The 282,655-nt window shown below is 43.6% G+C and overlaps 6 protein-coding genes and 1 long non-coding RNA gene across 12 annotated transcripts; 3 read left to right on the forward strand and 4 right to left on the reverse strand.

The window, feature by feature from the left end:
* Nucleotides 1-3,197: 3,197 nt before the first annotated feature.
* CIAPIN1 (cytokine induced apoptosis inhibitor 1) lies at nt 3,198-22,518 on the reverse strand. Its single transcript, XM_056525332.1, has 9 exons — nt 22,377-22,518; nt 16,678-16,841; nt 16,441-16,593; nt 15,421-15,497; nt 12,333-12,492; nt 12,144-12,217; nt 9,278-9,399; nt 3,804-3,885; nt 3,198-3,375 (listed from the first exon to the last, which is right to left on the reverse strand). Exons 2-9 carry the CDS (start codon nt 16,838-16,840, stop codon nt 3,265-3,267), a joined length of 942 nt encoding a protein of 313 aa, XP_056381307.1. The 5' UTR covers nt 16,841; nt 22,377-22,518; the 3' UTR covers nt 3,198-3,264.
* COQ9 (coenzyme Q9) lies at nt 22,398-27,891 on the forward strand. Its single transcript, XM_056525333.1, has 9 exons — nt 22,398-22,610; nt 23,805-23,946; nt 24,023-24,158; nt 24,231-24,373; nt 24,491-24,575; nt 26,148-26,252; nt 26,426-26,581; nt 26,894-26,947; nt 27,141-27,891. Exons 1-9 carry the CDS (start codon nt 22,532-22,534, stop codon nt 27,174-27,176), a joined length of 936 nt encoding a protein of 311 aa, XP_056381308.1. The 5' UTR covers nt 22,398-22,531; the 3' UTR covers nt 27,177-27,891.
* A 9,601-nt stretch (nt 27,892-37,492) lies between these two features.
* UTP6 (UTP6 small subunit processome component) lies at nt 37,493-55,021 on the reverse strand. 2 transcript variants are annotated; one of them, XM_056525334.1, is made up of 19 exons: nt 54,889-55,021; nt 54,686-54,770; nt 46,853-46,894; nt 46,670-46,762; nt 46,543-46,590; nt 46,409-46,472; nt 46,208-46,326; nt 46,002-46,079; nt 45,762-45,843; nt 45,540-45,621; nt 42,987-43,168; nt 42,817-42,896; nt 41,180-41,257; nt 40,902-41,081; nt 40,696-40,776; nt 39,100-39,203; nt 38,933-38,999; nt 38,767-38,839; nt 37,493-38,202 (listed from the first exon to the last, which is right to left on the reverse strand). In XM_056525334.1, exons 1-19 carry the CDS (start codon nt 54,978-54,980, stop codon nt 38,045-38,047), a joined length of 1,788 nt encoding a protein of 595 aa, XP_056381309.1. In that variant the 5' UTR covers nt 54,981-55,021; the 3' UTR covers nt 37,493-38,044. The 2 variants fall into 2 exon arrangements, with proteins under 2 accessions (XP_056381309.1, XP_056381310.1); XM_056525335.1 differs by lacking the exon at nt 54,889-55,021 and adding an exon at nt 48,092-48,259 and having other exon boundaries at nt 54,686-54,756.
* An 8-nt stretch (nt 55,022-55,029) lies between these two features.
* On the forward strand, nt 55,030-62,502 carry POLR2C (RNA polymerase II subunit C). The gene is made up of 9 exons (XM_056525343.1): nt 55,030-55,183; nt 55,284-55,333; nt 55,673-55,741; nt 55,820-55,872; nt 55,970-56,098; nt 57,061-57,112; nt 59,069-59,237; nt 61,995-62,069; nt 62,312-62,502. Exons 1-9 carry the CDS (start codon nt 55,098-55,100, stop codon nt 62,454-62,456), a joined length of 828 nt encoding a protein of 275 aa, XP_056381318.1. The 5' UTR covers nt 55,030-55,097; the 3' UTR covers nt 62,457-62,502.
* A 55-nt stretch (nt 62,503-62,557) lies between these two features.
* DOK4 (docking protein 4) lies at nt 62,558-103,773 on the reverse strand. 5 transcript variants are annotated; one of them, XM_056525338.1, is made up of 8 exons: nt 103,562-103,773; nt 76,758-76,865; nt 69,613-69,727; nt 68,933-69,052; nt 67,590-67,779; nt 63,893-64,031; nt 63,664-63,784; nt 62,558-62,814 (listed from the first exon to the last, which is right to left on the reverse strand). In XM_056525338.1, exons 1-8 carry the CDS (start codon nt 103,625-103,627, stop codon nt 62,735-62,737), a joined length of 939 nt encoding a protein of 312 aa, XP_056381313.1. In that variant the 5' UTR covers nt 103,628-103,773; the 3' UTR covers nt 62,558-62,734. The 5 variants fall into 5 exon arrangements, with proteins under 5 accessions (XP_056381313.1, XP_056381317.1, XP_056381315.1 ...); XM_056525342.1 differs by having other exon boundaries at nt 76,786-76,865; nt 103,558-103,697; XM_056525340.1 differs by having other exon boundaries at nt 103,558-103,697.
* A 2-nt stretch (nt 103,774-103,775) lies between these two features.
* Nucleotides 103,776-140,356, forward strand: LOC130276250 (uncharacterized). Its single transcript, XR_008845060.1, has 3 exons — nt 103,776-103,897; nt 127,373-127,523; nt 140,242-140,356. It is a non-coding gene; the product is annotated as an uncharacterized LOC130276250 (long non-coding RNA).
* On the reverse strand, nt 133,708-241,385 carry CCDC102A (coiled-coil domain containing 102A). The gene is made up of 9 exons (XM_056525336.1): nt 241,340-241,385; nt 224,616-225,446; nt 223,982-224,163; nt 223,434-223,542; nt 206,834-206,950; nt 206,540-206,749; nt 205,246-205,416; nt 145,339-145,442; nt 133,708-134,670 (listed from the first exon to the last, which is right to left on the reverse strand). The coding sequence occupies exons 2-9, from the start codon at nt 225,165-225,167 to the stop codon at nt 134,547-134,549; spliced, it is 1,569 nt and encodes a 522-aa protein (XP_056381311.1). The 5' UTR covers nt 225,168-225,446; nt 241,340-241,385; the 3' UTR covers nt 133,708-134,546.
* Nucleotides 241,386-282,655: the final 41,270 nt, after the last annotated feature.

The following is a 282,655-nucleotide window of genomic DNA, read 5'->3' on the forward strand; positions in this document are numbered from 1 at the left end:
ATATATATATATATACATACACACACACATACATACACACACACATATGGAGATGATATATTATGTATAACACATCTGGACATGGTGCATTATCTGCTGTACATCTTTTTTCTTGGCAGATATTGAAATATTATTTATGTGTATGGTTATGACATACTACTGGGTATCTACTTGTCTAACAGTTGCTGTATTATTTTTGCATACATCCACTGAATAATATTTCTATTAGATTTAATACAAACATTTGAGGTTATCCATGTGCATGAATTTATTTATTCCACTCTGGTAAATCATGCCCTAGTGGGATAGCACTGTGGGACTCTGCATAGAGCTATCAGACTTTATGGAAACCTTTCTTAGCAATTATTCTATCTCAGCTTAACCAACAGAGCATTTCATTTAATGTTTGTACTGATCTCATAAGCCATACTGAATGCATAGAACCTAGACTCTTTAAGTGACCAATTATAGGATCACCTGGGAAAGCATTTTCTTTCTCCATGTGGGAGGGATTATCCCTACACTGGTTTATCTGTCCCACATTGGTTAATTTTGTGTATAGTTCAGGGTATCCTTTCCCTGTCAAAATAGCTATTTAGGGCACCCCAGTGAGATAGAGAATCACCTTCTCTAATTTTCCCTTATCACAGGGTATACAGGGTCAGAGAAGACTAGGTTCCGGGGGTATCAGGGCGTAAACTCCGCCTAGGATTAGGGGTAGAGAGAGGGTATAATAGGGAGACCATGAGGTAGTGGCCCTCTATGCCATCTAGGCCTACTGTACCCCTATATAGGTCCTCCCATACACCACCTTTAGAGAGGAAGTGAACTATCATTCACACCTTTATATCTACTATGACTGGCAGAGTTATGTGAGTGTTATATCGGTTTTTATCATACATTTTCTGCTCAATTATCAGGACCAGGATGGTTTTTGAGGACCCTATAGGTTTCCTCTTTTAAATGGCTCAATAAATAGTCTTAGCGTTTTTTCGATGATTTTCCTATGCCAATTAGCCAGACTGTCTGCATGTTTTTTTCATCCACCAGGTCACCTTCCCCATTCCTGCAGCTCCAGCGGCAGATTTGCGTTGACTCACTTTCAGTGTCAAGTTATGAAGAAGTGGCTCTGTGGATTCATTGGACCTTTCTACTGGTAAGACAGACTGTGTCTGCATTTTTCCTGCTCCTCATTCCTCCTTCATCTCTTTAGTCTGTGACTGCAGTTCTGGTGTGTAGCGCCATTAAGATATGGGGTGTGGGCATTTCCTGCAGGTTCTATGGACCTCGCAGCAGCACTCTCGGTTCCCCTTCTAACAGCGTAACATTAGTGTTCTCAAGGCATGGTTGTGGCACATCGTTGGGTGCTGAGACTAGTTTCCATGCTTCCGGACATTTGGATGTCTGTGGTTCCCTTCGTGGTGGCAGTCTTGGTAACCCTCTACTATCATGAGGTACCCATGTCTGTGTCCCTACATATGCTCTGGACACCCTGCTCATGTAGAGCCTTCCTCTCTCCTTTTCGGTGGGGTGTACCTCAGGCCTTCCTGTGTAATTGTTTCCACAGGTCTGCGGCGGTTGAGCACCTCTGTTCTGGCATGGGGCCTGCTGGGGCGATTGCCTGTTCTGCAGCCCCCCCCCCCCCATGTATCTTCCTGGGTTCCTGTATGGGGTGGACAGGATGGCTCCAGGGTCGCACCATCTGCCCCCCCCCCCCTTTTTTTCCCCACAGGGTCCAAGGTTTCGCCCCAATGGAGTGTTTCCTCCCAACGCTGTAGGTTGCTACATGTGCCTCTTACTTGCATTTGCACTTATGTCTTTGTATCTCCCAGCTCCAGTGTCCAGGATTCAAATCCCTCTGGGGACACAACATGGCTCCTTGGTGTGTTTTCGCAGGGTCCCTGGGGGCTACATCCACCCAGTGCTTTGATCCCTTACCGTAGGATGGCATTTCCTTGCTCCTACAGTACATGGTGTTCTTGGAAAATTCCATTCCACAGGCAGGGTCAGTGCCTGAGTTTCGTCTCCATCTCCCCTTGTTTTTCTCCTCCACTAGGGGGACTATTTCACTGAGCACTTTCTTCTGCCAAGATGGAGCCATCTTGCACTTCCCCCTACATGGTAGGCCAGTTTGCTGGGCCTTTGTTTTTTGCTGGGAGCGATCGGAAGTGCTTTTTTGTGCCTACAGCTTTTTGTTTTGGATCTTCTGCACCATGTCTATCCGGAGACTGTTCAGGTCTCTCTTTTTCAGAAGTTTCTGGTCTTCATCATGACTGACTCGCCTTCGGCTCTCCCTGGTGTTTTCTCGCCAGGTTCTCTGGTTTCGGTTGGCCCTCTGTATGGGGTTTCTCTTGTCGTTCCCTTTTTTGTTCCCAACCGGGCTCTCCCTCTGTCTGGTTCTGTGCTTCTTGGAATTGGTTTCCTACCTCCTTCCAGGTTGGTTCGGCCCATCGGGTCTCTGCATCGCCCCTTCTTGTCTCTCTCTCTGTGGCCTGTTGGTGAAGTCTCTTCTAAGTACGATTGCTTCCTTGGCATCCTAGTCCATCTCCATGGACAGTGGCAACTGCCAGACGCTCAGTTCCAGGCCTTGGTTGCCTTTTTAGCCCAGGGTCTCGTCCGTGTGTCTTACGGCTGGCTGGGGTTCAGTCTCCTGACTGACTCCCTTCCTCTTGTGGTGTTCTTCCCACCCTAGCGACTGCTTTGGAACGTCCCATAGTCTCTGTGTCCCCCAATGAAGAGCGACCGAGAAAAAGGAGATTTTTTTTGTACTCCCCGTAAAATCTCTTTCTTGTAGCCTTCATTGGGGGACACAGCACCCACCCATGTCTTCATTCTTGTACGGGTGAGTACTAAAAAAATCTCCCTTTTGAAACCTATAATTACGACTCACTGGATCCTATCTGGGTGGAAGCGCCGCTGCAGTGCCTTTTTTTCCTCCAATATTTTACCATGTGAACATGGCCTTAGTCTCAGGTTGTGAGGTGTTGGCAGAGAAAATGGAGCTGTAAACAATGATAATGTTAACTTACTGATAATACATCTAGTACTCCTGAGCAGGGAGCAGATCCTACTCCTGGCTGCAGCAGCTCCTTCCCTTCAGCTTTCATTGACAGTTGGCATTGAGACTTCCTACCATCTCTGAGCCCAGGGGCCATAGAAATGGTGTCATGGAATGGCCAGATACCAGACGAGTTAGATGTAGCAGCACATACATATTTTATTGTAAATACGATACACACAAAAGGGGGCCCCTTGGGGCCTTCACTAGGAGTCCTGAAGCTGGCCTGGAGTCAGCAGGACCTTCTCTCCTGGCTTAAATGCTGGCATTCCAAGATACGGACAGCTAGCACAGCGAAATGCATCTCCCAGGTAGCACTGAAAGGCAAAAGACACAGCATTGGTACCATGTTGCCAGTTTTAGCCTCCTTGGCAGAGGACCTTACCCGATCTCACCCTCTCTACTTCCCATTCCTCTGTTGCCCTTCTCCCTATTGCTGAATTTGGGCCCTTTGTAAGCACAAACACGGACAGGAAAGAATCCCTTCAAGAAAGGGAGCTCTTCCTCCTTTCATTTGCCATGAGATCATGAGGGAGATTTATCAAAACTTGTGCAGAGAAAAAGTGGAGCAGTTGCCTATAGCCACCAATGAGATCACTTCTTTCAGTTTTCAGAGGCCTTTTAAAAAATATAAAAAGCAATCTGGCTGGTTGCTATGGGCAACTGCTCCACTCTTCCTCTGCACATGTCCTTAAAGCCTGTATGATCCCCATTAAGTAAGACTCTACCAAAGCTCAGTACTCACATTACCACAGGCTGAATTGGCAGGTTTGGGTGCAGCGCCCTTGGTCTTTTCTTCCTCCAGTTCCTCCGCTAGTCCGCACGTGCTGAGGGAAATAACAGAATCCATGACTTCTAAGCTGAGGAGTGGCCAATGGAGGATCTAGAGTTCTCTATAGTTTTCTAAACAAAACTTTAATGCCCAGGGCGGGAAAAGGGGTTAAATAAACCAAGAAAAACCTCCAAACCCCAGTCACCAAAGTGACGGGGTAAAAACCCCTTATTGAAAATTCCCTCCCTAACTGTAAATATAAAACTTCACTTTTATTTCACTATTATTAAAAAAGTCCCCTGTAGTGAATAAAATTAGCAGGCTATTCCCTCAACTAGTGTAACTTCTATCTGGAGTTCACAGTAATATGTACTTGACAGTGGCTGCAGACCACTGTCGATTGGGGAAAGTGCTGCAAATAAAATGTAATCAATCTGTCTCCCCTACATGTTTCGTGGTATGACCCACGTCCTCAGGGGTTAAGAGACAAATGGCCACGTGTATATGCAAGTGCTTCCTTTTATAACGTCCTCTGCACACTCCCCATACCTTAGAGCCAATCATGATCACACATGAACTTACCTGTTCCTATGCCACCTATCACTTGACCGTTTATTGCAGGTAACTGGGGTTAAAGGATAACTTCCGGCGCTTGTTAATGACATACATGGGTCGCCGCACTTACCCGTATTTTCCTTTTGTTTACATGTTCCGTTACGTAGATTGCGCATGCGCCCTATCTCCGGGCTCACTGTTCAATGCGCGATCAGCGCTGTGAGGACTCGCGCATGCGCGCGGACTTAGACCCATGTCCGTAACTCAGAATGTCAATGCGCATCTGCACGGACTTAGAATCTGGCTGATAGAACGTTATCTACCCAGTAATGGTGACATATATAGATCACAAGGATCTCTTAATCTATATATTAGGATTAACCCCTTCCCGCAGAATGGCATATATAAACGCCGGGTTGTGCAGTGCGTTCGCGCATCCCGGCGTTTATATATGCCATTCAGTTAACCCGGCGATGCGCAGCATCGCACGGGTTAACTGGCAGAAGTCCCGCTGTTTCCAGCAGGGGACAACTTCTGCTTCACCCCCAGGACCATCCATTGATGGTCCTGGTCAGCGATCACTGTGATTGGTCCCTGTGGACCAATCACAGTGATCTGGGGTGAAAGTTCAGATCCCCGCACTGCCCTCCCCTGGAAGTCGGGCAGAACGGGGGACGATGGCTGCGGGGGACCTGCGGCATAGGAGGGGAACATCAGGGGACCGGCGGACTTACCTGGCGGGACCGAGGAGCAGCGCGGGACCGGCCACGTGGAGGAGCAGCGACGGGACCGGCAGGTAAGTACATGGTCCTCAGAAGCAGCAGTGAAGATATTCACTGCTGCTTCTAGGAGTCTGAAAACTACAACTCCCAGCATGCCTAGACAGCCTTTGGCTGTCTGGGCATGCTGGGAGTTGTAGTTTTGCAACATCTGGAGGGCCCCAGTTTGGAGACCATTGTATAATGGTCTCCAATCTGTGCTCTTCCAGCTGTTGCAAAACTACAACTCCCAGTATGCACTGACTGTCCAGGCATGCTGGGAGTTTTAGTTCAGCAACATCTGGCCCTTCAGATGTTGCCGAACTACAACTCCCAGCATGCCCTTCAGCTGTCTGGGCATGCTGGGAGTTGTAGTTTTGCAACAACTGGAGACACACTGGTTGGGAAACATTGTCTGTTTCTAACTCAGTGTTTCCTAACCTGTGTGCCTCCAGCTGTTGCAAAACTATAACTCCCAGCATGCACTAACAGACCATGCATGCTGGGAGTTGTGGTTTTGCAACAGCTGGTGCACCCCCCCCCCCCCCCCCCCCCGTGAATGTACAGGGTACATTCACATGGGCGAGGCTTTTACAGTGGGTTTCTCGCATCTTGAGATGCAGCAAATTTTGCGCTGGGAAACTCGCTGTAATCCCCCGCCCATGTGACTGTACCCTAAAAACACTACACTACACTAACACAAAATAAAATAAAAAGTTAAAAACACTACATATACACATACCCCTACACAGCCCCCCTCCCCCAATAAGAACGTCCGGTACGCCACTGTTTCCAAAGCAGAGCCTCCAGCTGTTGAAAAACAACAACTCCCAGTATTGCCGGACAGCCGTTGACTGTCCACGCATGCTGGGAGTTTTACAACAGCTGGAGGCATCCTGTTTGGGAATCACTGGCGTAGAATACCCCTATGTCCACCCCTATGCAAATCCCTAATTTAGGCCTCAAATGCACATGGCGCTCTCACTTTGGAGCCCTGTCGTATTTCAAGGCAACGGTTTAGGGCGACATATGGGGTATCGCCGTACTCGGGAGAAATTACGTTATAAGGTTTGGGGGGCTTTTTCTTCTTTAACCCTTCATGAAAAGGAAATGTTGGGGTCTACACCAGAATGTTAGGGTAAAATTTTTTTATTTTTTACACTAACATGCTGATGTTGCCCTATACTTTACATTTTCACAAGAGGTAAAAGGGAAAAAAGGCCCCCAAAATTTGTAACGCAATTTCTCCCGACTACAGAGATACCCCATATGTGAGCGCAAAGTGCTCTGGGGGCGCACAACAGGGCCCAGAAGGGAGAGCGCACCATGTACATTTGAGGTGATTTGCACAGGGGTGGCTGATTGTTACAGCGGTTTTGACAAACGCAAAAAAAAAAAAAACCCCACATGTGACCCCATTTCGGAAACTACACCCCTCACGGAATGTAATGAGGGGTGCAGTGAGAATTTACCCCCCACAGGTGTCTGACGGATCTTTGGAACAGTGGTCCGTGAAAATGAAAACTTGTACAGCCGACTGTTCCAAAGATCTATCAGACACCAGTGGGGGGCAAATGCTCACTGTACCCCTCAAGGGGTCTCGTTTCCAAAATGGTATGCCATGTGTTTTTTTTTGCTGTTCTGGCACCAGAGGGGCTTCCTAAATGCGATATGCCCCCCGAGCAAAATTTGCTCTCAAAAAGCCAAATATGACTCCTTCTCTTCTGAGCATTGTAGTTCGCCCATAGTGCACTTCAGGTCAACTTATGGGGTACCTCCATACTCAGAAGAGAAGGGGTTACAAATATTGGGGGGTATTTCCTGCTATTAACCCTTGGAAAAATTTGAAATTTCGGGGGAAACACACATTTTAGTGAAAAAAAATAATTTTTTTTTACATATGCAAAAGTCGTGAAACACCTGTGGGGTATTAAGGCTCACTTTATTCCTTGTTATGTTCCTCAAGGGGTCTAGTTTCCAAAATGGTATGCCATGTGAGGGTTTTTTGCTGTTCTGGCACCATAGGGGCTTCCTAAATGCAACATGCCCCCCAAAAACCATTTCAGAAAAACGTACTCTCCAAAATCCCCTTGTCGCTCTTTCCCTTCTGAGCCCTCTACTGCGCCCGCCGAACACTTTACATAGACATATGAGGTATGTGCTTACTCGAGAGAAATTGGGCTACAAATATAAGTATAAATTTCTCCTTTTACCCCTTGTAAAAATTCAAAAATTAGGTCTACAAGAACATGCGAGTGTAAAAAATGAAGATTGTGAATTTTCTCCTTCACTTTGCTTCTATTCCTGTGAAACACCTAAAGGGTTAAAATGATGACTGAATGTCATTTTGAATACTTTGGGGGGTGCAGTTTTTATAATGGGGTCTTTTGTGGGGTATTTCTAATATGAAGACCCTTCAAATCCACTTCAAACCTGAACTGGTCCCTGAAAAATAGTGAGTTTGAAAATTTTGTGAAAAATTGGAAAATTGCTGCTGAACTTTGAAGCCCTCTGGTGTCTTCCAAAAGTAAAAACTCGTCACTTTTATGATGCAGACATAAAGTGGACATATTGTATATGTGAATAAAATTTTTTTTTTATTTGTAATATCCATTTTCCTTACAAGCAGAGAGCTTCAAAGTTAGAAAAATGCAACATTTTCAAATTTTTCATCAAATTACCATAAAATTTTACCACCATGTTAAAGTAGAATATGTCACGAAAAAACAATCTCGGAATCAGAATGATAACTAAAAGCATTCCAGAGTTATTAATGTTTAAAGTGACAGTGGTCAGATGTGCAAAAAACGCTCTGGTCCTTAAGGCCAAAATGGGCTTGGTCCTGAAGGGGTTAAGGTATTAGATAAAGGAGACTTATAGGGATCTATAATAGACAACCCATATAATCATTTGGCTGTACACTCTAATCTCTATAGTTGTATATCTAACAAGTGTATTAACAATTAATTCCCACTATTGATGAAGTGGTGGTATAGTTTAACCCTAGATGGCTTATAATTAATTATTAATCTATACACTTGCACTAAAAACAATCTATTTAGTTGTCTTCTATCTTTTTATGGGTTAGTTATATGTCTATCCATATATACACGTTTTATGCCAAAACGTGTATATATGGATAGACATATAACTAACCCATAAAAAGATAGAAGACAACTAAATAGATTGTTTTTAGTGCAAGTGTATAGATTAATAAATAAATAAATAAATAATTAATTATAAGCCATCTAGGGTTAAACTATACCACCACTTCATCAATAGTGGGAATTAATTGTTAATACACTTGTTAGATATACAACTATAGAGATTAGAGTGTACAGCCAAATGATTATATGGGTTGTCTATTATAGAGCCCTATAAGTCTCCTTTATCTAATACCTTAATCCTAATATATAGATTAAGAGATCCTTGTGATCTATATATGTCACCATTACTGGGTAGATAACGTTCTATCAGCCAGATTCTAAGTCCGTGCAGATGCACATTGACATTCTGAGTTACGGACATGGGTCTAAGTCCGCGCGCATGCGCGAGTCCTCACAGCGCTGATCGCGCATTGAACAGTGAGCCCGGAGATAGGGCGCATGCGCGATCTACGTAACGGAACATGTAAACAAAAGGAAAATACGGGTAAGTGCGGCGACCCATGTATGTCATTAACAAGCGCCGGAAGTTATCCTTTAACCCCAGTTACCTGCAATAAACGGTCAAGTGATAGGTGGCATAGGAACAGGTAAGTTCATGTGTGATCATGATTGGCTCTAAGGTATGGGGAGTGTGCAGAGGACGTTATAAAAGGAAGCACTTGCATATACACGTGGCCATTTGTCTCTTAACCCCTGAGGACGTGGGTCATACCACGAAACATGTAGGGGAGACAGATTGATTACATTTTATTTGCAGCACTTTCCCCAATCGACAGTGGTCTGCAGCCACTGTCAAGTACATATTACTGTGAACTCCAGATAGGAGAAGTTACACTAGTTGAGGGAATAGCCTGCTAATTTTATTCACTACAGGGGACTTTTTTTAATAATAGTGAAATAAAAGTGAAGTTTTATATTTACAGTTAGGGAGGGAATTCTCTATAGTTTTCTAGCACACAGCTCTTACCAGTTCTTGCAGGCTTTGCGTTTCTTTTCACTTCCTTCCCCACAGCCACCCGCTCGTAATGAAGATGGAGGTGGTTTTTTTAGGTCCTCTTGATCGAGGAGTTCATCTGAGTCTAAGAGATCCTGACAAAGAAGAAACAGATTTTCGTAAGCTCAATGAATGAAGCACCTGGAAGCTTCAATTTTAATGGGGACAGTATAGGAGGAGCTCAGTCAAAGGTATGTCTAAAGTGTCTCTGGGGTGGATTGTCCCACAAGAAAATTGGCCTTGTCCTTAAAGGAAATCTGTCATCAGTTTTACCTGCACTAATTGTCAGTACAGACAGATGAGTGCAGGTGACAATGATACTTAACTTATCCCGTTCCGTGCTCCAGTACTCCTGCTATCTTCTTCGCTATCTTCCGCTCTTGGCTGACTTGGAGCATGGGTGGAGCAGGAGCTTTGTGCATCACAAAGCTCCGTCCATGCTCCAAGTCGGCCCCTGAAATGAAGATACCGAAGAATACAGCAGGAGAACTGGAACCCTGAAAGGGATCAGGTAAGTATCGTTGTCATCACTGTCACAGGTAAGTGCAGGTGAACATTCCCTTTAAGGGGTAAAAAACAAATGTGCACCATACAGTCATGGCCATAAATGTTGGCACCCCTGGAATTTTCGTTAGTTAACCAGTAGAGGGAGCCAGCATGAGAAAGTGGAAAAGGCATGCAACTTGGCTTGCTGCAAATTAGGCCTGGCCTCTCTCCCTACAGGTGACTTCACACCTCCTTTCCATTTGTGCCAGTCTGCAAAAAAACAAATCAATGTGCAGTGCCATTTTGTTGGCATCTAAACATTGGTAAAGTACAGTAATGTTTTTTTAAGCCCTTCCTCAAGCAAATGTTGATTTCTGGCTTCCTTTTTTGGCCTCCTCACCTTCTAATACAACCACCGAGTCAAACGAGGGGCTTATTTTTTGGATAACAAAAATTCAAATTGCAAAATTTTTGTAGGGCACAAAACGGACAATACCACATTTGCAGTATATTTTGTTTTACTAGCATAAAAAAAAAAAAAAAAAATTTTTTTATATATATATATATATTCATACATATGCATACAAAAAAGTGTGCCCTGTTCTAGTAATGGTGCTGCGTGAGGGAGCGGGCAGCCCTATCAAACCAAATCCTGGGTGCCAAACTCCAGACTCACAGCGCTGGCTCCCTGATATCACTGACCATGCACTGTTCGATGCTAGTGCGTCTCCAGCAAAGGGATGAGGTTGGGAGCAGTACCTTGTCTCCTATGCACTGTGTGTGTGTGTGTGTGTGTGTGTGCGCGCGCGCTTTATAGCCTCTGTAAAGTGCAGGGACACAGGACAAATATACTATGGCAGCCTCTTCCCCCTTGTGTAAATATTTATTAATAAAAATAAATAAAATCCACTGACCACTAAAATAGTATTTACACTCATACTAACATGTCATTACATAGATGAAAAACAAAATCATGACACATTTCCTTTAAAAAAGAGTAGCTCCCACCATCCTTTTTCTTTTTTTTTTCTGTCCCTGCATATTGCCCATCTATCCCTAACCCCTATCTTTTACTATCTTAGAAATGCTTTTTTGTCTACCTGGTAGTGTGCTTACTTACTAGGCAGACTTCCCCAGCAGGCGCGACATCACTGATGCCTGCAGGGGCCGACTTCCGCCCTTAGCTCATCTATACAGGGTGCCTACAGCTGTTTCACCACTACAACTCCCAGCTTGCCCTGACATCTATTGGCTGTCAGGGCATGCTAAGAGTTTTAGTGGTGAAACAACTGGAGGCACCCCGTGTTGAAAACAATACCTTTGTCACGGCCATGGTCGCCACGCAACCCGCTCCTCCCCCCAAACCCCGCAACCGGCTATTGCCCGGCCGGCATCGGTCCTAATTCGGTCGTGGCGTCATGGCAGGCTGCAGCCGGCCACTAGGAGGGAGACCCCTAGTGGCCGGTTTTCAAATATAAAATACAATATTTTAATAAAAAATTAAAGTATATTAGAGATATGTTGTAATACATAAGTACTACAACATATGGAAAAAAAAAGGTTGGTGACAGTGCCCATTTAGGAAAATCTAAAAAGAAAATATAAACTGTGCTATACCAATCTGCTATAATCTTTCAGTTCGGAAACCAGTCACTCTCTGTAATAGGACAAATGGTCATCCGAGCAAAAGCTTGTTCACCCTATTCCCCAGCCATGTCCACTTTCCAATAGTGAACCCTATGCGCTAACTCCTTATCCCATTGGTGCATTTTTGTGATTTACCCTTGAGGTTATTTGTTTTTCAAGAAAAAACAACAAATCCCCTTGTCTCTGTAAATTATGTCATTAGAAAGAGGCGAGATCAGCACTGCTAAGTCTGACTTAGGACTGTAACATGGTGGGATGCGTGGACTGCTGTATTGAACCTTGGTGGTGCTCTGACTTCGTACAGTAGTTAATGTATTGTAGAACAAGAAAGGTAAGAAATAGTTGGCCACTCACCGATGCTGGTTTGATTAGCCTTCTTTATTAAATATACTCACATACATGGGGAGAGAGACAACAAGCAGGGGAATGAGCTGACTGGCAACGGGACCGTTTCACATGGTATACATGCTTCTTCTGGCCAGAAGAAGCATGTATACCATGTGAAACGTTCCCGTTGCCAGTCAGCTCATTCCCCTGCTTGTTGTCTCTCTCCCCATGTATGCGAGTATATTTAATAAAGAAGACTAATCAAACTAGCATCGGTGAGTGGCCGACTATTTCTTACCTTTCTTGTTCTGTAAATTAGGACTCTCCTTCTGTGTCTCAAAATCTTTGAACAGTTCATAAGTAAGACCACACAACTTACCACACCCTCATCATTGATGTCGTTGGCCGACAGCGTCCACAACTTTACGGCAGCTGGATCTGCAGAGGGCTTTTCTGGAAGACAAATGAAACATTATTATGGCTGCTCCCCACTATAACCTCTCCTCTAAGTACAGACATCTCACATCCACACTCCAGCAGTCATCTCACAGCCCTCATGAATCAGTACCAGACACTGGTCGCCTGGAAAGTGACAGCTGCCTTAAAGACCCCACTTCATAGTTTGGTTTTTTAGCTGCTATTGTAACAGAGACCACGTCACTGCTGGAAGATCCCAAAGTCTTCATGATCCTGTTCATCTGCTCCGAGGCCACAGGTTCTTGAAGAATCTACAAAGGAAACAAGGAGAAGAGTTCAGAGAATAGGACTCAATGAAGGACACAAGTTAGACATCTAGTCATAGGGCAGTAATGGTACTAGGGCTGGGAGATTATGACCTACATCGAAATCATTAGGATTAAATGGGCGCTTTTGGATTAAATGGACTCCTCTGTGCTCTCTCCTGTCCTATCAAACGGGAGAGAGCACAGAGGAGTGCCATCAGACAGGAGAGAGCACAGAGAAGTGCCATCAGACAGGAGAGAGCACGGAGGAGTGCTATCAAACAGGAGAGAGCACAGAGGAGTGCTATCAGACAGGAGAGAGCACAGCGGAGTGCTATCAGACAGGAGAGAGCACAGAGGAGTGCTATCAGACCGGAGAGAGCACGGAGGAGTGCTATCAGACAGGAGAGAGCACGGAGGAGTGCTATCAGACAGGAGAGAGCACAGAGGAGTCCTATCAGACAGGAGAGAGCACAGAGGAGTCCTCTCAGACAGGAGAGAGCACAGAAGAGTGCCATCAGACAGGAGAGAGCACACAGAGGAGTCCTATCAGACAGGAGAGAGCACAGAGGAGTCCTATCAGACAGGAAAGAGCACAGAGGAGTGCTAGCAAACAGGAGAGAGCACAGAGGAGTCCTATCAGACAGGAGAGAGCACAGAGGAGTCCTATCAGACAGGAGAGAGCACAGAGGAGTGCTAGCAAACAGGAGAGAGCACAGAGGAGTCCTATCAGACAGGAGAGAGCACAGAGGAGTACTATCAGACCGGAGAGAGCACAGAGGAGTGCTAGCCCACCCTCACTTCAGCTTGGACAAAGCCATGATTTCTATAAATAGGAAATAAAATTTTCTTATGAAGTATATTAGAAAGGTTAATGTTTTCCCAAGATGTACAACACACAAGGTTTTTGAATCTGACAGTGTCCATTTAACATTTCGAATATACTTTATTTATAGAAATCATGGCCTATTAACCCCTTAAGGACTAGGCCAATTTTATTTTAGCGTTTTAGTTTTTCCTCCTCGCCTTCTAAAATCCATAACTCTTTTATATTTTAATCTACAGACCCATACAAGGGCTTGCTTTTTGCGTGACCAATTGTACTTTGTAATGAAACCTCTCATTTTACCATAAAATGTACGGCGAACCCAAAAAATAAAAAAAAATTAGGGAGGAAATTTAGATGAAAACCACAGTTTTGCACATTTTGTACAAGTTACGGTAGAAATGACACGTGTTCTTTATTCTGTGGGTCAATATGATTAAAATGATACCCATTGCTAGATACTTTTATATTTTTGTACCGCTTAAAAAAAAAAAAAATCTAAAACTTTTTGTACAAAATCAGTAATCTAAAATCGCCCTATTTTGACCACCTATAACTTTTTCATTTTCCGTATATAGGGTGGTATGAGGGCTCATTTTTTGCGCTGTCATCTGTACTTTTTATCGATACCACATTTGCACATATAAAACTTTTAGATAATTTTTTGGGGAATAAAATGTGACAAAAAGAAGCATTTTTGGACTTTAAAAAAAAATAAAAATAAAATAAGTTTAGGCCATTCACCGTACGGGATCATTAACATTATATTTTGATAGTTCAGACATTTACGCGATACCAAAGACGTTTATAAAAAAAAAGTTGCGCTTTTTGGGGGTAAAATAGGAAAACCTGACAATTTTCATTTTTATTGGGGGGAGGGGATTTTTCGCTTTTTTTCAAATTTTTTTAAATTTATTTTTTTTACATTTTTCAATTTATTTATTTATTTATTTTTACACTTTTTATGTCACCATAGGGGACCATCTATAGCAATCATTTGATTGCTAATACTGTTCAGTACTATGCATAGGACATAGCACTGATCAGTATTATCGGCTATCTTCTGCTCTGGTCTGGTCTGCTCGATCTCAGACCAGAGCAGGAGACGGACGGAGGCAGGTGAGGGGACCTCCGTCCGCCATTACAGATGATCGGATTGCCGTGGCAGCGCCGCGGGGGCGATCCATTCATCTATTTTAACGTGCGCATTGCAGCAGATGCTGTGATCTGTACTGATCACGGCATCTGAGGGGTTAATGGCGGACATCCACACCATCGCGGATGTCGGCCATTACAGACGGGTCCCCGTACTTTTAAGTCTGTGGTCGTTAAGGGGTTAAACACCATTAGGGGTCGCTGTACCATCCAGAACATAATCCTGTCCGACTGCAGCACCATCTTTGTCCAAGCTGAAGCACAGGCAGAGACAAATCCCACTAAGTAAGAGTTGGACTAGCACACCTTTGTGCTCACTCATATATTAGTATGGCTCCTTAATGCTCTTCACACAGTATAATGTCCCTATAGTGCCCCCCACACTCAGCAGAATGCTACCTTGTGAGCTCCACTCAGTATAATGACTGACCCCCTAAGTAGGTTTTTAACATTTTTTTTAAATTAGAAATAAAGATTTACTGACAGAGTCCTGTTCCCACAAAGCTTACACTAGCTCCCTTTAAACACATCACATGTGATGCGTTCATCATGCCAATGTTACTGCATCTTTCTGTACAGCCTGAATGGTGAGCACGGCGTTGATGGCACCATATTCACCATGCTGATAGCACTGAAAATGACATGTGACACCATTTAACGTGAACCATACAAGTTTACGACAGTTATTTTGGCTTATTTTTAGTTTTGATTTTATTCCATTTAATTGTGTGGCCCCCTAGCTGGTACCACATAAGGTCCCTACTCTGAAAAGTTGTCATTTCTCCAGACTGTTTACTTGCAATGTTCAAATATTTCTATACAATAAATGACCCCTAAATCAGAACCCCACAACCCAGGGGCCAATTACAGAAGAACAGAGGGCTCTCACCAAAGAGTGACATTCTGGAGCTACCATGATCTGTACTGGCTTTGTCTTCCAGTATTGGACTCACCTGTGTCACTTCTGTTAATCCAGACAATGTGAGAGTGGAGGAGAGCTGTGCCGAGGACCGCAACCCAGCTACACCAGCTGAAGGAGAAAAGCATGATAGTGTCACTAGCACTTAAAGAGTACCTGTCACCAAAGAAAACTTTTAATATAGTGTTCCTTGTGTAATTAGCAGACACTTTCCCATTCACTTGCTTTTAAAATTATCAACATAAATAGGTTTAAAATGTAATAGAAAAATTGGCCACTAGGTGGCACTGTTCTGGTCCCTGCTGCAAATGATAAAGTGAGTTTGGTCTCCTCCTGGCCTGGTAGAAGACCAAACTCAGTAAGTGCTTCTCTGCACTGAGCTTGATTGATAGCTGCACAGACTGAAAGCTGCACAGAGCCTCAATGAAAGCTGCACAGACTGAAAGCACGAGGTCTTCTATTCATCACAGCACTGCAATGATGTGAGGGTGGAAGTGGTCCCCTAGCAAGCTTCAGTGATTTCATGCCTGCTGGGAAACACCTACTCTTTCCTGCTTGGAGATTGCACTATGTGAGTAAGAATAAAGCTATGATACACAGCTTTTTAAAGCTCTGACATTTTTTTTAACAGCAGGAGGGGTGTTTGGAGTAGTTAGGGAACATAGCCTGAGTTAGTTTAGAAAAGTTTATTTGGTGACAGGTACTCTTTAAGGTATACAACATGGTCAGTGCGAGAGAGTCTGTGCAGGGGGGGGGGGGGGGGGTCGTATTTGGCTAGTTAGCAGCTGCCAAATACTTCCTCAATCTGATTGATTTCCCAAACCCCCTTAAAACTTGTACTAATGAATTGTCAGAGGAATGCATACAAATTATGTCTTTCACATGTAAAATATAACTTCCTGCAGCAGAAGAAGGGACTTTCATATGGATGAAGACTTTGGCCATCAAAGGGAATTCCTATAGATAACCCTGATAAATCTGCTGTGTCCTGGATATGACTGATGTCTTCTAGGTTACTTGAAGTGATCTCTCCCACACAGAACCTCATGCTTACCAGATTGAGGGTCCACTGGCTCCTGAAGCAATAGGCTTCCTCCAGGCTTTAGAATCCGGGCAACTTCTGCCAAAACATCCAAGCCATGAACAGTAATGCTTCCTGGGACCAGACCGAGAAGGACTGCATCAAAGCTGGAGTCAGCGTGAGCGGCTGGACAGGAAGAGAGTGTCAGGGAAGAAATAATGACAACCACATGACCCCCACCCCAAAAAGGCAGCTAGATGAACTACCTACACATCATCAAGCGCTCCACATTTTCCACATTGACCCTTCCCCCTGAAGCTACCGAAGCCTGCACCTGAGACACAAACTCCTGCAGAGCCTCCTGAGCACAGCCACCATCCCAGGTGACAAGCACGTGACGAAAGCACGACAGGCGGTCCTTCAGAGCAGCCATCCTGAAAGGAAAACCAGACATCAAGAGAGAAGCCAACAACCACCTAACAACACTACGGCCCTTCACATATCGCCATAAACTGCACTCCATTTCAATACTACATAGTGTAACCACATCATGTTACAATTGGAGATTTATAAATTTACCAAACAAATGGCCAAATCAATATCTCAGACAGTGGACGTCAATTAGTTTTTGTTTAGAAAAAGTAGTTTTGCTTTGCAAGTGCTTCAATTCCCTAATCTAGGATGACTTTTCCAGGAAAATGGAACTACTTTTACTAGACAAAACAAACTGATGGCCTCTGCTTGAGTTTCAATGATTTGTACTGAAAATTCACTCATCTCTACTTATAATATATTATATAATCACAATATCATGTGTTCCACTACATATGCACTGATCAGCTTTAACATCAAAGGGGTTTTCTGATCACTTTAAAGAAATTCCTACAGCTGGGGAAAAAAACTTTACTCACCTCTAAATTTGCAACCGCTCTAATGCTTCCCACTGGAAGTTCTGTGATCACATGACATTTATTGTTAATACAACACTGCAGCCAAAGTGGTCACATGCTGGAGAACAATAGAAGAAGAAAAAAGATCAAAGGATCCAGGCGCTGCTTCATCCAAATTAACCCCTTAAGGACGCAGGACGTAAATGTACGTCCTGGTGAGGTGGTACTTAACGCACCAGGACGTACATTTACGTCCTGTGCATAACCGCGGGCATCGGAGCGATGCTCGTGTCATGCGCGGCTGATCCCGGCTGCCGATCGCAGCCAGGGACCCGCCGGCAATGGCCGACGCCCGCGATCTCGGGGATCCGATCATTCATAACGCCGCACGGAGGTCCCCTCTCCTTCCTCCGTCCGGCTCCCGGCGTCTCCTGCTCTGGTCTGTGATCGAGCAGAAGATCACCGAAAACACTGATCTGTTCTATGTCCTATACATAGAACAGATCAGTATTAGCAATCATGGTATTGCTATGAATAGTCCCCTATAGGGACTATTCAAGTGTAAAAAAAAAATGTAAAAAAATGTTAAAGTAAAAGTTAAAAAAAAAGTGAAAAATCCCCTCCCCCAATAAAAAAGTAAAAACGTCCGTTTTTTCCTATTTTACCCCCAAAAAGCGTAAATTTTTTTTTTATAGACATATTTGGTATCGGCGCGTGCGTAAATGTCCGAACTATTAAAATAAAATGTTAATGATCCCGTACGGTGAACGGCGTGAACGAAAAAAAAAAAAAAAGTCCAAAATTCCTACTTTTTTAATACATTTTATTTAAAAAAAAAATTATAAAAAATGTATTCAAAGTTTTTTATATGCAAATGTGGTATCAAAAAAAAGTACAGATCATGGCGCAAAAAATGAGCCCCCATACCGCCGCTTATATGGAAAAATAAAAAAGTTAGAGGTCAAAATAAAGGGATTATAAACGTACTAATTTGGTTAAAAAGTTTGTGATTTTTTTAAGCGCAACAATAATATAAAAGTATATAATAATGGGTATCATTTTAATCGTATTGACCCTCAGAATAAAGAACACACATCATTTTTACCATAAATTGTACGGCGTGAAAACGAAACCTTCCAAAATTAGCAAAATTGCGTTTTTTGTTTTAATTTCCCCACAAAAATAGTGTTTTTTGGTTGCGCCATACATTTTATGATATAATGAGTGATGTCATTACAAAGGACAACTGGTCGCGCAAAAAACAAGCCCTCATACTAGTCTGTTGATGAAAATATAAAAGAGTTATGATTTTTATAAGGCGAGGAGGAAAAAACGTAAAAATTTAAGTCCTTAAGGCCAAAATGGGCTGAGTCCTTAAGGGGTTAATCCAGAAATGCTGAATGGTATAGTAGCCAAGGAACTTTATTTATATATCAAAGTACAGGATTATGACGCGTTTTGGGCTGGCTTTCCCCTTCATCAGATAATCTAAAACCTTTTAGATTGTCTAAGGAAGGGGCAAGCCAGCCCAGAAACGCGTCATAATCCTGTACTTTGATATATAAATAAAGTTCCTTGGTTACTATACCATTCGGCATTTCTGGATTAATTTGGATGAAGCAGCACCTAGATCCCTTGTTTTTTTTTTTTATTCTTCTATTGTTCAAGTTACCACAGGTCGGTTTGCCCCCCCACCCCCTGTGACCATCAGGCTGAGCAGCTCATTCCACCATCTAGTACCCCTTGAAAGGGGTGATATGCGCATTTTATCTGTCATAAGGTAAGCGGCCACCTAGACGGACTACTTGAGTGTTACATCCTCTGCACACCTTCCACACCTTCTGAGGGTAATACACGAGGCTCTGCCTCCCGGTTGTCTCTTTTTGTCTTTCTACTTCTATACATGCTGGAGACAATATACACTTGGCAGGAAACACCAACCTAATTTAGGGGCAGAGGTTTCTATAATTTTTTTTTTTTAACACAATGGGAAAGCCCCTTTAAAACCACTGATATATGACGCCAATGACACCAATAATCTCATGACAGCGGCACCTGCCAAAGGAAAACATGTCTGAGTGACTTTGGAAAGAGACAAATTGCGTAGGCTAGGCTACCTGATAGGACTCTGAAATGAAAGGTCTTGGGTGTTCCTGGTATGAAGTGGTCAGTACACACCAATAATGCTCCAAGGAAGAACAATTGGAATATGGAGAGATAAGCCCATGAGGGAAGGAAATCTGATAAATGGAGAAAATGACATTTTTCTGTAAGTTTCTTAGGCCCCTTCACATATGTCCGTCTTCTAGCAACGGTTCACTCTGGCGCTGTTAAACAAGCACTGGAGGGAAACTGTTTGTAGAACTGATCCCATTCATTTGAGTGGGACAATTCACATTCATCCAGTGTCTCAAATTGGATGTCGGATGGTAGAACACATCACATGGGCGCCAAACAACAGAACGCATTTTGCTGCATTTCCCTGTCCTGGATGCACATTTAATGCACTTTTGTCATCAGTTGTGGTGAGTTTTAGGCTGGGTTCCCTGAGCTGGACACCAGACATGTGTGAACCCAGCCTTATACTCTTATGTGAATGCAGCCTTATCTTCTATTAACCTATTGATTTATAGAAGGTTGTTAAAGGGGTACTCCGCCCCTAGACATCTTATCCCCTATCCAAAGAATAGGGGATAAGATGTCTGATGGCGGGGGTCACGCTACTGTTGACTGCCGGGAACTCGTCTGCGGCACCCCAGACATCCAGTGCACGGAGCAAACTTTGCTCTGTGCTGGATGACTGGCGATGCAGGCTTGTGATGTCACAGGCACTCCCTGCTTGTATGTCAAGGCCACGCCCCTCAATACAAGTCACGCCCCCTCCCATATACTTGCATTGAGGGTGTGTGGCCATGACATCACAAGCCTCCGTCGCTGCACCCGACGCTCTAAACGGACCCCCGCAATCAGACATCTTATCCACTTATCCTTTAGGGGATAAGATGTCTAGGGGAAGAGTACCCCTTTGATAATCGGGGCACTTAGGCCAGGTTCTTACAACAGAATCCCTGCCTGGAAATATTTCGGGGGGAGATTCTAAGGACATACATTGCTAACTGAATCAGTCAGCACTAGGATCACGCAGACATCATTGTTCCCCATAGATGGCAATGTATTCCGTGTGTATTCCACCAAAAGAATGAACAAGTTCATTCTTTTGGCAGATGAATTCCAGCAGCGGAAAGCTCAGTCGCTAAAATTCCATAGTTTGCACTGTGCAGTGGAATTGACTGCAATGGGACTCTGCTGTACCAACATTTCCTAGAGGAATTCTGCTTGTTTCGTTGTGTGGACCTGTTGCTGATGTCTTGGAGTCAGATACCATGAGAAACCTTCAGAGGAGTCCATGCCAGGACAGATGTGCCCTGAGCTGTTTTGGATTCTAATGTGATGGCTAATGGGTGTACATTACATTCACATACCTAAGTTTATTATATTATGCTAGGTATACTTTATATATTTGATTAAATTAAAAGCCATTATACATGATATTACAGTCACAGTTTATGAGCCTGCTTTCCAGTTAATGACATCACAGTATATTAAATTATGCTGAAATGGTTAAAAGCAATCTGTCATCAGTGTCACCAGCAATAACCTGCTGGTACAGGCTTGTAGTGCGGGTGATAATAATAATACTAATACTTACCTATGCCAATCTGTAGCCATGTTCGCCTGCTAATCTTATTTGGGCCGCAGGCCCTACACTCCATCATATGACATCACAGTCTATGACATGATTTCAGTCTATTACATATAAGTTCAGCATCTTATCTCACACTATGCTTTATTATGACAGCATCACAGTCTATGATATCACAAAGTGCTATAACAGTATAACAGTGCACACCCAAGGTATTTAACAATCAATACTCTTTATTGTACAAAAGGTTACATTTAATTACATCACACTCTAATGTAGACAAAGACATCTAAAAACATTTAAAAGACCCATAAGAGGGACCCACCCCTGAGGAAGTCACCTTGGTGTGACGGAACGCGTGGGGTCCGGTGGTCCTGTCCTGCACTTTTATACCTGGCTGCTCCTCTGTCTGCGGTTTGCTACCTCATCATCTATATTCATATGTATTCATATTTTGCACACTTACCTTGCATTCTTATATCTCTAGGCTAATTTATTATACCTTATTATGGTTTTGAATGTACCTTAAGTCATTTATGTTTACCGCATTGCACACTTGGTAGATGCAGTATTGTTGTTATCTTGACTATTCTTGCAGGACGGGACTTGGGGTGAGGGGGATCATGGCCCCTCCCCGTGTTGTACTGTGCTGTACCCTCTTATGGGTCTTTTAAATGTTTTTAGATGTCTTTGTCTACATTAGCGTGTGATGTAATTAAATGTAACCTTTTGTACAATAAAGAGTATTGATTGTTAAATACCTTGGGTGTGCACTGTTATACAGTGTTTCTTTCTCTTTTCTTGCTTTGTGATATGTTTGGTCACTGTAGGTAGCACCCCGGTTTATTTATTGTAATTTTGTACGGTTGAGGCCCCCCCCCCCTCTATTTTCTCGCTTTAGTCTATGATATCACACTATGCTGCATAATACATGATGCCATAGTCTATAATAGTGTTTCCCAACCAGGGTGCCTCCAGCTGTTGCAAAACTACAACTCCCAGCATGCCCGGACAGCCTTTGGCTGTCCGGGCATGCTGGGAGTTGTAGTTTTGCAACAGCTGGAGGCACCCTGGTTAGGAAAAACTGGTCTATAATATGATATATCGTGATAGACAGTCAGCAATGCTCCATGACCTTGCACCACTGTTCACTGTAACACTTTGTGTCATGGTCTACTCTATTACCTCACACTATACGAAGCTCCACGAGTCTATATCATAATTCATACTATGACGTTCTAGTCTATTATATAACAACATACTCCATTATGTGACATCACAGTCAGCTATATAACACCACATGTCCTTATGAGGTGACAGTCTATAATAACATACTATACTCCATGATATCACTGTACGTTAATGCTTCTCCTTACCCGCTTTCTCCTTCTTCAGCCGGTGGCGATGCTCCTGTTTACTTCTCACTTCCGCCCACAAGAGAAGTATCCCCGGGAGTGACGTCATCACATGGTGTGCACGCCCATTCACTGGCAGATGAGGCTCAGACAGTTCCCCGCTGCCAGCCGTTGAGATGGCGGCAGTCGCGGTGAGGTCGCTGGCTGCAGCGGGCGGGCGAAGGCTTTTCCTGCTGTGCGGGCGTCGGCAGGCGGGTGAGGAGTGGGGGTGGTGCGGGGAAGTGGTGGGGGAGAAAGCGGTGGCCAAGGTGAAATGAAGGACACGGGCCGGAAATAGCAGACACCTGATGACATTCTCCCAAATCAACAGAACATGCCCCCAAACTCTTCAGTTACCCCAAAACATGCCCTCAAGTCACCCTCAGAACATGCCCCGAGTTTTCAGACACCCCGGGCACATGCCCTCCCCCACCCCCAAACTTTCCATTTAACCCCGCCCTCCTGCACCCCAAAGCATGCTCCCAACATGGTCTGCAATAGGTCACCCCCAGACCGTACTTCACACGGGTGCCCCTAAATAAATCCATAAATTATCCAGATTAACCCCAAGCCCCCCTCCCCCCAGTCCAGGTATAATGTCTGTTACCCCACCCCCAAAGAATGTGTCCAGGTGTAACATCTGTCACCCCACAGAATGTGTTCAGCGTAATGTCTGTGATCTCCACCCAGACCATGTCCAGGTGTAATGTCGCCCCCCCCCATAATATGTCCAAGTGTAAGTCTGTCACCCCCACAGAACGTGTTCAGGTGTAACGCCTGTCACCTCCCCCCCCATAATATGTCCAGATGTAAGTATCACCCCCCCCCCCCGCCCATTAACGTGTCACCTCCACAGAACGTGTTAAGGTGTAATGTCTGTCACCAACCCCCCCCCCCCCCCCCCCAATAATGTCATCCCCACAGAACATGTTCAGGTGAAGACATCTCTATCCAGCCAGTCCCATGTTTATCAGCTATGACCTTAGGCCAGGGAACAGGGATAGAGATGAGCGAACTTACAGTAAATTCGATTCGTCACAAACTTCTCGGCTCGGCAGTTGATGACTTATCTGGCATAAATTAGTTCAGCCTTCAGGTGCTCCGGTGGGCTGGAAAAGGTGTATACATTCCTAGGAAAGAGTCTCCTAGGACTGTATCCACCTTTTCCAGCCCACCGGAGCACCTGAAAGCTGAACTCATTTATGCAGGAAAAGTCATCAACTGCCGAGCCGAGAAGTTCGTGACGAATTGAATTTACTGTAAGTTCACTCATCTCTAATCAGGGATGATGCACAGCGAGATGGTGCCCCTGAGGTCAGCAAGTTATGGCAGAGAGTGTCAGTAGGGCCTCAAAATTTTATCAAACCAACACTGATAAATTAAAACAATGGACCTCTGCTTATTTTCCAGCCCTGACACGGTCACCCTGGTGCTCTGCTCGAACCTTATCGGTTACCTCTGTTGTAAGATCAACAGACCAGAAGTTTCCCCCACCTTTTCCAGATGTCTCCCCGTCAGACGTGGCAGAGGAACAGAGTGCTTCACCTCCCAGGTAGGATGAGGTGCCTCACAGTCACCATATGTGGGGGACTCATGGGGTCCTGGTCTGATCACAGCTGTGGCTGCAGGTACACGGACCAGGGAGGAGAGGAATCGGAGGGTTACGAGAGCGAGGAACAGCTCCAGCAGCGCATCCTCTCCGCTGCCCTGCCCTTCGTGCCTGAGTATGGCTGGAGCTCAGAGGCTATTGCAGAGGGGGCAAAGGTAAGTCCTGGCTCAGTGAGGTTGGTCTCTAGGCGAGGGAAGGCATCGTTGACCTCTTTCTTCTGTTTACAGTCCCTGGATCTGTCTGCAGCTGCAGCAGGAATGTGTGAGAATGGTGGCAGTGAGCTCGTCCTGCACTTTGTTTCTCTGTGTAATAAAAACCTGACTGAACTACTGGAGCAAGAGCACAAACTGGTCCAGCTGGGCAGCGCTGAGTGAGTACGGGGGGCATGAAGCTCCCTATAACATATACGTCACATAATATTCAGGGCACAGGATATAGGATATGTCACATAATGATTAACACTCGTCTCTTATATATGATACTGCAGGAAGAAGCCAACAGCACAGTTTCTGAGAGATGCAGTGGAGTTTCGGCTGAAGATGCTCGTCCCGTACATTGGACGGTGGCCACAGGTAGCTCCATTATCATAATGACTATATTTTCCATATTCAGAAGCTATATCTGTAAAGTGGTGATGTGGCCTTTTGTATAATACTAGATTTTGCCTGCGGCTTCGCTTGCGTTAAATTTGGGGTAACATAGATCTACTTTTTACAATCCAATAGTAATGAGGCCGCTCTGGGTAAAGTATATGGGCATCCAAACAACCCCAATTCTTTCGACTTTGATCGCCGCATCTAAAGAGTAAATGCCGGACATCTGCCGAGACGGCGAGCTCAGCTCCTGAGTTCGCTTCATAACCCTCCCGTGCCACAGCGCTGGGTATACCCGGCCTTCTGCGGCAAGGGGTTAATTCATACAAACTTTAAACCCCCGTTTCACCCCTTCAGGGGTGGAATTTTAGAAAACGTTAAAACACATGTTTCTTTATCTCTTATTGTTAGCCTAAAAACAAAGTTTTATGCTTCTAGCTTCAAAAATGACAGACCTCCATACAAACTTTCAACCCCTATTTCACCCCCTTAAGGGTTGAATTTCGAAAAATCCTTTCTTATTCCTCGTCTGTCTTAAAAACAACACCTGTGAAAAAATTCAGCTTTCGAGGTCCAAGGGTTTAGGCTGGGCGTTGAGTCAGTCCTTCTCTTTTTTTTTTTTTTTATATATAGATAAAGTAAAGCCTGGAAGTGATGACCTCACTGCTGTATAATATCCACAGCTGTACAATATACATGGATTAGCCATAAGATCAAAACCACCTGCCTAATATTGTGTGCCGCCAAAATAGCTCTAGCCAGTTGAGGCCTGGGTTCCACTAGATCTGAGGGTGTTCTGTGGCGTTTGACACTAAGATAAAGCAGCAGAAGTCCTGTATGTTGTGAGGTCAGGCCTCCATGGATTGGTATTGTTTTCCAGTACAGATGCTCGATCATAGGTTTTGCAGCAGAACATTGCCTAGAGCAGTGTTTCCCAACCAGGGTGTCTTCAGCTGAGGCAAAACTACAACACCCAACATGCCCGGACAGCTGAAGGCTGGATCTCAGGCACTTAGCAGTCATTTGGCGATCGGACAGCGAGGAGGAAGGTAGGGGCTCTCTTTCTGTCCTGTAAGCTGTTCGGGATGCCGCGATTTCAACGCAGTGATCACGAACAGCTCCCTGAGCTAACCAGCAATGTCTTACTTTCACTTTAGACGCAGAGTTCAACTTTGAACTCCGCATCTAAAGGGTTAATTGCACACCGCAATCAGTGCCATGCGCTATTAGCCACGGGTCCCAGCCGTTGTTAGAGGCCGGGCCCGACCCGCCATGATGCGGGGCCACACCGTAGCCTTGCTTTATAGAAAGGGAGTGGGTGGAGGGCGTATAGGTACACCCTCCGTCCCCAACAGGTTAAGTGTAACTTTTATAACTGTCTGCTATGTGCGAAAAAACTGAAATAGTCAGCACTTCCATTTATATGATGTGCAGGTGCACACTGTCATGGCAGATAAAAACATACAAAAGAATAGCATCATGTACCTGAAATATGAGGTTACAGCCTGTCTGGTTTAATGGTTTTCAGTTGTAATTGCAACTCTTTTACAGGCAATGGGGATTCTTCTTTTGCCCCACAATATTCCCTCCAGCCTGAAGCTCCTTACAGACATGGTGGATGACATATGGCACTACGCCAGTGACCAGTCTACAGATGTGAGTTGTCAGAACCCCCTATGTCTGAGCTGACTATGTTGTATCTCTGGTGGTGACAGTGTTTGAACAGGTCCCCTCTTGTATACATAACCCTCTACCCCACCAGATAGGTTACTGTCCACAGGTCATTTTCCTCCAGTGCTGACTAGCTCCCACTGATGTCATGTTTGCAGGTCAGCTGGTACACACGCAGGGCGGTGCTGGCCGGAATCTATAACACCACCGAGCTTGTCATGATGCAGGACACCTCACCAGATTACGAGGACACATGGAACTTCCTGCACAATCGTGTCTCTGAGGCCATGACTATGGGAGAGTCTGTAAAACAGGTACACGCACGGCTGGAGTGGACACTGACCCATAGGGAATATTTCAATCTGCATTTTTCTCAACTGTGGCATAAATTGTGCAACCCTTTTGTGTGTCACTTTTTCATCTATAATACTTTTAATATGTTTTAGACACACTGCACCTCATTCAGCATGATTTGTAACAACTTCAAGATAGCATAAAAGTCTACACTAGAAATAAGACCGTCTAATGCTGTGCTAAATCTTTCAAACAGTCTGAGCTAATCCTAAAACTGTCCATTCACTTTGTGTTATCTCGCTGTTGCAGTGTCCATTGTCTCTTTACTGTAGGTGACTGCTACAGGAGAAGCTGTGATCCAGGGCTTGATGGGAGCTGCGGTTACTGTGAGTATCCAGGGGCAGGTCAGAAGGGTACTTGTAATGTTAGCAGGTTGTGGCTGAAGTGCAATTTCAGGAATGAGGTTAGTGTAGGACACTGAGTGGTCTGCATGTTCTGTCCAGCTGGGGGATGAGCAGACAGCACTGTACATCATATAGGGAACAGATCACTGAGTCACATTATTTTCCTCTTTTCCAGTTAAAGAATCTGACGGGACTGAACCAGCGTCGATGAAGCACTTACCCCTTCCCCTGTCATGTATTAAAAGTATGTACACGGCAGCGATGTCCTGTGTTTGTGCGGCAATTCCCTGCTCTCTACCAGCTTTAGAGGCAGGCAGTGACTTTAAAGGGGTTATCCAGGAAAAAATGTTTTTATATATATCTGGCTCCAGAAAGTTAAACAGATTTGTAAATTACTTTTTTTAAAAAAAATCTTAATCCTTTCAGTACTTATGAGCTGCTGAAGTTGAGTTGTTCTTTTCTAAGTGCTCTCTGATGACACCTGTCTTGGGAACTGTCCAGTTTAGAAGTAAATCCCCATAGCAAACCTCTTCTACTCTGTGCAGTTCCCGAGACAAGCAGAGATGTCAGCAGAGAGCACTGTTTCCAGACAGAAAACAACAACTCAACTTCAGCAGCTGATAATTATTGAAAGGATTAAGATTTTTTAATAGAAGTAATTTACAAATCTGTAACTTTCTGGAGCCAGTTGATAAGAAAAAGTTTTTTCCTGGATAACCCCTTTAATGTTCACTTCTCACTTCTATAAAACAAGAAGATCCTAATTGAGAGAAGAAATGAACTAAATCCTATCCCTACCACCACCCCAGCAAAAACTTCTTTCTTCCTTATGATATAAATAAATATAAATGTATGAAATGGGTCTCCTCAGGCGTGCCAGTCATTGTGGAGTATTAGGTCTTGGCTAAATTAAAAAAATAATTTTTTTTGTTTGTGTTATTGATTTAAATTGTTGAGAGCGAGTCCATACAGACTGCATACAACACAGTGTATTATACTGCATTGTAGCTCTATAGTTAAAATAAAAACCAATCAGTGGTCTGAGGAGCCTCAGTGTAGGCCAGGCATTAAAGGGTGGCCACCTCCCATAGACATGAAGGGAGCGTGTCATGATGGGGGATAAGATGTCTAAGGCTGGAATACCCCTTCAAAGTGGTTTCCACCATAAGGTGATTTTAGTATGTACCTGGCAGACAGTAATGGACATATCTGCACTTGTCTTGGGGCTAAATGGCTATGTTGTGAGATTACCATAACACTGTGGCTAGCTGTTTGTGAACTAGTATTTCCTGTTTGACTTTTCTTTTTTTTTACTACAAATCCCACAATTCCATCTTCCTCCCTCCCACACATCAGTCACCCCACCCATTGAAACATAAATGAGCTGCATCCATTCAAATCAGTGTGGTTTTCAATCAGGGTGCCTCCAGCTGTTGCATTAGTTGCAGATTGATCCCTCCACCCATTGAAGCAGACAGGCTCCCTGTCATCAGCTGACTAGTCAGTCAGGTCTCTACCGCATTGCAAGCTGGGAAAAATCTGAGACAACAGTCATTTTGTATGCTGGTAAAAATAAATATTAGGGTTAAAATCATAGAAGAACTGTGAGAAAACCATCACACGCAGACACTATATTATGAACTACACTAACTTTACAGCCCCTGTAGCATAGTCAAATAAAAAAAAAATCCTGGAATACCCCTTTAAGGGTAAGTTCATATGTGGCTAATTTCATGCAGGCATTCTAAACCCTAATACCGCAACAAATGGCAGTCTATGTGGATAGTGTTTTGAAACATGACCCATCTGTAGTAGAAATTTGTTCATCTGGGACTTTCAAATTGATGGTTTCCCCTTATGTCCTAACCTGCAGCACAAGTAGTGTTTCTCCCCTGTGGAGCGAGCAAGACAGGTGAAAAATTATTGAATTATAACACAAGTATAATCGACCCTCCTATAAGAATCATCTTCTACCAATACACGCCATGGAGGCTCAGCCTAGCCTACATATTCCCTCCAATTTCCATGATACCAAGGGTATTGGTGAAAATCAGGCAAGACCTGACCTCAGTGATCACCATTATTCAATTCTGGATGAAGAGGTTGTGGTTTACCCAGCTCATGCAGGTGAGTCGAGGGACATACTGGAAACTTCCCCTGATGCAGAACCTTGTGTATTAGGACAGGGGTTCCTGCCTAGATCTAATGAAACTCAATCTGACAGCCTGGAGATTGACAGGTCCCTAATAGAAGTTAGAGTGCTCTCAGCAGCAGTTTTGAGTACTATTGACCACTCAAGGGCAGAGTCAACCAAGGCCTATGCTAGAGTGACCCATATGGTGTACTGCGAAAGATGTAGTGGCCTCAGATCCTTCTCTTGCTGCAGTCTTACAGTTCCTTCATGATAGCACAGACCAGTGTTTCCCAACCAGGGTGCCTCCAGCTGTGGTAAAACTACAACTCCCAGCATGCCCGGACAGCCAAAGGCTGTCCGGGCATGCTGGGAGTTGTAGTTTTACCACAGCTGGAGGCACCCTGGTTGGGAAACACTGGCCTAGACAAATGCCTTAGCCCTGCTCCTCTAAAGGCTCAATACTGCTTTGGACAGGTCTCCCAAGACTCCCTAATCAGGAGGTTCCTTAAAGGGGTACTCCGCTGCCCTATGTTGGAAGCTCCGCTCCCCAGCGTCCGGAAGTTTATTGTTCCGAACACTGTGTCTGGGCTTCCGTGTTCAGGGCCGCCCCTCGTGACATCACGCCCGCCCCCTCAGCGAGTGTCTTTAGGAAGGGGGCGCGATGGCCCCCTTCCCATAGACTTTCGTTGAGGGGGCGGGCGTGATGTCACGAGGGGCGGCCCTGAACACGGAAGCCCAGACACAGTGTTCGGAACAAACTTCCTGGGGAAGCGGAGTACCCCTTTAAGGGTCTATTCAGATGTACAGTATCCTGCACAGGATTTGAAGCTGCGTTCAGACATTTAGTTTACGTTGAAATCTGCAACATAAAATCCTCTGCATCAAATATGCGCAGGATACTGTACATGTGAATAGACCCTAAAGGAGCCAAGAGACTCAAAACTAGTATCTGGAGGCCAATCCCGGAGTGAGACCAATATGTTGTTCTTAGGGTGTTATGAACCTTAGGGTATAAGAATCAAAGGCCCGACAAGGCCTATTTTTTTTTTTTAAATGTCAAGGCAGGGATTTGTTAAGATTTGGTCAAACCTTTAGGAATACAAAACCTATAGTATCTCTACCGGTGTTATACTTGCCTCCATCATGCGAAGAGGAAGCCTATGTAAGTTAAACATTTTAACAATTCTTTTACAATCTTATATTAGAAGATCTAACAGATTTAGACATTTCATTACATTCACGGGTAAAAACAAAGGTCCTAAGGGGGTACTCTGGTGGAAAACTTTTTTTCAGGTCAACTGGTGCCAGAAAGTTATACAGATTTGTAAATTACTTCTATTTAAAAAATCTTAATCCTTCCAGTACTTATCAGCTGCTGTATGTGCCACAGGAAGTTGTGAAGTTCTTTTCAGTCTGACCACAGTGCTCTCTGCTGACACCTCTGTCTGTGTCAGGAACTGTCCAAAGTAGGAACAAATCCCCATAGCAAACCTCTCCTGCTCTGGACAGTTCCAGTCACTCAGAGATGTGTGGTGTCAGCAGAGAGCACTGAGGTCAGACTGAAAAGAACTTCACAACTTCCTGTGGCACATACAGCAGCTGATAAATACTGGAAGGATTAAGATTTTGAATAGAAGTAATTTGCAGATCTGTTTTTCTGGTGCCAGTTGATTTTGAAAAAAAAAAAATATTTGTTTTCCACCGGAGTACCCCTTTAAGACCTGCAAGCAGATAAAGTAGTCAATCTGAGAAGCTTTTATAACTCAAGATTTGGCTCCTCCTTTCTTTGTAACAGAGCAGTCTACTTCTTATGCATAAGAAAAGACTTCCCTATCATCTGCTAGCAGCACAATGATGGGGGTAACACCGCCCCTGTGAGCTTGCAGGACCTTAGGATAATGTTAATAAAAACTAGACTAGAGCCCCTCCCCCACAAGAGGCTATAAGGCTCCCTGTAACCACTCCCCCAGAGTTCTTTTCTGTCCTGTGAGCAGGGCTACAGGACTTACACAGCTCTGTGTGTGTTTTTTGGCACGCTCCTTGCTGTTAAAGGGTAGCTCCCACCAACCCTCTTTTTTTTTTTTTTCTGCCCCTGCCTATTGCCCTTCTATCCCTAACCCCCTCCCTGCCTTTTTTTCATATTTATTGACTAATAATTGCCATTTTGTCTGCCTGGTAGTGTGCTCACTACCAGGCAGACTTCCCCAGCAGGCACCACGTCACTGATGCCTGCTGGGGGGGGACTTCCGCCCTTAGTTCTAACAGGGTGCCTCCAGCTGTTTCACAACTACAACTCCCAGCATGCCCTGACATCTACTGGCTTACAGGGCATGCTGGCAGTTGTAGTGGGGAAACAACTGAAGGCACCCATTTGTACCAACCTTCCGCCCCCACCCCCCTCCCCTCACCTCCGGTCGCTCAGATGGATAGAAGAAGCCGGGACCGCGAACTCTGCGCTGAGCGGCGAGCTGCGGAGAAACGGGGAATCCAGATGCAGGACGTGCCGGGGAATCCAATTCAGTTACCGGAGTCTGCAGAGAGAGTGCAGACTCCATCTGGGCTGAGGTACAGGCTGCGTGCATGGTGCGGCCAGGGCGGCTGCTCCTGGACTTTACTGCGCTGGCTTCCTGCCTGTTTGATTGACAGACAGGAAGCCAGCGCGCAGTGAATGAATTTCGACTCATTTGCCCGGCTGAAATGAGTCGAAATTCTGTAGTGACGTCACTGCAAAATGCATTCGGCCACTAGGAGGGCGACCCCTAGTGGCCGAATTTAAAAGTGATTTTAAACTGTTTTAAAATCACTTTTTTTTATTAAACTATATTAGAGATATGTTGTAGTACTTAAGTACTACAACATATCAATTTTTTGTTTTCATGACAGTGCCCATTTAAGAGTCGTGGGCAGCGTGGCTTAATATGGGGCTATGCTTGCTGCGCTTTGCCTGGTGTCTGACTCCGGCTCGGGTGCATCACTTCTCTACAGGGGATTCTCATGTATTACTGCTTGCTGTGGTCTTGATGCTTTTTTTTTTTTTTTTTTTTATCTGGGAGTGACTTCATTCGGAGGATCAGCTGACTGCTGGCTCTCTGCTGGATGAAGACCAGCTGTATTCTCTGCCTGAGGAGGTGGTCATGTTTAACATGTTAAAGGGGTACTCCGGCCCCAAGACATCTTATCCCCTGTACAAAGGATAGGGCATAAGATATCTGATCGCAGCCGTCACAGCCCCTCCCATAGACTTGCATTGTGGGGGCGGGGTGTGATTTCACACGGGGGCAGAGTCGTGATGTCACGATAATCCGTCCCCATGGTCAGGAGGCAAAAGACTGAGAACCTCCAGCGCTTCCGGCAGTACTTACAGGTGGGTGCTGCATGCTAAATTGCATGCAAAAAATTAACCCTCATACCGTCCTATACGCAAAAAAAAAAATTATGACAATTATAGACGGGCGAACTTAAAGTAAATTCGATTAGTCACTAACTTCTCGGCTCGGCAGTTGCTCACTTATCCTGCATAAATTAGTTCAGCTTTCAGGTGCTCCGGTGGGCTGGAAAAGGTGGATACAGTCCTAGGAAAGTCTCCTAGGACTGTATCCACCTTTTCCAGCCCACGGGAGCACCTGAAAGCTGAACTAATTTATGCAGGATAAGTGAGCAACTGCCGAGCCGAGAAGTTTGTGATGAATCGAATTTACTGTAAGTTCGCTCATCTCTAATGACAATTTTAAACTTAAATTTTCCTGCATGATAAGGTAATTTTTACTGAAAAATGTACTGTGTAGAAACTGAAGCCCCCCCCCAAATGTACAAAATGGAATTTTTTCTTCAATTTTGTCGCACATTGAAGATTTTTTTTTTCCGGTTTAGTCTTAGATTTATAGGTGCAAAATTGAAAGTTATGATTTTTTTTTTTAAAGGTAAGGAGAAAAAATTTAAGCAGAAAAACCCCTGGTCCTTAACCCCTACAGGACCCATGACGTACCGGTAGGTCATGAGTCCTCTAACGTTCTATAACGCGAGGCGGGCCCGGCCTCTAACAATGGCCGAGACCCGTGGCTAATAGCGTGCGGTACTGATCGCAATGCCGCGCGCTATTAACCCTTTAGACGTGGCATTCAGAGTTGAACGCCCCGTCTAAAATGAAAGTAGACCATTGCCGGTTAGCTCACGGAGCTGTTCGAAATCGCGGCATCCCAAACAGCTTACATGACAGCCGGAGGGCTCCCTACCTTCCTCCATGCTGTCCGATCGCCGAATGACTGCTCAGTGCCTGAGATCCAGGCATGGCCAGAATCATCGATCAATGGTTTCCTATGAGAAACCATTGATCAATGTAAAAGATCAGTGTGTGTAGTGTTATAGCCCCCTATGGGAGCTATAACATTGCCAAAAAAAAAAAGTGAATAATTTAACCCCTTCCCTAATAAGTTTGAAACAGCCCCCTTTTCCCATTTAAAAAAAAAATGTAAATAAAAACAAACATGTGGTATTACCGCATGCGGAAATGTCCGAATTATAAAAAATATATAGTTAATTAAACCACGCGGTCAATGGCGTACATGCAAAAAAATTCCAAGTATTTTTGGTCACTTTTTATATCGTGAAAAAATTAAATCAATAAGTCCAATCAATGCAAAAATGGTACCGCTAAAAACTTCAGATCATGACGCAAAAAATTAGCCCTCATATCGCCCCATACACGGAAGAATAAAAAGTTATAGGGGTCAGAAGATGACAATTTTAAACATATAAATTTTCCTGCATGTAGTTAATTTTTTCAGAAGTACAACAAAATCAAACCTATATAAGTAGGGGATCATTTTAATCGTATGGACCTACAGAATAAAGGTGGTGTAATTTTTACCGAAAAATTTACTACGTAGAAACGGAAGCCCCAAGTGTTACAAAATTGTGTTTTTTTTCTATTTTGTCTCACAATGATTTTTTTCCTTTTCGCCATAGATTTTTGGGTAAAATGACTAATGTCATTGCAAAGTAGAATTGGTGGTGCAAAAAATAAGCCATCATGGATTTTTAGGTGCAAAATTTAAAGGGTTATGATTTTTTTTTTTAAAGGTGAGGAGGAAAAAACGAAAATGCAAAAACGGAAAAACCCCGGGTCCTTAAGGGGTTAACTCAGTAAAATAATTTAAAAGGGGTCAGGATGCATTTTTGGAGAACAACATTACAGGTTATGGATTCTATATCTATAGGGACAGAAGGGATCCATATTTTGAGTCGGGAAGGAATTTTTACCTCTAGTATGAGGGTTTTTTGCCTTCCTCTGGATCAACTCAGTAGGGACTCATTAGGGTTATAGGTTGAACTTGATGGACTCTGGTCTTTTTTCCAACCTTATGAACTATGTAGCTCTGTGGTCATCGCTATATCATTTTTTAAATAGCTCCAAAAACAAGCCCTTATAAGGGTTTGTAAAAGGGCTATTAAAGTGCGAGGTGTAAACGAAAGGGCAACAACGAAAATTGGCCTGGTCCTTTAGGGGTTAAGGTGTGTTCAGGTTTTTAACCCCTTAAGAAGAAAGTCAATTTTGGCCATGAGAATCCGGGAAATTTTCATTTTTGCATTTTCGTATTTCCCCTGCAGACCCATATGAGGGCTTGTTTATTGGGAAACCAATTGTTGTGTATTGTATTTTATCAAAATCTACTGCACAACCAAAAAATTATTTTTGTGGCAAATTGATAAACCCGCAAATTTGTATTTTTTTTTTAACCCCTTAAGGACTGAGCCCTTATTCGCAATTCTGACCACCGTTGCTTTACGAATTAATAATGCGAAAACGCTTTTAGCGAATATTCTGATTCTGAGAGTTTTTTCGTGACATTCTACTTTATTTTGGTGGTAAATTTTCGTCGTTACTTGCATCCTTTTTTGGTGAAAAATCCCCAAATTTCATAAATTTAGAAAATGTAGCACTTTTCTAACTTTGAAGCTCTCTACTTGTAAGGAAAATTGATATTCCTAATAAATTTTATTTTTCTTCACAAATACAATATGTCTACTTTATGTTGGCATTAGAGATGAGCGAATTTACAGTAAATTCAAATCGTCACGCACTTCTCAGCTCGGCAGTTGATGACTTATTCTGCATAAATCAGTTCAGCCTTCAGGTGCTCCTGTGGGCTGGAAAAGGTGGATACAGTCCTAGGAAAGAGTCTCCTAGGACTGTGTCCACCTTTTCCAGCCCACGGGAGCACCTGAAAGCTGAACTAATTTATGCAGGATAAGTCATCAACTGCCGAGCCGAGAAGTTCGTGACGAATCGAATTTACTGTAAATTCGCTCATCTCTATTTGGCATCATAAAATGGACATTTTTGCTTTTAAAAAAAATTTAGAGGGCTTCAAAGTAGAGCAGCAATTTTCAAAAATTTCATGAAAATTGCTAAATCTGAAGGGACAGATGTTACAGAACTACAACTCCCAGCATGCCTGGGTAGTCCAGGCATGCTGAGAGTTGTAGTTTGGCAACATCTGGAGGGCTACTGTTTGGGCACCACTGTAACAGTGGTCTCCAAACTGTGACCCTCCAGATGTTGCAAAACTACAACTCCCAGCATGCCCAGAACAGCCTTTGGCTGTCTGGGCATGCTGGGAGTTGCTGTTTGGCCTTCCTAGTGGTTGCCACAGTAAAGATCACTTTACTTTCACTTTCAATTGAACAAAATTGAAGAAAAAAACTTCACATTTTGGGGGCTTCAGTTTCTACGTAGTACATTTTTCGGTAAAAATTACACTTTATTCTGTAGGTCCATACGATTAAAATGATATCCTACTTATATAGGTTTGATTTTGTCGCACTTCTGGAAAAAATCAACTACATGCACGAAAATTAATACATTTAAAATTGTCATCTTCTGACCCCTATAACTTATTTTTCTGCGTACAGGGCGGTATGAGGGCTCATTTTATGCACAGTGATCTGAAGTTTTAATCAGTACCATTTGTTATGATCAGACTTTTTGATCGCTTTTTATTCCTTTTTTTAATGGTATAAAAAGTGACCAAAAATACGCTATTTTGGACATTTGAATTTTTGTTGCCCGTACGCCATTGACCGTGCAATTTAATATACAATATATGTTTATAGTTCGGACATTTACGCATGCGGCAATACCACATTTTTTTATTATGTTTATATTTTTTTTTTTATATGGAATTTGGGAAAGGGGGGGTGATTTAAACTTTTAATAAGGGGGTAAATTTTTTTTTTTTTTTTTGCACTTTGTCCCCTTAGGGGACTAATAGGAGGAATCATTCGATTCGTCACAAACCTCGCGGCTCGGCAGTTGCCGACTTTAGCGTGCATAAATTAGTTCAGCTTTCAGGTGCTCCGGTGGGCTAGAGACTCTCTCCCAGCCCACCGAAGCACCTGAACTAATTTATTCAGGGTAAAGTCAGCAACTGCCGAGCCGAGAAGTTTGTGATGAATCGAATCACTGTAACTTCGCTCATCTCTAATCAGTGCTATGCATAGAACTGATTAGTGTTACCTCCGATCTACTTCTGAATCTCTGCATTGTCGCATCTGCCATGGTCAATATTGATCATGGAATCTGTGGGCTTAATGGTGGCCATCAGCGCGATTGCTGATGTCCTCCATTACTGACGGGCTCCTGGCTGCTTATGGCAACCAGGACCCGTGGTCTATGAGGAGCACCAAGGGCATACCTGTACACTCTGTACTCTTGGGGTTAAGTTACAATTCTTGAATATAAAAGCTAAGGGTGGGTTCACACCACGATTTTGCTATACGTTTTCGGCATATGGTTTCATAAAAAAAAAAAAAAAAGTATGCAACCGTACAGAATGCCGTGCCCATAGACTTCCCATTCATAACCGTATGCACCATATTATATACGGTTGTCTCCGTTTTTCAAACTACACGTTTTATCACTTTTTTCTGGACAGAAAACCGTGGCCTACCATGGTTTTTGGTCCGGATGAAAAACTGTATTCAACCATATAAGTTTTTTTTTAAAACATGGGAATCAATGGGAACTGTATGTGCGTACGGTTCCATCCAGTTTGCACCATACAGTTTGACTTTCCACATTTTTCTTTGAATTTCAATCAAACAAGTGAAACTTTATTCATAATGGAGTGAAAAGTTCAAAACGTATGTTTTTTTCTTAAACTGATGCAACCAGACAATTTTTCAAACCGTATACAAATAAATATGTACACACGTTTCGATAGTTTAGTCAGGTTTTCAGGAATCCGTTTTTTTTTTCAATCAGAAAACCTGATACAAAAAAACTGTATAGCAAAATCAAGGTGTGAACCCACCCTAAGACTGGATTTGGAAATAGAAGTCTGTTTTCTTCTTTACATGTCATCCAATAATAAACCTGAGCATATGAACACAAAGTAGGATAATATCGCTTCATTCACAGGTGTCTCCAATGTTTCTTTATGAAAAGTAGCAAAACAAACATGTAAACAAAGCAAAAAATAATGATATAACTGTCAGAAAGGACAGTATTGACTGTTCTGCCCATTTTTCACAAACATTTGTAAGGTTGTATTCTAAAGCATCTGCAAGACCGGGGGAAACTGTACTGTTGTGTTCCATCCACACACTATATGGAGCAGAAACTGCAGCCGATCTTCCAGCCTACATTGTGCTCATTCTGTTGCCTTTTACCCCTTACAATCCATTGTTCTATATTATAACAAACAGTTACCCTGCTGATCTCCATGTTTATTGGGAGGTGGCAGTCACCTGCCTTAAGTAAATCCACTTAAAAGCTATCTAATAACCAGTATGGCCACCAAAGTGACCCCAGTTCTATAGTCATAAGATTGTTCCAGATTTTTCTTTTTGGTGTTTATTGTATCCTTTAGTCCACAGCATCTTTTTTCTAATCCAGGTTACAAAAGGAAACCCTTCCAAGGGTCTTGAAGACATTCAGTATAGCATCATAAGTGTCCGCTCTGTATCAGTGTGTATTTAGTCACAAAATCCTCCACATCTGCTCCCTGCAGCATTTTCATGGCTCTCCAGTGAATGGCGCCACAATTCTCCGGTTTCCCCTCCACGTGGCTCAGCTCTTCTTTGATATAGGACAACCAGAGATCTGAAGATGAAAGGCAAACTCAGTTTTCACCTCTGTTAGTAGATTACCCAACTGGAATAGCCAAAACTGGATACAACACCCACCCTTCATTACAGCATATGACCTGCTGAGCTGTTGTAAGTACCTTACAACCTCAGGCCGTAAGTATTCACTACTATTATACTGCATTATAGCCAGGGAAAGCTGATGGTCCAGAACATCAGCTAGAGGAGTGTGGCCCACTGCACTTGACATTACAGATGGCACGAAACAGCTCTTCTGATATTTCCCTCCCCCACCATCATCTGTGCTTCTGTCATTGGGGAAAGGTGGGTTTAAAAGGATGCCACAGACTGAATGCTGTTGGCTGAGGGAGAGGGAAATGAATGCTACTACAACTACCACTGGGGAGAATGTAGCTTTTACGGGACGACGATGCTGCTGCTATGTGGTATCTGATTAAACCTTCTGGAGAGGTATGTCATGCTGCAAGGGGTAATACAATATGCTATATGTGGCAAGTCCCCCAGCATGACTATGAGTTCACTGGTGAAACGTGTGTACAAGAAGGCTGGTAACACTAACCTGGCTGCGTGGCTCCAAACTCCCGCAGCGCCCGCTCGTAGTACTCTCTTAAATTCACCATCTTGCTCATCTCCTGTCAGTAACAAGGAAATATAAACTCAGTGCTTCAGACTGGAAATCATTGATCTGCATCATCGTTGCTGGTGCCAGTCTTGTGTACACTCACCTGATCCTTCTCTATGTCAATCATCTTCTGAAAGAAGTCCTCAGAGAAAGGACGATTTTCTTTTAAACTAGAGGACAGGAACAGGGGGTCATCACACAAGACTGGATTAACCCAAAGAAGGTCATTACACAAGAGCTGAGGGGCTAGAGACCCAGCACACTACTCACCTCATGAACACCTTCCTTGCTCTTTTATAGCCATGTTTCCTATAGGACCAGTCCAGATACTTCACCTTCATGGTCCTGGTGGCAACTGGATTAAGGACGAGTTTCTGCAGAGGATCACAGATCATTAGTAGCTTTCTCTGGTAGGAAGTAGTTGTGCTGCTAGATTGGGGTGGGGGGGGGCACTCTTATCGGATCATTTTTTCCACATTTCATCAAACAAAGTTGAATCTTACAGGGGCAAGAATGAACATAAAAACCAACAAAAAGGTGCATGGCTGTGTGAGTTAGTTACCTTTAGGGATGTCCAGATACCATTATTTTTTATATTTTTTTTTTAAGACCGAGTACCGATACTTTCATTCTAGTACTCGCCGATACCAAGTACGAGTACTTCTATTTTAAAGGGAATCTGACACCAGGGTGACCCGGTTTCTGGCGCTGCTTACCGTGCTGATATGTGGGTCCTTGTTGTGTACAATGGAGACGGCTGCTGTAGTATGAGCCAAGATTTCTCTCTTCTCCATTGGACAGAACAGGGAATTTGCATTGGCGGTGAGAACGATGACCACATGGTGAGCAGCGGTAGAAACCGGGTCACCTGTACCTATAAATTCAAGTTAGTGCAGGTGACTCAGCTGTAAGATTGTCTTTAATAGTAGGTAGTATCCCCTTGCAGACATTAGCAACAGCCCCCCTGTAGACCACAGCCCCCATTTAAACAGCAGCAGGGGCCCCCCCTTTTGACATTAGTAGAAGCCCCCCTCCTTGCAGGCAGCTCACCTCCTCTGTTGGGTGCTGCCGCTGCACTGCCTTGTTCTCCCATCCGCATCATGTCGTCCTATGAAGGAGCATGTGACATATACGTCACTCTGCTTCCTCTGTAGAGTTACTCTGTAGAGTCTGTAGAGGGGAGGAGGCAGAGTGACGTGTGTGTCACATGCTCCTCCATAGGACGACATGATGCAGACCGGAGGACGGAAGAACGGGACAGTGGAGCGGTAGCAGGTATCGGGCATGGTATCGGGGACATTAAACGAGTCCCCAATACCATGCAAATAGCTAGTATCGGGACATCCCTAGTTACCTTAATTGTACCAGTGAGCATTTCAGAACTACACAAAACTGACATTGCACAGAGACCATGTGGGAGATTAATCCAAACCTGTGCAGAGGAAAAGTGGTGCAGTTGCTCATAGCAACCAATAAGATTGCTTCTTTTATTTTTAAGAGGCCTTTTTAAAGGCAATCTGGTTGCTATGGGCAACTTTTCCTTTACACTGGTTTTGATAAATCTCTCCTCCTATAGTACATATAGAGTGATGCAAAAGCAGAATACCCTAATTTAATCACAAAATAGTACTTAACATAAAAATGACCTGAAATAAGTCGTAGAGCATTAAAGATTGAAGAGAAACCATAAGGCAACAGTGGGACTTTATTTTTAATGCTTTTTCTTTAATACGTACACAAACCTCTGCAGAGTTTCTACAAAGTTGCAGGATAGTACAACATGGTCGGCCGAGTGTGTCTAACCAGCATCTCCACATAAAATACATTAATGACAATATTCATTCTACACAGATGGTGCTCACCTACCTGGTACAGTGAGTCTATAGCTTCCTCATTTCTCTCCTCCTCACTCCAGTCTACCATCAATATCCACAATGGCAAACTGTCCTGCAAGCAAGCAAAATCCATCAGCTGCCATAACAGCGAGACTCGCGCAGTGCGTAAGGAAGGTGCACACTCTTGGGAGTAGCAGACATCACTTCATTCACTATCATTCAGCCCAGATTGTTTACCTGCATCTTTACTAAGGTCATTGCCTTATCAAACACATTCTCCAAGTTCTCTGCCTTCAGACTCACGAGAGTCTCCAATCTCATTTTCCACATGTCCACAGACCCAGGGAACCTGTCTGTAGCTTTCACCAATACTTGTGATGCCACATCCCCCTGCCCCAGTTCCATGAGAAGAGAGATCTGGAAGGCCAAAAGATGTAACAATCAATCAATCTACAGGAATTACATCACCACCACTGAATTGGATTCTCCCCCATCTAAATAGACATTTATCTCACCCAGTCATGGTATCTTGCTTGCGGTAACAGGTCAGAGTCGTGAGCTTTCTGAAGTGCAGACAGCAGCCTGTCCTGCCTCTAAAAGACAAGACCGATATGAGACAACACCACAAAAATATACACAAAGATTCAATCCTCTATATCAGTGGTCTCCAACCTGCGGACCTCCAGATGTTGCAAAACTACAACTCCCAGCATGCCCGGACAGCCAACGGCAACATCTGGAGGTCCGCAGGTTGGAGACCACTGCTCTATACAGTGTTTTTATTTTATCCAATGTCCAGCAGACAATTACTGTCCATAGTCAGGGACTGTTATCTGTGGCAAGGCACCTGTGTGTACCCCTGAACTTATCCCTCAGCGGTGTGAAAATTCTGAAATGACAAATGATCTACCCCTTTCTGACAAGAGCCCTTCTAAGTCATGTACACCCAATTGTTAAAAAAAAAAAAAAAGATCCCTACAGATCATGGTTGCAGCAAGCCCACAATAATCCCTTTTGGGATGGAATATAATGCTAAAGACTGACACAAAGCCTGTTGGGATGTTTAGTTTCCTCATTGTTATAAGCTCAGGGTAAACAGTAGAGATGAGCGAACTTACAGTAAATTCGATTCATTACGAACGTCTCAGCTCGGCGGTTGCTGACTTTTCCTGCATAAATTAGTTCAGCTTTCCGGTGCTCCGGTGGGCTGGAAAAGGTGGATACAGTCCTAGGAAAGAGTTTCCGGAAAGCTGAACTAATTTATGCAGGAAAAGTCAGCAACTGCCGAGCCGAGAAGTTCGTGACGAATCGAATTTACTTTAAGTTCGCTCATCTCTAGTAAACAGGAGTAGTAACAGGCTTCCTTACAACTTAACTTTATTGTTATTAGTTAAAACACACCTAAGACATTGTTTTTAAGACCAGTATTGTGCATCCCCAGCGATATAGAAGCTTGATATTGGAAAAATATTGGTCTGTATTTTGAGAAAGCCTAACTATATAGGGGAACTGTAGAAAAGCTAATTGTTGGGCATCTGATACGTATCTAATTATATAAAATTCCCCTTCTTTAACTGAGGAAACCAATGCGATAATTGGTGGAAACACGTAGGGATGTTTTGGAGTTCTGGTAATACCACCTCAAGGTGGTCTCTATCTCCAATATCACTGGACTTACAAAGATCAACTTAGGCAATTTTGATAGTTCGGTTGGAACTTGTGGCTCTTGGATTTTATAAATGTTTTAATAGGTAACTGAGACAATTATAGATGTGTTTTAATTAGGGATCGGCCGATTATCGGTTTGGCCGATAATCGCGTTTTTGGACATTATCGGTAATTACCTTGCCGATAATGGCCCCCCCGGCCAGAGACTACCATCACCGCCGCTGCCCCAGGGTGAAATAGCCGATAACTTATACCGATATTCCGGTATAAGTTATCGGCTATCGGCCTGAAAGGTGACAGATTATCGGTATCTGCCCTAAAAAAAAAAAATCGATATCGGTCGATCCCTAGTTTTAATCAATAAAGATTGTGTTTTAGAGGGAAACTCATTACTTCTCTATATTACCCCCGAGTGGTTCTCTTAGTGTACAAATAGATATTGTACCACAACTGGATAAGCTCTCAGGACCAGACAGGAACTTACCTGCTGCTTTAGTTCTTTGCTGTTAGTTTGCCGTTTATATCTCTCTAGACAGAAGGCCACATATAACTCCCACATGGACTCTGGAACAATGAGAATATTGCAGGGTTAGCAGAAATGTATTACAATGGCATAGCTCCTGGTAAAACAAGTCATACAATGACAGTCATCACCTGTTTGCAGCGAGCCCAGCGCCTTCTCATACACAAGGCTGCATTGCTCCTCCTTTCGAGCCAAGTCTTGTGCCTTTGTCTGTTTGGACGTATACTCTGCTGATGGTAACACTTTTGCTGATAAAGCCTGACGAGCCAAAAAGTCCCAGGTGAGGGGGTCGTCTGCGTAGAGGGTCTGCAAGCTAAACCAAGCACATCATTAATACCTGCATCCCCATTCTAAAGAACATAAGCCCCCACACACAGCTACCAGTCCAGTTATTAATATTTCTTACATCTAAAATAGATATGCTGTTCACTTTACTAACAATACTTTATTTCCATGAATTATCAGAAAACTAACATTACTCTAGAAAGAACCTCTGGAGTTGTCTTCAAGGGGTATTCTACCCCAGTGTTTGGAACATTGTTTTGAACGCTGGCTTCGTAGGTCGTGATGTCACGGCCACCCCCCTTCAATGCAAGTCTATGGGAGGGGGTGTGGCAGCTGCCACTGCCCCTCCCATAGACTTACATTGAGAAGGCGTGGCTTGATGTCACAAGGGACATGGCCGTGACATCACGACCCCCAAAGCCAGCACTTCACTGCCCCAGCGTTCATTTTGTTCCGTACGCTGGGGCAGTGGAGTACCCCTTTAAGGAATGCCGATCCACCAGTTGCACAATGTTGGTAATACACAACAAATCCCTCTCCATTTCCTTTACTGTCTCTATATTCCTGCAGTACAGCCACATGTTGTTCAAGACTAGTAGAACAACTGACTGCTAGCTACTCCATTGTCTACTGCAGGGGACACTTAACCCCTTAAGGACCGGGTTTTTTTCCGTTTTTGCATTTTCGTTTTTTGCTCCTTGCCTTTAAAAAATCATAACTCTTTCAATTTTGCACCTAAAAATCCATATGATGGCTTATTTTTTGCGCCACCAATTCTACTTTGTAATGACGTCAGTTATTTTGCCCAAAAATCTACGGTGAAACGGAAAAAAATCATTGTGCGACAAAATTTTTAAAAAAACGCAGTTTTGTAACTTTTGGGGGCTTCCGTTTCTACGCAGTACATTTTTCGGTAAAAATGACCCCTTATCTTTATTCTGTAGGTCCATACGATTAAAATGATACCCTACTTATATAGGTTTGATTTTGTCGGACTTCTGGAAAAAATCATAACTACATGCAGGAAAATTAATACGTTTAAAATTGTCATCTTCTGACCCCTATAACTTTTTTATTTTTCCGTGTATGGGGCGGTATGAGGGCTAATTTTTTGCGCCGTGATCTGAAGTTTTTAACGGTACCATTTTTGCATTGATAGGACTTATTGATGATTATTAATGATATAAAAAGTGACCAAAAATGCTCTATTTTGGACTTTGGAATTTTTTTGCGCGCACGCCATTGACCGAGCGGATTAATGATATATTTTTATAATTCGGACATTTCCGCACGTGGTGATACCACATATGTTTATTTTTATTTACACTTTTTTTTTATTGGAAAAGGGGGGTGATTCAAACTTAATAGGGGAGGAGTTAAATGATCTTTATTCACTTTTTTTGCAGTGTTCTAGCTCCCATAGGGACCTATAACACTGCACACACTGATCATCATTGATCACTGGTTTCTCATAGGAAACCAGTGATCGACGATTCTGCCGCATGACTGCTCATGCCTGGATCTCAGGCACTGAGCATTCATTCGGCGATCGGACAGTGAGGAGGCAGGTAGGGGCCCTCCCGCTGTCCTGTCAGCTGTTCGGGATGCCGCGATTAGCCGCGGCTTTCCCAAACAGCCCACTGAGCTAGCCGGCAACTTTCACTTTCAGCCGCGCGGCTCAGCTCTGAGCGTGCCGCTAAAGGGTTAATAGCGCACGGCACTGCTCGCTATTAGAGGCGGGTCCCGGCTTCACTATGACGCCGGGCCCGCCGTGATATGATGTGGGGTTACTGTGTAACCCCGCGTTATATCAGGATAGCAGGACCAAGGACGTACCGGTACGTTCTTGGTCCTTAAGCGGTTAAAATAGTATTTTATGGGGAGAAAAAATTTCTTATCAAATGGCTCCAGAAAGTTAAACAGAATTGTAAATGACTTCTATTTAAAACATCTTAATCCTTCCAGTACTTATCAGCTGCTAAAGTTGAGTTGTTCTTTTCCGTCTGACCACAGGGCTCTCTGCTGACACCTGTCTGTCTCAGGAACTGTCCAGAGCAGGAGCAAATCCCCATAGCAAACCTCTCCTGCTCTGAACAGTCAGAGGTGTCAGCAGAGAGCACTGTGGTGAGACAGAAAAGAACAACTCAACTTCAGCAGCTGATAAGTACTATTTTTTAATAGAAGTAATTTACAAATCTGTTTAACTTTCTATGGCCAGTTGATATGGAATTTTTTTTTTCCCGTGGATAACCCCTTTAAAGCCACACACTGCCTAACAGGAGGAATGAATCCAAATTTCTACAATCCTGAAGCCACACAATCACCAGGGAAGAGCTTCTACCGATTTAGTCCTAGTGCCTATCGTGCCCTCCAAGTTTGGAGACAGAGCAGGTACTTACTCAGCCAAAATATCCTTTTGCAGATGTTTAGTGAAGTCAAACATCTCAGCGATAGAAAGAAGTGAGAGATGGAACTTGGCCCCTGCAATGAAAAGATGGATGAGGCTCACTTATCTTTAAATGTAAAAAAAAAAAAAAAAAAAAAAAAAACATTTTCACCAAATTAACAAAAACAGATCCATAATGTAACCAATACATGTCTAAATCCTTAAAGGGGCTCACCTTTAATCTTCTGCACGGCAGTTTTATAGACCACACGGACCAATTCTCCATTAAGAATCTCATCTGAGAATAAGTCTTTCTCCTGTGAAGAGAAACACATTCAGGTGTGGAATGAAGTCTGGGCTTTGGTTATTGTGTCATGTATCTGGTATCTACATGTGGCATTTTATGTGCTCCATTTGCTATTGTGTAGGTGACTTGATTCAACATCCAACTGTAAGAGGAAAATGTGAAACTCACAATGTCCATCTTTGCTTTATCTAAATCTTCTTTCTCTTTTCTTTGCTTCTCAACATTCATGAGCTCCATCCGGAAATACTGGGAAGAAAAGCAGCAGTCAGACCTTGTATGATATATTCTATAACAAGGACAGGAATCTACTATAATACTGTCCCATATGTACATGTATCTTGTAGGGACATCATAAGCCCCGGGCATAAACTCACTTCCTGATAGAGCTTGGCCGAGTCCGGGTGGAAGCGCAGGGCGCGCAGGAAGAGGTGTCTTGCACTTTCAGTTGACAGTTTATCTTCAAATTCCCACTTAGCTGCCATTATCCACAAGGCTGAAAATGAAGAAGAGTTTAGAGGCAGCAAAGGACACAGAGGCAGTGTCAGGCAGCAGGTAACAGGAGGCACATGTGGTACCTGGTTTATCCGGGTGTACAGCCAAGAGTGAGGAGAAGATGCGGCTGAGCTGCAACTTACAGTTCTGAAATGGAAACACATTACATTCAGTGACTACACCACAGCCGACCACTAACCAGAGGGGAGACACTCACCCACTTCTTACAGAAAGCCACTTGAGACATCCACAGCTGGAGATCCTCCTACAAGACAGAAGCCAGAGAATTAGGATCTCATCTACTGAGCTACAACTCCCAGCAAGCTCCACCTATCACCACTTACCTTCCATTTGTTGATGGCGCGACCGAAGAGTTCATTAATTCTATGTACAATGACAAATTCAATCTCCTCCTTCTTAAATGAGTATCCAATGCGCTGAGGATAAAACCAAGGACACGGTCAGCCCTGGAGTCACTATATGGCTGGCCCCACCCCACAAGAGTCACTGACTAAGTGATAACTTACCCGACGCCTCTTATTTAGCAGCTCCAGGAAGTTAATCTCGTACTGTAAGGCAGAAAATGCAGGTAAGTATGTTCACATCTCATTTGACACATTTTGTGGTCAAGCAGGAGGAGTGGTATGTGGACGTATACCACAGCCACACCAGATCAATTTCTTTCATTGGATTGAATGTAGCCTAAAAGTCACTATGTTTAGTTCATTTACAGCAATCTCTCAACTTACAATGGCCTCAGGTTACAGTGGTTGTTCCTTGACCATTGTATGTTGAAAATATTGTAAGTTGAAAAAATACTGAACATATAATATTACAGACAGTGTGGATCCGTGGCACGTTGTGAATGACTGGAAGATTTGGGGGATTTTATTGGAAAAACATCTGTTACTGAAGTTCCTGCACTTATTAGCTATCTATAGTGCAATACTACACTGCTCTTTACCTGTTGTAGGGTTTTATTTTTCTTGTACATTGTGTTATATGAAGGACTATGAAGAAGCGCCTGCCCTCTGTTTATTATCTAATGTACCTTCTAACTTTTATGTGTAAGCAACTGCTTTATCTGTATTAGTTATCTTCTTAGTTTTCTATAGAGTTTTGGTCTCCAGATACAGTATTTTTAACTTACAATGATCGTCCCAGAACCAATTCATTTGTACCTTGAGAGAACACTGTAAAAACATATAAGAAGGGAATCTCGTTCATTCATACCAAGTTGCTGGCACAAAAAAGGTGCAATTTTTTAAGCAATACTTAGTTGCAGGAAAATATGCAAATATTGGTGGGTTTACGCTATGCTCCCCACCTTAGAAAAAGTGGACAGTAAAAAGGGGATGGCCACAGAGGCCCATTAAATTTACTATTGTTTATACCAGTGAATTGGTGCAAATAAAGAGCTTAAAAATGGATTCTCATTTGTCTTTTCCCACTTAGAGCTGAGCGTCCTCTCTTCCTGCTTTTCATAGGGAGCTCAGATCACTTGCTCTGTGATTGACACATAAGACACACTGGTTGTGTGCAAGCTACTAGCATTTTGCATGACTGACATTACAGCCTGCACACAAGCAGAAAAGCCTGTGTGTCAGTGATAACATTTACATATAGAGCTGCAAATAATTAAAAAAAAATTTGATTAGTATGCCGATTTTAATCAATTCATTGGATAAAAAAAAAATAAACCAAAAAAAAAAAAACCCGCTGGATTAGGGTTAACGGGGGGGGGGGGGGGGGGGGGGGGGACACACCTTAGTGATGGCGTCCTCCTCCCTGCACCCGGAAGATATGTCACTGCAGGAAGGGTGGAGAACAGAGCTTCTGGCTGGACTGAGGGGGCTCCCCCGATGTCAGGACCGTACTTGCCGTGGACCAGGAGGCGGCGCCAGCTCTGGACTGCACTACAGGCCGTCTTCTTTCTGCTGGAGCCGGGCCAGCAGCATTTTCGGGAAGGCACCACAGAGAAAGGGGAGGCATCAGAGAGCAAGGGAGGGGAACATGTAGGGGCAGGGAAAGTAGTAACTATAAGTTCGCTCATTGTTTACTTTAGTCTGCATAAATTAGTTCAGCTTACCAAGTGCTCCGGCTGCCTGGAATAGTCTGTGATGACAGTCTTAGGTCTCCTTGGACTGTATCCACCTTTTCCAGGCAACTGGAGCCCTTGGTAAGCTGAACTAATATATGCAGACTAAAGTAATCAACAACCGAGATGCATGGTTTGTTACGAACCAATTTACTGTACGTTCGCTCAACTCTGCTACTAATTATTCGAAAATGGAAATAGTTATCGACAATTCCCTTCAATGATTTTTATTGATAAAGTCAATTAACCATTGCAGCCCTAGTCTATATAAGTTTCCAGCAGATAACATCCCTCTACCGCTCTGTGCAGAGAGTATGTGACTCTTACTGCTTCAGTAAGGAAAGTGAGTCTGTAGTCTTGACAACAAGAGGTAGAGGGAAGCAGTTGTAACATGAAAAGGAGTTTGATTATTTCTACAATATTGATCTAACATATAAAAACTTATGGAAATACCCCTTTACATATTTCAAAGGCCTCATATGCATTACAATAAACTTATTTAATTCTCCGTGTTCCTGCACTGATCCCAGTCATTGCCTCCGGTATTATTTCATCAGCAGAGGTCACATGATCACTGCAGCCAGTCAGTGGCCAAGAGATCATGCTTCCAACTTTTGGCATAAATGCTCAGCAAAATGTAAGAAATAGATCCGCTCACCGCTATCTGAGGTAGTGTCCAAGAAACGTGTGGAGTTAGATGGAAACACTGAGATAAAACATCCAGGAAGAGGAAAAGCAGAAGTCCTCCAGCTCCCAAATTAAACATCAAGGCTTTAATAATACAATTAAGAGGCAAAAACAAGGAACAAAGAAAAGTGCATTAAAAACGCAATTCTTATGCACTTTTCTTTGTTCCCCCCTATTTCTTGCTATTTTGAAAGGACTTTTAAAGTCTTGAAGTTTCCTTGGGAGCTGGAGGACTGCTGCTCTCTTACTGGACAGGGCCATGATGCCAGGAGTATGGAGCGTACCAAGGGAGATGACTGTCTGCTAAAATAACACAAGAGAACTGACCAGAGAATCAGCGTGGGAGCGGAGGGGGAGGTAAGAAACAGTGTTTTTTTTCATGTGTTTGAGGGCTTTGAAACTTTAATTTTTGGATACCCCCTTTAACCCCTTAAGGACTGAGCCCTTTTTCACCTTAAGGACTCGGCCATTTTTTGCAAATCTGACCACTGTCACTTTAAACATTAATAACTCTGGAATGCTTTTAGTTATCAATCTGATTCCGAGATAGTTTTTTCGTGACATATTCTACTTTAACGTAGTGGTAAAATTTTTTGGTAACTTGCATCCTTTCTTGGTGAAAAATCCCCAAATTTGATGAAAAATTTGAAGATTTTGCATTTTTCTAACTTTGAAGCTCTCTGCTTGTAAGGAAAATAGATATTCAAAATAATTTTTTTTTAATTCACATATACAATATGTCTACTTTATGTTTGCATCATAAAATTGATGAGTTTTTACTTTTGGAAGACACCAGAGGGCTTCAAAGTTCCGCAGCAATTTTCCAATTTTTCACAAAATTTTGAAACTCGCTTTTTTTCAGGGACCAGTTCAGGTTTGAAGTGGATTTGAAGGGTCTTCATATTAGAAATACCCCATAAATGACCCCATTATAAAAACTGCACCCCCGAAAGTATTCAAAATGACATTCAGTAAGCGTTTTAACCCTTTACGGGTTTCACAGGAATAGCAGCAAAGTGAAGGAGAAAATACACAATCTTCATTTTTTACACTCGCATGTTCTTGTAGACCCAATTTTTGAATTTTTGCAAGGGGTAAAAAGGAGAAAATTTTTACTTGTATTTGAAACCCAATTTCTCTAGAGTAAGCACATACCTCATATGTCTATGGTAATTGTTCAGTGGGCGCAGTAGAGGGCTCAGAAGGGAAGGAGCGTCAAATGGTTTTTGGGGGGCATGTCACCTTTAGGAAGCCCCTATGGTGCCAGAACTGCAAAAAACCCCACATGGCATACCATTTTGGAAACTAGACCCCCCGGGGAACGTAACAAGGGGTAAAGTGAACTTTAATACCCCACAGGTGATTCACGACTTTTGCATATGTAAAAAAAAAAAAAAAATTTTACCTAAAATGCTTGGTTTCCCTAAAGTTTTACATTTTTAAAAAGGGTAATAGCAGAAAATACCCCCCAAAATTTGAAGCCCAATTTCTCCCGATTCAGAAAAATGGGGGTGAAAAGTGCTCTGTTGGCGCACTACAGGTCTCAGAAGAGAAGGAGTCACATTTGGCTTTTTTGAAGGAAATTTTGCTCTGGGGGCATGCCGCATTTAGGAAGCCCCTATGGTGCCAGGACAGCAAAAAAAAAACACATGGCATACCATTTTGGAAACTAGAGCCCTCGGGGAATGTAACAAGGGGTTAAGTGAACCTTAATACCCCACAGGCGTTTCACGACTATTGCATATGTAAAAAAAATAAAAAAAATTTTTACCTAAAATGCTTCTTTTCCCAAAAACTTTACATTTTTAAAAAGGGTAAAAGCAGAAAATACCCCCAAAATTTGAAGCCCAATTTCTCCCGAGTACGGCGATACCCCATATGTGACCCTTAACTGTTGCCTTGAAATACGACAGGGCTCCAAAGTGAGAGCGCCATGCGCATTTGAGGCCTAAATTAGGGATCGCATAGGGGTGGACATAGGGGTATTCTACGCCAGTGATTCCCAAACAGGGTGCCTCCAGCTGTTGCAAAACTCCCAGCATGCCTGGACAGTCAACGGCTGTCCGACAATACTGGGAGTTGTTGTTTTGCAACAGCTGGAGGCTCCGTTTTGGAAACCGTGGCATACCAGACGTTTTTCATTTTTATTGGGGAGGGGAGGGGGGCTGTGTAGGGGTATGTGTATATGTAGTGTTTTTTACTTTTTATTTTTTTGTTAGCGTAGTGTAGTGTTTTTAGGGTACAGTCGCACGGGCGGGGGTTCACAGTAGTTTCTCGCTGGCAGTTTGAGCTGTTGCAGAAAATTTGCTGCAGCTCAAACTTGCAGCCCGATACTTACTGTAAGCCTCCGCCCATGTGAGTGTACCCTGTACGTTCACATTGGGGGGGACATCCAGCTGTTGCATAACTACAACTCCCAGCATGCACTGACAGACTGTACATGCTGAGAGTTTTAGTTTTGCAACAGCTGTAGGCACACTGGTTATGTATCACGGAGTTTGTGACCTTACTCAGTGTTTCAAAACCAGTGTGCCTCCAGCTGTTGCAAAACTACAACTCCCAGCATGTACGGTGCATGGTGTAAGGTGACTGCTGGGAGTTGTAGTTTGCAACAGCTGGAGGCACACCGGTCGTGAAACACTGAGTTAGGTAAAAAAAAAAAAAAACTCTAAGTTTCACAACCAGTGTGCCTTCAGCTGTTGCAAAACTACAACTCTCAGCAGTCACCGACAGCCAACGGGCATGCTGGGAGTTGTAGTTATGCAACCAGCAGATGCACCACTACAACTCCCAGCATGCACTTTCGCTGTTTGTGCAAGCTGGGAGTTGTAGTTATACAACAGCTGAAGGTACACTTTTCCATAGAAAAAATGTGCCTCCAGCTGTTGCAAAACCATAAGTCCCAGCATGCCCATAAGGGAATGCTGGGAGTTGTGGTGGTCTGCCTCCTGCTGTTGCATAACTACAGCTCCCAGCATGCCCTTTTTGCATGCTGGGAGCTGTTGCTAAGCAACAGCAGGAGGCTGTAACTCACCTCCTGCTGCTGCTCCATCACAGGACTGTCCCTCGCCGCCGCCGTCGCTCCTGGGGCCCCGATCCCAACATGGACGCCGGGGATCGGGGTCCCCAGCACCGGGGGTCGTCTTCCCGCACCCGCTCACGCCCTCCGGAAGAGGGGCGGAGCGGGTGCAGGAGTGACGCCCGCAGCAGGCGCCCTGATTGGTCGGCCGGTAATCCGGCCGACGAATCAGGGCGATCGTGAGGTGGCACCAGTGCCACCTCACCCCTGCAGGCTCTGGCTGTTCGGGGCCGTCAGAGACGGCCCCGAACAGCCAGTAATTCCGGGTCGCCGGGTCACTGGAGACCCGATTGACCCGGAATCGCCGCAGATCGCTGGACTGAATTGTCCAGCGATCTGCGGCGATCGCCGACATGGGGGGGCATAATGACCCCCCTGGGCGATATGCCGGGATGCCTGCTGAACGATTTCAGCAGGCATCCGGCTCCGGTCCCCAACCGGCTAGCGGTGGGGGCCGGAATTCCCACGGGCGTATGGATACGCCCTGCGTCCTTAAGAGGTTAAATGTACTCTAACTCAAAGCTGGAACAGACTTTACTGCACAAGACGTGGACAGATGCTACAGTGGACAATTTGTTAAGAAGCCAGCTCCTCTAAAAGGGGTCATCTAGGACTAGAAAAAATACATGGCTGCTTTCTTCCAAAAACAGCAACACAATTGCCCTCAGGTTGTATGCGGTATTACAACTCGGCTCCATTCACTTCAATGGGACAGAGCTGCAGTACCAGCCCCAAAAGGGTGACAGGAATGGTGCAGTTTCTTGAAGAAAGTAGCCATGTTTTTCTAGTCCTAAATAACACTTCAATAAACTTGATGCCAGTCTTCATAGATTCCTGTGGTGTTTTACAAGGGATTCAAACAGCCGTTTTGAAATGAGCAAAACATTCCCCTATTAGGCTGGGTTCACACCACGTTTTAGCAATACAGTTCCCGTATACATTTTCAATTTGAAAACCGTACGGAACTGTATTGAAAACCGTACGGAACCGTATTGAAAACCGTATGCCAAAAGATTCATCCGGTTGTGTCCGTTTTTTCCCCGTACCCTATCAAGGTTTTTGGTCCGGTTGAAAAACCGTATACATTTTTTTTATTTTAACATGAGAGTCAAAGGGAACCGTAGAGAACTGTATGTGCGTATGGTGCCATCCGGTTTGCACCAATACGGTTTTTGACTTTGCCAATTGCGCAGTGCACACACAAAAAAAATTCTTGGAATATCAAACAATTAAAACTTTATTCATAATGGAGTGAAAAGTTAAAAAGGTATACTTTTTTTCCCTTAAAAAAATGGATGCAACAGGACTTAATTTTTAAAACCGTACACAAGTTAAAGGGGTACTCCGGTGAAAACCTTTTTTCTTTTAAATCAACTGGTGTCAGAAAGTTAAACATATTTGTAAATTATTTCTATTAAAAATCTTAATCCTTCCAGTACTTATTAGCTGCTGAATACTGCAGAGGAAATTCCTTTTTTTTTGGAACACAGATGACTTAACGAGCACAGTGCTCTCTGCTGACATCTCTGTCCATTTTAGCAACCATGCATAGCAGATGTATGCTAAGGGCAGCATGGTGGCTTAGTGGTTCAAATCCCACTAAGGACAACAATAAATAAAGACTTATTATTATAATAACGTCAGCAAAGAGCACTGTGCTCGTGATGTCAGAGAGCATTCCAAAAAGAAAAACATTTCCTCTGTAGTATTCAGCAGCTAATAAGTGCAGGAAGGATTATGATTTTTTAATAGAAGCAATTTACAAATCTGTTTTACTTTTCGGGAGCCAGTTGATTTAAAAGAAAAAAAAGGTTTTCACCGGAGTACCCCTATTTGTACACACGTTTTGATACATCTTAGTACAGTTTTGAGGAATGTGTTTTTCATCAAAAACCTGATACAGGAACTGTATTGCAAAAACATGGTGTGAACCCAGCCTTTAATTCACCGAAATCAATGGACCCTGCGGGATACGTTGTGGTACACCTTGGCATACACCGGCTGTGGTACACCTTGGCATACACCGGCTGTGGTACACCTTGGCATACACCGGCTGTGGTACACCTTGGCATACACCGGCTGTGGTACACCTTGGCATACACCGGCTGTGGTACACCTTGGCATACACCGGCTGTGGTACACCTTGGCATACACCGGCTGTGGTACACCTTGGCATACACCGGCTGTGGTACACCTTGGCATACACCGGCTGTGGTATACATTGGCATACACCGGCTGTGGTATACATTGGCATACACCGGCTGTGGTACACCTTGGCATACACCGGCTGTGGTATACATTGGCATACACCGGCTGTGGTACACCTTGGCATACACCGGCTGTGGTACACCTTGGCATACACCGGCTGTGGTATACATTGGCATACATCGGCTGTGGTACACCTTGGCATACATCGGCTGTGGTACACCTTGGCATACACCGGCTGTGGTATATGTTGGCATGGGGCAGACTAGCTGTGACTCCCCGGGTGCTCACCTGGATATAGCTGATGTAGTCCTCCTTGTCCACCGTCCTCCTCTTCAGCTTATATTCCAGAGCTGTCACTTTCTTTATGACTGTCCTGTATAACAGTAAAGGGCAGACATGAGCTGTCACTGCACCCCCATAGTGGACTGGAGCCGGAGTGGCTACAGAGGGGATCCCACCGCCGGCTTACTCTCATGGCAGAGGCCTCTCACCTGGCTTCCTTCGCGGTCAGTAGACCGACTCTCTCCAGCTGTTGGAGCTCGGGAATGTGATCCTCCACCCGGCGCTGCACCAGTTCCGCCATGCTGCTTTGGAGTGCCGATCGTCACTTCCGCTCAGACCCACGTGCTTCCGGAGGCGCTCTGTTCTCCTCTCGTTCGTTCTCACTTCCAGTTCCGGTTCCTCAGCTGGTGGGAAGAAGATGCCGTACGCCAACCAGCCCACCGTCCGAATCACGGAGCTTACTGATGAAAACGTTAAATTCGTGGTGGAAAACACCGACCTGGCGTAAGTGATATGTTGGCCTGAAGTGATGACCTGGCTCGTGTTGTCTTTCTTTACCCCCGGATATCACAGTGATCTCATACTCTTCTTCTCTGACCTGCAGAATAGCCAACTCCATCCGACGTGTGTTTATAGCTGAGGTGCCCACCATTGGTGAGTCATGTGACCTGCTGGTGAGGGGGGCTGCAGTCTCTGCTGTGTGTGGCTGAGGTGTCTGGGTCATACCACCTTTATACTGAAGGGAGGGAGGGTGTCTATTGCTCTAAGTATTTTCAGTCATGTGATTGCTTCTCCCTTGCCAGGTGCATTGGAATATTAGAACAGTGGTCTCCAAACTGGACCTCTATTGGTTGCAAAACTACAACTCCCAGCATGCCCGGACAGCCAACGGCTGTCCGGGCTTGCTGGGGGTTGTAGTTTTGCAACAGCTGGAGCTCCACACTTTGGAGACCACTTGACTCTACAGGGAGATGACATTTTCTCTTCTTGCAGCTATTGACTGGGTGCAGATAGACGCCAACTCCTCCGTCCTCCATGATGAATTTATAGCACACAGAGTAGGTGAGTCAGAATGGGAGACCGGTGCACAGAGATCCTTGCCCCCGTGCCCCCTTTGACCCGTCTGATTCTCTTCCGCAGGGCTTGTTCCTCTGACCAGCGATGATATTGTGGACAAGCTGCAGTACTCCAGGGTAAGAGCTCTGGTGACCGCCCAGCCGACAGACCCATTTCTATTCTTTGTGTTGTATCTATGTGCCTTACACTAACCATCAACAATTCTCCCGACAGGACTGTACATGTGATGAATTCTGCGCTGAATGTTCGGTGGAGTTCACACTTGATGTTCGGTGCCAAGAAGATCAGACCCGTCATGTTACGTCTCGCGACCTCATCTCCAACAACCACAGAGTGATTCCAGTTAGTATGCCTGTCCTCTCACATACAGGATCACTGAACATCTGCTGGCATGAGTCCGAAATCTCAGACTGCAGCCAGGACACATGATGAGCACAGCGCAGTTCCCTGCCTGTCAATTAGACAGGCGGGAGCGAGCGCTGTGCCCGCAGCACAGCTCCTGACATGGCCGGGCAGGTTAGTTCTCTCTGTATGGCACGTACAGTGCTAAACAGAGAGGAGGAGACTCGGCAGCTGCCGGCCGTGCTGTGTGCAGAGCCTCTATGCGGCGCTCCCGAGAGGGATCGCAGCATAGAGGATGAAGGGCGGAAGTGAGCCCAGGCAGGCTTCAGATTACATCGTTCCTGCCGGGCCACACCCCCTTCCTCCCTCACACATGGCAGAAGCATAAGCTGCCATGATGAATAAAGGTATTTCTAAGCTGGTTTAAGAAAAAAAAAAGGCCGGGGATAGTGTCAGCAAGAGTCAGGGACAGATGGGGGGGGGGGGGGGGGGGGAATTGGGAACAGTTTAGTTGATGACAGGTACTCGTTAACCCCCCCCCTTGCCACGGCCCCTTATGTCCACTCTGTAAGGCCAAAAGACAGAAAAGGACCATGGTTGTGGTCTGTGTGGTGTTGCCTGTAGTAGCCATTTAGATTATAGATATTGTCCCCACAATCAGCAGGGTCTGAACCCCTCCACAGTAACCTTTGTATTTCTCACTGGATTTCCACTGCATTTTTCAATAGTTTACCGGAATTTAGAACTTAGCTATAACATACCTAAAACATGCAGCTGCCATATACAAAGTGACTTTGCTGTTCCGCACGCTTATACCTGGTCTATTTTGTACACTATATGACATCACTTTACCATTACATGAACACCTCCCCTACTGTCCATGTATCTTCTATTCCTGCTTCTTGAGCCATAAAAATTCTAATGTTTGGCATTTCATTCAACTTTTTTTTTTTTTTCTTAAGGTTACATCACGGAGCAGAGACAATGATCCCAATGATTATGTGGAGCAGGATGGTGAGTTACCTAGCATAAAACAATGCAATAGAAAACAAAATCAAGGGATCTGCTACATATCTGAACCTGTTGTGTTGAACAAGCATCAACTTACAGGACAATATAGTATTACTACAGCAAGTAGTGGACTCATTGGGTGGAATGATATAGCAGTCACTGCTCCCTGGAATGGGTTTATCTTGTGACCTGGTACTGGTGTTCCTGAACTTACAGTAAAGAACAGTATAGATAGAAACTTATTTTTGTGGAAAAAGATGCAGTAGGGAACTAGTAATTGTATGATCATTAACAGTGTAAATGTAAAAAAAAATCAAATGCCAATAAAAGCTAAGTTTTGGTCACATCATGGGGAAAAAAAAAGTCCAATCAAAACAAAAATGGTGCTGATAAAAAAAAAAGAGGGGTCTGCAAATAAAATTAAAAAAAATAAAATAAAAAAAAAAAAAGCTCCAAAGAGGAGAAAAAAAGGAAAACTGCAAACTAAAAATTGGTTGTGTCCTTAAGGGGTTAAAGAGACTGCCTACTGGATTTTCAAGCTCACAAGGAGTAGGGATTTCAGTCACAAAGTAACAAGTTATACTAAATTCTATTTCACAATGCTACATATATATATATCTCTACTCAGCTCCTTCTGCTTTGTAACTTTGGTGGCTTGGGGTACTCTGCCATTAGTCTTTTTGTTTATAAAAATAAATAAATACCCTGCCAAGGCTGATGATAGAGATGAGCGAAGTTACAGTAATTCGATTCGTCACAAACTTCTCGGCTCAGCAGTTGCTGACTTTAGCCTGCATAAATGAGTTCAGCTTTCAGGTGCTCCGGTGGGCTGGAAAAGGTGGGTACAGTCCTAGGAGAGAGGCTCCAGCCCACCGGAGCACCTGAAAGCTGAACTCATTTATGCAGGCTAAAGTCAGCAACTGCCGAGCCGAGAAGTGTGTGACAAATCGAATTACTGTAACTTCGCTCATCTCTAGCTGCTGACTTTAAAAAAAAAAGAAGAAAAAAACTGAACGTACCTCCTATCACCAATGATATCTCTGTCCCAACCTCCACTGCGATCCTCTTCCTGGTTCTCTGGCCCACCAGGGGTTGCCTCTTCAGGTGTCCCGCCTTGGTCAGCGATCGGTTGAGCGGCAGTTTGACATATTAGACTGCGATGCAGAAAGAAGACCTGGGCTCCTTACATCTCACTGCCGCTATGGCTGGCCGAGGTGACTAGGCAGTGACTGGGCAGAGACTAGCTGTGCTGCAATTGACGCATCAGCCCCCAGCAGCCAGGAAGAGGATTGCAGCGGAGGCCAGGACAGCAAACCTGGAGATAGCTGGGGAGTTGTGGGAGTTTTTTTTCTTTAACACTGGCAGCCTTTTTGAGACAAACTCTGCCAGAGTACCCCTTTAAGCCAGGATTGTGCTCAGGCTTACCATAAGAAAAGGTAATGGCAAGACTGCTACAATTCAAAGGGGTACTCCGGCCCGAAGACATCTTATCCCCTATCCAAAGGATAGAGGATAAGATGTCTGATCGCAGGACCCCCGCTATCTCGCATGCAGCACCCACCTCTGGGAGCTTCATGCAGCGCTGCAGCCTCGGAGTCTGCTACTATGGGGCCGGAGTATCGTGATGTCACACCCTGCTCCCACAATGCAAGTCTATGGGAGGGGGCGTGATGGGCGCATTGCGGGGTCATAGTTGTGACCCGGCAGACTCCAAGGCTGCAGCGCTGCATGCAGCTCCCAGAGGTGGGTGCTGCATGCGATATAGCGGGGGTCCCCCGCAGTGGGATCCCTGCGATCAAACATCTTATCCCCCTATCCTTTGTATAGGGGATAAGATGTCTAAGGGTCGGAGTATCCTTTTAAGAAGTTGATCAGAATGAAGGGTGTAGGGGACATGGCTACAGGCAGTTATGCAATGAGATGCTTTGACTTTAAGCAGTGTTAATTTTTTTCTCACAGATATTCTCCTGGTGAAACTACGCAAGGGGCAAGAGCTGCGGCTTAGAGCTTACGCCAAGAAAGGGTTTGGGAAAGAACATGCCAAGTGGAACCCCACTGCTGGAGTAGCATTTGAATATGACCCTGATAATGCCCTAAGACACACAGTCTACCCCAAACCTGAGGAATGGTATGGTTGGGTGGCAATCTTTTATGGGACATTTGCAGTATAGTATAGTATTGAGCTGCAGGCATATTGCTATGAGACTGTTTACATTACTAGACTATAGGGATGTAAGAAAAAATCGATTCTCGCGATAATCGCGATTTTTTCATTTGCCGATACAGAATCGATTCAAAATATTTTTGAATCGATTCTTTTAGGGATGTGGAATTTTTATCTGCGGACGCCCGGAACAGCATGTCATGTCCTGGGCATCAGGAGATAAAAGTTCCACATTTGTGGAGCCGGGCAGGCCGGATCTGACACGGCTATGGAGCGGGCTCCGACTCGTGCCCGCTCCGTACTATGCGACCCCCGGCTGATTTCAGTAGCCGGGGGCCGCCGCTAATAGCCAGCATGCGGCAATCGCCGCGGCTGGCTATTAAAGGAGTATCCGGTGCGCACTTTTCTCATTTTATCCTACCCAGGCTGCAAAATAAAACGCACTTTATCTTACCTGCCAACGAGCCCCCGGAGCTCCGGTACAGGTGTTCGGTCCCCGGGCTGTATTCTTCTTACTTCCTGTTAGTCCGGCACGTCACATGGAGCTTCAGCCTATCACCAGCCGCAGCGATGTCCCGCCTCTGCTGGTGATAGGCTGAAGCTCCATGTGACGTGCCGGACTAACAGGAAGTAAGAAGAATACAGCCCGGGGACCGAACACCTGTACCGGAGCTCCGGGGGCTCGTTGGCAGGTAAGATAAAGTGCGTTTTATTTTATTTTGCAGCCCGGACGGGATAACATGAGAAAAGTGAGCACCGGAGTACTAGATCGCCGCTGTCAAAGCTGACAGCGGCGTCTATTGGGATCTATGAATGCTCCCAGGTGGGCGATATATCGGGATATATCGCGATGTATCGTCACCTAGACGGTATCGCGATATATCGGGATATATCGAATCGCCACACTGGTATCGCGATTCGAATCGAATCGCCAAATTCTTGGCGATTCACACCCCTACTAGACTACCATATTTTCCGGTGTATAGGACAACTTTTTAACCCAGGAAAATCTCAAAAGCCTGGTGTTGTCTTATAGGGCAGGTGCTACAGTCTAATTTTTTAATGTATTCCGCTAATTCCTGGCTATATATAATATATATATACCTCCTGCAACGTTCCTTATACATATTTAAACCTGTTTGCATGCCCACCATCCGATCGGGCGATCCACTGCTGAGGTAGCCTGAGGACTTGCCTCTCCTTCCATGCTGGCTCCAGCGCTGAGAATAAAGCCTGGCTGGATCAGGCTTTATCAATCGAGTGCAGAGCACACAGATCAATGTGGATTTATGGAACCACATTGATCTGTTTGAGGAATCAAATGATTCCCCTAAGGGGACTAAGTGTGTTTAAAAAAAAAAAAAATTATAATAAATTAAACACACACATTAACCCCTTCCATATTAAAAGTTTAAGTCACCCCCCTTTTCCAAAATTCCATATAAAAAAAATATGTGGTATCGTAAATGTCCGAACTACAAAAATATATCATTAATTAAACCGCACGGTCAGTGGCGTACGCGCAAAAAAAATTCCAAAATAGCGTATTTTTGGTCACTTTTTATACCATAGAAAGCGATCAGAAAGTCCAATCAAAACAATAATGGTACCGATAAAGACTTCAGATCACGGCGCAAAATATGAGCCCTCGTACCGCTCTGTAAGCGAATAAATTAAGTTATAGGGGTCAGAAGATGACACTTTTAAATGTATTCATTTTCATGCATGTAGTTATGATTTTTTCCAGAAGTACGACAAAATCAAACATATATATATATATATATATATATATATATATATATATATATATATATATATATATATAGTATCATTTTAATTGTATGGACCTACAGAAGATCGTGTCATATAGTCTTATACGGCGAGTATATCCCAAACTCTGTATTTTAACTGTAAAAGTTGGGGGTAGTCTTATATGCCGGAAAATATGGTATATTAAGTATTATTCATGTCTCCAATGGGTTAACAATGGTTGTGTAGCAGCTGAATGTGCCTAGCAAGAGTCTTGCTGTCCTGCACTAGCCATACAGCTGAGTCTTTGGCAAGACATGAATCCAGTGTTGGGGGATTGTTCATATACACAAATACAAATGGGACAAAAACATGCCAGACTAACTGGCAGATCACTGTGGTTTTAGTTTATTAAGAAAAATCCACAGTAAGCATGTGCGCACGTATGATTGGCCGTATGCGGCCAATTATGTAAAACACTGTTTTTCAGCTGAGGTTGACCGAAAAAATTCAGCATGATGGATCCAAAGTCTGCCATCAGTCGTTACATATAGAGATGAGCGAATTTACAGTAAATTCGATTTGTCACAAACTTCTCGGCTCGGCAGTTGATGACTTATCCTGCATAAATTAGTTCAGATTTCAGGTGCTCTCGTGGGCTGGAAAAGGTGGATACAGTCCTAGGAGACTCTTTCCTAGAAATGTATCCACCTTTTCCAGCCCACCGGAGCACCTGAAAGCTGAACTCATTTATGCAGGAAAAGTCATCAACTGCCGAGCCGAGAAGTTCGTGATAAATCGAATTTACTGTAAATTCGCTCATCTCTAGTCACATACAATGATCTGCTGATATGGCCACAATCAGCCAAATATTATGTTAGGTGTACAGCCAGCCATGTTTACACCTCCTGGATTATTTCTTCACCTCACCATATATTGCATGTATTAGAATTGCCTTCTTTTTGCTTTCAGGCCAAAAAGTGAATATTCAGAAATTGATGAAGAGGAGGCACAAGCTCCATATGATCCAAATGGAAAGCCTGAGAGGTAAATATTATTTATTTATTGTTCTTCTGTGTATGTATGTTATGTACACTGACCCCCTACATCAGTGGTCTTCAAACTGTGGCCCTCCAGATGTTGCAAAACTACAATTCCCAGCATGCCCGGACAGCCGCTGCCCTACACCTACTTATCCCCCCAGTTGTGTTTTGCAGTGTGCATGGTTCCTAAACATGTTATTGATAAGTGCCCAGGATGATTATGTATTCTTTGCTCCTTTCTCCCAGGTTCTTTTATAATGTGGAGTCGTGTGGATCTCTCCGGCCAGAGACCATTGTCCTGTCTGCTCTGTCTGGGTTAAAAAGGAAGCTCAGTGATCTACAGACACAGCTAAGCCATGAGATTCAGAATGATGTCCTCACTATTAACTGACCCTCCCCCCCCCTCTCCTTTATTTTGTAATAAACTTTCTCTTGAACTTCCCGTGTCTTTGTGGAACATTTGCCGTAGATAAATATAACAGTACAACAACACTTGGTTCTTTTTCTTTTATAGTGCAAAATGTTTTTGTTTTTTCCAGAACCCTCCCCTCCCCTTTAAGTGGCTGCACTCTCCTCGCATGAGTATGGCACTTTAGGGGCAGTTCCTGGATGGGGTGCTATCCACTGTGTCCATGGTCCTCGAATCTGGCCAGAAGGAGGCAGATTTGATCACTGTGAAGCTGATGTGGGCAGTTTTTGAGAAAATGTCCTCCTTGTAATTGGATCTGAATCTCTTCCACTGTGAGGTCCTGGAAAAAACCAAAAAATCATCATCAGAAAGGGATCCTATTTCTCCCAAAGCATGGATTAAACTTAAAGGGGTTCTCCAGTGCTTACACATCTTATCTTCTATCCAAAGGATATCTATCACGCCCCCTCCCGTAGGCTTGCATTGAGGGGCGGAGCGTGACGTCACACGCCGCCGGCCTTGTAGTCGCCCGTAATCAGACCCGGAGCGAACACGCTCCGGGGACTGATTACAAACGGGGTGCCGTGTGCATGATCACGGGGGTCCCCAGCTGCGGGACTCCCGCGATCAGGCATCTTATCCCCTATCCTTTGGATAGGGGATAAGATGTATAAGCATCGGAGAACCCCTTTAAAGGGGTACTCCGCCCCTTGACATCTTATCCCCTATCCTTTGGATAAGATGTCAGATTACGAGGGGGGGTTCCACTGCTGCGGCATCCCAGACATCTGGTGCATGGAGAAAACTTCGCTCCGTGTCGGATAACCGGCGATGCAGGGAAGAGGCTCGTGATGTCAAGGCTACACCCCCTCAATGCAAGTCTATGGGAGGGGATGTGGCCATGATGTCACGAGCCTCTGATGCTCTAAACAAAAGCTGGGTGCAGCAAGGAGATCGTGGGGGGTCCCCAGCTGCGGGACCGCCGCGATCAGACATCTTATGCCGTATCCAAAGGATAGGGGATAAGATGTCTAGGGGCGGAGTACCCCTTTAAATGACTGTAGAAGGCTTTAGGTTTAGTGCAGATAATGGAACTGAAGAAACAAATGTGGACTATAAACTCCCCCTAGGACATGTGCATGGACCCTACTCTGAATATAGGCAACACCTGACCCTACTGATCACTCACTACTGCTGGAAGACTCTGTGCTGCTTTGACCGCTAGTGATATGATGCCAGTATGCACTGCGGGGCAGCATGGAGGTGCTGGGACCAGAATGAGGTACATTTTCCACTTCTTTGTTCAGTAACTGGAAAAAATAAAAACACAAACCAATAAGGTTCTGCAGAAACAAGTATGAGACGAAGACCAGTGCCTGCATCACATTTCTACGACTGAGAAAAATTCTGATTCTTACCCGGGAACTTTTTTCCATCTCAAGAAGGAGGCTTTTGTGCTGTTCAGCCAGCGTCAGGACGGCAGTATGCACTCGCTCATAAATTTGCTGTCCTTGTAGGGTCTGGAAGGTGTAGAGTCCCTCACTGATTCCACACACCCTAAAATGCAGCACAGATTTTCAGGTGAGACACAAGCAGGGACTATTGCATCAACAAGACAGGGCAGGCTCTTCTGTTCTACTCCCATTTGAACTTTTATGAGAAAAATTTAGACTACTGCTGGCCTGTCAAAAATAGAATTCTAGCTATTGCCTGCAGAAGTCCAGACCTAAGTGCCTTGTACTGAAGGCCGCTAAAGGGGAAAGTCTCAGACAAACAACTCTGTATGTACATCTATAAAAGTATTAGCCCTACATCTCCTTATTTTTACAAAAAACATGGAAAGGCTGTCAAGGGTTGGTCAGATGTAGCCGAAATGCTGCAGATTTTCCACACTGAGTTTCCATGAGGGAAATCTGGAGGGCTGTGTTAGTAGAGAAGTAGATGCGGTAAAAAAAAAAAAAAAAAAATTTTTTTAAGACATAGACCTGTGAGGCAAATTTTACAGTATGTCAATTTTAATGCTAGATGATGTTGAGGTTTTGGATGTGAATTACCCCTTAAGGACCAGGCCAATTTTATTTTTGCGTTTGCCATATAAGGGCTTGTTTTTTGCGTGACCAATTGTACTTTGTAATTAAACCTCGTTTTACCATAAAATGTACGGCGAACCCAAAAATATTTTTAGGGAGGAAATTTAAAATCCACAATTTTGCACATTTTGGAGGGTTTCATTTTCACACTGTACACTTTACAGTAAAAATGACATAGGTTCTTTATTCTGTGGGTCAATACGATTAAAATGATACCCATGGCTAGATACTTTGATATTTTTGTACTGCTTAAAAAAAAAATCAAGCTTTTTGTACAAGATCAGAAATCTAAAATCGCCCTATTTTGACCACCTATAACTTTTTCATTTTTCCGTATATAGGGCAGTATGAGGGCTAATTTTTTTTTGCGCCGTAATCTGTACTTTTTATCGATACCACATTTGCATATATAAAACTTTCCGATCATTTATTAAATTTTTTGGGGAATAAAATGTGACTAAAAAGCAGCATTTATATTTTTTACGTTTACGCCGTTCACCGTACGGGATCATTAACATATTTTGATCGGACATTTACGCATGCGGCAATACCAAATATGTTTATATAAAAAAATGTTACGCTTTTTGGGGGTAAATTGGAAAAACTGACAATTTTTATTGGGGATGGGGATTTTTTACTTTTCAAATTTTTTATTTTTTACACTTTTTATGTCCCCATAGGGGACTATCTACAGCAATTATTTGATTGCTAATACTATTCAGTGCTATGTATAGGACATAGCACTGATCAGTGTTATCGGTGATCTTCTGCTCTGGTCTACTCAATCTCAGATGCCGGGAGACGGACGGAGGCAGGTGAGGGGACCTCCGTCCGCCATTACAGATGATCGGATCCCAGTGGCAGCGCTGCGGGCGATCCGATCATCTATTTTAACATGCGCACTGCCGCAGATGCCGTGATCTGTATTGATCATGGTATCTGAGGGGTTAATGGCAGACATCCGCGTGATCGCGGATGTTGGCCATTACCGGCGGTACGGCAGATTTTGGCACAGATTCTGAAATCATTGCCAATTTCTGCAGTGGAAAATTTGCACAATTTCCGCTACATGTAGCTCTACCCTGAACAGCTTTGAAAATCCTGAGTAAAAACTTCACACAGGAATTCTTAATGAATTGCTTCTAACTATGCACCAGGCAGCACCTACAGTCAGGGCCGTAAAAGTTGGCACCCCTGAAATTTTTCAAGGAAATGAAGTATTTCTCACAGAAAAGGATTGCAGTAACACATTTTGCTATACACATGTTTATTCCCTTTGTGTGTGTTGGAAATAAACCAAAGAAGGGAGGAAAAAAAGCAAATAGGACATAATGTCACACCAAACTCCAAAAATGGGCTGGACAAAATTATTGGCACCCTTTCAAAATTGTGGATGAATAAGATTGTTTCAGGCATGTGATGCTCCTTTAAACTTACCTGGGGCAAGTGACAGGTGTGGGCAATATAAAAATCACACCTGAAAGCAGATAAAAAGGAGAGAAGTTCACTTAGTCTTTGCATTGTGTGTGCCACACTAAGCATGGACAACATAAAGAGGAGAAGAGAACTGTCTGAGGACTTGAGAACTAAAATTGTGGAAAAATACCAACAATTTCAAGGTTACACGTCCATCTTCAGAGATCTAGATTTGCCTTTGTCCACAGTGCGCAACATTATCAAGGAGTTTGCAACCCATGGCACTGTAGCTAATCTCCCTGGGCTTGGACGGAAGAGAAAAATTTATGAAAGGTGTCAACGTACGATAGTCCGTATGGTGGATAAGCAGCCCCAAACAAGTTCCAAAGATATTCAAGCTGTCCTGCAGGCTCAGGGAGCATCAGTGTCAGCACGAACTATCCGTCGACATTTAAATGAAATGAAACGCTATGGTAGGGACCCAGGAGGACCCCACTGCTGACACAGAGACATAAAAAAGCAAGACTACATTTTGACAAAATGAACTTGAGTAAGCCAAAATCCTTCTGGGAAAACGTCTCGTGGACAGATGAGACCAAGATAGAGCTTTTTGGTAAAGCATATCATTCTACTGTTTACCGAAAATGGAACGAGGCCTACAAAGAAAAGAAAACAGTACCTACAGTGAAATATGGTGGAGGTTCGTTTTGGGGCTGCTTTGCTGCCTCTGGCACTGGGGGCCTTGAATGTGTGCAAGGCATCATGAAATCTGAGGATTACCAACGGATTTTGGGTCGCACTGTACAGCCCAGTGTCAGAAAGCTGGGTTTGCGTCCGAAATCTTAGGTCTTCCAGCAGGACAATGACCCCAAACATATGTAAAAAAGCACCCAGAAATGGATGGCAACAAAGTGCTGGAGAGTTCTGAAGTGGCCAGCAATGAGTCCAGATCTAAATCCCATTGATCACCTGTGGAGAGATCTTAAAATTGCTGTTGGGAAAAGGCGCCCTTCCAATAAGAGAGACCTGGAGCAGTTTGTAAAGGAAGAGTGGCCCAACATTCCGGCTGAGAGGTGTAAGAAGCTTATTGACGGTTATAGAAAGTGACTGATTTCAGTTATATTTTCCAAAGGGTGTGCATCCAAATATTAAGTTAAGGGTGTCAATAATTTTCTCCAGCCCATTTTTGGAGTTTGGTGTGACATTATGTCCAATTTGCTTTTTTTTCCAATACACACAAAAGGAATAAACATGTGAATAGCAAGACGTGTTACTGCAATCCTTTTCTGTGAGAAATACTTTTTCTTGAACAATTTCAGGGGTGCCAACATTTACGGCCATGACTGTATCAGCTTATCTTTTTCAACTTCCTACTGTTAAGTCTGTTTCTATGTGTCTGCCCCCCAGTATTCACTGCTATGTGTTGGAATATAATATCTCAACAATTTGTCTTGCGTGGGACTATGGGAGATGACTAGAAAGCAAGAGTCTGGGATATTGTAAGGTGAAGCTATTGCTGTCCATCACCTGTACATTAAGCAGAAGATGATTCTGAATATAACAGCTCATCCTATAACACCACCGTTTATTTTCATTGCCATATACTCACCGTTCTGCCTCAAAAGTGAATCGGGAAGAGTCACTTCCATATCTTCTTAGGGCACAGAGGGGCCAGGACAGAAGCTTGGTACGAGGATTGTGGGGATCCCAGAGGTAGAGATTTTCTTCTGTTACTTGCATCTTGCACTCTCCATACACATCCAGGTTGGAAGTAGGCAGCAAGAAGACGTTGAAGCGTTCTGACAAGTTGCATAGAATCAGTAAATTCAGCTTGTCTCATCAGTTTGGACCTTTTATATCCCCCATCCCCCTCTGCTTTAATCATGGGGCTCTACAGCTATATACTGAATGTACACAATTCTTAAAAGGGCACTCTAGTGGAAAACACATTTTTCAAAATCAACTGATGCCAAAAAGTTAAACAGATTTGTAAATGACTTCTATTTAATAATCTTAATCCTTCCAGTACTTATCAGCTGCTGTATAATACAGAGGAAGTTCTTTTCTTTTTGAATTTCTTTTCTGTCCGTCCACAGTGCTTTCTGCTGATACCTCTGTCCGTGTCAGGAACTGCAAACCTTGGCTACTCTGGACACGGACAGAGGTGTCAGCAGAGAGCACTGTGGTCAGGCAGAAAAGAACAATTCAGCTTCCTGTAGAACATACAGCAACTGGGAAGTACTGAAAGGATTAAGATTTTTTAAATATAAGTTATTTACAAATCTGTTGAACTTTTTGGCACCAGATGATTTTAAGAAATCTGTTTTCCATTGGAGTACCCCTTTAAATTTGGTCTAGAGCTGATGTCAAGCAGACCAGTGGATTACATGAATTCCCAAACTCTGAGCACTCTCTGCCTCTCTGTTTGTTTGTTTTTTTAGCCAAGGCAAGTGCTCTCTATCACCCAAAGTGCAAGAAAAAGTGCAAATGTGTCACACTAAAAAAACGTGTACAAAGGATGCGGTCTATCGTTAAGCCTTTCTCCAACAGGAGAAAGGCCCCCCAACAAACCTACCCTTCACATCCGGGCCAAAAGGCACCTGCAAGGGTCCAGGTTCAATGCCCCTTTTCGCCGAAGCTACTAAGGGGCCAAAAAGGCTCCTGGCTTCAACGTAGGCGTTAATCAAGGTATAAGCCAAGGAGCCGTATACTGATGGCATAATGACCGAAGCCAAGATTCCCAGGGGTTGCAGGGAGGTGAGGAACCTAATGGCCCCACACACCTCCCCTAGACTGCCAGGAGGGACACCCAGAAGGGCTACCACATCCTGACAATCCTGTGTACAAAAACAGACACATAAAAGTGTCACAGTGACATACAAAAAATAATAAATAAGTGGACGAGTGCAGATATACTGCCCGGTCATCCGGCCCTGATCCTAGCCCTGTTACCTGTCTGTTCACTCTGCACTCCTGGAGTCAGTAGGTCTGGCTCTCCGAGATTGCAGTCATTTACTTGTGTGCCTGGACAGTCCATGGATAGCACCTTGAACCACTCTTCAGCTTCCAGCTCTAGAATGGAAAGCAAAACAGACCCGCACAATGCATTATGGAGGAGATGAACACCCTGAGGACTAGAGATGAGCGAACTTACAGTAAATTTGATTCGTCACGAACTTCTCAGCTCGGCAGTTGATGACTTATCCTGCATAAATGAGTTCAGCTTTCAGGTGCTCCCGTGGGCTGGAAAAGGTGGATACATTCCTAGGAGACTCTTTCCTAGGACTGTATCCACCTTTTCCAGTCCACCGGAGCACCTGAAAGCTGAACTAATTTATGCAGGATAAGTCATCAACTGCCGAGCCGAGAAGTTCGTGACGAATCGAATTTACTGTAAGTTCGCTCATCTCTACTGAGGACCAATGGTTGGTATTCTGTAGAACAGTGTTTCCCAATCAGGGTGCCTCCAGATGTTGCAAAACTACAACTCCCAGCATGCCCGGACAGCCAACGGCTGTCCGGGCATGCTGGGAGCTGTAGTTTTGCAGCAGCTGGAGGCACCATGGTTGGGAAACAATGCTGTAGAAGATGAATTGTCCAAATTCAGAGCCTCAGTTCTGTTTCAAGCTCACCTGAATCACAAGTAAAGGTGCGGGCTAGATCATCACAGAAAATAATGGCCACCGCTTGTCTCTTAGTTTCCTTAGGAAGCCGCATAATGCATTTAACATTACTGATCTCCATCACCTGGGGAAAAAAAACAACAGAGCTGGGTCCAGTTAGAACAATTTGTGCTATTGGGTGGAATTTCTGCTGGAGTCCAAAGCTTCTGCACGGAGCCTACAGCATATGTATGGATAAGAGCAATTCATCTCATGATACGGCATGTCAAATGCTCAATGACCCCTCAACACTATTTAACACCAGAGAGAATGAGCAGTGGTTTTATCGTCTGCAGCAACTGCATTTGGCTGTATATCATGGGCAACACTGAACCTGATGCCATAAGAGACTGTAGGGGTGCTGAATATTTTCTGCTCGAATCAGGTATAGATGCTGTCTCTGGCAATCCCACCTGCTGATAGGATGAGGATCTGTCCCGTTTCTGGCACAAAATAAGTTGGTTTTAGAAGGAATGAACCGTATGTGCCGTTGTATCAGTGCCTCTACCCTGCATTGTCTCCTACACTGTATGGCCAGTTTATTAGGCACGCCTGTCCTTTCATGATAGGAGCTTCCTTGTATGTAACTTAGACATGTGACCTTGCAATGCAAAATAAAATCAAGTGAGAAAGTTTTCTGTGTATTGGTGTGAATCCACATCTGAATGAGAAACTTTAGTCATTTAAGAAAAGATTGAACAAGGCTTGGTCACGGTGCTAGACTAGCCAGGGCCAAGGCTTCACAGACTGCCAGTCGTATCGGTTTTCTTGTACAATGGTATCAAGGGTCTATCAAGAAAGGAGTGGTCAAAGGAAAACATCCAGTGGATGTAAAAAACTCAATGACAAAAGGGGTCCGAGAGGAATCAAGAACTGTTTTGGTTGAAATGCTGCCAGACAAAACACTGTTGATCCATGTGCCTGCAGCTGTTGAAAAACATGCAACTCCCAGTATGCTGTCCGGGCATGCAGGGGGTTGTAGTTTTGCAACAGCTGGAGGCACACAGATTGGAAAACGCTGAACTAACATGTCTGAGCCCACACCTTGTTATTCCTTAGCATGGATTGGCTATAACGGCAGACGACCAGTCCAAGTACAATTGCTGTTGTAGTGACACAACGTTCTGGTCAGATGATGCTGCTGCTGACAAGGGGGCTCAGAATCTGGCACAAGCAGATTAATCAATTGATCCTTCGTGTCGGGTGTCAACAGTCCAGGCTGGTGGAGTTGGTGTAAATGTGTAGGTAATGCTTTTAAAAACTGGCTCAGCAATCCTGGGTTGACCTCTATGTAGAATATGCAACCAAAATTTGACAATGTTAGCCAACCCACAGAGGTTCGAAGGCTAAGTTTCTATTTTTTTTTTGGAAAAACGCCAATTCTGCCTCATGGCGTTTTTTTGGGCCAAAAAACGCTGCGGCCAGATGTTAGCTGTAAATCTATGAGAAATCACAAAATTCTTTTTCCACTTTGCGTTTTTCAGTTTGGCGTTTTTTTTATCCTTTTGGCGTTTTTTCACTCTTTATTGGCGTTTTTCAGCTCCTTGGCGGTTTTGCAAAATCGCAGCATGTTGAGCCACTTGTATTTTTTTCCCTGAAATCGTGGCGTTTTTCTCCCATAGAAGTCTAAACGCCATGTGGGTTTAAATTTTGGCATTTTTTCAGGCGGTTTTTATTCTCTTTTGGACTCATTCATATTTCCCTCTGAGAGCTGTGATTGGCTGCAACCATCCAGCCAATCCCCACTCTGGGCGGAAAATATGAATGAATGATGTTCTATTCACATCACTGGCCGGAGTATAATGCAGAGATGTGAGCGCTGTATAGAGCCGCTCCGCATCTCTGCTATATTATGGACGATCGCATCAGGCAATATGTCTATTAGTACAGGTACTACTACTTCCATAATGGAACAGTGTGTTCTATGCTGGGAGTAGTAGTACTACCTAAAACATTTCAAAAAAGAGAGGAAAAAAAAGTGAAACACACACACACACACACACACTTTATGAAAATTTGAGTATAAAAAATATAAATTTAGTTAAATAAAAAAAATTTCCATCACTACTGCATCCTTTTTTTATTTTTTTTTTTGGTACCCAACAAATTTTGGGTGACAAAAAAAAAAAACGCCAAAGGGGCCAAAAATGCAATTTCCACACAAATGAAAAAACACCAGAAAAAAAGCCAGATGCAGGATATTACACTGGAGTTTTTTCTTGCCTTTTTTTTTTCAAACCAAAAAAACTCAGGACAAAAAACCAAGTAGAAACTTAGCCTAGGAGTAGGAAATTGATACACTTTGTGGACGAGGACCAAATAGAACCCCTGAGGAAGTCGCCAGGAGACAACATAACACATAGGGTTTTCCAGTGAGGTGCTTATCCAGCATGTACACAATCTATCCATCTGGTCCTCGTCCACAAAGTGTATCAGATTCCCACTTTGAGCGACTGTATGTATTTTAGGCTGATTGTACTTGATTTGTGTATTGCTAGATGTGAGATACATGTAGATATATGTAGGCTGGCTAACAATGTCTGATTTTGGTTGCATATTTTATGTTTGTTTAGGACCAGAGGTGTATTTAATTGAGTGATTTGTGGGTGAGCGCAACTTGGAAGGGGTCCATACCTCCCCTTGTTAGGTTCTGGAGTCAGCTCAGGATTGCTGAGCCATATTTAAATTGTTTTTAAAGAGTACCTGTCATCAAACCATATTTTCTAAACTAACTAAAAATATATTCACTAACTACTCCTAACACCCCTCCTGCCCCTAATAAAAAATGTCCGAGTTTAAACAAAATCTGTATCATACCTTTCCCCCTGCTCACATTGTGTGAGCTCCCAGCAGGAGAAAGTGGGTGTTCCTCAGCAGGCGCAACATCACTGAAGCCTGTGAGAGCTGTGCCTCACCATGCCTGCATGCACTTCATGACTTTGGTCTCCTGCCAAACTAACTGTTTGACTTGCAGCAGGGAACAGAACAGAGCCACCTAGTGGCTGTTTTTTCAATCCCATTAAAAACATATAAAAGGTTGAGAATTTTAATGGCAAGTAAATAGCAAAGTGTCTTAGAATTACATAAGGAACAATATATTACAAATTTAGTTTGGTGATAGGTACTCTTTAAGAAGTTGTCCTTTATTGGGATTAATCGAAATTAAAGGGGATAAGAAAGCAATGATATTGAAGTTATTAAAGGGGTATTCCAGGCCAAAACTTTTTTTTATATATCAACTGGCCCTGGAAAGTTAAACAGATTTGTAAATTACTTTGATTAAAAAAAAATCTTAATCCTTCCAATAGTTATTAGCTTCTGAAGTTGAGTTGTTGTTTTCTGTCTAACTGCTCTCTGATGACTCACGTCCCGGGAGCTGTGCAGTTCCTATGGGTATATTTTCCCATATTTTCCCATCATGCACAGCTCCCGGGACATGACATCATCAATGAGCAGTTAGGCAGAAAACTTCAGAAGCTAATAACTATTGGAAGGATTAAGATTTTTTAATAGAAGTAATTTACAAATCTGTTTAACTTTCCGGAGCCAGTTGATATATATAAAAACATTTTTTTGCCTGGAATACCCCTTTAAGGCTTGCTAGAATTGTCATATTAAGGAAATGGATAGGCAGGGCTCCTCCATCGATACAAGAGTGGATAGCATTAGTGAACAAAGTTAAAATGTAAGAAGAGATTGGATGTAGGGGGAAGGAGAGAGAGGAAAGAGCTGGAAATATTGGGAGATATGAGGAATACTGTAATATACATATTGGGAGTCATGAGTAGACTTGTTATATATGACGGGGTTGTATTGCTCAATATACAAGATGGAATCAGAAAACAATGCAGATTTGGTGGTGCCAGGCTGTGTGGGGTGGGGAGGTGGGGGGTAGAGGAGAGGGAGGAAGGGGGGAGGGGTTGCATGGTATGTGATAAAATAATTTCTATCATATCTTGTGGTTTAATGTAATTTTGGGGGGGAAAAAAAAAAAAATATATATATATATGTAATATAAAGAAGTTGCCCTTATGTACATATATGTGATGTTTTGGTGTAAATAATTTTTTTTTTAAATCTTCTCAAATATATGTATATGTGTTCGCCATTTCTAGTGTTTCCTTTACTTTTGGATTTCCCAGGGTCCCGATAACTGTGAAGAATGATAAAATGGGTTTATCCAAGCATTGAGAATAACTAAATTCATCCCTTCACCGTAGCTGTTTACCCTAAGGGAGGACACTTTCATCAGGACAATGCACCATACAAACAGGGGTTTATAGCCATGGTTCCAGGAACATGACAGCAAGATGTCCCTGATTCCCTGATCTCCATAGTAAACCTGAAGTTCTGAATGCCAAAAAAGGTTCAACATGCCACTAGATTGGTGTCTCTAATAAAGTGGCCATTAAGAGTAGAAGAAATCTATATATATACCGTATATACTCGAGTATAAGCCGAGTTTTTCAGCACGATTTTTCGTGCTGAAAACACCCCCCTCGGCTTATACTCGAGTGAACTCCCCCACCCGCAGTGGTCTTCAACCTGCGGACTTCCAGAGGTTTCAAAACTACAACTCCCAGCAAGCCAGGGCAGCCATCGGCTGTCCGGGCTTGCTGGGAGTTGTAGTTTTGAAACCTCCGGAGGTCCGCAGGTTGAAGACCACTGCGGCCTTCAACATCATCCAGCCCCCTCTCACCCCCTTTAGTTCTGAGTACTCACCTCCGCTCGGCGCTGGTCCGGTCCTGCAGGGCTGTCCGGTAAGGAGGTGGTCCGGTGAGGAGGTGGTCCGGGCTGCTATCTTCACCGGGGAGGCCTCTTCTAAGCGCTTCGGGCCCGGCCTCAGAATAGTCACGTTGCCTTGACAACGACGCAGATGCGTCATTGTCAAGGCAACGGCTCTATTCCGGGCCGGAAGCGCGGAGAAGAGGCGCCCCCGGTGAAGATAGCAGCCCGGACCACCTCCTCACCGGACCACCTCCTTACCGGACAGCCCTGCAGGACCGGACCAGCGCCGAGCGGAGGTGAGTACTCAGAACTAAAGGGGGTGAGAGGGGGCTGGATGATGTTGAAGGCCGCAGTGGTCTTCAACCTGCGGACCTCCGGAGGTTTCAAAACTACAACTCCCAGCAAGCCCGGACAGCCGATGGCTGCCCGGGCTTGCTGGGAGTTGTAGTTTTGAAACCTCTGGAGGTCCGCATGTTGAAGGCCGCAGTGGTCTTCAACCTGCGGACCTCCGGAGGTTTCAAAACTACAACTCCCAGCAAGCCCGGACAGCCGATGGCTGCCCGGGCTTGCTGGGAGTTGTAGTTTTGAAACCTCTGGAGGTCCGCAGGTTGAAGACCACTGAGGGCGAATGATGAGAAGAGGATGATGAAGGGGGGGGGGTGTGGGGATGATGAAGGGGGGTGGGGATGATGAAGGGGGGGGGTGTGGGATGATTACAAGGGGATGATGAAGGGGGGATGTGTGGGATAAGGGGATGTGTGGGATGATGACAAGGGGATGATGAAGGGGGGATGTGTGGGATAAGGGGATGTGTGGGATGATGACAAGGGGATGATGAAGGGGGGATGTGTGGGATAAGGGGATGTGTGGGATGATGACAAGGGGATGATGAAGGGGGGATGTGTGGGATGATAAGGGGATGTGTGGGATGATGACAAGGGGATGATGAAGGGGGGATGTGTGGGATGATAAGGGGATGTGTGGGATGATGACAAGGGGATGATGAGGATGTTAATGACGGGTCTGGATGATGACAGGGGGGGATGAGGTATTTCCCACCCTAGGCTTATACTCGAGTCAATAACTTTTCCTGGGATTTTGGGTTGAAATTAGGGGTCTCGGCTTATACTCGGGTCGGCTTATACTCGAGTATATACGGTATATAAAACTCAACGTGTGTGTCTGTCATGTATGTATGTATGTATGTATGTATGTGTGTATGTTCTACAAAAACTTCCAAACGGCTAAAGATATTAACATGAAACTTGGCACACATGTTACTTATATGTCAACAACAAACATAGGATAGGTAATTTAACCCTTACTCACCCCCATTTGCCAGGGGCAGGGTTTTTGTTTAAAGTCCCATACAAGTCAATGGGAAATACATGTTACTGCATAACTTCCAAACGGCTGGAGATATTTCCATAATACTTGGTCACATGTTACTTATATGTCCACTTAAAATATAGGATAGTGGATAGTTAATTTAACCCTTAACTACCCCCATTTGTGAGGGTCGGGGTTTTTGCTTAAAGTCCCATGCAAATTGATGGGAAATGTATGTTCCCACATAACTTCTGTACGGCTGGAGATAATCAATACATGATACACATATTACAGGTCGGGATAGGAGGTCGGGATAGGAGGACGGGATGGTCGGGATAGGAGGTTGAGTTAGGAGGTCGAGATAGGAGGACGGGATAGGAGGTCAAGATAGGAGGACGGGATAGGAGCACGGGATAGAAGGTCGAGAAAGGAGGTCGGGATAGGAGGACAGGATAGGAGGTCTGGATAGGAGGACAGGATAGGAGGTCTGGATAGGAGGACAGGATAGGAGGTCTGGATAGGAGGTTGAGATAGGAGGACGGGATAGGAGGTCGAGATAGGAGGACGGGATAGGAGGACGGGATAGGGGGACGGGATAGGGGGACGGGATAGGAGGTTGAGATATGAGGACGGGATAGGGGGTCACGATTGGAGGACGGGATAGGAGGTCGAGATAAGAGGTCGGGATAGGAGGTCGGGATAGGAGGACCGGAATAGGAGGACCGGGATAGTAGGACGGGATAGGAGGACGGGATAGGAGGACCGGGATAGGAGGTTGGATATGAGGACATGATATGGGGTTGGGATATGACAACAATATATGGGGATGGGATTTGAAGTCAAAAGCTTCCTCCTTTGTTGATTTTCCTCCCCAACAAGGATGAGGAAGGAAAAACCGGGCAACGCCGGGTACTCAGCTAGTGTTCTATAAAAAAAAAAAAAAAACTGAAGGCGATGGGAGAGTCAATGAAAAATGAGAACAATCCTTAACCAGAGCCACTTATTACGTAGTTAGAGAAGCTAAATGAGGGGCTCTGAGCAGGAGTTCTCTCCCTCACCTTAGGGGACATGCGCAGGAGGACTGACCTCTCGTCCGGATACTTTTCCAGTCTCCAGGGTCCCTTACTGGAGGATTTTCTGAGCACCAGCCAGCAGCGGCGGTAAATCTGCAGATGAAAGGGTCACAAGTTAAACTGATTTTGTTACTTAGAATTATGGCAGCCAGGAGAAGAAAGAAGCCACGCACCATTGAGAAGAGATCCCAAGTCAAGATGGCAGCGGTGTTTGTCTATTAGGTCTATCTCTCTCATTTAAAAAAAAATGGACAGTAGAAAACACTGACACAGTGATGCCATCCTGCTATTTGCTCAGGACTCCAGGGATTGCAGTGTTTATAAGAGGATAATGTAGTAGAGGCAGTGTAGAAAGGGGCACCACTACACCAGGCCACAACTGGATGTTCTGTCACCAACTGTTTAGAACAGACAACATGTGATCCCCTTACCTTGACTTCATCTCAACAAGCCCCCTACCATGGGAAGAACAAGCAAAACTAGTCACTGCACTTATCTACTTCTTTCATTTACATCTGCACTAACTGCTGCTTGAATCCCAGTGCTCTGAATTTCTCACTTTGATCTCAATGCTCTGCATCCACTGCTCAGAGAATCATCCAGGATCACTGAACAACCTGAACCTGACCAGATCTGAATATACAGGATATGAGATCCACCATGCTACACGAGCCACTTACCCTCTGCAGCTCAATGTTGATTATGTGCAACAGTAAGGCTAGGTTCACACTGCGGAATCTCGGGGCAGCAAATGTCCGCCCAGAGATTCCGAGTGCGGCCAGCGTCAATTGAATCAGTCAGTGCGAGGACCACACGGACACTGCAGTCTCCAATAGACTGCAATGTGTTCCGCAAGTCTTTCCGCCTGAAGAATGAGCAACGCCATTCCTCAGGCAGAAATTTCCAAGCGGATTTTCCGTTCACAAATTCTGAAGTGTGAATATGTGAATGGAAACCCTTTCATTATAATATACATTTTAGCAAGCAGAATTTCAAAGCGGAATTGCAGGCGGAAATTCCGTTGTGTGAACTTAGCCTAACAAGTCGATCACTTGTTGCTGATCCTTCAAACATAGAAGAACTCACTACTGATCGCTAGAAAATGAGAATTAGGCTGCATTCACACCACATTTTTGCAATACAGTTCCCGTATATGTTTTCAATTTGAAAACCATACGGAACCGTATTGAAAACCGTATGCATTGACTCTCCATTGAAAACCATATGCCAAACGATGCATCCGGTTGCATACGTTTTGCATCCTGTACAGTTTTGTCAGCTTTTTTCCCCGTACCCAAAACCGTAGCCTATAACTGTTTTTGGTCCAGGTGAAAGACCGTATTGAAAAGTATACGTTTTTTATTAACATGGGAGTCAATGGGAACCATACAGAACTGTATGTGCATCTGGTTCCATCCGGTTTTTACCATACGGTTTTTGACTTTGCAGTTTTTTTTCGTAGAATTTCAATCAAACAAGTGAAACTTTATTCATAATGAAGTGAAAAGTTAAAAATGTATCCTTTTTTTCTTAAAAAATGGATGCAACCGGACATAATTTTTCAAACCGTATTGTGATAAAAATTTGTACACACATTTTGATACAGGTTAGTCAGGTTTTTATACAGGAACTGTACTGCAAAAACGTAGTGTGAACCCAGCCTTACTGCTGATTCATGACACACAGGAGAACTCACTACTGAATGCTAGAAAATGAGAATTACTGCTGATCCATGACACACAGGAGAACTGATCACTCGCACGCAAAGTTCAATGCTCATTCCCCACATAGAATTAGCTGCTGATCCCTGAAACATAGAAGCACTCACTGCAGATCACTAACTCATAGAAGAATTGACTGCTGATTCCAGACACACATCATTTTCTCCTGGTCTCTCACACATGGGGGGAGGGGAATTTATCATTAGATAGACTATAATTTTGCTGTTGTATTTAGTCTAAATTTATAGCAATGACTTTTTTGTGACTAATGGAAGAACTTGCTGCGGATCCCTGGCACATACAACAGAATGATTGTGCAGCTGTCAATCCCTCAAACCTAAAAGTTGCTGCTGATGCTTCACACACAGAATTTACTGCTGAGCTCTTAGGCTATGTTCACACCTTGGAATTTCCATTCGGAATTCCGCATTGAAGTTCTGCAGAGATTCCACAGCAGCAGAGTCCCATTGAATTCAACAGGATTCTGCTGCGCTGTGTACACTTCGGAATTTTCATGCTTGATGTTTCTGGCACGGAAATTTCGATTTCCGTGTCCGTAGATAGAATGAACTGTCCATTATTTCTGCGGACTCCGCACAGAATGGATAGCCATGAGACAGCACATTCCCATGCGGTCCTAGCGACCTTCATGTTATGTCTGTGAAATGTCCGTACAGAGATTTTCCGTACTGACATTCCGACATGTGAACATGGCCTTAAACATAGAACTCCTTGCTAATCCTTGATACAGAAGGACTTGCTGCTGATCCTTTTACACATAAAAGTCACTGCTGATCTCTCGCATACAGAACCCGCTGCTGACCTCTTACATTTAGGACTTTCTGTTGACTCCCACAGAAAGATAACATTTGCTCTTGATTCTGTAATTGAAATACTCACAGCACACTACAAAAGAGAAGACAGAATACAAAAGTAACAAATTCAAAAGTAATACGGATTAGTAGGGATTGTATGACAATAGTACATGTATAAATACGGATTACAAGGATTGTATCACTGCACAGTATATGCAGTAATACGGATTAGTAGGGATTGTATGACTATAGTACATGCATAAATACGGATTACAAGGATTGTATCACTGCACAGTATATGGAGAAATACGGATTAGTAGGGATTGTATGACTATAGTACATGCATAAATACGGATTACAAGGATTGTATCACTGCACAGTATATGCAGTAATACGGATTAGTAGGGATTGTATGACTATAGTACATGCATAAATTCGGATTACAAGGATTGTATCCCTGCACAGTATATGCAGTAATACGGATTAGTAGGGATTGTATGACTATAGTACATGCATAAATACGGATTACAAGGATTGTATCCCTGCACAGTATATGCAGTAATACGGATTGGTAGGGTTTGTATGACTATAGTACATGCATAAATACGGATTACAAGGATTGTATCACTGCACAGTATATGCAGTAATACGGATTAGTAGGGATTGTATGACTATAGTACATGCATAAATACGGATTACAAGGATTGTATCCCTGCACAGTATATGCAGTAATACGGATTAGTAGGGATTGTATGACTATAGTACATGCATAAATACGGATTACAAGGATTGTATCCCTGCACAGTATATGCAGTAATACGGATTAGTATGGATTGTATGACTATAGTACATGCATAAATACGGATTACAAGGATTGTATCACTGCACAGTATATGCAGTAATACGGATTAGTAGGGATTGTATGACTATAGTACATGCATAAATACGGATTACAAGGATTGTATCACTGCACAGTATATGCAGTAATACGGATTAGTAGGGATTGTATGACTATAGTACATGCATAAATACGGATTACAAGGATTGTATCCCTGCACAGTATATGCAGTAATACGGATTGGTAGGGATTATATGACTATAGTACATGCATAAATACGGATTACAAGGATTGTATCACTGCACAGTATATGCAGTAATACGGATTGGTAGGGATTGTATCCCTGCACATTAAATTCAATAATATAGATTAGGAACGATTGTATCCCTGCAAATTAAATGCAATAATATGGATTGGTAAGGATTTATATCAATGCACAGTACATGCAATAATAGGGATTAGTAAAGTTTGTATTACTATATAGTACATGTCATAGGGATTAGTAAGGATTACATCACGGTACAGTACACACAGTAATAGGGATTAAGGATTATATAACTGTACAGCACATATAGTAACAAGGATTGCTATCAATTGTAATACTGTATAGTACCAGTATCATACATGTAGTTAGAGGGTTGCGTAAAGAATATATCGCTATACAGTACATGCAAGGAAAGGGATTTGAACAGATTATATCAGTGCACAGAACATGCAGAAATACGGATTAGTAAATACTTTGATCAATGTACAGTTTTACTGTACAATGCATGTAGCATTAAGATTTAGTAAAGATTGTATCACTGGACAGTGCATGTAGTTATAAGAATTAGTAAAGACTATATAACTGTACGGTACATGTAGAATCAGGAATTAGTGAGAATTATATTAATCTTCAATATATGTAGTAATAGGGATTAGTAAAAACTAGATCGGTGTACAGTAAATGCAATAATAGGTATTAGTAAGGATTATATTGGCATACAGGAAATGCAGTATAGTGTATAGTATAGTAATAGTAAATGGTTATATACATGCACAATAAATGCAGTGACAGAGAGTATATACAGAGTACAGGCAGAAATATGGAGTAGTAAAGAATAGTATCTCTGTATACTGATACTGATGTGACGACCCCCACTGCCCGCACCCAGCATTCTAAAGGAATGCCGGGTGCTTCACAGAGATCACGGGGGTCCTAGCTGCGGGACACCCGCGATCAGATATCTTCTCCCCCAAGGGGCGGAGTACCCCTTTAATATATCCATTAGGTGATTCTGAGTAAATAGAAGGGGCCCCTTAGTTCCTCATTGCTCAGTCAGAATGGAGAGCTCTGAGCTGTGATTGGTTACTATAGGAAAAACCAAACAGTTTTGGTTTCAGGCAGATTGATAAATCTAGGCCATTAGTTTATTGTCAAGGGACATGACTAACATGTTGGGATTGTTCAACATGGAGAACCCCTTTAAGGAATATATTACTGTACAGGGTATGTAATGGAAATGGAAGTGGTCCCATAATGGAGTTGCTCCAGCAGTTGTTTACTTGTTTATTCCATAAAAAAGGATGATCCATACATTTGCATAAAAATATGGAACATTATAAAAAATGAAAATAAAAGAATAAAAAGACAAGGCAAGTGGAATAGCAACGCGTTTCGCAGGGTGACCCCCGCTTCGTCAGACTAGCCTGACGAAGTGGGGGTCACCCTTTGAAACACGTTGCTATTCCATTTGCCTTGTCTTTTTATTCTTTTATTTTCATTTTTTATAATGTTCCATATTTTTCTGCAAATGTATGGATCATCCTTTTTTATGGAATAAACAAGTAACCCTAACCACCTAGGATACTTGTCTGACTGAATTACATCCTCAAGGCGCCACACACATCATCCATATTTTTGTCCCTCCTGGAAACTGCTGGAGCAACTCCATTTTGGGACCACTTCCATTTCCATTGCCATGACCGACACAGTTGCTGTTCGGGTTCGGATGTAAGGCTGCCAGAGCATCAGTGGAGAGCTGCCATACTCTTTCAACGCTCGAAACCTGCCTGCCGCACAACACAAATAGGTGAGTGAAATACCATTCACCAGACAAATTAACACTGTCTATATGTGACCTGCTTCTATATATGTGATCACTATTTTTGATATAAGGGAAGCTCCCACTTCCATATATAATGAAGTCCCAAATATATCATATTTGTATATTTTGGTTACCTCGGATTACGGCACTTAGATAGCGCCATTCTCTGTTTTTTCCATATACCGTATATACTCGAGTATAAGCCGACCCGAGTATAAGCCGAGACCCCTAATTTCAACCCAAAATCCCAGGAAAATAAGCCTAGGGTGGGAAATACCTCATCCCCCCCTGTCATCATCCAGACCCATCATTAACATCCTCATCATCATCATCCCCTTGTCATCATCCCACACATCCCCCCTTCATCATCCCCTTATCATCCCGCACATCCCCCCTTCATCATCCCCTTATCATCCCACACATCCCCCTTCATCATCCCCTTGTCATCATCCCCACCCCCCTTCATCATCCCCCCCCCCCCCCTTCATCATCCTCTTCTCATCATTCGCCCTCAGTGGTCTTCAACCTGCGGACCTCCAGAGGTTTCAAAACTACAACTCCCAGCAAGCCCGGGCAAGCCCGGGCTTGCTGGGAGTTGTAGTTTTGAAACCTCCGGAGGTCCGCAGGTTGAAGACCACTGCGGCCTTCAACATCATCCAGCCCCCTCTCACCCCCTTTAGTTCTGAGTACTCACCTCCGCTCGGCGCTGGTCCGGTCCTGCAGGGCTGTCCGGTGAGGAGGTGGTCCGGTGGGATAGTGGTTCCGGGCTGCTATCTTCACCGGGGGCGCCTCTTCTCCGCGCTTCCGGCCCGGAATAGAGGCGTTGCCTTGACAACGACGCAGAAGTACGTTGGCAATGAACGCACCTCTGCATCGTTGTCAAGGCAACGTGACTATTCTGAGGACGGGCCCGAAGCGCTTAGAAGAGGCCTCCCCGGTGAAGATAGCAGCCCGGAACCACTATCCCACCGGACCACCTTCTCACCGGACAGTCCTGCAGCACCGGACCAGCGCCGAGCGGAGGTGAGTACTCAGAACTAAAGGGGGTGAGAGGGGGCTGGATGATGTTGAAGGCCGCAGTGGTCTTCAACCTGCGGACCTCCGGAGGTTTCAAAACTACAACTCCCAGCAAGCCCGGACAGCCGATGGCTGCCCTGGCTTGCTGGGAGTTGTAGTTTTGAAACCTCTGGAAGTCCGCAGGTTGAAGACCACTGCGGGTGGGGGAGTTCACTCGAGTATAAGCCGAGGGGGGTGTTTTCAGCACGAAAAATCGTGCTGAAAAACTCGGCTTATACTCGAGTATATACGGTATATCCTGTACAGGGTATGTAGTAATATGGATCAATAAAGCGATATATCACTGTACAGTACAAGTAGTAATAGGGATCGGTAAAAGATGATATCATTGTATAGTTCATGTCACAATAGGGATTTGTAGGGATTATATTACTGTACAATATATGTAGCAATAGAGATAAGTAAGGATTGCATTACTATATAGTACATGCCATAACAAGGATTAGTAAACAGCTGTATTATTACTAGGGATGCACCAAAAGGAAAACTTTGGGGCGAAGCTGAAAATTTAGGCTGTGCTTGGCCGAAAACAAAACCCCCTTTTTTTTTTAAATATAGTTTTTGCTACATTTTATTACTTTTTTGGGGGATGTAAAAAAAACAAAAAAAAAACATCAATTTTTGCGTTTGGGATTTTTTTTACATTTACGCCGTTCACAGTGCAGGATCAGAAACATAATTTAATAGTTGGGACAATTACGCATGTGGTAATACCAAATATGTTTGTTTATTTTTATTATTTTTTCATATTTTTATATGGAAAATGGGAAAAGGAGGGTGATTTAAACTTTTAATATGGAAGGGGTTAATGGGTGTTTTTTTTTTTTAACACTTTATTAGTGTCCTTAGGGGAATTTTAGGAGGAATCAGTAGATTCCTCATACAGATCAATGGAGTTCCATAGAACTCCATTGATCTGTGTGATCTGTGCTCATTTGGTTGAGCCTGCTTAGCCAGGCTCAATCAAATGAAGAGCCACGTACACCGATGATGCAGAGGTAAGCCCTCCGGCTACCTCCACAGTGGATGCCCCCCCCCCCCAAGTCAGCTATTAGTGGCAGCCCCCCGCTAGAACAATTAGCAGGCTGTGGGGTATGGTCGATGACGGAGATCGGAGCAATCTCCGATGTCCGTCAATACAGGCAGATGTCAGCTGCTGATAACAGCAGGCATCTCCCCATGTATGGCGTGGACATGAACGGTGGGCCCGCGTCATGTGCTTACCCGATCCATGACGTACATGTATGTCATGGGTCGGGTAGGGGTTAAACCACTCCCCCCAAATTCACTCAGCCGAAAATGCCGAAAGGGGTATTTTGGGCCGATAATTTTTGGCAGCCGAAATTTCGGCGCAATCCTAATTATTATATAATAAAATATGTAGTGATAGGAATTAACATTATCATTGTACAGTACATGTGGTAAGGATTGCATTACTGTACAGTCTACAGAGTTATTGAAATTAGTAAAGGATTGTATCCAGCAGTAACAGGGGTCCATAACCTTAATATCACTGTACAGTAAATGTAGCAATAAGGATTAGTAATTTACCATATCACTGTACAGTAAACAGTAATCGAGCTAAGTAACAGTGATATCACTACAATGTATACTGTGTGTAGAAATAAGGGAGTAGTTAATGATTACATCACTGTATAATACACACAGTCATAGGGATCAGTAAAGCATACAGTCATGGCCGTCAATGTTGGCACCCCTGAAATTTTTCTAGAAAATGAATTATTTTTTGCTATACACTTGTATATTACCTTTGTGTGTATTTGAACTTAAACAAAATAGGGAAGGAAAAAAAGCAAATAGGACATAATGTCAAACCAAACTCCAAAAATGGGCTGGACAAAATTATTGGCACCCTTTCAAAATTGTGGAAAAATAAGATTGTTTCAAGCACGTGATGCTCCTTTAAACTCACCTGGGGCAAGTAACAGGTATGGGCAATATAAAAATCACACCTGAAAGCAGATAAAAATGAGAGAAGTTCACTTAGGCTTTGCATTGTGTGTCTGTGTGTGCCACACTAAGCATGGACAACAGAAAGAGGAGAAGAGAACTGTCTGAGGACTTGAGAACCAAAATTGTGGAAAAATATCAACAATCTCAAGGTTACAAGTCCATCTCCAGATATCTAGATTTGCTTTGTCCACAGTGTGCAACATTATCAAGAAGTTTGCAACCCATGGCACTGTAGCTAATCTCCCTGGGCTTGGATGGAAGAGAAAAATTGATGAAAGGTGTCAATGCAGGATAGTCCAGATGGTGAATAAGCAGCCCCAAACAAGTTCCAAAGATATTCAAGCTGTCCTGCAGGCTCAGGGAGCATTAGTGTCAGCCCGAACTATCCGTCGACATTTCAATTAAATGAAACGCTATAGCAGGACACAGAGACATAAAAAAGCAAGATTACATTTTGCCAATATGAACTTGAGTAAGCCAAAATCCTTCTGGAAAAACGTCTTGTGGACAGATGAGACCAAGATAGAGCTTTTTGGTAAAGCCCAATTATTTGTTTTTGTATTTTTATGTTTAGGTGTGTATTCACACACTAGTTTGTTCAGAGCAGTTTGCTATTCTACCTGGATAGGGAATAGGGAATGCTCTGAATGAATGAGAACTCGGGGGGAGTAATTTAGGCAGAGTTCTCCTGCATCCTGGTGCTGGTTACTGAGTGCAATACTACTATGTCTGTTTGTGCTATATTCTAACGATGTCTGCTTGAACATTTACCTTGTATTTATCTTGCCATTTTATCTGGGTTTTTAGCCATGGTTATATCGCATGTTCCTTGTATTTTAGTCTGTGTTACATTAGTCGGTTTTAGGATTATGTCTGTTCAGCTTTGTCAGTGTTCACACTATGTCTTGCTTGTTACCTGTGCCCCTGTATGTGATATTCCTATTCTGGAGTCTATTCAGACTCATCTGGTTCTAGTCTAGTGTTTCATATATTATATTTCCGTTTCCTACTGGGTCAGCATTCTGTCCACATGGTGGAGTGTGTCCGCTGGCCTGTAGCCTATTTGGCTTTATTATTAATGGCTACTCCTATAGTGGAGTGGGGAGTCCAGTTTGTATGTTCTGTGTCCCAGTGTGTACAGTGTCCTATATTTATATCCTGTTTGGTTGATCTGATCTTTGTCCTTTGCACTTGTACCTGTTTGTGAACAGTGTTCTATGTTATCTGTTCAGTTTAGTGTTTTGGCTCTCAGTTCTTCTGTTTATCCCCTTCATCTCCTGGATTCAGCTGTATACTCCTATCATGCTTAGTCTTGTTCATTTTATCATGTCTGCCATTTATCTGATATCCGGTTTATGAACTGTTTGTTAATTCACTATATTCTGCTCTGTTTATGAGTTTATATTCTGCCCTGTTAGTATTTGTATTCTGTTTGGTATTTCTGGTTGTCTAGTAGTTTTCCGTTTCTGTTCTGGCCTGTGACCGACTATGTATATTATGTGTTTTTACACCACTGCACTTTAGCGCAGGAAGGGACCGGCGCCCAGTTGTCAATCCAACATTTAGGGTGGATGGGCAAGTAGGCACGGAGAGCGGTTTTAGGGTCAGTTTAGGGCTCACTCTCCCTGTCCCCCTGGTCGGTCTCTGACAGCACATCATTCTACTGTTTACCGAAAACGGAATGAGGCCTACAAAGAAAAGAACACAGTACCTACAGTGAAATATGGTGGAGGTTCAAAAATGTTTTGCGGTTGTTTTGCTGCCTCTGGCACTGGGTGCCTTGAATGTGTGCAAGGCATTATGAAATCTGAGGATTACCAATGGATTTTAGGTCGCATTGTACAACCCAGTGACAGAAAGCTGGGTTTGCGTCCAAGATCTTGTGTCTTCCAGCAGGACAATGACCCCAAACATACGTCAAAAAGCACCCAGAAATGGATGGCAACAAAGCGCTGGTGAGTTCTGAAGTGGCAGCAATGAGTCCAGATCTAAATCCCATTGAACACCTGTGGAGAGATCTTAAAATTGCTGTTGTTAAACGCCCTTCCAATAGGAGAGACCTGGAGCAGTTTGCAAAGGAAGAGTGGTACAACATTCCGGCTGACAGGTGTAAGAAGCTTATTGATGGTTATAGGAGGTGACTGATTTTAGTTATTTTTTCCAAAGGGTGTGCAACCAAATATTAAGTTAAGGGTGCCAATAATTTTGTCCAGCCCATTTTTGGAGTTTGGTGTGACATTATGTCCAATTTGCCTTTTTCCTCCCTTTTTTTGTTTAGTTCCAATATACACAAAGGGAATAAACATGTGTATAGCAAAACATGTGTTACTGAAATCCTTTTCTGTGAGAAATACTTCATTTTCTAGGAAAATTTCAGGGGTGCCAACATTTACGGCCATGACTGTATATCACTGTACAGTACATGCAGGGATAGGGCTTAGTAAAAAGACGTCTCTCTAAAATACACAGGTCAAAAAAATAAAGGGAACACTAAGATAACACATCCTAGATCTGAATGAATGAACTAATCGTATGAAATACTTTTGTCTTTACATAGTTGAATGTGCTGACAACAAAATCACACAAAAATGATCAATGGAAAACAAATTTATCAGCCCATGGAGGTCTGGATATGGAGTCACACTCAAAATCAAAGTGGAAAACCACACTACAGGCTGATCCAACTTTCATGTAATGTCCTTAAAACAAGTCAAAAGGAGGCTCAGTAGTGTGTGTGGCCTCCACGTTCCCGTATGACCTCCCTGGGCATGCTTCTGATGAGGTGGCGGACAGTCTGTGGTGCAACTTGGCGTTGGTGTTTGGAGCGAGACTTGATGTACCAGATGTGCTCAATCGGATTCAGGTCTGGGGAACGGGTGGGACAGTCCATATAGCATCAATGCCTTCCTCTTGCAGGAACTGCTGACATACTCCAGCCACATGAGGTCTAGCTTTGTCTTGCATTAGGAGGAACCCAGGGCCAACCACACCAGCATATGGTCTCACAAGGGGTCTGAGGATCTCATTGGCCTTATGGCTACCTCTGGCAAGCACATGGAGGGCTGTGCAGCCCCCCAAAGAAATGCCACCCCACACCATTACTGACCCACCACCAAACCGGTGATGCTGTAGGATGTTGCAGGCAGCAGAACGTTCTCCATGGCGTCTCCAGACTCTGTCACATCTGTCACATGTGCTCAGTGTGAACCTGCTTTCATCTGTGAAGAGCACAGGGCGCCAGTGGCGAATTTGCCAATCTTGGTAAATGTCAAACGTCCTGCACGGTGTTGGTCTGTAAGTACAACCCCCACCTGTGGATGTCAGGCCCTCATATCACCCTCATGACGTCTGTTTCTGACCATTTGATTGGACACATGCAGATTTGTGGCCTTCTGGAGGTCATTTTGCAGGGCTCTGGCAGTGCTCCTCCTGCTCCTCCTTGCACAAAAGCGGAGGTAGCGGTTCTGCTGCTGGGTTGTTGCCCTCCTACAGCCTTCTCCACGTCTCCTGATGTACTGGCCTTTCTCCTAGTAGCATCTCCATGCTCTGGACACTAGGCTGACAGATACAGCAAACCTTCTTGCCACAGCTCGCATTGATGTGCCATCAGGAATGAGCTGCACTACCTGAGCCACTTGTGTGGGTTGTAGACTCTGTCTCATGCTACCACTAGAGTGAAAGCACCCCCAGTATTCAAAAGTGACCAAAACATGAGTCAGGAAGCATAGAAACTGAGAAGCAGTCTGTGGTCACCACCTGCAGAACCACTCCTTTATTGGGGGTGTCTTGCTAATTGCCTATAATTTCCACCTGTTGTCTGTTCCATTTCCACAACAGCATGTGAAATTGATTGTAAATCAGTGTTGCTTCCTGAGTGGACAGTGTGATTTCACAGAAGTGTGATTGACTTGGAGTTACATTGTGTTGTTTAAGTGTTCCTGTTATTTTTTTGAGGTTGAGGTATCCAATAAAACTTAACCTTTAATGGCAACTAATTAAAACATGGAAAATCGCCACTAGGTGGTGAGTGACATGTCACTAAAAACAAAAAAAGAGGGGTGAAACGCCAACGCGTTTCGAGCAGTTGCTCTTAGTCATGGCGTTGGTACCTAGTCACACGGGGGTTTAAATACCCACTGGCATATGGTCGGGTCCCACCGTGGAAAAAACTCCCCGCCTCCGTCAAACAGGATGTGACGTGGCATAGGGAAGGTAGTCAGAGAAAAAGGAAGGTGCGGCCAGGTAAGAACTAACTAAGTAGAAAAAGATGGCTGATTAACCCATGAGTGACCTGTATGTCATATCAGTCTATTTTATTACTGTACAGTATATACAGTGATTGTATTACTGTACAGTATATACAGTGATAGGAATTAGTAAATGATTGTACCACTGTACAGTATATACAGTGTTAGGGATTAGTAAAGGATTGATCACTGTACAGTATATACAGTAATAGGGATTAGTAAATGATTGTACCACTGTACAGTATATACAGTGTTAGGGATTAGTAAAGGATTGATCACTGTACAGTATATACAGTGATAGGAATTAGTAAATGATTGTACCACTGTACAGTATATACAGTGTTAAGGATTAGTAAAGGATTGATCACTGTACAGTATATAGGGATTAGTAAATGATTGTACCACTGTACAGTATATACAGTGATAGGGATTAGTAAAGGATTGATCACTGTACAGTATATACAGTGATAAGGATTAGTAAAGGATTGATCACTGTACGGTATATACAGTGATAGGAATTAGTAAATGATTGATCACTGTACAGTATATACAGTGATAGGGATTAGTAAAGGATTGATCACTGTACAGTCTATACAGTGATAGGGATTAGTAAAGGATTGATCACTGTACAGCCTATACAGTGATAGGGATTAGTAAAGGATTGATCACTGTACAGTATATACAGTGATAGGGATTAGTAAATGATTGATCACTGTACAGTATATACAGTGATAGAGATTAGAAAAGGATTGATCACTGTACAGTATATACAGTAATAGGGATTAGTAAAGGATTGATCACTGTACAGTATATACAGTGATAGGGATTAGTAAATGATTGTACCACTGTACAGTATATTCAGTGATAGGGATTAGTAAAGGATTGATTTACAGTAATAGGGACTAGTAAAGGATTGATCACTGTACAGTATATACAGTAGTAGGGACTAGTAAAGGATTGATCATTGTACAGTATATACAGAGATAGGGATTAGTAAAGGATTGATATACAGTAATAGGGACTAGTAAAGGATTGATCACTGTACAGTATAAACAGTAGTAGGGACTAGTAAAGGATTGATCACTGTACAGTATATGCAGTGATAGGGATTAGTAAAGGATTGATCACTGTACAGCCTATACAGTGATAGGGATTAGTAAAGGATTGATCACTGTACAGTATATACAGTGATAGGGATTAGTAAATGATTGATCACTGTACAGTATATACAGTGATAGAGATTAGTAAAGGATTGATCACTGTACAGTATATACAGTAATAGGGATTAGTAAAGGATTGATCACTGTACAGTATATACAGTGATAGGGATTAGTAAATGATTGTACCACTGTACAGTATATTCAGTGATAGGGATTAGTAAAGGATTGATATACAGTAATAGGGACTAGTAAAGGATTGATCACTGTACAGTATATACAGTAGTAGGGACAAGTAAAGGATTGATCATTGTACAGTATATACAGTGATAAGGATTAGTAAAGGATTTATCACTGTACAGCATATACAGAGATAGGGATTAGTAAAGGATTGATATACAGTAATAGGGACTAGTAAAGGATTGATCACTGTACAGTATATACAGTGATAGGAATTAGTAAATGATTGTACCACTGTACAGTATATACAGTGTTAAGGATTAGTAAAGGATTGATCACTGTACAGTATATAGGGATTAGTAAATGATTGTACCACTGTACAGTATATACAGTGATAGGGATTAGTAAAGGATTGATCACTGTACAGTATATACAGTGATAGGAATTAGTAAATGATTGATCACTGTACAGTATATACAGTAATAGGGACTAGTAAAGGATTGATCACTGTACAGTATAAACAGTAGTAGGGACTAGTAAAGGATTGATCACTGTACAGTATATACAGTGATAGGGATTAGTAAAGGATTGATCACTGTACAGCCTATACAGTGATAGGGATTAGTAAAGGATTGATCACTGTACAGTATATACAGTGATAGGGATTAGTAAATGATTGATCACTGTACAGTATATACAGTGATAGAGATTAGTAAAGGATTGATCACTGTACAGTATATACAGTAATAGGGATTAGTAAAGGATTGATCACTGTACAGTATATACAGTGATAGGGATTAGTAAATGATTGTACCACTGTACAGTATATTCAGTGATAGGGATTAGTAAAGGATTGATATACAGTAATAGGGACTAGTAAAGGATTGATCACTGTACAGTATATACAGTAGTAGGGACAAGTAAAGGATTGATCATTGTACAGTATATACAGTGATAAGGATTAGTAAAGGATTTATCACTGTACAGCATATACAGAGATAGGGATTAGTAAAGGATTGATATACAGTAATAGGGACTAGTAAAGGATTGATCACTGTACAGTATATACAGTAGTAGGGACTAGTAAAGGATTGATCACTGTACAGTATATACAGTAGTAGGGACAAGTAAAGGATTGATCATTGTACAGTATATACAGTGATAAGGATTAGTAAAGGATTTATCACTGTACAGCATATACAGAGATAGGGATTAGTAAAGGATTGATATACAGTAATAGGGACTAGTAAAGGATTGATCACTGTACAGTATATACAGTGATAGGAATTAGTAAATGATTGTACCACTGTACAGTATATACAGTGTTAAGGATTAGTAAAGGATTGATCACTGTACAGTATATAGGGATTAGTAAATGATTGTACCACTGTACAGTATATACAGTGATAGGGATTAGTAAAGGATTGATCACTGTACAGTATATACAGTGATAGGAATTAGTAAATGATTGATCACTGTACAGTATATACAGTGATAGGGATTAGTTAAGGATTGATCACTGTACAGTCTATACAGTGATAGGGATTAGTAAAGGATTGATCACTGTACAGTATATACAGTGATAGGGATTAGTAAATGATAGATCACTGTACAGTATATACAGTGATAGAGATTAGTAAAGGATTGATCACTGTACAGTATATACAGTAATAGGGATTAGTAAAGGATTGATCACTGTACAGTATATACAGTGATAGGGATTAGTAAATGATTGTACCACTGTACAGTATATTCAGTGATAGGGATTAGTAAAGGATTGATATACAGTAATAGGGACTAGTAAAGGATTGATCACTGTACAGTATATACAGTAGTAGGGACTATTAAAGTATTGATCATTGTACAGTATATACAGTGATAAGGATTAGTAAAGGATTTATCACTGTACAGCATATACAGAGATAGGGATTAGTAAAGGATTGATATACAGTAATAGGGACTAGTAAAGGATTGATCACTGTACAGTATATACAGTAGTAGGGACTAGTAAAGGATTGATCACTGTACAGTATATACAGTGATAGGGATTAGTAAAGGATTTATCACTGTACAGCATATACAGAGATAGGGATTAGTAAAGGATTGATATACAGTAATAGGGACTAGTAAAGGATTGATCACTGTACAGTATATACAGTAGTAGGGACTAGTAAAGGATTGATCACTGTACAGTATATACAGTGATAGGGATTAGTAAAAGATTGATCACTGTACAGTATATACAGTAATAGAGATTAGTAAATGATTGTAGCACTGTACAGTATATACAGTAGTAGGAACTAGTAAAGGATTGATCACTGTACAGTATATACAGTGATAGGGATTAGTAAAGGATTGATCACTGTACAGTATATACACTGATAAGGATTAGTAAAGGATTGATCACTGTACAGTATATACAGTGATAGGGATTAGTAAAGGATTGATCATTGTACAGTATATACAGTGATAGGGATTAGTAAAGGATTGATCACTGTACAGTATATACAATGATAAGGATTAGTAAAGGATTGATCACTGTACAGAATATACAGTAATAGGGATTAGTAAATGATTGATCACTGTACAGTATATACAGTGATAGGGATTAGTAAATGATTGTACCACTGTACAGTATATTCAGTGATAGGGATTAGTAAAGGATTGATTTACAGTAATAGGGACTAGTAAAGGATTGATCACTGTACAGTATATACAGTAGTAGGGACTAGTAAAGGATTGATCATTGTACAGTATATACAGAGATAGGGATTAGTAAAGGATTGATATACAGTAGTAGGGACTAGTAAAGGATTGATCACTGTACAGTATATACAGTGATAGGGATTAGTAAAGGATTGATCACTGTACAGCCTATACAGTGATAGGGATTAGTAAAGAATTGATCACTGTACAGTATATACAGTGATAGGGATTAGTAAATGATTGATCACTGTACAGTATATACAGTGATAGAGATTAGTAAAGGATTGATCACTGTACAGTATATACAGTGATAGGGATTAGTAAATGATTGTACCACTGTACAGTATATTCAGTGATAGGGATTAGTAAAGGATTGATATACAGTAATAGGGACTAGTAAAGGATTGATCACTGTACAGTATATACAGTAGTAGGGACAAGTAAAGGATTGATCATTGTACAGTATATACAGTGATAAGGATTAGTAAAGGATTTATCACTGTACAGCATATACAGAGATAGGGATTGATATACAGTAATAGGGACTAGTAAAGGATTGATCACTGTACAGTATATACAGTGATAGGAATTAGTAAATGATTGTACCACTGTACAGTATATACAGTGTTAAGGATTAGTAAAGGATTGATCACTGTACAGTATATAGGGATTAGTAAATGATTGTACCACTGTACAGTATATACAGTGATAGGGATTAGTAAATGATTGATCACTGTACAGTATATACAGTGATAGGGATTAGTTAAGGATTGATCACTGTACAGTCTATACAGTGATAGGGATTAGTAAAGGATTGATCACTGTACAGTATATACAGTGATAGGGATTAGTAAATGATTGATCACTGTACAGTATATACAGTGATAGAGATTAGTAAAGGATTGATCACTGTACAGTATATACAGTAATAGGGATTAGTAAAGGATTGTCCACTGTACAGTATATTCAGTGATAGGGATTAGTAAAGGATTGATATACAGTAATAGGGACTAGTAAAGGATTGATCACTGTACAGTATATACAGTAGTAGGGACTAGTAAAGGATTGATCATTGTACAGTATATACAGTGATAAGGATTAGTAAAGAATTTATCACTGTACAGCATATACAGAGATAGGGATTAGTAAAGGATTGATATACAGTAATAGGGACTAGTAAAGGATTGATCACTGTACAGTATATACAGTAGTAGGGACTAGTAAAGGATTGATCACTGTACAGTATATACAGTGATAGGGATTAGTAAAGGATTGATCACTGTACAGTATATACACTGATAAGGGTTAGTAAAGGATTTATCACTGTACAGCATATACAGAGATAGGGATTAGTAAAGGATTGATATACAGTAATAGGGACTAGTAAAGGATTGATCACTGTACAGTATATACAGTGATAGGGATTAGTAAAGGATTGATCACTGTACAGTATATACAATGATAGGAATTAGTAAATGATTGATCACTGTACAGTATATACAGTGATAGGGATTAGTTAAGGATTGATCACTGTACAGTATATACAGTAATAGGGATTAGTAAAGGATTGATCACTGTACAGTATATACAGTAATAGGGATTAGTAAAGGATTGATCACTGTACAGTATATACAGTGATAGGGATTAGTAAATGATTGATCACTGTACAGTATATACAGTAATAGGGATTAGTAAAGGATTGATCACTGTACAGTATATACAGTAATAGGGATTAGTAAAGGATTGATCACTGTACAGTATATACAGTGATAGGGATTAGTAAATGATTGTACCACTGTACAGTATATTCAGTGATAGGGATTAGTAAAGGATTGATATACAGTAATAGGGACTAGTAAAGGATTGATCACTGTACAGTATATACAGTAGTAGGGACTAGTAAAGGATTGATCATTGTACAGTATATACAGTGATAAGGATTAGTAAAGAATTTATCACTGTACAGCATATACAGAGATAGGGATTAGTAAAGGATTGATATACAGTAATAGGGACTAGTAAAGGATTGATCACTGTACAGTATATACAGTAGTAGGGACTAGTAAAGGATTGATCACTGTACAGTATATACAGTGATAGGGATTAGTAAAGGATTGATCACTGTACAGTATATACAGTAATAGAGATTAGTAAATGATTATAGCACTGTACAGTATATACAGTAGTAGGGACTAGTAAAGGATTGATCACTGTACAGTATATACAGTGATAGGGATTAGTAAAGGATTGATCACTGTACAGTATATACACTGATAAGGATTAGTAAAGGATTGATCACTGTACAGTATATACAGTGATAGGGATTAGTAAAGGATTGATCACTGTACAGTATATACAATGATAGGAATTAGTAAATGATTGATCACTGTACAGTATATACAGTGATAGGGATTAGTTAAGGATTGATCACTGTACAGTCTATACAGTGATAGGGATTAGTAAAGGATTGATCACTGTACAGTATATACAGTGATAGGGATTAGTAAATGATTGATCACTGTACAGTATATACAGTGATAGAGATTAGTAAAGGATTGATCACTGTACAGTATATACAGTAATAGGTATTAGTAAAGGATTGATCACTGTACAGTATACACAGTGATAGGGATTAGTAAATGATTGTACCACTGTACAGTATATTCAGTGATAGGTATTAGTAAAGGATTGATATACAGTAATAGGGACTAGTAAAGGATTGATCACTGTACAGTATATACAGTAGTAGGGACTAGTAAAGGATTGATCACTGTACAGTATATACAGTAATAGGGATTAGTAAAGGATTGATCACTGTACAGTATATACAGTAAAAGAGATTAGTAAATGATTGTAGCACTGTACAGTATATACAGTAGTAGGGACTAGTAAAGGATTGATCACTGTACAGTATATACAGTGATAGGGATTAGTAAAGGATTGATCACTGTACAGTATATACAGTAATAGGGATTAGTAAAGGATTGATCATTGTACAGTATATACAGTGATAGGAATTAGTAAAGGATTGATCATTGTACAGTATATACAGTGATAGAGATTAGTAAAGGATTGATCACTGTACAGTATATACACTGATAAGGATTAGTAAAGGATTGATCACTGTACAGTATATACAGTGATAGGGATTAGTAAGGGATTGATCACTGTACAGTATATACAGTAATAGGGATTAGTAAAGGATTGATCATTGTACAGTATATACAGTGATAGGAATTAGTAAAGGATTGATCATTGTACAGTATATACAGTGATAGGGATTAGTAAAGGATTGATCACTGTACAGTATATACAGTGATAGGGATTAGTAAAGGATTGATCATTGTACAGTATATACAGTGATAGGGATTAGTAAAGGATTGATCACTGTACAGTATATACACTGATAAGGATTAGTAAAGGATTGATCACTGTACAGAATATACAGTAATAGGGATTAGTAAATGATTGTAGCACTGTACAGTATATACAGTAGTAGGGACTAGTAAAGGATTGATCACTGTACAGTATATACAGTGATAGGGATTAGTAAAGGATTGATCACTGTACAGTATATACACTGATAAGGATTAGTAAAGGATTGATCACTGTACAGTATATACAGTGATAGGGATTAGTAAAGGATTGATCACTGTACAGTATATACAGTAATAGGGATTAGTAAAGGATTGATCATTGTACAGTATATACAGTGATAGGAATTAGTAAAGGATTGATCATTGTACAGTATATACAGTGATAGGGATTAGTAAAGGATTGATCACTGTACAGTATAAACAGTGATAGGGATTAGTAAAGGATTGATCACTGTACAGTATATACAGTGATAGGGATTAGTAAAGGATTGATCACTGTACAGTCTATACAGTGATAGGGATTAGTAAATGATTGTGCCACTGTACAGTATATACATTGATAGGGATTAGTAAAGGATTGTATTACTGTACAGTATATACAGTAGGGGTGTGAATCGCCAAGAATTTGGCGATACGATTCGAATCGCAATACCAGTGTGGCAATTCGATATATATCCCGATATATCGCGATACCATCTAGGTGATGATACATCGTGATATATCCCAATTCTGTCTAAAAAACAATGTCTTTTACACTTTTATAAAAAAAAATTATTTTTTTTTGTACACTTTATTAGACTTTTAGGAGGAATCATTAGATTCCTCAGGCAGATGAATAGAGTTCTATTGAACTCCATTGATCTGCGATCCATTGATAGAGCCTGGTCCAGCCAGCCATCAATGACAGAGCCACCGAGAGCAGGGAAGCAGAGGTAAGCCCTCAGGCTACCTCCACAGTGGATCCCCCGCCTGCGATCGCGCTCTGCCGGGGGGAGGGGGCGATCCCCCCTACCAGCCCACCAGGGAGCATTCACGATCCCTTTAGTTGCCGCTGTCAAAGCGATCTAAAGGGTTAATAGCCAGCCGCGGCGATCGCCGCATGCTGGCTATTAGCGGCGGCCCCCGGCTACTGAGAACAGCCAGGGACTGCAGAGTATGGAGCAGGCAGGAGTCCGGAGCCTGCTCCATACACCCCTCTGAGCACCGCATGCAGGATATTAGCGGCAGTGATGCATCAGCGGCCCCCGGCTACTGAAATCAGTCGGGGGCTGCAGAGTACGGAGCGGGTACGTGTCGGAGCCCGCTCTGTACACCCAGAGAGCCGCCGCGTCAGATTCGGCCTGCCCGGCTCCACAAATGTGGAATTTGTATCTCCTGATTGCCGGGACATGCTGTTCCAGGCGTCAGGAGATACAAATTCCACATCCCTAAAAGGATCGATTCAAAAATATTTTTCAGTATCGCGAAGTGAAAAATCGCAATAATCGATTTTTTTCTTACATCCCTAATATACAGTGATAGGGATTTGTAAAGGATTGATCACTGTACAGTCTATACAGTAATATGGATTAGTAAAGGATTGATCACTGTACAGTATATACAGTAATATGGATTAGTAAAGGATTGATCACTGTACAGAATATACACTGATAAGGATTAGTAAAGGATTGATCACTGTACAGTATATACAGTAATAGGGATTAGTAAAGGATTGATCACTGTACAGAATATACAGTGATAGGCATTAGTAAAGGATTGTATTACTGTACAGTATATACAGTGATAGGGATTAGTAAAGGATTGATCACTGTACAGTATAAACAGTAATAGGGATTAGTAAATGATTGTAGCACTGTACAGTATATACAGTAATAGGGATTAGTAAATGATTGTAGCACTGTACAGTATATACAGTGGTAGGAATTAGTAAATGATTGTAGCACTGTACAGTATATACAGTGATAGGGATTAGTAAAGGATTAATCACTGTACAGTATATACAGTAATAGGGATTAGTAAAGGATTGATCACTGTACAGAATATACAGTGATAGGCATTAGTAAAGGATTGATCACTGTACAGTATATACAGTAATAGGGATTAGTAAAGGATTGATCGCTGTACAGTATATACAGTAATAGGGATTAGTAAATGATTGATCACTGTACAGTCTATAAAGTGATAGGGATTAGTAGGGTAATATTACTGTACAGTACATGCAGTAATAGGGATTAGGCCTCTTTCACACTATGAAATAGTTCCGTTTAGGAACTTCCGTCACAAGTTCCATCACTATATCGGGGAAAACCGGCCGTTACAAAACCCCTGACAGCCGTGACTAAATCGCATTGCAGCCTATGGGGTTTTGTAACTGCCCGTGTGCACCCGTATATGCCCGTAATTCATTACGGACGTGATACAGTGACGGGACATCGTGGAGGAAAAATTACTGCATGCAATGGTTCTTTTTGTGCACAGTGAACATGTAATGGTCCACTGTTAAGGTGTAGCATTTATACAGAGTGTTGATTATTGGGGTGCCGAGTGTGGGCTGCCTAACAGAGTTCGGAGAAAATGGTTATAACACTGCACATAGGGATTAGAAGGATCATGACATTGTACAGAATATGCAATATTAGGGATAAGTAAGGATTATGGGGGGTATTTATAAAAGGAATTATGTGTTTTCTTTCACGTAACTTTGGCGCAATACTTTGGCGCAGTGTCTTTTTGCGTCAGAGTTTGGCGCATCTTCTCCACTGTCATTTTTACAACTTTCTCAAAATCACACGGTCCTGTGTGTGATTTTAACTTTAGTCAGTAATTCATCATTTGCGCCAATCGATCTTTGGTGCAATTTTGGCGCAAATCCCGTTTTTTTTGCGCAAATCCCCGCCAAGAAATTTTCCACATGGAAAACACACTTACCAATGTCAGAAAATGTAAAGGCGTCAAATTACATTAAAAAATTTTTTTTTGTGAAAGCAGCGATGCCTCCGGGGCTGCTCAATACTATCCTGCGACATAGTTGTCTCTGAGGAACCTTCACCCTCCGTTGAGACAGGACTGGACATGGCCGCACAGGTTCAGGAAAGGTAAGCACTAAAGCAGTGGTCTCCAACCTGCGGACCTCCATATGTTGCAAAACTACAACTCCCAGCATGCCCGGACAGCCAACGGCTGTCCGGGCATGCTGGGAATTGTAGTTTTGCAACATCTGGAGGTCCGCAGGTTGAAGACCACTGCACTAAAGTAACAAAAAAAAAAAAATACCCAAGTTGAAAATAAAATCCATTTCACATGGTGGCTACAAACCCCACAAAAGAAAATAACTCACGTCACTTGCTGATATACTGCAGGAGGGACTCCGAAATGGCTGCTCTACAGGGTAAAATACGCGTCCTCTGTGGTGGTAAGTTCTGTGTAAAAGGCGCTGTGAACAGCTGATTTCAACATTTGAGCCAAAATTACTAACAACTTGTACCAAATCATAAATTTGGTGCATGTCCGCGAAAACCAAAGTGAAAAAAAAGGGTAAAAAGAAACGTTCAACAGGCAAAATTGATAAATACCCCCCAATGACACTAGATACTAGCAATGTTCCCATATGTAACAGATCCTACGCCATTAACTCATATGACCACAAACAACTAAGATGTATATAGATCAGGTATTAAAAAATATGTCTTTATTAATACACAAATACAAAACACATACATTCACATTTCATAAAATATACATACGTAACCACACAGAGAGTAACACTGGTATGAGTCGAACATAAAATAAAGGCTTGCAGATACCAATAGACTGTAAATATGATTATTGGATTGGTGGACATAGGATACTATACCCCCATGTAACAGGCAGCTCTAGTAATGCCACAAAATAAATAGTCTACAATATACAGAATATACAACAACGGGAAAGTAACAGACTGGCATTACCATTTCGCTCCAATGGCTTCTTCTGGGGATATTCTGTATTTTCTGCCATTAGACTATATTTATTTAGTACTATGCATTATCCATACTTTGTGGCATTACTAGAGCTGCCTGTTACATGGGGGTATAGTATCCTATATCCAACAATCCAATAATCTTATTTACAGTCTATTGGTATCTGCAAGCCTTCATTTTTGTTCAATTCATACCAGTGTTACTCTCTGTGTGATTACGTATATAGTTTATGAATTTTAAATGTATGTGTTTTGCATTTGTGTATTAATAAAGATATATTTTTTTATACCTGATCTACTGTATGTATGTCTTAGTTGTTTGTGGTCATAGGATTATGACACTGTACAGTATAAGCAATAATAGGGATTAGTAGGATTATCTCAGTGTACAGTGCATACAGCAATAGGGATTAAAAAAGGTTTATTTCACTGTACATGCAGGGATTATTACAGTGTACAGTATACAGCTATAGGGATTAGTAAGGATTATTACACTGTACAGTATACAGCTATAGGGATTAGTAAGGATTATTACAGTGTACAGTATACAGCTATAGGGATTAATAAGGATTATTACACTGTACAGTGCATACAGCAATAGGGATTAAAAAAGGTTTATTTCACTGTACATGCAGGGATTGTTACAGTGTACAGTATACAGCTATAGGGATTAGTAAGGATTATTACAGTGTACAGTATACAGCTATAGGGATTAATAAGGATTATTACACTGTACAGTTTACAGCTATAGGGATTAGTAAGAATTATTACACTGTACAGTGCATACAGCAATAGGGATTAGTAGGATTATCACACTGTACAGTGCATACAGCAATAGGGATTAAAAAAGGTTTATTTCACTGTACATGCAGGGATTATTAAACTGTACAGTATACAGCTATAGGGATTAGTAAGGATTATTACAGTGTACAGTATACAGCTATAGGGATTAGTAAGGATTATTACACTGTACAGTATACAGCTATAGGGATTAGTAAGGATTATCACACTGTACAGTATACAGCTATAGGGATTAGTAAGGACTATTACAGTGTACAGTATACAGCTATAGAGATTAGTAAGGATTATTACAGTGTACAGTATACAGCTATAGGGATTAGTAAGGATTATTACAGTGTACAGTATACAGCTATAGGGATTAGTAAGGATTATTACAGTGTACAGTATACAGCTATAGGGATTAGTAAGGATTATTACAGTGTACAGTATACAGCTATAGGGATTAGTAAGGATTATTACAGTGTACAGTGTACAGCTATAGGGATTAGTAAGGATTATTACTCTGTACAGTATACAGCTATAGGGATTAGTAAGGATTATTACTCTGTACAGTATACAGCTATAGGGATTAGTAAGGATTATTACTCTGTACAGTATACAGCTATAGGGATTAGTAAGGATTATTACTCTGTACAGTATACAGCTATAGGGATTAGTAAGGATTATTACACTGTACAGTATACAGCTATAGGGATTAGTAAGGATTATTACACTGTGCAGTATACAGCTATAGGGATTAGTAAGGATTATTACACTGTACAGTATACAGCTATAGGGATTAGTAAGGATTATTACACTGTACAGTATATACAGCAATAAGGATTATTAAGGATTATTACTCCGTACAGTATATGCAGTAATAGGGATTAGTAAGAATTATTACTCTGTACAGTATATACAGCAATAGGGATTATTAAGGATTAATACTCTGTACAGTATATACAGCAATAGGGATTATTAAGGATTAATACTCTGTACAGTATATACAGCAATAGGGATTATTAAGGATTAATACTCTGTACAGTATATACAGCAATAGGGATTATTAAGGATTAATACTCTGTACAGTATACAGCTATAGGGATTAGTAAGGATTATTACACTGTACAGTATACAGCTATAGGGATTAGTAAGGATTATTACACTGTGCAGTATACAGCTATAGGGATTAGTAAGGATTATTACACTGTACAGTATACAGCTATAGGGATTAGTAAGGATTATTACACTGTACAGTATATACAGCAATAAGGATTATTAAGGATTATTACTCTGTACAGTATATACAGCAATAGGGATTATTAAGGATTAATACTCTGTACAGTATATACAGCAATAGGGATTATTTAGGATTAATACTCTGTACAGTATATACAGCTATAGGGATTATTAAGGATTATTACTATCAGAACATATAGCAATAAGGATGAGGAGAAATCAGTGTATAATATATGTACTGATAGAGATCAGTGTTGTTAGGGTGATGTGTATACACTATTGGGGTACAGGGATCATGCAGTGTCTGAAGTCTGGGGTACAGCGATATTTCAGGGCACTCTATTGGGGTGCAGTGTCTATGTAAAACTGTCTATAGGCAGGGTTCATGTACTGCATTTTTATTGGGGTGCAGAGTCCAGAATATGGGGGTGTTTATGTAGGGTTCAGTTTTGGGGTGTTTTATACACTGGTTCTGCAGTGGCTAGCGGTCAGGGTGTAGTGTTCCTGTAGTCGCGGTTTTTGGGGTGCAGTGTCCATGCAGAGAGCTGCTTGTTGGGGTGCAGTGTTATTAATATGGAGGTGCTGATGCAGGGCGGGTTCCTATGGGGTGTAGTCCATGATATACATACACACCCCGAGTTTCCTGCTCTTCATCCGCACGTAGCCCTGTCTGACGATGTCCGTGGAGTTGGAGGCCATGACGCAGCTGACCCGGCCCGGCTCTCCTCATCCTCCTCCCGGCTCCGCTCCTGTCACTGCCCGGTTCCCCCTCCGACAGCCAGTGGACAAATCCACGAAAACCAGAGTTGGGGGAGGTTTGGCGCAAACCACTGCACGAGCCGGGGTGGGGCATACAGGCTACGCTATGTAGTCACATATAACCGAACGCTTATAAAGCTCACGGGCTGGCATACGTACGATCAAGGACAGAAGAAAAGATCACATAAAGGGGAACCCCGATCCATTCATGTAAGAGAAACACACCTGACACTTCTAGAGAATGTGCGAATATGGGGCACACTAAACACTCACACCTGACATCTGTACATAATATTTCAGGGAGGTGCTACTATATACACACACCCGACACCTATACAGTATATATAAGGGAGGGACCATTATATACACACACCTGACACCTATACAGTATATATAAGGGAGGAACCATTATATACACACACCTGACACCTATACAGTATATATAAGGGAGGAACCATTATATACACACACCTGACACCTATACAGCATGTATAAGGGAGGGACCACTATATACACACACCCGACACCTATACAGTATATATAAGGGAGGGACCATTATATACACACACCTGACACCTATACAGCATGTATAAGGGAGGGACCACTATATACACACCTGACACCTATACAGTATATATAAGGGAGGGACCATTATATACACACACCTGACACCTATACAGCATATATAAGGGAGGGACCATTATATACACACACCTGACACCTATACAGCATGTATAAGGGAGGGACCACTATATACACACCTGACACCTATACAGTATATATAAGGGAGGGACCATTATATACACACACCTGACACCTATACAGCATATATAAGGGAGGGACCACTATAAACACACCTGACACCTATACAGTATATATAAGGGAGGAACCATTATATACACACACCTGACACCTATACAGCATATATAAGGGAGGGACCATTATATACACACACCTGACACCTATACAGCATATATAAGGGAGGGACCATTATATACACACACCTGACACCTATACAGCATGTATAAGGGAGGGACCACTATATACACACCTGACACCTATACAGTATATATAAGGGAGGGACCATTATATACACACACCTGACACCTATACAGCATATATAAGGGAGGGACCACTATAAACACACCTGACACCTATACAGTATATATAAGGGAGGAACCATTATATACACACACCTGACACCTATACAGCATGTATAAGGGAGGGACCATTATATACACACACCTGACACCTATACAGCATGTATAAGGGAGGGACCATTATATACACACACCTGACACCTATACAGCATATATAAGGGAGAGACCATTATATACACACACCTGACACCTATACAGTATATAAAAGGGAGGGACCATTATATACACACACCTGACACCTATACAGCATATATAAGGGAGGAACCATTATATACACACACCTGACACCTATACAGCATGTATAAGGGAGGGACCATTATATATACACACCTGACACCTATACAGCATGTATAAGGGAGGGACCACTATATACACACACCTGACACCTATACAGTATATACAAGGGAGGGACCATTATATACACACACCTGACACCTATACAGCATATATAAGGGAGGAACCATTATATACACACACCTGACACCTATACAGCATGTATAAGGGAGGGACCATTATATATACACACCTGACACCTATACAGCATGTATAAGGGAGGGACCACTATATACACACACCCGACACCTATACAGTATATATAAGGGAGGGACCATTATATACACACACCTGACACCTATACAGTATATATAAGGGAGGAACCATTATATACACACACCTGACACCTATACAGTATATATAAGGGAGGAACCATTATATACACACACCTGACACCTATACAGCATGTATAAGGGAGGGACCACTATATACACACACCCGACACCTATACAGTATATATAAGGGAGGGACCATTATATACACACACCTGACACCTATACAGCATGTATAAGGGAGGGACCACTATATACACACCTGACACCTATACAGTATATATAAGGGAGGGACCATTATATACACACACCTGACACCTATACAGCATATATAAGGGAGGGACCATTATATACACACACCTGACACCTATACAGCATGTATAAGGGAGGGACCACTATATACACACCTGACACCTATACAGTATATATAAGGGAGGGACCATTATATACACACACCTGACACCTATACAGCATATATAAGGGAGGGACCACTATAAACACACCTGACACCTATACAGTATATATAAGGGAGGAACCATTATATACACACACCTGACACCTATACAGCATATATAAGGGAGGGACCATTATATACACACACCTGACACCTATACAGCATATATAAGGGAGGGACCATTATATACACACACCTGACACCTATACAGCATGTATAAGGGAGGGACCACTATATACACACCTGACACCTATACAGTATATATAAGGGAGGGACCATTATATACACACACCTGACACCTATACAGCATATATAAGGGAGGGACCACTATAAACACACCTGACACCTATACAGTATATATAAGGGAGGAACCATTATATACACACACCTGACACCTATACAGCATGTATAAGGGAGGGACCATTATATACACACACCTGACACCTATACAGCATGTATAAGGGAGGGACCATTATATACACACACCTGACACCTATACAGCATATATAAGGGAGAGACCATTATATACACACACCTGACACCTATACAGTATATACAAGGGAGGGACCATTATATACACACACACCTGACACCTATACAGCATATATAAGGGAGGAACCATTATATACACACACCTGACACCTATACAGCATGTATAAGGGAGGGACCATTATATATACACACCTGACACCTATACAGCATGTATAAGGGAGGGACCACTATATACACACACCTGACACCTATTCAGTATATACAAGGGAGGGACCATTATATACACACACCTGACACCTATACAGCATATATAAGGGAGGAACCATTATATACACACACCTGACACCTATACAGCATGTATAAGGGAGGGACCATTATATATACACACCTGACACCTATACAGCATGTATAAGGGAGGGACCACTATATACACACACCCGACACCTATACAGTATATATAAGGGAGGGACCATTATATACACACACCTGACACCTATACAGTATATATAAGGGAGGAACCATTATATACACACACCTGACACCTATACAGTATATATAAGGGAGGAACCATTATATACACACACCTGACACCTATACAAAATGTATAAGGGAGGGACCACTATATACACACACCCGACACCTATACAGTATATATAAGGGAGGGACCATTATATACACACACCTGACACCTATACAGCATGTATAAGGGAGGGACCACTATATACACACCTGACACCTATACAGTATATATAAGGGAGGGACCATTATATACACACACCTGACACCTATACAGCATATATAAGGGAGGGACCATTATATACACACACCTGACACCTATACAGCATGTATAAGGGAGGGACCACTATATACACACCTGACACCTATACAGTATATATAAGGGAGGGACCATTATATACACACACCTGACACCTATACAGCATATATAAGGGAGGGACCACTATAAACACACCTGACACCTATACAGTATATATAAGGGAGGAACCATTATATACACACACCTGACACCTATACAGCATATATAAGGGTGGGACCATTATATACACACACCTGACACCTATACAGCATATATAAGGGAGGGACCATTATATACACACACCTGACACCTATACAGCATGTATAAGGGAGGGACCACTATATACACACCTGACACCTATACAGTATATATAAGGGAGGGACCATTATATACACACACCTGACACCTATACAGCATATATAAGGGAGGGACCACTATAAACACACCTGACACCTATACAGTATATATAAGGGAGGAACCATTATATACACACACCTGACACCTATACAGCATGTATAAGGGAGGGACCATTATATACACACACCTGACACCTATACAGCATGTATAAGGGAGGGACCATTATATACACACACCTGACACCTATACAGCATATATAAGGGAGAGACCATTATATACACACACCTGACACCTATACAGTATATACAAGGGAGGGACCATTATATACACACACCTGACACCTATACAGCATATATAAGGGAGGAACCATTATATACACACACCTGACACCTATACAGCATGTATAAGGGAGGGACCATTATATATACACACCTGACACCTATACAGCATGTATAAGGGAGGGACCACTATATACACACACCTGACACCTATACAGTATATACAAGGGAGGGACCATTATATACACACACCTGACACCTATACAGCATATATAAGGGAGGAACCATTATATACACACACCTGACACCTATACAGCATGTATAAGGGAGGGACCATTATATATACACACCTGACACCTATACAGCATGTATAAGGGAGGGACCACTATATACACACACCCGACACCTATACAGTATATATAAGGGAGGGACCATTATATACACACACCTGACACCTATACAGCATATATAAGGGAGGAACCATTATATACACACACCTGACACCTATACAGCATGTATAAGGGAGGGACCATTATATATACACACCTGACACCTATACAGCATATATAAGGGAGGAACCATTATATACACACACCTGACACCTATACAGCATGTATAAGGGAGGGGCCATTATATACACACACCTGACACCTATACAGGATGTATAAGGGAAGGACCATTATATACACACACCTGACACCTATACAGCATGTATAAGGGAGGGACCATTATATACACACACCTGACACCTATACAGCATGTATAAGGGAGGGACCATTATATACACACATTTGACACCTATAGTATCCATACAGGATGTATAAGGGAGGGACCATTATATACACACCTGCCACCTATACAGGATGTATAAGGGAGGGGCTGTTATATACACACCTGCCACCTATACAGGATGTATAAGGGAGGGGCCGTTATGTACACACACCTGCCACCTATAGTATCCATACCGGATGTATAAGGGAGGGGCTGTTATATACACACACCTGCCACCTATAGTATCCATACCGGATGTATAAGGGAGGGGCTGTTATATACACACACCTGCCACCTATAGTATCCATACCAGATGTATAAGGGAGGGGCTGTTATATACACACACCTGCCACCTATAGTATCCATACCGGATGTATAAGGAAGGGGCTGTTATATACACACACCTGCTACCTATAGTATCCATACCGGATGTATAAGGGAGGGGCTGTTATATACACACACCTGCCACCTATAGTATCCATACCGGATGTATAAGGGAGGGGCTGTTATATACACACACCTGCTACCTATAGTATCCATACCGGATGTATAAGGGAGGGGCTGTTATATACACACACACCTGCCACCTATAGTATCCATACCGGATGTATAAGGGAGGGGCTGTTATATAAACACACCTGCCACCTATAGTATCCATACCGGATGTATAAGGGAGGGGCTGTTATATAAACACACCTGCCACCTATAGTATCCATACCGGATGTATAAGGGAGGGGCTGTTATATACACACACCTGCCACCTATAGTATCCATACAGGATGTATAAGGGAGGGGCTGTTATATACACACAACTGCTACCTATAGTATCCATACCGGATGTATAAGGGAGGGGCTGTTATATACACACACACCTGCCACCTATAGTATCCATACCGGATGTATAAGGGAGGGGCTGTTATATACACACACCTGCCACCTATAGTATCCATACAGGATGTATAAGGGAGGGGCTGTTATATACACACCTGCTACCTATAGTATCCATACCGGATGTATAAGGGAGGGGCTGTTATATACACGCCTGCAACCTATTGTATCCATACCGGATGTATAAGGGAGGGGCTGTTATATACACACACCTGCCACCTATAGTATCCATACCGGATGTATAAGGGAGGGGCTGTTATATAAACACACCTGCCACCTATAGTATCCATACCGGATGTATAAGGAAGGGGCTGTTATATACACACACCTGCTACCTATAGTATCCATACCGGATGTATAAGGGAGGGGCTGTTATATACACACACCTGCCACCTATAGTATCCATACCGGATGTATAAGGGAGGGGCTGTTATATACACACACCTGCTACCTATAGTATCCATACCGGATGTATAAGGGAGGGGCTGTTATATACACACACACCTGCCACCTATAGTATCCATACCGGATGTATAAGGGAGGGGCTGTTATATACACACACCTGCTACCTATAGTATCCATACCGGATGTATAAGGGAGGGGCTGTTATATAAACACACCTGCTACCTATAGTATCCATACCGGATGTATAAGGGAGGGGCTGTTATATAAACACACCTGCCACCTATAGTATCCATACCGGATGTATAAGGGAGGGGCTGTTATATACACACACCTGCCACCTATAGTATCCATACAGGATGTATAAGGGAGGGGCTGTTATATACACACAACTGCTACCTATAGTATCCATACCGGATGTATAAGGGAGGGGCTGTTATATACACACACACCTGCCACCTATAGTATCCATACCGGATGTATAAGGGAGGGGCTGTTATATACACACACCTGCCACCTATAGTATCCATACAGGATGTATAAGGGAGGGGCTGTTATATACACACCTGCTACCTATAGTATCCATACCGGATGTATAAGGGAGGGGCTGTTATATACACGCCTGCAACCTATTGTATCCATACCGGATGTATAAGGGAGGGGCTGTTATATACACACACCTGCCACCTATAGTATCCATACCGGATGTATAAGGGAGGGGCTGTTATATACACACACCTGCCAACTATAGTATCCATACCGGATGTATAAGGGAGGGGCTGTTATATACACACACACCTGCCACCTATAGTATCCATAAAGGATGTATAAGGGAGGGGCTGTTATATACACACACCTGCCACCTAGAGTATCCATACCGGATGTATAAGGGAGGGGCTGTTATATACACGCACCTGCTACCTATAGTATCCATACCGGATGTATAAGGGAGGGGCTGTTATATACACACACCTGCCACCTATAGTATCCATACAGGATGTATAAGGGAGGGGCTGTTATATACACACCTGCTACCTATAGTATCCATACCGGATGTATAAGGGAGGGGCTGTTATATACACGCCTGCAACCTATTGTATCCATACCGGATGTATAAGGGAGGGGCTGTTATATACACACACCTGCCACCTATAGTATCCATACCGGATGTATAAGGGAGGGGCTGTTATATACACACACCTGCCAACTATAGTATCCATACCGGATGTATAAGGGAGGGGCTGTTATATACACACACACCTGCCACCTATAGTATCCATAAAGGATGTATAAGGGAGGGGCTGTTATATACACACACCTGCCACCTAGAGTATCCATACCGGATGTATAAGGGAGGGGCTGTTATATACACGCACCTGCTACCTATAGTATCCATACCGGATGTATAAGGGAGAGGCTGTTATATACACACACCTGCCACCTATAGTATCCATTCCGGATGTATAAGGGAGGAGCTGTTATATACACACACCTGCCACCTATAGTATATAGTATACTAGTATCCATACAGGATGTATGAGGGAGGGGCCGTTATATACACACACCTGTCACCTATAGTATCCATACAGGATGTATAAGGGAGGGACCATTATATATACACACACCTGCCACCTAGACTATCCATGCAGGATGTATAAGGGAGGGACCATTATATATACACACACCTGCCACCTATAGTTTCCATACAGGATGTATAAGGGGGGCGCTATACACACACACCTGCCTCCTATAGTATCCATACAGTATGTATAAAGGAGAGACCAATAAATACACACACCTGCCACCTATAGTATCCATACAGGATGTATAAGGGAGGGGCCTTTATATACACACACCTGTCACCTATAGTATCCTTACAGGATGTATAAGGGAGGGGCCGTTATGTACACACACCTGACACCTATAGTATCCATACAGTATGTATAAAGGAGAGACCGTTAAATACACACACCTTCCACCTATAGCATTGATACAGGATGTATAAGGGAGGGGCCGTTATGTACACACACCTGCCACCTATAGTATCCATACCGGATGTATAAGGGAGGGGCCTTTATATACACACACCTGTCACCTATAGTATCCTTACAGGATGTATAAGGGAGGGGCCGTTATGTACACACACCTGACACCTATAGTATCCATACAGTATGTATAAAGGAGAGACCGTTAAATACACACACCTTCCACCTATAGCATTGATACAGGATGTATAAGGGAGGGGCCGTTATGTACACACACCTGCCACCTATAGTATCCATACCGGATGTATAAGGGAGGGGCTGTTATATACACACACCTGCCACTTATAGTATCCATACCGGATGTATAAGGGAGGGGCTGTTATATACACACACCTGCCACCTATAGTATCCATACCGGATGTATAAGGGAGGGGCTGTTATATACACACACCTGCCACCTATAGTATCCATACCGGATGTATAAGGAAGGGGCTGTTATATACACACACCTGCTACCTATAGTATCCATACCGGATGTATAAGGGAGGGGCTGTTATATACACACACCTGCCACCTATAGTATCCATACAGGATGTATAAGGGAGGGGCTGTTATATACACACACCTGCTACCTATAGTATCCATACCGGATGTATAAGGGAGGGGCTGTTATATACACACACCTGCCACCTATAGTATCCATACCGGATGTATAAGGGAGGGGCTGTTATATACACACACCTGCCACCTATAGTATCCATACAGGATGTATAAGGGAGGGGCTGTTATATACACACCTGCTACCTATAGTATCCATACCGGATGTATAAGGGAGGGGCTGTTATATACACGCACCTGCCACCTATAGTATCCATACCGGATGTATGAGGGAGGGGCTGTTATATACACGCACCTGCTACCTATAGTATCCATACCGGATGTATAAGGGAGGGGCTGTTATACACACACCTGCCACCTATTGTATCCATACCGGATGTATAAGGGAGGAGCTGTTATATACACACACCTGCCACCTATAGTGTCCATACCGGATGTATAAGGGAGGGGCTGTTATATACACACACCTGCCACCTAAAGTATCCATACAGGATGTATAAGGGAGGGGCTGTTATATACACACACCTGCCACCTATAGTATCCATACCGGATGTATAAGGGAGGGGCTGATATATACTTGCACCTGCTACCTATAGTATCCATACCGGATGTATAAGGGAGAGGCTGTTATATACACGCACCTGCCACCTATAGTATCCATTCCGGATGTATAAGGGAGGGGCTGTTATATACACGCACCTGCTACCTATAGTATCCATACCGGATGTATAAGGGAGGGGCTGTTATACACACACCTGCCACCTATTGTATCCATACCGGATGTATAAGGGAGGGGCTGTTATATACACACACCTGCCACCTATAGTATCCATACAGGATGTATAAGGGAGGGGCTGTTATATACACACAACTGCTACCTATAGTATCCATACCGGATGTATAAGGGAGGGGCTGTTATACACACACCTGCCACCTATTGTATCCATACCGGATGTATAAGGGAGGGGCTGTTATATACACACACCTGCCACCTATAGTATCCATACCGGATGTATAAGGGAGGGGCTGTTATATACACACACCTGCTACCTATAGTATCCATACCGGATGTATAAGGGAGGGGCTGTTTTATACACACACCTGCCACCTATAGTATCCATACCGGATGTATAAGGGAGGGGCTGTTATATACACACACCTGCCACCTATAGTATCCATACAGGATGTATAAGGGAGGGGCTGTTATATACACACCTGCTACCTATAGTATCCATACCGGATGTATAAGGGAGGGGCTGTTATATACACGCACCTATCACCTATAGTATCCATACCGGATGTATGAGGGAGGGGCTGTTATATACACGCACCTGCTACCTATAGTATCCATACCGGATGTATAAGGGAGGGGCTGTTATACACACACCTGCCACCTATTGTATCCATACCGGATGTATAAGGGAGGGGCTGTTATATACACACACCTGCCACCTATAGTGTCCATACCGGATGTATAAGGGAGGGGCTGTTATATACACACACCTGCCACCTATAGTATCCATACCGGATGTATGAGGGAGGGGCTGTTATATACACGCACCTGCCACCTATAGTATCCATACCGGATGTATGAGGGAGGGGCTGTTATATACACGCACCTGCTACCTATAGTATCCATACCGGATGTATAAGGGAGGGGCTGTTATATACACACACCTGCCACCTATTGTATCCATACCGGATGTATAAGGGAGGAGCTGTTATATACACACACCTGCCACCTATAGTGTCCATACCGGATGTATAAGGGAGGGGCTGTTATATACACACACCTGCCACCTATAGTATCCATACAGGATGTATAAGGGAGGGGCTGTTATATACACACACCTGCCACCTATAGTATCCATACCGGATGTATAAGGGAGGGGCTGTTATATACACGCACCTGCTACCTATAGTATCCATACCGGATGTATAAGGGAGAGGCTGTTATATACACGCACCTGCCACCTATAGTATCCATTCCGGATGTATAAGGGAGGGGCTGTTATATACACGCACCTGCTACCTATAGTATCCATACCGGATGTATAAGGGAGGGGCTGTTATACACACACCTGCCACCTATTGTATCCATACCGGATGTATAAGGGAGGGGCTGTTATATACACACACCTGCCACCTATAGTATCCATACAGGATGTATAAGGGAGGGGCTGTTATATACACACACCTGCTACCTATAGTATCCATACTGGATGTATAAGGGAGGGGCTGTTATACACACACCTGCTACCTATTGTATCCATACCGGATGTATAAGGGAGGGGCTGTTATATACACACACCTGCCACCTATAGTATCCATACCGGATGTATAAGGGAGGGGCTGTTATATACACACACCTGCCACCTATAGTATCCATACGGATGTATAAGGGAGGGGCTGTTATATACACACGCACCTGCTACCTATAGTATCCATACCGGATGTATAAGGGAGAGGCTGTTATATACACGCACCTGCTACCTATAGTATCCATACTGGATGTATAAGGGAGGGGCTGTTATACACACACCTGCCACCTATTGTATCCATACCGGATGTATAAGGGAGGGGCTGTTATATACACACACCTTCCACCTATAGTATCCATACCGGATGTATAAGGGAGGGGCTGTTATATACACACACCTGCCACCTATAGTATCCATACCGGATGTATAAGGGAGGGGCTGTTATATACACACACCTGCCACCTATAGTATCCATACCGGATGTATAAGGGAGGGGCTGTTATATACACGCACATGCTACCTATAGTATCCATACCAGATGTATAAGGGAGAGGCTGTTATATACACGCACCTGCCACCTATAGTATCCATACAGGATGTATAAGGGAGGGGCTGTTATATACACACACCTGCCACCTATAGTATCCATACCGGATGTATAAGGGAGGGGCTGTTATATACACACACCTGCTACCTATAGTATCCATACCGGATGTATAAGGGAGGGGCTGTTATATACACGCACCTGCTACCTATAGTATCCATACTGGATGTATAAGGGAGAGGCTGTTATATACACGCACCTGCCACCTATAGTATCCATTCCGGATGTATAAGGGAGGGGCTGTTATATACACGCACCTGCTACCTATAGTATCCATACCGGATGTATAAGGGAGGGGCTGTTATACACACACCTGCCACCTATTGTATCCATACCGGATGTATAAGGGAGGGGCTGTTATATACACACACCTGCCACCTATAGTATCCATACCGGATGTATAAGGGAGGGGCTGTTATATACACACACCTGCCACCTATAGTATCCATACAGGATGTATAAGGGAGGGGCTGTTATATACACACAACTGCTACCTATAGTATCCATACTGGATGTATAAGGGAGGGGCTGTTATACACACACCTGCCACCTATTGTATCCATACCGGATGTATAAGGGAGGGGCTGTTATATACACACACCTGCCACCTATAGTATCCATACCGGATGTATAAGGGAGGGGCTGTTATATACACACACCTGCCACCTATAGTATCCATACCGGATGTATAAGGGAGGGGCTGTTATATACACGCACCTGCTACCTATAGTATCCATACCGGATGTATAAGGGAGAGGCTGTTATATACACACACCTGCCACCTATAGTATCCATACCGGATGTATAAGGGAGGGGCTGTTATATACACACACCTGCCACCTATAGTATCCATACCGGATGTATAAGGGAGGGGCTGTTATATACACGCACCTGCTACCTATAGTATCCATACCGGATGTATAAGGGAGAGGCTGTTATATACACACACCTGCTACCTATAGTATCCATACAGGATGTATAAGGGAGGGGCTGTTATATAAACACACCTGCCACCTATAGTATCCATACCGGATGTATAAGGGAGAGGCTGTTATATACACACACCTGCCACCTATAGTATCCATACCGGATGTATAAGGGAGGGGCTGTTATATACACACACCTGCCACCTATAGTATCCATACCGGATGTATAAGGGAGGGGCTGTTATATACACGCACCTGCTACCTATAGTATCCATACCGGATGTATAAGGGAGAGGCTGTTATATACACACACCTGCTACCTATAGTATCCATACCGCATGTATAAGGGAGGGGCTGTTATATACACACACCTGCCACCTATAGTATCCATACAGGATGGCACAAAGGAAGTGTGTGGTGGTACGGCTGGATTTTTCCTCCCTATATGCATTACCTTACATTTGTTAGTGTTGAACCTCATCTCTCACTTCTCAGCCCAAGTCTTCAGCCTATCCAGAACCATTTGTAACTGTCCTCTAAATAGAGTAGGGCTCAAAACTTATTTCTATGGTGCCCCCTAGTACAGTCACCCACTTAGAGTGTGTACCATTAATAACCACCCCATCACTGAGCCAGTTACACACATTTCCCCCCAGACAAAGCATTCTAATTATATGTACCAAAGTTTCTAATGCTTTGGAAAAATCAAGATTACGTAAACTCCCCTGATCAGGTTATTTTGACAGAACTGAACCCCCATAAACCCTGCTGATATGGAGTACCCTTTTTTCTTTTATATAGTCCAATATAGCATCTCTTAGAAAACCTTCAAATAATCTACATATAATTGAGGATAAGCTAACAGGTTCCCAGGGTCACTTTTTGACCTCTTTTAGAATATTGGCAACAGATTTGCTATGTGCCAGCAGTTCTTGGGAACCGACCGTTACTGTAAGTTTCCTGTATATATTGGAAATAGAAGACTGTCTATAACATTACTTAACTCCAGGGGTGAATTACTTATCTCCCTCAGAATGCTGGGGTGAATGCCCTCTGGACCTGGCAATTTGTTCATTTTTTATTTTTATTTTTAAATGTAGGCGCCACCGTACTTCTTCTTGGGTTAGACAGGGGACATGTAAGGGAGCGTTTACCTTATTTAACCTGACATTTTAGTTTTATCTGTGAATACAGTGGTGTTTTATGTTTAATATATTCACTTTTTCCTCATTTCCCTCTATTATTTGTCCCTCATCTTTCAAAGCCAACATTTTTAGTTCTAACCTTTTTATTATGTATATAAGTTAAAGAACCTTCTGGGGTTTGTTTTGCTCTCTTTGGCAATGAGTCTTTCTATCTCCAGTTTTCCTGCTTTTATCAGTTTATTTATTTATTTTTTTACATATTTTTATCCCCTATCGTTTAACCCGTTGCCCACCTGAGACTTACAGCACTGTGTCAAACATTTACTTTACCACGGTGCAGTGAATCTATGAAGCGAGCTCATGGGCTGAGCATACTTTATAGACAGTAAGTGATGGCTGCTCTCAGCAAGTGGCACTCACAGCCAATGACTTTCATCAACAATCATGCTGATGTTGGCCAGTGGTTGTAAAGTTCTGGCTGCTGAGAGGCGGGATCAATAGGTAAATAGCGCAACATTTTAGAGATGCAATGACAGGTGTAGACTGTCGGGTTTCCGTTCAGGTCCTTTGCAACTAGAGATGAGCGAACTTACAGTAAATTCGATTCGTCACGAACTTCTCGGCTCAGCAGTTGATGACTTATCCTGCATAAATGAGTTCAGCTTTCAGGTGCTCCGGTGGGCTGGAAAAGGTGGATACAGTCCTAGGAGGCTCTTTCCTAGGACTGTATCCACCTTTTCCAGCCCACCGGAGCACCTGAAAGCTGAACTAATTTATGCAGTATAAGTCATCAACTGCCGAGCCGAGAAGTTTGTGACGAATCGAATTTACTGTAAGTTCGCTCATCTCTATTTGCAACATGTTAGCTGGGTGTAGAGTGGTCTCCATGATAGCCAGCAGCCTTCACTAGGCCTCTGAGCCTGCCATGGGGCGATCTGCTCATAGTACCGGCCCCAAACTTAATAAAGATTCAAATCACCCTCCTTTTTCTAAATAAAAAAGAAAGAAAGAAGAAAACATATTTGGTATTGCCATATGCAGAATTGTCTAACCTATTAAAATGTAACATTATTGATCCTGTACGATCAAAGGCATAAATCAGAAAAAAAATTAACAAAAATTGCTGATTTTTGGTCACATCATATATCAGAATTATTATTATTATTTTTTAAATAAAAAAAACATCTAAGAGGGGCGTGTCCTGCTATGGTGCGAACAAGACGCTGAGGTACAGAGCTCCGTCACCCAGGCCGTCAAATTGGGGGATATCGCCACTATAAATGGTCGGCAGGAGATCAGGAAAGAGGGGACATTCCACCAAGACACCCAAGAACACAGGGACCCCGATCCGGAACTTCTTCGGCCCGCTGAGTGACCTGCAGGAGCCACCGCAGAAGATGCCGGCCCAGTCCAAGATGGCGCGGGACCAGCAGGGCTCTACTACTCCCGCCCACTCCCCTCCAGCCACGAGGCAACGCACAGCGGGGACCGGAACGGCGCCACATGGGACCCCGCTCCCGGCACTTCTGGACTTACCGACCAGAGCCCCTCGCAGCTCCATACAGCCTCCGCTGCCACCGGGGACTGTGGAAACCGGGCTCCGGGTACCTCGGCAACTGCCGGAAGAGACGAGTGGAGGTGTATGTACTCCACAAACGCACCTCATGGACTGCCCCACAGAGGATGCCTGCGAGCAGCCGGGGACCCACGCTGAAGCTGCGCCCCGAACATCTTGGACGGAGGTGAGTGCTGGAGGGGTCCTGAGCACGCCACCACCCCGGGCCCTGTCTCTTATGCCCTCTACTGCCATGGAGGGATGCAGGGCTCCCTCTCCATCCCCTAGCATCCCCTCCATATTTGGAAGCCAAGAGGGACCCCCCTCTCCATCCTCCCCTCTCCACCCTCCAGAAGAAGAAGGGGCGCATGATCTGCCTACCCAGGATGACCCCCACTTTCGCCAGAGATCTCCCACTGCATCCCCAGCCTGGCTGTCGCCCTCCCTGGCCCATGATCCGACTGCCATGACTGAGGGCCTGGCCTCTGGGGGGCCTCCACAGAGGGGACAGGGTGTGCGGGGCCAGGGGTCTCATCAGGTGCCTGCTGGCTCCCCGGAGTACATGAATATTGCTTCCACCCTCCCACCACCTGCCCAAGCCGTGGCTCTCCTTAAGGGGCACCCCGAATTACAAGCACTGCTGGCACTGCTACCCACGAAAGCTGATATGTCTGCGTTGGCCTCAGATCTCAAATTTGCCTGGCGCCAGGACCTGCAACCTGTTAAACGCGATGTAGCCGACATGCAGAGTAGGATTAGAGCTCTGGAGGACTTTAAAGACTCTGTTACTGTCTCACTAAAGGACATGCAAACTGCTCTGAATGCTCAAACTTCCACACACCACGCCTTTGCGGATCACTTAGACGACATTGAGAACAGAAACCGGAGAAATAATGTTCGTATACGGGGCCTTCCTGAGGCCACCAGAACGCCTGACCTGCTTGCCACGGTTACCGGGATTTTCAACCTGATACTGGGACACCCACCAACTACTCATATTGAAATTGACAGAGTCCATCGGGCTCTTAGAGCTCCCAGCACGGACCCTTCTCGACCGCGAGACGTTATCTGCCGTATCCACAAATACACAATCAAGGAGCAGCTCATGCAGAAAGTGCGCCTACAAGGGGACATAGACTTTGATGGAGCTATTCTACAAATTTATCCTGACCTGTCCCGCCGCACACTGAGACAGAGGGCTCTACTACGCCCATTGCTGAGACACCTGCAGGAACGTAACATCCCGTATAGATGGGGATTCCCGTTTGCCTTATATGCCACCTCTGGAAACCAGACAGCCTCCTTACGTCACCCGGGTGACCTCTCATCCTTCCTGACTACATTGGGACTCCCACCTTTGGCGCTACCTGAATGGATCACCTACCTGAGGGACCCTTATGCCCCCCCCCCCCAACCCTGAGACCTTCACAACGCTCCCAGAACCGGCGCCTGGCTGATGGGGAGCCGCTCCCTCAGAGACGCCGGCCTACCAGATCGGAGTCGAGGGGAATGGAACTGTGATTAAATGGAACTGTGATTAAGTTTCGCATTAACGACCAATACTGTCTCCGAACCCCCTTTTGACCACTTATATACCCTCCAATGGGCCACCTGATTTTCTGCCGACCCTATCAATGACTATACTCATGTCATAATCTAACTCCCACCCACTCTCCCTTCCCCCCCCCCCCCCTTCTTCTCAACCACCTCTTCCTACCCCCCCCTCCCTCTCTACCACCTACTTCTTCCCCCCGCCCTCTTCTTCATTCCCTCCCCCCCCCCCCCTCCCTCTTCTTGCCCCCTCCCCTACACCTTTCCCCCTGCCCCCTCCTCCATCTCCCCTCCCCCCCCCCCCTCCCCCCCCCCCCACACCCCCACCTCCCCATCGGTAGCATTTCTCCCACGAGCTGCCACTGCTCCCCCCTTATCTTGAGTTTAGACGGTGGTATCACGAACTGCCGCCGCCTTTATTTAGCAGTTATAGAGGCCTGGGATTGACGGACCCAGCCGATAGTTCTAGTTGTTCTCTGATTTCGTTGAGCGTTTTTAGAACTTGTTCTGATACTTTCACATCGTACCCTTCCCCCCACTAGGGTAGGTGTAGTTTACATACACCAGACACGCAGACGTCTAGTGCTGCAGGTAGATTTATTTGCAAGTACACTTGCTTTTTCTTTTACAGACCTTGTATTTTTGTTTATCTTTCCTTCTCCTAACTTTCTCTACTTCCCTTGTGTGTCTTTTTGCCCCCCGATCTAGGACTTGGGACTTGCCGCGGACCCCTGCACTCCGGACCTCCTCCTCCGGACCCAGTGACTACTAGCATCATGTCGGACGTTAAGGTAACCACTTTAAATGTCCAGGGTTTTAATACCCCGGAAAAGAGGTCCCAAATTTTATACCACTTACACAAAAACCGCACAAAAATTTTGTGTCTCCAGGAGACTCACTTTAAGACAGGCCACATGCCAGATCGCCTGGGTCGATACTTCACCACCTGGTTCCATAGTACAAACTCTGAGTCTCGTTCGAAGGGGGTTTCGATTGGTTTCCATCGTTCCCTACCCTTCTCGGTCCTGGACGTCAGAACCGACCCTGGAGCCAGATTTCTGTTTGTTAAGGGGACAGTTTTGGAGCAGGTGGTGACTGTAGCGACGATTTATGCCCCTAACTCACTACAAATCTCATTCCTCACACGTACGCTAGAGGAATTGTCCTCATTCACACAGGGCATGTTGATATTGGGGGGCGACTTGAATTTAGCTATACAACCCCTGCTGGACGCTTCCGCGCAGCGCTCTGCTGTCTCTTACAGACAACTTAGTACACTCAGGAAACTTTTGCACTCCATGCAGCTGTGCGATGTGTGGAGGCTCCAGCACGCCACTGACCGAGACTATACGTACTACTCTAGCCCCCACAATGTTTACAGCCGACTAGACTACATATTCCTCCCTCACTTTTACTTACCCAGAGTGACATCGTCTCAAATTGGGAACTTGTTCCTATCTGACCACGCACCGGTCCACTGCACAATATTCTTCCCCACCCTCGCCAGACCGCAATATAACTGGAGATTAAACGAATCTCTACTTCTTGATACGCTCTGTCTGTCCGATCTCAAAACCACCATAGCACATTTCAGAACTGATCACGTTTCTGATGATACGCCACTCCCCACCCAATGGGAAGCACTTAAATGTGTGTTGCGGGGTGTGCTGATCAGACATGGCTCCCGCCTCAAAAAGGAGAGATCGGAGAGACTGCGGCGTCTTCTAAAAACATTGTCTTCCCTGGAGGCACAACACAAACGGTCTCTACAGGAATCCTCTTTACGTGCCCTCATCAAAACCCGCCACGACATCTGTACCCTCCTTAACGACGGTTACAAATACTACCGACAACACTGCTCGAAGACTTTCTATGAGTGGGGAAACAAACCCGGGAGATTCCTGGCCAGGGCACTGAGAGACAAGAGAGCAGAGCTCTATATCCCGTCAATCACCACGTCCCAGACTGGGAGGTCCTTCCTTACGAAGGATATCCTTGCCGCATTTGAGTCTTACTATACCAATCTCTATAATCTCCCATCACCCGCCGACACCCTAACATCGACCTCACCCCACCTCTCCCTGACTGACTATATTACCGATACAGCCCTCCCCAGACTATCTGGGGAAGACATTGAGCTCTTGGAGGCCCCGTTTGGAGAGGAGGAGCTGGCCACGGTGATTAAGAACCAATCATCGGGGAAAAGCCCCGGTCCGGATGGATTCACAGCCAAGTTTTACAAGTCCCTGAGGGATGACCTGCTCCCCCTCCTGCACGGGGCGTTCAATGCTATCTCCCTCGGCTCTAATTTCCCTCGAGACGCCCTAAATGCCCATATTACAGTGATACCTAAGGAAGGCAAGGACCCCAATTTATGTGCCAGCTACCGCCCCATCTCCTTGTTGAACGTTGACACCAAACTGTTTGCCAAGCTGTTGGCGAATCGCCTGACCACTGTTCTTGGTCCCCTAGTCCACCCTGACCAATCTGGCTTTGTTAAATCGAGGGAAACCAGGGACAATACTGTCAGAGCATACTCTATCATACCAGGCCAAGACATCTAGCCAATCATTAATGTTGCTGTCACTTGACGCCGAAAAGGCATTTGACAGGGTGGACTGGGGGTTCATGAATGCTGTCCTCGTGCAGATAGGACTGGGCCCTTCAATGCTGGGACGAATCTTGGCCCTATATGATAGCCCCCAGGCGAGGGTGCGAATTAACGGCTCCCTTTCATCTCCCATTCCAATCCGGAACGGTACGAGACAGGGGTGCCCTCTCTCCCCCTTACTTTATGTTCTGTGCATGGAACACCTATTGATTGCCCTAAGATCGAACCCTGCGATTACTGGGTTTCGACAGGGGGTGGAGAGTCACACCTGCTCTGCGTTCGCGGATGATCTGCTCCTTTACGTCGCGGACCCTCTGGTCTCCCTGCCAGCTATATTGCAGACCATAGAGACGTACTCTCACTTTAGTAACCATAAAATCAACCTGACCAAAAGTGTTGCCCTCAATGTGACCCTCCCTGAGGAGTTAGTGACTCGACTTAAGGAAGCCCACCCTTTCAGATGGTCCTCCACATCCATTACCTATCTGGGTGTCCAGGTGCCCGCGAATCTATCGGACTGTTATGCCCTTAACTTTCAGCCTTTGCTGTCTACGATTGAGGGGGACTTACGGAGATGGACGAGGGATACCTTTTCGTGGTTGGGTAGAGCGAACATCCTTAAAATGAATGTTCTCCCGAGACTCCTCTACCTATTCCAAACTGTGCCTGTCACCCTCCCCCCCGCATTCTTTAAAAAGATAAACAAGCTGTTTAGGGACTTTATCTGGGCAAACAGGCCTTCAAGGATAGCCAGGCAAGTTTTAATGAGAAGTAAGCGGGCGGGGGGCCTGGTGGTCCCAGACAGTCAGGCCTATTACGTTGCAGCCACTCTGGTGAGATTCCTAGACCTCTTTCACGGTCACGCGTCCAAGAGATGGGTGGGATCCGAGTTGGGGACTGGCAAACAACTGGCCGCCTTCCCCTGGTTGCCCCCAGATGCCCTGTCCTGGGAATCCATCCGCACTCTGCCCTGGGTGTTGAGGGAAATGGTCACGACCTATAGGCGCTATATAACGAAGACTGAACTAATTATACCAGGTGGACCCCTGACCCCAGTCGCTGGCAACCCCCTCTTCACTCCTGGTTTACACCGTACTGACTTTTTAGGGATGACAGGACGAGGGTTCCTCCCGATTAACACTTTCTTGGACGGCACGAGACTGAAACCCTATGAGACACTGGTTCCTGAACGCCCCCGTACACCGCTAGTCCAGATGCAATACCTACAATTAGATCATTTTATCCGGACCATGGGACAGACACTGTTCCTGGCAAGACCTCTCTCGCCTTTGGAACAGATGTGCGTCTCTGACTCTGCGCCCCTCAGGCCTGTATCACAAATTTATCGCTTACTTATGGATAGGGCTGAGCAATCGCCTCCAAGGTATGTGGGGGCGTGGGAGTCGGAGCTACGCACGACCTTTGCTCCCTCGGACTGGACGACTGCTTTTACCATGTGCCACCGACTGTCGGTATCATGTAGGGCGCAGGAGACTAACTTTAAATTACTATCCCGGTGGTACAGGGTTCCTTCTACTCTGCACCGCATGTACCCCACTGTACCAGACTTATGTTGGCGTTGCGGCGCACCTGGTGGAACAATGACCCATATTTGGTGGTCGTGCCCCTCACTGACCCGTTTCTGGGAGGTGGTGGTTGCCCGCATCGCCTCCATTACTGGTGTGACCTACATGAACCACCCAAAAGCCCTCCTACTTTCCATACTACCCGCCACTAGGAGAACCCCCTCTAGGGCACTGGCACACTTCCTCCTCATGGCTGCGAGAACTGTCATACCCAGACATTGGAAAGACCCTTGCCCCCCGACCATTTCTGAATGGTACAGGGAGATACTCTTCTTGTGCCGTATGGAGGAACTGATGGCAGACTCCTCGGGTAGACAAGAGAAATACACTACGATTTGGCTTCCCTGGCTCACTTTTGTTAACTCACCCTTCTACGCGACGGATGATGGTATCTGAGGGAGGTGAGGTAACCCTCTCGTGGACCGGGACCAGAGTGTTGGGGTGGTGGCTGCACCCTTACGTAGCGATTCAAGTGAGTACCCGAGTTCTGATGTTTCTCCTCCCTCCTCTTCCAACTCTCCTTACTTCTCCCCTTGTCGTCTTCCCCAGCTCTTTCCCTTTACCCCTTTACTTTATTTTATTTAAATTTTATTTTATTGTATCACTGACTTTTATCTCTTCCTAAACACATAAGGATATAGAGACATGTTTATTGACAGTTTAACTACTTGTTTGTTCTGGTGCAACTTGTTAGTATCCACGGCATTGTATATTGCCCCCAGATGACATTCCTTTCCTATTGATACTTTGTACCAGATGTTCATTGCCTTATCTTTTTCATGCTGTTTTTCCTATTGATTCGACTGATGAAGATTCTCATTGAGTACTCTAACAATGCTCTTTGCTACTGTTTGTTTACTGCTCAATTAATAAAACTCTTCTGAATGAAAAAAAAAAAAAACATCTAAAATTCCTATGTATACCAAACTTGCATATCCTGCTCTATCACTTCGGTAGGGTACTTGATTTTATATACCTAGGGCAATGGAACTGAATGAAACAACTGAATTTAAAGGGATATTCCAGGAATATTTTTTATTTGATTATAAATTTAAAAGGGTATTCCAGGAATACTTTTATTTGATTATAAATTTAAAAGGGTATTCCAGGAATACTTTTATTTGACTATGCTACAGGGGCTGTAAAGTTAGTGTAGTTCTTAATATAGTGTCTGTACCCGTGTGTGATGGTGGTCTTGCAATTCTTTGCCCCCAATGTTTATTTTAAACAGCATACAAAATTACTCAGGTCTCTGGGTTTCCCAGGTTGCAGTGCCTCGAGACATGACATCACTAGTCAGGTGTGCAAAAAGGGAGCAGGTTTTATTTTTTGGGGTTGGTAAACTCACATGTGTATCGAACATGAATTACCACTTTTTTTTTTAGGTGAGCAGTGAGGTTTCCAGAGAAATATACACTGTGCAGTTTAAGGTCGGATTCACACAAGCGTCATAAATGCACATTCTTATGTCTATACAGTGGTCCCTCAACATATGATGGTAATTCGTTCCAAACGGACCATCGTTTGTTGAAAGCATCTTATGTTGAGGGATTCATGCAATGTAAAGTATAGGACAGTGGTCTACAACCTGCGGACCTCCAGATGTTGCAAAACTACAACACCCAGCATGCCCGGACAGCCAACGGCTGTCCGGGCATGCTGGGAGTTGTAGTTTTGCAACATCTGGAGGTCCGCAGGTTGAAGACCACTGGTTTAGGAAGTTGTACTCACGTGTCCCCGCCGCTCCGCACCGCTGCCCTGCATGTCGCCTTCCATCGCTGTCGCCGCTTCTTCAGGTGTCCCTGACGCTCTGGCAAGGCCTTTGCTTCCCCGGCATCCTCGCTCTCCGTCGCCGCCATTACGTCGCTACGCACGCCGCTCCTATTGGATGACGGGACAGCGTGCGCAGAGACGTGATGATGACGATGGAGAGCGCCGACAATGCAGGGGATCCCGAAGAAGACGCACCAGAGCCCCCAGGACAGGTAAGTGATCGTCAACGGACCACACGGGGCACTGTAAAAGGCTATCCGGTGGCAGTTGAAGCAGTCTACACTGCCGGATAACCGTTTATGCGATGGCCCCGATATACAAAAGCATCGTATGTTGATGCTGCCTTCAACATGCGATGGCCTCTGAGAGGCCATCGTATGCTGAAATGATCGTATGTCGGGGCCATCGTAGGTCAGGGGGTCACTGTATTACCATCACAAATCTCAGCCCAACTACTTTTTGAATGAAACAAACTGAAAGCTGTCAGTTGGGGCCATCAGATCCACAGTCAGGCTTGTGTTTCTGTAATACTGTTGCAATTAAGATGTGCATCCAATATACGTGTGTAAAACCAGACTAAAGCAGATGTGGGTCTGGCATCCTAGGTTCTTTAGTGCAGCTCTCTGTCCAAAACAATGGCCTCATAATCACTCCAGAATCAAGGAAGTTGTTCCTGTGTTGGGAAGAAAGAATTCTGGGGTTTCCATGTGTAGGGTGGTTCCCTCCCCCCACTTAAAGGAGTACTCCGATGCTAGTTTTTTTTTATGGTAAACTAACCCTAAAGCAAAGTTACATAACATTGTAAATTACTTACCTTATCCATATCGCTCTTTTCCTGGTCTTCTCCAGCATTTCTCTTTGTAACGGAAGCTGGCTAGGTTCCTATCGCTGCCTACGTTAGCCCTACGCTATTTGCGACCAGACAGACGGATCGTATCATCTTCATCCAGCACTGAAACGGTTAACCTGAGGGTTCTGACCTATCCACTGCCGGGCACAGGTGAGTTCTGCCGAACATTAACTCTTTCGGTGACTGGTCCATGCTTACAGGAGATTTTAGCAAGTATAGAACGCCAGGTATTTGGGGGGAAAAAAATTATTTATTCTGTAAAAAATTCGATTTATTTCTAAAATAAAAATCTCTCTCCGCATATATTCACATCCATATGGTAATATTCCCAAAAATGTATCAGCTTTATTAGGGGCGTGGCACGAACGTCACCACCGTACATGATCTCAGGTATTTGGCGCAGATGGACACATTTTTGTAGTAGTGCACAAGGGTTATGTCAATGTTTCACAACCAGGGTGTCTCCAGCTGTTGCTAAACTACAATTCCGGGCATGCTGGGAGTTGTAGTTTTGCAACAGCTGGAGGCACCCTAGTTGGGAAACACTGCGTTAGTGGGAACATGGAAGGAGGGAAGGAACTTTATTATTTATTATAATTTCCTGGGGGGGGAGAGAGCAGCAGCTAACAGGAAGCTGGTGCAGGGAGTCATGGGAAATGTAGTCTTTATGACATGGCTGCTTACTGCTACAGGTGGCAATTACAAGAGAATGGCTGGGCCAAATTTGACAAATGACGTATTGTTGGAAAGGTCTTTGAAAGAGCTATCAGATTAGGTAAACTTTTTTTTTTTTAAGTACCAGCGCTCCGGAGTACTCCTTTAACTGTCAGCAGCAGAGTCCCCAGATACACCATACGACACGCTGTCTATAAAATGAGTTTATTTTAATAAACATGACTGCGATTACGGAAATGTATAAAAATAGATAATAAATATAAGGCACCAAGCAGAGCCCGCCCTGTGACATAGGTGAGGAACAGCAGGGATCCCTGCAGGAATAAGGACTCCTTCTGAAATCAGTTCCTGCTAATGCTACAGAATAAAACTACAGACTATAAGAAAATGGATGCTCATTTGAATCCTATCAGACACGCCAACTTTCTGATTGGGGTCCTCAGACTCGGGAGTTCAGGGGGTGCATTGATTGCATTTATGATTAAGGGGAAGCACTCATGTAAATATTGGGAACATTTGCATATTATATAAAATATACGCAAACTGAACAGATATAACATTATATACATTGATTAAAAAGTGTATATTTTTGGGTGAAAAATCTGTGCACTGAGGCTCTGTGATACGCCCCAGGCTCACAGCATGATTACTGACAAGCAAGAAGCCTGCGCAGAGCCCTGCATGTCCCACCCTCACTTCCTGTATTTTGTCTCCGCACAGACACACACAGGCAAGTTGCTGGAAAAGCTTTTTTTTCACTCAAAAATATACAAATTCTTTAACCAATGTCTATTACAAATATACATACATTACAGACCAAAAGTTTGGACACACCTTCTCATTCAGAGTTTTCTTGATTTTCATGACTATGAAAATTGTAGATTCACACTGAAGGCATCAAAACTATGAATTAACACATGTGGAATGATATACATAACAAAAAAGTGTGAAAATATGTCATTCTAGGTTCTAGCCACCTTTTGCTTTGATTACACCTTTGCACACTCTTGGCATTCTCTTGATGAGCTTCAAGAAGTAGTCACCTGAAATGGTCTTCCAACAGTCTTGAAGGAGTTCCCAGAGATGCTTAGCACTTGTTGGCCCTTTTTGCCTTCACTCTGAGGTCCAGCTCACCCCAAACCATCTCGATTGGGTTCAGGTCTGGTGACTGTGGAGGCCAGGTCATCTGGCGTAGCACCCCATCACTCTCCTTCTTGGCCAAATAGCCCTTACACAGTCTGGAGGTGTATTTGGGGTCATTGTCCTGTTGAAAAATAAATGATGGTCCAACTAAACGCAAACCGGATGGAATAGCATGCCGCTGCAAGGTGCTGTGGTAGCCATGCTGGTTTAGTATGCCTTCAATTTTGAATAAATCCCCAACAGTGTCACCAGCAAAGCACCCCCACACCATCACACCTCCTCCTCCACACCAGCATACCTGTGAAGTGAAAACCATTTCAGGTGACTACCTCTTGAATCTCAACAAGAGAATGACAAGAGTGTGCAAAGCAATAATCAAAGCAAAAGGTGGCTACTTTGAAGAACCTAGAATATTACATATTTTCACACTTTTTTGTTATGTCTATAATTCAAAATGTGTTAATTCATAGTTGTGATACCTTCAGTGTGAATCTACAATTTTCATAGTCATGAAAATAAAGAAAAGTCTGAATGAGAAGGTGTGTCCAAACTTTTGGTCTATACTGTATGTTATTATCTACATTATATAAAAGGTTTTTGCAAACGACAGGTACACTTTAATAAAAGGACAGGACCACTGAAACATAGCAGGAGTGAAGGGACACTGAATGCAGACTGTCTCCACTCTTTATACAAAGAATCATTTGAAAACAAAGTCCTAAAGATATTTTATACATTTTCATGAAAAAATAAAAGAGACAAAAGTTGAAAATCAAACACAATTGCAAACAAATGCAGCACCATCACTTATTCAAATGTCCATAAGGTTACGTTTCGGCAGATGCATGTGTCTGCCGAAACATTGTGACATATTTACTTTTAGTTAAGAATATATCTTTTTTGTAACTTATGCACATTTGAAAAAGTGCTGGTGCTGCATTTTGTTTTTCCATTTGGGTTTGCAATCTTCCTGGGCATGAAAGTTCGGGGGCTATCACTGCCTCCATCAACTATTATGGACATTTAAAACAATGGAATTTTGATAGGATTTGCTGTCTTCTAATGTACTGAAAGTTGAAAAACAAAACATTGGTGAACCTGTTTCTTATTATTAGCATTTGGGGTACATGTCAAAGTAACATCCACATGAATGCCAGGACCCAAGATTTTACAGCTGTTTTGTCTTCTTCCCATAGTGCATCTTGGTGCCAGCTCTCCCCAGATAAGTGATAAAGATGCACTTGGTCATCGATAGGAAGTTAAAAACAAAGTCCACCTTCTTCCACTGCTCCTTGGGCCAGTTCTGATGTTTACTTTAAAGGGGTATTCCAGGAAAAAACTTTTTTTTTAGATATCAACTGGCTCCAGAAAGTTAAACAGATTTGTAAATGACTTCTATTAAAAAATCTTAATCCTTTCAGTACTTATGAGCTTCTGAAGTTAAGGTTGTTCTTTTCTGTCTAAGTGCTCTCTGATGACACGTGTCTCGGGAAACGCCCAGTTTAGAAGCAAATCCCCATAGTAAACCTCTTCTAAACTGAGCGTTTCCCGAGACACGTGTCATCAGAGAGAACTTAGACAGAAAAGAACAACCTTAACTTCAGAAGCTCATAAGTACTGAAAGGATTAAGATTTTTTAATAGAAGTAATTTACAAATCTGTTTAACTTTCTGGAGCCAGTTGATATATATAAAAAAGTTTTTTTCCTGGAATACCCCTTTAAGTGGTGGACTAAGATCAGCATAGGCATTCTAACCTGTCTGCATATACACAGCCCAATACACCACAAGCTGTAATTCTCTGAGCATTCTGACACCTTATTATCATAGCCAGGATTACATTTTTTTAAAGCAATTTGTAGTACAGTGATCCCTCAACTTACAATGGCCTCAATATACAATAGTTTCAACATACAATGGTCTTTTCTGGACCATTGTAACTTGAAACCAGACTCAACATACAATGCTATGGAATCTGTGAAACAAGTCCATGGCTGGAAGAACTGACCAATCAGAATGGGCATTCACTGGTAAAACCCATGTATTCCTAAAGTGCAGGCACTGACTGGTGTCTGGTAGCGCCCCCTACAGTACAGGGAGGTATTACATGTTCTGTACTTTTAACCTATGCCAGGGTTACCTGCTCCTTTGGACACCAAGTAAGGTTGGCTCCATTTAACTTTTTTAGGACATTGTGTTCTGTACAGGACCCTGAAGAAGCTTCTGTCCTCTACATAGACAAGTGTTTCCCAACAAAGGGGGCCTCCAGCTGTTGCAAAACTACAACTCCCAGCATGCCCGGACAGCCAAAGGCTGTCCGGGCATGCTGGGAATTGTAGTTTTGCAACAGCTGGAGGCACCCTGGTTGGAAAACACTGACATAGACAGTGATTTACAGCTCCCAGCAGATCTTTATTACTTTTATATGTAAGGACTTGCTTTATCTATATTAGTTATCTACTTATTTATCTGTAATCATCACTTTTTCCTATTTTTGGATGACATTTTGGTGGCTTCAGAACCAATTACCAGGTTTCCATAGAGTTATGGCCTCAAGATACAATGGTCGTCCTGGAACCAATTAATATTGTAACTTGAGGGACCACTGTATAGCAGTTCTATGAGTTATGACCAGGCGTGGAATCCTTTGCTCCTCATACAAGTTTACAGGGTCCAAAAACCTGTCATCTGTCTACTTTTTGACCTTCCCAGGAGAGTACTAACCAGTGTATACCGGGAACATCCCACAAGAGACCCGGACCCAGTCATCTAGCCTTCACAATATTTCCAGATCCTTCTGCGATCCCCAAAACCTCAAGAACTATTAAGGACATTTATCAACGGGTTTAGTCAGGTTTTCTTTACTATAATTGTCACAAAATTGTCGCAACTGCGACTACACGCTTTTTCGTGCGACATTTTGACTGGAAAGCGAGAAAAGCAAGTTTTCCTAAAATTTACTATGTAGTAACAATTTTAAAATGGACTACGGGTAGTCAGGTATTTATTAACTGCGACAGTCGCAACTGCGCAAAAAAAAGTCGCAACAGCGTTAAAAATTGACTAAATTTACTCCAGCTCAAACATGGAGCAGAAAAAGCTACTACCAAAGTAAAAAAGGAAAAATTGCTTACGTGAAAGAAAATTATCAACAGGCTGAAAGCAGTTGATAAATAAGTCACACATAAGCAAAAAAAAAGTAAAGAAAAAATTACTAAAAAAAGGAATACATAAGCAAACATTGATAAATGTCCCTCTATATGTTCACTCGCTGCTTGTGCACTCAACTTCTTTGGTCAACCATGGTAAGGCCTGTTCAGAGTGGACCTCTCCTGTGAAACCACTGTATGATCTTGCCCACTGTGCTGCGGCTCAGTTTCAGGGTCTTAGCAATCTTCTTATGGCCAGAGCCACAATGAGTTCTTTGCCATGAGGTGCCATTTTGAACTCTCAGTGACCAGTATTAGAGAGTATGAGGGCAAAAATAACATATTTAAGACACCTGCTCCTCATTCACACCTGAGACCTTGTACCACTAACTAGTCACATGATACTGGGAGGGAAAATGGCTAATTGGGCCTAATATTGACATTTTCATTTTGGGGTGTACTCACTTATTTTTTGCGAAAGTTTAGACATTAAGGGCCGCGTGTTGTTATTTTGAGAGAACACAACAATAAGCAGCATTATGCAGGTTTTGCACTCACTACTTTGCAGAGTGTAAATTTTTTTTTACAAAAATGAGGAGTGTACTCACTTCTATGAGATACTGTAGGAGCCTTAAAAAAATGTTTTTTAGACGTATTTGCGAGTGTCATACAATCCACAAATTAGGAGGCGGTAAGTCATACAGCCCATCCACTGGGGGAGGACATAAGGTCCATCCATTTGGATTGTACAATTGTAAATTTGGTCATACAATCTACCCTCATATGGTCCTCAGTCCCTCCACAAGGGAGGGGTCAAACAGTCTGCAGTCTATTCACTGGCAGTCTATTCATTCTAAGACATCAAGTAGGAAGTTTAGAGCAATACATACGTCAGTCAAAATCTATCAGGAGTTCATAGTGTATCAATATATCTATTAGCTGTCAATGGTCTATTAAAGGGGTACTCCAATGGAAAATATTTTTTTTTAAACCAACTGGTGCCAGAAAGTTAAACAGATTTTTAAATTACTTCTATTAAAAAATCTTAATCCTTCCAGTAATTATCAGCTGCTGTTATGATGCACAGGAAGTTCTTTTCTTTTTGAATTTCCTTTCTGTCTGACCACAGTGCTCTCTGCTGACACCTCTGTCCATTTTAGGAATTGTCCAGAGCAGGATAGGTTTGCTATGGGGGTTTTCTTCTACTCAGGACAGTTCCGAAAATGGACAGAGGGGTCAGCAGAGAGCACTGTGGTCAGACAGAAAGGAAATTCAAAAAAGAGGAACTTCCTGTAGAGCATATAGCAGCTGATAAGTACTGGAAGGATTACGATTTTTTAAATAGAAGTAATTTACAAATCGGTTTAACTTTCTGGCACCAAATGATTTAAAGAAAAATGTTTTCCAGTGGAGTACCCCTTTAAAGATATTTAATATACTTGCTAGAAGTGTATAGTTCATCATATACCTGTCAGAAGTCTATTGTCTATTAAAACTATATACATGAAGGAATCCGTATTACACTGTACCTTTTATTCCCCTGTTGGGCGGCATATTGAACCGTTATAAATTTAATATTTATCTGTCAGGGGTATGTAGTCCATTATAGTGTTCCATTGTATATCTGTGTATAGGCCATTAAATAGCAATTATTCAGTTAAAGTCCTTTACATTCTGGTCACATTGAGTACCAGCCAGCTGGCTTTATATACAAGGAGATAAGATAGAATCTTGTGATTATGCCACTGTGAAAAGATCCAGGTAAAAGAACATGATGTAAGAGCCCAGTCCTGCTACTGTCAGTGGAGGTGTTCAGTGTACCTGGCAGCATACATCTATATTATACCAGAGACAAAATGCAGCATGGGAAGTGGTCATAGTGAGAATAGTGGTATAGGACCTGTGATGGTCTGCTAGCCCATGCGTCAAAGTTGGTATATTACTACCCAAGCACCAATAGTCAAATTTATCAAAGTAAGGTGGCTGATCAGGACATAAGATAGCAGTCACTTCCCCAGATCACATGGGTGGAGGAATGAGGAGGTGGAAGACACTCTTGTGTGATAAAACACTGACTGGGGGGTGCAGGAGGGGAGGGAGTAGCAATTCCTGGAGCAGTTATTAGAGTAAACTCCACTTCCCTTTGTTTCTGTACATGCCTAAAGATCTGATTCTCAGCCCTTCTCTCAGACCCAGAAGAGCAACAGCTATGGAACTTGGATCTGCAGATCGTCCTCATCAGGGTCACTTCCTGTCTCCCCGGTGTCATCATTTCTAAATCGAGAGGTGCGCAGCTTCCCGAACAAGGGAGGGTTCTGTTGCCGACGAAGCCTGCATGAGACAAACAGTCATTAAGTGGCGCCCTCAGCACCTGCTGAATAGAAAGAACAGGGAGAGCTCATATCATACATAAATAATGACAATCTAACAGACATCCTCCAAGTACAGAGTCTGTCCTCATGTGCTGCATCTATAAGGTTTCTATATAGTCTATTTGCTTAAGGGTATATGAGGACACAGGCTGGTTCAATATAATCTAGATGCTGTGCATATATGCCGGAGTGGGGAATGTCGTTCACGGGACATATGAGGTCATTTAGTCTGGCCCTACCAAGGCAACAGCAGGCGAGACTCGAAATTCTATAAATCTAGTTGTTTTTTTCATAGTAACATGAATTTATATTAAGTAAATTCTAATAATAATGTACATTTTAAGGGACAAACGAACATCCATTACAAGACAGATCAGACACATACATGTACATGATAGGAAAGACACGTATACGTCTCGTCGGCTACCTACGACCTGTCTGCCTGTATTGCGGTGACTCAGAGGACAGTCAGTGGCAGGCAGGCTGGGAGTGTACATGTCGGGAAAGTGTTAACAAACTGTAGGGAAACTACGGAGATCCACTGATCATGAGACAAGGTGCGATAAGATGATTCCTAGCAACGTTAAGTTGATCATTTTGTATGGCCTACGAATGATCTTATAAATATCCAAATGCCCCTTGGCAGAAAAAAGGTTCCCCACCCTTCTCTAGAGTCTATATGTTGTGAATAGCTTTATAAAATCTATATGCTGTGCGTTATTTTTGTATGGTATATTATCACAATTCACAGCACAGTACTTCCAAGGTGCGATACAAATGATAAATTGGATTTAAATACATAACATGAATAAAATGAGTGACTGTTACAGAAGGAGACGACTTCTTACAATCTATAGAGAAAGGAGACAGCAGACGTGTAAAGGAGCTGGTCACATGGTAGATGATAGTGGCAGCAGGGTTCTTGTAAGGTGTAGGCCTTTTTGAATAAATGGGTTTTCAGGGTGCTTTTGAAGGTTTTCAAAGACGTGGGAATGTCTGATCAATTGGGGTAGTGATTTTCAGAGTATGGGGATTGCACACAAGAAATATTGTGGATGACTGTGTATAGAGGGTCAATTCTCTATTCAGCTTTTAATTCTGACTTGTATGACCTAATTTAGTTTAAAAATTTCACATTAGTTTTACCTATAACAGTTTCCAATCATGCTCACTGCTTGTCCACGTGTGAATTGGGAACCTATAGTGGTGGAAGTCTTCTAAAGACATACAGTGTTTTCTGGAAGATTCAAGAAGGTCTTTGAGAGTGTTTAAAAGTGAGTGACACCATCATAATGGGGGCTTTGGAACACTGCAATGAATCTACTCTCTGCACACCCCACCTCACATTGGTTGTAAGATCCTTACTATATAGCTTAGTGTATTTTCTTGTTTTAGATATTAGATACGTCTTTGTAACTTGTAGCTCTCATTGGATATATTGTAGATCTACATCTTCGTCTTCCTCTTTTTTAGAGAGAGACCCATACCAATTATGACTCCATCCAAGAAGTTGAGTAGTAATCAGAGTAACTATTATACCTCACGAATAATTAATCTATCTGAATATACTCTGACTGACGCACAACAAAAACTGTTACAGAAAGGTCTATCATTTGTGCCATCTGTCAAATTTGACTCATTTGAATGGACAAAGGATATGCTGTAACCCATGATGTCTGCTCTGCCTTTATCTATGGTCCTGGGGAGACACCGTGAGTTATCCTTTTCTATGGTTGTACGTCCCAATGGCTAATCAAGTCCATCTCCTTTCCTGGAATGTGAGAGGCCTGGAGTATGCCAATAAGCCCTGCACAATTTTTAAGCAGCTGAAGGTCTTTCATCCGGGTATCTTCTGCCTTATGGAAACGCATCTTGTCCCTGACTCTTGGGTGTCCCAGGCCTTTCACTCCACTTATTCCACCCATGTATCCATTCTGGTCCATAGGGCCATTCCCTTTGTATGTCTTTCCTCCCATATTGACCCGTATTATTAGGGAACAGGTAATCCTTGTAGCAATTTATATTCCTCCTCCCTACTCTAGCGATATCCTTAGGAAAGTGTTTTCTGTCCTCTCAGTCATGTAGCAGGTGCCCACTTTACTTATTGGGGATTTTAATGCTGTCCTTTTACCCCAACTGGACAGACACTATGCTGTGCCCTGTGTCACTCTTTCCACTGTTCCTCCCTAGCATGTCTCCTTCAGGGCCTGACGAAGAGATGTGTGCATGAATACGGACCGTCGCCCAACCCTCTCCCCCACCTACCTTGTTCCGTCCGCTCTCCCTTACATGTTTGCATGCTGCCAAGCTCCATGAAATAAAAGAAGCTTGATGACCCTGAATGACCTGGTGAGTGCTCCATTTCTTTGTTATCTGTTTGGGACTTGCTACCTGTACTGTATATGCAAACATGATCCTGGGTTGCTGGGAGGCCACGACTACCTTCACTGATGAGATAGAAAGCTTCAGTGAGTACGCCCTACTTTGGATTAGATTTATTGATGACGTGTTCTTCCTATTGGGGGGGGGGTCTGAAAGAGAGTTTGAGTTTTGTCCAGTCCCTGAATGGGAACAAAATAGGCCTGTTTTTCACGTATTAAATGCACAAAAAGGAATTGGCATTCTTAGATGTAAAAATCTCCAGAGGACCTCTACCTCTACCACCAGCCTCCTGAGGTGGGAGAGCTGCCACCCTGGGCCCCTCAAAAAGGTGATACCCAGGGGGCAGTACCTCCCCCTCATGAGGAATTGTTCACAGCTGACGGAGTATAAGCGCCAAGCACAGGATATGAGGAACCATTTGGAGATAGGGGTTACCCTGAATACACGCTGACACCGGCATATAAAGGAGCATTGGATACCCCAAGTGACCAATTACTGACTTCTAAACTATGAACATCTACCTCAGGCCCTTTAAGGATCATATAATAGGGCTGAAAGTAAGAATAGGAGCATCATTGCAAGTTATTGGCATATCTTAAAAATGGACACAGATTGTTGGAGGCAATTGGAGACAGACCACAGATCCCTTACAGAAAGGGGCAGAATATTGTGATTAATTGGTACAGAGCCATCTGCTGACTGATCCCAAATCCACAACGTGGCTCAATAGATCATTCCCCCCCTCCCCCTCAGGTGTTTCTCTTGCGGACACTGTAGAGCGTGCAACTTTGTGAGCAGGGATGTGGAAATCCTATAGCCCGACGCCCGGGACAAGTAGTTTTGGGCGCCGGGCAGGTGAATTGTTTATAGATTTAGCCCTGTATCGGGCAGGGACAGACAGACTTCCCCCTTATTTTTCTATAATGCCGGTGTGAGGCGCAGGAGCGGATGGAAGTCTCCACCTCACACCGGGCTCAGAGTGTATGGAGGGGGCGGCGGCCTCCAGCTGACTGCAGAGCCCCCTTATCTCCCCTCCCGGAGGATGGACGGAGCTCAGAAGACACAGCAGGGGGAGAGAAAGGATGTAGACAGCTCCGAGCACAGCTCCATCCCCCGCACACAGCTCCGAGCACAGCTCCATCCCCCGCACACAGCTCTATCCCTCCCCCTCCCCTGCTCTGTCTAGACAGGACCTAATCCACCACAGGGAGGTTGCTAGTTTGCACGGGGAAAACACAGAGCAGGGGGGAGGGGAGAGAGGAGAGGACGGAAATCTGACCTCACACCGGCCGGGACTACAGCTCTGATGTCCACTCATGGAGGCTCAGGTGAGGAGGCCGAGAATACAGGCGGCGGCAGGAAGGGTGGTTGTATATGTATGGTGTGAGTGTATGTAATGTATGATGGGGGGGGCAGCGGCAGGTGTATGTATGATGTGTGCATATGTATGGTGTATATCAGTGTTTCCCAACCAGGGTGCCTCCAGCTGTTGCAGAACTACAACTCCCAGCATGCCCTGGGCATGCTGGGAGTTGTAGTTTTGCAACAGCTGGAGGCACCCTGGTTGGGAAACACTGGTGGATATGTATGGTGTGAGTGTATGTGTGTATGATGTCTATGTGTGATGTGTATGTAATGTATAATGTGTGTATGATGTCTAAGTGTGATGTGTGTGTGTGTATGTAATGTATAATGTGTGTATGATGTCTATGTGTGATGTGTATGTAATGTATAATGTGTGTATGATGTCTAAGTGTGATGTGTGTGTGTGTGTATGTAATGTATAATGTGTGTATGATGTCTATGTGTGATGTGTATGTAATGTAAAATGTGTGTATAATGTCTAAGTGTGATGTGTATGTATGTGATGTATGATGTGGGGTGGGCAGCGGCAGGTGTATGTATGATGTGTGTATATGTATGGTGTATATGTATGGTTTGATGTGTGTATGTAATGTATGATGTGGGGGGGCAGTGGCGGGGGGGGGGGGGGGTGTGTGTATGATATGGGGGCAGTGGCTGGTGTATGTATGATATGTGTATGCATGAATGTTTTGTATAGGAGCGGACTGTCACGTCGGGCATTAGGGCAGTTGTGCCATCTAATTTTATTTATTTTTAGTGGCACCCGCACTAAATTGCACCCCCAGAATCCCGCCCCCTTCATACTCACCCGCCAACCAAGAGCCCCACGGATGCACACAAACACGCCCGAACCAAAACTACAACTCCCAGCATGTTGGACCATAACCTAAACTGTAGAACTATAAAGTGTAACATGCTGGGAGTTGTAGTTTTGGTTCAGGTCAGCTGCAGAGCTATAGACTGCATCAGGGCATGCTGGGTGTTGTAGTTACTAACTGTAATTCCCAGTATTCCTTGACATAGACTATGGCTCTGCAGCTGACACAAACCAAAACTACAACTCTCAGCATGTTACACAATAACCTTAACTGTACTACTATACAGTGCAACATGCTGCAACACCCACACAACCATAGGCTGTATTAGGGCATGCTGGGTGTTGTAGTTATCTAGTAACTAAATGCAACTTCCAGAATTTTCTGACACAAAATGCAGCACATAAACTGGAGAAGCAGAACACCCCCCAGTAACATAAGTCCCTATTGAGACTGCCATACCACTCACTTGTTACTTGACCATGCAGCCATCTATACTACACACATTTTTGACTTCTTCTGGCCGTCTGTATGTGTTATATTTTAGCATGCCACCTCAAGATTTGTTATTGACCTGTGGTGGTCTGTCCATAATTCTCCATATATTATCCATGAGTTCCTAGATATGATGGGAGATTTCATCTACCCACATTATATTTATGCCGGGATGTGCGCTCCTATGTCACCTGAGCAATAATGAGGTTTTATGATTTCATATCCATTAACTATATACCAGAATCTAAGCTAGAGAGTCGAGGTCGGGATGACACTCATGGACCTCCTTGCTTGATATATATGCAGCGAACCTGGTACCTAGTCAGGGCTTTGTAACTGCCAGTATAAACTCAATTACCTTTATTTCTTACTATCCTTGTGTCCTTGGACCGGCATCTACTTGTGTGTGTGGGGGGGCTAGTTGACAATAAATATATTAACCTATTTCTCTTGTTTTTTTTTTCTCATTTCAGATCGGTGTATCCTGTGGACTACTTCTGTAGACTCTGTCGATGATCAGCGTTTTTTCCCCTGTTCTGTTTAATGTTAATAAAATGGTTAACGAGGGCTTTTGGGGGAGTGTTTTTTGGGAATAAAAGTTTTACTTGACAGACTTAGTAGTGGAAGCTGTCTTACAGAGGGAGTCCATTACTAAGCCAGGGCTTAGCGTCAGCCACAAAAACAGCTAGTGCTAACTAGGGATCGACCGATTATCGGCATGGCCGATATTATCGGCCGATATTCACGTTTTTTCCCGTTATCGGTATCGGCTTCTAACCTGCCGATAATGCCGATAATGCGCAAAACAAGGCGTGCGCACGAATCGCGGGACTTCAGTCCCGGCCCTGAACTTCAGGCCGGGACTGAAGTCCCGCGATTCGTGCGCACACCTTGTTTTGCCGTGCGGAGCAATTGCCTGACAGCTGACAGCACGGTGGAGCAGGAGCTGTCAGCTGTCCCGCTCCTCCACTTCCTCACCTTTCTCACGCTGCCATCCACGGCAGGCGCATCCCTAGGTCAAATTATCCGGGGCCTGAGCCCCATATATCAGCAAAGGAGCCGGTAGTGGCATATTTACAGGGGCCGTTCATCTGCCCTTGCACTTTTTCTTTTAATAAAGCATATGCGGACCTCGCTGCTCTCCTCCCCTTCGGCACTGAAGGGGACCTCGCTCCGGGCCGGTGTTATAAAGGAAACTGTGTCCCTGTGGAGGAGAGTCACATTCTGCTACAGGGACACAGTTTTCTTTGAGTTAACAAGCAGGGACGCAGCACACGACGCAGGCACGCACCTAACGTCACGGTCCGTACCCTGGCTGGAGGAGGAGGACATCCCGCCGCCACAGAGCTGCTTCAGCTGTCCTCCCCACAAGGAGGATGGGGGAGAGAAAGAGCAGTATGGAATGAGGGAGGGGGCTGTAATTGGAGTGTAGAAAATAACAGAGGGGTCGGGGGGTTTAGTACATAATAAAGCATCAAAGAGGTGTGTGTGTGTGTGTTTGATGGCAGAGAAGTTTTAATAATTATAGAGGAGTCAGGGAGGAGGGCAGAAAAGTTTGGTGGAGAAGGAGACAAGGGGATCTGGGGGGGGGGGGGAAACTTAGTGGCTGGAGGAGGATAACAGAGGGTCTGAGAGTGACTAAGGCAGTGGTGTACAAACTGTGGCCCTCCAGATGTTGCAAAACTACAACTCCCAGCATGCCCGAACAGCCAATAGAACGGGCATGCTGGGAATTGTAGTTTTGCAACATCTGGAGGGCCACAGTTTGGACACCACTGGACTAAGGGTTCCGAACAAGGGGAAAAGTGGATCTGGAGGTTAACTAAGGTCTGGGGGGACTAAGTGCTCATCCACACTGCGGACATTCGGCTGGCATAATTTCACTGTGGAAATCCACTAGCAGCAGAGTCCTATTTTTTAAAATGGGATTCTGTTGCTCTGTGTATACTGTGGAATTGCCACAGTGGAATTATGCTGGCGCAATGGACGTCTTCCCAAAGAATGAACATGTTTATTCTTTGGGTAGTATTCTGCCACACTGTATTGCTGTCAGCGTGGTCCCATCACTGAGGACTTAGGTGGCGCCTGCTGCAGGCAGAATTCTGCCAACTGAATGTCCGCAGTGTGGGCAAGCCCTTAGAGGTCTGAAAGATGAGGTCAAAGATGGGGGGGGGACTTAGGGGTCCGGGGGAGGTCACCACAAGGGTGGGATTCTGCCAAACAGATGAAACAGTGTATGGCATGATGTCTGGTTATATTTAAGGGCATAGGGGGAGATTTATCAAAACCTGTCCAGAGGAGAAGTTGCTGAGTTGCCCATAGCAACCAATCAGATCGCTTCTTTCATTTTGCAGAGGCCTTGTTAAAAATGAAAGAAGCGATCTGATTGGTTGCTATGGGAAACTGGGAAACTTTTCCTCTGGACAGGTTTTGATGAATCTCCCCCATAGTATCTGGCAGGATTACAATGATTATTGTCTTCATACAGACAATGAGGATCAGCTGACAAAATGAGGAACCAATGATGTCCAAACGTCAACTCTGCAGAGAAGATGGAAGAAGTTCTAGCGTCTTGACCAGATGAAGAAAAAAAGAAAAGACAGCAGAGAAGACGTCTCCTGTGAGTCAAACCATTGTATAGTCTGCCTGTTTCTCATCTGAGCTGTGAAAGTCCTGCAGTGAAACTATACCCCAATAAGTGGTTCTCAAGCTGTGACAAAACTACAACTCCCACCATGCCTGAAGCTTTCCATGGATGATGGGAGTTGTTCCTTTGCAACAGCTAAAAAGCCACTTGAACCAAGGAGATTTCACCATGCAGACCATTTTATTTTGGTGGGAGTCCAGCTGCTGGGTCCCCCACAATAAAAGGGCTGCATAGTCTAATATGCACAGGCCTATTTTAGGTCCCACTCTGGCTCTGGACAGGACGGTGATTATGCAGCAGCTGCACGCTACCTTTGGAGCTCCAACCACTGCTCTGGTCCGGGTACCTACTGCTATGGCGCATAGGCTGCGGACCAGAGGAGCAGTGATTGGAGCACAGAAGCAAGGAAGTACACAGACATATACTGTACACTGTATACTGTGTATATAGTGTATATTGTAAACTGAGTGACCCTGCCGAGTGACTCCGCCACCTATGATCCCTCCTTTTGTGGCTCAGCCCTCAGCCATGGCCAGTGCCCCGGATCTTTTGTAGACCTAGCGACGCCCCTGATCCACGGCAGGCCGGCGTGATGACATCACATCATGGTGCCGGCGCCCGGAGATCACGTCCCTGCAGCTCTCACTCACAGTACAAGAACGTAGCAGCGTGAGAAAGGTGAGCACTGCTCGGGCGCTGTATGGATGGACGGGCAAATTATAAGAGAGGGGCACATATCAGGGGGGTATTATATGTGAGGAACACAGGACAGGGGGGATTATATGTGGGGGCACATGACAGCCCCCCCGTCATGTGCCCATATAATGCCCCCCTGACTTATAATACCACCTGTCTTGTACCCTCACATATAATGCCCCCTGAGGGGGCAGGTCATGGGGCATTATATGTGAGGGGCACTGGACAAGGGGCAATATATGAGGGGCACAGGACAGGGGGTATTATAAGTCAAGGGGGGCATTATATATATATATATATATATATATATATATGGGCACATGACAGTGGTGGGCTGTCATGTGTCTCTACATATAATTCCCCCCGTCATGTGCCCTTCATACATAATACCCCCTGCCCTGTGACCCCCACATATAATGCCCCATGTCCTGTGTTCCTCACATACAATGCCCCCATCATGTGCCCCTCATATATATTGCCCCATGTCCTGTGCCCCTCACATATAATGCCCCCTGTTCTGCACCCTCAGGGGGCATTATATGTGAGGTGCACAGGACATGGGGCATTATATGAGGGGCACAGGACAGGGGGTATTATAAGTCAGGGGGGCTTTTAACAGGCAGGGGGAGAGAAGCAAGTGGCGGCGGCGGTCTCTTGCACCGCAAAAGCCGCTACAGTTCATTGATTTAAAGTGCCCGCTATAAATCAATGATCTGCAGCGGCTTCAGGGGAGGGGGGTGGGGAGGGAGAGAAATAGCCGATAATTTATACCGGAATATCGGTATAAATTATCGGCTATCGGCCTTAACCTCAACAGATTATCGGTATCGGCCCTAAAAAATCAATATCGGTCGATCCCTAGTGCTAACCCCCAATTATTACCCCTGTACCCACCGCCACAGGGGTGCCGGTACCAACAGGCCCGGAGCATAGAGAATGGCACTCCTGAGCCTAGGCGGTAACAGGCTGGCATTATTTAGGCTGGGGAGGGCTGGTAACAATTGTCCTCACCCACCCTGGTAACATCAGGCTGTTGCTGCTTGGTTGGTATTTGGCTGAAAATAAAAATGGGGGAACCCTATGCGTGTTTTTTTTATTTTTTTTTATTAAATTATTTATGCAAAAAAAAAAAAGCAAAAAGCATCCCCCTATTTTTATTCTCAGCCTGACGTTACTAGGGTGGGCGAGGACCATTGTTATTGGCCCTCCCCAGGATCTGAAATGAGAAGTAAAAAAAAAAAATTAGTTAGTACATTTAGGGGGAAAAAAGTGGTGATTTTTTTTTTATATATATCACACATTTTTTCCAAAGCTGCAAATTGGTGTTCTGAAGTCATTTATTGATTTTTGCTTATTATGTGCTAAAAAAAAAGGGTATTCAAAAGAGATTTATTGGTTTTTGCTTATGTAAATTTATCAACCCCCCTGTGATAGTATGATAAATGTGCCATACATAAGCAAAACTAAAGCAAAAAAATGCCTACAGAACATGCTTACCAAAGCAATGAAGATAATTGCTCCCCATATTCCTTTGCAGGTTGTATTCTCACATGCTTCTATTGAACTATGCATTTGTTGAACAATACTATGCTACATTCAGTCTAACGCCATCCTTATTACGTCAGAAAACATTAGCTGATAGAAACACGTCGAAGGCAGTATATGAAGGCGGTATTATTAATCTATGTGTAATATCAATACACTGCGGCTGTGATTATATACAATAGAACGATAGCGCAGTATATTGGTATGGCATGAGAGAATTTATGTAAATCCTAAGAATTGAAATCGCTCTGGTATTTTTTTGATATGTCAGTTGCCTGATGTGTCTGAAACTATACTTCGCAATTGGTGTACCTTATGCTCATTTTTAATATGGGTCTCACTAGTGGTGAAAATACATTTTATATACAATTTTTTCATTAAAAGTTATGGTCTTTGAATGGAAGATATGATCTACTTGCTGATCATCTAAGAGGACATGCACCATTTCTAAACAGTCTATGTGCAGTGCATATATGACAACATAGGCCAATTCTATACAGTATAGTGTTGAAGGTCTATTAGCATGTAGTCAATGTGTAAACATAATCTGGCTCCTCACATACATGAGAACATAGACAGTTTATGTGTTGTTCATAAGGGTATAGGCCAGCTCTATTTATACTGTATGATGTATGTATATTTAAATGTGTGCTGAGCCCATGTGTCTAGTACCAACACGCACCTGGACTGTAGATGCTCCACTTGAACCTGCAGGTTTTCATTCAGCTCCGTCTGTTCATCAAGTGATCTTTGTATTTTGCGCATCTGGTTTTGTGTCTCATCTAACTGCAAAAAGAAAAGCAGCTGTTAGTCAGGGAGAAAAAGATATTTGGAACTATATTCACACAGAATCCCCAAAAATCCAACTATGACAACGGCATCTGTCTAGATGAGACATTGTTATCTATATCCCAGATTCATGAAACACAAAAAAGTAAGACAGACAATGACATACTAAAAAAATGGCAACCCCTATGGAGTTTTCGCATTATACATGATATATATATATATATATATACTGTATGTATATATATATATATATATATATATATATATATATAGAGCAACTGAGTAGAATAGTTGATAGAGAAGCTGTTTGTCATCAGTAATAGATGGAATAGATGTGACTGTAGTATAAGGTGTGTGGTCTCATGTCTGATCACAATGTAATTATATCCAGTGATGTCAGTAATGGGGGCGGGGCTGTGACAACCTCTCAGACATGATATAGAGGATGGTTGTCAGCAGTAATAGATGGAATAGATGTGACTGTAGTATAAGGTGTGTGGTCTCATGTCTGATCACAATGTAATTATATCCAGTGATGTCAGTAATGGGGGCGGGGCTGTGACAACCTCTCAGACATGATATAGAGGATGGTTGTCAGCAGTAATAGATGGAATAGATGTGACTGTAGTATAAGGGGTGTGGATCTCATGTCTGATCACAATGTAATTATATCCAGTGATGTCAGTAATGGGGGCGGAGCTGTGACACCTCTCAGACATGATATAGAGGATGGTTGTCAGCAGTAATAGATGGAATAGATGTGACTGTAGTATAAGGGGTGTGGATCTCATGTCTGATCACAATATAATTATATCCAGTGATGTCAGTAATGGGGGCGGGGCTGTGACAACCTCTCAGACATGATATAGAGGATGGTTGTCAGCAGTAATAGATGGAATAGATGTGACTGTAGTATAAGGTGTGTGGTCTCATGTCTGATCACAATGTAATTATATCCAGTGATGTCAGTAATGGGGGCGGGGCTGTGACAACCTCTCAGACATGATATAGAGGATGGTTGTCAGCAGTAATAGATGGAATAGATGTGACTGTAGTATAAGGGGTGTGGATCTCATGTCTGATCACAATGTAATTATATCCAGTGATGTCAGTAATGGGGGCGGAGCTGTGACACCTCTCAGACATGATATAGAGGATGGTTGTCAGCAGTAATAGATGGAATAGATGTGACTGTAGTATAAGGTGTGTGGTCTCATGTCTGATCACAATGTAATTATATCCAGTGATGTCAGTAATGGGGGCGGGGCTGTGACACCTCTCAGACATGATATAGAGGATGGTTGTCAGCAGTAATAGATGGAATAGATGTGACTGTAGTATAAGGTGTGTGGTCTCATGTCTGATCACAATGTAATTATATCCAGTGATGTCAGTAATGGGGGCGGGGCTGTGACAACCTCTCAGACATGATATAGAGGATGGTTGTCAGCAGTAATAGATGGAATAGATGTGACTGTAGTATAAGGGGTGTGGTCTCATTTCCGATCACAATGTAATTATATCCAGTGATGTCAGTAATGGGGGCGGGGCTGTGACAAGGTCTCAGATATGATATAGAGGATGGTTGTCAGCAGTAATAGATGGAATAGATGTGACTGTAGTATAAGGTGTGTGATCTCATGTCTGATCACAATGTAATTATATCCAGTGATGTCAGTAATGGGGGCGGGGCTGTGACAACCTCTCAGACATGATATAGAGGATGGTTGTCAGCAGTAATAGATGGAATAGATGTGACTGTAGTATAAGGTGTGGATCTCATGTCTGATCACAATGGAATTATATCCAGTGATGTCAGTAATGGGGGCGGGGCTGTGACAACCTCTCAGACATGATATAGAGGATGGTTGTCAGCAGTAATAGATGGAATAGATGTGACTGTAGTATAAGGTGTGTGGTCTCATGTCTGATCACAATGTAATTATATCCAGTGATGTCAGTAATGGGGGCGGGGCTGTGACAACCTCTCAGACATGATATAGAGGATGGTTGTCAGCAGTAATAGATGGAATAGATGTGACTGTAGTATAAGGTGTGTGGTCTCATGTCTGATCACAATGTAATTATATCCAGTGATGTCAGTAATGGGGGAGGGGCTGTGACAACCTCTCAGACATGATATAGAGGATGGTTGTCAGCAGTAATAGAGGGAATAGATGTGACTGTAGTATAAGGTGTGTGGTCTCATGTCTGATCACAATGTCATTATATCCAGTGATGTCAGTAATGGGGGCGGGGCTGTGACAACCTCTCAGACATGATATAGAGGATGGTTGTCAGCAGTAATAGATGGAATAGATGTGACTGTAGTATAAGGTGTGGATCTCATGTCTGATCACAATGGAATTATATCCAGTGATGTCAGTAATGGGGGCGGGGCTGTGACAACCTCTCAGACATGATATAGAGGATGGTTGTCAGCAGTAATAGATGGAATAGATGTGACTGTAGTATAAGGTGTGTGGTCTCATGTCTGATCACAATGTAATTATATCCAGTGATGTCAGTAATGGGGGCGGGGCTGTGACAACCTCTCAGACATGATATAGAGGATGGTTGTCAGCAGTAATAGAGGGAATAGATGTGACTGTAGTATAAGGGGTGTGGTCTCATGTCTGATCACAATGTAATTATATCCAGTGATGTCAGTAATGGGGGCGGGGCTGTGACAACCTCTCAGACATGATATAGAGGATGGTTGTCAGCAGTAATAGATGGAATAGATGTGACTGTAGTATAAGGTGTGTGGTCTCATGTCTGATCACAATGTAATTATATCCAGTGATGTCAGTAATGGGGGCGGGGCTGTGACAACCTCTCAGACATGATATAGATGATGGTTGTCAGCAGTAATAGATGGAATAGATGTGACTGTAGTATAAGGTGTGTGGATCTCATGTCTGATCACAATGTAATTATATCCAGTGATGTCAGTAATGGGGGCAAGGCTGTGACAACCTCTCAGACATGATATAGAGGATGGTTGTCAGCAGTAATAGATGGAATAGATGTGACTGTAGTATAAGGTGTGTGATCTCATGTCTGATCACAATGTAATTATATCCAGTGATGTCAGTAATGGGGGCGGGGCTGTGACAACCTCTCAGACATGATATAGAGGATGGTTGTCAGCAGTAATAGATGGAATAGATGTGACTGTAGTATAAGGTGTGTGGTCTCATGTCTGATCACAATGTAATTATATCCAGTGATGTCAGTAATGGGGGCGGGGCTGTGACAACCTCTCAGACATGATATAGAGGATGGTTGTCAGCAGTAATAGATGGAATAGATGTGACTGTAGTATAAGGTGTGTGGTCTCATGTCTGATCACAATGTAATTATATCCAGTGATGTCAGTAATGGGGGAGGGGCTGTGACAACCTCTCAGACATGATATAGAGGATGGTTGTCAGCAGTAATAGATGGAATAGATGTGACTGTAGTATAAGGTGTGTGGTCTCATGTCTGATCACAATGTAATTATATCCAGTGATGTCAGTAATGGGGGCGGGGCTGTGACAAGGTCTCAGATATGATATAGAGGATGGTTGTCAGCAGTAATAGATGGAATAGATGTGACTGTAGTATAAGGGGTGTGGATCTCATGTCTGATCACAATGTAATTATATCCAGTGATGTCAGTAATGGGGGCGGGGCTGTGACAACCTCTCAGACATGATATAGAGGATGGTTGTCAGCAGTAATAGATGGAATAGATGTGACTGTAGTATAAGGTGTGGATCTCATGTCTGATCACAATGGAATTATATCCAGTGATGTCAGTAATGGGGGCGGGGCTGTGACAACCTCTCAGACATGATATAGAGGATGGTTGTCAGCAGTAATAGATGGAATAGATGTGACTGTAGTATAAGGTGTGTGGTCTCATGTCTGATCACAATGTAATTATATCCAGTGATGTCAGTAATGGGGGCGGGGCTGTGACAACCTCTCAGACATGATATAGAGGATGGTTGTCAGCAGTAATAGATGGAATAGATGTGACTGTAGTATAAGGTGTGTGGTCTCATGTCTGATCACAATGTAATTATATCCAGTGATGTCAGTAATGGGGGAGGGGCTGTGACAACCTCTCAGACATGATATAGAGGATGGTTGTCAGCAGTAATAGAGGGAATAGATGTGACTGTAGTATAAGGTGTGTGGTCTCATGTCTGATCACAATGTCATTATATCCAGTGATGTCAGTAATGGGGGCGGGGCTGTGACAACCTCTCAGACATGATATAGAGGATGGTTGTCAGCAGTAATAGATGGAATAGATGTGACTGTAGTATAAGGTGTGGATCTCATGTCTGATCACAATGGAATTATATCCAGTGATGTCAGTAATGGGGGCGGGGCTGTGACAACCTCTCAGACATGATATAGAGGATGGTTGTCAGCAGTAATAGATGGAATAGATGTGACTGTAGTATAAGGTGTGGATCTCATGTCTGATCACAATGGAATTATATCCAGTGATGTCAGTAATGGGGGAGGGGCTGTGACAACCTCTCAGACATGATATAGAGGATGGTTGTCAGCAGTAATAGAGGGAATAGATGTGACTGTAGTATAAGGGGTGTGGTCTCATGTCTGATCACAATGTAATTATATCCAGTGATGTCAGTAATGGGGGCGGGGCTGTGACAACCTCTCAGACATGATATAGAGGATGGTTGTCAGCAGTAATAGAGGGAATAGATGTGACTGTAGTATAAGGGGTGTGGTCTCATGTCTGATCACAATGTAATTATATCCAGTGATGTCAGTAATGGGGGCGGGGCTGTGACAACCTCTCAGACATGATATAGAGGATGGTTGTCAGCAGTAATAGATGGAATAGATGTGACTGTAGTATAAGGTGTGTGGTCTCATGTCTGATCACAATGTAATTATATCCAGTGATGTCAGTAATGGGGGCGGGGCTGTGACAACCTCTCAGACATGATATAGATGATGGTTGTCAGCAGTAATAGATGGAATAGATGTGACTGTAGTATAAGGTGTGTGGATCTCATGTCTGATCACAATGTAATTATATCCAGTGATGTCAGTAATGGGGGCAAGGCTGTGACAACCTCTCAGACATGATATAGAGGATGGTTGTCAGCAGTAATAGATGGAATAGATGTGACTGTAGTATAAGGGGTGTGGTCTCATGTCTGATCACAATGTAATTATATCCAGTGATGTCAGTAATGGGGGCGGGGCTGTGACAACCTCTCAGACATGATATAGAGGATGGTTGTCAGCAGTAATAGATGGAATAGATGTGACTGTAGTATAAGGTGTGTGGTCTCATGTCTGATCACAATGTAATTATATCCAGTGATGTCAGTAATGGGGGCGGGGCTGTGACAACCTCTCAGACATGATATAGAGGATGGTTGTCAGCAGTAATAGATGGAATAGATGTGACTGTAGTATAAGGTGTGGATCTCATGTCTGATCACAATGGAATTATATCCAGTGATGTCAGTAATGGGGGCGGGGCTGTGACAACCTCTCAGACATGATATAGAGGATGGTTGTCAGCAGTAATAGATGGAATAGATGTGACTGTAGTATAAGGTGTGTGGTCTCATGTCTGATCACAATGTAATTATATCCAGTGATGTCAGTAATGGGGGCGGGGCTGTGACAACCTCTCAGACATGATATAGAGGATGGTTGTCAGCAGTAATAGATGGAATAGATGTGACTGTAGTATAAGGTGTGTGGTCTCATGTCTGATCACAATGTAATTATATCCAGTGATGTCAGTAATGGGGGAGGGGCTGTGACAACCTCTCAGACATGATATAGAGGATGGTTGTCAGCAGTAATAGAGGGAATAGATGTGACTGTAGTATAAGGTGTGTGGTCTCATGTCTGATCACAATGTCATTATATCCAGTGATGTCAGTAATGGGGGCGGGGCTGTGACAACCTCTCAGACATGATATAGAGGATGGTTGTCAGCAGTAATAGATGGAATAGATGTGACTGTAGTATAAGGTGTGTGGTCTCATGTCTGATCACAATGTAATTATATCCAGTGATGTCAGTAATGGGGGCGGGGCTGTGACAACCTCTCAGACATGATATAGAGGATGGTTGTCAGCAGTAATAGATGGAATAGATGTGACTGTAGTATAAGGTGTGTGGTCTCATGTCTGATCACAATGTAATTATATCCAGTGATGTCAGTAATGGGGGCGGGGCTGTGACAACCTCTCAGACATGATATAGAGGATGGTTGTCAGCAGTAATAGATGGAATAGATGTGACTGTAGTATAAGGTGTGTGGATCTCATGTCTGATCACAATGGAATTATATCCAGTGATGTCAGTAATGGGGGCGGGGCTGTGACAACCTCTCAGACATGATATAGAGGATGGTTGTCAGCAGTAATAGATGGAATAGATGTGACTGTAGTATAAGGTGTGTGGTCTCATGTCTGATCACAATGTAATTATATCCAGTGATGTCAGTAATGGGGGCGGGGCTGTGACAACCTCTCAGACATGATATAGAGGATGGTTGTCAGCAGTAATAGAGGGAATAGATGTGACTGTAGTATAAGGGGTGTGGTCTCATGTCTGATCACAATGTAATTATATCCAGTGATGTCAGTAATGGGGGCGGGGCTGTGACAACCTCTCAGACATGATATAGAGGATGGTTGTCAGCAGTAATAGATGGAATAGATGTGACTGTAGTATAAGGTGTGTGGTCTCATGTCTGATCACAATGTAATTATATCCAGTGATGTCAGTAATGGGGGAGGGGCTGTGACAACCTCTCAGACATGATATAGAGGATGGTTGTCAGCAGTAATAGAGGGAATAGATGTGACTGTAGTATAAGGTGTGTGGTCTCATGTCTGATCACAATGTCATTATATCCAGTGATGTCAGTAATGGGGGCGGGGCTGTGACAACCTCTCAGACATGATATAGAGGATGGTTGTCAGCAGTAATAGATGGAATAGATGTGACTGTAGTATAAGGTGTGGATCTCATGTCTGATCACAATGGAATTATATCCAGTGATGTCAGTAATGGGGGCGGGGCTGTGACAACCTCTCAGACATGATATAGAGGATGGTTGTCAGCAGTAATAGATGGAATAGATGTGACTGTAGTATAAGGTGTGTGGTCTCATGTCTGATCACAATGTAATTATATCCAGTGATGTCAGTAATGGGGGCGGGGCTGTGACAACCTCTCAGACATGATATAGAGGATGGTTGTCAGCAGTAATAGAGGGAATAGATGTGACTGTAGTATAAGGGGTGTGGTCTCATGTCTGATCACAATGTAATTATATCCAGTGATGTCAGTAATGGGGGCGGGGCTGTGACAACCTCTCAGACATGATATAGAGGATGGTTGTCAGCAGTAATAGATGGAATAGATGTGACTGTAGTATAAGGTGTGTGGTCTCATGTCTGATCACAATGTAATTATATCCAGTGATGTCAGTAATGGGGGCGGGGCTGTGACAACCTCTCAGACATGATATAGATGATGGTTGTCAGCAGTAATAGATGGAATAGATGTGACTGTAGTATAAGGTGTGTGGATCTCATGTCTGATCACAATGTAATTATATCCAGTGATGTCAGTAATGGGGGCAAGGCTGTGACAACCTCTCAGACATGATATAGAGGATGGTTGTCAGCAGTAATAGATGGAATAGATGTGACTGTAGTATAAGGTGTGTGATCTCATGTCTGATCACAATGTAATTATATCCAGTGATGTCAGTAATGGGGGCGGGGCTGTGACAACCTCTCAGACATGATATAGAGGATGGTTGTCAGCAGTAATAGATGGAATAGATGTGACTGTAGTATAAGGTGTGTGGTCTCATGTCTGATCACAATGTAATTATATCCAGTGATGTCAGTAATGGGGGCGGGGCTGTGACAACCTCTCAGACATGATATAGAGGATGGTTGTCAGCAGTAATAGATGGAATAGATGTGACTGTAGTATAAGGTGTGTGGTCTCATGTCTGATCACAATGTAATTATATCCAGTGATGTCAGTAATGGGGGAGGGGCTGTGACAACCTCTCAGACATGATATAGAGGATGGTTGTCAGCAGTAATAGATGGAATAGATGTGACTGTAGTATAAGGTGTGTGGTCTCATGTCTGATCACAATGTAATTATATCCAGTGATGTCAGTAATGGGGGCGGGGCTGTGACAAGGTCTCAGATATGATATAGAGGATGGTTGTCAGCAGTAATAGATGGAATAGATGTGACTGTAGTATAAGGGGTGTGGATCTCATGTCTGATCACAATGTAATTATATCCAGTGATGTCAGTAATGGGGGCGGGGCTGTGACAACCTCTCAGACATGATATAGAGGATGGTTGTCAGCAGTAATAGATGGAATAGATGTGACTGTAGTATAAGGTGTGGATCTCATGTCTGATCACAATGGAATTATATCCAGTGATGTCAGTAATGGGGGCGGGGCTGTGACAACCTCTCAGACATGATATAGAGGATGGTTGTCAGCAGTAATAGATGGAATAGATGTGACTGTAGTATAAGGTGTGTGGTCTCATGTCTGATCACAATGTAATTATATCCAGTGATGTCAGTAATGGGGGCGGGGCTGTGACAACCTCTCAGACATGATATAGAGGATGGTTGTCAGCAGTAATAGATGGAATAGATGTGACTGTAGTATAAGGTGTGTGGTCTCATGTCTGATCACAATGTAATTATATCCAGTGATGTCAGTAATGGGGGAGGGGCTGTGACAACCTCTCAGACATGATATAGAGGATGGTTGTCAGCAGTAATAGAGGGAATAGATGTGACTGTAGTATAAGGTGTGTGGTCTCATGTCTGATCACAATGTCATTATATCCAGTGATGTCAGTAATGGGGGCGGGGCTGTGACAACCTCTCAGACATGATATAGAGGATGGTTGTCAGCAGTAATAGATGGAATAGATGTGACTGTAGTATAAGGTGTGGATCTCATGTCTGATCACAATGGAATTATATCCAGTGATGTCAGTAATGGGGGAGGGGCTGTGACAACCTCTCAGACATGATATAGAGGATGGTTGTCAGCAGTAATAGAGGGAATAGATGTGACTGTAGTATAAGGGGTGTGGTCTCATGTCTGATCACAATGTAATTATATCCAGTGATGTCAGTAATGGGGGCGGGGCTGTGACAACCTCTCAGACATGATATAGAGGATGGTTGTCAGCAGTAATAGAGGGAATAGATGTGACTGTAGTATAAGGGGTGTGGTCTCATGTCTGATCACAATGTAATTATATCCAGTGATGTCAGTAATGGGGGCGGGGCTGTGACAACCTCTCAGACATGATATAGAGGATGGTTGTCAGCAGTAATAGATGGAATAGATGTGACTGTAGTATAAGGTGTGTGGTCTCATGTCTGATCACAATGTAATTATATCCAGTGATGTCAGTAATGGGGGCGGGGCTGTGACAACCTCTCAGACATGATATAGATGATGGTTGTCAGCAGTAATAGATGGAATAGATGTGACTGTAGTATAAGGTGTGTGGATCTCATGTCTGATCACAATGTAATTATATCCAGTGATGTCAGTAATGGGGGCAAGGCTGTGACAACCTCTCAGACATGATATAGAGGATGGTTGTCAGCAGTAATAGATGGAATAGATGTGACTGTAGTATAAGGGGTGTGGTCTCATGTCTGATCACAATGTAATTATATCCAGTGATGTCAGTAATGGGGGCGGGGCTGTGACAACCTCTCAGACATGATATAGAGGATGGTTGTCAGCAGTAATAGATGGAATAGATGTGACTGTAGTATAAGGTGTGTGGTCTCATGTCTGATCACAATGTAATTATATCCAGTGATGTCAGTAATGGGGGCGGGGCTGTGACAACCTCTCAGACATGATATAGAGGATGGTTGTCAGCAGTAATAGATGGAATAGATGTGACTGTAGTATAAGGTGTGGATCTCATGTCTGATCACAATGGAATTATATCCAGTGATGTCAGTAATGGGGGCGGGGCTGTGACAACCTCTCAGACATGATATAGAGGATGGTTGTCAGCAGTAATAGATGGAATAGATGTGACTGTAGTATAAGGTGTGTGGTCTCATGTCTGATCACAATGTAATTATATCCAGTGATGTCAGTAATGGGGGCGGGGCTGTGACAACCTCTCAGACATGATATAGAGGATGGTTGTCAGCAGTAATAGATGGAATAGATGTGACTGTAGTATAAGGTGTGTGGTCTCATGTCTGATCACAATGTAATTATATCCAGTGATGTCAGTAATGGGGGAGGGGCTGTGACAACCTCTCAGACATGATATAGAGGATGGTTGTCAGCAGTAATAGAGGGAATAGATGTGACTGTAGTATAAGGTGTGTGGTCTCATGTCTGATCACAATGTCATTATATCCAGTGATGTCAGTAATGGGGGCGGGGCTGTGACAACCTCTCAGACATGATATAGAGGATGGTTGTCAGCAGTAATAGATGGAATAGATGTGACTGTAGTATAAGGTGTGTGGTCTCATGTCTGATCACAATGTAATTATATCCAGTGATGTCAGTAATGGGGGCGGGGCTGTGACAACCTCTCAGACATGATATAGAGGATGGTTGTCAGCAGTAATAGATGGAATAGATGTGACTGTAGTATAAGGTGTGTGGTCTCATGTCTGATCACAATGTAATTATATCCAGTGATGTCAGTAATGGGGGCGGGGCTGTGACAACCTCTCAGACATGATATAGAGGATGGTTGTCAGCAGTAATAGATGGAATAGATGTGACTGTAGTATAAGGTGTGTGGATCTCATGTCTGATCACAATGGAATTATATCCAGTGATGTCAGTAATGGGGGCGGGGCTGTGACAACCTCTCAGACATGATATAGAGGATGGTTGTCAGCAGTAATAGATGGAATAGATGTGACTGTAGTATAAGGTGTGTGGTCTCATGTCTGATCACAATGTAATTATATCCAGTGATGTCAGTAATGGGGGCGGGGCTGTGACAACCTCTCAGACATGATATAGAGGATGGTTGTCAGCAGTAATAGAGGGAATAGATGTGACTGTAGTATAAGGGGTGTGGTCTCATGTCTGATCACAATGTAATTATATCCAGTGATGTCAGTAATGGGGGCGGGGCTGTGACAACCTCTCAGACATGATATAGAGGATGGTTGTCAGCAGTAATAGATGGAATAGATGTGACTGTAGTATAAGGTGTGTGGTCTCATGTCTGATCACAATGTAATTATATCCAGTGATGTCAGTAATGGGGGCGGGGCTGTGACAACCTCTCAGACATGATATAGATGATGGTTGTCAGCAGTAATAGATGGAATAGATGTGACTGTAGTATAAGGTGTGTGGATCTCATGTCTGATCACAATGTAATTATATCCAGTGATGTCAGTAATGGGGGCAAGGCTGTGACAACCTCTCAGACATGATATAGAGGATGGTTGTCAGCAGTAATAGATGGAATAGATGTGACTGTAGTATAAGGTGTGTGGTCTCATGTCTGATCACAATGTAATTATATCCAGTGATGTCAGTAATGGGGCGGGGCTGTGACAACCTCTCAGACATGATATAGAGGATGGTTGTCAGCAGTAATAGATGGAATAGATGTGACTGTAGTATAAGGTGTGTGATCTCATGTCTGATCACAATGTAATTATATCCAGTGATGTCAGTAATGGGGGCGGGGCTGTGACAACCTCTCAGACATGATATAGAGGATGGTTGTCAGCAGTAATAGATGGAATAGATGTGACTGTAGTATAAGGTGTGTGGTCTCATGTCTGATCACAATGTAATTATATCCAGTGATGTCAGTAATGGGGGAGGGGCTGTGACAACCTCTCAGACATGATATAGAGGATGGTTGTCAGCAGTAATAGATGGCATAGATGTGACTGTAGTATAAGGTGTGTGGATCTCATGTCTGATCACAATGTAATTATATCCAGTGATGTCAGTAATGGGGGCGGGGCTGTGACACCTCTCAGACATGATATAGGGGATGGTTGTCAGTAGTAATAGATGGAATAGATGTGACTGTAGTATAAGGGGTGTGGATCTCATGTCTGATCACAATGTAATTATATCCAGTGATGTCAGTAATGGGGGCGGGGCTGTGACAACCTCTCAGACATGATATAGAGGATGGTTGTCAGCAGTAATAGATGGAATAGATGTGACTGTAGTATAAGGGGTGTGGATCTCATGTCTGATCACAATGTAATTATATCCAGTGATGTCAGTAATGGGGGCGGGGCTGTGACAACCTCTCAGACATGATATAGGGGATGGTTGTCAGCAGTAATAGATGGAATAGATGTGACTGTAGTATAAGGTGTGTGGATCTCATGTCTGATCACAATGGAATTATATCCAGTGATGTCAGTAATGGGGGCGGGGCTGTGACAACCTCTCAGACATGATATAGAGGATGGTTGTCAGCAGTAATAGATGGAATAGATGTGACTGTAGTATAAGGTGTGTGTGGTCTCATGTCTGATCACAATGAAATTATATCCAGTGATGTCAGTAATGGGGGCGGGGCTGTGACAACCTCTCAGACATGATATAGAGGATGGTTGTCAGCAGTAATAGATGGAATAGATGTGACTGTAGTATAAGGTGTGTGGTCTCATGTCTGATCACAATGTAATTATATCCAGTGATGTCAGTAATGGGGGCGGGGCTGTGACAACCTCTCAGACATGATATAGAGGATGGTTGTCAGCAGTAATAGATGGAATAGATGTGACTGTAGTATAAGGTGTGTGGTCTCATGTCTGATCACAATGTAATTATATCCAGTGATGTCAGTAATGGGGGAGGGGCTGTGACAACCTCTCAGACATGATATAGAGGATGGTTGTCAGCAGTAATAGAGGGAATAGATGTGACTGTAGTATAAGGTGTGTGGTCTCATGTCTGATCACAATGTCATTATATCCAGTGATGTCAGTAATGGGGGCGGGGCTGTGACAACCTCTCAGACATGATATAGAGGATGGTTGTCAGCAGTAATAGATGGAATAGATGTGACTGTAGTATAAGGTGTGGATCTCATGTCTGATCACAATGGAATTATATCCAGTGATGTCAGTAATGGGGGCGGGGCTGTGACAACCTCTCAGACATGATATAGAGGATGGTTGTCAGCAGTAATAGATGGAATAGATGTGACTGTAGTATAAGGTGTGTGGTCTCATGTCTGATCACAATGTAATTATATCCAGTGATGTCAGTAATGGGGGCGGGGCTGTGACTACCTCTCAGACATGATATAGAGGATGGTTGTCAGTAGTAATAGATGGAATAGATGTGACTGTAGTATAAGGGGTGTGGTCTCATGTCTGATCACAATGTAATTATATCCAGTGATGTCAGTAATGGGGGCGGGGCTGTGACAACCTCTCAGACATGATATAGAGGATGGTTGTCAGCAGTAATAGAGGGAATAGATGTGACTGTAGTATAAGGGGTGTGGTCTCATGTCTGATCACAATGTAATTATATCCAGTGATGTCAGTAATGGGGGCGGGGCTGTGACAACCTCTCAGACATGATATAGAGGATGGTTGTCAGCAGTAATAGATGGAATAGATGTGACTGTAGTATAAGGTGTGTGGTCTCATGTCTGATCACAATGTAATTATATCCAGTGATGTCAGTAATGGGGGCGGGGCTGTGACAACCTCTCAGACATGATATAGAGGATGGTTGTCAGCAGTAATAGATGGAATAGATGTGACTGTAGTATAAGGTGTGTGGTCTCATGTCTGATCACAATGTAATTATACCCAGTGATGTCAGTAATGGGGGAGGGGCTGTGACAACCTCTCAGACATGATATAGAGGATGGTTGTCAGCAGTAATAGATGGAATAGATGTGACTGTAGTATAAGGGGTGTGGATCTCATGTCTGATCACAATGTAATTATATCCAGTGATGTCAGTAATGGGGGCGGGGCTGTGACAACCTCTCAGACATGATATAGAGGATGGTTGTCAGCAGTAATAGATGGAATAGATGTGACTGTAGTATAAGGTGTGTGATCTCATGTCTGATCACAATGTCATTATATCCAGTGATGTCAGTAATGGGGGCGGGGCTGTGACAACCTCTCAGACATGATATAGAGGATGGTTGTCAGCAGTAATAGATGGAATAGATGTGACTGTAGTATAAGGTGTGTGGTCTCATGTCTGATCACAATGTAATTATATCCAGTGATGTCAGTAATGGGGGAGGGGCTGTGACAACCTCTCAGACATGATATAGAGGATGGTTGTCAGCAGTAATAGAGGGAATAGATGTGACTGTAGTATAAGGTGTGTGGTCTCATGTCTGATCACAATGTCATTATATCCAGTGATGTCAGTAATGGGGGCGGGGCTGTGACAACCTCTCAGACATGATATAGAGGATGGTTGTCAGCAGTAATAGATGGAATAGATGTGACTGTAGTATAAGGTGTGGATCTCATGTCTGATCACAATGGAATTATATCCAGTGATGTCAGTAATGGGGGCGGGGCTGTGACAACCTCTCAGACATGATATAGAGGATGGTTGTCAGCAGTAATAGATGGAATAGATGTGACTGTAGTATAAGGTGTGTGGTCTCATGTCTGATCACAATGTAATTATATCCAGTGATGTCAGTAATGGGGGCGGGGCTGTGACAACCTCTCAGACATGATATAGAGGATGGTTGTCAGCAGTAATAGAGGGAATAGATGTGACTGTAGTATAAGGGGTGTGGTCTCATGTCTGATCACAATGTAATTATATCCAGTGATGTCAGTAATGGGGGCGGGGCTGTGACAACCTCTCAGACATGATATAGAGGATGGTTGTCAGCAGTAATAGATGGAATAGATGTGACTGTAGTATAAGGTGTGTGGTCTCATGTCTGATCACAATGTAATTATATCCAGTGATGTCAGTAATGGGGGCGGGGCTGTGACAACCTCTCAGACATGATATAGATGATGGTTGTCAGCAGTAATAGATGGAATAGATGTGACTGTAGTATAAGGTGTGTGGATCTCATGTCTGATCACAATGTAATTATATCCAGTGATGTCAGTAATGGGGGCAAGGCTGTGACAACCTCTCAGACATGATATAGAGGATGGTTGTCAGCAGTAATAGATGGAATAGATGTGACTGTAGTATAAGGTGTGTGATCTCATGTCTGATCACAATGTAATTATATCCAGTGATGTCAGTAATGGGGGCGGGGCTGTGACAACCTCTCAGACATGATATAGAGGATGGTTGTCAGCAGTAATAGATGGAATAGATGTGACTGTAGTATAAGGTGTGTGGTCTCATGTCTGATCACAATGTAATTATATCCAGTGATGTCAGTAATGGGGGAGGGGCTGTGACAACCTCTCAGACATGATATAGAGGATGGTTGTCAGCAGTAATAGATGGCATAGATGTGACTGTAGTATAAGGTGTGTGGTCTCATGTCTGATCACAATGTCATTATATCCAGTGATGTCAGTAATGGGGGCGGGGCTGTGACAACCTCTCAGACATGATATAGAGGATGGTTGTCAGCAGTAATAGATGGAATAGATGTGACTGTAGTATAAGGTGTGGATCTCATGTCTGATCACAATGGAATTATATCCAGTGATGTCAGTAATGGGGGCGGGGCTGTGACAACCTCTCAGACATGATATAGAGGATGGTTGTCAGCAGTAATAGATGGAATAGATGTGACTGTAGTATAAGGTGTGGATCTCATGTCTGATCACAATGGAATTATATCCAGTGATGTCAGTAATGGGGGAGGGGCTGTGACAACCTCTCAGACATGATATAGAGGATGGTTGTCAGCAGTAATAGAGGGAATAGATGTGACTGTAGTATAAGGGGTGTGGTCTCATGTCTGATCACAATGTAATTATATCCAGTGATGTCAGTAATGGGGGCGGGGCTGTGACAACCTCTCAGACATGATATAGAGGATGGTTGTCAGCAGTAATAGAGGGAATAGATGTGACTGTAGTATAAGGGGTGTGGTCTCATGTCTGATCACAATGTAATTATATCCAGTGATGTCAGTAATGGGGGCGGGGCTGTGACAACCTCTCAGACATGATATAGAGGATGGTTGTCAGCAGTAATAGATGGAATAGATGTGACTGTAGTATAAGGTGTGTGGTCTCATGTCTGATCACAATGTAATTATATCCAGTGATGTCAGTAATGGGGGCGGGGCTGTGACAACCTCTCAGACATGATATAGATGATGGTTGTCAGCAGTAATAGATGGAATAGATGTGACTGTAGTATAAGGTGTGTGGATCTCATGTCTGATCACAATGTAATTATATCCAGTGATGTCAGTAATGGGGGCAAGGCTGTGACAACCTCTCAGACATGATATAGAGGATGGTTGTCAGCAGTAATAGATGGAATAGATGTGACTGTAGTATAAGGTGTGTGGTCTCATGTCTGATCACAATGTAATTATATCCAGTGATGTCAGTAATGGGGCGGGGCTGTGACAACCTCTCAGACATGATATAGAGGATGGTTGTCAGCAGTAATAGATGGAATAGATGTGACTGTAGTATAAGGTGTGTGATCTCATGTCTGATCACAATGTAATTATATCCAGTGATGTCAGTAATGGGGGCGGGGCTGTGACAACCTCTCAGACATGATATAGAGGATGGTTGTCAGCAGTAATAGATGGAATAGATGTGACTGTAGTATAAGGTGTGTGGTCTCATGTCTGATCACAATGTAATTATATCCAGTGATGTCAGTAATGGGGGAGGGGCTGTGACAACCTCTCAGACATGATATAGAGGATGGTTGTCAGCAGTAATAGATGGCATAGATGTGACTGTAGTATAAGGTGTGTGGATCTCATGTCTGATCACAATGTAATTATATCCAGTGATGTCAGTAATGGGGGCGGGGCTGTGACACCTCTCAGACATGATATAGGGGATGGTTGTCAGTAGTAATAGATGGAATAGATGTGACTGTAGTATAAGGTGTGTGGTCTCATGTCTGATCACAATGTAATTATATCCAGTGATGTCAGTAATGGGGGCGGGGCTGTGACAACCTCTCAGACATGATATAGAGGATGGTTGTCAGCAGTAATAGATGGAATAGATGTGACTGTAGTATAAGGTGTGGATCTCATGTCTGATCACAATGGAATTATATCCAGTGATGTCAGTAATGGGGGCGGGGCTGTGACAACCTCTCAGACATGATATAGAGGATGGTTGTCAGCAGTAATAGATGGAATAGATGTGACTGTAGTATAAGGTGTGTGGTCTCATGTCTGATCACAATGTAATTATATCCAGTGATGTCAGTAATGGGGGCGGGGCTGTGACAACCTCTCAGACATGATATAGAGGATGGTTGTCAGCAGTAATAGATGGAATAGATGTGACTGTAGTATAAGGTGTGTGGTCTCATGTCTGATCACAATGTAATTATATCCAGTGATGTCAGTAATGGGGGAGGGGCTGTGACAACCTCTCAGACATGATATAGAGGATGGTTGTCAGCAGTAATAGAGGGAATAGATGTGACTGTAGTATAAGGTGTGTGGTCTCATGTCTGATCACAATGTCATTATATCCAGTGATGTCAGTAATGGGGGCGGGGCTGTGACAACCTCTCAGACATGATATAGAGGATGGTTGTCAGCAGTAATAGATGGAATAGATGTGACTGTAGTATAAGGTGTGGATCTCATGTCTGATCACAATGGAATTATATCCAGTGATGTCAGTAATGGGGGCGGGGCTGTGACAACCTCTCAGACATGATATAGAGGATGGTTGTCAGCAGTAATAGATGGAATAGATGTGACTGTAGTATAAGGTGTGTGGTCTCATGTCTGATCACAATGTAATTATATCCAGTGATGTCAGTAATGGGGGCGGGGCTGTGACTACCTCTCAGACATGATATAGAGGATGGTTGTCAGTAGTAATAGATGGAATAGATGTGACTGTAGTATAAGGGGTGTGGTCTCATGTCTGATCACAATGTAATTATATCCAGTGATGTCAGTAATGGGGGCGGGGCTGTGACAACCTCTCAGACATGATATAGAGGATGGTTGTCAGCAGTAATAGAGGGAATAGATGTGACTGTAGTATAAGGGGTGTGGTCTCATGTCTGATCACAATGTAATTATATCCAGTGATGTCAGTAATGGGGGCGGGGCTGTGACAACCTCTCAGACATGATATAGAGGATGGTTGTCAGCAGTAATAGATGGAATAGATGTGACTGTAGTATAAGGTGTGTGGTCTCATGTCTGATCACAATGTAATTATATCCAGTGATGTCAGTAATGGGGGCGGGGCTGTGACAACCTCTCAGACATGATATAGATGATGGTTGTCAGCAGTAATAGATGGAATAGATGTGACTGTAGTATAAGGTGTGTGGATCTCATGTCTGATCACAATGTAATTATATCCAGTGATGTCAGTAATGGGGGCAAGGCTGTGACAACCTCTCAGACATGATATAGAGGATGGTTGTCAGCAGTAATAGATGGAATAGATGTGACTGTAGTATAAGGGGTGTGGTCTCATGTCTGATCACAATGTAATTATATCCAGTGATGTCAGTAATGGGGGCGGGGCTGTGACAACCTCTCAGACATGATATAGAGGATGGTTGTCAGCAGTAATAGATGGAATAGATGTGACTGTAGTATAAGGTGTGTGGTCTCATGTCTGATCACAATGTAATTATATCCAGTGATGTCAGTAATGGGGGCGGGGCTGTGACAACCTCTCAGACATGATATAGAGGATGGTTGTCAGCAGTAATAGATGGAATAGATGTGACTGTAGTATAAGGTGTGTGGTCTCATGTCTGATCACAATGTAATTATATCCAGTGATGTCAGTAATGGGGGCGGGGCTGTGACAACCTCTCAGACATGATATAGAGGATGGTTGTCAGCAGTAATAGATGGAATAGATGTGACTGTAGTATAAGGTGTGTGGATCTCATGTCTGATCACAATATAATTATATCCAGTGATGTCAGTAATGGGGGGCGGGGCTGTGACACCTCTCAGACATGATATAGAGGATGGTTGTCAGCAGTAATAGATGGAATAGATGTGACTGTAGTATAAGGGGTGTGATCTCATGTCTGATCACAATGTAATTATATCTAGTGATGTCAGTAATGGGGGCGGGGCTGTGACAACCTCTCAGACATGATATAGAGGATGGTTGTCAGCAGTAATAGATGGAATAGATGTGACTGTAGTATAAGGTGTGTGATCTCATGTCTGATCACAATGTCATTATATCCAGTGATGTCAGTAATGGGGGCGGGGCTGTGACAACCTCTCAGACATGATATAGAGGATGGTTGTCAGCAGTAATAGATGGAATAGATGTGACTGTAGTATAAGGTGTGTGGTCTCATGTCTGATCACAATGTAATTATATCCAGTGATGTCAGTAATGGGGGCGGGGCTGTGACAACCTCTCAGACATGATATAGAGGATGGTTGTCAGCAGTAATAGATGGAATAGATGTGACTGTAGTATAAGGGGTGTGGATCTCATGTCTGATCACAATGTAATTATATCCAGTGATGTCAGTAATGGGGGCGGGGCTGTGACAACCTCTCAGACATGATATAGAGGATGGTTGTCAGCAGTAATAGATGGAATAGATGTGACTGTAGTATAAGGTGTGGATCTCATGTCTGATCACAATGGAATTATATCCAGTGATGTCAGTAATGGGGGCGGGGCTGTGACAACCTCTCAGACATGATATAGAGGATGGTTGTCAGCAGTAATAGATGGAATAGATGTGACTGTAGTATAAGGTGTGTGGTCTCATGTCTGATCACAATGTAATTATATCCAGTGATGTCAGTAATGGGGGCGGGGCTGTGACAACCTCTCAGACATGATATAGAGGATGGTTGTCAGCAGTAATAGAGGGAATAGATGTGACTGTAGTATAAGGGGTGTGGTCTCATGTCTGATCACAATGTAATTATATCCAGTGATGTCAGTAATGGGGGGCGGGGCTGTGACAACCTCTCAGACATGATATAGAGGATGGTTGTCAGCAGTAATAGATGGAATAGATGTGACTGTAGTATAAGGTGTGTGGTCTCATGTCTGATCACAATGTAATTATATCCAGTGATGTCAGTAATGGGGGCAAGGCTGTGACAACCTCTCAGACATGATATAGAGGATGGTTGTCAGCAGTAATAGATGGAATAAATGTGACTGTAGTATAAGGGGTGTGGTCTCATGTCTGATCACAATGTAATTATATCCAGTGATGTCAGTAATGGGGGCGGGGCTGTGACAACCTCTCAGACATGATATAGAGGATGGTTGTCAGCAGTAATAGATGGAATAGATGTGACTGTAGTATAAGGTGTGTGGTCTCATGTCTGATCACAATGTAATTATATCCAGTGATGTCAGTAATGGGGGCGGGGCTGTGACAACCTCTCAGACATGATATAGAGGATGGTTGTCAGCAGTAATAGATGGAATAGATGTGACTGTAGTATAAGGGGTGTGGTCTCATGTCTGATCACAATGTAATTATATCCAGTGATGTCAGTAATGGGGGCGGGGCTGTGACAACCTCTCAGACATGATATAGAGGATGGTTGTCAGCAGTAATAGATGGAATAGATGTGACTGTAGTATAAGGGGTGTGGTCTCATGTCTGATCACAATGTAATTATATCCAGTGATGTCAGTAATGGGGGCGGGGCTGTGACACCTCTCAGACATGATATAGAGGATGGTTGTCAGCAGTAATAGATGGAATAGATGTGACTGTAGTATAAGGGGTGTGATCTCATGTCTGATCACAATGTAATTATATCTAGTGATGTCAGTAATGGGGGCGGGGCTGTGACAACCTCTCAGACATGATATAGAGGATGGTTGTCAGCAGTAATAGATGGAATAGATGTGACTGTAGTATAAGGTGTGTGATCTCATGTCTGATCACAATGTCATTATATCCAGTGATGTCAGTAATGGGGGCGGGGCTGTGACAACCTCTCAGACATGATATAGAGGATGGTTGTCAGCAGTAATAGATGGAATAGATGTGACTGTAGTATAAGGTGTGTGGTCTCATGTCTGATCACAATGTAATTATATCCAGTGATGTCAGTAATGGGGGCGGGGCTGTGACAACCTCTCAGACATGATATAGAGGATGGTTGTCAGCAGTAATAGATGGAATAGATGTGACTGTAGTATAAGGGGTGTGGATCTCATGTCTGATCACAATGTCATTATATCCAGTGATGTCAGTAATGGGGGCGGGGCTGTGACAACCTCTCAGACATGATATAGAGGATGGTTGTCAGCAGTAATAGATGGAATAGATGTGACTGTAGTATAAGGTGTGTGGTCTCATGTCTGATCACAATGTAATTATATCCAGTGATGTCAGTAATGGGGGAGGGGCTGTGACAACCTCTCAGACATTATATAGAGGATGGTTGTCAGCAGTAATAGAGGGAATAGATGTGACTGTAGTATAAGGTGTGTGGTCTCATGTCTGATCACAATGTCATTATATCCAGTGATGTCAGTAATGGGGGCGGGGCTGTGACAACCTCTCAGACATGATATAGAGGATGGTTGTCAGCAGTAATAGATGGAATAGATGTGACTGTAGTATAAGGTGTGGATCTCATGTCTGATCACAATGGAATTATATCCAGTGATGTCAGTAATGGGGGCGGGGCTGTGACAACCTCTCAGACATGATATAGAGGATGGTTGTCAGCAGTAATAGATGGAATAGATGTGACTGTAGTATAAGGTGTGTGGTCTCATGTCTGATCACAATGTAATTATATCCAGTGATGTCAGTAATGGGGGCGGGGCTGTGACAACCTCTCAGACATGATATAGAGGATGGTTGTCAGCAGTAATAGATGGAATAGATGTGACTGTAGTATAAGGTGTGTGGTCTCATGTCTGATCACAATGTAATTATATCCAGTGATGTCAGTAATGGGGGCGGGGCTGTGACAACCTCTCAGACATGATATAGATGATGGTTGTCAGCAGTAATAGATGGAATAGATGTGACTGTAGTATAAGGTGTGTGGTCTCATGTCTGATCACAATGTAATTATATCCAGTGATGTCAGTAATGGGGGCGGGGCTGTGACAACCTCTCAGACATGATATAGAGGATGGTTGTCAGCAGTAATAGAAGGAATAGATGTGACTGTAGTATAAGGGGTGTGGTCTCATGTCTGATCACAATGTAATTATATCCAGTGATGTCAGTAATGGGGGGCGGGGCTGTGACAACCTCTCAGACATGATATAGAGGATGGTTGTCAGCAGTAATAGATGGAATAGATGTGACTGTAGTATAAGGGGTGTGGTCTCATGTCTGATCACAATGTAATTATATCCAGTGATGTCAGTAATGGGGGCGGGGCTGTGACAACCTCTCAGACATGATATAGAGGATGGTTGTCAGCAGTAATAGATGGAATAGATGTGACTGTAGTATAAGGTGTGTGGTCTCATGTCTGATCACAATGTAATTATATCCAGTGATGTCAGTAATGGGGGCGGGGCTGTGACAACCTCTCAGACATGATATAGAGGATGGTTGTCAGCAGTAATAGAGGGAATAGATGTGACTGTAGTATAAGGTGTGTGGATCTCATGTCTGATCACAATGTAATTATATCCAGTGATGTCAGTAATGGGGGCGGGGCTGTGACAACCTCTCAGACATGATATAGAGGATGGTTGTCAGCAGTAATAGATGGAATAGATGTGACTGTAGTATAAGGTGTGTGGATCTCATGTCTGATCACAATATAATTATATCCAGTGATGTCAGTAATGGGGGGCGGGGCTGTGACACCTCTCAGACATGATATAGAGGATGGTTGTCAGCAGTAATAGATGGAATAGATGTGACTGTAGTATAAGGGGTGTGATCTCATGTCTGATCACAATGTAATTATATCCAGTGATGTCAGTAATGGGGGCGGGGCTGTGACAACCTCTCAGACATGATATAAAGGATGGTTGTCAGCAGTAATAGATGGAATAGATGTGACTGTAGTATAAGGGGTGTGGTCTCATGTCTGATCACAATGTAATTATATCCAGTGATGTCAGTAATGGGGGCGGGGCTGTGACAACCTCTCAGACATGATATAGAGGATGGTTGTCAGCAGTAATAGATGGAATAGATGTGACTGTAGTATAAGGTGTGTGGTCTCATGTCTGATCACAATGTAATTATATCCAGTGATGTCAGTAATGGGGGCGGGGCTGTGACACCTCAGACATGATATAGAGGATGGTTGTCAGCAGTAATAGATGGAATAGATGTGACTGTAGTATAAGGTGTGTGGTCTCATGTCTGATCACAATGTAATTATATCCAGTGATGTCAGTAATGGGGGCGGGGCTGTGACAACCTCTCAGACATGATATAGAGGATGGTTGTCAGCAGTAATAGATGGAATAGATGTGACTGTAGTATAAGGTGTGTGGTCTCATGTCTGATCACAATGTAATTATATCCAGTGATGTCAGTAATGGGGGCGGGGCTGTGACAACCTCTCAGACATGATATAGAGGATGGTTGTCAGCAGTAATAGATGGAATAGATGTGACTGTAGTATAAGGTGTGTGGTCTCATGTCTGATCACAATGTAATTATATCCAGTGATGTCAGTAATGGGGGCGGGGCTGTGACAACCTCTCAGACATGATATAGAGGATGGTTGTCAGCAGTAATAGATGGAATAGATGTGACTGTAGTTTAAGGTGTGTGGTCTCATGTCTGATCACAATGTAATTATATCCAGTGATGTCAGTAATGGGGGCGGGGCTGTGACAACCTCTCAGACATGATATAGAGGATGGTTGTCAGCAGTAATAGATGGAATAGATGTGACTGTAGTATAAGGGGTGTGGATCTCATGTCTGATCACAATGTAATTATATCTAGTGATGTCAGTAATGGGGGCGGGGCTGTGACAACCTCTCAGACATGATATAGAGGATGGTTGTCAGCAGTAATAGATGGAATAGATGTGACTGTAGTATAAGGTGTGTGGATCTCATGTCTGATCACAATGTAATTATATCCAGTGATGTCAGTAATGGGGGCGGAGCTGTGACACCTCTCAGACATGATATAGAGGATGGTTGTCAGCAGTAATAGATGGAATAGATGTGACTGTAGTATAAGGTGTGTGGATCTCATGTCTGATCAAAATGTAATTATATCCAGTGATGTCAGTAATGGGGGCGGAGCTGTGACACCTCTCAGACATGATATAGAGGATGGTTGTCAGCAGTAATAGATGGAATAGATGTGACTGTAGTATAAGGTGTGTGGATCTCATGTCTGATCACAATGTAATTATATCCAGTGATGTCAGTAATGGGGGCGGGGCTGTGACAACCTCTCAGACATGATATAGAGGATGGTTGTCAGCAGTAATAGATGGAATAGATGTGACTGTAGTATAAGGGGTGTGGATCTCATGTCTGATCACAATGTAATTATATCCAGTGATGTCAGTAATGGGGGCGGGGCTGTGACAACCTCTCAGACATGATATAGAGGATGGTTGTCAGCAGTAATAGATGGAATAGATGTGACTGTAGTATAAGGTGTGTGGATCTCATGTCTGATCACAATGTAATTATATCCAGTGATGTCAGTAATGGGGGCGGAGCTGTGACACCTCTCAGACATGATATAGAGGATGGTTGTCAGCAGTAATAGATGGAATAGATGTGACTGTAGTATAAGGTGTGTGGTCTCATGTCTGATCACAATGTAATTATATCCAGTGATGTCAGTAATGGGGGCGGGGCTGTGACAACCTCTCAGACATGATATAGAGGATGGTTGTCAGCAGTAATAGATGGAATAGATGTGACTGTAGTATAAGGTGTGTGGATCTCATGTCTGATCACAATGTAATTATATCCAGTGATGTCAGTAATGGGGGCGGGGCTGTGACAACCTCTCAGATATGATATAGAGGATGGTTGTCAGCAGTAATAGATGGAATAGATGTGACTGTAGTATAAGGTGTGTGGTCTCATGTCTGATCACAATGTAATTATATCCCGTGATGTCAGTAATGGGGGCGGGGCTGTGACAACCTCTCAGACATGATATAGAGGATGGTTGTCAGCAGTAATAGATGGAATAGATGTGACTGTAGTATAAGGGGTGTGGTCTCATGCCTGATCACAATGTAATTATATCCAGTGAGGTCAGTAATGGGGGCGGGGCTGTGACACCTCTCAGACATGATATAGAGGATGGTTGTCCGCAGTAATAGAGGGAATAGATGTGACTGTAGTATAAGATGTGTGGTCTCATGTCTGATCACAATGTAATTATATCTAGTGATGTCAGTAATGGGGGCGGGGCTGTGACAACCTCTCAGACATGATATAGAGGATGGTTGTCAGCAGTAATAGATGGAATAGATGTGACTGTAGTATTAGGGGTGTGGGTCTCATGTCTGATCACAATGTAATTATATCCAGTGATGTCAGTAATGGGGGCGGGGCTGTGACACCTCTCAGACATGATATAGAGGATGGTTGTCCGCAGTAATAGAGGGAATAGATGTGACTGTAGTATAAGATGTGTGGTCTCATGTCTGATCACAATGTAATTATATCTAGTGATGTCAGTAATGGGGGCGGGGCTGTGACAACCTCTCAGACATGATATAGAGGATGGTTGTCAGCAGTAATAGATGGAATAGATGTGACTGTAGTATTAGGGGTGTGGGTCTCATGTCTGATCACAATGTAATTATATCCAGTGATGTCAGTAATGGGGGCGGGGCTGTGACAACCTCTCAGACATGATATAGAGGATGGTTGTCTGCAGTAATAGAGGGAATAGATGTGACTGTAGTATAAGGGGTGTGGATCTCATGTCTGATCACAATGTAATTATATCCAGTGATGTCAGTAATGGGGGCGGGGCTGTGACAACCTCTCAGACATGATATAGAGGATGGTTGTCAGCAGTAATAGAGGGAATAGATGTGACTGTAGTATAAGGTGTGTGGTCTCATGTCTGATCACAATGTAATTATATCCAGTGATGTCAGTAATGGGGGCGGGGCTGTGACAACCTCTCAGACATGATATAGAGGATGGTTGTCAGTAGTAATAGATGGAATAGATGTGACTGTAGTATAAGGTGTGTGGTCTCATGTCTGATCACAATGTAATTATATTATATCCAGTGATGTCAGTAATGGGGGCGGGGCTGTGACAACCTCTCAGACATGATATATAGGATGGTTGTCAGCAGTAATAGATGGAATAGATGTGACTGTAGTATAAGGTGTGTGGTCTCATGTCTGATCACAATGTAATTATATCCAGTGATGTCAGTAATGGGGGCGGGGCTGTGACAACCTCTCAGACATGATATAGAGGATGGTTGTCAGTAGTAATAGATGGAATAGATGTGACTGTAGTATAAGGTGTGTGGTCTCATGTCTGATCACAATGTAATTATATCCAGTGATGTCAGTAATGGGGGCGGGGCTGTGACAACCTCTCAGACATGATATAGAGGATGGTTGTCAGCAGTAATAGAAGGAATAGATGTGACTGTAGTATAAGGTGTGTGGTCTCATGTCTGATCACAATGTAATTATATTATATCCAGTGATGTCAGTAATGGGGGCGGGGCTGTGACAACCTCTCAGACATGATATAGAGGATGGTTGTCAGTAGTAATAGATGGAATAGATGTGACTGTAGTATAAGGTGTGTGGTCTCATGTCTGATCACAATGTCATTATATCCAGTGATGTCAGTAATGGGGGCGGGGCTGTGACAACCTCTCAGACATGATATAGAGGATGGTTGTCAGCAGTAATAGATGGAATAGATGTGACTGTAGTATAAGGTGTGTGGTCTCATGTCTGATCACAATGTAATTATATCCAGTGATGTCAGTAATGGGGGCGGGGCTGTGACAACCTCTCAGACATGATATAGAGGATGGTTGTCAGCAGTAATAGATGGAATAGATGTGACTGTAGTATAAGGTGTGTGGTCTCATGTCTGATCACAATGTAATTATATCCAGTGATGTCAGTAATGGGGGCGGGGCTGTGACAACCTCTCAGACATGATATAGAGGATGGTAGTCAGCAGTAATAGATGGAATAGATGTGACTGTAGTATAAGGTGTGTGGATCTCATGTCTGATCGCAATGTAATTATATCCAGTGATGTCAGTAATGGGGGCGGGGCTGTGACAACCTCTCAGACATGATATAGAGGATGGTTGTCAGCAATAATAGATGGAATAGATGTGACTGTAGTATAAGGGGTGTGGATCTCATGTCTGATCACAATGTCATTATATCCAGTGATGTCAGTAATGGGGGCGGGGCTGTGACAACCTCTCAGACATGATATAGAGGATGGTTGTCAGTAGTAATAGATGGAATAGATGTGACTGTAGTATAAGGTGTGTGGTCTCATGTCTGATCACAATGTAATTATATTATATCCAGTGATGTCAGTAATGGGGGCGGGGCTGTGACAACCTCTCAGACATGATATAGAGGATGGTTGTCAGCAGTAATAGATGGAATAGATGTGACTGTAGTATAAGGTGTGTGGTCTCATGCCTGATCACAATGTAATTATATCCAGTGATGTCAGTAATGGGGGCGGGGCTGTGACAACCTCTCAGACATGATATAGAGGATGGTTGTCAGCAATAATAGATGGAATAGATGTGACTGTAGTATAAGGGGTGTGGATCTCATGTCTGATCACAATGTCATTATATCCAGTGATGTCAGTAATGGGGGCGGGGCTGTGACAACCTCTCAGACATGATATAGAGGATGGTTGTCAGCAGTAATAGATGGAATAGATGTGACTGTAGTATAAGGTGTGTGGTCTCATGTCTGATCACAATGGAATTATATCCAGTGATGTCAGTAATGGGGGCGGGGCTGTGACAACCTCTCAGACATGATATAGAGGATGGTTGTCAGCAGTAATAGAGGGAATAGATGTGACTGTAGTATAAGGGGTGTGGTCTCATGTCTGATCACAATGTAATTATATCCAGTGATGTCAGTAATGGGGGCGGGGCTGTGACAACCTCTCAGACATGATATAGAGGATGGTTGTCAGCAGTAATAGATGGAATAGATGTGACTGTAGTATAAGGTGTGTGGTCTCATGTCTGATCACAATGTAATTATATCCAGTGATGTCAGTAATGGGGGCGGGGCTGTGACAACCTCTCAGACATGATATAGATGATGGTTGTCAGCAGTAATAGATGGAATAGATGTGACTGTAGTATAAGGTGTGTGGATCTCATGTCTGATCACAATGTAATTATATCCAGTGATGTCAGTAATGGGGGCGGGGCTGTGACAACCTCTCAGACATGATATAGAGGATGGTTGTCAGCAGTAATAGATGGAATAGATGTGACTGTAGTATAAGGGGTGTGGTCTCATGTCTGATCACAATGTAATTATATCCAGTGATGTCAGTAATGGGGGCGGGGCTGTGACAACCTCTCAGACATGATATAGAGGATGGTTGTCAGCAGTAATAGAGGGAATAGATGTGACTGTAGTATAAGGTGTGTGGTCTCATGTCTGATCACAATGTAATTATATCCAGTGATGTCAGTAATGGGGGCGGGGCTGTGACAACCTCTCAGACATGATATAGAGGATGGTTGTCAGCAGTAATAGATGGAATAGATGTGACTGTAGTATAAGGTGTGTGGTCTCATGTCTGATCACAATGTAATTATATCCAGTGATGTCAGTAATGGGGGCGGGGCTGTGACAACCTCTCAGACATGATATAGAGGATGGTTGTCAGCAGTAATAGATGGAATAGATGTGACTGTAGTATAAGGTGTGTGATCTCATGTCTGATCACAATGTCATTATATCCAGTGATGTCAGTAATGGGGGCGGGGCTGTGACAACCTCTCAGACATGATATAGAGGATGGTTGTCAGCAGTAATAGATGGAATAGATGTGACTGTAGTATAAGGTGTGTGGTCTCATGTCTGATCACAATGTAATTATATCCAGTGATGTCAGTAATGGGGGCGGGGCTGTGACAACCTCTCAGACATGATATAGAGGATGGTTGTCAGCAGTAATAGATGGCATAGATGTGACTGTAGTATAAGGTGTGTGGTCTCATGTCTGATCACAATGTAATTATATCCAGTGATGTCAGTAATGGGGGCGGGGCTGTGACAAGGTCTCAGATATGATATAGAGGATGGTTGTCAGCAGTAATAGATGGAATAGATGTGACTGTAGTATAAGGGGTGTGGATCTCATGTCTGATCACAATGTAATTATATCCAGTGATGTCAGTAATGGGGGCGGGGCTGTGACAACCTCTCAGACATGATATAGAGGATGGTTGTCAGCAGTAATAGATGGAATAGATGTGACTGTAGTATAAGGTGTGGATCTCATGTCTGATCACAATGGAATTATATCCAGTGATGTCAGTAATGGGGGCGGGGCTGTGACAACCTCTCAGACATGATATAGAGGATGGTTGTCAGCAGTAATAGATGGAATAGATGTGACTGTAGTATAAGGTGTGTGGTCTCATGTCTGATCACAATGTAATTATATCCAGTGATGTCAGTAATGGGGGAGGGGCTGTGACAACCTCTCAGACATGATATAGAGGATGGTTGTCAGCAGTAATAGAGGGAATAGATGTGACTGTAGTATAAGGTGTGTGGTCTCATGTCTGATCACAATGTCATTATATCCAGTGATGTCAGTAATGGGGGCGGGGCTGTGACAACCTCTCAGACATGATATAGAGGATGGTTGTCAGCAGTAATAGATGGAATAGATGTGACTGTAGTATAAGGTGTGGATCTCATGTCTGATCACAATGGAATTATATCCAGTGATGTCAGTAATGGGGGCGGGGCTGTGACAACCTCTCAGACATGATATAGAGGATGGTTGTCAGCAGTAATAGATGGAATAGATGTGACTGTAGTATAAGGTGTGTGGTCTCATGTCTGATCACAATGTAATTATATCCAGTGATGTCAGTAATGGGGGCGGGGCTGTGACTACCTCTCAGACATGATATAGAGGATGGTTGTCAGTAGTAATAGATGGAATAGATGTGACTGTAGTATAAGGGGTGTGGTCTCATGTCTGATCACAATGTAATTATATCCAGTGATGTCAGTAATGGGGGCGGGGCTGTGACAACCTCTCAGACATGATATAGAGGATGGTTGTCAGCAGTAATAGATGGAATAGATGTGACTGTAGTATAAGGTGTGTGGTCTCATGTCTGATCACAATGTAATTATATCCAGTGATGTCAGTAATGGGGGCGGGGCTGTGACAACCTCTCAGACATGATATAGAGGATGGTTGTCAGCAGTAATAGATGGAATAGATGTGACTGTAGTATAAGGTGTGTGATCTCATGTCTGATCACAATGTCATTATATCCAGTGATGTCAGTAATGGGGGCGGGGCTGTGACAACCTCTCAGACATGATATAGAGGATGGTTGTCAGCAGTAATAGATGGAATAGATGTGACTGTAGTATAAGGTGTGTGGTCTCATGTCTGATCACAATGTAATTATATCCAGTGATGTCAGTAATGGGGGCGGGGCTGTGACAACCTCTCAGACATGATATAGAGGATGGTTGTCAGCAGTAATAGATGGCATAGATGTGACTGTAGTATAAGGTGTGTGGTCTCATGTCTGATCACAATGTAATTATATCCAGTGATGTCAGTAATGGGGGCGGGGCTGTGACAAGGTCTCAGATATGATATAGAGGATGGTTGTCAGCAGTAATAGATGGAATAGATGTGACTGTAGTATAAGGGGTGTGGATCTCATGTCTGATCACAATGTAATTATATCCAGTGATGTCAGTAATGGGGGCGGGGCTGTGACAACCTCTCAGACATGATATAGAGGATGGTTGTCAGCAGTAATAGATGGAATAGATGTGACTGTAGTATAAGGTGTGGATCTCATGTCTGATCACAATGGAATTATATCCAGTGATGTCAGTAATGGGGGCGGGGCTGTGACAACCTCTCAGACATGATATAGAGGATGGTTGTCAGCAGTAATAGATGGAATAGATGTGACTGTAGTATAAGGTGTGTGGTCTCATGTCTGATCACAATGTAATTATATCCAGTGATGTCAGTAATGGGGGCGGGGCTGTGACAACCTCTCAGACATGATATAGAGGATGGTTGTCAGCAGTAATAGATGGAATAGATGTGACTGTAGTATAAGGTGTGTGGTCTCATGTCTGATCACAATGTAATTATATCCAGTGATGTCAGTAATGGGGGAGGGGCTGTGACAACCTCTCAGACATGATATAGAGGATGGTTGTCAGCAGTAATAGAGGGAATAGATGTGACTGTAGTATAAGGTGTGTGGTCTCATGTCTGATCACAATGTCATTATATCCAGTGATGTCAGTAATGGGGGCGGGGCTGTGACAACCTCTCAGACATGATATAGAGGATGGTTGTCAGCAGTAATAGATGGAATAGATGTGACTGTAGTATAAGGTGTGGATCTCATGTCTGATCACAATGGAATTATATCCAGTGATGTCAGTAATGGGGGCGGGGCTGTGACAACCTCTCAGACATGATATAGAGGATGGTTGTCAGCAGTAATAGATGGAATAGATGTGACTGTAGTATAAGGTGTGTGGTCTCATGTCTGATCACAATGTAATTATATCCAGTGATGTCAGTAATGGGGGCGGGGCTGTGACTACCTCTCAGACATGATATAGAGGATGGTTGTCAGTAGTAATAGATGGAATAGATGTGACTGTAGTATAAGGGGTGTGGTCTCATGTCTGATCACAATGTAATTATATCCAGTGATGTCAGTAATGGGGGCGGGGCTGTGACAACCTCTCAGACATGATATAGAGGATGGTTGTCAGCAGTAATAGAGGGAATAGATGTGACTGTAGTATAAGGGGTGTGGTCTCATGTCTGATCACAATGTAATTATATCCAGTGATGTCAGTAATGGGGGCGGGGCTGTGACAACCTCTCAGACATGATATAGAGGATGGTTGTCAGCAGTAATAGATGGAATAGATGTGACTGTAGTATAAGGTGTGTGGTCTCATGTCTGATCACAATGTAATTATATCCAGTGATGTCAGTAATGGGGGCGGGGCTGTGACAACCTCTCAGACATGATATAGATGATGGTTGTCAGCAGTAATAGATGGAATAGATGTGACTGTAGTATAAGGTGTGTGGATCTCATGTCTGATCACAATGTAATTATATCCAGTGATGTCAGTAATGGGGGCAAGGCTGTGACAACCTCTCAGACATGATATAGAGGATGGTTGTCAGCAGTAATAGATGGAATAGATGTGACTGTAGTATAAGGGGTGTGGTCTCATGTCTGATCACAATGTAATTATATCCAGTGATGTCAGTAATGGGGGCGGGGCTGTGACAACCTCTCAGACATGATATAGAGGATGGTTGTCAGCAGTAATAGATGGAATAGATGTGACTGTAGTATAAGGTGTGTGGTCTCATGTCTGATCACAATGTAATTATATCCAGTGATGTCAGTAATGGGGGCGGGGCTGTGACAACCTCTCAGACATGATATAGAGGATGGTTGTCAGCAGTAATAGATGGAATAGATGTGACTGTAGTATAAGGTGTGTGGTCTCATGTCTGATCACAATGTAATTATATCCAGTGATGTCAGTAATGGGGGCGGGGCTGTGACAACCTCTCAGACATGATATAGAGGATGGTTGTCAGCAGTAATAGATGGAATAGATGTGACTGTAGTATAAGGTGTGTGGATCTCATGTCTGATCACAATATAATTATATCCAGTGATGTCAGTAATGGGGGGCGGGGCTGTGACACCTCTCAGACATGATATAGAGGATGGTTGTCAGCAGTAATAGATGGAATAGATGTGACTGTAGTATAAGGGGTGTGATCTCATGTCTGATCACAATGTAATTATATCTAGTGATGTCAGTAATGGGGGCGGGGCTGTGACAACCTCTCAGACATGATATAGAGGATGGTTGTCAGCAGTAATAGATGGAATAGATGTGACTGTAGTATAAGGTGTGTGATCTCATGTCTGATCACAATGTCATTATATCCAGTGATGTCAGTAATGGGGGCGGGGCTGTGACAACCTCTCAGACATGATATAGAGGATGGTTGTCAGCAGTAATAGATGGAATAGATGTGACTGTAGTATAAGGTGTGTGGTCTCATGTCTGATCACAATGTAATTATATCCAGTGATGTCAGTAATGGGGGCGGGGCTGTGACAACCTCTCAGACATGATATAGAGGATGGTTGTCAGCAGTAATAGATGGAATAGATGTGACTGTAGTATAAGGTGTGTGGTCTCATGTCTGATCACAATGTAATTATATCCAGTGATGTCAGTAATGGGGGCGGGGCTGTGACAACCTCTCAGACATGATATAGAGGATGGTTGTCAGCAGTAATAGATGGAATAGATGTGACTGTAGTATAAGGGGTGTGGATCTCATGTCTGATCACAATGTAATTATATCCAGTGATGTCAGTAATGGGGGCGGGGCTGTGACAACCTCTCAGACATGATATAGAGGATGGTTGTCAGCAGTAATAGATGGAATAGATGTGACTGTAGTATAAGGTGTGGATCTCATGTCTGATCACAATGGAATTATATCCAGTGATGTCAGTAATGGGGGCGGGGCTGTGACAACCTCTCAGACATGATATAGAGGATGGTTGTCAGCAGTAATAGATGGAATAGATGTGACTGTAGTATAAGGTGTGTGGTCTCATGTCTGATCACAATGTAATTATATCCAGTGATGTCAGTAATGGGGGCGGGGCTGTGACAACCTCTCAGACATGATATAGAGGATGGTTGTCAGCAGTAATAGAGGGAATAGATGTGACTGTAGTATAAGGGGTGTGGTCTCATGTCTGATCACAATGTAATTATATCCAGTGATGTCAGTAATGGGGGCGGGGCTGTGACAACCTCTCAGACATGATATAGAGGATGGTTGTCAGCAGTAATAGATGGAATAGATGTGACTGTAGTATAAGGTGTGTGGTCTCATGTCTGATCACAATGTAATTATATCCAGTGATGTCAGTAATGGGGGCGGGGTTGTGACTACCTCTCAGACATGATATAGAGGATGATTGTCAGCAGTAATAGATGGAATAGATGTGACTGTAGTATAAGGTGTGTGGATCTCATGTCTGATCACAATGTAATTATATCCAGTGATGTCAGTAATGGGGGCGGGGCTGTGACAACCTCTCAGACATGATATAGAGGATGGTTGTCAGCAGTAATAGATGGAATAGATGTGACTGTAGTATAAGGGGTGTGGTCTCATGTCTGATCACAATGTAATTATATCCAGTGATGTCAGTAATGGGGGCGGGGCTGTGACAACCTCTCAGACATGATATAGAGGATGGTTGTCAGCAGTAATAGATGGAATAGATGTGACTGTAGTATAAGGTGTGTGGTCTCATGTCTGATCACAATGTAATTATATCCAGTGATGTCAGTAATGGGGGCGGGGCTGTGACAACCTCTCAGACATGATATAGAGGATGGTTGTCAGCAGTAATAGATGGAATAGATGTGACTGTAGTATAAGGGGTGTGGTCTCATGTCTGATCACAATGTAATTATATCCAGTGATGTCAGTAATGGGGGCGGGGCTGTGACAACCTCTCAGACATGATATAGAGGATGGTTGTCAGCAGTAATAGAGGGAATAGATGTGACTGTAGTATAAGGTGTGTGGATCTCATGTCTGATCACAATGTAATTATATCCAGTGATGTCAGTAATGGGGGCGGGGCTGTGACAACCTCTCAGACATGATATAGAGGATGGTTGTCAGCAGTAATAGATGGAATAGATGTGACTGTAGTATAAGGTGTGTGGATCTCATGTCTGATCACAATATAATTATATCCAGTGATGTCAGTAATGGGGGGCGGGGCTGTGACACCTCTCAGACATGATATAGAGGATGGTTGTCAGCAGTAATAGATGGAATAGATGTGACTGTAGTATAAGGGGTGTGATCTCATGTCTGATCACAATGTAATTATATCTAGTGATGTCAGTAATGGGGGCGGGGCTGTGACAACCTCTCAGACATGATATAGAGGATGGTTGTCAGCAGTAATAGATGGAATAGATGTGACTGTAGTATAAGGTGTGTGATCTCATGTCTGATCACAATGTCATTATATCCAGTGATGTCAGTAATGGGGGCGGGGCTGTGACAACCTCTCAGACATGATATAGAGGATGGTTGTCAGCAGTAATAGATGGAATAGATGTGACTGTAGTATAAGGTGTGTGGTCTCATGTCTGATCACAATGTAATTATATCCAGTAATGTCAGTAATGGGGGCGGGGCTGTGACAACCTCTCAGACATGATATAGAGGATGGTTGTCAGCAGTAATAGATGGAATAGATGTGACTGTAGTATAAGGGGTGTGGATCTCATGTCTGATCACAATGTAATTATATCCAGTGATGTCAGTAATGGGGGCGGGGCTGTGACAACCTCTCAGACATGATATAGAGGATGGTTGTCAGCAGTAATAGATGGAATAGATGTGACTGTAGTATAAGGTGTGGATCTCATGTCTGATCACAATGGAATTATATCCAGTGATGTCAGTAATGGGGGCGGGGCTGTGACAACCTCTCAGACATGATATAGAGGATGGTTGTCAGCAGTAATAGATGGAATAGATGTGACTGTAGTATAAGGTGTGTGGTCTCATGTCTGATCACAATGTAATTATATCCAGTGATGTCAGTAATGGGGGCGGGGCTGTGACAACCTCTCAGACATGATATAGATGATGGTTGTCAGCAGTAATAGATGGAATAGATGTGACTGTAGTATAAGGTGTGTGGTCTCATGTCTGATCACAATGTAATTATATCCAGTGATGTCAGTAATGGGGGCAAGGCTGTGACAACCTCTCAGACATGATATAGAGGATGGTTGTCAGCAGTAATAGAAGGAATAGATGTGACTGTAGTATAAGGGGTGTGGTCTCATGTCTGATCACAATGTAATTATATCCAGTGATGTCAGTAATGGGGGGCGGGGCTGTGACAACCTCTCAGACATGATATAGAGGATGGTTGTCAGCAGTAATAGATGGAATAGATGTGACTGTAGTATAAGGGGTGTGGTCTCATGTCTGATCACAATGTAATTATATCCAGTGATGTCAGTAATGGGGGCGGGGCTGTGACAACCTCTCAGACATGATATAGAGGATGGTTGTCAGCAGTAATAGATGGAATAGATGTGACTGTAGTATAAGGTGTGTGGTCTCATGTCTGATCACAATGTAATTATATCCAGTGATGTCAGTAATGGGGGCGGGGCTGTGACAACCTCTCAGACATGATATAGAGGATGGTTGTCAGCAGTAATAGATGGAATAGATGTGACTGTAGTATAAGGGGTGTGGTCTCATGTCTGATCACAATGTAATTATATCCAGTGATGTCAGTAATGGGGGCGGGGCTGTGACAACCTCTCAGACATGATATAGAGGATGGTTGTCAGCAGTAATAGAGGGAATAGATGTGACTGTAGTATAAGGTGTGTGGATCTCATGTCTGATCACAATGTAATTATATCCAGTGATGTCAGTAATGGGGGCGGGGCTGTGACAACCTCTCAGACATGATATAGAGGATGGTTGTCAGCAGTAATAGATGGAATAGATGTGACTGTAGTATAAGGTGTGTGGATCTCATGTCTGATCACAATATAATTATATCCAGTGATGTCAGTAATGGGGGGCGGGGCTGTGACACCTCTCAGACATGATATAGAGGATGGTTGTCAGCAGTAATAGATGGAATAGATGTGACTGTAGTATAAGGGGTGTGATCTCATGTCTGATCACAATGTAATTATATCCAGTGATGTCAGTAATGGGGGCGGGGCTGTGACAACCTCTCAGACATGATATAGAGGATGGTTGTCAGCAGTAATAGATGGAATAGATGTGACTGTAGTATAAGGGGTGTGGTCTCATGTCTGATCACAATGTAATTATATCCAGTGATGTCAGTAATGGGGGCGGGGCTGTGACAACCTCTCAGACATGATATAGAGGATGGTTGTCAGCAGTAATAGATGGAATAGATGTGACTGTAGTATAAGGTGTGTGGTCTCATGTCTGATCACAATGTAATTATATCCAGTGATGTCAGTAATGGGGGCGGGGCTGTGACAACCTCTCAGACATGATATAGAGGATGGTTGTCAGCAGTAATAGATGGAATAGATGTGACTGTAGTATAAGGTGTGTGGATCTCATGTCTGATCACAATGTAATTATATCCAGTGATGTCAGTAATGGGGGCGGGGCTGTGACAACCTCTCAGACATGATATAGAGGATGGTTGTCAGCAGTAATAGATGGAATAGATGTGACTGTAGTATAAGGTGTGTGGTCTCATGTCTGATCACAATGTAATTATATCCAGTGATGTCAGTAATGGGGGCGGGGCTGTGACAACCTCTCAGACATGATATAGAGGATGGTTGTCAGCAGTAATAGATGGAATAGATGTGACTGTAGTATAAGGTGTGTGGTCTCATGTCTGATCACAATGTAATTATATCCAGTGATGTCAGTAATGGGGGCGGGGCTGTGACAACCTCTCAGACATGATATAGAGGATGGTTGTCAGCAGTAATAGATGGAATAGATGTGACTGTAGTTTAAGGTGTGTGGTCTCATGTCTGATCACAATGTAATTATATCCAGTGATGTCAGTAATGGGGGCGGGGCTGTGACAACCTCTCAGACATGATATAGAGGATGGTTGTCAGCAGTAATAGATGGAATAGATGTGACTGTAGTATAAGGGGTGTGGATCTCATGTCTGATCACAATGTAATTATATCTAGTGATGTCAGTAATGGGGGCGGGGCTGTGACAACCTCTCAGACATGATATAGAGGATGGTTGTCAGCAGTAATAGATGGAATAGATGTGACTGTAGTATAAGGTGTGTGGATCTCATGTCTGATCACAATGTAATTATATCCAGTGATGTCAGTAATGGGGGCGGAGCTGTGACACCTCTCAGACATGATATAGAGGATGGTTGTCAGCAGTAATAGATGGAATAGATGTGACTGTAGTATAAGGTGTGGATCTCATGTCTGATCACAATGTAATTATATCCAGTGATGTCAGTAATGGGGGCGGGGCTGTGACAACCTCTCAGACATGATATAGAGGATGGTTGTCAGCAGTAATAGATGGAATAGATGTGACTGTAGTATAAGGTGTGTGGTCTCATGTCTGATCACAATGTAATTATATCCAGTGATGTCAGTAATGGGGGCGGGGCTGTGACAACCTCTCAGACATGATATAGAGGATGGTTGTCAGCAGTAATAGATGGAATAGATGTGACTGTAGTATAAGGTGTGTGGATCTCATGTCTGATCACAATGTAATTATATCCAGTGATGTCAGTAATGGGGGCGGGGCTGTGACAACCTCTCAGATATGATATAGAGGATGGTTGTCAGCAGTAATAGATGGAATAGATGTGACTGTAGTATAAGGTGTGTGGTCTCATGTCTGATCACAATGTAATTATATCCCGTGATGTCAGTAATGGGGGCGGGGCTGTGACAACCTCTCAGACATGATATAGAGGATGGTTGTCAGCAGTAATAGATGGAATAGATGTGACTGTAGTATAAGGGGTGTGGTCTCATGTCTGATCACAATGTAATTATATCCAGTGATGTCAGTAATGGGGGCGGGGCTGTGACACCTCTCAGACATGATATAGAGGATGGTTGTCCGCAGTAATAGAGGGAATAGATGTGACTGTAGTATAAGATGTGTGGTCTCATGTCTGATCACAATGTAATTATATCTAGTGATGTCAGTAATGGGGGCGGGGCTGTGACAACCTCTCAGACATGATATAGAGGATGGTTGTCAGCAGTAATAGATGGAATAGATGTGACTGTAGTATTAGGGGTGTGGGTCTCATGTCTGATCACAATGTAATTATATCCAGTGATGTCAGTAATGGGGGCGGGGCTGTGACAACCTCTCAGACATGATATAGAGGATGGTTGTCTGCAGTAATAGAGGGAATAGATGTGACTGTAGTATAAGGGGTGTGGATCTCATGTCTGATCACAATGTAATTATATCCAGTGATGTCAGTAATGGGGGCGGGGCTGTGACAACCTCTCAGACATGATATAGAGGATGGTTGTCAGCAGTAATAGAGGGAATAGATGTGACTGTAGTATAAGGTGTGTGGTCTCATGTCTGATCACAATGTAATTATATCCAGTGATGTCAGTAATGGGGGCGGGGCTGTGACAACCTCTCAGACATGATATAGAGGATGGTTGTCAGTAGTAATAGATGGAATAGATGTGACTGTAGTATAAGGTGTGTGGTCTCATGTCTGATCACAATGTAATTATATTATATCCAGTGATGTCAGTAATGGGGGCGGGGCTGTGACAACCTCTCAGACATGATATATAGGATGGTTGTCAGCAGTAATAGATGGAATAGATGTGACTGTAGTATAAGGTGTGTGGTCTCATGTCTGATCACAATGTAATTATATCCAGTGATGTCAGTAATGGGGGCGGGGCTGTGACAACCTCTCAGACATGATATAGAGGATGGTTGTCAGTAGTAATAGATGGAATAGATGTGACTGTAGTATAAGGTGTGTGGTCTCATGTCTGATCACAATGTAATTATATCCAGTGATGTCAGTAATGGGGCGGGGCTGTGACAACCTCTCAGACATGATATAGAGGATGGTTGTCAGCAGTAATAGAAGGAATAGATGTGACTGTAGTATAAGGTGTGTGGTCTCATGTCTGATCACAATGTAATTATATTATATCCAGTGATGTCAGTAATGGGGGCGGGGCTGTGACAACCTCTCAGACATGATATAGAGGATGGTTGTCAGTAGTAATAGATGGAATAGATGTGACTGTAGTATAAGGTGTGTGGTCTCATGTCTGATCACAATGTCATTATATCCAGTGATGTCAGTAATGGGGGCGGGGCTGTGACAACCTCTCAGACATGATATAGAGGATGGTTGTCAGCAGTAATAGATGGAATAGATGTGACTGTAGTATAAGGTGTGTGGTCTCATGTCTGATCACAATGTAATTATATCCAGTGATGTCAGTAATGGGGGCGGGGCTGTGACAACCTCTCAGACATGATATAGAGGATGGTTGTCAGCAGTAATAGATGGAATAGATGTGACTGTAGTATAAGGTGTGTGGTCTCATGTCTGATCACAATGTAATTATATCCAGTGATGTCAGTAATGGGGGCGGGGCTGTGACAACCTCTCAGACATGATATAGAGGATGGTAGTCAGCAGTAATAGATGGAATAGATGTGACTGTAGTATAAGGTGTGTGGATCTCATGTCTGATCGCAATGTAATTATATCCAGTGATGTCAGTAATGGGGGCGGGGCTGTGACAACCTCTCAGACATGATATAGAGGATGGTTGTCAGCAATAATAGATGGAATAGATGTGACTGTAGTATAAGGGGTGTGGATCTCATGTCTGATCACAATGTCATTATATCCAGTGATGTCAGTAATGGGGGCGGGGCTGTGACAACCTCTCAGACATGATATAGAGGATGGTTGTCAGTAGTAATAGATGGAATAGATGTGACTGTAGTATAAGGTGTGTGGTCTCATGTCTGATCACAATGTAATTATATTATATCCAGTGATGTCAGTAATGGGGGCGGGGCTGTGACAACCTCTCAGACATGATATAGAGGATGGTTGTCAGCAGTAATAGATGGAATAGATGTGACTGTAGTATAAGGGGTGTGATCTCATGTCTGATCACAATATAATTATATCCAGTGATGTCAGTAATGGGGCGGGGCTGTGACAACCTCTCAGACATGATATAGAGGATGGTTGTCAGCAGTAATAGATGGAATAGATGTGACTGTAGTATAAGGTGTGTGGTCTCATGTCTGATCACAATGTAATTATATCCAGTGATGTCAGTAATGGGGGCGGGGCTGTGACAACCTCTCAGACATGATATAGAGGATGGTTGTCAGCAGTAATAGATGGAATAGATGTGACTGTAGTATAAGGGGTGTGGTCTCATGTCTGATCACAATGTAATTATATCCAGTGATGTCAGTAATGGGGGCGGGGCTGTGACAACCTCTCAGACATGATATAGAGGATGGTTGTCAGCAGTAATAGAGGGAATAGATGTGACTGTAGTATAAGGTGTGTGGATCTCATGTCTGATCACAATGTAATTATATCCAGTGATGTCAGTAATGGGGGCGGGGCTGTGACAACCTCTCAGACATGATATAGAGGATGGTTGTCAGCAGTAATAGATGGAATAGATGTGACTGTAGTATAAGGTGTGTGGATCTCATGTCTGATCACAATATAATTATATCCAGTGATGTCAGTAATGGGGGGCGGGGCTGTGACACCTCTCAGACATGATATAGAGGATGGTTGTCAGCAGTAATAGATGGAATAGATGTGACTGTAGTATAAGGGGTGTGGTCTCATGTCTGATCACAATGTAATTATATCCAGTGATGTCAGTAATGGGGGCGGGGCTGTGACAACCTCTCAGACATGATATAGAGGATGGTTGTCAGCAGTAATAGATGGAATAGATGTGACTGTAGTATAATGTGTGTGATCTCATGTCTGATCACAATGTAATTATATCTAGTGATGTCAGTAATGGGGGCGGGGCTGTGACAACCTCTCAGACATGATATAGAGGATGGTTGTCAGCAGTAATAGATGGAATAGATGTGACTGTAGTATAAGGTGTGTGATCTCATGTCTGATCACAATGTCATTATATCCAGTGATGTCAGTAATGGGGGCGGGGCTGTGACAACCTCTCAGACATGATATAGAGGATGGTTGTCAGCAGTAATAGATGGAATAGATGTGACTGTAGTATAAGGTGTGTGGTCTCATGTCTGATCACAATGTAATTATATCCAGTGATGTCAGTAATGGGGGCGGGGCTGTGACAACCTCTCAGACATGATATAGAGGATGGTTGTCAGCAGTAATAGATGGAATAGATGTGACTGTAGTATAAGGGGTGTGGATCTCATGTCTGATCACAATGTAATTATATCCAGTGATGTCAGTAATGGGGGCGGGGCTGTGACAACCTCTCAGACATGATATAGAGGATGGTTGTCAGCAGTAATAGATGGAATAGATGTGACTGTAGTATAAGGTGTGGATCTCATGTCTGATCACAATGGAATTATATCCAGTGATGTCAGTAATGGGGGCGGGGCTGTGACAACCTCTCAGACATGATATAGAGGATGGTTGTCAGCAGTAATAGATGGAATAGATGTGACTGTAGTATAAGGGGTGTGGTCTCATGTCTGATCACAATGTAATTATATCCAGTGATGTCAGTAATGGGGGCGGGGCTGTGACAACCTCTCAGACATGATATAGAGGATGGTTGTCAGCAGTAATAGATGGAATAGATGTGACTGTAGTATAAGGTGTGTGGTCTCATGTCTGATCACAATGTAATTATATCCAGTGATGTCAGTAATGGGGGCGGGGCTGTGACACCTCTCAGACATGATATAGAGGATGGTTGTCAGCAGTAATAGATGGAATAGATGTGACTGTAGTATAAGGTGTGTGGTCTCATGTCTGATCACAATGTAATTATATCCAGTGATGTCAGTAATGGGGGCGGGGCTGTGACAACCTCTCAGACATGATATAGAGGATGGTTGTCAGCAGTAATAGATGGAATAGATGTGACTGTAGTATAAGGGGTGTGGTCTCATGTCTGATCACAATGTAATTATATCCAGTGATGTCAGTAATGGGGGCGGGGCTGTGACAACCTCTCAGACATGATATAGAGGATGGTTGTCAGCAGTAATAGAGGGAATAGATGTGACTGTAGTATAAGGTGTGTGGATCTCATGTCTGATCACAATGTAATTATATCCAGTGATGTCAGTAATGGGGGCGGGGCTGTGACAACCTCTCAGACATGATATAGAGGATGGTTGTCAGCAGTAATAGATGGAATAGATGTGACTGTAGTATAAGGTGTGTGGATCTCATGTCTGATCACAATATAATTATATCCAGTGATGTCAGTAATGGGGGGCGGGGCTGTGACACCTCTCAGACATGATATAGAGGATGGTTGTCAGCAGTAATAGATGGAATAGATGTGACTGTAGTATAAGGGGTGTGATCTCATGTCTGATCACAATGTAATTATATCTAGTGATGTCAGTAATGGGGGCGGGGCTGTGACAACCTCTCAGACATGATATAGAGGATGGTTGTCAGCAGTAATAGATGGAATAGATGTGACTGTAGTATAAGGTGTGTGATCTCATGTCTGATCACAATGTCATTATATCCAGTGATGTCAGTAATGGGGGCGGGGCTGTGACAACCTCTCAGACATGATATAGAGGATGGTTGTCAGCAGTAATAGATGGAATAGATGTGACTGTAGTATAAGGTGTGTGGTCTCATGTCTGATCACAATGTAATTATATCCAGTGATGTCAGTAATGGGGGCGGGGCTGTGACAACCTCTCAGACATGATATAGAGGATGGTTGTCAGCAGTAATAGATGGAATAGATGTGACTGTAGTATAAGGGGTGTGGATCTCATGTCTGATCACAATGTAATTATATCCAGTGATGTCAGTAATGGGGGGCGGGGCTGTGACAACCTCTCAGACATGATATAGAGGATGGTTGTCAGCAGTAATAGATGGAATATATGTGACTGTAGTATAAGGTGTGGATCTCATGTCTGATCACAATGGAATTATATCCAGTGATGTCAGTAATGGGGGCGGGGCTGTGACAACCTCTCAGACATGATATAGAGGATGGTTGTCAGCAGTAATAGATGGAATAGATGTGACTGTAGTATAAGGTGTGTGGTCTCATGTCTGATCACAATGTAATTATATCCAGAGATGTCAGTAATGGGGGCGGGGCTGTGACAACCTCTCAGACATGATATAGAGGATGGTTGTCAGCAGTAATAGATGGAATAGATGTGACTGTAGTATAAGGTGTGTGGTCTCATGTCTGATCACAATGTAATTATATCCAGTGATGTCAGTAATGGGGGCGGGGCTGTGACAACCTCTCAGACATGATATAGAGGATGGTTGTCAGCAGTAATAGATGGAATAGATGTGACTGTAGTATAAGGTGTGTGGTCTCATGTCTGATCACAATGTAATTATATCCAGTGATGTCAGTAATGGGGGCGGGGCTGTGACAACCTCTCAGACATGATATAGAGGATGGTTGTCAGCAGTAATAGAGGGAATAGATGTGACTGTAGTATAAGGTGTGTGGATCTCATATCTGATCACAATGTAATTATATCCAGTGATGTCAGTAATGGGGGCGGGGCTGTGACAACCTCTCAGACATGATATAGAGGATGGTTGTCAGCAGTAATAGATGGAATAGATGTGACTGTAGTATAAGGTGTGTGGATCTCATGTCTGATCACAATATAATTATATCCAGTGATGTCAGTAATGGGGGGCGGGGCTGTGACACCTCTCAGACATGATATAGAGGATGGTTGTCAGCAGTAATAGATGGAATAGATGTGACTGTAGTATAAGGGGTGTGATCTCATGTCTGATCACAATGTAATTATATCCAGTGATGTCAGTAATGGGGGCGGGGCTGTGACAACCTCTCAGACATGATATAGAGGATGGTTGTCAGCAGTAATAGATGGAATAGATGTGACTGTAGTATAAGGGGTGTGGTCTCATGTCTGATCACAATGTAATTATATCCAGTGATGTCAGTAATGGGGGCGGGGCTGTGACAACCTCTCAGACATGATATAGAGGATGGTTGTCAGCAGTAATAGATGGAATAGATGTGACTGTAGTATAAGGTGTGTGGTCTCATGTCTGATCACAATGTAATTATATCCAGTGATGTCAGTAATGGGGGCGGGGCTGTGACACCTCAGACATGATATAGAGGATGGTTGTCAGCAGTAATAGATGGAATAGATGTGACTGTAGTATAAGGTGTGTGGTCTCATGTCTGATCACAATGTAATTATATCCAGTGATGTCAGTAATGGGGGCGGGGCTGTGACAACCTCTCAGACATGATATAGAGGATGGTTGTCAGCAGTAATAGATGGAATAGATGTGACTGTAGTATAAGGTGTGTGGATCTCATGTCTGATCACAATGTAATTATATCCAGTGATGTCAGTAATGGGGGCGGGGCTGTGACAACCTCTCAGACATGATATAGAGGATGGTTGTCAGCAGTAATAGATGGAATAGATGTGACTGTAGTATAAGGTGTGTGGTCTCATGTCTGATCACAATGTAATTATATCCAGTGATGTCAGTAATGGGGGCGGGGCTGTGACAACCTCTCAGACATGATATAGAGGATGGTTGTGAGCAGTAATAGATGGAATAGATGTGACTGTAGTATAAGGTGTGTGGTCTCATGTCTGATCACAATGTAATTATATCCAGTGATGTCAGTAATGGGGGCGGGGCTGTGACAACCTCTCAGACATGATATAGAGGATGGTTGTCAGCAGTAATAGATGGAATAGATGTGACTGTAGTATAAGGGGTGTGGATCTCATGTCTGATCACAATGTAATTATATCTAGTGATGTCAGTAATGGGGGCGGGGCTGTGACAACCTCTCAGACATGATATAGAGGATGGTTGTCAGCAGTAATAGATGGAATAGATGTGACTGTAGTATAAGGTGTGTGGATCTCATGTCTGATCACAATGTAATTATATCCAGTGATGTCAGTAATGGGGGCGGAGCTGTGACACCTCTCAGACATGATATAGAGGATGGTTGTCAGCAGTAATAGATGGAATAGATGTGACTGTAGTATAAGGTGTGTGGATCTCATGTCTGATCAAAATGTAATTATATCCAGTGATGTCAGTAATGGGGGCGGAGCTGTGACACCTCTCAGACATGATATAGAGGATGGTTGTCAGCAGTAATAGATGGAATAGATGTGACTGTAGTATAAGGTGTGTGGATCTCATGTCTGATCACAATGTAATTATATCCAGTGATGTCAGTAATGGGGGCGGGGCTGTGACAACCTCTCAGACATGATATAGAGGATGGTTGTCAGCAGTAATAGATGGAATAGATGTGACTGTAGTATAAGGGGTGTGGATCTCATGTCTGATCACAATGTAATTATATCTAGTGATGTCAGTAATGGGGGCGGGGCTGTGACAACCTCTCAGACATGATATAGAGGATGGTTGTCAGCAGTAATAGATGGAATAGATGTGACTGTAGTATAAGGTGTGTGGATCTCATGTCTGATCACAATGTAATTATATCCAGTGATGTCAGTAATGGGGGCGGAGCTGTGACACCTCTCAGACATGATATAGAGGATGGTTGTCAGCAGTAATAGATGGAATAGATGTGACTGTAGTATAAGGTGTGTGGTCTCATGTCTGATCACAATGTAATTATATCCAGTGATGTCAGTAATGGGGGCGGGGCTGTGACAACCTCTCAGACATGATATAGAGGATGGTTGTCAGCAGTAATAGATGGAATAGATGTGACTGTAGTATAAGGTGTGTGGATCTCATGTCTGATCACAATGTAATCATATCCAGTGATGTCAGTAATGGGGGCGGGGCTGTGACAACCTCTCAGATATGATATAGAGGATGGTTGTCAGCAGTAATAGATGGAATAGATGTGACTGTAGTATAAGGTGTGTGGTCTCATGTCTGATCACAATGTAATTATATCCCGTGATGTCAGTAATGGGGGCGGGGCTGTGACAACCTCTCAGACATGATATAGAGGATGGTTGTCAGCAGTAATAGATGGAATAGATGTGACTGTAGTATAAGGGGTGTGGTCTCATGTCTGATCACAATGTAATTATATCCAGTGATGTCAGTAATGGGGGCGGGGCTGTGACAACCTCTCAGACATGATATAGAGGATGGTTGTCAGCAGTAATAGATGGAATAGATGTGACTGTAGTATAAGGTGTGTGGTCTCATGTCTGATCACAATGTAATTATATCCAGTGATGTCAGTAATGGGGGCGGGGCTGTGACAACCTCTCAGACATGATATAGAGGATGGTTGTCAGCAGTAATAGATGGAATAGATGTGACTGTAGTATAAGGTGTGTGATCTCATGTCTGATCACAATGTAATTATATCCAGTGATGTCAGTAATGGGGGCGGGGCTGTGACACCTCTCAGACATGATATAGAGGATGGTTGTCAGCAGTAATAGATGGAATAGATGTGACTGTAGTATAAGGTGTGTGGATCTCATGTCTGATCACAATGTAATTATATCCAGTGATGTCAGTAATGGGGGCGGGGCTGTGACAACCTCTCTGACATGATATAGAGGATGGTTGTCCGCAGTAATAGAGGGAATAGATGTGACTGTAGTATAAGATGTGTGGTCTCATGTCTGATCACAATGTAATTATATCTAGTGATGTCAGTAATGGGGGCGGGGCTGTGACAACCTCTCAGACATGATATAGAGGATGGTTGTCAGCAGTAATAGATGGAATAGATGTGACTGTAGTATTAGGGGTGTGGGTCTCATGTCTGATCACAATGTAATTATATCCAGTGATGTCAGTAATGGGGGCGGGGCTGTGACAACCTCTCAGACATGATATAGAGGATGGTTGTCTGCAGTAATAGAGGGAATAGATGTGACTGTAGTATAAGGGGTGTGGATCTCATGTCTGATCACAATGTAATTATATCCAGTGATGTCAGTAATGGGGGCGGGGCTGTGACAACCTCTCAGACATGATATAGAGGATGGTTGTCAGCAGTAATAGAGGGAATAGATGTGACTGTAGTATAAGGTGTGTGGTCTCATGTCTGATCACAATGTAATTATATCCAGTGATGTCAGTAATGGGGGCGGGGCTGTGACAACCTCTCAGACATGATATAGAGGATGGTTGTCAGTAGTAATAGATGGAATAGATGTGACTGTAGTATAAGGTGTGTGGTCTCATGTCTGATCACAATGTAATTATATTATATCCAGTGATGTCAGTAATGGGGGCGGGGCTGTGACAACCTCTCAGACATGATATATAGGATGGTTGTCAGCAGTAATAGATGGAATAGATGTGACTGTAGTATAAGGTGTGTGGTCTCATGTCTGATCACAATGTAATTATATCCAGTGATGTCAGTAATGGGGGCGGGGCTGTGACAACCTCTCAGACATGATATAGAGGATGGTTGTCAGTAGTAATAGATGGAATAGATGTGACTGTAGTATAAGGTGTGTGGTCTCATGTCTGATCACAATGTAATTATATCCAGTGATGTCAGTAATGGGGCGGGGCTGTGACAACCTCTCAGACATGATATAGAGGATGGTTGTCAGTAGTAATAGATGGAATAGATGTGACTGTAGTATAAGGTGTGTGGTCTCATGTCTGATCACAATGTCATTATATCCAGTGATGTCAGTAATGGGGGCGGGGCTGTGACAACCTCTCAGACATGATATAGAGGATGGTTGTCAGCAGTAATAGATGGAATAGATGTGACTGTAGTATAAGGTGTGTGGTCTCATGTCTGATCACAATGTAATTATATCCAGTGATGTCAGTAATGGGGGCGGGGCTGTGACAACCTCTCAGACATGATATAGAGGATGGTTGTCAGCAGTAATAGATGGAATAGATGTGACTGTAGTATAAGGTGTGTGGTCTCATGTCTGATCACAATGTAATTATATCCAGTGATGTCAGTAATGGGGGCGGGGCTTGACAACCTCTCAGACATGATATAGAGGATGGTAGTCAGCAGTAATAGATGGAATAGATGTGACTGTAGTATAAGGTGTGTGGATCTCATGTCTGATCGCAATGTAATTATATCCAGTGATGTCAGTAATGGGGGCGGGGCTGTGACAACCTCTCAGACATGATATAGAGGATGGTTGTCAGCAATAATAGATGGAATAGATGTGACTGTAGTATAAGGGGTGTGGATCTCATGTCTGATCACAATGTCATTATATCCAGTGATGTCAGTAATGGGGGCGGGGCTGTGACAACCTCTCAGACATGATATAGAGGATGGTTGTCAGTAGTAATAGATGGAATAGATGTGACTGTAGTATAAGGTGTGTGGTCTCATGTCTGATCACAATGTAATTATATTATATCCAGTGATGTCAGTAATGGGGGCGGGGCTGTGACAACCTCTCAGACATGATATAGAGGATGGTTGTCAGCAGTAATAGATGGAATAGATGTGACTGTAGTATAAGGTGTGTGGTCTCATGCCTGATCACAATGTAATTATATCCAGTGATGTCAGTAATGGGGGCGGGGCTGTGACAACCTCTCAGACATGATATAGAGGATGGTTGTCAGCAATAATAGATGGAATAGATGTGACTGTAGTATAAGGGGTGTGGATCTCATGTCTGATCACAATGTCATTATATCCAGTGATGTCAGTAATGGGGGCGGGGCTGTGACAACCTCTCAGACATGATATAGAGGATGGTTGTCAGTAGTAATAGATGGAATAGATGTGACTGTAGTATAAGATGTGTGGTCTCATGTCTGATCACAATGTCATTATATCCAGTGATGTCAGTAATGGGGGCGGGGCTGTGACAACCTCTCAGACATGATATAGAGGATGGTTGTCAGCAGTAATAGATGGAATAGATGTGACTGTAGTATAAGGGGTGTGGTCTCATGTCTGATCACAATGTAATTATATCCAGTGATGTCAGTAATGGGGGCGGGGCTGTGACAACCTCTCAGACATGATATAGAGGATGGTTGTCAGCAGTAATAGATGGAATAGATGTGACTGTAGTATAAGGTGTGTGGTCTCATGTCTGATCACAATGTAATTATATCCAGTGATGTCAGTAATGGGGGCGGGGCTGTGACAACCTCTCAGACATGATATAGAGGATGGTTGTCAGCAGTAATAGATGGAATAGATGTGACTGTAGTATAAGGGGTGTGGTCTCATGTCTGATCACAATGTAATTATATCCAGTGATGTCAGTAATGGGGGCGGGGCTGTGACAACCTCTCAGACATGATATAGAGGATGGTTGTCAGCAGTAATAGAGGGAATAGATGTGACTGTAGTATAAGGTGTGTGGATCTCATGTCTGATCACAATGTAATTATATCCAGTGATGTCAGTAATGGGGGCGGGGCTGTGACAACCTCTCAGACATGATATAGAGGATGGTTGTCAGCAGTAATAGATGGAATAGATGTGACTGTAGTATAAGGTGTGTGGATCTCATGTCTGATCACAATATAATTATATCCAGTGATGTCAGTAATGGGGGGCGGGGCTGTGACACCTCTCAGACATGATATAGAGGATGGTTGTCAGCAGTAATAGATGGAATAGATGTGACTGTAGTATAAGGGGTGTGGTCTCATGTCTGATCACAATGTAATTATATCCAGTGATGTCAGTAATGGGGGCGGGGCTGTGACAACCTCTCAGACATGATATAGAGGATGGTTGTCAGCAGTAATAGATGGAATAGATGTGACTGTAGTATAATGTGTGTGATCTCATGTCTGATCACAATGTAATTATATCTAGTGATGTCAGTAATGGGGGCGGGGCTGTGACAACCTCTCAGACATGATATAGAGGATGGTTGTCAGCAGTAATAGATGGAATAGATGTGACTGTAGTATAAGGTGTGTGATCTCATGTCTGATCACAATGTCATTATATCCAGTGATGTCAGTAATGGGGGCGGGGCTGTGACAACCTCTCAGACATGATATAGAGGATGGTTGTCAGCAGTAATAGATGGAATAGATGTGACTGTAGTATAAGGTGTGGATCTCATGTCTGATCACAATGGAATTATATCCAGTGATGTCAGTAATGGGGGCGGGGCTGTGACAACCTCTCAGACATGATATAGAGGATGGTTGTCAGCAGTAATAGATGGAATAGATGTGACTGTAGTATAAGGTGTGTGGTCTCATGTCTGATCACAATGTAATTATATCCAGTGATGTCAGTAATGGGGGCGGGGCTGTGACAACCTCTCAGACATGATATAGAGGATGGTTGTCAGCAGTAATAGATGGAATAGATGTGACTGTAGTATAAGGTGTGTGGTCTCATGTCTGATCACAATGTAATTATATCCAGTGATGTCAGTAATGGGGGCGGGGCTGTGACAACCTCTCAGACATGATATAGATGATGGTTGTCAGCAGTAATAGATGGAATAGATGTGACTGTAGTATAAGGTGTGTGGTCTCATGTCTGATCACAATGTAATTATATCCAGTGATGTCAGTAATGGGGGCGGGGCTGTGACAACCTCTCAGACATGATATAGAGGATGGTTGTCAGCAGTAATAGATGGAATAGATGTGACTGTAGTATAAGGTGTGTGGATCTCATGTCTGATCACAATGTAATTATATCCAGTGATGTCAGTAATGGGGGCGGGGCTGTGACAACCTCTCAGACATGATATAGAGGATGGTTGTCAGCAGTAATAGAAGGAATAGATGTGACTGTAGTATAAGGGGTGTGGTCTCATGTCTGATCACAATGTAATTATATCCAGTGATGTCAGTAATGGGGGGCGGGGCTGTGACAACCTCTCAGACATGATATAGAGGATGGTTGTCAGCAGTAATAGAAGGAATAGATGTGACTGTAGTATAAGGGGTGTGGTCTCATGTCTGATCACAATGTAATTATATCCAGTGATGTCAGTAATGGGGGCGGGGCTGTGACAACCTCTCAGACATGATATAGAGGATGGTTGTCAGCAGTAATAGATGGAATAGATGTGACTGTAGTATAAGGTGTGTGGTCTCATGTCTGATCACAATGTAATTATATCCAGTGATGTCAGTAATGGGGGCGGGGCTGTGACAACCTCTCAGACATGATATAGAGGATGGTTGTCAGCAGTAATAGATGGAATAGATGTGACTGTAGTATAAGGGGTGTGGTCTCATGTCTGATCACAATGTAATTATATCCAGTGATGTCAGTAATGGGGGCGGGGCTGTGACAACCTCTCAGACATGATATAGAGGATGGTTGTCAGCAGTAATAGAGGGAATAGATGTGACTGTAGTATAAGGTGTGTGGATCTCATGTCTGATCACAATGTAATTATATCCAGTGATGTCAGTAATGGGGGCGGGGCTGTGACAACCTCTCAGACATGATATAGAGGATGGTTGTCAGCAGTAATAGATGGAATAGATGTGACTGTAGTATAAGGTGTGTGGATCTCATGTCTGATCACAATATAATTATATCCAGTGATGTCAGTAATGGGGGGCGGGGCTGTGACACCTCTCAGACATGATATAGAGGATGGTTGTCAGCAGTAATAGATGGAATAGATGTGACTGTAGTATAAGGGGTGTGATCTCATGTCTGATCACAATGTAATTATATCCAGTGATGTCAGTAATGGGGGCGGGGCTGTGACAACCTCTCAGACATGATATAGAGGATGGTTGTCAGCAGTAATAGATGGAATAGATGTGACTGTAGTATAAGGGGTGTGGTCTCATGTCTGATCACAATGTAATTATATCCAGTGATGTCAGTAATGGGGGCGGGGCTGTGACAACCTCTCAGACATGATATAGAGGATGGTTGTCAGCAGTAATAGATGGAATAGATGTGACTGTAGTATAAGGTGTGTGGTCTCATGTCTGATCACAATGTAATTATATCCAGTGATGTCAGTAATGGGGGCGGGGCTGTGACACCTCAGACATGATATAGAGGATGGTTGTCAGCAGTAATAGATGGAATAGATGTGACTGTAGTATAAGGTGTGTGGTCTCATGTCTGATCACAATGTAATTATATCCAGTGATGTCAGTAATGGGGGCGGGGCTGTGACAACCTCTCAGACATGATATAGAGGATGGTTGTCAGCAGTAATAGATGGAATAGATGTGACTGTAGTATAAGGTGTGTGGATCTCATGTCTGATCACAATGTAATTATATCCAGTGATGTCAGTAATGGGGGCGGGGCTGTGACAACCTCTCAGACATGATATAGAGGATGGTTGTCAGCAGTAATAGATGGAATAGATGTGACTGTAGTATAAGGTGTGTGGTCTCATGTCTGATCACAATGTAATTATATCCAGTGATGTCAGTAATGGGGGCGGGGCTGTGACAACCTCTCAGACATGATATAGAGGATGGTTGTCAGCAGTAATAGATGGAATAGATGTGACTGTAGTATAAGGTGTGTGGTCTCATGTCTGATCACAATGTAATTATATCCAGTGATGTCAGTAATGGGGGCGGGGCTGTGACAACCTCTCAGACATGATATAGAGGATGGTTGTCAGCAGTAATAGATGGAATAGATGTGACTGTAGTATAAGGTGTGTGGTCTCATGTCTGATCACAATGTAATTATATCCAGTGATGTCAGTAATGGGGGCGGGGCTGTGACAACCTCTCAGACATGATATAGAGGATGGTTGTCAGCAGTAATAGATGGAATAGATGTGACTGTAGTATAAGGGGTGTGGATCTCATGTCTGATCACAATGTAATTATATCTAGTGATGTCAGTAATGGGGGCGGGGCTGTGACAACCTCTCAGACATGATATAGAGGATGGTTGTCAGCAGTAATAGATGGAATAGATGTGACTGTAGTATAAGGTGTGTGGATCTCATGTCTGATCACAATGTAATTATATCCAGTGATGTCAGTAATGGGGGCGGAGCTGTGACACCTCTCAGACATGATATAGAGGATGGTTGTCAGCAGTAATAGATGGAATAGATGTGACTGTAGTATAAGGTGTGTGGATCTCATGTCTGATCAAAATGTAATTATATCCAGTGATGTCAGTAATGGGGGCGGAGCTGTGACACCTCTCAGACATGATATAGAGGATGGTTGTCAGCAGTAATAGATGGAATAGATGTGACTGTAGTATAAGGTGTGTGGATCTCATGTCTGATCACAATGTAATTATATCCAGTGATGTCAGTAATGGGGGCGGGGCTGTGACAACCTCTCAGACATGATATAGAGGATGGTTGTCAGCAGTAATAGATGGAATAGATGTGACTGTAGTATAAGGGGTGTGGATCTCATGTCTGATCACAATGTAATTATATCTAGTGATGTCAGTAATGGGGGCGGGGCTGTGACAACCTCTCAGACATGATATAGAGGATGGTTGTCAGCAGTAATAGATGGAATAGATGTGACTGTAGTATAAGGTGTGTGGATCTCATGTCTGATCACAATGTAATTATATCCAGTGATGTCAGTAATGGGGGCGGAGCTGTGACACCTCTCAGACATGATATAGAGGATGGTTGTCAGCAGTAATAGATGGAATAGATGTGACTGTAGTATAAGGTGTGTGGTCTCATGTCTGATCACAATGTAATTATATCCAGTGATGTCAGTAATGGGGGCGGGGCTGTGACAACCTCTCAGACATGATATAGAGGATGGTTGTCAGCAGTAATAGATGGAATAGATGTGACTGTAGTATAAGGTGTGTGGATCTCATGTCTGATCACAATGTAATTATATCCAGTGATGTCAGTAATGGGGGCGGGGCTGTGACAACCTCTCAGATATGATATAGAGGATGGTTGTCAGCAGTAATAGATGGAATAGATGTGACTGTAGTATAAGGTGTGTGGTCTCATGTCTGATCACAATGTAATTATATCCCGTGATGTCAGTAATGGGGGCGGGGCTGTGACAACCTCTCAGACATGATATAGAGGATGGTTGTCAGCAGTAATAGATGGAATAGATGTGACTGTAGTATTAGGGGTGTGGTCTCATGTCTGATCACAATGTAATTATATCCAGTGATGTCAGTAATGGGGGAGGGGCTGTGACAACCTCTCAGACATGATATAGAGGATGGTTGTCAGCAGTAATAGATGGAATAGATGTGACTGTAGTATTAGGGGTGTGGGTCTCATGTCTGATCACAATGTAATTATATCCAGTGATGTCAGTAATGGGGGCGGGGCTGTGACACCTCTCAGACATGATATAGAGGATGGTTGTCCGCAGTAATAGAGGGAATAGATGTGACTGTAGTATAAGATGTGTGGTCTCATGTCTGATCACAATGTAATTATATCTAGTGATGTCAGTAATGGGGGCGGGGCTGTGACAACCTCTCAGACATGATATAGAGGATGGTTGTCAGCAGTAATAGATGGAATAGATGTGACTGTAGTATTAGGGGTGTGGGTCTCATGTCTGATCACAATGTAATTATATCCAGTGATGTCAGTAATGGGGGCGGGGCTGTGACAACCTCTCAGACATGATATAGAGGATGGTTGTCTGCAGTAATAGAGGGAATAGATGTGACTGTAGTATAAGGGGTGTGGATCTCATGTCTGATCACAATGTAATTATATCCAGTGATGTCAGTAATGGGGGCGGGGCTGTGACAACCTCTCAGACATGATATAGAGGATGGTTGTCAGCAGTAATAGAGGGAATAGATGTGACTGTAGTATAAGGTGTGTGGTCTCATGTCTGATCACAATGTAATTATATCCAGTGATGTCAGTAATGGGGGCGGGGCTGTGACAACCTCTCAGACATGATATAGAGGATGGTTGTCAGTAGTAATAGATGGAATAGATGTGACTGTAGTATAAGGTGTGTGGTCTCATGTCTGATCACAATGTAATTATATTATATCCAGTGATGTCAGTAATGGGGGCGGGGCTGTGACAACCTCTCAGACATGATATATAGGATGGTTGTCAGCAGTAATAGATGGAATAGATGTGACTGTAGTATAAGGTGTGTGGTCTCATGTCTGATCACAATGTAATTATATCCAGTGATGTCAGTAATGGGGGCGGGGCTGTGACAACCTCTCAGACATGATATAGAGGATGGTTGTCAGTAGTAATAGATGGAATAGATGTGACTGTAGTATAAGGTGTGTGGTCTCATGTCTGATCACAATGTAATTATATCCAGTGATGTCAGTAATGGGGCGGGGCTGTGACAACCTCTCAGACATGATATAGAGGATGGTTGTCAGCAGTAATAGAAGGAATAGATGTGACTGTAGTATAAGGTGTGTGGTCTCATGTCTGATCACAATGTAATTATATTATATCCAGTGATGTCAGTAATGGGGGCGGGGCTGTGACAACCTCTCAGACCTGATATAGAGGATGGTTGTCAGTAGTAATAGATGGAATAGATGTGACTGTAGTATAAGGTGTGTGGTCTCATGTCTGATCACAATGTCATTATATCCAGTGATGTCAGTAATGGGGGCGGGGCTGTGACAACCTCTCAGACATGATATAGAGGATGGTTGTCAGCAGTAATAGATGGAATAGATGTGACTGTAGTATAAGGTGTGTGGTCTCATGTCTGATCACAATGTAATTATATCCAGTGATGTCAGTAATGGGGGCGGGGCTGTGACAACCTCTCAGACATGATATAGAGGATGGTAGTCAGCAGTAATAGAGGGAATAGATGTGACTGTAGTATAAGGTGTGTGGATCTCATGTCTGATCACAATGTCATTATATCCAGTGATGTCAGTAATGGGGGCGGGGCTGTGACAACCTCTCAGACATGATATAGAGGATGGTTGTCAGCAATAATAGATGGAATAGATGTGACTGTAGTATAAGGGGTGTGGATCTCATGTCTGATCACAATGTCATTATATCCAGTGATGTCAGTAATGGGGGCGGGGCTGTGACAACCTCTCAGACATGATATAGAGGATGGTTGTCAGTAGTAATAGATGGAATAGATGTGACTGTAGTATAAGGTGTGTGGTCTCATGTCTGATCACAATGTAATTATATTATATCCAGTGATGTCAGTAATGGGGGCGGGGCTGTGACAACCTCTCAGACATGATATAGAGGATGGTTGTCAGCAGTAATAGATGGAATAGATGTGACTGTAGTATAAGGTGTGTGGTCTCATGCCTGATCACAATGTAATTATATCCAGTGATGTCAGTAATGGGGGCGGGGCTGTGACAACCTCTCAGACATGATATAGAGGATGGTTGTCAGTAGTAATAGATGGAATAGATGTGACTGTAGTATAAGATGTGTGGTCTCATGTCTGATCACAATGTCATTATATCCAGTGATGTCAGTAATGGGGGCGGGGCTGTGACAACCTCTCAGACATGATATAGAGGATGGTTGTCAGCAGTAATAGATGGAATAGATGTGACTGTAGTATAAGATGTGTGGTCTCATGTCTGATCACAATGTCATTATATCCAGTGATGTCAGTAATGGGGGCGGGGCTGTGACAACCTCTCAGACATGATATAGAGGATGGTTGTCAGCAGTAATAGATGGAATAGATGTGACTGTAGTATAAGGTGTGTGGATCTCATGTCTGATCACAATGTAATTATATCCAGTGATGTCAGTAATGGGGGCGGGGCTGTGACAACCTCTCAGACATGATATAGAGGATGGTTGTCAGCAGTAATAGATGGAATAGATGTGACTGTAGTATAAGGTGTGTGGATCTCATGTCTGATCACAATGTAATTATATCCAGTGATGTCAGTAATGGGGGCGGGGCTGTGACAACCTCTCAGACATGATATAGAGGATGGTTGTCAGCAGTAATAGATGGAATAGATGTGACTGTGGTATAAGATGTGTGGATCTCATGTCTGATCACAATGTAATTATATCCAGTGATGTCAGTAATGGGGGCGGGGCTGTGACAACCTCTCAGACATGATATAGAGGATGGTTGTCAGCAGTAATAGATGGAATAGATGTGACTGTAGTATAAGGGGTGTGGATCTCATGTCTGATCACAATGTAATTATATCCAGTGATGTCAGTAATGGGGGCGGGGCTGTGACAACCTCTCAGACATGATATATAGAATGGTTGTCAGCAGTAATAGATGGAATAGATGTGACTGTAGTATAAGGTGTGTGATCTCATGTCTGATCACAATGTAATTATATCCAGTGATGTCAGTAATGGGGGCGGGGCTGTGACAACCTCTCAGACATGATATAGAGGATGGTTGTCAGCAGTAATAGATGGAATAGATGTGACTGTAGTATAAGGTGTGTGATCTCATGTCTGATCACAATGTAATTATATCCAGTGATGTCAGTAATGGGGGCGGGGCTGTGACAACCTCTCAGACATGATATAGAGGATGGTTGTCAGCAGTAATAGAGGGAATAGATGTGACTGTAGTATAATGTGTGTGATCTCATGTCTGATCACAATGTAATTATATCCAGTGATGTCAGTAATGGGGGCGGGGCTGTGACAACCTCTCAGACATGATATAGAGGATGGTTGTCAGCAGTAATAGATGGAATAGATGTGACTGTAGCATAAGGTGTGTGGATCTCATGTCTGATCACAATGTAATTATATCCAGTGATGTCAGTAATGGGGGCGGGGCTGTGACAACCTCTCAGACATGATATAGAGGATGGTTGTCAGCAGTAATAGAGGGAATAGATGTGACTGTAGTATAAGGTGTGTGGTCTCATGTCTGATCACAATGTAATTATATCCAGTGATGTCAGTAATGGGGGCGGGGCTGTGACAACCTCTCAGACATGATATATAGGATGGTTGTCAGCAGTAATAGATGGAATAGATGTGACTGTAGTATAAGGTGTGTGGTCTCATGTCTGATCACAATGTAATTATATCCAGTGATGTCAGTAATGGGGGCGGGGCTGTGACACCTCTCAGACATGATATAGAGGATGGTTGTCAGCAGTAATAGATGGAATAGATGTGACTGTAGTATAAGGTGTGTGGTCTCATGTCTGATCACAATGTAATTATATCCAGTGATGTCAGTAATGGGGGCGGGGCTGTGACAACCTCTCAGACATGATATAGAGGATGGTTGTCAGCAGTAATAGAGGGAATAGATGTGACTGTAGTATAATGTGTGTGATCTCATGTCTGATCACAATGTAATTATATCCAGTGATGTCAGTAATGGGGGCGGGGCTGTGACAACCTCTCAGACATGATATAGAGGATGGTTGTCAGCAGTAATAGATGGAATAGATGTGACTGTAGTATAAGGTGTGTGGTCTCATGTCTGATCACAATGTAATTATATCCAGTGATGTCAGTAATGGGGGCGGGGCTGTGACAATCTCTCAGACATGATATAGAGGATGGTTGTCATCCGTAAAACAATAATATTAAGTATATTACTAATACATTACATCCACTGATATCCAGGGCATGTAGTTCAGTAATAACAGCACTTTACTTTGGACAAATTTTGTTTCTGGTTCTTGTCGTTGACAAACCTAAAACAAATGCCCTGGTCCCCTGGTGGGCTGTTCACTAGGTTACCTGGTCCTCTGCCTGTCCTAGTTCCTTCTTCAACTCCTCTACTCGAAGACGCAGTTTTTTGACCTCCCCCTCCAGCTGCTCCACACGTCGACTGGAATGAATGAGTTCTGCAGATTTTTCGTGATGTTGCTTCTTCAGCTTGGCATGATTATGTCGCAGGTCAGACAGTTCCTAGAGTTAAAAGGTCAAGTAAAAAAACAGTGCAGCTGCAGAAAACATGAAGGTGACCACACCTGGATGTCTCCAGGTGTAGTGGGCTTCAGGGATACAGTTATGGCAATAGGGGCCACAGGACAGTCTGAGTAAAGCATTATATGGAAGAAAGATGAAAGGAGAATAACAGCAGCGGCAGGGGAGGGGAACACATTTTCTCTAATAACTCATGCATGACCATAAAATGTGACAGTTTTATGAGGATGGTGAGTTATGCTGTAATGGTGGCCATTAATGTAGCAGAGGAGGAGACTGCAGTCCTATTGATCTGTCTCCGAGATATAGAGCCTTAGATAAAACATGTGGTTATAGGGATCTCCTGTCAGTCCATTCTTTCATGTCCGCTCATTAATGCATTAGTAATGATAGTGTCATCACCACTGTGCCGGCCAATAGTTAAAGCCAGAAATTCCTTGGCACAATGTTTTCTCATACTTACCATGTGCCATATATAAAACAGTTTTTTTTTTTATAATGTGTAGATAACAAGTCCGGGTACTGTTGCCTAGCCGCCCACTTTATATACCCTAACGGAGTGCAGGTAATATCCACCTCTCTAGGTTACAATTGGGTGTATTTAGGATAAAGGTGAGTGGGTTATATGTACGCATCAGAATACATCCTCACTAAAGCTCACAGCAATGGTGTGTGATACAATGAGAAAATAGTGGTGTAACAGAAGTTGCAGGCTGCCTGAATGAGTGTGTGTGGGGGAGGTGTCTCCTCATAATAGGTGCGTGTGAGGCATCATCCTGTATAGTAGGCATGGGAGTGGAGGTCTCCCTGTATATTAGGTGTGTAAGTAGAAGATATCTCCTTGTATATTAGGGATATGTGTGGGAGGTGTCTCCTTGTATAATAGGGATGTGTGTGAGGCATCTTCCTGTATTGTAGGCATGTGAGTGTGGGAGGTGTCTCCCTGTATATTAGGTTTTGAAAGGTGATGTCTACCTGATATTAGCGATGTGTGTAGGCGGTACCTCCCTGTAAAGTAGGGGTGTGTTGGCTTTTTTATTGAATTGGATGTGTTGCGGGAACTCAGAAAAGTTACTTTATAATTTGCATGCCATGTTATCCTTACCTTATTCTTTTCAAAAAGCTCTGCCTGTATGGACTTCAAGTCAGTGTCCAGAGCACTGGCCGTTTGTCTTCTCTTGCGGGTGAGAATCTCTTCAAGGTCCTGGATCTGAAGCCGCAGCTTTTTGTTTTCTCGTTCAAGATTGAGTTTCTCTGTCTCAAGTCTCTCCCGTCGGCCCCACTCCTCTGCGTTCTCCGCCTGGAGCCCCTCCATCTATATAGACCACAAAGAGATGTCCACATAAAAAAGCAAGAACAGGACGCACAAGTGATGAATGTGATAACAGTGGAAAGGTACCTCTGCCCTTAGCTCTGCCAGCTTCTTATCCATGCAAGAGCGGACCCCAAGCTCATCCTGAAGATCTTCAGAGATCCGACCTAACTCATCCTGGTGCCGCTCTCTGAGTAGGGTGAGCTAGGAAAACATTCACAAGTCATTTCAGTAATCTTCCCTAAGGTCATTCTGCTACCTCCCTTATTCCAAGTTTGTTTACATCCTAAAGGCGAGGTGGCCATACATCTTAGGGCAATTATTGGCCGAATGTGTTATAGGGCAAGTGATCAGCTGAAGAATGAAAACTGTTTGTTTATTGGCTGATCATGTCATTTTACCATGCTAAGGCATCACTTGCTAGCAGCACATTTTCTGTGTAATAGGGAATGCACAGCCAATGAAGGATGGAAATAGAGGGCTACACCAAGGATACAGCGATTGTTAGTATGGCCTTCCCTGTGCAATTCTCAAGCTGTGTAATAGGCACTCCTTTAAACCATGCGTCAGGACATGTAATAGGGCCCTTAGATAGCTGGAGGTGGCTTATAAATAAAGAATTGGGTATATTAAAATCTAACATTTTTATCTTGGCATGGAAATCTACCACTGGGGGTGAGGCCCTAGTATGTCTATTTTCTGGCTTGTGAGGCACAGTAGGAAAAGTTTGTAAAAGCACTGATCTAATCTGTATGGGCATTCAGTAAAAATTGCAACATTATTGGAAGCTCATAAAATGAAATCCAACATCCATATAAACAGGTATGGTCTAACACGTTTCAGCTGCAGCCCTAATAACAGACCATCAACATACAAGTGATCTCCATCTTAAAACAAGCAATGTCGATCACATGACTGACGAGTATAGACCTGATTGGTAGTACAAATGAACACCACACACACATATATATATACAGATTATATCTACAGAGAAGCAATGCCATATATTATCACCTCTTTTGTTTGGGATCACCCTTTCTATACCAGAGACTCTGAATCCGCTAATATCACCCGCTGTGTACTTTTCTGAAGTGCTGGCTTACACTGGACACAATACCAGCATTATTCTGAACACCCGCTAGGTGGTATGTGATCCTCACTTGCAGTGCATTGCGGGCCTGCCCCACATACTGCATAGAACATTTCGTACAGGTAAGGCTGGGTTAACACTACGGTTTGTCATTACGGTTCCCGTATATGGCTGGGAGGAGGGGTGGGCGAGGCTTAATCGCGGCGCCCGCACTCAGCCGTATTCGGGAACCGTAGTTAATGTATGTCTATGAGCCGACCGGAGTGAACCGCAGCCTCCGGTCGGCTGCTTTTTCGGCCGTATGCGGAAATAATTGACATTATTATACTTCACTGAGGTAACACAAGAGGAACTGGTATGTTTCTTCCATATGGGTACAGGTAGTACACCTCCAATGACTACAACCATAATAACCCTTGTACGTAAGCCATGTCAGCGCTTTGTCATTCTGGGATGAGAACAAGCTGGGTGACAATATCGATTCTAATGTAGGTGCTTTTCTGGATCTGTACACCATTTTTTCGGATACGGGTCAAAAATGAGCCGACCGGAGTCACCGTTTGACTCTGGTCGGCTCATTAAAGTAAATGGATTTCAGCACTGGTCCGGCAGGGGAACGGGAGTGCCCGGTTCCCCCCCCCCAGCAGGATCCGGCAACCGTACAGTGAAAATGAGGTGTGAATGCAGCCTTATAACTGTGTAGTTTTGTTAATGCACACAGTGTTTTCTAGTAAAGTCCATACACATGTTGCACGTTTGGATAAGTCCACGTTTTCCATCACAAAAAGTTCTGGTGGAAAACATTTTTTTTTTTTTTTAAATCAACTGGTCACAGAAAAATAAACAGATTTGTAAATTACTTCTATTTAACCACTTAAGGACCCAGGGCGTACCTGTGCGCCCTGACTCCGTTCCCTTTCTATAGCGCAGGGCCACGGGCCCGCGCTATTAACCCTTTAGATGCGGCATTCAAAGTTGATCGCCGCGCCTAAAGTGAAAGTAAACTACTTAATAAGAATCATTTAACCCCTTGCCTAATAAAAGTTTGAATCACCCCCTTTTCCCATAAAAAAAAAAGTGTAAATAAAAATAAACATATGTGGTATCACCACATGCGGAAATGTCCGAGTTATAAAAATATATTTTTCATTAAACCGCACGGTCAATGGCGTACACACAAAAAATTCAAAAGTCCCAAATAGTGCATTTTTGTCAACTTTTTATATAATGAAAAAATGAATAAAAACCGATCAAAAAGTCAGAGCAATACAAAATAGTACCACTAAAAACTTCAGATCACTGCCCAAAAAATTAGCCCTCATACCACCCCAATCGCAGAAAAATAAAAAAGTTATAGGGGTCAGAAAATGACAATTGTAAACATATAAATTTTCGTGCATGTAGTTATGATTTTTTCCAGAAGTACGACAAAATCAAACCTATATAAGTAGGGTATCATTTTAACCGTATGGACCTACAGAATAAAGATAAGGTGTCATTTTACCTGAAAAATTTACTGTGTAGAAACGGAAGCCCGCAAAATTTACAAAATGGCGTTATTTCTTCAATTTTGTCGCACAATGATTTTTTTTTTTTTGTTTCACCGTAGATTTTGTGTAAAATGACTGATGTCACTGCAAAGTGGAATTGGTGGTGAAAAAAATAAGGTAAGGAGGAAAAAAAACGAAAGTGCAAAAACGGAAAAACCCCGGGTCCTTAAGGGGTTAAAAATATTAACACTTCCAGTACTTATCAGCTTCTGTATACTACAGAGGAAGTGCTTTTTGAATTTATTTTCTGTCTGACCACAGTGCTCTCTGCTGACACCTCAGTCCATATCAGGAACTGTCCAGAGCAGGATAGGCTTGCTATGGGGATTTGTTCCTGCTCTGGACAGTTCCTGTCAGCAGAGAGCACTGTGGTCAGACAGAAAAGAAATTAAAAAAAGATTTAAAAAAACTTCCTCTAGAGCATACAGCAGCTGATAAGTACTGAAAGGATTACGATTTTTAAATAGAAATAATTTACAAATCTTCTGCACCAGTTGATTTAAAAAAAAATCCTACCCCTCTAAACCACATACAGTATAGAAGTGGATATAGATAGTATAGTAATATATACAAAAAACAGCTCTCACCCTCTCTGAAGCTTCAGCTGGCAGAGATAGCGGGGAACAAACAGCCACAAAGAATATTTTTACGAAACAGAAAATATCTCCAGCAACGTAGAGCTTTAGTAAAATTTCAACTTTATTGGAAGCTTTTAAAATCATATCCAATATCCATGTATACAGGTAAAAAGGTCTGACACATTTGGGCAGCACCCAGGGGTTATCCAGGAATAGAAAAACAGGGCTAATTTATTTCAAAAACAGCTCCATATCTGTCTCCAGGTTGTGTTTGGTATAACAACTTGGCTCCATTCACTTAAATGGAACTGAGCTGCAGAACCACACCCAACCTGGAGACAGACAGGGAGCGTTTTTTTGAAGAAATTAGCTCTGTTTTTCTATTCCTTAATAATCCCTTTAATCATAGACCATAAACATACAAGTAAACTCCAAAGTCAGGAGCAATTGGTCATTATTCTACCACAAACCAATCACAATCTCCCATCTTACTGACTTTTCATTGATATATCCAGGAGGCACCTAATATAGTGCAGCACAACATACCTCTCTGGCAGCACCAAATACCACAGTGCAGCACAACATACCTCTCTAAAAGCATCATATACTAGGATTTCTAAATCTGTCCTACTTGCGGGACAGCAATAAGGTGTCCTTGTTCTCTCAGACCTCCTCCATGACTATAGGGTGTCTCATTTATACACGGTCCTGGCCTGATCAAGTCTTCTCAGTTCTAACAAATGGATGGAGAGTGAAAAACTGTGGCTTGCCCCTGTCCATCTGAATAGTTTCCTGTGGTTGGTAGCCTACAATTCCCGACCAGAAAACTGTTAGGACCTATAGTGCTTACTAAAGATATCTGGAAGCACTGCTCTCACAGGTTCTCTCTTGCTCCTGAGTGCTCCCCACTCCGCTTCCTGTTCCATCCTCATTTGGATAGCGAGCTAACTTCCCAGGTGCCTACCCCTAGGTTTCCAATGGGATCCTTCCATCTTTCACGAACATAATCTTTCAAACCAGACAAATATTACCTTTTTACCTCCAGCTCAGACATTATGCACACTTCACCTCCGTCTCCCTTCTTTCTGCTTTTGAACGACTGTTTTGCCCTATTTCCTCCACCCATGCCATCATTTCAGCCATATATGCTTTCCTCATAGCTCCACCCTCTGCCCATGCCACTTATATATGTTAAAATGGGAAGAATATTTAAATGGGCACTGTCAGATACAGAAACTTTTGATATGTTGTAAAGCATGCAAAACCAATAGTATTTCATACTGAAAAAGCCAGTCAAACAACTGTCCCCCCCTGCCTGCTTGGACACATACTAGTCCTGCTGTGTCCGTGCGTCATCACCTATGTCATGGACACACTTCCTTGATTGGGAGGAAAAATCCTCCCACTGTCAGCTTGTGTCCCACTACTGTCAGTGAGGACAAGCTGGGAGTTGTAGTTTTGCTAATGCTAGGGGAGATGTGAGCAGACAGCATACTGGGGGAGGGGGCGGAGACCTGCACAGTGAGGCCACGCCCCCTCCCTTTGGGAGGAATTTAGACTAGTGAGCTAAATTAAAAGTGTAATAAAAAAATAAATAAAGGTGCTAGACACATAAAAATTAGATGTACATAGTCAGGATTAGGTACTGAGTGATATATAAAAAAAAAATTTTGTTGGATCTGACAGGTAGGCTTTAACCCCTTAAGGACCAAGGACGTACGCGTACGTCTAAGTATCCTGGTGGTTAAGGACCAAGGACGTACGCGTATGTCCGTGGGAATTTCGGGCCCTGCCGCGCGCCGGGCGGGGACCGAATGGGGGTGACTGCTGATATCGATCAGCAGTCACCCTGCGCAAATGCCCAGGGGGGTCATCAGACCCCCCCATGTCGGCGATCGCAGAAAATCGCAAGTGAATTCACACTTGCGATTTACTGCGATTCCGGTGATGCGGGTCACAGGTGACCCACTGACTCGGAGATACAAGGTGATCGGGGGTGTAGGATACACCCCCGATCACCTCCTGTATCTATGGGGAGGTGGCGATTTCGTCACCCCCCCAGGATCACTGCTATTGGCTGGACGATTGTCCAGCCAATAGCAGCCGGCAGGGGAGGGGTTAACAGCATCCTCCTGCAGCTCCCACGGCTGGCTGAGTTCAGTCAGTGGTCAGAGCTGCAGGAGGAAGCCAGGGACCCCCCCTCGGCCGAGATCGGAGCCCCCTCAGGAGATCAGAAGCCCCCATAGAACAGGGAAAGAATCCAGCCCAGGGAAAGGTAGGGAAAGTAAAAAAAAATAAAAATTCCCCCCCGACCCCTTAATAGGACCCCAAGGGTCCTCTGCAGTTTTTTCAGTGTGACCCGGGCCCTATTAGGGGGTTCAGGGCGCTGCGATTTGCCCCCATTTTTTTTTGGCCGCAGCAGCTTTTTTTTTTTTTTTTTTTTTTTTTTTTTTTACCCCATATAACGGTGTGTGATTTTTAATCACACACCGTTATATAATACAGTCACACCAAACACACACTACATACTCCCCTGCCCCCCCACACACATCCTACCCTCCGCCACCTCCCCCACCCACCACCACCGCAGAAAAAAGGCGATGGCTCGCCAGGCATTTTCGGCAGCGGAGGCTTACGCTTTTCTTGCCTCCGAATCTGCCAGTGAGGACATCGTGTTCTTCATCGTCCTCCTCATCATCTAGTACTGATGATGAGTCCCCTGTACGGCGGCGGAGACGCCGCCAGGCGAGGCCACGCACCCCCCATGAAAGTGGCCCAGAGGCCGGCACTAGTGTGAGTGGTGATGCCGCTCGTACTAGGAGTCCGACCCCCCAGACAAGTTTACCTTCCGGCGAACCTGTCTGGAGACCACCAGAGGGTTATCAGCCACGGGTTCCGGAGTTTGTTGGCGACTCCGGAATCCGGATCGAATCTGGATACACTGAAATTTACTATTTCAGTTATTTTTTCAGTGACAGTTTTGTCTATCACATGGTGGAGCAGACGAATCTGTACGCCAGGCAGTTCATCGCCCACCACCCAGATTATTTTTTGGCCAGGCCCAGTGAATGGTACGCCATTGTTGCAGCAGAAATGAGGACATTTTGGGGCCTCTTGCTGCATATGGGCCTGGTCAAAAAGCCAAGTGTCAGACAGTAGTGGAGCGGGGACATCTTCTACCAGACCCCACTTTACAGTATGATCATGGCACGGAGGCGGTTCGAGGCCATTCGGAAATGCCTCCATTATGCAGATAATGAGGCATGTCTACCCCGAGGTGATCCCACCTATGACCGGCTTTACAAAGTGAGGCCGGTCATCGATCACTTTGGGGCCAAATTTTTGGAGGCCTATGTACCGCTCAGGGACCTCTCTGTAGATGAGTCTCTCATCAGTTTTAAAGGGGAGACTCATATTCCGCCAGTATATTCCCTCGAAGCAGGCCCGGTATGGCATGAAGCTCTATAAACTTTGTGAGAGTACCTCCGGGTACACTCTCAAGTTTAGAGTGTATGAGGGACGAGATTCCCGTATTGAACCCCCAGATTGTTCCCCCACTCTGGGTGTTAGCGGGAAAATCGTTTGGGAGCTTGTGCACCCATTGTTGGATAAGGGTTACCACGTGTACGTGGACAACTTTTATACCAGCATCCCTCTGTTCACATCCCTTGCCGCCAGATCCACGTCCGCTTGTGGTACCCTGAGGAAAAACCAGAGAGGCCTCCCTCTAAATTTTCTGCAGACACCTATGCCCAAGGGTGAGTCCCGTGCCCTTACCAATGAAAACCTGTTGCTGGTCAGGTATAAGGACAAGAGTGATGTCCTTATGCTGACCACTATTCCTGGTAACGGCAGCTCACCTGTCCCTGTGCGAGGTACCACAACAACGGTCCTCAAGCCCGATTCTATTCTGGACTACAATCAGTATATGGGGGGAGTTGATCTTTCTGATCAAGTCCTCAAGCCATACATGGCCATGCGGAAAACTTGTGTATGGTACAAAAAAGTTGCGGTCTACTTGGTACAGGTTGCCATGTACAACTCTTTTGTACTGTCCCAGCACGCTGGCAACACAGGGACATACCTTCAGTTCCAAGAAGAAGTCCAAAAGGTCCTGATCTTTGGCGACCGGGAAAGAGCAGGCCGGACTTCCCAAGGAACTGAAGTAATAGGTGCAAGGATCGTCCCAGGCCAACACTTTCCAGGTGAAGTCCCCCACACTGGAAAGAAGGGACGAACCCAGAAAAGATGCAGAGTGTGTTACAGGAGGGGGATTCGGAAGGACACGACCACTCAATGTGACACTTGCCCCGATCATCCGGGCCTCTGCATTAAAAACTGCTTCAGGGAGTATCTTTAATTTTCCATAATTTGGCCCCAATGTACCAAGTCCAGAGTACATTGCAAATTTCAACCCCATAAAACCACTAAATTGCCCAAAAAAATCTTTTATAAAAAAAAAAAACTGATAAGACCTCTGGGGGTATTTTTTCCAAAAATGGGTCATGGGTCACTGAGTTACTATCATCGGGGACTTTTTTATGTTGCCTCAAATGCGCAGTGCTCTCTCTCCACCTGAGCGGGTGCGCATTTGAGGCAACAGGTTAAGGACGGCCACACACATCACATTCCCAGAATGATGATTCAGAGCATAGGGTTTGGGGCGGGCATATTTTTTTAGTTTTGGCTATGCTCTGGGTCATCATTCTGGGAACATAATCTGTTTTATAATTTTATGTACCACTGTACCCCATTTTAGTTATTTAGTGTAACCCAGTTATTTACCCCATGTAATGCCCCTTGAGGGGGGGGGGGTCCCGCTGTTCTGGCTCCATAGACAGCAATACAAAAGCTCAAGGACCCTGACTGCCCTCCTGCTCCTCCAAAACCTGGTGTGCCCCCTAGAGCTGCTTACATCAAGATATGAGGTATGTCCTTACTCAAAATAAATGTATCTACAAATTTACGATGACATTTTTTCCTTTTACCACTTGTGAAAATGAAAAATTTGGGGTAACCCCAGCATTTTAGTGTAAAAAAATCAAATTTTTCCTTTTCACATCCCACTTAATGAACATTTATCAAACACCTGTGGGGTGTTAAGACTCACTGTATCCCTTGTTATGTTCCTTGAGGGGTGTAGTTTCCAAAATAGTATGCCATGTGTTTTTTTTTTTGCTGTTCTGGCACCATAGGGGCTTCCTAAATGCGACATGCCCCCCATTTCAGCAAAATTTGCAAAAGTCGTCAAACACCTGTGGGGCGTTAAAGCTCACCATACCCCTTCTTACGTTCCTTAAGGGGTGTAGTTTCCAAAATAGTATGCCGTGTGTGTGTGTGGGGGGGGGGGGGGGGGGGGGTAGGGAGGTTTGCTGTCCTGGCACCATAGGGGCTTCCTAAATGTGACATGCCCCCAAAAACAATTTCAGAAAAATTTGCTTTCCAAAATCCAAATGTGACTCCTTCTCTTCTGGGCCCTGTAGTGCGCCCGCAGTGCACTTGACATCCACACATGGGGTATTTCCATACTCAGAAGAGATGGGGTTACAAATTTTGGGGGGCATTTTCTCCTATTACCCCTTGTAAAAAAGTAAAATTTGGGGGAAAACCAGCATTATAATGAAAAAAAAAATAATAATAATTTACACATCCAACTTTAACGATAAGTCGTCAAACACCTGTGGGGTGTTAAGGCTAACCGGACCCCTTGTTACGTTCCTTAAGGGGTATAGTTTCCAAAATAGTATGCCATGTGGGGAGGTTTTTGCTGTCTGCTAAATGTGACATGCCCCCCAAAAACCATTTCAGAAAAACTCACTCTCCAAAATCCCATTGTTGCTCCTTCCCTTCTGAGGCCTCTAGTGCACCCGCCGAACACTTGACATACACATATGAGGTATTTCCTTACTCGAGAGAAATTGGGTTACAAATTTTGAGACAAAATTCTAAAACTGAGTCTACAAGAACATGCGAGTGTAAAAAATTAAGATTTTGAATTTTCTCCTTTATTTTGCTGTTATTCCTGTGAAACACCTAAAGGGTTAACAAACTTACTGAATGTCATTTTGAATACTTTGAGGGGTGCAGCTTTTATAATGGGGTCATTTGTGGGGTATTTCTAATATGAAGACCCTCAAATCCACTTCAAACCTGAACTGGTCCCTGAAAAATTCAGATTTTGAAAATTTTGTGAAAAATTGGAAAATTGCTGCTGAACTTTGAAGCCCTCTGATGTCTTCCAAAAGTAACAACTTTATGATGCAAACATAAAGTATACATATTGTATTTGTGAATCAATATATCATTTATTTGGTATGTCTATTTTCCTTACAAGCAGAGAGCTTCAAAGTTAGAAAAATGCAAAATTTTCAATTTTTTCATAAAATTTTGGAATTTTTCATCAAGAAATGATGCAAGTATCGACAAAATTTTACCACTAACATAAAGTAGAATATGTCACGAAAAAACAATCTCGGAATCAGAATGAAAGGTAAAAGCATCACAGAGTTATTAATGCTTGAAGTGACAGTGGTCAGATGTGCAAAAAAAGCTCTGGTCCTATAGTGAAAAATGGCCTGGTCCTTAAGGGGTTAAAGGGGTACTCTGGTGGAAAAAAAAACACTTTTTTTTTAAATCAGCTGGTGCCAGAAAGTTAAACAGATTAGTAAATGACTTCTATTAAAAAATCTTAATCCTTCCAGTACTTATTAGCTGCTGAATACTACAGAGGAAATTCTTTTCTTTTTGGACGACAGAGCTCTGTGCTGACATCACAAGCACAGTGCTCTCTGCTGACATCTCTGTCCATTTTAAGAACTGTCCAGAGCAGGAGAAAATCCCCATAGCAAACATATGCTGTTCTGGACAGTTCCTAAAATGGACAGAGATGTCAGCAGAGAGCACTGTGCTCGTGCTGTCAGCAGACAGCTCTGTGTTTCAAAAAGAAAATAATTTCCTCTGTAGTATTTAGCAACTAATAACCACTGGAAGGATTAAGATTTTTTTTATAGAAGTAATTAAAAAATCTGTTTAACTTTCTGGCACCAGTTGATTTAAAAAAAAAAAAAAAAAAGTTTTCCACCGGAGTACCCCTTTAAGGGCTCCCCTTTCAGATGCTGAGTCTGATTTCAGATGAACTCTTTGACATGCATCCATCCATACTCCTAAACAAGTTTAATCCAATAATTTCTGCAATGTGTTGGCAGCTTTAGATGGGTAATGTCTTCTGGAAAGTGAACTTATTTGATCCTATTGGGCATGTGTAAAAGACCTCATACAACATTTTCTTGAATATTCCTTTCCCGACTCCTAAGGCTTGCTTGCTAAATATTTTTCCATCAAACCTCTACAACACTCGCCTGAAACTTCTGCATATCTTAAAGGGGTATTCCAGTTTAAAAAATATATATTTGTTTCATATCAACTGGCTCCAGAAAGTTAAACAGATTTGTTAATTACTTCTATAAAAAAAATCTTAATCCTTCTAGTACTTATCAGCTGTTGAAGTTAAGTTGCTCTTTTCTGTCTGACCACAGTGCTTTCTGCTGACACCTGTCTGTCTGTCTCAGGAACTGTCCAGAGTAGGAGCAAATTCCCATAGCAAACCTTTCATGCTCTGGACAGTTCTTGACACAGACAGAGGTGTTAGCAGAGAGCACTGTTGTCAGACAGAAAAGAACAACTCAACTTCAGCAGCTGTAAGTACTGGAAGGATTAATATTTTTTTAATAGAAGTCATTTACAAATCTGTTTAACTTTCTGGAGCCAGACCCCTTTAACAGCTAGATGTTGCATGTTAGGGAAAAGGAGTCTCTCTGCTGTTGTCTTGGATAATCTTGATGCATTAAAGGGGTACTCCGCCCCTAGAAATCTTATGCCCTATCGAAAGGATAGGGGATAAGATGTCAGATCGCGGGGGTCCTGCCGCTGGGGACCCCCGGGATCTCGGCTACAGGACCCACCTGTTGCGGCTTCCGGCAGCGCTAGAGGCTCTCATCCTAACGCCTCCCGACCACGGTGACGTGAGATTGTGATGTCACGACTCCACCCCTGTGTGACGTCACGCCCCACCCCCTCAATGCAAGTCTATGGGAGGGGGCGTGGCAGCGAGCCGAAGCCTCCAGCGTTTCTGGAAGCCACAACAGGTGGGTCCTGCAGCCGAGATCCTGGGGGTCCCCAGCGGCGGGAACCCCGCGATCTGACATCTTATCCCCTATCCTTCTGATAGGGGATAAGATGTCTAGGGGCGGAGTACCCCTTTAAGGAAAATTTTGGAGCCTTGGTACTCTTACTACCTCACAAGATAGCCGATTGTGGCTGTTGGAGCCCTTGCATTGTGCATTTTTTTCCTGTCAGACTTCCTCTCTATTCCATGTGTCTTGTCTTGTCTGTGTCTCTTCTGTTAGTTTACTTGGTTGCTAATTATTGTGTGATTATTATTTTACATTGTATGTGGGTTTACATACCTGGATTTGGCATCTCTTGCTTTCTCTCAGTCTATCTGTTCTGCTTTTTTTTATATATCACTCAGTAGCTAATCCTGACCATGTACATCTATCACATTTTTTACGTGTCTAGCACCTTTCTTTTTTTATTACACTTTTAATTTAGCTCACTAGCCTGAATTCCTCTCAAAGGGAGGGGGCGTGGCCTCACTGTGCAGGTCTCCGCCCCCTCCCTCAGTATGCTGTCTGCTCACATCTCCCTTAGCATTAGCAAAACTACAACTCCCAGCTTGTCCTCACTGACAGTAGCGGGACACAAGCTGACAGTGGGAGGATTTTTCCTCAGTTGTGAGCCCTGCGCTCACAGCTGTCAATCAAGGAAGTGTGTCCATGACATAGGTGATGATGCATGGACACAGCAGGACTAGTATGTGTCCAAGCAGGCAGGGGGGGCAGTTGTTTGACTGGCTTTATCAGTATGAAATACTGAAAATGTTCTAATGAAAGCAATTGCAAAACCTATTGGTTATACCTGCCTTACAACATATCAAAGGTTTTTGTATCTGATAGTGCCCATTGAAAGTCTACAAGAAAGTGTAAGGAAAGCAGGCTCCCTTATTACCTGATCTGCACTTCATTCTATTGTCCAGATACTCACTGAACTATTTCTTTGATCTGTCAATCAACTGGTGCCCAGAAATTTGCTCATAGTTAACTGATGCTTTACTACAGCAGCAAAAGGCTCCAGAGTCTGCCATAAGCATCTGCCTATCTTTCAAATGTGCCAATGACAAAATACAACTTGGTCCACAGAAAAATATTCTCGCACATCTATACAGACAGAAGAAAACTTTCTGGTCCACTATGCCCCAGGGTTGCAACACCTCTCTACTCTGACATCATGCCGGCTCCTTCTGTTGATTGACACACAGGGCTCATCTGCCAGCAGTGGCCCTGTGTATATTGTCTGCACGTGTGCCATCATTGGGAGTTGGCGGCACAGACAATCTGCACAGGGCCACTACTGGCACACAAGCCATGTGTTAATCAACAAGATGAGTAGGCGTGATGTCAGAAGAGAGAGGTGGTGCGGCCCTGAGGCACATCAGACCCCAGGCCATGTACCTCTGACACTTAGGGACAGTCTACAAAACTTTTACATGGAATAAAGCCACAAAATCCACTGACAATGGTATGCCTTGAAGGGAGACATTGATCCCTGCTAAACTATATACGCAGCTGAGCAGGTGTAATCAAGTGACAGAATGCATGTATAGTTTAGCTTTAGTAGAGATCTCATCATTTCTCCAGTATTTGATTATTAGCAGTGTGTTGTGTTTAATGTTTTATATATATTTTTTTTTAAATCAGTCATGTTTGCAGATCCCCACCATGTATTCCCAATGAGCTTTTGTGAGGAATACGCTGGGGATAAATGACATGTCAATTATTGTGGAATATATGAAATGAGCACTAAAAAAACAACAAAATGAAATGTGCTGCAGTTTACAATGTGAACAGAGGTGTGTATTCCCATTAAAATAATAGGGTACATATCACATGTGTTTTTCAGTGCAGTTTGGCATGCTAAATAAAATGTAGTGTAAGTCTTGTTCAGTAACTGGACCCACTCACTTGTAGGTCTTTGCGCATGCTTAGTAGTAAGCAGTGAGAATGGCAGGAGGGATACCATGGCCCTAGGAGTAAATGGTTAACTATGTTTTCTAATTACAGACTGTGGTTTCAGGACAGGTGCTTATTATTAGTCACCCATTAAAGGGATTCTCCCATCTCGCCGTTTTAGTTTTCCAGCCAGCTTCTGTCTGTCTGCGGCCACAAGAAGTGGTCTGTGCCGCTGAAGCGGGAAAGTCACACAATTTGCGTGACACTCATTGACTTTTATGCGAGCTGTGCAAATATCGTAGCCCCACGAGCTACACTGTTCACCCGATGTTAAGTAAACAGTGTAGGTTAGGTTGCGCAACCCCCATTTAAGTCAATAGGAGTTATTCAAATTGCTTCAGCTGTCTCTGGCTTTTTTGACCACCTCTTGCGGTAGCAGGCAGGCAAGATCACATACAAGATACATCACTAGTTAGGTGAACAGAGGGAGCCTGTATTTGCTTCAATGGATGGAGCGATCGCTGGGTGTTTTTGCAACAGTTTGAGGCACCCTGGTCAGAAAACACTGGTCTATTGCAAAGAGATCACAGGTGTGTTTCAAAGGGTGGGGTGGCTGATGTGTGGGAGGGAGAAAAGTTGCCTCACACTTACAAACAAGGAATCATGGGATTTGTAGTTTAGGGGACCAAACTCCAACAGCAATTAGCCACTTCACAAAAAGATAGCCACAGCTTTATGGTAATCTCCCGACATAGCCATTTAGCAAGTGTGGATCCTTCCTAAGCATGTTCATTACTGTCTGGCAGGTATGTACTAAAATCCCCTTATGGTGGATAACACCTTTAAGTATTTTTTTTTTTTTTTTACTATATATATGATATAACTACAAAATATAATAAATATAATTTATGATTTGTATAATAAATAAATATTTTGGCAAATCATGGCACACACTTTATTTATGCATAGACTTGCAGCTTTTTTCCTCAATTGCCAATTTTGAAAAGTGCTTAGAAAATTGGGGATGGTTTACTGAAAGAAAGCATAATCTCCAACTTCTCAAAAGATTTAATTATAGTAAAGACAGAAAATGGTGCAAACTTATGTCTGCTCATAGCAGACATAGATTTTTATTTGTGAAGGAAGCCTGGAGGAAGATATCCAACAGAAGGAATATCCGGCACTCAAAGGAATTAGAGTATTGTAAAAATCCCACTTTATTTAATCCATATTAATAAAAAGTCGAAGAGATCTCTCAAAAATAAAAAAAATTGATGGCCCAGATTTATCAAACTGCGTGAGAGAAAAAGTGGAGAGATTTTTCCACAACAGCCAATCACAGCTCAGCTAACGAGCTTGGTAAAGAGAAAGCTGAGCTGTGATTGGTTGTTGTGGGAAAATCTCTCCAGTTTTTCTCTCCAGTTTAATAAATCTGGTCCGATGTGTTTTGCTCGCCTTTTTACGTTACCCTGATTCCATGTGTCGCATATTTCTTCTGATGGATCCTCTCCATGCTTCTTTTAGTTTTACCCCGCATTGCGTAACGGCTGTGAATCTTCATCCCGTGCATCTAAAAACCTTAAGTCTATTGGGCCGAACATAAACCTTCGCCTCCCTTACAGATTTTTATTTTTACTTTAGGACAGCCAAAAATGCATCAAATTTATTAACCTCTTCAGGACGTGGGGCGTATGCATACGCCCTGCATCCCGAGTCCTTAAGGATGTAGGGCGTATGCATACGCCCATGGGAATTCCATCCCCCGCCGCTAGCCGGTTGGGGACTGGACCGGGATGCCTGCTGGAATCATTCAGCAGGCATCCCGGCACAACGCGAGGGGGGTCCTGAGACCCCCCATGTCGGTGATCGCAGAAAATTTTCTGCTATTCCGGGCTGATCGGGTCTCTGGTGACCCGATCGCCCGGAAAATAGGGATGATCGGAGCTGTCAGTGACAGCCCCGATCATCCTGAGGGATAGGAGCAAGGTCGCAGTGCTGCGATCTCCTCCTATCCCCTGCCATTGGTCAGAAATGAATTCTGACCAATGGCAGCGCAGGATAGTGGGTTGCCATGGAAACCCCCACTCTGCCCACCCCTGGATGTCGGGCAGAACGGGGGGAGAAGATGGAGGCCGGTACCTGGAGGAGAAGATGCGTGGGGACCACTGATCATCGCTGGAGACTGCGGAGATCACGGCGCAGGTAGGGAAGCGACGGTGGGGGGGGGGAGAAAGGGGGCAATAAGCGATATTTACTGTTGCCCTTCCTAGTGGTTGCCAAACTGCAACTCCCAGCATGCCCAGACAGCCATCTTATCCCCTATCCAAAGCATAGGGGATAAGATGCCTGTTCGCGGGAGTCCCGCCGCTGGGGACCCCCGTGATCTTGCACGCTGCACCCCGTTTGTAATCAGTCTCCAGAGCGTGTTCGCTCCGGCTCTGATTACAGTCGACCACACGGCCGGCGGCGTGTAACATCACACCTCCGCCCCCCATGTGATGTCACGCTCCGCCCCTCAATGCAAGCCTACGGGAGGGTGTGTGACAGCTATCACGCCCCCTCCCGTAGGTTTGCATTGAGGGGAGGAGCGTGACGTCACACGCCGCGGCCGTGTCGTCACCGGTAATCAGACCCAGAGCGAACACGCTCCGGGGACTGATTACAAAAGAGGTGATGCTTGCAAGATCCCGGGGTCCCCAGCGGCGGGACTCCCGTGATCAGGCATCTTATCCCCTATCCTTTGGATAGGGGATAAAATGTCTAAGCACCGGAGAACCCCTTTAAGGTGAAAAAGGGCTGTGTCCTTAAGGGGTTAAGAGGCAAGTATATTGTTAAGTTTAGCAAACTTTTTGTTAACTAGCGTATACAATATAGTCACTTTATGGTTTATCTGAAACGCATACATTTTAGTTTCCCAATTGTGATTATATTGGTTTTACTATTTATGTGACCCTTTACACAGTGTAACCCTTTGTGATCTTTTGGCTCAAACCAGAGCTTTTTTCAAACACATAAATAAACTAGATAGAACATTGTTTTAGGTAAAGCCTGTGTGATCTTACCTTTTTGAAATTTCCTACGATAACATGCAGATGGCGCATGCTGTAGTTCTTCACCTCTGTCATATATATTATTTGTTTGCATACACATCAGACCCATTCCCACTACTTCATCACACTGATATAGTCTTTAAATAGCAGATAATCCCACCCACATACTGGTCCCATTCTTCCAGCATTCTGACCATGCACTGATATAGTCCAGTCCCCATCAGATGACTACCTACATATCAAAAACATGCTCCCAGATTCCTGATTATAAATCCATATAGACCCACCCACATTTTACAGTCACATTCCCACTGCCTCTTCACTATACACGGATTGCACTACCCTGTCTTACCTGTGTGACAGCCTCCTGCCTTGACTTGCTCAGCTCCTCACATTTCAGCTTCCACTGGCTGATCTCAGCCTCCATCTTCTCAATGGTCTTACTTAAAATCATCTTGTCCCTATACAGAGAGCAGAAGCAGAATATCAAGAGTCAATGACTTGGAGAAGCTAAGGGACACTAGACAAACAAGAAGCTTACCACTGTGTGGACAAGAGATCCAGTGACAGCTATATGGTAGATCCTTACCATGTGATAGCATACCCTATCCTCCTGCCCTGTCTGCTCAGGTCCCACTAAGTAAACGGATTCTGCAGTGAAGCTCCTCGAATGGACCTCTGACACTAAATGAACATAGCCTACTTCATATGGGCCTTAGAAGCACACACACGTATATGACATACACAGCTCCTGTACACACTCCCATGTACACCCTAAACAGGCTCTATATACACAGATACATACATCCTATACACAGATTTGCATACATGACCTTTGGAAATACTACATAAACAAATACATCGCTCATATAGATTGTGCACATGTATTTGTTAACTCACTCTCTCTCCTTTAAAAGAACCTTCTGACTCTCGTCCAGTCTCAGCTTAAGAGCAGTGATCTTGGGTGCCTCCTCCTCAGTGGGGTCTCTGTCTTCCCAGTGACGGGCTCTTGAGCTGTGGGATGAGCCTTCGTTGTGCTGTTCATAGCCCTCTGGTCGCAGGTTACTTTCTACATCCAATTCCTGAAATCAGTAAATGCAAGCCTCTAAGAATACGGTTTTTCAACCAGGCTAACTATGTAACCAGGAAATCCACCTTAGGGTAAATGTACATTAGCCAGATTTGCTGCCAATATTCATAGCAGAAATGTGCATAGCAAATCCACAGCAGATCATAGTACAGAAGATGTCATTTTTGAAATCTCATCTACACACAGAAGATTTTTTTCTGACTAAATTCTGTATCATGTCAATTTATGTTGCGTTTTTCTCCCATTGAAATCAACAATGAAGATAACATGCTAAATCTGCAGCAATTTTACACCAAAATCCATGCAGATTTTCATGCAGACTTAGTGCATATTTTTTATCAAGTAATTTGTCTAGAGTGCATTTACTCTAAAATGTGGAGATTTTCTTAGAATTTATATTCAAACACACTTTCCTGCACTAACCCAGGGCCCATGAGTTCTAACCTTGATCTTGGGGAGTTTCTCGATGTCTACATCTCGGACCGGCTCCTCAGTCTCCTGCTCTGTAGTAATATGCTCTCTGCCACGCAGTCTCTCAACCTCCCTGCGGAGTTGCTCCATCTCGCTGATTGCTTCCTGGCGCTCTCTTTTCAAAGCATTTAGCTCTTTGCTTAGGACCTCAAGTCGATTGCGGAGCTGCACCCCTTCTTCCCTGGCCTTGTTTCGCTCAGCTCTAACTTTGCTCCACTTCTCTCTCCAATTGGCTGTGCAGTCTGACCACCAGCGCATTGTCTTCTCCATTTGAGCTGCACGTGCTCTGGCCTCCTCTAGCTCTCGCTGTCGTAGCTCCTCGCGACTCTCCCAGTCTCCAGCAGACAAAGGTATGGAAGTCTGAAGGATGGGAGATGGTGGAAGGCTCTTTGGTGAAGGGGTTAGAGAGTCTGGATGTCTCATCCTTTCAGGCTGGGCATTTCCCAAGCTACAGAGAAGCTCTGTGCTTTGTAAAAGCAGTGGGGAATCCACAAGCCTGGGGCTCGGACCACTGCTCTGACTCATACTGACTGGAGATGCAGAAGCGATTGACAAAAGTATGAAAAGAAAAAGTTCTGGTGGTGCCAAAAAACAAATGCCTGAGGGGGACAGGCTCCTAGAAGCGGAGACACTGAACCCCCTCAGACCGTGGCAGGACCCTATATGGATGCCAAGTTTGTTTTAAAATTACCAGCATCCTCATGTCATGTACCAACCAGTGAACAAGAATAAGCTGAAGACAAGTATCTTTTAGGCGCCGACTTCCAGTTCCAGGGTGGAGAATGGAAATGCTTCTTGTCTGGCCTGTCACAAATAAGAAAAACATTTTACAAGAAAAAAACATTACCAGAAAGAAGCATTCAGCGGAAGAGCAACCAAGGGCTTAAATGCTAATATATCTGTAGAATGCTACAAACTATCATTTCCATAGCTTGCAGCATCATGTGTATATAAAGGTACAAAGGGAAACCTAGTTAAGAAGAAGGTGGCGTCACAGAGGGAAGCCTAAAGCCCGGAAAAGAGAGCAGTAAGGAGGGATGCCTAATGCCAAAATAGATAACAGCACAAAGGGAAGCCTAGTGTCCGGAACAGAGAATGGCAGACTTGTAACTGGAATTACTGAAAGCACAAAGGAAAGTCTAAGAAATGCTATCTAGCGTGACATGAAGAAAAACAGTGTCTGGGACAAAACACCACAAAGGAAAGTAAAATGTGGGAGAGAGCGGCTCAATGGGAAGAAGTGTATGGGAGGAAGCGGCACAAAGAGAGACAGCGTCTGGGAGAGAGTGGTAAAAGGGAAGCAGTGTCTGGGAGAGAGTGGTAAAAGGAAAGCAGCGTCTGGGAGAGAGTGGTAAAAGGGAAGCAGCGTCTGGGAGAGAGTGGTAAAAGGGAAGCAGTGTCTGGGAGAGAGTGGTAAAAGAGAGACAGCGTCTGGGAGAGAGTGGTAAAAGAGACACAGCGTCTGGGAGAGAGTGGTAAAAGGAAAGCAGTGTCTGGGAGAGAGTGGTAAAAGAGAGACAGCATCTGGGAGAGAGTGGTAAAAGGGAAGCAGTGTCTGGGAGAGAGTGGTAAAAGGAAAGCAGTGTCTGGGAAAGAGTGGTAAAAGGGAAGCAGTGTCTGGGAGAGAGTGGTAAAAGGAAAGCAGTGTCTGGGAGAGAGTGGTAAAAGGGAAGCAGTGTCTGGGAGAGAGTGGTAAAAGGGAAGCAGTGTCTGGGAGAGAGTGGTAAAAGGAAAGCAGTGTCTGGGAGAGAGTGGTAAAAGGGAAGCAGTGTCTGGGAGAGAGTGGTAAAAGAGAACCAGTGTCTGGGAGAGAGTGGTAAAAGGGAACCAGTGTCTGGGAGAGAGTGGTAAAAGGGAACCAGTGTCTGGGAGAGAGTGGTAAAAGGGAACCAGTGTCTGGGAGAGAGTGGTAAAAGGGAAGCAGTGTCTGGGAGAGAGTGGTAAAAGGAAAGCAGTGTCTGGGAGAGAGTGGTAAAAGAGAACCAGTGTCTGGGAGAGAGTGGTAAAAGGGAAGCAGTGTCTGGGAGAGAGTGGTAAAAGGAAAGCAGTGTCAGGGAGAGAGTGGTAAAAGGAAAGCAGTGTCTGGGAGAGAGTGGTAAAAGGAAAGCAGTGTCTGGGAGAGAGTGATAAAAGGAAAGCAGTGTCTGGGAGAGAGTGGTAAAAGGGAAGCAGTGTCTGGGAGAGAGTGGTAAAAGGGAAGCAGTGTCTGGGAGAGAGTGGTAAAAGGGAAGCAGTGTCTGGGAGAGAGTGGTAAAAGGGAAGCAGTGTCTGGAAGAGAGTGGTAAAAGGGAAGCAGTGTCTGGGAGAGAGTGGTAAAAGGGAAGCAGTGTCTGGAAGAGAGTGGTAAAAGGGAAGCAGTGTCTGGGAGAGAGTGGTAAAAGGGAAGCAGTGTCTGGGAGAGAGTGGTAAAAGGGAAGCAGTGTCTGGGAGAGAGTGGTAAAAGGGAAGCAGTGTCTGGAAGAGAGTGGTAAAAGGGAAGCAGTGTCTGGAAGAGAGTGGTAAAAGGGAAGCAGTGTCTGGGAGAGAGTGGTAAAAGGGAAGCAGTGTCTGGGAGAGAGTGGTAAAAGGGAAGCAGTGTCTGGGAGAGAGTGGTAAAAGGGAAGCAGTGTCTGGGAGAGAGTGGTAAAAGAGAGGCAGCGTCTGGGAGAGAGTGGTAAAAGGGAAACAGTGTCTGGGAGAGAGTGGTAAAAGAGAGGCAGCGTCTGGGAGAGAGTGGTAAAAGGGAAACAGTGTCTGGGAGAGAGTGGTAAAAGGGAAACAGAGGCACAAAGAGAGACAGTGTATGGGAGAGTGCATAATAAAGGAAAGCAGTGTCTGGGAGAGAGTGGCACAAACGGAGGCAGTTTCCAGAAAAGAGCACCACAAAGAGACGCACTGTCTGGGAGAGAGAGGCACAAATGGACAAAGTGTCTGGTAGAGAGCAGCACAAAGGGAGGCAGTGTCTGTAAGATAGCAGCTCAAAGGAAGGCAGCATTTTGGAGATAAAAGTGGCATAAAAGAAAGCAGCGCCCGGGAGAGAGCGCCACAATGGTATTTATATACGCAGGCTGCTACAGCTAATAAGACACATCTGCCTGGCGTATATGGACTGGCACCACCATAGTGAAGACAGACAAGGACGTCACCACGCTCAAGACAAGAAAAAATAAACATCTGCTCAGAATTCCAGTGTATTTTGTGGTTTGGCTGCAGTTACCATATTATGTGCAATCCATGCTTTGTGAGTGACAAGACAATACAGGGCTATAGTAATAAATTATATATATATATAGAATGGTGTATATCATGTCTAGTCATACAATGGAAATAATATTAGGGTGGCAGTGCATGAATGTCCCAGTGTAACATGATGCTAGCATAACATTTTGTCAAGTAATTAACAGGGTTATAGCGAGTATAATACTAGAGTGCAATGTATGTTATCTCAAGACGTAGCAAAGGGGTGGAGCTTATAAAATACTGTAGTGGAGAATATATCATTTCCAGGTGTAATATACAGGGTGTGTGTATATAATGTCTGAATATACAGTACTTACATAGGTAAGTACACCCCTTATTTTATCTTTTCATGTGACACTCTGTAAAGTAGTGAGTGCCCAACCTGTATAAGTGTTTAATGCTGTGTCCCCTCAAAATATCCCAACAAACAGCTATTAAATGGTCAGATTCAAAAAGATTTTATATGTTGTACATCTTGGCAAAACATTAAAGGGGTTGTCTGGCAAAAAGCAACGTATCCCCTTAATACAGGATAGGGTATAATTGCCTGATGGCGGTGGAATCTGACTGCTGGGACCACCTGTGATCTCCAGAACTAGCAGCGGTTCTCTGTGAGGAGCGTGTGCTACAGACGGCTCGCATTCCATTCATTTCTATGGGAGTGCCAAAAAGACCCAAGTGCTGAACTCTCATCTCTCCGATGCTCCCGTCTGTAATACAGGTTCCTCACATATAGAGGGGGCCAGGTCAGGAGATCGCAGAGGGTCTCAGCGGTCAGTAATCCCCCCTCCTGCAATCAGACACTTATTCTCTATCCTGTGAATAGAGAATAAGTTACTTTTTGTCGGACCTCCCCTTTAATTTTACTAATATACTTCTTTAAAACATTTTGGGGGAGATTTATCAAAACCTGTGCAGATGAAAAGTTGACCAGTTGCCCATAGCAACCAATCAGATCACTTCTTTCATTTTTCAGAGGCCCTATTTAAAATGAAAGAAGTGATCTATTTGTACCCTTTGGGTACATTTACATGTACAGGATCTTCTGCATATTTTGTGCAGGTGATTTTGCTATCCATTAAAGGGGTATTCCAGGAAAAAACTTTTTTATATATATATATATATATATATATATATATATATATATATATATATATCAACTGGCTCCAGAAAGTTAAACAGATTTGTAAATTACTTCTATTAAAAAATATTAATCCTTTCAATACTTATGAGCTGCTGAAGTTGAGTTGTTCTTTTCTGTCTAAGTGCTCTCTGATCACACCAGTCTCGGGAACTGTCCCGGGTAGAAGCAAATCCCCATAGCAAACCTCTTCTACATCTATGCAATTCCAGAGACAAGCAGAGATGTCAGCAGAGAGCACTGTTGCCAGACAGGAAAGAACAACTCAACTTCAGCAGCTGATAATTATTGGAAGGATTAATATTTTTTAATAGAAGTAATTTACAAATCTGTTTAGTTGATATAAAACAAAATATTTTTTTTTCTTCCTGGAATGCCCCTTTAACTTCAATGGGTAGCAGAACCAACTGCAGAGAATATGTAGCAGATCCTGAACATGTAAACATTCCCTCAATCTCCTTTTTATAGAAATCATGGCTTATAAAAAAATTAAAAAGACCACTAGGGGTCACCATAGCTTCCAGAACATAACTTTGCAGCATCAATTATGCCCCAGCTGAAGCACAGGCTGGGACAAACGGGGGAATCTATCATAGGATTTAAGGTGCATTCACACCACGTTTTTGCAATACAGTTCCCGTATATGTTTTCTATGTGAAAATCATATGGAACCATATTGAAAACCGTATACATTGACTCTCCATTGAAAACCGTATGCCAAAAGATGCATCCGGTTGTGTCCGTTTTGCATCCTATACGGTTTTGTCAGTTTTTTTCCCCGTGCCCAAAACCGTAGCCTACCACGGTTTTTGGTCCAGGTGAAAAACTGTACTAAACCGTATACGTTTTTTTTTTTAAACATGGGAGTCAATGGGAACCGTACAGAACTGTATGTGCATCCGGTTCCATACGGTTTTTGACTTTGCACAGTTTTTTTTCTTGGAATTTCAATCAAACAAGTGAAACTTTATTCAAAATGGAGTGAAAAGTTAAAAACGTATACGTTTTTTTCTTAAAAACCAGATGCAACCGGACACCATTTTTCAAACCGTATAGGATTTTCAACCGTATGTGGGTCAAAATTTGTACACACGTTTTGATACAGTTTAGGCTGGGTTCACACTACGGTTTGTAACTACGGTTCCCGTATACGGCTGGGAGGAGGGGTGGGCGGGGCTTAATCGCGGCGCTGGCACCCAGCCGTATTCGGGAACCGTAGTTAATGTATGTCTATGAGCCGACCGGAGTGAACCACGTTTTTATCTGCGGTTGGGAAACCGCATACGGCCGAAAAAGCAGCCAACCGGAGGCTGAAAACTAAAAATGTAAAACTTATCCCCTATCCTGCGGATAGGGGATACATTTTTGTACATGATATATCTCCTTTATAGTGCATGCTGTATAGTCCTAAACAGTTGGGAAACATATGTAATACTGAAAGCAGTGTGTACAGTTTGGCGGTAGCATGCATGTCTAATGCAAACAATATTGGGATGCAGTGTGCGCAGTTCTGGGGTAGCATAAAACAGTGCAGTTTAATAATATTGGGGTGCAGTGTGTGCAGTGTACAGCGATGCAATGCATCTAATAATGGGGTGCAGTGTATATAATTGATTAGTAGTATACAGGGGAGCATTGAATATAATAATGGGGTGCAGTGTATATAATTGATTAGTAGTATACAGGGGAGCATTAAATATAATATTGGGGTGCAGTGTATATAATTGATTAGTAGTATACAGGGGAGCATTGAATATAATAATGGGGTGCAGTGTATATACTTGATGAGAAGTATACAGGGGAGCATTGAATATAATAATGGGGTGCAGTGTATATAATTGATTAGTAGTATACAGGGGAGCATTGAATATAATATTGGGGTGCAGTGTATATAATTGATTAGTAGTATACAGGGGAGCATTAAATATAATATTGGGGTTCAGTGTATATAATTGATTAGTAGTATACAGGGGAGCATTGAATATAATAATGGGGTGCAGTGTATATAATTGATTAGTAGTATACAGGGGAGCATTGAATATAATATTGGGGTGCAGTGTATATAATTGATTAGTAGTATACAGGGGAGCATTGAATATAATAATGGGGTGCAGTGTATATAATTGATTAGTAGTATACAGGGGAGCATTAAATATAATATTGGGGTGCAGTGTATATAATTGATTAGTAGTATACAGGGGAGCATTGAATATAATATTGGGGTGCAGTGTATATAATTGATTAGTAGTATACAGGGGAGCATTGAATATAATAATGGGGTGCAGTGTATATAATTGATTAGTAGTATACAGGGGAGCATTGAATATAATATTGGGGTGCAGTGTATATAATTGATTAGTAGTATACAGGGGAGCATTGAATATAATATTGTGGTGCAGTGTATATAATTGATTAGTAGTATACAGGGGAGCATTGAATATAATATTGGGGTGCAGTGTATATAATTGATTAGTAGTATACAGGGGAGCATTGAATATAATATTGGGGTGCAGTGTATATAATTGATTAGTAGTATACAGGGGAGCATTGAATATAATAATGGGGTGCAGTGTATATAATTGATTAGTAGTATACAGGGGAGCATTAAATATAATATTGGGGTGCAGTGTATATAATTGATTAGTAGTATACAGGGGAGCATTGAATATAATATTGGGGTGCAGTGTATATAATTGATTAGTAGTATACAGGGGAGCATTGAATATAATAATGGGGTGCAGTGTATATAATTGATTAGTAGTATACAGGGGAGCATTGAATATAATAATGGGGTGCAGTGTATATAATTGATTAGTAGTATACAGGGGAGCATTGAATATAATAATGGGGTGCAGTGTATATAATTGATTAGAAGTATACAGGGGAGCATTGAATATAATAATGGGGTGCAGTGTATATAATTGATTAGTAGTATACAGGGGAGCATTGAATATAATATTGGGGTGCAGTGTATATAATTGATTAGAAGTATACAGGGGAGCATTGAATATAATAATGGGGTGCAGTGTATATAATTGATTAGAAGTATACAGGGGAACATTGAATATAATAATGGGGTGCAGTGTATATAATTGATTAGTAGTATACAGGGGAGCATTGAATATAATATTGGGGTGCAGTGTATATAATTGATTAGAAGTATACAGGGGAGCATTGAATATAATAATGGGGTGCAGTGTATATACTTGATTAGAAGTATACAGGGGAGCATTGAATATAATAATGGGGTGCAGTGTATATAATTGATTAGTAGTATACAGGGGAGCATTGAATATAATATTGGGGTGCAGTGTATATAATTGATTAGTAGTATACAGGGGAGCATTAAATATAATATTGGGGTTCAGTGTATATAATTGATTAGTAGTATACAGGGGAGCATTGAATATAATAATGGGGTGCAGTGTATATAATTGATTAGTAGTATACAGGGGAGCATTGAATATAATATTGGGGTGCAGTGTATATAATTGATTAGTAGTATACAGGGGAGCATTAAATATAATATTGGGGTTCAGTGTATATAATTGATTAGTAGTATACAGGGGAGCATTGAATATAATAATGGGGTGCAGTGTATATAATTGATTAGAAGTATACAGGGGAGCATTGAATATAATAATGGGGTGCAGTGTATATAATTGATTAGTAGTATACAGGGGAGCATTGAATATAATAATGGGGTGCAGTGTATATAATTGATTAGTAGTATACAGGGGAGCATTGAATATAATATTGGGGTGCAGTGTATATAATTGATTAGTAGTATACAGGGGAGCATTGAATATAATATTGGGGTGCAGTGTATATAATTGATTAGTAGTATACAGGGGAGCATTGAATATAATAATGGGGTGCAGTGTATATAATTGATTAGTAGTATACAGGGGAGCATTGAATATAATAATGGGGTGCAGTGTATATAATTGATTAGTAGTATACAGGGGAGCATTGAATATAATAATGGGGTGCAGTGTATATAATTGATTAGAAGTATACAGGGGAGCATTGAATATAATATTGGGGTGCAGTGTATATAACTGATTAGTAGTCTACAGGGGAGCATTGAATATAATATTGGGGTGCAGTGTATATAATTGATTAGTAGCATACAGGGGAGCAATGAATATAATATTGGGGTGCAGTGTATATAATTGATTAGTAGTATACAGGGGAGCATTGAATATAATAATGGGGTGCAGTGTATATAATTGATTAGTAGTATACAGGGGAGCATTGAATATAATAATGGGGTGCAGTGTATATAATTGATTAGTAGTATACAGGGGAGCATTGAATATAATAATGGGGTGCAGTGTATATAATTGATTAGTAGTATACAGGGGAGCATTGAATATAATATTGGGGTGCAGTGTATATAATTGATTAGAAGTATACAGGGGAGCATTGAATATAATAATGGGGTGCAGTGTATATAATTGATTAGAAGTATACAGGGGAACATTGAATATAATAATGGGGTGCAGTGTATATAATTGATTAGAAGTATACAGGGGAACATTGAATATAATAATGGGGTGCAGTGTATATAATTGATTAGAAGTATACAGGGGAGCATTGAATATAATAATGGGGTGCAGTGTATATAATTGATTAGTAGTATACAGGGGAGCATTGAATATAATAATGGGGTGCAGTGTATATAATTGATTAGTAGTATACAGGGGAGCATTGAATATAATATTGGGGTGCAGTGTATATAATTGATTAGAAGTATACAGGGGAGCATTGAATATAATAATGGGGTGCAGTGTATATAATTGATTAGAAGTATACAGGGGAACATTGAATATAATAATGGGGTGCAGTGTATATAATTGATTAGTAGTATACAGGGGAGCATTGAATATAATATTGGGGTGCAGTGTATATAATTGATTAGAAGTATACAGGGGAGCATTGAATATAATAATGGGGTGCAGTGTATATACTTGATTAGAAGTATACAGGGGAGCATTGAATATAATAATGGGGTGCAGTGTATATAATTGATTAGTAGTATACAGGGGAGCATTGAATATAATATTGGGGTGCAGTGTATATAATTGATTAGTAGTATACAGGGGAGCATTGAATATAATATTGGGGTGCAGTGTATATAATTGATTAGAAGTATACAGGGGAGCATTGAATATAATAATGGGGTGCAGTGTATATACTTGATTAGAAGTATACAGGGGAGCATTGAATATAATAATGGGGTGCAGTGTATATAATTGATTAGTAGTATACAGGGGAGCATTGAATATAATATTGGGGTGCAGTGTATATAATTGATTAGTAGTATACAGGGGAGCATTAAATATAATATTGGGGTTCAGTGTATATAATTGATTAGTAGTATACAGGGGAGCATTGAATATAATAATGGGGTGCAGTGTATATAATTGATTAGTAGTATACAGAGGAGCATTGAATATAATAATGGGGTGCAGTGTATATAATTGATTAGTAGTATACAGGGGAGCATTGAATATAATAATGGGGTGCAGTGTATATAATTGATTAGTAGTATACAGGGGAGCATTGAATATAATAATGGGGTGCAGTGTATATAATTGATTAGTAGTATACAGGGGAGCATTGAATATAATAATGGGGTGCAGTGTATATAATTGATTAGAAGTATACAGGGGAGCATTGAATATAATATTGGGGTGCAGTGTATATAACTGATTAGTAGTCTACAGGGGAGCATTGAATATAATATTGGGGTGCAGTGTATATAATTGATTAGTAGTATACAGGGGAGCATTGAATATAATATTGGGGTGCAGTGTATATAATTGATTAGTAGTATACAGGGGAGAATTGAATATAATAATGGGGTGCAGTGTATATAATTGATTAGTAGTATACAGGGGAGAATTGAATATAATAATGGGGTGCAGTGTATATAATTGATTAGTAGTATACAGGGGAGCATTGAATATAATATTGGGGTGCAGTGTATATAATTGATTAGTAGTATACAGGGGAGCATTAAATATAATATTGGGGTTCAGTGTATATAATTGATTAGTAGTATACAGGGGAGCATTGAATATAATATTGGGGTGCAGTGTATATAATTGATTAGTAGTATACAGGGGAGCATTGAATATAATATTGGGGTGCAGTGTATATAATTGATTAGTAGTATACAGGGGAGCATTGAATATAATAATGGCGTGCAGTGTATATAATTGATTAGTAGCATACAGGGGAGCATTGAATATAATATTGGGGTGCAGTGTATATAATTGATTAGTAGCATACAGGGGAGCAATGAATATAATATTGGGGTGCAGTGTATATAATTGATTAGTAGTATACAGGGGAGCATTGAATATAATAATGGGGTGCAGTGTATATAATTGATTAGTAGTATACAGGGGAGCATTGAATATAATAATGGGGTGCAGTGTATATAATTGATTAGTAGTATACAGGGGAGCATTGAATATAATATTGGGGTGCAGTGTATATAATTGATTAGTAGTATACAGGGGAGCATTGAATATAATAATGGGGTGCAGTGTATATAATTGATTAGTAGTATACAGGGGAGCATTGAATATAATATTGGGGTGCAGTGTCTATAATTGAGTAGTAGTATACAGGGGAGCATTGAATATAATATTGGGGTGCAGTGTATATAATTGATTAGAAGTATACAGGGGAGCATTGAATATAATATTGGGGTGCAGTGTATATAATTGAGTAGTAGTATACAGGGGAGCATTGAATATAATATTGGGGTGCAGTGTATATAATTGATTAGTAGTATACAGGGGAGCATTGAATATAATATTGGGGTGCAGTGTATATAATTGATTAGTAGTATACAGGGGAGCATTGAATATAATATTGGGGTGCAGTGTATATAATTGATAAGTAGTATACAGGGGAGCATTGAATATAATATTGGGGTGCAGTGTATATAATTGATTAGTAGTATACAGGGGAGCATTGAATATAATATTGGGGCCCAGTGTATATAATTGATTAGTAGTATACAGGGGAGCATTGAATATAATATTGGGGTGCAGTGTATATAATTGATTAGTAGTATACAGGGGAGCATTGAATATAATATTGGGGTGCAGTGTATATAATTGATTAGTAGTATACAAGGGAGCATTGAATATAATATTGGGGTACAGTGTATATAATTGATTAGTAGTATACAAGGGAGCATTGAATATAATATTGGGGTACAGTGTATATAATTGATTAGTAGTATACGGGGGAGCATTGAATATAATATTGGGGTGCAGTGTATATAATTGATTAGTAGTATACAGGGGAGCATTGAATATAATATTGGGGTGCAGTGTATATAATTGATTAGTAGTATACAGGGGAGCATTGAATATAATAATGGGGTGCAGTGTATATAATTGATTAGTAGTATACAGGGGAGCATTGAATATAATATTGGGGCCCAGTGTATATAATTGATTAGTAGTATACAGGGGAGCATTGAATATAATATTGGGGTGCAGTGTATATAATTGATTAGTAGTATACAGGGGAGCATTGAATATAATATTGGGGTGCAGTGTATATAATTGATTAGTAGTATACAGGGGAGCATTGAATATAATATTGGGGTGCAGTGTATATAATTGATTAGTAGTATACAGGGGAGCATTGAATATAATATTGGGGTGCAGTGTATATAATTAATTAGAAGTATACAGGAGAGCATTGAATATAATATTGGGGTGCAGTGTATATAATTGATTAGTAGTATACAGGGGAGCATTGAATATAATATTGGGGTTCAGTGTATATAATTGATTAGTAGTATACAGGGGAGCATTGAATATAATATTGGGGTGCAGTGTATATAATTGATTAGAAGTATACAGGAGAGCATTGAATATAATATTTGGGTGCAGTGTATATAATTGATTAGTAGTATACAGGGGAGCATTGAATATAATATTGGGGTGCAGTGTATATAATTGAGTAGTAGTATACAGGGGAGCATTAAATATAATATTGGGGTGCAGTGTATATAATTGATTAGTAGTATACAGGGGAGCATTGAATATAATATTGGGGTGCAGTGTATATAATTGAGTAGTAGTATACAGGGGAGCATTGAATATAATATTGGGGTGCAGTGTATATAATTGATTAGTAGTATACAGGGGAGCATTGAATATAATATTGGGGTGCAGTGTATATAATTGAGTAGTAGTATACAGGGGAGCATTGAATATAATATTGGGGCCCAGTGTATATAATTGAGTAGTAGTATACAGGGGAGCATTGAATATAATATTGGGGTGCAGTGTATATAATTGAGTAGTAGTATACAGGGGAGCATTGAATATAATATTGGGGTGCAGTGTATATAATTGAGTAGTAGTATACAGGGGAGCATTGAATATAATATTGGGTTACAATGTGTATAATCTGTGGTTAATATATAGGAGAGCAGTGTGTAAAATATTTGGGAACAGTCTGATCAGTGTGGTGGTAGAAGAAGGAAATGCAGTATTAAAGATATTGTTCAGTGTCCACACTCCTCTACAGGGGTGCACTGTATATAATACTAGGGTGCAGTGTGTACATTCTGGGGTTATGTGTAAAAAAAAAAAAAAAAAAGCTATCAGCACCTGAGGGGCTATGATGAACCCACCACAAGGTAGCGAACAACAGGGGTATGCATAAGGGGGGGGGGGGGGAGAAAGTGAGAAAAAACAGAGACTGTACAAAGAAAAACAATACATATAACTGTGGCATTTTTTCGTTCCCCGTTCCTTTTGGAACCTTAGACTTTGAACAAGAGAAAGATTTTACTAGCACAAATCTATGGGGTGAGTGCCAAACTTCTTTGCATTTTTTGGGGTACATTCGAGGGTTAGTATGGAGGGGTGTAGTGCGAACAGACTTGGAGTTGCATGCAGGGGCATAGGGACGTTTATCATTGTATGTACACTGGTTTTCTGTTCTATTATGTAGCGCTTTTTATAGGCAATTTTTTGGGGAAGGTTTTTGTATAGACCATTAGAAACGGTAAAAAAATCCTATTGCACACCAACAATGTCCCCCATAGTGTATATAGTATTGGGGACTGTGTACACCCTGGGAAATGTTATACAGGGGTGTAGTGTATATAGTATTGGGGGCAGTGTGTACAGTCTGAGGAGTTATACAGGGTGTAGTGTATATAGTATTGGGGTGCAGGGTGTAGTGTACATAGTATTGGGGTGCAGTGTGTACAGTCTGAGGGTAGTTATACAGGGGTGTAGTGTACATAGTATTGGGGGCAGTGTGTATAGTCTGAGGTTAGTTATACAGGGGTGTAGTGTACATAGTATTGGGTGCAGTGTGTACAGTCTGAGGGAAGGGAGTTATACAGGGGTGTAGTGTATATAGTATTGGGGGCAGTGTGTACAGTCTGAGGAGTTATACAGGGTGTAGTGTATATAGTATTGGGGTGCAGGGTGTAGTGTACATAGTATTGGGGTGCAGTGTGTACAGTCTGAGGGTAGTTATACAGGGGTGTAGTGTACATAGTATTGGGGGGCAGTGTGTACAGTCTGAGGAGTTATACAGGGTGTAGTGTACATAGTATTGGGGTGCAGTGTGTAGTGTATATAGTATTGGGGGCAGCATGTACAGTCTGAGGGGAGTTATACAGGGGTGTAGTGTACATAGTATTGGGGGCAGTGTGTACAGTCTGAGGGGAGTTATACAGGGGTGTAGTGTACATAGTATTGGGGGCAGCGTGTACAGTCTGAGGGGAGTTATACAGGGGTGTAGTGTACATAGTATTGGGTGCAGTGTGTACAGTCTGAGGGGAGTTATACAGGGGTGTAGTGTATATAGTATTGGGGGCAGCGTGTACAGTCTGAGGGGAGTTATACAGGGGTGTAATGTACATAGTATTGTGGGCAGTGTGTACAGTCTGAGGGTAGTTATACAGGGGTGTAGTGTACATAGTATTGGGGGGCAGTGTGTACAGTCTGAGGAGTTATACAGGGTGTAGTGTACATCGTATTGGGTACAGTGTGTACAGTCTGAGGGTAGTTATACAGGGGTGTAGTGTACATAGTATTGGGGGGCAGTGTGTACAGTCTGAGGAGTTATACAGGGTGTAGTGTACATCGTATTGGGGTGCAGTGTGTAGTGTATATAGTATTGGGGGCAGCATGTACAGTCTGAGGGGAGTTATACAGGGGTGTAGTGTACATAGTATTGGGGGCAGTGTGTACAGTCTGAGGGGAATTATACAGGGGTGTAGTGTACATAGTATTGGGGGCAGCGTGTACAGTCTGAGGGGAGTTATACAGGGGTGTAGTGTACATAGTATTGGGGGCAGTGTGTACAGTCTGAGGGGAGTTATACAGGGGTGTAGTGTATATAGTATTGGGGGCAGCGTGTACAGTCTGAGGGGAGTTATACAGGGGTGTAATGTACATAGTATTGTGGGCAGTGTGTACAGTCTGAGGGGAGTTATACAGGGGTGTAGTGTACATAGTATTGGGGGCAGTGTGTACAGTCTGAGGGGAGTTATATAGGGTGTAGTGTATATAGTATTGGGGGCAGTGTGTATAGTCTGAGGGGAGTTATACAGGGGTGTAGTGTACATAGTATTGTGGGCAGTGTGTACAGTCTGAGGGGAGTTATACAGGGGTGTAGTGTACATAGTATTGTGGGCAGTGTGTACAGTCTGAGGGGAGTTATACAGGGGTGTAGTGTACATAGTATTGTGGGCAGTGTGTACAGTCTGAGGGGAGTTATACAGGGGTGTAGTGTACATAGTATTGTGGGCAGTGTGTACAGTCTGAGGGGAGTTATACAGGGGTGTAGTGTACATAGTATTGTGGGCAGTGTGTACAGTCTGAGGGGAGTTATACAGGGGTGTAGTGTACATAGTATTGGGGGCAGTGTGTACAGTCTGAGGAGTTATACAGGGGTGTAGTGTACATAGTATTGCGTGCAGTGTGTACAGTCTGAGGGGAGTTATACAGGGGTGTAGTGTATATAGTATTGGGGGCAGTGTGTACAGTCTAAGGGGAGTTATACAGGGGTGTAGTGTACATAGTATTGTGGGCAGTGTGTAGTGTACATAGTATTGGGGGCAGTGTGTAGTGTACATAGTATTGGGGGGCAGTGTGTACAGTCTGAGGAGTTATACAGGGGTGTAGTGTACATAGTATTGGGGGCAGTGTGTACAGTCTGAGGAGTTATACAGGGGTGTAGTGTACATAGTATTGGGTGCAGTGTGTACAGTCTGAGGGAAGGGAGTTATACAGGGGTGTAGTGTATATAGTATTGGGGGCAGTGTGTACAGTCTGAGGAGTTATACAGGGTGTAGTGTATATAGTATTGGGTACAGTGTGTACAGTCTGAGGGGAGTTATACAGGGGTGAAATGTACATAGTATTGGGGTGCAGTGTGTAGTGTACATAGTATTGGGGTGCAGTGTGTACAGTCTGAGGAGAGTTATACAGGGGTGTAGTGTACATAGTATTGTGGTGCAGTGTGTACAGTCTGAGGGGAGTTATACAGGGGTGTAGTGTACATAGTATTGGGGTGCAGGGTGTACTGTACATAGTATTGGGGTGCAGTGTGTACAGTCTGAGAGGAGTTATACAGGGGTGTAGTGTAGATAGTATTGGGGTGCGGTGTGTAGTGTACATAGTATTGTGGTCAGTGTGTACAGTCTGAGGGGAGTTATACAGGGGTGTAGTGTACATAGTATTGGGGTGCAGGGTGTACTGTACATAGTATTGGGGTGCAGGGTGTACTGTACATAGTATTGGGGTGCAGTGTGTACAGTCTGAGGGGAGTTATACAGGGGTGTAGTGTAGATAGTATTGGGGTGCGGTGTGTAGTGTACATAGTATTGGGGGGCAGTGTGTACAGTCTGAGAGGAGTTATACAGGGGTGTAGTGTACATAGTATTGGGGGGCAGTGTGTAGTCTGAGAGGAGTTATACAGGGGTGTAGTGTACATAGCATTGGGGGCAGTGTGTACAGTCTGAGAGGAGTTATACAGGGGTGTAGTGTACATAGCATTGGGGTGCAGGGTGTAGTGTACATAGTATTGGGGTGCAGTGTACATAGTATTGGGGTGCGGTGTGTAGTGTACATAGTATTGGGGGGCAGTGTGTACAGTCTGAGAGGAGTTATACAGGGGTGTAGTGTACATAGTATTGAGGTGCAGGGTGTAGTGTACATAGTATTGGGGTGTAGTGTGTACAGTCTGAGGGAAGATATGCAGAAGCATAGTGTTCCCAGTCGAGGGGTAGTATGCACGGGTGTATATTCCGTGGCCCGGTTGTACTGACCTGTAGCCGGATCCCAATAGCTGCAAAAAAACTTCCCAACTTCCCGTGAATGCAGGAGGCCCCGCCCGGTCCTGAGCCGCTTCCTTCCCCGACCCGGCCGTACACCCGCCCCCTCAGCTAACCACCCGCGGGCGTCCTGTGACCGTGCTGTGTCCCTCCATCTATCACCGTCATCTAGTACTGGGTGCTGTGTCCCTCCATCTATCACCGTCACCTAGTACTGGGTGCTGTGTCCCTCCATCTATCACCGTCACCTAGTACTGGGTGCTGTGTCCTTCCATCTATCACCGTCACCTAGTACTGGGTGCTGTGTCCCTCCATCTATCACCATCACCTAGTACTGGGTGCTGTGTCCCTCCATCCATCACCGTCACCTAGTACTGGGTGCTGTGTCCCTCCATCCATTACCGTCACCTAGTACTGGGTGCTGTGTCCCTCCATCTATCACCGTCACCTAGTACTGGGTGCTGTGTCCCTCCATCTATTACCGTCACCTAGTACTGGGTGCTGTGTCCCTCCGTCTATCACCGTCACCTAGTACTGGGTGCTGTGTCCCTCCGTCTATCAACGTCACCTAGTACTGGGTGCTGTGTCCCTCCATCTATCACCGTCACCTAGTACTGGGTGCTGTGTCCCTCCATCTATCACCGTCACCTAGTACTGGGTGCTGTGTCCCTCCATCTATCACCGTCACCTAGTACTGGGTGCTGTGTCCCTCCATCCATTACCGTCACCTAGTACTGGGTGCTGTGTCCCTCCATCTATCACCGTCACCTAGTACTGGGTGCTGTGTCCCTCCATCTATTACCGTCACCTAGTACTGGGTGCTGTGTCCCTCCATCTATCACCATCACCTAGTACTGGGTGCTGTGTCCCTCCATCCATCACCGTCACCTAGTACTGGGTGCTGTGTCCCTCCATCCATTACCGTCACCTAGTACTGGGTGCTGTGTCCCTCCATCCATTACCGTCACCTAGTACTGGGTGCTGTGTCCCTCCATCTATCACCGTCACCTAGTACTGGGTGCTGTGTCCCTCCATCTATTACCGTCACCTAGTACTGGGTGCTGTGTCCCTCCGTCTATCACCGTCACCTAGTACTGGGTGCTGTGTCCCTCCATCTATCACCGTCACCTAGTACTGGGTGCTGTGTCCCTCCATCTATCACCGTCACCTAGTACTGGGTGCTGTGTCCCTCCATCTATCACCGTCACCTAGTACTGGGTGCTGTGTCCCTCCATCTATCACCGTCACCTAGTACTGGGTGCTGTGTCCCTCCATCTATTACCGTCACCTAGTACTGGGTGCTGTGTCCCTCCGTCTATCACCGTCACCTAGTACTGGGTGCTGTGTCCCTCCATCTATCACCGTCACCTAGTACTGGGTGCTGTGTCCCTCCATCTATCACCGTCACCTAGTACTGGGTGCTGTGTCCCTTCATCTATCACTGTCACCTAGTACTGGGTGCTGTGTCCCTCCATCCATTACCGTCACCTAGTACTGGGTGCTGTGTCCCTCCATCTATCACCGTCACCTAGTACTGGGCTGATTTACTTGCGGTGTCTAGGAAGGTCTCTGAGTTTCATATTTTGGATGGTCCTGTAGTCAGGTGTCTGAGGTGCTGTGTTCCTTGAGGATCTCTGGGGTCTCAGGTTCTTATTTTTGGGGTGCAGACTGTACCCCAATGTATACAAAATGCACAGCTTTTGGGACAAAACTTGTAGAACCAAAAATGTAGAAAAAGCGACATCTCCATCATTGCAGGAAAGTTCAAGGCAAAACTTTCTGCATGCAAAAAAATAAAATAAAAATGGTGACATTTCGACCCTTCTCAAGCCTACCCCCATACATATATGTACCATTTTGGATTCATGTTGTTTCCATAGACTGGATGTCTTGGAAAATTGTACCTGTTAAAAAGAAACGATATAAGACAATAAATAACAAATGCCTCTGTATGGGGCCTGTCACAGACATCCATATAGCGAATATATCATGAGCTTTTTAGTAGCTTTTTTTTTAAGTTCTCCATTATGGTGGATGGATGCCCAACAATGGTAGACTATAACTAGATCTAATATGAACAAGCGTAGTCAAAAGGTCTGACTGGGAGAGCATGGTAAGTGTGCTTTACACCTTGTTCACACTGGTGTGGTGCTGTGCGGTGTCCGTGGCGCCGTGTCTGCGGGGAGGTGTGGCCTAAGGACTGGTTTGAGTGGCATTGGGGCTGCTCTGCTAGTGGGTCGTTCCCCCCTGTGGGTACTGGTGTCGCGACGGTGGTGGTCGCCGCCCAGTGCTGCGCCATTTTATGCTAGGGACATTAGGGACCCACTCTAAATAGGTGGCCTTGACGTGGCGAGTGGGCTTGTACTTTTTGATCAAAATGTATACTAACAACTAGAGATGAGTGAACTTACAGTAAATTTGATTCGTCGCGAACTTCTCGGCTCGGCAGTTGATGACATCCTGCATAAATTAGTTCAGCTTTCAGGTGCTCCGGTGGGCTGGAAAAGGTTAACACAGTCCTAGGAGACTCTTTCCTAGGAATGTATCCACCTTTTCCAGCCCACCGGAGCGCCTGAAGGCTGAACTAATTTATGCAGGATAAGTTATCAACTGCCGAGCCGAGAAGTTCGTGACGAATCGAATTTACTGTAAGTTTGCTCATCTCTACTAACAACCTGTTAGTTTTTGAATTGATGCTGAGAAGCAAGTAGATCAAAATACAAAATGTGGATGTGCGACCATGTCTGGTTCCTCTACCTGAATTCACGTAGTCAATAAGTGGTATTCCATATTAAAGGGATTGTCCACCATAAGGTGATTTTAGTGGCTGTCCAGGGATGCTGGGAGTTGTAATTTTGCAACAGCTGGAGGTCCAGAGTTTGGAGACCACTGCTTTAGAGGATTTGGATTATCAGAGCATACTTCATTCCCAGATCTTTAAAAAATGCCCTATGTGGTGCCAGAAAAGTTACCGATTTCTCAGCTAAGAGCAGAGGCTTAGATTGTGGCCCCATATGCCAATTATTGTACTGGTCTCTTATGGGGCAGATGTGCTTTGGGGCCCCCTTAGGCAGCAGGGCCCCGCTGCCACTGCTACCTCTATCGCTATCGCTAAGACGCTGCTCTTCTGTGTTTGGCATCACTGTCCCGCAGGGTGGCCATAAAGCAGCAGGGGGTGCTGTGACTCTATTGCTGGGTTCAGCTTTTCTTTTTGACTACTTATAAAACAATAATCACTGGGAATATTCAGTATTATCACATTATTCACTTTCTAAACTTCTATTCCTGCAACAAAAACCCTATGGGAGCATCATCTGCCACTCATCCATAATAAGAGAACACTTGGTACTATATCTCCAAGACAGTAAAGCCTCTAACACAGTGTTTCCCAACCAGGGTGCCTCCAGCTGTTGCAACACTACAACTTCCAGCATGCCCGGACAGCCAAAGGCTGTCCGGGCATGCTGGGAGTTGTAGTGTTGCAACAGCTGGAGGCACCCTGGTTGGGAAACAGTGCTCTAACAGATTCCTGTTTATGTATAGACATAATTTCCATACACAACATTAGGTACTTACTGTACTAATCCTGAGTTACTACTAGAGATGAGCGAACTTACAGTACTCTTACCTCCATCAGCAAAATAATAAGTGCATCTCTGGAGTAAAACATAGGTAGTTACAAGAGATGAGCAAACTTACAGTAAATTCGATTCGTCACGAACTTCTCGGCTCGGCAGTTGATGCCTTTTCCTGCATAAATGAGTTCAGCTTTCAGGTGCTCCGGTGGGCTGGAAAAGGTGGATACAGTCCTAGGAGACTCTTTCCTAGGACTGTATCCACCTTTTCCAGCCCACCGGAGCACCTGAAAGCTGAACTAATTTATGCAGGATAAGTCATCAACTGCCGAGCCGAGAAGTTCGTGACGAATCGAATTTACTGTAGGTTTGCTCATCTCTTGTAACTACCTATGTTTTACTCCAGAGATGCACTTATTATTTTGCTGATGGAGGTAAGAGGGGCATACACATTAGATTTGTAGTGAGATAAAGGACAATCTGTTCAAAATACATCTAACCTCTGGAGTGTGGAGGTAAGGTTGCTTATAATAGTTTTAAAATCTCTCCTAATAAAAATCCACAACTTTTCCAATTAAAAAAATGAAAGCAAAAAATAAATAAATAAATAAACACATTTGGTATTGCCATGTGTAGAATTGTCCAAATTACTAAAATATAATGTTTATGATACTGCATGGTAAATGGTCAAAAGGGGAAAAAAATACTAAATGGCAAATTGCTGTTTTTTGGGTCACATCATATATCAGAAAAAAAAATACAATAAAAAAAAAAACGTATAGGGTTCAGAATAGGGCAATTTTAAGGTAAAGTTAAAGGGGTACTCAGGCGCTAAGATATCTTATCCCCTATCCAAAGCATAGGGGATAAAATGCCTGAGGCGGGACCCCCGCGATCTTGCACGCAGCACCCCGTTACAATCAGCCCCCGGAGCTGTCCCGCCCCCTCCCATAGGCTTGCATTGAGGGTGCGGAGCGTGACATCACACGGGGGCGGGGCCGTGATGTCACAATGCTCCGGCCCCGTGATCGCCAGTAATCAGACCCGGAACGAACATGTTCCAGGGACTGATTGTAATGGGGAGCTGCATGCAAGATCACGGGGGTCCCCAGCAGCGGGATAAGGGATAAGATGTCTTAGCGCCGGAGTACCCCTTTAAAGGAGTATTCCAGGAATAAAAAAACAGGCATTTTTTTCTTTCAAAGACAGCGCCCTCCTTTTCTCCACTTTGAGTGTGGTATTACAACTTGACTCTACTCACTTCAATGGAACTGAGCTGCAGAACCACACCCAAACTGGAGACAAACAGCAAGAGGTCTTTGAAAGAAAGAATACCCCTTTAATCTTTTAAAAGTACTAAAATAAAACCAAACCTATATAAATTGTGTGTTGTTGTAATGGCAAATGTTCCGACTCTGGAGTTTTCTATACTTCCAACTCCGACTCCCCGACTCCGACTCCTCTGTATTAATATGCAAATGTATTTTATACATTCCTTGAAGGAAAGAAAGGCAACATACATGTCATTACCACAGGATTACTGGCTGGGAAGCCAACAGTCTACTGTAATGAACAGTTTGTGTGCTGATCTGCTGCTGAAGATAGGGCAGTGGGAGGATCCAGGAAGGGGCATTTATTATAAAACATGATTTCCCTAGTAGAATCACATAGTCATGTTTAAAGTTTAAAGGGGTACTCTGCCCCTAGACATCTTATCCCCTATCCAAAGGATCGGGCGACCCCCGGGATCGCCGCTGCGGTGCCGCGCTTTCATTACTACACATAGCGAGTTCGCTCTGTGCGTAATGACGGGCGATACAGGGGACTGAGCAGCGTGACATCATGGCTCCGCCCCTCGTGACATCACAGCCCGCCCCCTTAATGCAAGTCTATGGCAGGGGGCGTGACGACCGCCACGCCCCCTCCCATAGACTTTTATTGAGGGGGCTGGCTGTTACATCATGAGGGGCGGAGCCGTGATGTAACGATGCTCTGGCCCCTGTACTGCCTGTCATTACGCACAGAGCGAACTCGCTCTGTGCAGTAAAAATAGCGTGGTGCCGCAGCTCCGGAAAAGTTAAACAGCTCCGGAAAGTTAAACAGATTTGTAAATTACTTCTATTAAAAAAATCTTAATCCTTCCAATAGTTATTAGCTTCTGAAGTTGAGTTGCTGTTTTCTTTCTAACTGCTTTCTGATGACTCACGTCCCAGGAGCTGTGCAGCTCCTATGGGGATATTTTCCCATCATGCACAGCTCCCGGGACGTGACATCATCATTGAGAAGTTAGACAGAAAACTTCAGAAGCTAATAACTATTGGAAGGATTAAGATTTTTTAATAGAAGTAATTTACAAATCTGTTTAACTTTCGGGAGCCAGTTGATATATAAAAAAAAGTTTTTGCCCGGAATACCCCTTTAATCCCTTATCAGTGAGAGGCTAGGTTACCCATGGGTTCCCTGTAACAGCAAAACACAACACTATGGAAAGTATAAGTATTACCACTCCTAAGCACATGAAAAGCATGCTTCTTCACGGTCACTTAATGTGTTCGTTTTGCGGTTACGTGAGGCACTGCATGCATTGGTCTTTATTCTTAAAGTAGAGAAGTCATTAATTATAACTTTTTGTGAATTGGGACATTTAAACTTGCTTCCAATCAAAATTTTGTAGGAGTCAGAGTTGGTACATTGTTTGCCGACTCCGACTCCAGGTACCCAAAATTTCGTCCGACTCCAGGTACCCAAAATTTCGTCCGACTCCTCGACTCTGACTCCACAGCCCTGCTCAGAATTAGAGAAACAGACATGGCCGCACATTCATAACTTGATCTGTTTGCTTCTCATCATGACTTCAAAATATAACAGGTTGTTAGTGAACCTTTTGAACAAAACGTGCAAGTCGACTCGCCACGTCAAGGCCACTGGATAAGAGTGGGTCCTTAAACTAAAACTATAGGAGATAGAGTAGAAAAAAAGATAGAGATGGCGCTATATAGTGTTGGTTATCCGCTGTATTAGCGGAGATTAGACAGAAAGATAAAGGACCTGCTCACCTTTACAGGTTGCGCTATATTACAGGCACAACACTGATAATTGCTTTATGCAGATCACTGGTGTGTCGGGAGAAGCTGGCCGTCGGTCCCGTCGAGGATGGTGAAGAATGCGAGAGTACAGATGTGGGCAGATAGAAATCCCGACAGATCCAGTCGGATCTTCACTGGAAGGAAGAGAAACCCCTGCCGGGATTTCCACCTGCCCACATCTGTACTCCTGCTTAAACTAAAACTGGCATAGCGTTGGGTGGCGGCCACCGTTGCTGTGAGACCAAGCCCACTGGGGGAGTGACCCAATGGCCAGGCAGACCCACTGGTGCCCGACTAAGCACCTGACTCTGGGCCATGCACCCGACAGACAAAGCACTACAGCAACAATGGCCGCCACAGAGCACCACACCATTGTTAACACCTGCCATCTGCTCTGGCACAGACTGCATATGGGTTTCCTCCTAGCATTATCCCAGCCCTCTGGCAGGGAACATATGGTAGATGTTCACAGTGGGGTGGTGCTGTGCAGCGGCCATTGTTGCTGTGGTGCTTTGTCTGTGGGGTGACCCAGAGCTGGGGGTTTGGGTGGGCAGTATTGTGGCTGCCTGGTCACTTGGTCATTCCCCCTGTGGACTTAATGTCACAGCAAAAGAGTTATGGCTTTATCTGACAAAATTCTGGTACATCATGAATAGTAAATCTTAACAACTGTGTAAAAAGATTATATTACTTATCATGTATTAAGCTGAAGTTACAGTCTATTTTATTCTCCAGAGCAGCACTCTGCATACATTTTCTGCTGCTGGAGTGTGTACGTACAGGACATTACTTTTTGTGAAATTTCACTTCAAAACACCACTTTGTGTGATCCCTTCTCAGCAACATTTCTGAGAGTTTTTTTACTCCTGACTTTTGTGCAAAGTTTGTGCAACCTCTCTACAACTAGTTTTGTAAGTCGGGTTTGGGCTGGTGTAAGTTTGTTGTGTAATTGAAGGCATTGGGACAAATCTACGACTTTTTGAGAAATCTCTTACTAGAGAAATCTCTTACTAGAGCCCTGCATCGGGATTGGGATCCTGTGGGTCCTGCAGAACCTAATAAAAAAAATTGTGGGCAGTAATGAGATTGTTGCGGATGAGAGAGGGTGGTCACAGAATGTACAGTGGGTCCCACAAAATCCTGCAAACCTCTGAAATGCCACAGGGGCTGATGTAATGGTACAAGGAGCTGATAGAATGGCACAAGGGGGTGATGAAACCGCACGCGGTTATACTTTTTTCTAAAAGTTTGGACAAAATGTTAGCAGGAGTGGGTGGGATTGGACACACATGCTGCGGGAGCGGAACACGCCTTGCGGGAGCAGGCAGTAATGGTCACAAATGTGGGAACGAGTGGAAGTGGGATTAAAAAAAAGTCCTGCGCAGGGCTTTATATCTTACCACTGTAAAGGGAAATGTTTTTGGAAACCTGATGGTTTCTTTTTGATCACTAAGTTAGTGCTGCAGAGCCTTCTTATCCCCAATGGTTGTTTCCTTATGAGATGTTGTGGGTTGAACCAGGATAACCCTCTATTTTTACCTCCTTGCTGATGGCGGTCTGCAGCCCAGTGGCCGTTTGTGTTTCTGCCAGGCCAGTATTTTTTTTCTTAACAATGCCATGCTCCTGGATCAATGGTGGGCCTGTCATGCTACAGACTCCACAGGCTGCAATCCTGCAGGGCCCCCTATCTATGTCCCACTCTGACTGTTTTCCTATGTACCTGTCTTCTTACCTAGCTACCTACCTGGCTATCTATCAAACTACCTGGATGTCTTTATGTCTACCTAGCTACCTACCTGCTATATATCATATATCTACCAAACTACCTGGCAATGCAGCTACCTACCTGGTTATCTAGATAACTACCTACCTGGCTATCTACTTACTTGGATGTCTATTTACCTACGTAGCTACCTATCTTTCTGCTAGCAGTGTGCTGCTGTATTCTTCTGTTGTTGTATATTTAGCCCAGCAGTTTGCACCTGTAAGCCAGGTCCATATAATAGTTTGGAATCAATAGTGCTGGCCAACTTATCCTTTGTTTGTATTACACATATGGAGGAGTGGCTACCTCCATGTTGGCTCTTGCACCCCACCTACCTCTATCAGGTGTATATAAGGTGTCTTGGTTGTTTCAGATCCTGCAATGCCTGCTGAACTGATCACACAGAGGCATATTCATAGTGTAGGGTCCGTCCCAATGAGGTCACCTTACCTTGGTGGGACGGTCCAAGCTATTTGGCCGCCAAATTGCAAGCTAAGTACCTCACTATTTCATAACTTCATAATTTTATATTTCCATTTATTGCACCATAGCTGTATAGCTGTTCATGTTGTATCTGTATACTCATGTTTTATCTATATATTTGTGCTAGCAGTGTGTTGCTGTATTCTTCTGTTGCTGTATATTTAGCCCAGCAGCTTGCACCTGTAAGCCAGGTCCATATAATAGTTTGGAATCAATAGTGCTGGCCAACTTATCCTTTGTTTGTTTTACCTACATACCTGACTACCTACCTTCCGGGCTGTCTTCCTACCTAAATACCTGGCTAGGGGGGTAGGGGGGCTCAGGGCAATTTTTTGCCCAGGGACCCTATGGTTTCCAGCTACGTCCCTGGGTCTTCCCCACCCTTCTCTTGGAGAGGATTTATCCAATGATCCTTGCTTATTCTCTCATATGTTTTTGTTATAGGAATCTATAAAAGAAGCAATATAAAAGAATAAGAACAAGGAATGTGATGTATGTTTGAAGAATTTATCAAAGAAATACACTAAGGAAGTATGTCAGCAATGTCCAGGAAAGGTAATTTTCAAGGAATGTTCTTTCTCAATGCAAAATATTAAAAATAAGTCTGAAGTCAGGAGTTCTAATTCTCTTGGTTATACTTTTCCAAGAATATTGACCTGTCATCTTGTGGCAGTAAGTTGGAGAATGACAAATAGGGAGATATTTTGTTTCATTTAGACCCTTTTTCTCAGGAGGACCAGCCAGGAAAGATGCTTTTCCAGGCCAAGATTAATACTTCTCACTAGAGATGAGCGGACTTACAGTAAATTCGATTCGTCACGAACTTCTCGGCTCGGCAGTTGATGACTTTTCCTGCGTAAATTAGTTCAGCCTTCAGGTGCTCCGGTGGGCTGGAAAAGGTGGATACAGTCCTAGGAAAGAGTCTCCTAGGACTTTATCCACCTTTTCCAGCCCATCGGAGCACCTGAAAGCTGAACTAATTTATGCAGGAAAAGTCATCAACTGCCGAGCCGAGAAGTTCGTGACGAATCGAATTTACTGTAAGTTCGCTCATCTCTACTTATCACCTATCCACAGGATTCACACACGGAACCTGTATTCCTTCATGTCCATCCATATCTCATCTTGTATCCTAGCTGGAGATGGCCCAACAGGGTGCAAGAGCTTCCTTTCAATTGTTTTCTCTAATAAACCTATCCTTTTTCTCTACTCTTGTTTATTCACAAGTATAATCTGATTTCAACAACTGCTTCTTGGTGTGTGTGTGGGTGTGTGTGTGTGTTTGTCAATGAGAGTTTCCTGAAGGTCCTATGGCAGCACAGAACAGTATGGGTTAATAGGGTTTTTTTCCTAGAAAAAAACAAAAAAGAGACAATTATTATTATATTAATAATTAAATTAATTAATTAAGCAACACATACAGGTACCCAATAACCAAGCATACAGCGGGGGAGATTTATTAAACCTGTGCAGAGTAAACGTTGCCCATAGCATCCAATCAGATTGTTTCTTTCATTTTTAAAAAGGACTCTGAAAGCTATGGGCAACTGGTCAACATTTCTGCTGAACAGGTTTTCATAAATCTCCCCCATTGAAGGTGGGGGGAATATTTATCATTGTGTTTGGAGGATTTTTTGTCTATTTTTGCAGTTGTTTGATGCAGCAATTTTTTGCATCAAAAGTAATCAATTATTTGGATTGGTTTGTGCAGTGGTCATTAATTCACTATGTGCGCCTTTTAAAAAAGACGCATAATGCTGATGCAAGCAGCCCTCAAAAGGTGCAGTCCCAACCCACACTTAGAAAAGTGCATGTGTGGAGACACTTATTGGATGCTGTTTAATTTATGCCAAGTTTACCACATGCGTGCCACAGTTTATCAAATATGGTGCACGTCCACCAAAATCAACATAAGAAAACCAGCTAACAAAAGAGTCATACTGCAACCACTTTTAATAAATTCACCTGAGTTCTTTTTTTATACTAGCAGTGCGCTAAAGAAACAGTTCTGTTCAGATTGGATCATCTTAGAACCCTGCATCATGATTAGGATCCTACAGGACCCAGTAAAAAAAAACCTGCAGGCGTGGGCTGTAAAGAGGTTGTTGCGGGTGGGTGTGGGCGGTCACGCGTTATGCCTATGGGTCTTGCCAATGCCATACACTGCACCGACTCTTGTCCTGCACTGCTATCTCCTCCTCCGGCTGTAAGGCTGCATTCACACCACGTTTTTTACATATGGGTGCCGGATCAGGCTGGGGGAGGGGCAAACCGGGCACTCCCGTACCCCAGCCGGATCAGCCCGTGACTCCATTTACTTTAATGAGCCGACCGGAGTCAAACGGTGACTCTGGTCGGCCCAGTTTTGACCCGTATGCGGTTTCCTGACCGGACCTAAAACCGTAGTATACTACAGTTTTAGGTCTGGTCCAAAACCGGATACAGGTCAAAACTGAGCCGATCGGAGTCACTGTTTGACTCCGGTCGGCTCATTAAAGTAAATGGAGTCACGGGCTGATCCGGCTGGGGTACGGGAGTGCCCGGTTTGCCCCTCCCCCAGCCTGATCCGGCACCCGTATGTAAAAAACGTGGTGTGAATGCAGCCTAAGTCATATGGTGGTAATAATGCGGCACTGAAGTGGTAGGGTACATACTTAGTATGTTGCGTATGTTAAACGGCTACAGGAGTGGACTTCTATTAGTAGTAGGAGCCTGCCCTGGAAGACCTTACCAGCTGGTACATACATAGTAATACAAGTATATACTACATATACTCATAGTTACACACAGCCGTCTAAGTGTCCACCAGAACACACCATATACTGACTGCAATGATCATATTTAGCATAGCCCTAACATTTGCATAAATGTCAGCAGGAGGGATTTGTAAAACAAAAGAAGAACAGGCGCTCCCTTGTGGAGAATCAACGGGATCACAGGTGTGTGGGGAGGGAGGGTAAAATGAAGGCTCACCCTGCCAAGTTGTGCAAATTCCCACACAACAAGGATATGCGTTTTGCTGTAGTGAAATAGGTCTGCAGCCTTCCTGGAAACGATAGAGATGTGAGGGCGAAAACTTCAGGGGTGCAGGAATGCAGGCGCTGACCAAGAAGGGGACCAGTGAAGCCAGGTAGGTAACGAACAGCTTTAATCCAATGCGACGCGTTTCACCTCGCTTGCGCGGTTTCTGCCTGATGAAACCGCACAAGCGCGGTGAAACGCGTCGCTTTGGATTAAAGCTGTTCGTTACCTACCTGGCTTTACTGGTCCCCTTCTTGGTCAGCGCCTGTATTCCTGCACCCCTGAAGTTTTCGCCCTCACATCTCCAGCAGGCGGGATTGAACACCCATGTTGCAGGAGTGGAAGGGATTCAGAAAATAATTCCATGCAGGGCTCTTTTTCAGTGTATCTGTGTCCTAAATCCTGTCTTTGACTGTGGGTATTAATTCTCTATTGTTGGAAATGAAATGTGGAACAATTAAGTAGCCAAGCGACAAAGTCAGGGGTTACTTGGCTAATAACATTTGCACCTGTAGTCGCTGTCAGGATGCTTAAGGGCATCACTAATAATATCTGCTCCTGTAAACTATTACAGGCGTCCCCTGTCATGTGATTTTAGGTGTGGCATAAAAAGCGACATTCTTGTTAGCACGAGGTGCAGGATGGAAATGTACAATGTATGAGTGTTCTGCAGTTGGTGTGATTAATGACGGATGGGAAGGGGGGGGGGGGGGGAAGGGGGCTAGGACTTTGGACGTCTCTTGGTTTCACATTCCTGGAAATCACCTGCAGGGTTTCAGCATCTCCTCTTCCGCTCTGGGCTCCAATCCATCTTTATTAATGAGAAGAATAATGGAAAGAAGCCAACATACAAAAAAAAAGGAGGGGGAACATGCATAGACTATGACTTTACCCTACCCCAGTGGTAAGCAGGTGATATTAACACCTGCCACAAGCAGACTTACCCCACTAGGGGCAGGCCCAGACAATGTTTTCAGGAGAAAAGGGCCTCAATACCTATGTCTCCACCTGCCATATCTCTCAGATGTCTGCCTTGTATCCTGTCTCTTATATTAGAGGTGCCCTATTTTTATTATTTACTTTTTATTTCACTATTATGCAAATGAAAACACATAAAACAGAAGAACAATTTAGGCCTGCATGTCTGTAAGGTACCAAGAACCTCGTAAAAAAGCCATGAAGGTTTTCCTAATGCTCAGAAAGTACATATAACCAGTTTGGTTGCAGCATTTACATGGCTAATAATCTGCCCAGTGTATCCTTTAAACGTTATTGTAAGGACAAAACTGTAAAGTAGAAAAAAAATTAATAACTTGGTGATTTCTTCATTGTCACAGTGTTTGTTAACCCCTTCATGACCCATCAAATTAGATTTCTGGTGCAGATGACATTTTTGACAATTTTATTTTTCCACTGACAAAGTTTTATTAAAGGGGTACTCCACTGGCCAGCGTTCGGAACATTTAGTTCGGAACGCTGTGTGCACGCTGCGTGGGTCGGCCACACCCCCTTGTGACATCACGCCATGCCCCCTCAATGCAAGTCTATGGGAGGTGGCGTGGCGGTAAATGTTCCGAACGCTGGCCATTGTAGTTCCCCTTTAAGGCTTATTTTTTTGTACTTTGGCACACTTTATTTTAGCATATAATGTATAACAAAGCCAGAAAAAATTATATTTACTAACTATTTACTCATTTAAAAAAAACATGGAATTGTTCAATTTGTGGGGCAATCATTCAGTAAAACTGACATGCAATCTTTATTCTATGGGTCAGTACAATTCCAATGACACCAAACTTGGATAATTTCTGTTTCATTTTATGGTTGAATAAAAATAATATGAACACTTGAAAAAGAAAAAAAAAACTCTGTTCATTGCAGTGTTCTGACCCCTATAACTTTATTTATTTATTTTTCAACCTAAGAAGCTGGGTTTATTTTTTGCGCCATGAGCTTATTCCATTTTCCTGGAATGGAAAGTAACCAAAAATCAGCAATTTTGGCATTTGGATTTTTTTTTGCATTGTTGCTGGACCAGAAATGTAAAAATTTAATAGTTCAGACAATTACAGTTGTTGCGAAATCAAATATCCTTTGACAGTGTTTTATTTAAAAAATTAGATTATTATTGGGGGTTATATTTTTTTTTAAACTATTTTTTTTTTACTTTTCTTTTACACATTTTTTGGCCACTTATAATTAGCCTATTATAAGCCAGTCTTATGTCCCCAGTCTTCCATAACAACCCCGCCCCCGACACACACACCCACTGCCTCTGCCATTTTAGGCAATTAATCCCCATACAGTGGTTGGACCACCCACAATCCCCCATACTCTGACCCCGATCTTCCTGGGCAAACCCAAGTGATGGCCTGCTCAGCCAATCATCAGTGATTAGCTGAGCGGCCTCTCACTTGCATTTGTCCAGGAAGATGGAGGCCGCTCTGCTTCGTGGACTGGTAAGTAGGACGGGCCCTGTACAGGAGTTTGCAGGAGGCCCCAGCATTCAGACCTCCGAGATAGTAATTCTCTACTCTGTGGATAGGGGATAAGTGTCTAAAAATTCAGTCTCCTGGACTACCACTTTAAATGACTGATGCCCTAGCCTAAGAATATAACATCAATCATTGACATGATTGACAGGGTGGTGAAACCCAGCACCCTCGCCAAATAGCTGTTTGGTGCCCGGCTCTGCACATAGAAAAGGATCAGAAGCAATCCATTGTATAGTGCTGGTACTGCATTACTGCAGCTCAGCTCCCATCATTTCAGCTGGAATATTCCTTTAAAGTAGAACTGTGGCGCAACGCTTTTCACTTCCCCTGTGCCCAGGCTGCAGAAACTAAAAAACAAACTGAAACACACCTTCCTACGTTCCTCCGGTGCTGGTCTGCTTCCTGCTTCTTGGGCTCGGTGACTCCATAATGTGCTGGCCGCAGCGATGTCCCACTTCGGACGGTGATAGGCTAAGCGCACTGTCATGTAAGGAGTCCGGGCAGCAGGGAGAAGGCGGGGCCCGGGCTCCTTACATGACAGTGCGCTCTGGCCGAGGTGGGACATCACTGTGGCCGGTGATACGCTGAGCAAATTATGGAGTCACCGAGCCCAAGAAGCAGGAAGCAGACCAGCACCGGAGGAACGGGATGCTGATATCAGCGCAACGGGGAAATGTAGGAAGATGAGTTAAAGTTAGTTTTTTTAAGTTTTAGCAGCCTGGGCACAGAAGAAGTGAAAAGTGTTGTGCCACGGTTCTCCTTTAATAAACCATTTTAATTTTTTTATTTTATTTTGATAACAATTTGGTTACATGTTTTTAAGTTTTTCTGCGACACATTATTCTCTTCTGCAACAACCTTTCCTCATTAACTGTTCACCCAGCCTATCTTTCCTGGCACCTTTGGACACAGCCTCCCCCTAGCATTCTCGTAAGGCAGCATTCAGTTCACTCCAACTCACCACCCTGGCAACAATGTCACAGTGGCTGCATCGGCCTTCTCTTATCAGATAACAGTTCCTTCAACCCAGCTTCCTCTCTACACTCCCTCCCTTCTACTGAAGTAAACTGTCCGCGTCTACTCTCCCTGCAACCCCCAGATGGCATCAATTACCAACCTCCAGCCACCATATTTATCATCCACTTCTCTATCACTCTTTTACAACTCCTTCCAAGAATATAATAAAAGGTGAATCCTATATAAAGATATCAAAGGATCCACCACTCACAATAGGAAAGCTCCATTCCTCCCCCTTACTGTACAATGACAGCTGCATAGGCCACAGGGCATACCTAGAGCACTCTCACATAATTTATAATGTACACAGTTTCATGGCATACAAGCTGCAACTTTTCTACAAAGCTCATATTGTGTAAAAACAACAAAATGTTGTAACAATAACAAAATGGTTTTCTTGTTTTGCACCACTGACACAACTTTTCTAGAAAGTGGCCAAGTCTTTGCAGAGTGGGTTTGGCCTCCATTACTATTCTTGACGCTAGAAAATTAGTATAAATTGTAGCAGATACCCAGCTTAACTAAGAAGGTTGCCCCTCTAAATCTTATCACAATGTAATTTGCTTTTGACCAGCATACAAAATGCTAGTTTATAATAGATTCCCCCCCAATAAGTTAGCTACAGAATACTGGTTTCTCTGTTTCATGAGGCTGCTGTAAAAGGAGCGCTCCTGTTTTTTTTTTCACTAGTCCTACAGCTCTACTTGTTTTATTTCAGCACCATCCACGTGTTTCACTACTGCAACTGGGTCATGTGATCACAAGTCTTACCCACAGAAAATTACAGCGTTTAATGTGTCAGAGGAAGTCATCTGTGTAGGTCAGCTGACCACCTGGCAGCTCCCAGACCCCTCCCCACTCAGCTCTATCAGTATACTGTTGCTGCTGCTAGTTCTATGGGATCAGTATATATAGTACACATATCTTACGTTGCATTTGTGCTGTGATTGTCCCTAAAAAATACAGCAGCTGATAAGTACTGGAAGCATTAAGATTTTTTAATAGAAGTAATTTACAAATCTATAAGTTTCTGGCATCAGTTGATTAGCAAATAAATGTTTTCCACTGGAGTACCCCTTTAACTATAGGCCATGATATAGGGCAGTTGTTGGAGTACTATTGAGAGCAGAGAGATGGATGAAATATGTGTAGGAGGACCAACATTGTGACCATATTTATTATGAAGCGCCCTCATTGAGATGTCCCTTAAGTGTTGCATAAAGGAGGGAGGAATTTATATGTATTAAAGGAAATGCTAAGCAACTAACTGGTACCTGTCCTTTACCTTTTCAATAAGTATTACCACCATTCACCTGTAACAGAGCTGGATGTGGATCCTCTAACCTGTGTGGCTGATGACTCGGACCATATCGGGGAGCGGAGTCTAAGGTACCGCTGGTCTTCACCAGAGCCCGCCGCAAGGCAGGATGGGCTTGCTGTGGCAGGCGACACCCAGGTTGCTACCCCCGACACGGCTCAACCACACAGGCAGTAGCGTAGTCAAACATAGCAGAAGGTCAAGGCAGGCAGCAAAGGTGCGGAGTCAAATAACGTAGCGGAAGGTCTGGATACACTGGTAAGGCAAACAGGCAATATGGAACGCTTAATCTCAGGCTAGGGGCACTGAAGATCCGGCAGGGAAGTGTGGGAGGTGCATGGACTTATAGGATAGTGTCAGGTATACACAATAATTATGGGAGTACTGGCCCTTTAAATTTTTGAGTTCCGGCACGCGTGCGTCCTAAGGGACGGGGATGCGCATGCCGGAGCTGAGACAGAGCGGAGGCAGCAGGGGAGAGAGGTGAGTGACGGCCTGGGATTCGCATGCCGGCGCGTCCCGCGATGCGAATCCCAGCCCCGCTGGCAGCCGGGGACAATGCGCTCACGGCCGGAGCGTGGGACATGACAGTACCCCCCCCCCCCCCCACTTTGGTCTCCCCCTCTTTTTTGAGGACAAGAACTTGTGGATATGGTCACGCGGTCCAGAATGTTGTCCTGCGGCTCCCAAGATCTTTTCTCTTGGCCAAATCCTTCCCAATCTACTAGGAAAAAATGTTTTCCTCTGACCAGCTTGGAATCAAAAATTTCTTTGACGACATAAACATCAGAGGTACCAGAGATGGGAGTAAGAGTGATGACTTTTTTAGAGAAGCGGTTATGGATAACAGGTTTTAAGAGGGATACATGAAAAGAATTTGAGATCCGGAGAGAGGAAGGCAGGTGGAGAGAATAAGCTACAGGGTTTAAACATTTTTTGATTTTGTAAGAACCCAAAAAGCGAGGACCCAGCTTATAACATGGTACCTTAAAACGGATGAACTTGGAAGACAGCCACACTTTGTCCCCTAGAGAGAATTCGGGAGGAGGATGTCTTTTCTTGTCTGCTTGTGATTTCATACAAGTGGCGGCACGCTGAAGAGAGTCACAAGTCTTTTGCCAGATGGAGACGAAGTTCAGCACTTGATCATCAGCCATGGGAGCTCCGGAGGAAGTGGACAGGGGTAAAGGAGGATGAGGATGAAGTCCATAGACCATGAAGAAAGGAGAAGACCCAGTGGATTCGGAATCCTTATGGTTGTAGGAAAACTCGGCCCAGGGTAGTAGATCGGCCCAATTGTCTTGGCGAGCGGAAACAAAATGGCGGAGATAGTCTTTCAAGACCTAGTTTACCCTTTCGACCTGTCCATTGGATTGAGGGTGGTATCCCAAAGAAAAATCGAATTTAACATGAAGGCGTGAACAGAGGGCCCTCCAAAACTTAGAGACAAATTGGACTCATCGGTCGGAGACAATATGGGCATGTAATCCATGCAGGCGGAAGATATGGCAGAGGAACAAGTTGTCAAGCTGTTGTGCAGAGGGTAATCCCGGTAATGGGACGAAATTAGCCATTTTAGAGAATCGATCCACAACAACCCAAATGACCATATTTCCGCCAGAAGAGGGAAGATCTGTAATAAAGTCCATAGCAATATCAGTCCAGGGTTGCTCTGTAACTGGCAAAGGATGTAGTAGACCAGCAGGCTTGGAACAGGGGGTCTTGTCCCGGGCACAAACTGAACAAGACCGGACAAAATCAACGACATCCTGTTTTAGAGTGGACCACCAATATTGTTGGGCGATGAGCTGTATGGACTTATGGATTCCAGCATGACCTGCCAATGGAGAGGAATGACCCCATTTCAGGACTCTGAGTCTTAGACGGGGAGGTAAGTAAGTCTTCCCAGGTGGCAAGTGCTGAAGACACGCAGGTGCTGTTGAGATGAGACGATCAGGGGAAATAATATGTTGCGAATGAGATTCCAGGCCTTGAACATCGGAGGATCTGGACAGAGCGTCAGCACGAAGATTCTTCTCTGCAGAACGGAAGTGGATAAGGAAGTTAAATCTAGAGAAAAACAGAGACCAACGAGCTTGTCGGGGGTTGAGACAATGGGCAGATCGGAGAGAGAGCAAGTTCTTGTTGTCGGAATAGATAGTTAACGGATGTACAGAGCCTTCCAAGAGGTGACACCATTCTTCTAATGCCAACTGAATGGCCAAGAGCTGGCGATGTCCGATGGTATAATTTTTCTCCGCAGGAGAGAAAGTTTTGGAGTAAAATCTGCATGTTAAAGTTGCTCCCTTAGAAGACTTCTGCGTCAACACCGCACCTGCTCCAACTGAAGAACCATCCACTTCCAAAATGAATGGCTTGCTAGGATCGGGTCTAGATAGAACAGGAGCCGAAGCAAAGGCAGACTTTAGCTGTTTGAAAGCTTCTTCAGCCTCAGGAGTCCAAACTCTTGGATTAGCAGTCTTCTTGGTAAGCGAGACGATGGGGGCTATCAGAGTAGAGTAGTGAGGAATAAATTGCCGAAAGTAATTGGCAAAGCCGAGGAAGTGCTGAATTGCTTTTAAGCCCCAAGTTTGAGGCCAGTCCAGTACTGCCGACAGCTTGTTGGGATCCATTTGAAGGCCTTGACTGGTAATAATGTACCCCAGAAATGGAAGGCTGTTTTTTTTCAAAAGTACATTTCTCTAGTTTAGCGTAGAGATGATCTTCACAGAGAGGCTGTAACACTTGGCGGAGGTGAGAGCGATGAGACTGGATATTGGGCGATCAGATGAGTATGTCATTCAAAGAAACAACAACACAAGAATATAGGAGGTCACGAAAAATGTAATTGACAAACTCCTGGAAGACTGCTAGAGCATTGCAAAGTCCGAATGGCATCACTATATACTTGTGACCATCACAAGTATTAAATGCGGTCTTCCATTCATCCCCTTCTCGTATACATATCAAATTATAGGCCCCACGAAGATCCAATTTAGAGAAGATTTTAGCAGCTCGCAAATGATCAAACAACTCCGAGATTAAAGGGAGTGGGTAGCGGTTCTTTACTGTAATTTTATTCAGACCTCGGTAGTCGATGCAAGGTTGACTACTAAAATGGTTCCAATTTTGTGATACGTATGTGGATACAGTTGTAGTTGCAATGCGGATCCCAGCGAAGAACTTCTCTAGTTTTCCAATCCAGGTGCAGAGCATGTAGTGGCAACCACGGTAGGCAAAGCAAGAGAGGAGAAGTACAATGAGGGAGAACATAGAAGGACAAGTTCTCCCTATGTGAGACTCCGACCTGCATAGTCAACGGTTCTGTGCGATATAGCACGGTACAGTCCAGTCTTTTACCATTCAATGTAGAGATGTACAGAGGCTTTAACAGGTGGGACACCGGCAGACAATACCTTTGTACTAAGAAAGCACCAATAAAATTTGCCGCGGAGCCCGAGTCCAAAAAGGCATGAACGGAGATGATCTCTTTGGAAGGTAGGAAAAGCTGGACCATCATATTTAAGCATGGAGAGGTGGTATTCACACCTAGGGATGACTCTCCCACAAACCCTAGGTGCACGCGTTTCCCTGTGGCTGAGGATGCAGAGGACAATCTTTTAGGAAGTGATCCGCACTGGTGCAATATAGGCATAGATTCTCGGTTCATCGGCGAGTGCTTTCTTGCGGGGTCAGGCAAGACCGATCCACCTGCATAGCCTCCACTGAGGGAGGCAACGTAGAAGTTTGTGGTGGCTGCTAGAAGACAGGTGCAAGACGAGGAAAGCGCCGAGGTCGTGCAGACTCCCTTTCTTGGTGTAGTTCCTCACATCACTCTGAGAAACAAATATCAATCTGGGATGCCAACTGTATAAGTTCATTCAGATAAGATGGCAATTCCGGGGCAGCAAGGACATCCTTGATTTTACTAGATAATCCCCTCTTGAAAGTGGCGCAAAGAGCTTAATCATTCCATGCTAACTTCGATGCCAGGATACAAAACCAAATGGCATACTCGCCCACAGAGGATTTGCCCTGAGAAAGACTTAGCAATGCCGTCTCAGTGGAGAAAGCTTGAGCAGGTTCTTCGAAGACACACCAAAATTCCGTCAGGAACGCCTGGAGATTGGTAGTGAGAGCATCACTGCGATCCCAAAGAGGAGTTGCCCAGGCCAAAGCCCTTCCAGTTAAAAGACTGAGGATGAAGGCCACCTTTGCTCGTTCCATAGGAAACTGATCCGCCATAAGTTCAATGTGCATAGAGCACTGAGTCACGAAACCACGACAGGACTTGTGATCCCCCTCATATTTCTCTGGAAGAGACAGACGAAGTCTTGATCCGGAGATGACTGCAGGAGCGGGAGGTGCCACAGGAGCAGGAGGAGGCTGTGGTAGTGACGGTTGCTGCTGAGCAGTTAGCAACTGCTGCATCATGGTTGATAACTGGCTCAACTGATGTGCCTGCTGGGCCAACTGCTGTGATTGGAGCACCACGATGGAAGCGAGATCCGGACTATCAGGCAGAGGAACCCCAGCGGAATCCATGGCCAGATCTTGCTGTAACGGAGCTGGATGTGGATCCTCTAACCTGTGTGGATGATGACTTGGACCGTATAGGGGAGCGTAGTCTAAGGTGCCGCTGGTCTTCACCAGAGCCCACCGCAAGGCAGGATGGGCTTGCTGCGGCAGGTGACACCCAGGTCGCTACCCCCAACCTGACATGTTTTTACTTGGGAAGCCTATTGGCCACTGGCCTGTTGGCCACGATGATGAGCAGTCTCTGTTTTGAACCATGGTCCACAGATACATTGTCTCAGCCTCCGCACTAAGCCCCAGCACCATGCACACACAAATACTCAATCTCTCCCTCTCTTATTAGACCCCACTGAGCTGGACACTACATAGTCTCTGAGCTGCTCCACTTACTCAGGTGTCGGGGTTGGAGCTGGGCGGTATGACCAAAAATGTGTATCACAGTATTTTTGTAAATTATGGCGGTTCCACCGTATTCCTCCCCCGGGTTTATCAGCCCAGCGCTGGCTGTCCCCCACTTCGGGGGCCTAATCATATGTGACCCACGAGCGCTTCTTCTCCCCCCCCCCCCCCCCCAAAAATAATTATCAGCCGCTGCACTGTACTGTACTATCCTTTGCCCGGGCTGCAAAAATAAACAAAATAAACTTTAACTCACCTTCCTATGTTCCCCCGTTACCGGCCTCATGGTCCCACTGCTGCTCTTACTGCTTCCTGGGGATGGGAACGTCATAGAGCTGTCAGCCTATCACCGACCGCAGCGATGTTCCGCCTCGGCCGGTGATAGGCTGAGCGCACTGTCATGTAAGAATCCTTACATGACAGTGCGCTCAGCCTATCACCGGCCGAAGCAGCAAGAGCAGCGGAGGGACCGTAGGAAGGTGAGTTAAAGTTTATTTTGTCTATTTCTGAAGCCCGGGCACAGGATAGTACAGTACAGAACAGCGGCTGATAATTATTTGGGGGGGAGGGGAGGAGAGAAGCAGCGCTTGCGGGTCACATATGATTAGTCCCCCGATGTGGGAGACAGCACGGTGCTGGGCTGATAAACCGGGGTGGGGGGGTTTGGGGGGGTTAGTAGAAGCAGAACAGCGCCTGCGGGTCACATATGATTAGTTGCCCGATGTGGGGACAGCGTGCTGCGGCTGATAATTCATTAATTCGAGGGATCCACCCGGTATTGCAGTATAGGAAAAATTCATATCGTGCAGGAAAAAAATGTCGGTATTCGGTATGAACTCGTGTTTCGCCCGGCACTAGTTGGGGTGCTTTCACACCACATTTGCAAGATCTGGCTGCTGGGTGCTCCTGTTTCTCAGCCGGAGCACCCTGCAGCGGGCTGAAACCTAACACAAAATACAGTGTGAACCCAGCCTTAGTGATGTCACAGTTGTCACACTTCCAGTCCACAAGCCCTCTGGCCTCCGCTGTTTCTCTAGCTCCATTTACTTTATCTCTTTGTTGGCATCATCCACTACCTCTGCCCTTAAAGGGGTACTCCGGTGGAAAACTTATTTTTTTTAATTAACTGGTGCCAGAAAGTGAAACAGATTTGTAAATTACTTCTATTAAAAAATCTTAATCCTTTTAGTACTTTTTAGCAGCTGTATGCTACAGAGGAAATTCTTGACTTTTTGAATTTCTCTTTTGTGTTGTCCACATTGCTCTCTGCTGACACCTCTGTCTGTGTCAGGAGCTGTCCAGAGTAGCATAGGTTTGCATCACACCGGGTCGGTCCCGGCTGCTTATCATAGCCGGGACCCTGGACTAACAGCGTGCGGCACCGATCGTTGTGCCGCGCGCTGTTAACCCTTCAGACGCGGCGATCAAAGTTGACCGCCGCGTCTGAAAATGAAAGTAAACTCTTCCCGGCAGCTCAGTCGAGCTGATCGGGACATCACGATAAAATCGCGATGTTCCAATCAGCTTGGACGCAGGTGGAGGTCTCCTTACCTGTGTCCGCGGCGTCTGATCGGGGTTTGATTGCTCCAAGCCTGAACTACAGGCTTGAGCAATCGAGCCCCTATCTTGCTGATCCGTGCAGAGCTATGGCAGGGATCAGCATAGGAGATCAGTGTGCGCAGTGCTATGGCTCCCTATGGGAGCTATAACATTGCAAAAAAAAAGTGAAAAAAATAAGTTAACAAAGGTCATGTAACCCCTTCCCTAATAAAAGTTTGAATCACCCCCCTTTTCCCATAAAAAAAAACCTGTGTAAATAAACATATGTGGTATCGCCGTGTGCGTAAATGTCTGAACTATAAAAATATATCATTAATTAAACCGCACGGTCAATGGCGTACGCGCAAAAAAATTCCATAGTCCAAAATAGGGTTAATAGCACGCGGCACCGCGATCAGTGCTGCACACTATAAGCCAGGGCTCCCGGCCATTGTTAGAGGCCAGGCCCGACCCGCTATGGAATGGGAGCGGATTCACTGATGGTTATTGTGCATCACACTTCTTTCCATGGCCCAGACAACAATCTCACAGGTCAAGACTTGTCTTTGCAGTCACAGCGCTCTCCTTTTCAGCTGTCCGATTCTCACAACTCATATCCATTTGAAATCCAACTGACCAAACTACCTTAACCCCTTAAGGACCAAGCCCATTATGACCTTAAGGACCAGGCCAATTTTAGTTTAGCATTAGTTTGTTTTTTCCTCCTCGTCTTCTAAAAATCGTAACTCTTTTATATTTTCATCCACAGACCAGTATGAGGGCTTGTTTTTTGTGCGACCAGTTGTCCTGCGTAATTACATCACCCATTTTCCCATAAAATGTATGGCACGGCGCATGCGCGCAGCTCGCTAGGAAGGACGCATCCTCTGTGAGCTCCGCGCCACCGGTCGGGATAAAGCTTCCTCAGTGCTGACATCGCATCCTCTGTGAGCTCCGCGCCACCGGTCGGGATAAAGCTTCCTCAGTGCTGACATAACAGCTCCACTGACCCGCATCTACTCCGCACTGTTTCCTTACCCTCCAGAGATGGACAAGGGCAAGTCAGGAGGCTCCCAGTGATTGCTATCTCAGACCATCCCGGAGATCTTCAGAACGGGGCCTAAATCTAACATGGCGCCAACTCCTTCCCGCGCCTTGAGTCCGCCTCCTGCAGAGGATGACAACATCACGGACTCCACACCACTCATACCCGTTCAGTGACGAACCGCTGAACCCTACAGAACTGTTCCGTTCTATTCAGGTACTTTTCAAGACTGAACTGGGGAAAACGGTGGCAGACGTTACCAGTCAGGTGGTTGAGCTGGGTCAAAGGGTGTCTGATGTGGAGCTGAGGGCAGATGATCTGGCGGACGGCGTTGACAATGATCGTACAGTGATTGCAGACCATACTGAATGCCTTGACTTACTGGAGTTGAAAATAGAAGATTTAGAAAACAGGTCGCGTAGAGCTAATATCAGAATATGCGGCTTACCAGAGTCATACACAGACCTCACTGCTACTGCTCTGGACTTATTCAAACGCCTCTTGCCTCAGGTAGAGGCGTCTATGCTGCGGATGGACCGCATACACAGAGGTCTGGGTCGGCCTAAGGGCCCAGATATTCCCAGAGATGTGGTGCTTCGCTTACACTATGCGGAACTGCGGGACAAAATACTGCAGGCGGCCCGAAATGTGTCCCCTCTCCCGGGCTTCCCTCCATCAGTCTATTTATATACTGATTTAGCCCCCTCTACACTGGAGAGGAAACGCAACATGAGACCTGTCACTCTGGCTCTACAAAAGGCGCAGATTCGCTATAAATGGGGATTCTCCTTTAACCTGCAGTTCCAGATCCGATCTAAGCAATATATCATCTGCACCCCTTCAGAAGCTTTGGAGGTCTTGCATAGAGAGAATATACCATTTGATGAACGTATTGCCCCTTCTACTAAATCGCCTGCCCTGAAAAGGATGTGGCAGAGGGCAGACGTCCCTCACAAACGGCATCGCACCCACTCCCAGAAACCTGCTTGACTTACTGAATCACCCATGATGAGGCTTGCACTCTGTACTTGCCGGATCTTTGAGGCCTATCTCTCACCTCATTACCTGGAGGGGCCTGAGCTACATCCCTGTTCTAATTGATTGACGGCCTGTTCTATTTCTATTTGTATGTTCTATTTAGTTTGTCTACTGCTTTTTGTTTCACGGATCTGCTGACTGGGTCTTTCCTCAAGGAGGATATGCTTTACGACCCTGGCACATTGCATTTACAGTTGAGACTCCCTTTTGGCTTCCAGGTTATACTCCCACGTGCACAGGAAAGCAAACAGTAACCCAGACTCGAACTGAACGGCTATGCAAGTTACTTTTCCTATTCGCTCATGGTGACTTTATTTCCTTATACCTATATTAGATTGGCCGAGTTATTTCTAGGGGGGTTATGGCCGAATTAGAGAGATTTTGGTCCATGAACCTATACTATCCTGGCCGGCTGGACCAACATGTTGCCTCTAACTGATGGGATGTGGTGGATCATAGCTATTGTACTTCTTCTTGTACCTATGCAACCTACTCCCATGTTGATGCCTGTACTCTTCTTCTACTTCCCTTTTGTCCACCCTGTCTCTGTTCCCAGTTGTCCGGTTCTATGTGATGCAAACGCTGTGGGTTACGGTATTCTATACCATGGTCTGGGTGGAGACCGGTCCTTTTTATTGTTTCTTCCCCTTTTTCTTCTCCTTTACGCCCTTTTATATATAGACTCCTCTGTCCTCAGCTTATTGGTTTTGTTTCAATATGTGTAACATCATCTCGCATAATGTAAGGGGTTTAAATTCCCCACTGAAAAGGAAGAAAGCGTTTATTGACTATGTTAAACACAAACCTGATATAATTAGTCTACAGGAAACTCACTTTATGATCAACTCTTTCCCTAAGCATGTTCATAACAAATACACTAGATGTTACATGGCCTCGTACATCACTAGGTCTAGGGGAGTTATGAGCCTTCTACATAATGGCTTCTCCTTTCAACTGCTTTCAGAATTCTCAGATCCTGACGGTCGCTTTCTCATTTTGGAGGGCCTACTTCAGGATCGTAAAGTGTGTATTGTTAACTCTTATGTCCTGAATGATGATCCTCTTTCCTTTTTTGTAGGTTTGTCTAACAAGTTGCAGTCCCTCACCTATGACGTTTTGCTCTGGACAGGAGACTTCAATATGGTGTTCAATGGCATGCTGGACAGGTCGCACACTGCTGGTTTCCGGAGGTCAGGTTTGCAACAACGCACACTTCTACAACAATTTACTGATCCAGAGTTGGTGGATGTCTGGCGGGAGCATAACTTAACCCAAAGGGGTTATTCCTACTACTCACCTTCACACTGCCTATATACCCGTATAGACTGGATACTAACCAATACAGTGGTCCCTCAACATACGATGGTAATTCGTTCCAAACGACCCATCGTTTGTCGAATCCATCGTATGTTGAGGGATCCGTGCAATGTAAAGTATAGGAAGCTGTACTCACCTGTCCCCGCCACTCCGGACCAGGTCCTCACCGCTCCCGATGCTGTCCAAGGGGCTCCCGATGCTGTCCCGCTGCTCCGGTGTCTTCTTCGCGATCCTCCGGCTTCTTCCGCATCTTCTGCAGGGTCCGGGCCTCGCTTTCAGGTGACGGTATTACGCTGCTGCGCCGGCGCGGTGTGCGTAGTGACGTAATAACGACGCCAGAAAGCGAGGCCCGGACCCTGGAGAAGAAGCGGAAGGCGCCGGAGGATTGCGAAGTGGACCCGGAGCATAGGGAATAGGTAGGCGAACCTGCCCGGGATGCTTAAACTGCTATCCGACAGCAGCTTAAGCGTTTTGCGCTGTCGGATAGCAGTTAATGCGATGGCCCCGAAATATAAAAGCATTGTATGTCGATGGTGACATCGACATGCGATGGCCTCTGAGAGGCCATCGTATGTCGATTTTATCATATGTCGGGGCCATCACAGGTCGGGGGGTTACTGTACTACCTCACTTTCCTCTCTCCTGTATTCTAGACACATATCCTGCGCATGGTCTGATCACGATATGGTGTATGCACAATTTCAGTTTGGAGGGCCTTGCTCTACCCCTTACACCTGGCAACTCAATGAGTCCTTGTTGTGCCGTCCACACCTCCGAGATCAGATAGCATCTGAGTTGTTGGACTACTTTTCCTCAAACTCTACACTTGAAACTGATACGGCTTGGGTTTGGATGGCACATAAGGCTTTTATCAGAGGAAAAATAATAGCACTCTCTTCTAAACTGAAGCATAGGAGGACTAGAGCACAGGCCACCTTGGAGAATAAACTGGCTAGAATAGCTACAGCGCACCAACAGTCTCCCTCTCCGTACCTGTTTCAGGCGCTCAGATCCACTAAATTGCAACTGGATGCAATCTTATCTGAGCGCACGGAGAAGGCGCTCAGATGGACAAAAGCTTCGTACTATAAATGGGCTAATAAACCTGACAAGCTTTTGGCTACCATGCTTAAACAGAAGCAAAAACTCAATAGGGTACACAAAATACAACTTCGTCCTGGGGTTCCCACCTCTGATCCTTCTAAGATCTACGATGTTTTCCACTCTTTCTACTCTTCCCTGTACAAAGTGCCTCACTCTCCCCCCTCTCCTGCCTTAGTCTCTGAATACCTACGTTCGTTATCCCTTCCTATGATTTCTCCTACAGCTAGAGAATCTCTCAACTCTCCTGTCACAGCCCAGGAGGTTACTGCCACCATCTCCAACCTAAAACTGGGTAAAGCACCAAGCCCAGACGGCCTATCGGCCCTCTATTACAAGAAATTTGAAACTATTCTCACACCTCACATTATTTCTTATTGTAATAAACTTCTTTCCGGTTCCCCGATGCCCCCCGAATTTTTACATGCATCCATAGTAGCCATTCCAAAATCACATAAGGATCCCCTTGTCCCGTCCAATTATAGACCCATCTCCCTTATTAATTTGGATTCCAAGATTTTCACATCCATCCTAGCCAAGCGCCTCAATGTCACAATGAACAGGTGGGCTTTATCCCTGGCAGACAAGCGCCCGACAATATCCGCAAAGTCCTTAATGTCATCCATTGGGCATCGGCTACGAACACCCCCTTATTCTACTCGGATTGGATATAGAAAAGGCGTTTGATACGGTCCTTTGGACATATCTTTTTGAAGTACTGAGAGTAATGGGCTTCTCCGGAGCTTTTACAGACGCTATACATTCTATATACACCTCTCCGGTAGCTTATCTCAAATTACCAACCTCCAAGATCTCCCCGATAACTATTAGCAGGGGTACACGTCAGGGGTGCCCATTATCTCCAGCATTATTTGCTTTAGCTATGGAGCCCTTGGCGTGTGCCCTACGGGATAGTTCGGATGTTACCAGTGCGCATATTGGCTCCAACGACTATTTAGTCAATTTATTCGCTGATGATCTCCTTCTTCCGATAACTAACCCATTGGTGTCCCTTCCCAACTTATTTCAAATTTTGGATACCTTTTCCACAATGTCTGGCCTGGTGATTAATAGATCTAAGTCTGAGGTTCTTTTTTGTAACACTCCTCGGACTGTGCAGGACGTTATCTCTAGAACCCCTTCCTCTTCCTATATCCCTTATCTTGGTGTTTCTCTTTCTTCCTCCCTGTCAGACTTATATAAACTAAACTTTAGACCCCTTTATAGATCAATTAGGGAAGATTTTACTAGGGGGGATCTCCCACATATATCATGGCTAGGCAGAATACATACGATTAAAATGGTGGTACTTCCCAGGATTTTGTACTTATTCCGTACTCTCCCGATACCGATACCCATGTCAGATTTACACAGACTCCAGACGGATGCTTTCCGCTTTATTTGGCAACGAAAACCCTCCCGCATCCCCAAATCGGTGATGTATTACCACAAAAGACTGGGAGGTCTATCTGTACCCAATTTTGCGAAGTACTACAAGGCAGCTAGATTTGCACAGTTGTTGCTATGTAATGCACAGTCAGCTTTCCCCAGGTGGATAGAACTTGAAAACTCTCTCCTGTCCCCTCACTCTTTATCTTCCCTCATGTGGATCACTCCCCCGATATCGTCATACGTACCCTATGTTGCTACCATCTCTCTCTATTCCCTCCTCCTGTGGCGCTCTACCCGCTTTAAACTGTCCCTGCAGTCTCCGTCTCCCTGGTTCTTTCTTTTCTTCGGAACCCCACCTTCTCACCTGGCCTCTGCCCGACAGTTTTCTCATGGTGGATGTCTCAGAATCTTTTCCTTCTACATCATTTCCTGATGGGAAAGAAGCTGATGTCCCCATCTGAATTCATAACCAGACACCGCCCTCCCCCTGAAGAATCCTTTCATCTTTCTCAGATTCTGTCTTTTTATCGCTCCTTAATACCCCCTAACATGCTCATTTCCCCCACGTCCTATGAAGCCATGGCCATTTACTCACCTCTCCATTTGGGTGCTTTATCCCTTCTGTACTCAACATTCAACCAGCCTACACACGATGCAAAACTCGCATTTATGTCACAATGGGAGACGGATTTTAATACTGATCTTACTATGTCATCGTGGCATGAGTGTTGTACGAATTTGAGCAAGGGTAGCTGGCAGGTGTATCTAACGGAAACTGCTTTGAAAATACTCCACCGTACATATTATGTTCCCGCCAGGCTCCACGCTATCTTTCCCTCAGTTTCCCCCCCAGTGTTTCCGGGGTTGCTCGGAGATTGGGGACATGCTTCACATTTGGTGGTCATGCCCCAAGGTCTCCCCCTTCTGGAACCAAGTGACCGATTTAATTTCTTCTTTCTCGAAAGGTGCGTTTAGTTGTGAACCAGCAGTGTGCCTCCTGGGGCATAAGCCGAATGCTATGCCTAATGCATAATTTCGTTTAATTCAGTTTATTTTGTTAGCTGCTCGCATACATGTTGCTTCTAATCACCTATACTGATTTCCCGTGTTAACAGTATTATGATTATGGAAAGACTGAATGCCTTAAGAGCTGACTCCATGTCGATGTTTGAGAAGATATGGGACCCCTGGCTCTCCTCTCCTCATGCACCGGACATGTCCTACTATTTTTCCCTATGACCTAGTCTATCTGAGGAACTCCCCGCTTTCATCTCTCCTGTCTTTCTCTGTTCTAGTAATTTAGATAGAGGACCTGTCTTACCCTTAATCAGGATTGACTTTACTCCATTTAGGTGACCTGCTGCTCCGTAAATACCCTAGTGTCTCTTCCCCTCACCTGTGTGTCTTCAACCAGACTAGTTCTAGTTCTAACTGTATTCCACAGTGACCAGTTCGCTTAGGTTCTTACCACATCTCAGGTATGCTTTAGACTGTTAACTCGTTATTAATCATATCTTTTTTCCAGGCGCCTGCGTGGGCACTGCAAGGTTTATGTACATTACCTACGTGTTTTAATAAACTTTCTCTTTTTGACACTAAAATGTATGGCACAACCAAAAAAAATACTATTTGTGTAGGGAAATTAAAAAGAAAACCGCAATTTTGCTAATTTTGGAAGGTTTCGTTTTCACGCCGTACAATTTACGGTAAAAATTACGTGTTCTTTATTCTGTGGGTGATTAAAATAATATCCATGATAACATACTTTATATGTTATTGTTGCGATAAAAAAAAATTTGCGAACTTTTTAACCAAATTAGTATGTTTAAAAGCCTTCTATTTTGACGAACTATAACTTTTGAATTTTTCCGTGTAAGCGGCGGTATGAGGGCTCGTTATTTGCGCCATGATCTGTACCTTTTATTGATACCACTTTTTGTATATAAATCTTTTGTGAATTTTTTTATAATTTTTTTTTAAATAAAATGTGACAAAATAATCAGCAAATTTTTTTTTAACTCCTTGGGGACGAAGGGCGTATGCATACGCCCTCGCATCCTGTCACTTAAGGACGGAGGGCATATCCATACGCCCTCTGCATTTCCGATCACCATGGCTCGCCGGGCGGTGATCGGAGCGGGATGACTGCTGATGTCAGCGATTGCGGCAAATCATTGGTCAATTCAGACCAGCGATTTTCCCGCGATCCGGGCTACTCGGGTCACTGGTGACCCGATCGCCCGGAAAATAAGAATGATCGGAGCTGTTAGAGACCGCTCCGACCATCCTAAAGCATAGGAGCGAGGTGGCAGTGTTGCCACCCCCTCCTAACCCCTGCCAAAAATTGTGAGTTTGGAAATTTTGTGAAAAATTGGAAAATTGCTGCTGAACTTTGAAGCCCTCTGGTGTCTTCCAAAAGTAAAAACATGTCAATTTTATGATGTAAACATAAAGTGGACATATTGTATATGTGAACCAAAAAAATAATTATTTGGAATATCCATTTTCCTTACAAGCAGAGAGCTTCAAAGTTAGAAAAATGCTAAATTTTCAAATTTTTCATCAAATTTTTGGATTTTTCACCAAGAAAGGATGCAAGTTACCACAAAATGTTACCACTATGTTAAAGTAGAATATGTCACGAAAAAAAAATCTCGAAATCAGAATGATAAGTAAAAGCATTCCAGAGTTATTAATGTTTAAAGTGACAGTGGTCAGATTTGCAAAAATGGCCGGGTCCTAAAGTGTAAAATGGCTGGGTCCTATAGGGTTAAGAGTAGTTACAGCTTTCTTTAGGTAGAAGTAGTTACATTCCTCTTCTCCTCCAGTCTGTTCACTGGCACAATATGATGATGTCACACATCCCGGAGAGCAGAGGAAGGATCTTTGGATTCTTGTGACTGCCTGCATAATGCGGGCGGCCACAGGAGTGATTGACAGAGCGAGGAGCCAATGCCCCTTTGCTCCATTAAACAGACAAGCACCGCATTTAACTAAAGGAGCATTATTAAGACACGCTTATACTTATTTATGTCCTGGTCCAGATGGCCCTGCGGATGGCCCGACCAACCGGCAAATGCCCCATGGGTAGTCTAGCCCTGTGTGGTAGCGAGAGACAATCATATTAAGAGCCTCTCTCTTTTTACCCAAGTCTGCTCAGGAGGGGACCCTATGTGTATGCTATCTGTAGATGGTAAAAGGCTTTGAATAATGTCCCTCTCGAATCTTGTCCTTTTACACCTCACCTTCTGCACATGTCCATGTAAATGGATAACTCTGATTCTAATTTGTTATCCATAACAGGCATGGTACTTTCCAGGGCTTTCTTCTTGCCCCCTTTTTCTATGTCTTCACATGGTGTCTTTGGTGGCACTGCAGAACAAAACATTGGTAGCTACCTCTTCCTTTACATGATTTGTTTAGGTGGATAATTAGGTGGATATTTTTTATACGATACATTTCTGAAAGGATCCCTAACATCATTTGGGACTTTGAATACTATTGCTATCTCAGTAAAATCTGAAATGCAGAATATATCTACAGAGGGACCACTTGTGTTTATGCTCTGGCATAATTTCCATAGCGCTAAATCTCGGGAAATTAAGACTTCTAGAAATGTTTCTCTTTTTTGACTTACTTTTGCACCCATGTTTATAGCAATACACAAAGATCTATCTACTGTACATATTCTGAATGAATCATCTTTAAGTTTGGGAGAATAGCATAGTTCTTTATTATACTACACACTAGGCGGATGTTGCACCGTTTTACTTACTTTCCTTTACCACCTGGGTGACAGCCCCGAGTCAGCCTGCACATGGACAACTGCCCGATCTAAACCTACAGGCCTCAGTGGGTCACAGAGGATGTACCTGGGGGCTAGGCTGCCACGCAACCTGACTGTCCACAATCAAAGGTTCTGGAGATAGTCCTTGACAACCTAGTTGTCAGTGTCCCACCCTTCCCAGTTCCTCCCTGCTGTAGTAGGACTGTCCCAGAAGAGTTGCCTAGTGGTAGCAGTCCATATTTTCCGTAGCAGGGCAGTCCTGACCAAGTGAGGGTTAAGATTTTTCTCCCTGTGGCATCAGGGCAGCCCCAGAAATACATCCTCCTACAGCAGCCCCTCTTTTCAACAGAAGGGTCATTCCTCAGAATGTCCCTACCATATACAGGATCAGCAGGTGACCGGATGCAGTCCAAGGGGACTTCAATAGTGGATTTGTTTTGCAGTACTGCTACCAAACAATAGGTGTCTCTGAAGGTTGCCCTCTTCCTTTACATTATCATCTTACTCCTATGGCTATTTTCTAATGAATGCAGAATTTCTAATTCCAAGTCATTTCTATCTTCACTTCTTTGATAGTGGCTCTGCCAAATGTTAACTGTCCTCCAGACTCTCCAGTTCTCTTACACCAATATCTTGTTCACCGGTATTTATCCATGGTTACTCTGTTCCCTCTCTATCTTTAGTGTGATAAGGTGGCAAGGAAAGGGTGTATTTCCTTGGCTCACCCTGAAGAATCTCTCACCTGCTTCTTAATTGACCCCTTAAGGACCAGGCCATTTTACACCTTAAGGACCAGAGCGTTTTTTGCACATCTGACCACTGTCACTTTAAACATTAATAACTCTGGAATGCTTTTACTTATCATTCTGATTCCGAGATTGTTTTTTCGTGACATATTCTACTTTAACTTTGTGGTAAAATTTAATGGTAACTTGCATCCTTTCTTGGTGAAAAATCCCCAAATTTGAAGAAAAAAATGCAAATTTTGCATTTTTGTAACTTTGAAGCTCTCTGCTTGTAAGGAAAATGGATATTCAAAATAAAAAAAATTTTGGTTCACATATACAATATGTCTACTTTATGTTTGCATCATAAAATTTATGAGTTTTTACTTTTGGAAGACACCAGAGGGCTTCAAAGTTCAGCAGCAATTTTGAAATTTTTCACAAAATTTCAGGGACCAGTTCAGTTTTGAAGTGGATTTGAAGGGTCTTCATATTAGAAATACCCCATAAAAGACCCCATTATAAAAACTACACCCCCAAAGTATTCAAAATGATATTTAGTAAGTGTATTAACCCTTTAGGTGTTTCACAGGAATAGCAGCAAAGTGAAGGAGAAAATTCAAAATCTTCATTTTTTACACTCGCATATTCTTGTAGACCCAATTTTTAAATTTTTGCAAGGGGTAAAAAGGAGTTAATTGTTCGGCGGGCGCAGTAGAGGGCTCAGAAGGGAAGGAGCGACAAATGGTTTTTGGGGGGCATGTCACCTTTAGGAAGCCCCTATGGTGCCAGGACAGCAAAAAAAAAAAAACACATGGCATACCATTTTGGAAACTAGACCCCTCGGGGAACGTAACAAGGGGTAAAGTGAACCTTAATACCCCACAGGTGATTCATGACTTTTGCATATGTAAAAAAAAATTACATTTTTTTACCTAAAATGCTTGGTTTCCCCAAAATTTTACATTTTTGAAAAGGGTAATAGCAGAAAATACCCCCCCAAAATTTGAAGCCCAATTTCTCCCGATTCAGAAAACACCCCATATGGGGGTGAAAATTGCTCTGCTGGCGCACTACAGGTCTCAGAAGAGAAGGAGTCACATTTGGCTTTTTGAAGGCAAATTTTGCTCTGGGGGCATGCCGCATTTAGGAAGCCCCTATGGTGCCAGAACAGCAAAAAAAAAAAAAAACACACATGGCATACCATTTTGGAAACTAGACCCCTCGGGGAATGTAACAAGGGGTAATGTCAACCTTTATACCCCACAGGTCTTTCACGACTTTTGCATATGTAAAAAAATATATATTTTTTTTTACCTAAAATGCTTGTTTTCCCAAAAAATTTACATTTTTAAAAAGGTTAATAGCAGAAAATACCCCCCAAAATTTGTAATTTCTCCCGAGTACGGCGATACCCCATATGTGACCCTAAACTGTTGCCTTGAAGTACGACAGGGCTCCAAAGTGAGAGCGCCATGCGCATTTGAGGCCTAAATTAGGGACTTGCATAGGGGTGGACATAGGGGTATTCTACGCCAGTGATTCCCAAACAGGGTGCCTCCAGCTGTTGTAAAACTCCCAGCATGCCTAAACAGTCAGTGGCTATCTGGCAATACTGGGAGTAGTTGTTTTGCAACAGTTGGAGGCTCCGTTTTGGAAACAGTGGCGTACCAGACGTTTTTCATTTTTATTGGGGAGGGGGGCTTTGTAGGGGTATGTGTATATGAAGTGTTTTTTACTTTTTATTTTATTGTGTGTTAGTGTAGTGGTTTTTAGGGTACAGTCGCACTGGCGGGGGTTCACAGTAGTTTCTCGCTGGCAGTTTGAGCTGCGGCAGAAAATTTGCCGCAGCTCAAACTTGCAGCCGGATACTTACTGTAAACCTCCGCCCATGTGAGTGTACCTTGTGCATTCACATTGGGGGGGGGGGGGGGGGGGACATCCAGCTGTTGCAAAACTACAACTCCCAGCATGTACGGTCTAGCAGTGCATGCTGGGAGTTGTAGTTTTGCAACAGCTGGAGGCACACTGGTTGTGAAACACCGAGTTTGGTAACAAACTCAGTGTTTTGCAACCAGTGTGCTTTCAGCTGTTGCAAAAGCTACAACCCCCAGCATGTACGGACAGCGGAAGGGCATGCTGGGTCTTGTAGTTATGCAACAGCTGGAGGCATACTACTTTGGCTGGGGATGCTGGGGATTCTAGTTATGCAACAGCTGGAGACACACTGGTTTGCTACTTAACTCAGTGTGCCTTCAGCTGTTGCAAAACTACAACTCTCAGCAGTCACCGACAGCCAACTGGCATACTGGGAGTTGTAGTTATTCAACCAGCAGATGCACCACTACAACTCCCAGCAGGGGCGGACATATCGCTGTGCAGCAGGTTCAGCTGCACAGGGGCCCAGCGTGTGAGGGGGCCCGCCCTCACACGCTGGGCCGGTCCTACCATCAGACCCAGTGCACAGGGCCACCATCAGGGGGTAAACCCATACACTTGTATGGGGCCCGGAGCTCCAGGGAGGCCCGGACGTCCCTGTACTTTTTTTTTCCCGGCTAGTCAGTGAGTGACTGCGACTGTCACTCACTGACTCCTGGCTGGGAACCTGTCAGAACTATGACCGGGCCTCATAGTCTGGGGGGCCCGCAGGACTATGAGGCCCGCTCTTTCTAGGGCGCAGGCCCCTTAAGAAGTACGGCAGGGCCGGACAGGCCAGGGGCTGATGGGAGTCGACGTGCCCCGCGCAGGCACGCACGTCTACTCCAGTCACCTGACCTGTCCCGGCGCGATCTCCAGTCCAGCAGCCTCCCGACGGATCCTCCCCGTGCAGTGGAACACTGTGACAGGAGCAGCAGCTGCACCGAACCCCGGCAGGGTAAGTGAACGGGGGGGGGGTTGGATGGGGGCTATGTTGTTTGCAGACTACAATGGTGATGAGAGGTGCAGGGGAACAGGTGCTTGGGGTGTTATAGGGGTGATGAGAGGGGGGTTATGGGGGGTAATGAGAGGTGCAGGGGGGGTGTTATGGGGGTGATGAGAGGTGCATGGGGAGGTTATGGGGGTGATGAGAGGTGCAGGGGGGTTATGGGGGTGATGAGAGATGCAGGGGGAGGTTATGGGGTGATGAGAGGTGCAGGGGGTTATGGGGGTGATGAGAGGTGCATGGGGAGGTTATGGGGGTGATGAGAGGTGCAGGGGGGTTATGGGGGTGATGAGAGGTGCAGGGGGGTTATGGGGGTGATGAGAGGTGCAGGGGGGTGTTATGGGGGTGATGAGAGGTGCAGGGGGGTGTTATGGGGTGATGAGAGGTGCATGGGGAGGTTATGGGGGTGATGAGAGGTTCAGGGGGTTATGGGGGTGATGAGAGGGGGGGTTATGGGGGTGATGAGAGATGCAGGGGGGTTATGGAGGTGATGAGAGGTGCAGGGGGGTTATGGGAGTGATGAGAGGTGCAGGGGGTGTTATGGGGGTGATGAGAGGTGCAGGGGGTGTTATGGGGGTGATGAGAGGGGGGGTGTTATGGGGTGATGAGGTGCAGGGGGGGTTATGGGGGTGATAAGAGGTGCAGGAGGGTGTTATGGGGGTGAAGAGAGGTGCAGGGGGGTGTTATGGGGGTGGTGAGAGATGCAGGGGGGGTTATAGTAGTGATGAGGAGAGGTGCAGGGGGATTATAGTAGTGGTGAGGAGAGGTGTGGGGGGGTTATAGTAGTGATGAGGAGAGGTGTGGGGGGTTATAGTAGTGATGAGGAGAGGTGTGGGGGGTTATAGTAGTGATGAGGAGAGGTGCGGGGGGTTATAGTAGTGATGAGGAGAGGTGCGGGGGTTATAGTAGTGATGAGGAGAGGTGTGGGGGGGTTATAGTAGTGATAAGGAGAGGTGCGGGGGTTATAATAGTGAAGAGGAGAGGTGTGGGGGGGTTATAGTAGTGATGAGAGGTGCCTGGGGGGGTTATAGTAGTGATGAGGAGTAGTGTTGCTCACGAATATTCGCAATTCGAATATTATTCGCGAATATCGCATATTCGCGAATTCGCGAATTTCGCGAATATAGCGCTATATATTCGTAATTACGAATATTCGTTTTTTTTGTTTTGTTTTTTTTTCACAGTACACATCACAGTGATCACCCCTCTCTGCTTCCAGCTTGTGTGGTGTAAAGAAGGCTGTAATACTACTGTGTGAGACTGGCGCGCGAAAATTCGCATATGCGAAAATTAGCATATGCGTATTTTCGCATATGCGAATTTTCGCGTGTGTTAATTTTGTATATGTTAATATTCGCATATGTTAATTTTCGCATATGCGAAGTTCCGCATATGCGAAGATAAAACGAAAATGTAACGAATATGCGAATATTCGCGAATATATGACGAATATTCGTCCATATATTCGCGAATATTCGCGAATTCGAATATGGCCTATGCCGCTCAACACTAATGAGGAGAGGTGCGGGGGGATTATAGTAGTGATGAGGAGAGGTGCAGGGGGTTATAGTAGCGATGAGGAGAGGTGCGGGGGTGATTATAGTAGTGTTGAGGAGAGGTTTGGCAGGGATTATGGGGGTGATGAGGAATGATGAGGACACAGAGGATAAGAGGTATTATTTAGTGGGTATAGTGTGTGGCAGGATTATATTTAGTGGGTACAGTGTATAGCAGTATTATATTCAGGGTACAGTGTGTGGCAGGATTATATTTAGTGAGTACAGTGTATAGCAGTATTATATTCAGGGTACAGTGTATAGCAGTATTATATTCAGAGTACGGTGTGTGGCAGGATTATATTTAGTGGGCACAGTGTATAGCAGTATTATATTCAGGGTACAGTGTATAGCAGTATTATATTCAGGGTACGGTGTGTGGCAGGATTATATTTAGTGGGTACAGTGTACAGCAGTATTATATTCAGGTTACAGTGTCTGGCAGTATTATATTTAGGGTACAGTGTGGGGCAGTATTATATTTAGTAGGTACAGTGAATAGCAGTATTATATTTAGTGGGTACAGTGTATGGCAGTATTCTATTCATGGTACAGTGTGTGGCAGTATTATATTCAGGGTACAGTGTGTGGCAGTATTATATTCAGGGTACAGTGTGTGGCAGTATTATATTCAGGGTACAGTGTGTGGCAGGATTATATTCAGGGTACAGTGTGTGGCAGGATTATATTCAGGGTACAGTGTGGGGCAGTATTTATTTAGGTTACACTTTCTGGCAAGGTTATAATGATTATTGTCTTCATGCAGAGGATGAGGATCTGCTGACAAAGTGAGGAGCCAATGATGTCCGGATGTCAGACTCTGCAGAGAAGATGGAGCTGGAGGAAGACCTGGTCTCTGGACGAGATGAAGAGGAAAAGATTACAGAGAAGATATCACTTAAGTCAGAAGACGTCACTCAGGTCACTGACATCATTGTGTGTTCTTATGACTGTCCCATCAGAGCTGTAGTCACTTGTAAGTTCTGCAGTGATGATGGGTAAAACTGTGTCCAATCTGTGTCTCTTCAGCTGTTACAAAACTACAACTCCCATTGCTAGAGGCTCTTCAGACATGATGGGAGTTTTAGCTTTCCAACAGCTGGAGAACCACTTCAACCAAGGTGATCGGTGGGGGTCTCAGGCCTTGAGTTGTGTAAGGGGCCCCGAAATTTCTGATGGCAGCCCTGCCAGTGCACATATGACAGGGAAACCAGTCTTGCCCAGTCACTAAACTGCTACTTACATCTGCCCATGGGGACTTCGTGGCTGAGGTGCGTGCGGTGAGTGACGTCATCGCAAGCACCTGGACGCTGACGTCCAGCGCAGAGCGTTCGATAACGTCACTTATAGCGCGCACCTCTGCCAGGAAGTCCTCTCAGGCAGATGTAAGTAGTGCAGGCAAGGTAAGAGTGTGTGGGTGAGTGAGAGTGTGTGTGTGTTTGTTTGTTGGGGTTATCCTACACTACCTTAGTTGGGGAATCTATGCTACCTAATGTGGGGAATATATGCTATGCTACCTAATGTGGGGAATATATGCTACGCTACCTAATGTGGGGAAATTATGCAATGCTACCTAATGTGGGGAATATATGCTACATAATGTGAGGTAACTATGCTACCTAATGTGGGGGAACTGCTGCCTACCTAATGCAGATTAATGTGAGTTGCAGTGCAATTTTATGGCATATTACTTTTTTTTTGGGGGGGGGGCCCAGGCACATTCTTTGCACAGGGGCCCTCTGTTGTCTGTGTCCGCCCCTGACTCCCAGCATGCACTTTAGCTGATTGTTCAAGCTGGGAGTTGTAGTTATACAACAGCTGAAGGTACACTTTTCCATGCCCATAAGGGAATGCTGGGAGTTGTGGTGGTCTGCCTCCTGCTGTTGCATAACTACAGCTCCCAGCATGCCCTTTTTGCATGCTGGGAGCTGTTGCTAAGCAACAGCAGGAGGCTGTCACTCACCTCCTGCTGCTGCTCCGCTGCAGGTCAGTCCCTCGCCGCCACTGCTGCTCCTGGGGCCCCGATCCCAACATTGACACCGGGGATCGGGGTCCCCAGCTCCCGGGGTGCACGTCCCGCACCCGCTCACGTCCTCCGGAAGAGGGGCGGAGCGGGTTGCGGGAGTGACACCCGCAGCAGGAGCCCTGATTGGGCGGCCGGTAAACCGGCCGACGAATCAGGGCGATCGTGAGGTGGCACCAGTGCCACCTCACCCCTGCTGGCTATGGCTGTTCGGGGCCGTCTCTGACGGCCCCGATCAGCCAATAATTCCGGGTCACCGGGTCACTGGAGACCTGATTGACCCGGAATCGCCGCAAATCGCTGGACTGAATTGTCCAGCGATCTGCGGCCATCGCCAACATGGGGGGGCATAATGACCCCCATGGGCGATATGCCGCGATGCCTGCTTAACGATTTTAGCAGGCATCGGGCACCGGCTCCCCTCCGGCTAGCGACGGGGGGCCGGGAATGGACAGGATGTACTCCTAAGTCCTCGGTCCTTAAGGACTCGGAAACGGGGGCATAGGAGTACGTCCATTATCCTTAAGGGGTTAATGAGGCAGCAGGGAAGGGAGGTGTATATATAAGATGGAGAGTCATTCTAATCTGTGCTTTCCCTTGGAAACAGCATGCTGCTGTAGGGAGAGACATCAGGCCTTGTTGTAGACACACAGCAGGAGCTGTGAGGGCCCAAGTGACAGTGGGTACTGTGGCTAAATCAGGTTGCAGGTGGCACATGTTTAGCTGGCTGAGGGAAGCTCACCAGTAAGTAGTCAGGGCATGCTTACATGTATAGTCAGTGACCAGATGGTCTAGGGCTTTATTTTTGTTCCTGTTTATGTTTTGTTTTACCTGCAACCTGTGGAAATAAAGCTGGCGAGGAGCCAGACTTGTATGCGGAACTGTGGTCTGCGTTGTTATTGTGAGGAACATGTCCCGTGGCAAGTAACCAGGCCGATCTGAGAGCTAATCCCCAAGACTTAATGTCACATTAGGAACCCTCTCTTCTCCATCTTCTCCAAGTCTTATTATGCATCTCCAGAACCCTAACTTCTTTTGAAGATACATGTCTGGCCTCCAGCTCCCCTAGACATAGTTGAGTCTATGTGTTGCTGAAGGAGGGGATGACAGAGTCAGTGATATCTCTGTCTGTTAGGAAATGGGAAACTGACTCGGGACCCAAATTGACG

Source organism: Hyla sarda, chromosome 6 (assembly GCF_029499605.1).
Source record: "Hyla sarda isolate aHylSar1 chromosome 6, aHylSar1.hap1, whole genome shotgun sequence".
Taxonomy (NCBI): Eukaryota; Metazoa; Chordata; class Amphibia; order Anura; family Hylidae; genus Hyla; species Hyla sarda.

Coding starts and splice junctions, on each gene's coding strand:
- CIAPIN1 (XM_056525332.1), bottom strand. CDS start 16,840: ATGGCTGCTCTGAAGGACCGCCTGTCGTGCTTTCGTCACGTGCTTGTC. Junction 12,218..12,332: donor TTCCAGGCGACCAGTGTCTG/GTACTGATTCAT, acceptor TTTGTCTTCCAG/AAAAGCCCTCTGCAGATCCA. Junction 9,400..12,143: donor ACATCAATGATGAGGGTGTG/GTAAGTTGTGTG, acceptor CTTCTTTGTCAG/GATCTCTTAGACTCAGATGA.
- COQ9 (XM_056525333.1), top strand. CDS start 22,532: ATGGCGGCAGTCGCGGTGAGGTCGCTGGCTGCAGCGGGCGGGCGAAGG. Junction 24,374..24,490: donor GTCCAGCTGGGCAGCGCTGA/GTGAGTACGGGG, acceptor ATGATACTGCAG/GAAGAAGCCAACAGCACAGT. Junction 26,253..26,425: donor CCAGTGACCAGTCTACAGAT/GTGAGTTGTCAG, acceptor TCATGTTTGCAG/GTCAGCTGGTACACACGCAG.
- UTP6 (XM_056525334.1), bottom strand. CDS start 54,980: ATGGCGGAACTGGTGCAGCGCCGGGTGGAGGATCACATTCCCGAGCTC. Junction 41,082..41,179: donor AAGCAAGATACCATGACTGG/GTGAGATAAATG, acceptor TTGGCCTTCCAG/ATCTCTCTTCTCATGGAACT. Junction 38,203..38,766: donor GTTTGGAGCCACGCAGCCAG/GTTAGTGTTACC, acceptor TTTCATCTTCAG/ATCTCTGGTTGTCCTATATC.
- POLR2C (XM_056525343.1), top strand. CDS start 55,098: ATGCCGTACGCCAACCAGCCCACCGTCCGAATCACGGAGCTTACTGAT. Junction 59,238..61,994: donor TACCCCAAACCTGAGGAATG/GTATGGTTGGGT, acceptor TTTTGCTTTCAG/GCCAAAAAGTGAATATTCAG. Junction 62,070..62,311: donor CCAAATGGAAAGCCTGAGAG/GTAAATATTATT, acceptor CCTTTCTCCCAG/GTTCTTTTATAATGTGGAGT.
- DOK4 (XM_056525338.1), bottom strand. CDS start 103,627: ATGGCCTCCAACTCCACGGACATCGTCAGACAGGGCTACGTGCGGATG. Junction 69,728..76,757: donor TCCTGCGCATGTCCCCTAAG/GTGAGGGAGAGA, acceptor TTTTTTCCCCAG/GTGATGGAGATCAGTAATGT. Junction 69,053..69,612: donor CACCTTTACTTGTGATTCAG/GTGAGCTTGAAA, acceptor TTTCCATTCTAG/AGCTGGAAGCTGAAGAGTGG.
- CCDC102A (XM_056525336.1), bottom strand. CDS start 225,167: ATGAGTCAGAGCAGTGGTCCGAGCCCCAGGCTTGTGGATTCCCCACTG. Junction 205,417..206,539: donor AGCTTTTTGAAAAGAATAAG/GTAAGGATAACA, acceptor TTTTAACTCTAG/GAACTGTCTGACCTGCGACA. Junction 134,671..145,338: donor GTGGAGCATCTACAGTCCAG/GTGCGTGTTGGT, acceptor TGTCTCATGCAG/GCTTCGTCGGCAACAGAACC.